The sequence below is a fragment of the Chelonia mydas genome, chromosome 19 (assembly GCF_015237465.2).
Source record: "Chelonia mydas isolate rCheMyd1 chromosome 19, rCheMyd1.pri.v2, whole genome shotgun sequence".
NCBI classification, from domain to species: domain Eukaryota; kingdom Metazoa; phylum Chordata; order Testudines; family Cheloniidae; genus Chelonia; species Chelonia mydas.
This window is the reverse complement of record NC_051259.2, coordinates 770,559-1,054,554: the sequence shown is the minus strand read 5'-3', so window position 1 is coordinate 1,054,554 and position 283,996 is coordinate 770,559. Positions and strand designations below refer to the sequence as shown.

Here is a 283,996-nt window from a genome sequence, read left to right as displayed (position 1 = left end):
AGGTTTGGGGTCCTGTGAAAAACGCCTTCATAGAAAGAGAAATCCAACAGTCGCTACCTGCCCCTTCCCTGAAGGAAGGATAATGGTATCTGGCAGCGTCTCCGCTCTCCAGAAGGAATGGAATAGCCCTGACAAGTCCCAGAAGAATTTGTTGTGCTATCTGACCTTTTTAAGCTGTTAAACTTTTAATTCGGCCGATTTTGTTACCTTGGATATTGTGTTCTCCAAATCAGCACAGCCCTCATCATGATAAACCCTTCATTAATACCACTGGGTTATTGCCTAAATCCACAGCACAGGAGCTGGCATGTTTACTCTGATTCTGCGGTCACCTGGGAGAGGAAAATAAATCTACTAATTCTTCCAATATCCTTCAGAATTGGTTTGGACCAGGGAGGACATCAGATGCCAGTGTTCGTAATTTGAAAAAAAGAGCTCTTCCCTTGCAGATGGTTGGAGACCTTGATGACACCCCAGGCTTTGACATCATTATCCCAGCCACAGAGCAGCTGCCAGGCAGCATAATGCTTCAGTGAAAGGAAAGCTAGCTCCTTCATCCTGCTGCCTCTCGTCCTAAGAGGGGCCTTTCATCCTTCTTCACAACCCATTGCACTGGGAGCTGTGTAAGGCACAAATCAAATATCAAGCAAGGCGCTTAAATACAATTAGTGACTCGTCTTTTTCAAACAAAAATTTGCATTTTCTCTTTGAAGGCATCCAACATGTGGCTGACTTGCTCCCATAACATACTGCGGTCCCAGTCCTTGAGCACAGGGAGCTGGCGTTTGCAGAGACATGCCTGTATCAGCAGTGTGCAGACGTCCCAGTGTAGTGTTGGCTCATCCTGCCCTCCTCTATTCCCCGCCATTCCCTCCCTCCCAGCACAGGCTGCGTTCCCAGAATAGAGACAGGAACCCAGACTCACAGCCAGTAATGGACTTTGCACGGTGACCATTCTGCTCAGAGTTCTGGATGTCCAGGAAGTTCAGAGAAAAGTCCCCATCACCTCTGCCCACTGGGAGACTCAACCACGTTCATGTGGCTTCCAGGGCCCTAGATGTTCATTGCACCCTCAGGTTTCTAGCAGGTACTTTTCTGCAGTTCAGCAGCGGTGCCATGGTTAGGTAAAGTGCCTGGGTTTTGTGACTTGCCTGTCAGACACGTATTTGTCTGCTAACACCCATCACTAGCTTGGCCCTCCATTAGCAGCAGCATGCCCCAGCAGTGTCTGGGGAAAGGCAGAAGGCTGGTGTGTTTGGCAGATATTGCATCCATTTGGCTGCAGAGGAGCCTTGTGGTTCTTTCACAGTCACTGTGGACACAGTCCTTTTGCCAGAGTTTCCCTGCGTTTGAAGGAGAGACTTTTCCTTTGCTGCCAAAGGGTCTGAGTGAGATACCCTGGCCCAGGATCACTGGACCTCAGGGCTTGGGATCTCTGGCTAACAATAAGGGTCTGTTTCAATGGAGAGAAAAGTCTCCATGCTGTCTGGACAGGAGCATGGCTGTTTCCTTCCCATCATGTGAAGAACTATAACTGAATTGCCATGACAATGATTGCCAGCAGCTGTAACTCACCATTTCACCAAGGGTGCAGCGTGCTAGTGTATGGGAAGCGATATACAGCCCCTTCAGCTGACCGTGAATCCGTTGTAATTAACTGGCCTGCCAAAGCTGTGGCCAGACAAGGATAGATGGCCAAGTGAAATGCTTCCTGGGCACTCTCCTTCCATCCCCGCTATACGACACACGGCCATAGCATGGGATTCACAGAGCTTACCCTTGGAGTAGTTGGAACTCGCTCTTTGCAGAGGAGCCAGCACTGTGGAAGGTTTGTAGAAGCTGGACTAAAGCAGAGCATAGACCATGTGCTGGTTGGCTGCACAGATCACCCGAGGTCAGTAACAAGCTATGTAAATTGCACACAGGCATATGCCCAACACCTGCCTTCTTAGGTTACAAAAGCCAACCTTCCAGGTCGGTTAGGTCTCAGAATCCACCTGCAGCAAAGAGCTGGAGACCTCCCCATGGGCGGTATCAGGGGGTGACCATGGGGTGACCATGGCAGAATGCTTAGCACTTGTCTCTCGTCTTGTGTTCCCAGCACGGTCACTGGTGAGCTGGCTGCAACAGCGGCAGCCCACTCCTTCACCATCTAAGGTGGAAGGAATGAGATGGAGAAAAGCCCGCCACAAAGCTGTTCTGTGGTGTGTACAGGGAACACACAGCCCTACAGGGGGCAATGGCTCCGGGTCTATGTATCTGCTAGGAGGAGAGAGCCCCGCAATTTGTGAGAAGAGGATTGAGTTACTGCCTTTCACACACACGTCTGGGAGAAGAGTTACACTGAACTCCGTAGAAAGGGGGCTTCACCTTTGCTGGTCACAGGTTTTGGTCCAGGCCTATGTGCTCACAACCTGCTGCCACACTGAAGCTTCTAACCAGTGCCCCTTGTGTGACACATCGCTTGGGTTTCTGCTGCCAATGCAAAGGAGAGAGAGCGAGGTCTCCATGCAGCTATCAGCTCTGATAGACAAGCAGCTTCTTACTGCGTAAAAGAAGGAGAGGGAGAACTAGGACAAAGGCATAGCACCGGCACTCACTCCTAGGGCTCCAGCTGAGACGAAGCCAGCTCCTTCTTTGGCAGGAGCGCTGGGTATTCCACTGAAAAGCTGCTGCAGACTGAAGTGTCGTGTGCAGGGAATGAAAGCCCCAGCAGAGAAGTTGCTGGCACTGAGTCTTGTATGAATGTAGGATGCTGACAATTACAAAGCATGTCAGACCCTGGCTGCAGATCAAACTGACTTTGTTCCTGTGAGACTCACATGTCAGAGGAGACTTCGCACACACCCCTGAAAGCACACGGAGTCCCTGCTCAGAGATCGTAGCCAGGAAATGCTAGCCAGCCAGGCAGGAGCGCCCATGGAAGGTTTACAGCAGCAAGCTCAATGGAGCCCTAACGGGAACTAATCTGCGAGCCGCACCAAACTCACCCCCAAATGGAAACAGCCCAGTTTCCGAGAAGCTGCCCAGTGGAGTGGACAGTGGAGCAGGGGCCATTCTGTCCCTAACGCCACTGAGGAGGATACCAGAGAGGGGGAGAATATCTATCCATGGAGCTGCCTGGGAAATCCCATCCCTGCAGTGCAATGGACGAGATCTCCCCAGATGCTGTTTACACCTGGGGGCCAATTGTTGTGTCAGCTCAAACCCCACCCCCCAAACCTGGCTGGTTGCTCCCTCAAACAGGACTAATGTACCACTGAAGGGTTGCCTGGGGCTTGTGCCCAGGGTGGGTTTTCAACCACACTGAACGGGACCCTGCTGGGGGGTAAGCGTCACATGTGGAGAGACCAGCAGACGAAATTGCTGCCAGGCGAGAGGTGCAGTGGGAGGGGAGGGCAGCTCTGCATTTCCCAGGAAGGGCTGGGAACCTGGCAGCGTGGAGCCCTAGGTACTTTGCTCCCCAGTGTGACACTTTCCTTCCCACTCTGACATCTGTCATGCTAATGGATGTGAGGCATCATCACACTCAATAACTTACAGAGCAACAGCTGCAGGTGAGGTGAGAAACAAGGATTTTTTTGGTGAGCACAATGGACATTTATAATGCAGACTTCCGAGAGCAGTAACAGTAATTAGGTATTGACTGAGAATGTCCTAAATGAGCCCTGGATGCACATTACATTCTGCTTAACTCAATAATTACTGTATATATTATCCCTTTCCTCACTCAGTCTTTATTAAGCTAAAAGGTCTGTAATTAGTTACTCAGTTTAAGTGCGAGATTTCAGTTAATTCATATTATGAAATATAATTACTTATTAGAGATAATGTTGCATATTCCATCACACCAGCCTTGCTTTGTAATATTTTAACCAAAATACAATAGTTTATGTCACAGTGAATGAGCAGAACATTTATTCCCCAGACACCAGAATGCAAACGCATCCTCTACGTAGTAAAAAATAATCAAGCAACTGGGGCTCTTGGAATCTGGCTCTGTGTTATCGAAATCGAACTGTCTTGCTTACTCAGGGTAAATTCCACCCATGCAAAGGAGCAACCCAGACCCAATGGCCACTTAAGGCCCAGTTTAGTCCTCAAAATAAGGCTTAAATAGTGGTGCATTGACCTTTGGTTGGCTTTTTGCATGGGGTGAATTTCCCCTTCTCTCAATAGCAAGGTATATAATTTCACAGGGATGTGCAGCCACCTTCCTTCTAAGGCTGTAGAGAGCTCCATTCAATGATAAGGGAACAGGGGACCGTTACTTACCACTTCTAGCCCCACTCTCTGCCCTCTCCTTTCTTCATAGTGGGGTAAACCGCGGGGAAGGCTAATAAACATTACAGCCGAAACCAGAGCGAAGGGCAGCGAGGAGAGTCCACTGCAATCGTTTAGAATCTGTTGAAGGAAAGTAATCCAGGAAATGAAGCCAATTTGACTCCACTGCTCAGGCTGAAAGTTCGCTCAGGGTGGCCTTCACCCCAGTGCAAAGGGGCCAGCACTTTAGTCCCAGATCAGCCCCACAAGACACAGGAACCACGCAAGGACGTACATGGTGCATAGTAGCCCTTATGACTGACACTTCTGCACCCAAGGTTTTTGGACAGGACCAGTGTTGCCAACTCTGTGATATTTTCATGAGTCCTGCAGTTTTGCAGCCTTTGTGGTGGGCAGGGGGGTGTTGCTGGTTTGGGGGTGGTTCTTGTTTCTCACGATCTCATGAGAAGTTCCTGGTATCTCAGGGTTCCTCAGTTCTGGCTTCAGCCACTAGCCGCTGTGCCTGGGGCAGAGCCGAAGCACCAGTCCAGGGGGGAGAAGCAGCAGCTCCATTACACAAGGCACTTTCCATGGGGCAGGGGCAGTCCCCTGAGAAGGAAAGAGCAGGGCAGGGATGAGCAGGGGCAGTGCCCTGAGAAAGAGCATCGGAAATTCCCTGAGTAGGGATCACGGAGATGTACGGGAAGGGTCTTCCCCACCCGCCACAGAGAAAGGGAGGTGGCTGCCCAGGTGTGGGTGTTTGCACACTTCAGACTGAGTTCTCTGGAACATGCGCGTACACCCACAGTGCACACGCACACATGGATGTGTACACACCCAGTGATGACACACACACACGCACAAAGGGGCGATTTCTGCCAAGAGCCCAGAAATCAGAACAAAAAGCCCCTAAACAAACATGCTGTATAAACCCCACCGCTCCCGCTGTTTGGGGTCTGCCTCGTGATTTCTGAGCAGGCAGAGCTGGCAACAGTATACCGATGGCCTTCCATTAGCCAGGCACCCACCTTTTGCAGGAACTCAATTTGAGCCGCAGCAGAACTTGGGAAATGTTTGTCATAACCAGTCAGAAGAAGGTGAAACGGCCAATTTTCATGGTTTATGTCACCCCTCCCGGCTCTAGTGGCATTCAAGGAAAAGTAATTTACATAGAGCCCTGTTCTTCGCATAATGAGACTTGTTGGTAAATCTCACCTGAACTGATGCCTGAAATTTTATATTCATTTCATGTTTGTTCACAGCCACAGAATGTGATTGATTTAGCTAAAAGGGGCTGCAGTTCTTGAGCTCACGACCCCCGCACTACAATCCCCGGGGTAGCACCGGGCCCTGGAAGTATATAAAATGTATTTAGCTGATGATTTAGGCTCTGAGTCAATTTAATTTAGACTTTAGAAGATTTTAGTTTAGGACTTAATATTTTATTTATGAAGGTATGTAAACACAGCACATCAATTTAGCAGCTGCCAGCCAGTTTACTATGAGACTCTGCTTAAGACAGGACAATCTGTCTAGCTATATAATGTCAATTCTGTGGCACTATTACACAAATGCAAAATTGCTATGACATTAGGAAACAACAACAGCCACACTAGACACTTAGAGAACTACTTTGTAAACAGCACAATAAACTATTGACTATGCGGCACTTGGCGCAGAAGTAAAATGACAAAGTTTTTATCTGTAAAAAGCCATTTACATGGTGTTGAGGTAGCAGATGATTCTTATCCTCCAGATAAAGAATTTCAAAGCTTTGTTGGTGCAGAAAAAAACATATTTATTGTACAACTGAGGAGGAGAGAAACCAATGGCTCCTCCTGACCATGACTGGCATTTTACTGTCACGGGTGAAAACATATTTCCCTTTGCACCCCCTTCCATCCTGAACAAAGCAAGAATTCAGCTTCCAGAGGAGATGTGTTTAAAGAAATCATGTATTTGCCCAATTAGCCATTTATTAGGGATTCTGTGTACATATTGGGGGAGGGGGGGAAGAGATTAATAGTCACAACCTACCCTTCATTCAAACTAACAATCTGTTCCGGGCCCAGTTTTATGAGTCATTAATTCCTAATAACTAGAAAGTTGTGTGATGGGCTTTGGATATGAATAGTTTACTGTATCAGAAACAATTCATGATCTAAATTACCAACTATAAATCAATTTCTGAAATGTTGACATATCTCTAATAATGATAAATGCAGAATTTACGGCCTGTGCCAAAGTTCACATCAAGTTTTTTGATTTATGAGCAGCCTGAGCTTGAGTGAGGACGATACCACTGCACACAACACCTTCCCCCCAGACTCGAGACCACTAGTGCTTCCCCAGCCCAGTGCCTGAGAGGGTGTCTGCTAGCCTCATCTCCCTCCTGTGCCCGGGGACTGGAGGCTGCCCCCAACTCAGGGGTCACTGACTCAGGGGCAGACAGTTCTGAGGATCTAACAGCTTTGTCAATTCATTTCCCCATCACAAAGGACTAGACAGACGTATGGGGATGGTGTCACTTCCATCCCAGTGAAAGATGCTCACCTGTGTCACAAAATGCCCCGTCCTCAGCTCGTCGGCCTTCCTGTCTCTTGATTCTCCTGGCGCTGAAGAGGGCCTGCATTCTTCCCTCTGCTCACCTCCAGTCACGGAGCCTGGGGTGCAAGGCTGGACACAGAGCCCTGTGGGGCGGCAGGGCCTAGGGGTGGTGTGGTTGGAGCATTAGCTGCATGCTGGGTGCACTGTGGGGCTCAGAACTGAGACAGGCCCCACCCTCCCGAGCTCCCAGCTTACAAGCCAGAGGCTGAGGTGGCCGGGCAGACTGGGAAACCTGGGGGAGAAGGTGGCAGGCACAGGCGAGGAGGGGAAGAGTGAGAGTCCCTGAGAGATGAACGTGACCTGGCCCAGTTGCAGGGATGGAGACAAATTCCAGATGCTATTTTTGCATTAGTCCCACGAGAGCCCCGGCTCTCCTGGGCCCAGGACACTTAGTGGGTGATTCAAACCACAGCCAGAAACGCCAAGCTGCTCCCCACACCTGCATCTGGGGTCCTGTTGGCTCATCAGTGAGAAGAGAAGCCTCTCCCCAGGCTCTCTGCACCTGCACTGGGTCTCCGAATACCCCCGCTGCCGGCAGGCAGTGATTGCCTGTCAGCTTCAACACGGGGGAGGGGGTTTCTTACCCAGCCTGCCTCTGATGCTCATTTCCACACTGAATTTCATTACCAGCGTTCTGTGTTACAGCAGCCCTAGAGCCCCGGCTCAGACAGGCCCCATTGTGCTGGGGGCTACACAGGGAAAAGCAACCCCTTCCCTGACGAGCTAGCTGTACAATCAGCCCAGGAAGCCCGTGGGCATTATTATCCCACACAGCGAGATGAAGTGACCTGCCCAAGGGCACCTGGGACAGAGCTGAGACTGGTCCCAGGCCCGTCCCACAGCCTCACAGCCAGCCTCCCCACCCCGCTCCAGATCCATATTGCTGCTGGCTGCAGGGTAACAGCTCAAATGGCTGCCGACTCCCAGTTGTAGCCATGTTTTGGACCAAATATTGCCAAGTGAATGGCCGCAATATGACCCTGGTGCTCAGGCAGACAGAGCCAAGGAGTAAAGCAGACATTTGGGCGAAATAAACCAAGACCCCTGTGTAGTTATGCAGTGCCTCCAGGGCACTCCTCTCCGTGGTGCAGCCACGTGTGCTCACAAAGCTTTGTCAGCGAGGCCGTCTGTGCTGCCAACCCGCATGACTTCATTTGATTTCAATTTAGTACTAGAATTAAGCTGACACACAACTGTGCGTGAAGGGAAAATTTACTGTATCAATTTCGTCACTGTAAAATAGGGACTTCGCTATCTGACCACTCATGGTGCAGGGTCCAAATCAATTTATTACCGAGCTCAGCTCCTGGCACAGGGAGAAACTCTTACATTTCATTATTAAATTGAAAACAATATTTGTTAGAAACAAACAATAAGTGACAAATAAACTCAGTGCCTATCACTCCTCCTCCACCCCAGCCTCGTCTTCCAGCATTTCTTCCTGATTAGCCAGTGCTCTGAGTGTGACTCACATCAGTCCTCACGGGCCTTTCATTATGGAGAAGCGACACCAGAGTTTCAGACTGAATTATAAATTACAGATGAAATCTTCCTCCCCCTTTCAGCCTGACATTTCGTATCTTCCTGGCTCTTTCTTCTACTGGATGATCTCACAAGAGATGTCACGGTTACGCGTGATGACTCGGTCTGTGCTGTACCTCGTGACGTGAGCAGAGCGAGCCCTGAGAGACCAGCCCACTTCCCTGCCCGCTGCCACATTGCTATGTTCTCTCCAGGTCATTTGGAAAATGTGATGCCAGAAAGACTCAGGTTTCTGCACTAGGCCTTTGCGGCAGCAGCATTGCCCACAAAGGTGTCACATCGTGGTCTCCCACAGTGGATATTCTCAGGGACTAGCCTATGTCTCATGCTTCTCGATCCTTCCATAGAGCGAATCCGTGTACCAGTGGGGTCAAAGTTTCACCTCCGTAAAGCAGAAAGATAAAGGTGTGGAGTGAGGGAGGTTCTCAGTTGTTTGTCCCCTTTAGGTCCGGGGGCCTAGCCCCACTGCCCTTGTCCAAAGGGGACACCTGGGATCCTTTCGTAGGAAGAGACGTCAGCGTGGCAGTGTTTGGCAACATTTCCCCGGCACCAGGCACAAGCAAAGGGTGAAATCTGAGGCCTAATCCATGGCAGCTGTGCTCGGGCTGCCACGCGTCACGCGCCCCATGCCGCACAGGCAGGGGAACCTCTGCAGAGGTTCTAGAGAAGGAACGAGAACACTTCCCAGTTACTTTTAAAAAGCAGCAGAATTTCCATCTTTGCGCAGAGAGGTTTCCCATAGGCCCATGTTGTGACTCAAATTCGTATCTAAGGGTCAATGCTTTCAAGCAGCCCTCCGTGACAGCAACCACTCAAGTTCATTGGCATAAGGGCATTGGCTCCTCAGGAGATAGGTTGCTAGTTCATACCTGGCCTGTGCCGCAGTGACGGTACCAGCTGATGGTGTCCTGTGGGAGCGGTGTCCCCCAGAATCCCCAGCCCTGGTGTGCCAGGCGCTGTATAAACACGTAACAGAGAGACAGCCCCTGCCCCGGGGAGCTTACAGTCAGCTAGTGGCTCAAGTGGAAGTCAAAAAAGCCTCCAACATCAAATCACTTTCGCTCTCGGCCTGGTCCCATGGGAATAAGGTCTAGTATCCTTCCCAGGAGGAAAAAGCTACAAAGCCCTGTTGGAAGTGGCCCGCTGTGCAGGGGGGGCCAGAGTTAATCGGCCACTCCAGCTAATTGGCTGCATCTCCCAGAGACTATTCATCTCCAGGAAAAGGGTTACAATGAGAAGCAACCTTATAAAGGCTGTGAAAGTCAATGCTGACCTCCCTTCAGCCATGTGTCTGAGCCCCCTGCCCTGCTCTGGGGTTCCTGTTCTCCCATCCCCCATAATAACGATCAGGATGGCTGGAGGAGAACGAGGAGTTTTAAAGTGGTTAGAGACGCGCAGAGCTCTCATCAGTGGTGTTTCTTTGCTCTCCTAGCAGCCTGAGAACAAAGCTGACATTGATTTATTGTTCTCCGATACTGCAATGATCACCTGCCATTTTATTTTGACAAGGGCCATGGAAACACATATTTCTGTCACTCGCTTCATGAACATTGGAAGAGCTCCCGCCGCAGACACCGGCGTTTTTGCCCTTGGCCTTTCAGTTTTTTAAAGTGAGGTAAATAGGCCCCATGTCTATGTCAAACTCTTCTCGTTTATGCTGTTGTCCCCTATACATTATTCATTTGAATGCAGGGAGGTGCACACAATGGGGAGGGAGTAGCAACAGGAGTTACTCCTCTTCCTTTGAAAGCTATTTTCAAAGGTGACCTTTCCAGAAGAATAAAGAAATCCTTGGCAATATCGCCCTGAAATCCAGCTGGGCAGCCTCACTGATTAAATATTAAAAGTGGCAGAAGAAGGAAGGGCAGGAAGCAAGGATTAGGACTCAGCTTGTTCACTTCTGTAGTCAGATGCGGAGCAAGATGATCAACATTTACTTATGTCCTGGGGCCTGTGTGTCCAGAGGAATCACAGGTTGGGTGTGCCAGAGACAACTGGCTCAAGGCTCCTCAAGGAGGAGTAGATGCCGGGGGGGAAATTCCTGATGTGCAGAGACCAGCACTAGGCATCATGTAGACCTGACTTTGAAGATTTAAGGCATACACAGACCTATGGCTAGACATTGGCATGTGGGGGAATTCCATCCATGCTTGGGATGCACAAAGGCATGCTGTGTATCCATGGGCCTAGGCAGAGATATGGGACCATAAGAGCTGCCAGAAAACTCAGTGATTACATGGAAAGAACCTCTCGGGACTTTCCCTAGCTTCCTAAAGCAGGGCCTGTGGCTGCAGATCGCTCTTGGGGGGGGTCTCATCTTTGCATAACAATAGGTGGAGGGCTGTGATAACAAGGACCGTTACTGCTCCTAAGTCACAGGAACTCAGCCCCCTTATTACAGTGGATATAGATATAATGGGCCAAACTGTGCCTTCAGCTATTCCCATTCAGCCCTCCTTGGCCCTGTGCGTGTCGTGCAGACAGCTATGACATGGAGATTGCCAGGTTTCCTCCGCACCACTGGGTCAGAATTTTCTGCTTTCCAGAACCACAGAGCCCGTTGTAACACAAGGACAATGGTCGGTGCTGCTGATCACCTTGAGTCCTTTCTCCTCTGTCAGTCTGACTGGGCTATTTCTTGAGTGCCCGTCGTCATCAGATCTGCCCCTTCCTCCTGCCGCTGCTTGAATGTCTCATCTAAAAAAGCGTGAGCCAAGGGAAGGACTTTTTAGCAGAATGAGAATACAGAGCTGGCCTGGACTTCACTCTATGTTTTAAAAAGTCTAGAATCGAAGTTCTAAAGTCAGAAGTGTGGAACTACTTAACCCGAGCCAGGGCCATGACAGCTCCCCAGCCAGCCACAGAAACATTCATTAATTCTAAAGCAAGTAATTAGTGGCTATGATATATGACCAATACAATTACATTGAGCTTTCCCCCACCCCGGAGTATTCGTGTTCTATCGTCCCATAATTAGATGACAAAACTGACAGGCAGCTGCAAAGAAACAGCCCTTCCTCAGAGTCATCTAACTTTGCAAACACCCCAAGTGTTCTGCACTAATAACTACTAATCAGATTATTTCTCTGAGTATTAAAAAAAATGTCACAGGTAATTTACGCTTAATAGCACAGGGCCCTGTACTGGCGAACAGCCAAATGGCTACAGATGCGGAAGACTCTCTGCTGAAATAGTATTTAAGTTTGTGACACAACTGACAAAAGCAGAGACACCTGGAAGTGCCACTCCAGCTCCTGCAGTGGGCATCATGCCCTCGTCTCTGCACCTGGCCACACTGCACTATGTGAATGCCAAGCCTTCAGTTAAAATCAACCAGAGCATAGCCAGTGAATTCAGGTGGGATAGCTCCCCTGTGCTGGGGCCCTGGAAGTTTGTACTGTATTTGACATTGGTTTGTTCATCCAGTTTGGGGGTGAATTATTTGACCTTTCCCTCTTCTTGGAGGTGGCACCACTACACATGTGAGCTCAGACATTAGCAGTCGAAGCCAGAGGCAGGGAGGAGGTGGAGATATTTACTATATATTACATTGCTTAGATGCACTAGTGGCCCTGATTCTCCTCTCACTCACACCACCATCACAGTGGTGCAGCTTATTAAAATCAGAGCCTTTATGGCAGAATCTGGCCCCGTGTACTCAGTGAAAGCCAAGCAAGACAGATTGGTGTGTAACGAATTAGCATGAAAGAAGCCTGTGGCTGGTTCGCTTTTCTCCTCACAAGTCTCGTGTCATTCTCTGAACTTGCTAAGTCCCCAAAGCAATAAACTCACTCTTCATGACTCCAGATGACTTCAGAAAACTTAATTTATCCTGTAATGTGGCTCTTGGAAAAACATCTGTCACATGAAAGCCACTTTAATACAAATTAATTATGCCACCATTATGCTGGCGGTTTTGGTTTGGTTTTTCTCCTATCACCCAGTTAATAGCCATGCTTTCAAAGACAGAAATCTGTGTTTTATAACGCTTCATTGAAGTGATTTACCACTAGTGGAAGGACTGACAGCAAGAGCCTGGAGCCCTCCATTTATCCCGAGAACCCGTACAGCACAGGGGGAAATAATGCAAGCTCCCTCTCCCCGCCTCTCTCTCTCTCTCACACACACACACACACACACATACATACACACACACACACACACACACACTCTCTCTCTCTCACTCTCACACACTGCCCCGCCAATGTACCTCTATCTAACCTGGCGGGAACCCCTCCTGCCAGCTCTGGGTCCTGGCAGCGGCGGGAGGAAGGGGCAGATCTGATGACGACGGGCACTCAAGAAATAGCCCAGTCAGACTGACAGAGGAGAAAGGACTCAAGGTGATCAGCAGCACCGACCATTGTCCTTGTGTTACAAAGGGCTCTGTGGTTCTGGAAAGCAGAAAATTCTGACCCAGTGGTGCGGAGGAAACCTGGCAATCTCCATTTCACAGTCCTTGGCCTCTCTGCTGAGACAGCCACAACAGCGCCAGTCGTTGCAGCTGAGATGGGCGGTTTTGTGCTGTCAATAGTGCGCTAGGAACTGGATAAATGGAACTATCTCGTTTTATACACGCCGCCAAGCAGTTCAAAGGCAATGACTAGTGACTGCGGCTGAACTGGGCCCGGTAGGATCGTATCATCAATCTGCACACTTAACCCATTTGAAAATTCAGTCTGAATCTCCGGCCTGCCAGACCAGAGGGCCCCAAATCCAGGTTCCATGCTGCAGAACTGAGACCTGGTACACTGGGCCTTGGAACTGAGATCATGAGGCAGCAGACAGCAGCTCTTTATCCCACACCTTATCTCCTGAGCCATTCAGCCCCCCAAAACAACTGCATTTTCATCAGGCAGTAGGGGCTGAATCAGACTGAGTAACTCCAAATGAATTAGACCTTTGCATCTTGAATAAAATGTATCTCCATATAAAAGGGTGCAAATATTTTACATATCAAGATTCACTCTGCAACAAGCAGGTCTCAACATAAGACACTGAAAAGTGTGTTTTAAAAGCTCCAATTGGAGGTCATTGGAGCTAATTTAAAGATTGGGGAATTGGATATTTTATTTTTTAACTAGTTGTTGGTCAGATTCGTGGGTGGGGTCAATCAACATACTTGCATGGAAGTCAATGGAGTTACACCGATTTACACCAGCTGACAATCTGGCCCTGCATGGCTGTCTGTCTGCCTGACTGTCCCCCTGATCTCGCTACTACTGGAGCACCCCTCATTGTTGCATCTAGCACCTTTATTCTTCTGTATCTGTCCGGTGACTTCTGCGGTGTTTGCCCCAGATTTACAGCAGTGTAACTGAGCAGAATCTGTCTCCAGCGGCTGAATCTAGTATAGGCTGGCAAAGCCTGACATCAGAGACTTTCACGTTTTCTTTTTTCATTCCCCTCAGCCTGGAAGAGCAGAGAACAAAATTATACGTTTGTTAAACAGAAACAAAAATCAGCCATGAAAACTGGTAATGAACTCTGTCAGGTTTCAGTCCCGTGTGATGTCAAATGGCCAAGCTTCCAAAGCCCATCTCCACATGAAACATTCACTACGGGCTTTCATGTGTTCATAGTCACTTGTCATCGTCCGTTAGCATATCGCCCAGCAGCAATGTGAAGCCAGCTCAGAAACAGCCCGGCCCACTCAAAGGGGTTAAAGCCCAGTTGCCTCTTTATTGCCAAGGCCGCTGTGTGTACGGGCCCTAGGAAGTGAAGTGCATTAATAGGAATGTGTTCAATATTTTCTGGCTGTTAACAAACTCTCGGAGCTCAGATGAGCAGTTCTTTCTATTCTCCTTACTGAGTTTTACTCTAGTATTAAACAGTGGGAGGAATCGCCCACGAGCCAAAATCGATTCCAGAATAACAATCTTTACAAAAAGCATGGACGTTTAATTAAACTCCAGGAGCTGGGTTCCTGTTCTCGAGCTGAGCCTGCTATGCTGCTGGTGGACAGCCTGAGGAAATAATCCCTCAAAACATTCTACACGTGTGGGTGCGCGGGAGGTTCTCCAACTGTTACCTGCCTATTCCACTAGAAAACAAGCAAACGCAAACAGGGAACAAGCCGAGCGGGATTTTATCAGCCATTCCCAGTCACTGTCAGATCTTCACAGCAGAATGCAACAATCTACTAATGCAACAGAGAATGCAACAATCCACTAATGCACAAGAGCATCACAGAGCCCTGCAGGAGCACATGTGGATAATCTGCCTCCGATTATCCCTAATAGATCGAGACTGGTGTAAATGCTGAAGCATGAGGCGTTATCCCTTCCAAAACCCTGTGTCAGCCCTAACTTATTCTTATAAATCTGGGTACACTTGCTATCCACATGCACATTCACTCCCTCTCCGAATCGCAAAGTTCTTGCTTCAAGGATGCGCCAAGCATCATCAGGCTCTTTCCAGCTTTTCAGACTCCATAGACATAACACCCAGTTCACCAACACCTCTTTAAAGCTCTACAACAGTGAAAGCCAGCCTCACTGGAGCAGCAAACGAGATCCAGAGGAAAGAGGAGCAATAACTGGAATCAGTGCCATGGGAGGCAGACAAAATCTCCTGGGATGACCATGAGAGCACCAGTCTGGCGTTGTTTAGCTTCCAGATGGTCACATCTCCTTCACCTGTTCAGAGCTGATGTTGCTGTCCGCATGTTTGGTGCAGTCTTGTTATAATGATGTCATCCATCTGTATTTTCTTAGATTCTACCTGGTAAAAATGCCCCAAAGTCTGTAATTTGTCACTATAACACAATCCCAGAGAACAGCTAAATAAACTACTAATATTGACAAAACAAAAACCCAATAATGATTCTATTGATCCGAGATCTGAAGCTGATGGATGACCTGTAAACAATGGAGCCGAATTATCCGTGAATTGATATTGATTTCCAAACTCAAAATGTAAATTTTGATTCACAGTTAAAGTAGCTGGAAAAGTTTTTTCCCTTTGGAAACATTTCTCTCTCCCATTACTTTTCTACATAATATTTAAAATTCTTAGCCAAGAGCTTCTCCAGTCTGTCCTTATGACTCTAGCTAGGGCTGCGAGAGCCTGTTAAACCTATGCAGGAGCCGGGTTTCTGAAGCCCCCAAGATCTGAGAGTCTCTCAGGGAGATTCATTAAAATCAACTGAGAATATAAATGTAACAAAAGCACCAACACCAAGGCAGGAGCATCCTGGAGAGATCTGCAGCCCAGTCAGCAGCTAGGGCTTGATCCCAGTCAGCAGTAATGTACAGTCTGGGTTCTCAGCCTTGGGATCACTCCGCCTCCAGGATCATGACCACCCTCCCTTTCTTGATGGCTCCATAGGAAAGGAGTCCTGAACCCTGGTTCTTTGGTTCCGGGGGATTGTGGTCTGGAACCACTGCCGCAAGGGCCATGGGTAGAAGAGTCACCAAGGCCCTCTGCTGAGAGCAGAGAGAAGATCTGTATTTAATAAGCCTCTGGCACTGCACCCACTCCCGCCAGCTCTGAACTCGGCTCAGTGTCTCGAAATGAGTGCAGTGTGGAACTATGACCCCTAAGCCTAGCACACTCCTCCCCTGAGCTGGTCCATATCATCACAGAACATCTATGGTGACTTTCCGAACAACACCTGGTTTTCAGCACTTTTCCCATTCCTGTCACTAGTCCTACTTCTATCAAGCCAGGATGATAATACGGAGCACACAGCAGAGATGTCCACGCAGACAGTGGGCCAGGTCCTGCGAACACCAGGTAATTTGAGATGAATTAGTAATAGGCATGTAATCAGACACACACCCTAGCGCAGGGGTCGGCAGCCTGTCCGAAGTGGTGAGCTGAGTCACCATTTATTAAGGTTTTGCATGCCAGTCATACATTTTAATGTTTTTAGAAGTTCTCTTTCTATAAGTCTATAATATCTAACTAAACTATTGTTGTATGTAAAGTAAATAAGGTTTTTAAATTGTTTAAGAAGCTTCATTTAAAATTAAATTAAAATGCAGAGACCCCCCCCCCCCCCGGACCGGTGGCCAGGACCCGGGCAGTGTGAGTGCCACTGAAAATCAGCTTGCGTGCCATAGGTTGCCTACCCCTGGTATAGTGCCTTAAGGTCCAACATACAAGAGGCCTGGCCTGCCAAAGAGAGATAGGAGAGCCTGGGAAAGGTGACCTACATGGCAGCCACTGCTGAAAATCGATGCCATTTGCACATGTGCTTCTCCGTCTCCAGTCGCTCAGTAGCTGATGCGCCTTGCTGTCTCCCTGGCCTTTTATCATTATCTAACCCATGACAAACCTATTATGATTCCAAAGATTGGAATAACTGCGACCCCTGGGAGATGCCCAGTGCCGCTGCGGTGTTTTGCACAAGGCAGCAATAAATTACTGACAGTCGCCTTTGATTTATCACTACCTGGGGTTCCAGACAGTGGCAGCGTTTCACCAGAGAAATGGCCCGTGGGCGCTGGAGCCCGTGCACCGGTTTGTGTCTCATCACATCAGTTGGTTATTTTGTTGGGACTGGAAACAGCCCCGAGGCAGGGTGATTTTTGAATGTTAGAAGTGACGCCCTTGGCCACGTGATGTTTTTTTCTGCACCCCTGCAGTCGTGCAGATTTACTTTGGCGATCCGAACAGTGCCATGTGCCAGGAGTGAGATTCTCAGACATGCAGAGATTCTCAGATAATGCAGTTTCCGCTTGGAAAATGAACTGCTCTGCCAGAGGCCCCCGTGTGCTGCCCCAGTCCTGGGCATTACAGCAGCAGGCTTCCAACTAAGAGAAAGAAACAGTCCTAGGATTTGCTAATGGCAAAGGCTGCCAGCTTCAGAGGGTTCCCAGCAGAGCTTTACACCCCAGAGTAGAAAGCTATTCTCTGGCCAGCAACCCTCCAGAAGGTGGGTAGGGGCAGGGGTTGGGAGGCTGACCTCCTCCTTACTGTCCCTGTCTCCACTGACTCTTTGGGTGACCCTGGGTGAGTCCCTTCCCCTCCCGGGATGCTGCTTCCCTGCCTCCCAGGGATTCATTCACTCAATGCCTGGCAGGAGCACTGGCGGGCAGAGCGTCGCCTGTCTCCGTGTTCCCTGGGGCCTCGCTCAGACAACGCCCCCATGGACTGCCCTAAGAAGCCTCCTGCATGAAAGTCCCTTGCTGGGACCCCTCCCTCAGTTCATTCCAGCTCAGCACGTCCATCGCCCCACTGCCGTCACAAAGTGCTTTGCCTTTTATTCCCTTGGCCTCTCTCTCCTGCGGGCCTGCCCCTGCCCTCTCTGAAATCAGGGCAGTTTGGTCATCGCCTTGGATGGGCAGACCCTTACTTGCCAGTGTGCACATGCGTGCATGTGTGTCACCGCACTTCCCCACCTGCGTGTTGAATCGCTGTGGGCGTGGGATGGGATCTGGCTGTGAACACAGACCCTTCTGCTGGGCTCTGCATGGCCGATGTTAATCACAGAGTATGTCCTCAGGGGACGCCCAGCACCTGTTCCTGTTAGTGAAGTGGGGGGACGATATGACAGCCTGGCAGCCCCTGCCCTCGCAGCCAGCAGGGGTACTTCCCCCCACCCCAGCCCCTCTGCACCAGTGAAGCCCTCGCTGTGAGTGCCGCTGTTCTTGTCACCTTGTGTCCTGAGTGCACATGCCAATCCCCAGCTCATGCTGCTAGTCCTCCGATCAAGCCTGGGTTCCGTGTGCCTAGGAATGGGCTGTTCTCCTGCTCATCCACCATGAGCCAGCTCCCAGAGTCTAGTCACAGGGTTTCTGTCCCTCTGTTGGGTTGCAAGGTCAGGCCAGCCCTGGGGTGTGATTAGGCTGCAGCTTCTGAGTTAGAGCAGAGCACCGCAGAGGTCACCTCGTCCAGCCCCCTGCTCTGTGGCAGGACCAAGTAAACCTAAAACATCCCTGACTGGGGTTTGTCCAACCTGTTCTTAAAAACTGCCAGTGATGGGGACTCTACAACCTCCCTTGGGAGCCTGTCCAGAGCTGAACTACCCTGAGAGTTAGAAAGTTTTTCCTAATCTCTAACCTAAATCTGCCTTGCTGCAGATTAAGCCCATCACTTCTTGTCCTACCTTCAATGGCCATAGAGAACAATTGATCACCATCCTCTTTGTAACAGCCCTCAGCGTATTTGGAGACTGTGATTAGGTCCCCCACCACTTCAGTCTTCTTTTCTCGAGACTAAACATCACCAATTTTTTTAACCTTTCCTCACAGGTCAGGTTTTCTAAACCTTTTATCACTTTTGTTGCTCCCCTCTGGACTCTCTCCAATTTGTCCACATCTTTCCTGAAGCGCAGAGCCCAGAACTGGACCCAGCCCTCCAGCTGCGGCCTCACGTAGAGCAAGACAAGGATCTCCTGTGTCTTACACACAACGCTTCTGTTAATACACCCCTGAATTATACTCGCCTTATTTGCAACTGCATCACTTTGTGACCCTTTGCTGCAGTCCTGCTGCCTAGCCAGTTATTCCCCATGTTGTACTGGTTCATTCGATTTTTCCTTCCTAAGTGAAGTACTTTGCCCTTGCCTTAATTGAATTTCATTTTGTTGATTTCAGACCAATTCTCCAATTTGTCGAGGTCCTTTTGAATTCTAACCCTGTCCTCCAAAGTGCTTGCAACCCCCCCGAGGTTGGTTCATCCACAGATTTTATAAGCCTGCTCTCCACACCCTGATCCACAGCAGTAATGAAAATACTGAATAATGCTGGACCCAGGACAGATCCTGTGGGACCCCACTGGATACATCACCCCACTTTGACAGCAAACCATTGACAGCTACTTTTTGCTTAGGGTCTTTCAACCAGTTCTATCCCCACCTCATAGGGTTTCACATGTCCCTAAATAGGCTGCACCAAGTATGCGATGGGTGAACCAGCATTGCTTCCAGCAAACCATCCTACAGCACCAGGAGCCAGTGCTGGCAGAGCCTTTCATCTCTGCACTCTCCCCGCACTCGTAGGATCGGATGGTGCACTTCATAACATAGAGCTCATCACAGCCCTTGCTGGGCCTGAGACACCCTGCTTGCAACACAAAAGGGTTACAGTTCGGGACTGAGGGGCATCAGCGGACGGCTGAAGAGAGGCCAGGGCTGGAATACCAGCGGGCTGCGGATGGGGATATTGTGGTGCATTGACAGAGCAGGAAGGGTGGCGGCAGGGCAGGAGGGCACCCCCCAGGACTGGGATAGTAGCAAGAGCTGCCAGTCAGGAGTCAAGGGCATTGGCATAGTGGCCGTTGCAAGATGCCTGCCTGCCCCAAACCAGTCAGGAAAAATAATTACCAGCAACTTTTCTAAACTAAGTAAATACCTGGAAATGTGACAATTCTTCAGACCCCTCAGTCATTACTGCCAAGAATATTTGATGCAAATAAAACCCTTTGCCTGCTACAGCTGCAGAGAGAAGGAATCAAACTTGTCTATTAAACCAACTGCCTTGAGGTGCAGAGAAATCATTTGAAAAATGAGCTCAGTGGCTGGTGAATCCCTGAATGCATCAGGGACCAGCTGACTCATTATCACCAGCATGGGGCAGCTGGATGGAGGAGTTGCACCTTGGTACACACAGCACCCAGGCTGGAGAAGGGGCGAAGGCAAAAAGCCTGCCACCAGCTCAACACCAGGGGCCTCAGGGGCCCAGCGGGGCTGCAGGAAGTGGACAGGACTCAATTGCAGTCTTGGCTGTTCCTGGCTATTCCTAGATTAAATTCTGGCAGAGGCCAGTGCTGGGGGAGCCCCACTCAGGGTGGGATGGTGTGGCAGATGCTGCCTGGCAGATAATGATACTTGGCCTCTTAGCTGGCACTTTTCATCTTCAAAGAAGTGTAGGACATTAAATAATTCTCTGCCATCTCCTCCCAGCCTTTGTCTCTGCATGAAGATCCGCAGCACCAGGCTGGTATCGTGGAGATGAGCTCATGGAACTTGGCTTCAGGCTTGAGCGGCTCTAATTAGCAGGTGCAATTAGACAAGAGGGCACTGAAAGCCCAGTGGGAATGGCTGTGCTCAGTGACGGGATCTCAGCAGGGCACCTGCTACATCTGCCAGGGGAAAGGCTAACATGGCACTTTCAGGTTAATAGAACAGCTACTGACAGGAAGAGCAGAGTATGGAGCTCTCCCCAGATGTTCCCACGGCCAGTGCCTGGACCAGCAGGCACCCCTGGATGGCCATTTAATCCCATCACTAAATTCCATTGACTTGGCTGGGGCCGGAATGTCACCCTTGAGAGACAACCGGGTTTCCTTTTTTAAACAAACATCTTCCAACCCATGAAAACGCTGCCAATGGCCGTTTGCCCAGCTCCAGGTGTGTTCGGATACCACAGCCAGGAGTGTGGGCTCAGAACTTGAACAGACTGGAACAGGGCTGGCTGGAGCGTTCGCCAGTCCCTTCTGCCCAGCTCCTGCCGGATGCCCCACGTCTGCAGAACGCCCTGAGGAGACCCGTCTCTATGGGACAACCCTGTCTAGCCCAGGCCCTTGGGGTTTCGGCCGGCTGGCACTGCTGATAAGCAGCATATTTAGAGAGAGCCTGTGACTGACCATTAGCGAAAGTCGCACAGCCGTTGGCCCAGGCCTGCTGCTGGTGTAATCGCTAACCATGGCAGGCAGCACTAGCTGTGAACAAAAGCAGCCGACTGGCTGCCCAAACCACAGGGAGGTAAAGTGAGGCTAGGAGTCCAACACAGAGCTGGGAGCGAGTGCAGCCAACGCTCGCTCAGTGCCTGGCTCCTGGCTCAGCTTCCTGGCCACTCCGTTCCGGCCTGTCATGACCCTGCCACCCACCTCTCTGCTCTTGTCTCTTGCGATGTGGCCTGTCCTCCCCACCCGTGCCTGTTTGTCTGTCTCTCCCACACACATTGCTGGGCCTCGGCCATGCTGCCCCTATGTCCAGGACACCCTCCCTGCACTGACCTCCCCTCCGGCACATGCCTCTGCCTCTGCCTCTCTCAGGGAAGCCAGCCCATGTTAGCCCTGCCCTGCCCTGCCCTGCCCAGCGAAATGGACTCACCCCTTGCTGCCGACGTACCCATGTGTTCCAGTCCTTGTGACCCTTCTCCCCGTCCATCCGATTGCTGGCCCACTCGCTTGTTCAGCTCTTTCCAGCCAGACGTTGGCTCCTCCGGGCAGGGACCTCGCTGTGTGTCTGAGGAGGGCCCAGCTCCCTGGGACCCCATCCTGAAAGAGCTTCTGGGGGCTCCTGGAATACATTCAGGAAACGGTGAACAGAAAGGCAGCGCAGCCAGGCCCTTCTACGCCTCCACCCTGCAGAGAGGCCAAATATGCCAGCTCAGCTATCTGCCCACAAATGCCGGCTAAGCATTCCCTGTATTCCCAGCCAGGCTGTGTGGGAGAGCTGGGGCCTGGTGGGGGATCAGTCGGAGAGGTTAATAAACGATGCTCAGGGATCATGCACAGAAGCAGCAGCTGTGACCCATAAAGAAAATCCGGCTGCTGCACAGGTGAGTCTCAGACTTGGGCACTGCGGCCCCCGCAGCTGCGGCCCGTGCGACCAGACCCTGGGGAATGGAACGATCAGAGGCAACAAGATAAAGGGCCTCAGGTTCTCAGCCATGAGATTCAGATTCACTTACCCCAGGGGCAGCTTGAGGGAGAGCTGCAAACCAGCTGCAGGCTCAGGTCTCCCTGCCTGGTCTCCCTGCCCTCCTCGCTCACTCTCCTGGGTCTTTGCCCCTCTCCCTCAGGGATACAGCAGCTCAGGTAATGCCAGTCAGGGAGTGAAACACTGCAGGGGAATTTGGCCAGGTGCTGACCTGGCCCATCCTCGAGCAATGGTCCAGCGTGACCTCCCACAGCCTGCTGGGATGCAGCAAGGCGAACTGTGTTCTCCACAGGAACAGAGCACGGCCTGGGCTACAGCCACACGTCAGCGTGTCCCCCTCTTGGATAGCAGTGCTCCGTTTACCCCCGGCCCGCCATGGCACCCTCCCGCCCCACTCTGCTCCCCTGCATGTCTGCCTGCCACCTAACGGGGCCCTGACTGGGGCCTCCAGCCGCCTCCAGCCGCACAGAGCCCCGTGATGCCCTGGGAATCACACAAATGTGGCTCAGAGTTCACGTGTACTTCAAGCTGTGCTCAGCAGCCCTCAATATCTCAGGGTGTCCCAGCTTCACAAGACGGGCGCTGCTCCTTTCTTGTGTCTGTTCTGGACAGGTCCAGCTCCCTGCACCCTGAGGCCCTCTGCACAGCACAAGGGTGCATCCGAGCCTGTGCGCGCCCGGTCCCACGGCACGCAGAGAGCCAAGGAGCCTCTTGCTGTCCAGGATCTAAATATCCAACATGGGCTATCAATCCAAGGAGGGGCACCTTTCTCTGGCACAGACCCGATGAAGGGAGACCGAGCCGACATCCCAGCACTGATTTAATGACCTGCCTGACCCCAGTGTAAATTAGGCTGCCAGCAGGGCATCAGATGCCTGCTCTGACCCTGCCTCATGTGCATTTTTCAGCCAGGCTCCAGGGACCTGCAGGGGGAGCAGGCATCTGAAGAGGGGGAGGCTGGAAGGAGCCCTGGGCAGTGCCCCGGCAAGACCCCTGGATCCTGGGGAAAAGGCTGTGTCCCCTCAGCGCCAGGCCCACGTGGGCATCATTCAATGAGTCCGTGACTGTCTGAATGGTCTCCCCATTGTTCCCTACTCCAGTTGGGCTGCACACTTTGGGTTATGGCAGGACAAGTGCTGACTGGGTAGGTAAGTCTGGCAGCTGGAGTGCACTGACCTGGGGGTGGACAGTGGCCCCATGGTTAGCAGGTGGGAGGGACCGTGATCCCCCCATCTGCCTATCCCACCTTCACTCACATCCAGCTTGGCCACTCCTTATCCCGCCAACGTGCAAGGGAGCCTGAAAACCCCAGCAGTGCCTGGCCCATCCCACGCATTGGGTGGGCAGCGGGAGCTGGCTTTTCGATCTCCCTGTCAGGCAGGCCCCTTCATCTCATCGGAGGCTAATCGATTTAATTCCATGCACTTTGGTATAAAGTCAGGGTCCAATCCGGAAAGCAATTTGCGTCTCCCGGAGCAGGCAGTTGTAACATTTCCCATTAAAATGTAAATTTGGCTGCGTTTTCTGGCATCTCTTTTCCTTCCTTAAGGTAAAAAGAATATGAACCTCTGTTATTTTTTCCATCAATGTTATCTTCCTCTCGGTTTTGTGCTAAGTAAAAAAGCTGCCCGATATACACCTTCTGCAAATTAAATTTGAATTGAGTCTGACAGCAGTACAGGGATCCAGATTACAAAGAGATGTGCTCGTCTAATTGGAATCATTTCTAAAGGATTATTCGCAGCAGCTTTCACCACGGAAGGCACAAGCGGAGAGATGTATTTAGTTCTTGCATTGAACTCTCATCTCCGCAGGTCCATGTGCACATGGTGGCCTGCAGAAGGGAGGACTGGCTGCAGGCGGGTCATGTGAGTGAAGGGGGACAGGCTGCCTGGCAGGGCATCTCCTGCACCGAACAGGACTCCTCTGGGAGCACGGCCTGGGAGCAGCACTCCTGGGCACACGCATATTTTATTAGTATTGTTTATATGTCACTAGCAGCCTGCTGAGCTCAGGCCCCATCGTGCTGGGCAGCGCCCAGACAAACAGCACAAGACAAGTCCTGCTCCAAACAGCCGACAATCTAAGTAGAGGAGACAGGCAAAGGGCAGGAGAAACAGTGTTATTAGCCCCATTTTAGAGAGGAAACAGAGGCACAGAGAAATTAAGTGATTTGCCAAGGGTCACACACTGCCAGTGGTAGAGATGGGAGATGAACTTGGTTCTTCTGAGTCCCAGTCCAGTGATTTAACCATACGGTCCCTGTTCCAATCACACACTGCACACACCGGGGCAGGCGCACGCTGGCATGTGTGTACACAGCACTCGGTGCGCACGCACACTGCGATGTGTATACACTGTGTACAGTGCGGTCAGCACACCCTGCGCGCACTGGGATGTGCACACACTACAGACACTGGGGTCTGCCCATGCTGCACGCTCCGGTGTGTGTCTACATGCCGCACGCTGCGGTGTACACCTGCCGCATACATTCAGGTGCGCAAACGCTGCAGTATGGAGCTGCATCCGCTGCCAAATATTACTGAATGTCCTGGCAGAGAACAGCAGCTTGCTTCGTGTCCCCACCTTATCATGCTGACTGAAAGGGGCAGGAACGGACGGTGAGCCGAGCGGTTTATAGGGCAGGTTTCACAGGGACAGCAGCACCTGCAGCTCTGGGGCAGGGCGGCTCAGTTAGGGGGGGACACAGCTCGGTCACTGCTCGGTCACTGCTCTGAGCTCAGCCTCGGGCAGCAATGAGCCACCATGCGCTCGGTGGCCTCTGTGGTTGAGTGGGAGCCTCCCCCAGCCCAGCACACAGCAGCCGTGAGATCGGGGGTGACCCCAAGCAGCCTGAACTCCGCTCCCCTCCCAGGCAGAGCGAGCCGACCCTTCTGGCAAGGTGCAGGTAGCTGGCGTGTCTGCTGTCTATGCTGGGCCTGCTTTGGGGATTGGGTCTTCAGAGCTCGCAGCCCACGCAGCATCTCTGGCCAGCGCCGGCCCCAGCGCCCGCGTGCTGCCTTCGAGGCGCCAGGGACCTTGTCCTGATGGCCGCACCAGCCGTCGGCGTCACGGTTCTCCTGGGGCACAGCAGGCGAGGCAGCAAGTCCCGAGGACCCAGCCTCCCGGTGTCGCTCCATTCCACACCGCTGCCCGCGCTCCTGAGTACCCACATGGGAGTACGAGGAGAGCCAGGGCCACAGCGTGCCCAGAAAAGCTACTGGTTTAACCCTCCCGTGAGCCTGCACATGGAGTAGAAAGGAAGGGCCACATGAGGGCAAAGGGCTGACGACATGCAGGGTGCAGCCAATGCACCTGTGCGACCTCTGCAGCTGGGAGGTCAAGTCAAGCAACGTTAGGGGGTGATTCGCACGCCTTGGATTTTCTTTGTCCATATTAAGAACACACGAAGGGCCAGACTGGGTCAAACCAAAGGCCCATCTCGCCCAGGATCCTGTCTTCTGACAGCAGCCAATGCCAGGTACCCCAGAGGGAATGAACAGAACAGGGAATCACCAAATGATCCAATCCTTGTAGCCCATTCCCAGCTTCCGGCAAACAGAGGTAAGGGACACCACCCTGCCCATCCTGGCTAATAGCGATTGATGGACCTGTCCTCCATGAATTTATCTAGTTCTTTTTTGAACCCTGTTATAGTCTTGACCTTCACAACATCCTCTGGCAAGGAGTTCCATAGGTTAACTGTGCGTTGTGTGAAAAAATACTTCCTTTTGCTTGCTTTAAACCTGCTGCCTATTAATTTGCTACACAAGAGCCTCTGAGTCCTGACCTCTGCTCTGTCTAACCCGTTGCCCACTCCCCCAGGCTAAGGAATGTGCCATCTGCTCAGAAGAGGCCTCTCAGGTGCTGTATCTTTAATCAGAACCTCCCACAATGAAACGCTGCATTTTTCCCTCACTTCATGAGCAGAGAGCAAAAGACACACCTTGTAACGAGCAAAGGGTTTTGCCCAAATGTGCCCAGAATAATTAAACAAATCTTTCTGCTCATGCTGCAGTTTTTAAAGATGATCTTTAAAGATTAAAAGAAAAATCCCAACAGATTCACCACTTATTTTCCCTTCCGACCCCTGGAGGCTGAGAGGCTGTTCGCTCCCTTCGTGGGGAAGCTGGCTGTCAGCATCTGAAGGGTATTTAAAGGGCATCATCATCGGCCATGGGGAAAGTAGATGTGATTATGTAAAACTGAAAATTAACATCTTTTGATGGTCAGCTACACGGACATTAATAGGGAACCGTGAGAGCCATTCTAATGCTCCCTGCCCAGAACTTCTCTTGGACATGGCTTGTCAAAGTCACACCAGAGAAGGGCTGCTGCAGAACTAATCTGGGAGTCGAAGTGAATTAATTAATATCTCCGGCTGCATTTCCTAGGGGGATAATTTCAGGTGCAATGATTTGAATGACACCGTTTCAAAGAAGAGCTCCCATTTTCCTGACTAATTTGAGGTTAACTAAATTTGTTTCTCACCAGGAGACAGCTCGTCAGCTCAGCGACAAGAACACCATCTTCACAAGCCCTTAGCAAGTCCCTGAAAAGCAGGCAAGACATGAGCCTCATCTCTGTGCTAGAGCAGGGGCCCTCAGAGGCAGCAGAATGAAATCCACCCAGGCACATCCTTCCTGTTCCTCATGGTAGGCCAGCTGCTACCAAAGGGGATGTTTAACTGTCCTTGATAAGACAGCACTGAGATCTTTTGCTTGGCTCACCCATAAACAAGGGGATTTGTTACCTCCAGAATGCTTGTGCTTCCTTCCAGCTGAGCTCTGCTTCATACTACTAGCTGCTAATAGCTGCCTTGTCCCTGGTTAATGGAGATGGAGACTAGAAAGAAATTAACTGAAATTTTGCCCGATGAGCTCTTTAGCTTTTACCATTTATTGATTTAAAGCCTGGCGGGAGAGCGGGGAGATTGGATCCCACAATGAAAGGCAAGTGCAATAGACGTGAACAAAGACAGAGCAAAATCTTGATGGTGGGTGTGGATCAGACAGGAAGATTTTTCACGTTGGCTTTTTTTTAAACAGCAATTGCCCAAGAAATGAACTCAGGCAGTTCTAGGAAGGGGATTTTTCCCTCAATAAACCAAGAGGTTTTTAAACAAACTAGACCTGCTTTTAAGAGACAATCCACCCTGTGGTGAAATGTTCTGGAGGGAGATTGTGCGTTCCTGGGGCCCGAACTTCAGCAAAGATTTTCAAAGTGGGAGATCCCTTCTCTGTGCTCCTCACTTGAGGGAGATTTGACAAAATTAGCCAACAGTTATTATTCCTCACAGATCTATTACTAAGTGCAGGCAACAAGCCCAATGCTGCCCAATGGACAGAGTACCTTGAAAAGCTACCTATCCATGGTGCTTTCCAGTGCCTGCCACCCTGAGGCCCAAGCACTGTGCAATAGCCAGGTGCATACGAGTTTGGTAAGTGCTTAAGCAGTTCAGTGCCTGGGCTCTAACATCAGGCGCTACCAAGAGGCAAAGGAGGCTTGTGGGTCTATGTGCCAGTGCCCTCTACTGGTCTACTGACCGGGCATCAGCCTGTCTCTGGATTTTGTGCTTTAACTCAGTCCTTTAACACAACAGCCTTTGAGTTCAGCACGAAGGTCACATTCCCAATGCCATGTGTGTGGCAGGCAAGAGCCCACGCTCTGTGCGTGCACTGCCACGGGATGTGAGCCATGGCAAATCCTCTACAGCCCCTGCCCCCACCAGGCTGTCACTCACTCACTCTCTGGGTGTTGCTGTTGTGAAATAGGTTCTGTATTTCCCTTTGATGTATGTCCCCGTATCTTCCATTCTTCAAAGGCCATGTCAATATGCGCAAGTTGCCTGTTTAACTTAAATCAGTTTTTAAACTGGTTCAGTCAAACCAGTGCAAACCCCACTTGGACATTCAGTTTAAGAGTGGATTGTTTTGGTTTAGCTTAAACCTGTTCCTAATCAAATTAAGCTAAACCAGAATAAGCCTGGTTTAAACTGAAATAAAAGCATCCGTCTGGCCTTCTGCATCAGTTTAACTGCTTGGGTTTAAAAATCTCACCGTAATTCGCTGCAACTTCTTTGTGTAGACAAGTTTTGGGAATTCACATTCCACCCACTACAGGACAGGGCACTCCACGCTTTGCCTCTAGCCAAGCACTGCAGGCCTTTCCTTCCTGGGCTGTCAGAACTGTGCAGAGCCGCAATTGCTCCGTTCCCTGGGAGGGGAGAACTGGCTGGGACTCTGGAGCTCCAGATTCAGATTTTCCTCTAAACAGAAAGGTATTTTTTTTGCTAATCCTTAGCCCTTGTGGCTTCCTGGCATACAGCAACCGAGACTTGAGTCCATCTGCCTATCTGTGCAGGCCTTTGGCACGCGGACAGACCCACACACAAGCTTCAGTTCTTCCCTCCAGTGTGTGAGCAAACCCCGAAGCATTAACACCCAGATAAAGTGCTGCGTCCCAAGTGGAGGCCGCTGCCGCGGCCGGAGGTGTCCCTGGCAGTGGTACTTCATGGCTGCGGAATGACCTCTGCTCTCAGGGATAGAGGCGGGGGGGTTGGAGACTGCCTGCTGAACAGGGCTTTCTAAATTGCCCTGAAATCGCAGGGTGCCCACTCGGGACTTCCATCCACACAGGCAGCTGAGGGAAGCCTCCTTTTACTTGGATGGGTATTTCTGGAAAATAACTGAACATGCTACTTGTCAGCATGCTACTGATCTCCTATGAGTGAGGCCGGAGTCCCTGCTGCTGACCATGCAGCTCAGGTACTGAAAGGGAAGGTCCGGAGGAGTCTGACGCACACTGGAGTCACCCGGCCTCTGCAGTGGGACCCCGTGTTATCCTGATTCGAGGGGGCTGCTGGGAAACCTTTGGGCAGTTGCAAGGACTCTCAGTTACTCAGTGGTTTCCGGCCCTGATGCATGCCCCTGCCCCCTCACTTCTAATCCCGGGAAGTGGTGCCTCAACACCAACAGAATCACCTTGTCGGAGGGTCCCTCAGGTCCTGTCTGTGCAGCGGGTAATTTACTCTCCAGCTTACTGAGCTACTTAGACATTCGTGTTCTATGTCTGACTTGGTGCAGAAGAGACAAGCTTGTGGTATGTTTAGCTGAGTAAATGGTCTTTGTTTTCTCTGGACTGCATCCTTGAAATCGCCAAGGGCTCTGCTATCAGGAGAGAGAGGCGATCATTTTGTTTTCGGTTCAATGCAGACGGTTGCCGTGGGACACACACACTGAGCTCCCTCACTGGGGCTTTGTCACTGAATGAAGCAGAGGTCCTGTGGGTACAAATAGTCGGTGATCAGGTAGCTAAAGGCAGTAGCAGACATGCACAGACATGCACAAGGGGGCTGACTTAAGTTTGCACAAGCAACCTGAATTCTGGCATTTCCTAACTTGAGTACTTGACTTTGCAACCTTAATTATGTCCCTTTAACACAGCTTCTGTGTGTATAATACAGCATAGACATGTGGGGGGAGGGGGGATTCTATGCATGGATATATGGGAGAGGGATGCATGTATATCTGGGGGAGCTGTACAGACTTAAGCATGTGCCAATACCTGGAGGAGGAGGTGGCCAGCCATTCACAAATCCCCAGGTCAGCACGAGCCATCAGGGCTGGTTCAGACAAAGCTGGTTTCTCCTGGCAGAGTCGTTGATTAGCCGGGAGCCCAAGATTCAGCATGTGACCTTTGTATCCTAGATGGGGCTTCAGCAGGCCAGGGAGGCAGTACAGGTGGGCGGCCAATCAGAGAAGGCCTGCTAGGGAGCCAATCAGAGTCTGAGTTAGAGACAGCCAATCAGAGCCAGACTCAGCCGTATATAAAGGCTGCCCAGGAAGGGAGTGGGCAGTCTCTCCCTGGTGGTCAAGGGAGGAGGATTGACTCCTCAGCTGGAAGGTAGCACCTTAGACAGAGCAGTGCTGGGGAAGGTCGGAAGGAGCTGGGGAGCTCCGGCCAAGGAAAACCCCAGGCTGCCGGCCTAGGCCAGGCAGGTGCATAGGGCCAAAGGGGAAGTGGCCCAGGGACAAGAGCAGGGCAAGGGGAGAGAAGGAGGGCGGAGAGGCTGCCGCTACAGGGTCCCTGGGTCGGGACCCAGAGTAGCGAGTGGGCCTGGGTCCCCCCCTTCCCCTTGTGCTACACTGGGCTGAAGAGGAGCATGGCCCGATCCAGGCTTTGGCTGGGCCCTGCGATAAGGGGCTAGACTTGAAGGCTGCAGCCGGCCACTGCAACAGGTGCAGATCGTGGACTGCTGATAACACCAAACCCCCGGAAAGGGTGAGACCGGAGCAGTGGGCACTGCCAGAGGGCAGTGTCCTGAAGAGGACGCTGCCGAGCGGGGAGCAACGAGGGTCCCCAAAGCAGCAGAGCAGACGAGGGGCAAGGCACCACATGAAAAAGGTGCTCCATGACTAGACAGCTAATTCCCGGAGCATCCAGAGGGAGGCGCCAGCGGTGGTGAGTCCTAACCCTGTCACAGTACCCCTGGGCCATGCAGAGCGGAGGGGTCAGACTGGGGGGAGGGGAATACATCCCCAGGTGAGCTGGCAGCTGGTATGTGTCCCACTGGGAGGTGTTGGGGGGAAGGAGCCTGCAATGAGTCCCCGTGCCCCAGGTTCTCAGGTTCTTATCCCCATGCAGCTACAGTGCCAGCGGCACAGGGCAGCTTGGACTCTACCCCACAGGGTGCTGAGCATGGGCCGTAAATGTCTGAGGAGAATGGGTGAGAGGCTCCCTCTGCCCCAGGACTTATCCAGCCCTGAACGCGTGTTTCTGGCTGTCAGCAGGTGATGGAGCTGACATGGCCAGTGCATGCTTCCCGCAGGTGATCGTGCTTGTCATCTGTGCATGGGGATGGCTCCTGTCTGACCTGTCCTGAAAGCTGCCAAGGATTCCTCCCTCCTTTAAGGGCTGAGGAGCTGCAAAGCCCAGCACGAGCAGAGGGTGAAGGTTATTGGTTGCTTTGACCCTTCCCCTGCACTTGGATGAAAACTCCCTCTGCAGGGACATTTCCAATCCCATGACAGGAGTTTCTGTATCTCTCTCCCCCTGTTTAATCCCTTCTTTCTCTAGAATCCAGCTCCTTGTAGCTCCTGACCTGCCTCCAACCTGCTGAGCTCCTCAGAAAATCTGGCTCTGATGCTGGGGGCTGAGCACTCTGGTGCAATTATGGCCTAGATGTCTGCCTCTCTCTGCAGAGCTGGAGTCCTCAGTCCTGCAGTGACAAGATGCACTGCAAACACAGGTGCAGGAGTGACCTCGCTACACTCACCAGCCTCCCTTTACCACCACACCATTTATTTCTTAGAAACACACTTTGAACAGTTTTGTTTTTTTCCAAACAACATTTCTCATTCACCATTTCCCTGTGTCCTCCCATCCCCAGCAAGCTCTACTAACTTTCTGCAAATAACTGAACCTGCTACAAGCTTGAATTTGGAGTCCTCTGACCCTCTTTTGATATCTATGGAACAAACTCCTATGGGAGCTACGGACCATCACAAACCTTCCACTTCAAGTGTAAGGCATGTTTCTCTGACCTGACTTCTCTACCATTAACCCAAAGAACATGGGCATTTTAAACAAACCAAACAAACCATTCCACTGCACCCCCAATTCTCCCGCTGAGGAGAGGATGCGAGAGGGAGAACAAACCAGTGATGCTGGATGTTCGTCACATCACGCAATGTGCTCCAGGAAGGTGCGCCGATACCGCAGTGATGCGGATGGTACAAGAACCTGCTAGGAGAGAATGGGATGTTTGTGTTTCAGGTCCCTTTAATCTATTGGGCAACTGTAGAACAAAACCCATTGGTAGGACGTGAAGTTAAAGAAGCTCAAACTGGAAATAAGGCATTAGAATAGCTTCCCAAGGGCCGGATGGATTCTTTGTCCCTGGGAGGCTCTGTAAGTCAGGACTGGGTGCCTTTCTGAAGGATTCACTCGAGGTCAGCCACAAGTAAGTGAGCTCAGTGCAGGCATCACTGGGGGAGGCTCTGCGGTCTGTGCTGTGCAGGTCAGATGAGATGAGCAGAGTGGGCCCCTCTGGCCTTAGAATCTATGACACCTCCTTGCTATGTCATAGCAGCTTGACCCCCAGGCTCTCCCAGTGTTGCTTGCAGTTTGCAGTGAGATTCTGCCAGCGAAGGAGTTCGCAGTTCCCTTGAAGTCTTGTCAAAACATGCTTTGGCTAATGGCAGTTTGCGTCCCAGCGTAATGAAGTAATTGTACTTGACAGCTTTGTAGCCAGCCCACTTCCTAGTACCTCGAGGATGGAGTTAATGGAGAACATCATTACAGACCCCAGCGAGAGATGGCACATGAATAAAAATTGACCGTTCCTTTGCAAAAGGGGCCTGATGGATCCGGTTGTGTTATCAGCCAATCGACTAGTGGGGCCCTGAGCAGTCTGGGAGCTTGTCCTTGTGAAAGCCTGTTTCGTGCTTGCTGGCTCCTTTCCTTGCACCCGAGGGGTCCCATGGGACTGCCCAGCCAAGAGCACAGGGCGGCACTGAAAAGGCTCTTTCAACGGAGTCTTATTATTTATAATTGTGTCTTAACTTTTCCAACTGCACCAAAATACCAGAGTCCTCATAATGCACAAAGTAAATAAAGGGGGATAGGATTAAAGGGAGGAGAGGGGAAGCGCCATATCTATTAATTGTTAATCATTTGTTGGTGGAATAAAAAAAAAGGAAGATCTAATTTAATCAAAAAATAATTAACTGAATACTGAATTTTACAATCCATCTGACCCCAAGAGCTGGTTTCTCTGTGAGTGCAGCTTGCCCAATGTGTAAGCGCTCGGGCATGATGGCACAGAACATTGTATCCAACCCGCCCCAGCCCCAGCTCCTCACAGTAGGACTCCTGTTCTGTCTCTTCCTCCGGCCTGCTCCCTCTCCCAGGCGAGTAAAAACCTGGCCCCATCTTCCTATGTGATGCTACCTGACCCTAGGCTGAGCCATTGTCTGACTGTAAGTCAGGGCTGGGCACCGGCTGCTGCTGCCTCCCTCACTCCCTCCAGCCCCAGCTGGAAATCAGCCCAGGCTCCCAGCAGAATTCCCAGGGGCTGCAGGGAGGCAAGAGGGCTGCTTTTCCCAGTATGGTTAGTGGCGGGATGAGCATGCTGATTGTCTGCAGTTAGCAATGTTCAGCAAGTCCTGCGGGGAGAGAGGAGTGTTCAGTGCCTTCGAAGGGTGGCATTTCACCATCACTAATTCCCCTGCAGAAAGACCTGTGGCATCCCTGGAACTCTGCCCCACTCCCCCTCCAACCCCCTTTCTCTGAGCTTCACTCCCTCAGCCCTTGGGAGCTGCTCAGGATGAAAGTGGAGCTTGGTCGGTGTATTCCCGCTCTAGGGCACAGAATTCCCAGCTGGCCCCTGAGAGAATCCCCGAAGGAAGGGCGGTAGGTTCACTCCAGGGCAGCCTGTGCAGCAGCAGCAAGGAGTGACCTGTGTGAAAGCCAGAGCGGCCTTTCCTCACCCCCCACAGCGCCTCAGGCCTGGGGGCGGGAGCAGCCCATTGTGCTGCAGCATGGGGAGGTAATGCTGCCTGCAACTGTCCAGCATCCCCCAGAAAGGGATGGAGTCCAACTCCCTCCTGGGGGGTTGTTGCAGCACCCTGGGGCCTTTTAGGGCAGAGGGATCAGTGGGGGCGGGGGGATAAAACTCTGCAAGACACATGCTGTCCCTGCACTTGCCTTCCTCTCCCCCGCATTCCCGAAACCCTGGGGCCCCTGTCAGTGTCCATCCTGCTACTGGGCACAGGGGCTCCCTTACCCCGCAGGCACGGGCTGCACATGAGCTCCCCCACGTCTGTCTATATACACTGGGGTTTGGGGGCCAAGGGGCAGCAGAGGTTTCAGGGGGTCTGGTTCTCCCCCACTGAAAGAGCTCCCAGTGACACCAGCTCCAAGGACAAAGCACAAAAGCTCCTTGTGTCCCAGACAGAGCCAGACCCAGGATGCCACGACACCTCCAGACAGAGCCAGACCCAGGATGCCATGACACCTCCTCACAGACATAAACAAGGACAGCCACAGTGCAAGGCCAAATTTCCACACTCTTGTGCTAGGCCCTGTGAAATGGGGCTTCAGGGCTGTTCGCAGCTGCATTCGTCTTTTCACTGGTGCAGCTCCATGCTGGTGCCAAGGGGGTGAGCCTGTGCAGGGCTAGTGCCAGGGATTTTCTGTCCCGTGGGGTTCCTGACGAGCTCGTGGATCACGTGCTCTCTGGTCACAGGAGTTCCATGGTGCCCGCTTCCCCAGTACATGCTCATACACGGCGGGCAGCCCAAGGGAACGTAGAGACCTGTGCGGGAGCAGCCCCCACACCAGGTGGCAGGGCAGGGTGGGGAATGTTAGAGAGAAAACGGAGGAAGCAGTAGCCCCCAGCGCCCGCAGGCAGCCAGTGCACAGTGGCCGTGCTGGGAGCACACACTAGCGTTATTTATGCACCAGTAAATGCTGTTCAACCACTGGATACACTGACCCCCGCCCCGACCCCCGTGGCCACCTGATAACATTCCTCAAGCTCTGGTTAGAGGCTTCTTGGACCTCTCTCCCCCAGAGAGCCGGTGATGTGTCAGTGTCATGACGCGGGGACTGGCAAGGCCATGTTAGGGCTTTGGCTCATGGTCACGCACTTGCTAACGAGATCTGAAAAAATAGGGCAGGATTCTGCTCTCACAGACCTGATGTAAATCAGGAATAACGCCACCAAAGCCAGTGGGGGTCACAATGCTGCAAAACTGGTGCAATCAAGAGCAACCCCTTAATTTTAAAAATATTCTTCCCATTAGAGGAGAAGTGGGTTGGCTCCTCCCTAGGCTGAGAAGGTTAAAATTGCTTCCATATGCAAAGAAATCACCGTCCACCTGCGCCAGCTATTACTCACTCAAAGGAGATGAGCGATTGCTCTCCTCGAGTCATAAAACTGAACTGCCTGGTGCTGCTGGATGGCAGGAAATTTATCTGCAACTGCTCTCCTGTCCTCCGGGTTATTACTGCTGCTCACTGATTGGAGTAATCAGTTATACACCGTCCTATGGGCCCACTTAGCTCCTGAGAATCACGGTGGGAAATGGGATTCAGGATGCACCCATCCTGCCCTGGCAACCTCAGGGGAAGCAACTCACAAAAACTCTGAGCTTAACTTCAGTGGCACTGACTTCCGCATCGCCGTTTCAGGGGGGCAGCGTTTGGTATTGACATAAGCAGCCCAATTCTGCCCGGGTATGTGGGCAGATAAACCAGCAGTGTCGTAGCACCTCACCAGGCAGCTAAGCCACAGCATCGTTACATCCCCACAGTGTATTTTACAGCAGCCCTTCCCTGGGAGGAAAAAAGCCTTTTGCATTTTCTTGGTTAATCAATTATCATAGAACTGCTAATTTAATTCAGTGAAAACTGAATCCAGCCTCCTGGGGAATGCAGGACAGCCAGGCTGCTGGGAAAGTGCCTTGAGCAGATCTGGAAGAGAAGCTGTGGCCACTCGATATGCGTCAGTGCAGATGGAAGGACAAAATGCTCTAATGTACCGCAGGGGGGAACATGGGCATGGGGGCCAGGTCCAGCTCTCTGCATGCCACTCTGTACTTAGCAACATTTTAGGCGGAGCAGACTCTGTGGATCACTCTGCTTGCACCATTGCTCTGTCTATGTTCCTTGGGCATGACTTGAAAGAGCTGGGAAACAAACCAAATTCCTTCCCTGGGCACTGATCACACCTTGGATCATCAGGAAGGAAAGAGGGTTTGTTTAAGCCCCTTTATGCTCTTGCTCGGCTGTGTCTGTTTTGCTCAGTTGAGAGGATGGAAATCACTGCGCTTACTCTCAGTTTCATTTGTTGCCGGTGTCACTTGCAGCGCTGTGTCCTTGGAGTGTCACTGGGGTTTGGTTTGTTTTTTAATGTGGAAACATTTCATTGCTCCCAGATGTTGTAGATGTTTTCGTTTGGTCAGGGCGAGCTCTAGTCTGAGACCCTCACTTCGTCTCTGCTACAGCAGCCTGGCACAGAGAGAGAGAGAGAGCCAACAGCCAAGCAAACTGGTCCCAAGCCCCTGAGCTCTTTGAACCTTGCCCTCTGCCCGGAAGCTCACAGGCAGCCAGTGCAGACCCCGTAGCAACGGGAGCCCCAGGCAAGGCGGTAGCTGCGGTCTGTGTTAACTTCAGTTTCTGAATGCTCCAAAGATGGAGCCCCCTGGGGAGCACATTACAACAGCCGAGTCTTTACTTGACCAAGACCGCGAGATCATCAGCACAGCAAGCCCCACTTGCCTCACCTAGAGCGGGCGCAAGAAGCCTCGTGGCCACGTAGGCTCTGCCTCCAACTGGGATTTGTATCACAAATCAAGTCCCCGTTGTGCCGAGTGCTGAGCCTGCACGTAGCCAGAGACAGCTCCTTCCCAGACTAGCTCAATGAGACGGACAAGGGGTGGCCACGAGGCAACTGTCCCCCTGGTAGAGGGGAGCAGGGGCCCAGAGAGACACCAAGCGACCTGTCCACCCAGGGCAGATGGGGAGTCTGGGACAGAGCAGGGAACTGAACCCCAACTTCCTGAGCCCCAGGCCAGTGTCGTGATCACAACTCCAGCCTCCCTCGTAATTCCTGCCCTCTGTTAATCTGCAGCGTTGAACCAGTAACATGGTGGGGGAGCAGGCTGCTGGTCGCTCGTCCCCCCTGCCAGGTCTCAGCCCTGCAGCGTTCCTGTTACAGCAGCATCCGTGGGGCCAGGCAGGCTCCATCCCAGTTTCCAGTGAGACTAGCAGCCAGTGGGGCAGTGCTGGTATGCTATGCAGAGAACCTAGCTTAGCAGGGCTTCCCCTCGCCCCGCGGCTGCAGGAACCTCGCCTGGACAGAGCCTCGCAGGGTGGGATCAGCCACTGCTGGCTGGAGCCTCAGAGATGAAAAATCTCCACTCTGTGCTGTGAGCGTCTGGCAAGCTGGACCCGCTTGCCTGTGCCTTGGTCTGACGCCGAGCCTCTGGCTTACAGGGAAAGTAAATTAAAAGGAGATCAACATAAATAGTGTTTGAAAGATCTAATCAGCTACAAATTGTCATGTGACATTTCTGGCTTCATTAGCCCCAGCCAACAGTGCTGGGTTGTGGGGGAGCGGGAGGGCGTTTTACGGCAGGAGCTCAGCTTCTGTTACCACCCCCGGGGTGGTCGAGGGAACCTATCTTTGTCTGTTGTCGCAGATAGCTTGGGTAGCTGGATCCGTGGCTGACACACTCAGGTGGCCTCCTGTGCCTCTCTGTCCAACCTTGGTGCATGCGTGTGGTAAACAGGGGACGCGCCAGACCCCCGGGGCGGTTCCGAGGCGTTTCACCATCCCTCCGATGCTGGTGACAGTTAGATGCCCCTCCTTCCTGGGTCCCTGGCTAGCCGGCTGCCATGCATATGGAAGATTTAAACTGGGAAAACGAATTCCTCAGCTTCCTGTGCCTTGGCGTCCCTGACTCCAGATGTGTGCAGCACACCCGAGCTCGTCCAGCGTGCAGGAGAGGCCAGCGATGAGCCAGCGCCTCGCACAGTCCCTCTGGGTCAGTGGCTGGGGAGCCCCCGCCAAACACTGTAACGCGGACAGGGCCACATGCGGGCAGCAGCAGGCACCGGGGGCCATCGGAAAGGGACCAGGCAGGTTAAGGCAGTAGCCAGCAGAACACGCAAGGCGGGTGTAGCAGGACAGGGATCAGGTCACCCTTCACGGGGCATTCCTGGCTGGTTAGAATCACGGCACCTGGAGACGGAAGATTAGGGCACTATGGGCTGGTCTACACGACAAAGTTAGCTCAGCTTCACAAAGCGCCCAGGGGATGTCTGTGCTAGAAACGCTCCAGCTGCAGCCACGGACGGGGTTCCTTCGTTCCACCTCCTCAAGAGCTAGGAAGAATTATTCCGTCGACCGAGTGAGGTCTGCACCGGGGCTTGGGTTGGCTTCACTACATGGCACAGGGCATGACATTTTCACAGCCCTGAGCAATGACGCCACACGGACTAACTTTGTAATGTCGACCAGCCTGCAAGGCTGTGAAAAATTTCATGGCCTGTGCAGTGTAATGAAGCCAACCTAAGCCCCGATATAGACACTGCTAGGTCTGTGGAGGAATTCTTCCATCAACCTAGCTACAGCCTCTCCAAGAGGTGAGTTTACCACAGTGACGGATGAACCCCTTCCGTCGCTGTCATATCTACACTACAGCAGCATTTCTAGTGTAGACATAACCTGTAGGTACAGCTCCTAGCAGGATGGGTCCCCCCCAGTCAAAAAGAACGAGGAGGACTTGTGGCACCTTAGAGACTAACAAATTTATTTGAGCATAAGCTTTCGTGAGCTACAGCTCACTTCATTGGATGCATGGAGTGGAAAATACAGTAGGAAGATATAGATATATATATACAGAGAACATGAAAAGTATATCTATCTTCCTACTGTATTTTCTACTCCATGCATCCGATGAGGTGGGCTTTAGCCCACAAAAGCTTATGCTCAAATAAATTTGTTAGTCTCTAAGGTGCCACAAGTCCTCCTCTTTCTTTTCGCTCATACCGACTAACACGGCTACCACTCTGAAACCTGTCACCCCCCAGTCAGGGTCTGCCCAGCACACTAAGCCCTTATCTCAGCCGGGGCTGCCAGGGCACCCCCGTATTGTAAATAACAATACAAATCCCTGCATGGTATTTCCTGCATGTATTTAACTAACATTAAAAAAAACCCACCAGATCAAGTGTCCCCAACCGTCAGTAGTTTCCCCCTGAAATAAACTAAGATACGTAGCACACAGCTGAGCAGTTGTGCTATCCATTCAACCAATCAGTTCTGCACTACTGAAATAGTATGAATAATTTATGCAGATTGTATGCACCAATCCCCATTAAAAGCTCATTGTTGTGCCCTTTCCAAGCAGCTATCTGGGCAGGTTTCCCTTAACGTGGCCTGTTCCTTTCCAATGTTATTATCGTTATTGATGCGTGAATAATTTTGCCCTGTATTAGCAGCTTTCGGAGCCGGCCACAGGAAATGAGCAGGATTAGCCGCCTGCCGTGAGGCTGTGCTTTCTGCCCAGGGTCAGCAGTGATAAGGCCAGTTGGCTGTTTGCATTCCATGGACTTTGGCAATGAGTTTCTGACAGCAAGATGAACAGGCCAGGAGTGTACTGAAAACTGAGCGGCGAGCATGGGACGCTTGCAGCTGAACAGAGCCATGTTTCACAGTCTACGTCTAGCGCCCCCATCACTGGGGCCGAGCACTTCACAGACATTCCTGCCTCCATCTGTTAACCCGCCACCTTTTAGGGGCGTGAAAGGCAGGAAGTTCCTAGGGAGAGGGGATTTCTCACTGGCTGCAGTGCTTCTTAAAAGGGGTCCCCACAGAGTGGAATGGCTTCATAGGGGATGTGCTTGAGTCTGTATTGACAGGGATTATCGGGCCAGGTCTATGTGCTGGAGCCCGATTCTAAGAACATAAGAATGGCCAGACTGGGTCAGACCAAAGGTCCATCCAGCCCAGTATCCTGTCTGCCGACAGTGGCCAATGCCAGGTGCCCCAGAGGGAGTAAACCTAACAGGTAATGATCAAGTGATCGCTCTCCTGCCATCCATCTCCACCCTCTGACAAACAGAGGCTAGGGACACCATTCCTTACCCATCCTGGCTAATAGCCATTAATGGACTAAACCTCCATGAATTTATCTCCGCCCCTCTGGTGCTGCACTTGGGGAAGGGATGGAGCAGGAAGGACCAAGCTAGCTTTAACCATGTTTGCACCCTCATAGCCTGGGGATAGAAGTGCAGGACACTGCCTGGCCCCAGTGTCTGTTACAGCCACGGCTGGCCACTGAAATTTGAAATGTGAAATTTTCTATGAAAAAGGGGCACATTTCTAAGAATTTTTTTCCTATTTTTGACCAGTTCTAGCTAAAGCAGTCCCAGGGCTGCTCCAACTGACTGCTTCCCATGGCCCCCAATGGCCGCACAGACCAGCCATAGCGCAACCCATGCCAGCTATGCCCCTGGCATGCCTGCTACACCAGGCCTGGTGCAGGGCCCCTATGCCAGCTCCATACAGGCTGCAGAGGCCCCTGGTGTGTGCCTATTGGCGGGGCAGTACTCTCTGGAGGCCCCTTCTGCACACTGTAGCCCCGTGACATTGCCAGAGCAGCAGATGGGCCTGGGCGTAACTGAGGATCTGGCCCCATGTGTTTATGATACATTCCCTTCTAGGGCATCAACACTTTATTAGCTGAGGCACTGGGAGGTAGTGAAGGGAACAGTGGACAGTCTTCACCCAGCACTGAAATGTAGCCACCTCTGAGATGGATGGAGTTCAAGGCCAGGTCCAGGGAGGTACTCAGCGTCGTGCAGGATGCCCTCAGCCCCATCCCACACATTGCTACACCTACACAACTGGCTGGCAAGGAAAGGGAACGCGGCAGCCCTCCAACACCGCAGCACAGGGGGGCAGGTTGGCAGAGTGCAGTCGCTGAGGCTGGGCTTTGGCCCAGGCACAGAATTAACAAACCGTCGTCCTACAGAAAGTGCCACATGGTCTGTAATGGCCCCAGTGCACAGGACCAGGACTGGCTGCTTATCCAAAGCACCCAGCAGGTACAGGTTCCAAAACCCAAATAAATCCATCCGGAGTCAGTCTGAAAGGCAGCATAACCCTGTTGGGGGCATGAGCATCCGGGGAGATCAGTGGGTTCCATAAACCTCATTCTATTGTTACTATTTATTGACAACTGAGATCAGCCCCATTGTGCTGGGCACTGCCGGACACACAAGGAGAGACAGACCCTGCCCCAGCTGAGAGCAGGGCCCCGCTGCCCAGATACAGAGAGAGACAGACCCTGCCCCAGCTGAGAGCAAGGCCCTGCTGCCCAGACACAGGGAGAGACAGACCCTGCCCCAGCTGAGAGCAGGGCCCCACTGCCCAGACACAGAGAGAGATAATCATCGCTCTAACAAACTCCGATTCTGAAGAATTTTTTTTCTAAAGTTCTAATAGTTTTTCCACCCAAATGGGATCCCCTCTTGCCCTGGAACCAATAACTCTGAGTCTTCCCCTGGGGCCAAAGCTAAAGGAGAGACAAGTCCCCAGACAGCAGCTGGCTTTGCCTTCACACATTGACACATAGCTGCATGCTCTGTAAATGAGGTGTCAGCAGCCGAAGCGCTTTCAGTTGGGAAGAGAAGAAGCAGTTGGGGTGGGGGAAGACTGCGGGGTGCAGTTCCAGCCCCATTTGGTCTGCTGTTACCCTTTTAAACTCTCTCTGTTTGAATTTGCTCTTAATGAGGCTCTAAAGATGGGATTTTATGGGGGGGTCAAATGCCAGTTTAAACGCAAACTATATTCTCCCTGCTCAGAGCACTCAGGCCAATGAGATTTTCACAGGGTTTACAGATGCTGCAGTAGCCCTGGATTTGTACCAAGTGTGGGACAGAAAAGCTGGTTTGCAGCAGATTTTGTATGTTCACCTACTGATCTCCAAGGGCTCTGGCTTCCTTGGATGTTCTGATAAAATAAACTTCCTTCATGCTGCACTTTATAACCGACAACAATTGCATCTTTACCGCGCACTTCACTGAATGGACTGAAACGCCCCACTCGATCAGCTGCTGCCGGGTTTCCTCTCTCGCAGGCCTGTGGGATTGCCGTTTAGACGGTAATTCCTGGGTTTGAGTTCTTGTAATATTAGTCAGTCAGCCCCAGCAGCCAGGCTGCTCTTGTGTAGGAATGCAGACTCCGCCCTTGCCAGGAGGTACCACAACCAGGGGATTTCTGAACAGATCAGCAATAGCTCCAAGTTCTGAGTGAATATTTACCAACAAGAAATGCAGGTAGAATCTGAATCCTCTGTCGAGAGCAGCAGCTAATTGGGGTGACATTGGTTCTTTACCGGCACTTTCTTCTCTGGGAACTCTAGTTCTGGGATTCTTCTGTTGTGCACACTGCATGGGAATGTGCGCCCTTCCCCTCTCCTCCCTGCTCCCAAAGCAGGGAGAGGTTATGCCAGATGGAGGTCAAGGCAGGCCCAGGGACAGAGAGATGACTCTGTCTTAGCAGCTCTTATGTGGCCTGAGAGACTGGAATTCAATTTAGACCAGCAGCCAGTTTGCCTGTGCTGTGTGCATGCTGCGTGTCTGGTCACATCTCTGTTCCTGACAGCATGACCTGACCACGTCCTTTCCATTCCGGAGGGGAAGAGAGCTCTCAGCCCTGGAATCCCTGGTGGGGACATTAGAAAGCTAAGCGGTCCTGGAAGTTCACCTTAGACTGTAAACAGCTCAGACCTTGCCCTGCTGTATTAATTCCAGGAGTTCATTGTTTTGAACATCAGAAACGCCAGGATCCTTGAAGTATTTCTGACCCATAAGCTATTTTCCACCTAGCCTTAATTCAGTTGTGAATTCCTGTCAAGTTTAATAGCTGATTCCCAGGTAGGGTTAAAGTTCCCAGCTATAAGAAACCAGTGGAGGATTAATTTTTGTCCCCCAAGTTCATTATCATAAGTTGGAAGAGTCAGTTCGTGCTCGAAGGCAAATGAATAATCTTCATGCCGCTGCCATGGCAGAAGAATGAACCCCGGGAGTCCCCCCGTACACCATGTGCTGCTTTCCAAATAATCATCCTGCCCCTCCAGCAGTGGAAATTAATAGGATTTAGTGCCTGGGATCCAAGGGCATTTAACACGGGGAAGGAAGGGTGTGAAGTTAGACACTGATTGATCCATAAGGGCACATCCTGTTCCATACGGGGCCTGGTAGCATGAAAATGTCTTTGCTCTTACTTTCATCAGTTACTCACTTATTCTACGGGATCCATCCCTCTGCTTAAAATTGGAGCAGACCAGTTCAAGCAGGTGAGTCAGAATCCTGCTGTCCCTTAGAGCACCTGGTGGCTCCTATGTCATGTTCTCCTCCCATGGGGAAGCCTCTTCCATTTGCAGAGACGATCTACTGGGGCAGGTACCTGCAGAATAACCAAATCAGCAACTTCAAAGAGTCCCTGACCCTTCTTGCTCTGTAAGGAAAAGGATATTTCTCTAACACTCCTCAGTGTCTAACTCCCACAGGTCCAAGCCAGCTCCCATTGGATACAGCTCTAGGTCTTAGTCCAAGTGTTAACTAACAGCTTTAAGCAGCCCAGTGTTCAGCTTTGGCCTTTCGTGTGGACCAGCCAGTGTTAGCGAGTGGGGGCTGAGCCTAGGGAGATGCCAAGTGTTAGCACGGTTTCTATCATGATGCTCTGCTCCCAGTGCAGACAAGGTCTGAAGCACATGGGAGCTAGACGGAAGGCCAGGAGGTCCTGCAGAGAGCAACCTGCTTGGGCGGGAGCTCAGGCAAAGCAGCTAGTCCTGCCTCTGGGCTCTGTTACATAAGCGAATAGTAAAGGAGGCGCCTTGGGGATAAGACTGGAGGCTCTTTCTGAAAGATCTGCTCTAGCTCAGCCAGGAGCCCTGGGCTGGCTGCGGGACTCACTGGGTAACTTCATGGGCCTGTGCGATGCAGGACAGGTGATCAGGCCCTTCTGACCTTAACAGCTTTGAATCTTTATCCAGCTGTAAAGCTCATGCCCCAAACCTGATCAAATTAAAGGGCTGGACCCTGATCACAGCTCCTTTCTCCCCTGGCATTCAGTGAGCTGGAGGCAGTTGGTGATAGATGGATACAGGCCCAATCCTTGCACCAAGTCCTTGTAAACGACTGGTTAAAAATTAAAGACAAATGCACAGAGGCCACTTCAGCTTCAGAATCAGAAAAATCAATTAGCAATTCATTTGTGAAAGGAATGGAGCCAGAGGATCTGGAAGAGCCTTGCTCACCAAAGAAATAGCCCCTTCTTAATCAGGCTTTAATGATAAATATTTTTCAGATTAAAAGATAAAGTCTTAACATGGTAATAAATTGTTCGGCATGCGGCAGCTTTCACTCAGCACATTTTTCATCTATTAAAGACATTTTGTTGATGTTGTTGTTGTTCAAAGAAGGTTGTTGCAATTATAAAGGCATTATGAAAAGTTCCTCCTAGGATTAAAGGTTAATGGGAATAAAACAAACCAGGTTTAAACTCTGCTGGGTCAGAACCCTGGGGACTTCAGACAACAGCTCTTCCCTGAGAGCCCCAGAATTACCAGTCACGGCCAGAGGCAGAGTCAAAAAATGATCCCTGCCTCTTCCCCTGTTGAGGACTAGCACTAGCATTGCCAGGCAGTGACAGCTAAGGGTTAGAGCAGCAGACTTCACCTCAGGACACCTGGTTCTATGCTCAGTTCAGCCACTTATCTGTGCTGTGACTTTGGGCAAGTCACTCATCTGCTGGCCCTCCTCTGTGAAAGGGGGCTGAGAACACTGACCTCCCTGGCACGGGAGGGGTGAGCCTGTGGGGAGAGGTGCTGGGGAAGCACAATGTGGGAGGGCAGAGTACTAACCTGCCCCTTTGATGTTCCCAAAGGAGGCTCATGGCGCTGGTAATGGCAGGAGTTTCTATCTCCTCCTGGAGGGTGTGCTGGCCAAACCAGTAGCCATTCCCGACTGGCCTGAGGCGGGCTAAGCCACATGCACAGAGCAGGATAATAAAAGCAGCGGGAAACTACCTAGCTCAGAGCCAGCAGCTGCACAGAACAGCCAAGCTGCCATGTTGGAAACTCTTTGGACTCAGAACTGCGAGCTGGGGACAGCCTCCGCTGGGGGTCCAAAGATCCCACTGGCAGGTCTGTGTCTCTGAGCAGCTCAGCCACAGAGCGGCGAGTGACTCACAACTTCTGCACTCACTCAAGTCGTAACCCTGCCCCCAGTGAGAAAAAGGGCAAAATTCCCATGCATTTCAATAGGAGCAGGATGGTGCCCTGTTGGAGACCGGGCCCTGTAGGGGAATCATCTCAGCAAAGTGTCTTACTGAGACTTGAGGTTTCCAGGTTAGGACATTGGTTTGGAGGCAGGAGGCCATGGCCATGAATCTGCTGCCCATGTCTGCAAGGGAAACTCCAACCCAGGCTGCCTATTCTAAGGGATCTAACCTGGCCCCTGGGCCCTGAGGCTCCTTGCAGTTGTCTAGAGCCATCTCCTTGCTTTGTCTGACTGTTCTACCAAAGGTTCTGTTGTGCTCATCTCATCTGGCCTCCTGCAGAGCACAGGCCAGAGAACCCCCTGTTTGAACTAGAGCAGAAAAACCAGCTGCCTTCTCAGAGAGCTGGAGATGGCGCCTGAGGGAAGGAAGCCAATGAGCTTGTGTGAGTATGGGTAGTAGAACTGGGCCCACGGAGGGCAGAAGCCAGCCCAGCTACTGGAAGATCAGAGCAGCAATGGAGAGAGCCCAGGAACTTGCACACACCTTGCTCCTGGGTTTGGGCCTCAGCCCCCCACATGCCTTCGGGGCTCTCAGACATCAGGGCTATGAGGGGGCAAAGCATTACCCAACAGCATACCACAGCTCCTGTGCGGGGGCAACTGGACCCCATGTGAGGGTGCTCAGGCCCACCACCGGGAGCAAGGTGTGCTCTTCCAGTGAGCACTGTGGGCAAACCCACCCTTTCTGGCCCATGTCTGCACTCATGCCGCTGGCCGTGGTGCTGAAAAGAGGCACCGAGCTGGTATGAACTCCGGCTGATGATTACTTTGGATACGACTGGCCTGTCTGCCTGTTCCTCCACCACCTTGTTGGCCATTCCCTTCCAGATGCAGGGAATCAGAGACACTCCCCATCCAGCAAGACAGGGCCTGGACTTAGTGAGCTTGGCTCAATCTCTGGCTCTAACTCTGACCTCTGGTGGGAGCAGCTTGGACCATTTCACTGCCGCTGTGTCAGCCTCTGAGCTGGGCTAATGCAAAGCCCGTTACACCAACGTTTGCACATCACAGAGTGGAGATCAGACCCAAAGCTCCAGCCAGCCCTCAGCAAACACCTCCCAGGGACAACCAACAAACTCCTCCACTGTGAAGTAGTTGAATAGACCCCACTGAAGCTCTCTGCCAGGACAGACTGGCCAGTCTTAACCTGTTGGCCTTAGCTTATCTGCCTCTTTCCTCCTATCCAAGAGTGACCCACTAGCCCCAGGCTTCTGATAAGTCCCTTGGGCAGTGACCATGTCCATTGTTGTGTGTCAATGACCTCCGAGCCCCGTGGGGCTGTATCACGAACACTCACTAACAAAGATATCTTTCTTATGTGTATTCTTTACATTTTTCCTTTGCTAGTTTTATTTCATCTGCTCCCTTCACTTTCTTGATTTGTTTTTTAACTAGCATGTCTCATTAGTTCATGCAGTAATCCAGCAGCAGCATCCTGCCGCCTTCTCAAACCCCATTCACGCCTGATTCTCATAGCACTTTGCACAGAGTAACCAACAAAGCCTCACAACCCTGCCATGGTGGAGAGCTGTATGATCACTCCCTCTACAAATGGGGAAGGGTCTTGTCCTTGTTGCTGAGTGGGAGTAGCCTTGCCCGTTCCGAGCTTACACATTTTATAGAAAAGGGAGTGGGAGGGCTAGTCGCGGAGATGGATCTTGACTGATCTGTCTTTTCCGTGTTACTTATTGCATATCTTTATAGCTCCAAAGTAACCAGTAAAAAATGCCCTTGGGAACAGGCATGTGGAACCAGATTTAAAGCTGACACAATTATTCAGCCTCTCACATCAGTAGGAAATTGCTGAAGTGTTCGTCAGTGGGGAGAGCTCTTCCTTGCGGCTCTCCCTCCGGAGCCAAGCATTTGCAGATGCCTGAGTCCTGTCACTCTGGGTCGTGTCCTAGAGGCACTGACAGTGACTGACTCCCTAGCATGAGCACAACTGAACTGCTAGTGACAGCAGCCAGAAGACACCTGGAAGCCAGAGTAAAGACGTAATTTATAGTGACCACTTTTCCTCCGGGGGAGCAAGGCCACCCGCCATCCTACCAGAGGCCTGACATGCGGCTTGTCCTCCTGACTCTGGTTTAACAAATAAAGCTGTCACTGCAGGGGCACAGAGCACCAACAGCTTAAAATGCATCAATTTCAGACAAGCCAGCTAACATGCCCCAGCCCCTTGCCCGCCAGCCCGCTGAAGGGCTGCTCAGAGACACCAGCAAGGGTTGTGCTAGGCCTGGGCCAGAGACACAAGCCTGAAACAAGGCTTTGGGGCCCACAGAGTCGCTTGGGCTAACAGAGAAGCGTGCTGTGGGCAGAGCCAGGATACATAATTCAATGCCCTCTACCACATGGCAGCTTCTGCATTTCTTAGCTAACATCATTCCCTTCTGCTCTGTGGGGCTGGGACTCGTGTCCCATTCTGGGCTGCCTAAGGGGCCTGCTAGGGCTGGGGGCTGCTGTTTTCTCCTAATTAAACAGAAATCTGCAGGTTTTAGCACCTTGAGGCCTCAGTTGTTCTCCTTGCAGTCACAGAGCCAGGATCCTGTCCTCCTGGGTTCCCTGCAAAGAACTGCGTAGCTCCCTAGCCAGGGCTCTCCCTGGTTCCCTCCCTGCTGGCTGCCAGTGTTGTAATAATTGCTCCTCGGTCAGATTGACCAAGCCTGGGGTTGCTGACCATCAAACCTGCCTTCTTATGCTGCCTTCCCCCAAGGAGAGAAGTGGGAAGGTGGGTCAAGCAGGGACATGGCGTCAGTGGGCCCCCTTGGGCTGATGAGGGCTTTTCAGTCTGTCCTGTGCCCAGGGGCCCAGCATTGGGCAGGAGTTTACAAATTGGGACAGAAATACATAGAACACATGAAACTTGGCCCCTGCTGAGGATGCTGCTCTGCCTGCCCCTCCACCCACACGCTGTGGGGTTCGTTACATACCCAACCCCTCCAGTGCCTGGGGCAGGGTGTCCTGCTGCTGCGGGATCGATCTCTGTGGATCCCCAGCATGGTCAGGGGGAGTCGGTGCTCGTCTGAACCATCCCAGCCCTCCTGTGTCACTGGAGGTTGGTACAAAGGGGATGGCGCTGCAGGAGAACCAAGGCCTGCCCCGAAAGGCTTTGTGAATGAGAGCGACTCCCACGGGCAGGCGCAGTGTCTCCTGTACACCGGCAGGAACTGCCATCAACAGACGCGTTACATAGAGAGGGGAGGTCCCTGTAGGGCCATCCTTGTGTCTCTTACAGTCCATTAGCAGTGATTGAAACAGCTGCTCACTGGCTAAACAGAAACATCCCAATTCCACGACGCTCGGGAGCGAGGAGCAGGCGCTAATTTCTCCTCTTTGCTGCGGCAAGTGCTGAGCACAGTCGGAACCGAGACTTCTTCGCTCCAGCACCTACTAGCAACTGGTAACCTCTCTGCACCCCAGCAGCAAGCAGCCCTGTCTCCAGGCCTGCTCCTGACCCACCGACCCCCTCACACCCCTGCCCCGGGAGAAGTAAAGACTGCAGCACCCTCAGAAAGCGAAGGTGCTTTTGTTGCCTTGTACAAACGTCATGCACAGCTGGGCCCCGCACACTCTGCATCACATGTTCACTTTTAAACACAGTGGGGAAATACTCCTTGCCCTACACCCAGCCTGCTAAAGGCGCCTGTTTAAACTCTCCCTGCAGTGACCTAGTGCCATCTAGAGGTGGGAACCTGTCTTGTTCCATCCTCAGCATGGATTTGGAGGACAGGAAGGGTTTGGGACCTGTCGGGACTCCAAAGAATGGTTCAGGGGTTTGCAGCAATAATGAGCCAATGGGGATTGATGTATCAAACAAACACTAGCTCAGAAGTCATCTCAGGTGGCAGCCAGCCCCGATGGTGATGGATGCCCCAATTTCAAATCAATTAGGAACGCTCATTTCTGGCCTTTCCATTCCTTTGCTCCATGAAGGGAATTTCATCAGTATGGCAGGTGGGGGACAGGATCCCAATAATGAAACTGATTCATCACACAAGGCCCTCGAAATACAGAAGTTACACGGGAAACGATGCAGCACTAGCTGGCAACCCCACAACTTCTTCCCCATTAGAACTCATCATTTGACATCGACTATTCCCATTAGCATTTCACATTGCTGATGACTCTCCCATCTGATCATTACTCTCAGAATATTTTGCATGTAAATGGTTCCACCCTTTGCCTTCAGCTCCTGCACCAACAATTTACGTTGCCAAGTCATAAATTAAATGTCACTGCTGGTATTCACAGGAACTGAACTCACGCAGGGAGGGTAGGCTGACAGCAAATTCATTGGACTGCAGATTGCCGTCCCTTGCCCTTCTCCTGGGCACCAGCCATAGAAAACCTCAAGCTTTTCCTCACCTCTTTGGAGCCATCTACCCTCTGCAGTTTGACCTCTCTGAACAGCTGCAGATAGCTGTTTGACAGGAGATGAAGCACTTACCCGTGGGATAGCAGGGCTGAACAGTGCAATTTAACACTGTCCATCAAAGAGCAGGAATATTTAACCCCGCTGGCTGCATTTCTACATCTGGTTCTTGGTGGCTGCAGTGTACTGGAATGTAAGGAGTTGTAGACTGGAAGGTCACACTCATCACAATTCCCTTTGCATGAATGAAGAAGAGAGATCTCCAAGAAAAGGAATCAGAACACATCAAAACTAACTCACTGTGACAGGTTAGACCCCCCCCTTCTGGGATGCCGCCTGATGTACTGGGGTTTTACTGAGCCCCTCCTGCTCCACCAGCCTGGATTCTCTCTCCCTGTTTTGCTGAATTAGGCTCTCCAGCCTCCTGCAGCACACACACACAGGTAGGGCCATACCCAGCTGCAGACATAGACTGAAATCAGCTCTGTGTGAGAGGACTCCCCCAGCACTCACGTGCACACCCCTTTTGGGGAATAAACCCAAAATAATATTGTCTTGCGTTGTACAGAAAGATCTGCACAGCACAAGCTCATAAAAATTTGCCCTCTCCTTCAATGTGATGAGAGATATGCACAACTTCTCCTCCCCCCCCCAGTTAGAAATAGCACAAACTGGGTTTAATACCCCCCCCCCCGCCCAGTTAGAAATAGCACAAACTGGGTTTAATATTAAAATTCACCTTTTATAATATAATAAATTTGTTTTGTTTAAGTGATGATAAGGGATAGCAAACAGAGCCAAGCAGATTACTCAGCAAATAAAACAAAACATGCATATTACGCTTAAGATCTTAAAGAGACTGGCTTCAAGAAGTAATCTCTCACCCTAAATGTTATTTTAGGCAAGTTGCAGAGTTTCTGTAGCTTAGACTGCCAGTTATCTCTTCTCACAAACTGGATCCCTGTCTCAGTCTGGACTCACCCCTACCTTTCCCCTCAGGTTAGTTCCTTTATCTCTTCAGGTATTTTCAGCAGTCTTTCTTCTTGGGTAGGTAATGGAAGAGTGAGTCCAGATTAATCCCCTTTCCAGACTTAAAAAGGATTTTCCTAAGGCGGGAAACCTTTGTTTGATCCCCATCCCCCTACAGAGGAAAAGTCCCAGCAGTGTCCAAGGTGGTATTTTGTCAAAGTGTCAAAGCAACTACGAAACCAGGTTTATTTGCAATGTCCACAGGAAGGAACTCCAGGCAGATGGGGGATCCACATCTTCAAAGACCCAGTGTCTTTTTCTATTGGCCCATTAAGGCTGATTGCTTACTGTCTGGTGGGTGTTTCCCAAGTACACACACAGATGTAATTACAGGTTTCAGAGTAGCAGCTGTGTTAGTCTGTATCCACAAAAAGAAAAGGAGTACTTGTGACACCTTAGAGACTAACCAATTTATTTGAGCATAAGCTTTCGTGAGCTACAGCTCACTTCATCGGATGCACAGATGTAATTGTTACATAACCAATATTCCCAACTTTAGATAGAGAAATGATACATGCAAACAAATTGGATAATCACATTCAGTAAATCATAACCTTTCCAGTTGATACCTTGCAGGAGCCATCTTGCATAAAGTATATTTTAGTCACACCATATTCGTACCATAACCAAATTTCCATGAAGAATATGGGGTGTAACGTCACACTCGCTGAACCAACCAGCTCAGAGGGACACACTTACTGCACCTGGAAGAGATTGCAGGATGGAAATTCGATTAAAAGGCCTTCCCATTTCTAGCAAATAACTGCAAGTCGGGCAGGGAGGGGAAATCCACATACACACAGGGCCCTAAAGGAGCCCAAGCAAATGGAGTCTGATGAATAAACACACAGCACTGCCGACCCCAAGCATTCAAAAACTATGAGTCAGGCCCCCAAAATCATGAGATTGACTTAAAAATAATGAGAGTTGGGGGAAAAAATGAAAGGGTGGGAGGTCTTTTGATTTGCCTTCTGGTTTCCGAGCATGAGGGTGCACGCGAGTCACATTTTCAAGCTTTTCTTTCTCTGCAACCATGAGGGCTAGAAATTTACTTTAAAAAAAAATTAAACCTGATATTCTCTTTGACCCTCATGACTTCAGAAGCTGGGACTTCGAGAAAAGCCCCAGGTACTCCAAGACATGCTACAAAACCACAAGCATTGGCAGCACTGAATATGTCATAACATTGCACTCATTTATTTCTCTCCTTCCTGTGAAAGATAAATGCTGCCTTTTGATGCTATCCGAACTCTTCTCTCTGTAACTTGCACTGAGATTGGTGTGTGCGGAGACCGGCTGGACCAGCAGCTGCTCCCACTGCAGGGCGCACACATATGAATGTGTTTAAAGCACGTAAGAGCGTCGGTGGCACTAAGAGAGCAGTTTGCTGACTAAAAGCTCTGGCTGGCAAAGGCCTCACTGCTCAAAGCGCTGAGAGGCAAAGCCATGTGGAGCTGCTCATGCCGCTCGTTTCAATGAACATGCCTCTATGCTTTAAAAAATGCTCTTTTCTTTTTCCTTGAGATATTTGCACCTGGGGCTCTTCGGTCTGTGTGCAGCGCATGGAATTTACTCCAGTGCTGTGTAGCCAGCAACAGGCCTAGATACCACAGAATTTCCACTTCAGCCCTACGAGGCCTGTGCATCACCCACGTTCCACGTAACCCTGTATGGCTGAAGTGAATCTTAGGTGGTGAGGGCCCTACCAAATTCACGAACATGAAAAACGCGTCACGGACCATGAAATCTGGTCTCCCCCTGTGAAATCTAGTCTTTTGTGTGCTTTTACCCTATACTATACAGCTTTCACAGGGGAGACCAGCGTTTCTCAAGTTGGGGGTCCTGACCCAAAAGGGAGTTGCAGGGGGGTTGCAAGTTTATTTTAGGGGGGTCATGGTATTGCCACCCTTACTTCTGTGCTGCCTTCAGAGCTGGGTGGCCGGAGAGCAGCAGCTACTGGCTGGGTTTTTAAGGAGTTGGATAACCCAATAGCTCTCAGTGACACCAGGAGTGCTGTAGGCTGAACCACTGACCATGGCCATAGACTTTTCTCCAGTAGCTGTCTGCATTGAACGGGCAGAGTGATTCCTTCTAGGATGATGCTGACATGAATGAATGCCACATGCTCGGAGAACAGACAGCTGCTAGTGACCAGAGCCGAATGGGCAAGGATGCCCCTTGCCTGATATATTGGTCTGGCTCCTGTTCAATGAACTTGTGGCACTGAGAAGTGTATCTGTACCACAGACTCAGGTGATAGCAAGGTCTGTGAATGGGTAGCAGCCAGAAATGCTGACTGGATGGTGAAAGCCTGAAACTACTGTACCATGTTCTTTCCCTTCCCTAGAGACCAACTGTACAGCTAACCCAAGCTGATTACGCTCTGCATACCCAAGGGACCTGCTAGTGATAAAGCCACAGAACAGAACTCAAATGTGTATCTGAGAGTGGGTCCATTTGATTCCCAAGCTCTTTCTGATGATGTCTTTATTTTTGTTTAAGGAAAGCAGCCTGTGCCTTTGGATCCAGAAGCCATCTGTGGAAGCCTCTTATAGCTTTGTAAAGGCCTCTTGCCTAGGGCTCGTCTATGCAGCTGCGCCGCTCTAGCCCTTCGGTGAAGATGCCACGTATGCTGACGGGAGAGCTTCTCCCATCGGCTCAGGCTCTCCACCTCCCCAAAAGGCTGTAGCTACATTGACAGGAGAAGCCCTCCTGCTGACAGAGCGCTATCTACACCAGGAGTTAGGTTGGTATAACTGTGTCGCTCCATGGTTCGACTTTTCCATAGATTGCTAGAGTAGAGCACGCCTTAGGGAATGTGCAGTACTTGATTCACATGGACCTGGGGGTGAAGACAAATGATTTTATAATACATAGGCCCAAAGCTCTGGATCAAGATTGAAAGTTAAATTCTAACCTGGGCAGAGAGAATTCTGATTAGATTCTAAACCAATCAGCTCTCTCACAGGCAAGCTGACAAACTCCTTGCTGTTACTCGAGCTCACTAACACTTAGCCAAACTCTTCATAAAGAATGTCATTCTGCATGGACAGATTCTGTGAGCAAACCTCAGCCAGAACCCGCCATCACTTTGGAGAAAGTGTCAGCCTCAATTAAGCAAAGTAATGTCATTGGCAGAGCCAAACCTACTGGGAAGCTACGAAACGCCGGCTCCAGATTCGCAGGCGATTTGTTCCCTTGACAGGTTTGTCTCATTACCCAGTTTCCATTTAGCAGGAGTTTTATCGTCTGTAACATTTGTGCATAACAGAGTCACCCAATTAAAATGTTATTCCTGTTAACGGCTCTGATCGTCACATTTCAGTGTTTGCTGGAGCGCGTTTTCCTTTTCTTGAATAAGTTTAATCTTTTATCAGCTGTTTATTTAGAATTGTTTCATTGAGACTCTAGTGCAAATGGCAGCAGGCTTCATTCTCCACCACTGGACCCTCTCTCTGTTCCCACTGCCATTCGAGGACACAAAGACCACAGGCCAAAAAGCTTATCATTCAAAGCTATGAGCTTGCTCCAGCAAGGAGATGAGCATCTTCAGTTCCCACTGATTCCAATCAGCATTAGCTCAGCACCCCACAGAATCTGCCCTTTATTGCAAATATATCTTCCTATAGAGTTATTGTTAGGGAGCCAATCACCATGGTATCTATCACCAAACACATTTCAGACATTCTTTGTGGTGAGAATTGTTCTGTACCTGGCGCTGCCCATGAGGGTCCAAGTGCTCAGAGGAAATGGGTCAAGTTTCTCTTTGAATTTAGATCTTGCTTAATTTTAAATTCCCCTGGACAGTCCCTCTTCATTGGATACCAGCAAATCACGTAGAACATATTCAAGGTTTATCAGCTTTTTATTGCAAAGCCATATTCCTTACACAATTGACACACACATGCCATATGCACGCACGTAACATAGGTACACATGCACATACAAACACACACACTTCACAATCAAACTACTCTCCCAGAATTACCTGGCACTGCCTGCCGCCATCCCTGTTAGAATGCACAAGTAAAGCAGAGACAACCATGGTCTGTGTTTAGATCAGAGACCTCCAAAGAATGCTTCAGTGCTCCAGGAACTGGTGTTATGGGTTCAATACATGGCCCTCTTCACTCTTGAGTCAGCACTGAACTAGTATACCAGATTAGTGTTGTGGGGCTCTGTGCTGCTGGAGATGCAACCTTTTGAACAAACCCCAAGCTTCAGACAAAGAAAGCACAAGCCAGCCATCTATGGTGCACTGGCAGAAAGTGCAGGCTCCCCAAGCTGGAGCTCCATCACTGAGGAGGAGAAAGCTGCTTTTCAGAGGAGCTCGTTTCAGGCTCTCTGCAGACTCAGGCAGACATTGCTACATCAGTTACGCATCATCCATGTTACTGAGTTTCTCTTTGCCACCATTATAGCTAGAGACGTTAGAATGAAGATTCTGGGGCACAAGATGGCACTTAGCAGAGGTATGGCTTACCATCCCACCACCGGAGGCCTAGCTTAAGCCCTGCATTACGGAGGCCGTTTGAGCTCTGAAGCGTGACCCACCCCGTGCATGTCAGCGATGGATGTCCAGGGATGAACGCGTTAACACTGACATTGCCGACCACGTCCTTGCTCCTGTGAGACGGGAATGGGAGGGTCCCGGCCCTACACGGCTCCCTGCCAGCAACCTCCCACCCCAGGCTACTGGGCCTCGGGCTGGGTCACACCTGTGCTAGCAGGCAGCTTATCCAGCCCATGGTCGGCCCCTGCTTACAGACCACGCCCCCGCAGGCCGGAATAATGCCCAGCCCCGCCCCTCGGCTGCACAGTCCCACCCGACGGGCAATAACGGGAGGCGTGCAGCATGGAAGGAGTTAATTCAGAGCAGGGCCCCGCGCGACCATGGCGCTGCTGGGATTGTACCATCCAACGGGGGGGTAACTCAGCCACCTCAGTCAGCACAGTGAGGAGGCCTCTCTAGCCTTCCCCCCCTCGTCGTATGTAGACTGTTCCAGGACTCCTTGCCCCCGCGGTGGATGGGCTGCTTTAGGCTGGCTGTTTCTGCGTGTGTCGGGCCTGCCCGCACCGATTCCGGCCCGAGCGCTTCCTCCCTCCGTTCCCGCTGTGGGGACGTTTCTGCGGGATCCGCTCAGGCTGTGGAAGCGCAGCGCCGCGGGCGGGCGGAGTGCGGAGCTGCAGCCCCGGCGGGAGCCAGCAGGGGTCCCCACCTCCCCCGCTGCTGGCGGGGACGGCTCGGGGCCGGGCCCGCAGCGCAGAGCGGAGCCGCCGCCCCGCTGGCCGGAGCCGCGCCGGGCCGGACCGGGCGGGGCCGCGGCGCCCCTGAGCGCGCTTGGCCTCGGCCGCGGGGGCCGCGCGGGCTGGGACCGGCCGAGCCGGGCACCCGGGGACCGACCGACCCCCCCCCGTAGCCGCCCCCCAGTGACTGACCGCCCCCCCCCCGCGTGACCGACCCCCCTGCGTGTGACCAGCCCCCCCGTGACCGGCCCCCCCCCGCGTGACCGCCCTGACCCCCCCGTGACCGACCGACCGACCCCCCCCGTAACCGTCCCCCAGTGACTGACCGGCCCCCCCGTGACCGCCCCCCCCGCGTGACCGACCCCCCTGCGTGTGACCAGCCCCCCCCCGCGTGACCGCCCCGACCCCCCCCCGTGACTGACCGACCCCCTGTGACCGACCCCCCCACGCCCCCGTAACCGACCGACCAACCCCCCCGTGACCGACCCGCCCCCCTGTGACCAACCGACCCCCCCGCGACCCCGTGACCGACCAACCCCCCCCGCGCCCAACTGACTGTCCCGTGACAGCCCTGCCCCCCATGTGACCGACCCACCCCCCACGTGTGACCGACCCCCGTAGCCCCCGTGTGACCGACCGACCCCCCCCGCCCTCGTGACCCGCGCCCCCGTGACTGACCGACCCCCCCCATGTGACCAACCCGCCCCGGGGACCGACCCCCCCCGCGCCCACCCAACCCCCCCCACGCCCGCCCCCCCAGGGACTGACTGACAGACTGACACACACGCACCCCCTCCCCCCGGGGACTGACGGACACCCGACCACCCCACCAGGGCCCGACCAACCGTGGGCCCGACTGACTGACACCCCCTGCCCCAGTGACGGACCGACCCAACCGGGCCCAACCCTCCGCCAGTGACCGACCGACTCCCCCACCGCTGGGCCCGACTGACTGACTGACCAACACTCCCCCCCGTGTGACCAACACCCCCCCTCCCCTGGTGACCAACCCCCCTGCCTCCCTCCCCCCGTGACTGACTGCCCACCCCAACCCCTCTTACGTGCGCAGCCACTGGCCTGCGCTGGCCCTGACCCCATCCCCCATCCCATCCGCTATTGGGGGGGGGGTGACTGACGGACCCTTGGCTGCCCCCTCCCCTGGTGCAGCCCCCGGCACGATGGCCCGGCTGAGGCGCAGAGCCTGCATTGCCCTCTTCCTCTTCACCCTCTTCATCTTCGGCACCATGATGGGCCTGCGGACTCTGAAACCCTCTGACGGCTTCTCAGACCTGGCCCCAGGGCTGGAGCTGGCGCCCTTCGCGGAGCGAGGGGAAAGGCGCTCTGTCTCCCATGAGGCCATCTCCCGGCCTCAGGTGGCTACCAGCAGTGACGCCAAGGCACCAACACCGCCCGTGTACTACGACCTGCACATCTTCTACTACATGTGGTATGGGAACACCCACTTCGAAGGAAAGTACCTGCACTGGGACCATGTCATGGTGCCGCACTGGGACCCCAAGATATCTGCCAGCTACCCCAAAGGGCGGCACAGCCCCCCAGAGGACATTGGCTCTAGCTTCTACCCTGAGCTGGGACCTTACAGCTCCAGGGACCCTGAAGTGCTGGAGGAGCACATGAACCAGCTGAGAGCGGCAGCAGTTGGTAAGGATGTCCTGACATGTTTCATCGTCTTGTCAATGCACCTAACAGTTTCATAGATGTTGGGTACCAAACGAGGCCCCAGTCCTACAAGCGGATCTGTGCAGGTGAGCCTCTGCATCCATGCAGCACCCCAGCGAAATCACTGGTGTTCCAGGCACAGACCTGCTTGCTGGAGTCAAGCATTAGTGTTGAAATCCATCAGGGGTACACAAGATAATATTTTTTAAATACTGGAAAAATAACTCATAAACTGCTTTAACCCCAATTCAGAGAGGATAGCATCACAACTTTCAGTGTTCGGGTGTATGTATTTGAATTTTCATCCACAGTGAAGTTTCCGGACAAAGACTACGTTGCTTTGTACCTTAAACCCATGGTGAAGGCCAGATGGTGACACGGGGGTTAAGTTAACAAGGATGTAAGCACCAAGGTGGGAGAGGAGACACTGAGGGTGCTACAAGGCAGTCACAGTAGGAGTAATAGGAATAAATTAAAGGAAAATTTAGGCTGAATGTCAAGGAAAATGTACCTTTTAGTAAGTGTTTCTCCAAATACTTACCTGCATGCTTAATTTTACTCATGTGAGCACTCACAGTGAAGTTAAGGGGGCTGCTTGCATGACTCAAGTTAAGCAGGTGAGTGTTTGCAGGATGGGGATGCATAGTTACAAACCCCAGGACATTAAAAGAGCCTTTGGCTGAGTGCAAGGATCTGAGAGACTTTCATTCTACAAACTGGAGTATAACTTCTACATGAAGACTTAGAAAGCACTGGTTAAAACTCATCAAAAGTGCAGCAAAGCTATTCAACCTTAACATTTAAAAATTGGCAAACAGTATGCCTTTTGCCTTCACAAAAAGGGAAAGAAAGTTATTTAAGACTCCCAGAAGGCGTTGCTGGAATGAAAATAGTACTGATAGATTGGGTCCATTCTATGCTTGCCTTCAAGGCTAAGTGTTTTCTTTTTAACTTGCATATTTTGCTGTGTAGCTTGCAAAGTGTAGTCGTATAAATACAGCAGAGCAATTATGTACTGTACTGAACAGCCTATTAGCACTGGTAGCAAAGTATATTTTATTAAGAGATCAGCCTCTTCAAACTTCTGTGCTGTACAGGATCCCCCGGGACAGGTGAATTCCAACATTAAACAGATGCTATAAATTGCCAAAGCTGACTCTTGAATGGGGCAAACATCCCAGCTCTCATGATACGAAAGATATCAGGGACCTTTGATTCCAAGAGTTCAGGACCTCTGTTTGAGATGTGGCAGCCTACTGCTCCCTCGAATGGGCCTGAGTTAGTTGTACATTCTCTCTGTCACCAGCACCTCTTCATGTAGCATTGCGTGTGGTATTTTTTTATCTTGGAGATTTCCCATCCAAGTACTGGCCCAGCCCAGTCTGCTGTCAAGATCAGATGAGGTCACAGCAGGAAGATAGTGTGAACCAGATCAAAACAAACTCTCATTATCACTATCAAAATTGGCTCCCTTTCAGTGACAAGTGAGTGAGTCAGGTAATGACATCTTTATATTCTCATTAATCAAATAGTGAGCAATGGGAAGTCAGTTTGTGCCAGTTCATCCTAATCTGGCCTTGTATTAAAGTGGCTTTGCTTGCCTAGCATTCAGTCTAATAGTTCTCCAACCATCACCTGAGAAGCAGCTTGCTAGTTTGGGACTGTTAAGCACAGGTGACATTTCAGCACCCCCTGCTATGGACAGCTCCATTATTAAATTACAGGGCTGATGAACAAAAACCTCCTTTCAAGCCCGAGGCTTTTCCTTCAAGAAAGGTCACGTTACAGTGTTTACCAGTGTTCTTTCAATTAACCCTTTCCATTCCAGATGCAGTGTCTTTGTGGTATAACAGGATTTAAAACACCTCTGCGGCAGATCTTGCACGTAACTAAACTGGAACACATTATTAATACAGACTAGTGTCTTTCCACTATGCACTAGGTCAGGCACTTCGAACTGCTCCTCCTGTAGACCTCTGCCATGGATGGTGCTATTGAGAAAAGGATTGAGAATTTAACTTCATTCTGAGGAATTCTCAAGCTGTTACCCTGCTACAAATTATACCTAACGGTACGGACATCCTGCAAATGCTTGAGGACAATTATAACCATCTCCCCGCACCTGGGTATCAAAACAGAGGATCCAGGCTGGGTAGAGCCAGTGGTTCAGACCCTCCTATTTTAAGGGATCTCCTTCCTAAATCTGAGATTTAACTGCTTTGACAACTAAGCTTAGAGGACTCTGTGCAATTGTTAGAATGACTAGAAATAAGGTTGAGTTCTGGTGCTGCATGGGAGAAGCAGAAGGCAGGCAGGGGTTTAAATATCAATGCATTTGGTTGGTCCTGATCTCCTTCTGCAACTTGTTGCAGGAGTCCTGGTTTTGTCTTGGTACCCACCTGGTCTGGCAGATGATAATGGGGAGCCATCAGATAGTCTTGTGCCATTTATCTTGGATGCTGCCCACAGATATGCCATAAAGGTAGGACTGCTCTCTCTCGTTGTTTGAAGCTATTAAACTAATTGCTCAGATTAGCCAGGAATTGCCACGGTGCTTCTCCAGCAGGAGTGTGCTCTGCAGTCTCAGTGGCTTTGTATTATTTTTAACGGGTCATTATGGGAGGTAGTGGGGAGTCTTTATTTTGCAACAGCTGAACACAAAACAAGCATCACTTCATGAGAGGGCTTTACAGCTTGTTCTCACAACTATTAAAACTAATCTGGACAAACAGGGATAGGTTACATGCCCTATTATGTGTCAGAGGGGTACCCATGTTAGTCTGTATCCACAAAAACAACGAGGGGTCCAGTGGCACCTTAAAGACTAACTCAATTTGTTAGTATTTATGATGCCCTCTTATGATGGAACAGACCCTCAGTCTGTTTCCTGCAAGGGGGCTGCCTAGGCAGCTTCTGGATGCTCTGTGATGAATGGACACTGTGACCTCTTCAAAGGGTCTGGGACTTACTGACTGTCACAAGGAAAGCATGTGCTGGTCACCATGTCTCCATGATTTATTTTGAAGGTTGCCTTCCACATCCAGCCATACAAAGGGCGCGACGACCACACTGTGCATGAGAACATTAAATACATCGTAGACAAGTAAGTCTGGGCTTTCAGTAGCTGCCACAAGCGCATAGTTCAGGCCCAACTCTGTGCTGAGATACAAAGCAGTGTCAGGCCAACCATGTCTGTCTTGTACTAAACTTCTTGCTCACACTGTATATGAACTAAGTAAGTTATGCCACAGGGTGCTGTAGCAGAGAAATGCAACAGCATCACACCAAGCCCTTTACTTATATGTCATCCTCAGCAACCCTTATAAAGTGAGTATATTAGCCCTAGAGTCTGTAGAGAAGGCCATTGCCAGAGATGTTAACAAGAAAATAAGATTTAAATGCTGGGGAATAAAGAGCTTTTCACTGTGGGTCACTAGCTGGAATGCAGGCGAACCAGGCAGTAACCAAAAGCTATTACCATCCATCGGGGGATCTCTCACCAGTTTGTAAGTGCGCACATGTCCCCAGTGCATTTATTGGCATGTCGATGGTGGTCACCACTGCAGTATATCTCAAGTATAAATTAGTCTGATGGAGTCTCTCAGGGAATGCAACAAAGCTTTCCTGTTCCTCCAGGCATTCCCTCAGGATAGTAAAATGGGTCTGAAATATTGATCAGTCCAGTGCAACATCCTCCCCTGTGTCTAACCATGGGCAATGCAGCTGAACCATTCTGGTAAATGGTGACACAGGGAGCATGCAAAGGCCTAAAGTGGAACTACCAGGGCATGCAATTGCCTCGGCTTCAGGCTGCACTTGCCTTGGAATGGGCATACCTGCCTGCTAGTCAGCATGGGACTTGCTCCCCAGGTGCCGATCACTTACTGAAATGGTCTGTTCTTTCTCTGTAGGTATGGATCACATGCAGCTTTTTATAAATGCAAGACCAGTACAGGACGGAGCCTCCCAATGTTTTACATATATGATTCTTACCTGACACCCCCTGAATCCTGGGCCAAGCTCTTCACCCAGTCAGGCTCTCATTCCCTCCGCAATACCCCTTATGACGCAGTGTTCATAGCACTGCTAGTGGAAGAAGGACACAAGCATGATATTCTCTCCGCAGGATTCAATGGTATGTACACATATTTTGCATCCAATGGCTTCTCTTTCGGCTCATCCCACCAGAACTGGAAAGCTATCAAAGCCTTCTGTGACTCAAACAACCTGATGTTCATTCCCAGCGTTGGCCCAGGCTACATTGACACTAGTATCCGCCCGTGGAACAACCACAACACTCGCAACAGAGTCAATGGAAAATATTATGAAACGGCTCTGCAGGCTGCACTCATGGTGAGGCCAGAGATAGTCTCCATCACTTCCTTCAATGAGTGGCATGAAGGCACTCAGATTGAGAAAGCAGTGCCCAAGAAGACACTAACACGCCTCTATCTGGACTACCTGCCTCATCAGCCCAACATGTATCTGGAGCTGACCCGCAGGTGGGCAGAACACTTCAGCAAGGAGAAGGAGCAATGGCTGATGTGATTATTATGTACGGGAAGCCTTCAGATAGCCGGTCTTTGCTTTATGAGAAGGGTCACGTTAAAAAGAATCGGTTGGGAAAAGCAGATTATGGGTCACAGTCTCTGTTCAGGACTGATGCGTTTGTTCAGGTCGCTAAATAGAGTGTTCTCCATGAACAGCCCTAAGGCTGGTTTGAGCACCAACTCCACAACCCCAGGAGGAAATGTTAGTGAGCAGAGGGGTCTCTAAGCAGCAGTCTGTTCTATTGCAGCTGTGAGTTTAGTACAGATGTCCCTTTTAAAGCCCTGCTGGAGCTGAACTGGCCTGTAAGTGACCAGGCCAGGGAATGAATGAGCAAGAGATCTGTTTTTCTTACCATGCATATGTTTAGTGTGATATTTTAGATATTAGCTGGGCTCCTACCCCCAGCATGTATTTTATCCTATGCCCTTCACCAGTTGCCTGCTGATTACATATTCCACACACCACTAGCAGCTCTGACAATTAACTTCCCTTATTAGCTGGTTGAAACAAAGAGTTAATTGTTCCTCAAAATTGTTTATTGTAGAACAAACCTATGCAATTAAATACCCTTTGGGTTGGGTGGCGTTAGTGAGCCACTGTATCCAAATAACTAAAAACAATTAGAGCTGGAATTTAACCTATTATCTGTATTGGCAACCAATGAACTGCAGTGATCTGTACTAAATGCCCTTTTAGTGTTTCACATGTTCAAAACTTAGCCTTAACTTTCTTTTATCTCCTCTCTAGAATCAAGTGAAGTGTGACCACTTGCAATAAAATGTAACTGAAAATACTAATGTGTTTTCCCAGAAGGAAGTTACATCACTATAGAATAAATACCCTTTTTTGTAACTATCGTACATCCAGTCCCTTCTAAATTTGGTGTTTTAAGAACTCATTTGTACTTGTCTTTTTATCAATAAAGTGAGAAGTGGCAGCTTTAGATCTGAGTTAGTGCATGAGGTTCTCCTTTGTCACATTAATTATGCTTAATTTATACAAATTCTGACTTTTACTGCACAGTGACAGTACTGATGGTTTCATTTTTCTCCATTTAATGCAAATGATTGAAAACACGCTCTATCTAGCTGCTCATGCTCGCTTGAGAGAATTAGAATAATAGACATGTAAGATTCTAAGGGAGCTCAAGAGGTCATCTTGTCCAGTGGTTCTCAGACTGTGGGTCAGGCTTCAGTTTTAGCCCCCGCACCTGGGGTAATATACTGCAGTAATTTTTGTTGTCAGAAGGGGGTCATGGTGTAGTGAAGTGTGAGAACCCCTGATTAGTCCATTCCCTATACTCAAGCAGGACCAAGTAAACCTAGACCATCCCAGTCAGGTGTTTGTCTAACCTGTTCTTAACCTAAACCTCATCTCCCTTGCTGCAGATTAAGCTGTTTAAACCTTGTCCTACCTTCAGTGGACACGAACAATTTATCACTGTCCTCGTGATAACAGCATTTGACATGGTTGAAGATGTATCAGATTCCCACCCATCAGTCTTTTCTCAGGACCCATTTTAACAACCCTTTGTCATAGGTCAGGTTTTCTAAACCTCCTATGTTTGTTGCTCTCCTCTGGTCTCGTCCCAATTTGGCACCCAAAACTGAACCCAACACTCCAGCCAACACCTTAGTGGGGCTGAGTACAGTGGCACAATTGTCTCCCATGTCTTACATACAACACTGCTGTTAATACAGCCCAGGCTGCCTTTTTGGAAACTGCATCATAGGGGTGGGTCATATTCAATCTGTGATCCGCTGTAACCCCCAGATCCTGGTCAGCTTTCCTGCCCCTAGCTACTTATTCCTCATTTGTTTGTTTGATTTTTCCTACCTAAGTAAAGTACTTTACTTTGCACTTGTCTTTATTGAATTTCATCTTATTGGTGGTTTCAGACCAATTTTCCAGTTTGTCAAGGGCATTTTGCATTCTAATCCTGTCCTCTGAAGTGCTTTCAACCCCTCCCACCTTGGAGTCATCTGCAAATTTTATACACTTCATCAGGTCCTGCCAACTTAGTGCAAGAGTGGAATAAGCAAAGAGCTATCCTATGGTTGCATCGCACTCACCAAAGCATCTGGGTTATAAAGCCCTTGTTCATCTTTTTCAAGATTTGATAAGAGTCCAGCTGCTCCATGTCTTGCTGCATGATGGGCCTGGTTTAGCAGAGTAGTTGCTAGTCAAACCCTCATCTCTACAAGAAGTAACTGTAGGCTGCAGAGATTAGTCTTCGAAAGATGAAAAGCCACCACCTCCAAAAGGTAACAGTGTACGTACAAAATTTACACTTTAATGGCACTAACACAAAGAGGCATTGCAGAGATCCAAACACGTTAAATCTAAGCATTTATAACACAGAATTGTGTTTCAAAAAACACAGTTTGGTCACCAGTTTTTAAACACTAATAAATATCACTATGAACAGATTAATTTCATTTAGTGTTCCCAGAAGAGTAAATACTGGCTCAGACCCTTTTGGCCTCCTCCTATTGTTCTAATAATCTTACTGAATTAAGATTTATAAAAACTACAGACTGATTCTAGTCCACAGGTCAGCTAAGTAGGGAAAGCAACAACTTCATGGGTGATGAAGGGAACAGTTCATGAGGGACTCAAAAGATTGCACTTCAGGGTCTGTCCTTTCTCCTTTTACCAGGAAAACAAACGGAAGAATTTAGTCTAGTATCAGGATTAGCAACCATCACTTAAAAGTAAAACTTAGATGACTTGCAAAAGGGATGCTTTTTTGACAACTAAAGAGCAGCTGAAAAGTTTCTCCTGCTTGGCACCGTTAGAAATATCAGGTCTAGACTTGCTACTTTTTGCTGGAGAACAGTAAGATTATGGCATCATGAGAAACAGATTAAAAAGCCATTTCCCTTTCAGGTGCTCTACTATTTAAGCCAGACACTCAGCAGACAGGTGGAAGAAGGATTCTCTCTACTAAAGGGGTCAAAGCTCACTCCTGCAAAACCAAGCAAGAGGAGACTGTGTATTCCTGATATTTCTAAGTAAAACAGAAGAAACATTTAAAAACTGTGGTGTGTGTTTAAGTCAAAACAGCAATCGGTTGCCTTTAAATCTGAATCAAACCAAAGTGCTGTACACAGGTATTTCAGTAAAACACGATCCTCTGTCCCATGCAAGAACAGCAGTTTCCCAAGATATTGCAAATAGACGTTTATTTCAAATCCTAGTAAACCCCATTGCACAAGGCAAAAGATCCCTTGTACGGTAATCAGGGATATTACACTTGCACAAGGAGGTCAGAAGTACTTGGTTTGTTTCTTACAAACATGCACAGCACACCAATACCCATTACACACAAATGATGAAAAGACCCAGGGTGAGACATGAGGACTGATACAACCATTGACCTTATTAAACAAGACCTTTGACACTGGCTTCCTGAAGAGAGGCACGTGGTGCCCAGTTTTACTGACTCTGCACAGCTTCCAGAGTTTGGTATCTCACGAAGAAGAAGGTTCTGATGTCAAGCCGTATTTCTTCCCCAGGATTTCAACTGTCGGTGTCAGTGCACTATGGAAATAAAGGCAAGTAGCGTGGTGACTAGAAATAAGTTCCCATTTGCAGAACTCAGTTGGTTCCACAGTTTTGTATTTTGCAGTGTAGGGAAAAAACGAGACCCAGCTGAGCAAGGTTATCTTCAGCCCAGCAGGGCAAAAGAGCAGTATATTATGAAATAGCAAGTTATATCCTGCTGAACCCAGTATCTGTCAATTTTCAGCATCTCTGGCCAGGCAAATTAGTTAGGTGTTAGAGAATGCTGCACTTTGAAAACATCGTATACTAACCACTGTAGGGAAATGGGCAAAACAAGCCCCATGTTTTAACTTTCAGTTGCATTTTGTTTTACCTAAAGTGAAAGCTGCAGCAAAGAGTGAAAGCAAAGAGTGCTTACCAGCCAGGCCGAATAATGGTGTATTTCCCAGATACAGACAAGTCGACCACAGTTGACCCCAGACGACACTCTGGACTCTGGATATCTCCAATTACACCTCCATCAATGACCAGGGACAACTGAGGCCAAAGGTCTTGGAATTCCTGAGACAAGAAGGGAAAACTGGGTTCAGCCAACTAAGCGTTTGGGGGGTTGTTGTTTTAGTTTTTAAATGGATACCACACGTGAAGCGCTGTCGGACTCTAGTGCCAGGGAAGACACCTCATTTCTCTGAGCTTCTGATCTGAACACACCATAGACATCAGAACACACGCTTTCACTATTTTAGGAGCTACAAGTGCCCTCTAAGGATTCTCAGGTTCAGAACCATTTGCTACATAATCATGTTTAGTAAAGTACACAGGAAGCCTTTAAACAGTCTGCATTTTAAACTCTGCCCTTCCTCAATCTTTAGGGAGGCTCCCAGCACAGCAGCAGGGATCTGTAGTCTATTGTGAAGGGGGTCTGTAACAGAAGGACGAGGAACAACCACCGTGGGAAAGGTGGTACAACAGGTTAGTAGCTTCTTCCAACTCCTATCTGAAATCTTAGCATGGCAGTTCTCCCCAGTGACAAAACCAGCCTTACCGAGACGGTCAGTGTGCTCGCCCGAGTACTGATGTTAGCGCTCGTTAAAGCCAGTGGTCCTGAACAAGCCTGTGCCACCTCCCTAATGAAAGTGTGATTTGGAATACGAACGCCAACCAACTAGAAGAGAAGAGAGGTGTGTTTATAGGCAACAGCCAAAGAGAGGATGCATTTATAGGCAATAGTCATTGAGCTACAGATCAACCATGTATCCCATTATGTTGTATGAAGCCCTGTTGACCTAAAGAAGTGTGGTCCAACTGGCAGCCTGAGGGCTGGATTTGGCCCACATAATGATTCCATCTCGCTGCTACCCCGTCCACTTAACAATTTTCAGCTATGCTGGGACATGCCCTGTTTGCCATGGCAGGGCATAACCCAGACAGTGCAGGGGGAGCTGGTACCATTCAGCCCCACAGGCCCCCTGTGGAAAGCCCATAAGGGCTCTAGCTTCCCCCCTCCTGCAGGAGGCTTGGGAAAGTACCAGGGCCTCCAGTTTCCTGCCAGCCTACAGTGCCAGGTCTCTGGCAGGTGCTCTCCCATTGGGAGGTACTAAGGGCACCCCAGCCTGTTACCTCCTGTGCAGGTGGTGGGTCCCTGGCCACTGGGCTGCTGCACCACTGTCTCAGGCATGGCTGGAGGGGGGGTAGTGGCTGCTGGGTCTCTACAGCCTCAGAGTCAGCTAAGGGGGGGCGCTGGGCCTGCTGTCCCTGCCTCCCTATGATCAGTGCAGCTGGCATCTCCCACTCCAAGACAGGGTGAGGGAATCTCTTTACTGCTGCACATGCCCCAGGGTCTGAGCACATGCACTGACTACAGCAAAGCCACGGCCAGTCTCCTCTCTGAGACTGGGATAGGGAAGGGGGATGAACCGCATACCATTAAAAATATTTCTGGGGCACATCTGCCTTGATATGTCATTGAAGTTCAGCTTCTAATTTTTGGACTGTCAGAGAGGGAACTAAACCGGGGGTCTGAACTATGGACCACCTGTGGCCCTACTGAGGGAGTTTCTCAGCTGGACAGCAACACCCTCAGCTGCTGCTTCCCATGTTCTGTTACAAATATTGAAGTTGACAGTGGGAGTCAAGTGCCAGAAACTTTTCCTCAGGGTTCTCACTAAGAGGTGAGCTATTATCTTATTTAATTTAGTTTTATTACTTCTTAACCCCCATGAACGCCTTAATGGGTAAATTCTAAATCCTTTAAAACAAGTGATCTGATTCTAGAATCTGGACTTCTATTTCTGGATGTGGCCCACAGAATAAAATTTGGACCACAGAAAAGGAAGGATAGGTCTTTCTATCAGCTTCATAAACTGTCTTGAGGTAAGCACCCAGCACATCAAACACTACAAGTTCTATCACATTCAGATAGGTGACAAGGACACCTACAAACATGTGCCAAGATGGACATATTTGTTATTGACAGGGCAGGAACTAGCTTCAAGAAGATGTCAGTCAATGCTGGAATGCCGTGAACACACAACAAATGTGAGTGGGAAGGCCAAAGAACTACACACAAAGAAGAAGATTGTCACCTGTCAAATTGCAGAGATGTGTGTCATGTCCCAAAGACTTACCGACGTGAAAGGGTTCAGGTCTTTATTGAGTTCTTCTGAGCGCTGCAATACCAGGGTCACAGGTCCTGGGAGCAGGTCCCGTAGCAGCTCTTCTGGCACATTGACATGACAGTACCTATAAAGTACACGGAGATGTACTTAAAATCGCTACAAGATACAGTCACGAGAGACTAACCATCACTGGGAATGTTTCCATGCTCCCAGCTACCACAACTCCCTCCCCTGAAGTTTTACATTTTTGCTATTGCACAGTTGAGACAGGAAGCAAAATACACCAAAAACAGGCTGGCCCTCCCTGACCAAAGCGCCACACAGTGAGAATTTTGGCAGTCCATGACCCCTCTCTGAGGGAGATTTCCCTTCCCTGGGCTCTCTAGGTACATCTGTCCCCATTTCAGTGTACGGGACAAGGTACCTGCTCTACTGTAAGCTGTGCTGGACATAGATTCGAGACGCTCAGAGAGGATACAACTTAAAAATCTATATTTGCAAACTCATCTTTTTCCCAAGGCCACCAACGTTAGATACTAAAACTGAATTCTGAGCATTCCATTTACTTTTGTGATTTACGCAGCTTGCATTTCTCTCAGCACGAACCATGAAGTCAAATTAGTCCGATTCACTTTTGCTTTGCCTATACACCGCTCGGAGTATTAAAAACTGAAGAACAAAGCCGAGGGCAGCGAGCTGGGAAGTGCCCACGTGCTGCAAAGGAAAGCTTGCTTTAAAACAACTTTCCGCTGTGGTTTAATGAAGCGTGGGTCGTTTCTGATGGTTTCACAAAAGCTGTTTTTTAAAGGACCCAGCCTCACCCAGGCGGACTCGCGGCCCGAGCGCTCAGTGTCCCCGCCGAGGCACACGCTCACCTGTAAATATGCTCCACCTCGCCCAGGCAGATGGCCAGGGGCTTGCCGCCATGCCGCCCTTTCAGCTTATAGATCTTCCCCACGGCCGCGGAGCTCTGGGCCAGACACGCTACCCCGTAGACGGTGTCGGTGGGGAGCGCCACGAGGCCGCCCTCCCGCAGGACGGTCGCGGTGGCCTGGAGGGTCTCCCGCCAGCCTGGGGGGAGCAGCGAGTGAGCCCCCGGCCCGGCCCCGCTGCCGCAGCGACCCCGGCCCCGGCCTCTCGGGCCCAGCGGGGTCCCCGTCACCCGGCCCGGGCGCCCGGCGGCTCCCGCTGCCCTGCGGAGAGAGGAGCCGGCCCAGGCCGCGCCCCCCCGCCCCGACCCCCCCAGGCTCCCCACCTCTCCCCACCCCGGCTTCCCCCGCGCCCGCCAGCCCCCACCCCCGGCTTCCCCCGACCCCGCGCCCCGGCCTCCCCCGCTTCCCTCGCGCCCCGCCGCCGACCCCCCCAGGCCCCCGGCCCCGCCCCGCTCCGGCCCCCGCCGGCCCCGCTCACCCTGCGGGTCGCTCTGCGCCGCGCGGCGCCCGGGCCCGGGGAGCGGCAGCGGGCGGCGAAGGCTCCGCAGCCCCGCGGCCCATCCCGGTCCCGCGCCCCCCAGAGGCCCCTCAGCGGCGCGGGCCCAGCCAGCCAGCGCGCCCCCCCCGCGCGCGCTCAGCATGGGAGGAACTTCCGCTTCCGCTTGCGCGCGGGGGAGCCGCGATGACGTCATTCCGGTCGCGCTCCTTCTTAAAGAGACAGGCGCCTCCAACGCCGGGGTCTGTCCCCGGCTCTGGGAGGGGCGCGGGGCCGCGTGGTGAGAGGGGGCGGGGCTGGGAGCCGGGACTCCTGGGTTCCATCCCTGGCTCTGGGAGGGGAGGGGGTCTGGAGGGGGCTGGGAGCCCGGACTCCTGGGTTCTCTTTGGACTGTCGGTGCGTTGCTGCCTGACCCCGTGGACAAGCCCCGTCGCCCTGGCTCCCAAGAGTCGACAGGGCCCTGCCCGGGAGCAGCGGCCCCTTCCCCCGTCCAGCCGCCTCCGCTCCCTGCCCTGCAGCGCGGTGCCGCAGAGAGCAGCGCCCGTGGTCCCGGGGCTCCATTGCCCTCATTTCACAGACCAGGAAACTGAGGCACGGGTCACACGTGACAGAGCTGAGAGCAAAGTCCAGGTCTTCTGGCCCTCAGACCTACCCCCTTATCCCTAAACCCATTCTGCCCCCCAGAACTGGGAACAAAACCCAGGAGTCCGGCCGCCAGCCATCCTCCTCTAAGCACTACCCAAACTGCCTTCTGGATGTGGCTTCCTTCCTTCTTCCCCCTCCCTCAGCCCTGGGAACCGCCCAAGGAAAACATGGACTGGCACCGAATTTAGAATGACCCTGGTGCTTTATGGCAATAAAGTTCTTGCAGAAGAAACTCATGGAATTTACTTATTGCTTGTGTGTCAGAGATCCACAGGGTCTGTGCTATCCCCCAGCTTTTAAACAGTCCCTCAGAGGAATCCCTTCCGTGTGCCAGACCCCCAGGAGGTCCCACTCTCTTCAGGGTAGGCCATGAGGCCTCACTGTCTTGGAGTCTGACTGCCTGGACTCCAGCACTCCTGCTTCACACCGTGAACTCTGCCCAGCGAGTCAACTGAGATAGACTCCCGATCAGAGATTTTACACTCTTCAGGGACGAACGCACCTCAGCGAGTATTTGCAGTGACCTCAGGCTGCCTTTCCAGAATGGAGCAGGGTTTGTCAACTGGAACACATCACTGGCAAATCCTTGGTTAGCCAAGAGAAGCAAAGATGAAGATAGGGTCCATTCTGGCCAAGACAGTGCAATCAGCCAGCTAAGCTGCTTTGGAATCCATTTCAGCTTTCTCCCCTGACCTTGGCTCCATGTCTTTCAGTCCCAGGTGAGAGCCCTGTGTCTTGCCAAAGGCCAGTTTTTGTCCTAGGCTCTCATCATCTTTTGGCCCACTGGTCTCCTCTAGACCCATGCTGAGTTCATGTGTTCTGCTTGTCACAGTTTCTCATGGATGTGTCAGTTGTTGCATGATTGGGGCTCTCCTTGCCTTTCCAGACCCTCCACTGATATGGGTCAGCTTCAGCCAGTCTTTTAATGACCCAGTTGTACCAACCCAGACAGTTAGTGACACACACACTCCTCATGTCTCCTGCTCTGCCCCAAGAGCACCTTTTTAACCTTTTTGCACCCTCTGAATAGCAAGCTCTAGTCAAGTAAGTCACTGCCAGGCACATCATTCATACAACTATTACAGAAAATTCCCAGTTTGTCACAGCATGTGAGGCAGGTGAATGAATTGTTCTCTACACTCTGTGCTGTTCAGGCAAGAGAAAATAGAACGGGTAGACAGTCATGAGGTACACTATCCCGTTAACATGCCAAAGGCTTCACCCTGGGGTGGCAATGCAGGTTGGGTGGGGTACAACGCCCCAGAGTGTAGTTCTTGTCTACTCTGCTAGACCTGCGTTCCCCGGCCCACTCTCTGGTTAACACCAGTCCATAGCTCTGCTTCCACAGTGCTTGATTTGCACAGCTGAGTGCTGCCTTTTTCTGGCAAATGCACCAAGCCACCATGCCTTTCAGATCTGCTTTTTCTGAAGCTCTTGAGAAGCTAACATGTAGTTCCAGCCTCTTTTTGCCCTGCCCAGTCCAAACATTAAGCCACCTCTGCTTCGTGCACTTCCAAATCTCTCTTGTCAGTATACGACTACAGAAATCATTCCTCATGATCCAAAGGATCCTGTGACAGCTCCATTTAATCTCATGGTACCGGTCACAAAAGTCCTTCCTTGCTTTATCAAATGACTGTTGTCCCAAGCTGGTGCAGGGCTGCCTGCTCTCTTTGGAGAGGACTCATCAAGATGGGTGCCACTCTCTCTTCTGGCACCCACCACAGGGACCTTTGATTTTACTACAGCGGACAGCAAAGAACAGAGACCTGTAGGATATAATTTAGCGAAGCTGGAAGGAAGGAAAGAATAGGTTTCTTACAAAGACTACAGTTTTGCTTGAAGCCTTAAGAACACGATATAATTAGAGGTGCAGCCTGTTTAGAAATGGAACCAGCTGAGGTCTCAAGGGAGACAGGTGGTAGCAATTGACTCACTGAAGGACGTTATAAATAAGGCCTCAGCCGGCTGCTCTAGGAGAGCAGAAGGTGATGCTGGCTGCTTTTCTTCAGTGCCAATACTAGCTGGGAACAAAGCACGTTCTAGCTAAATAGTCCTCCTGGGGCAAAGAATTTGTCATGTAACAAATAGTTTGAGAAAAACCTTCTGTTTTTTCTCTTTAAATCCTTTTGTGCTTGGAAGCTGCCTTATTTCCCAGGATGGTTTCTGAGTGTACAAACTACTCAGTGGAGCAGGTCCCAGTGAAATTTCACTGTTTGCCTCAAGATTCTGTTCTGGCTTTTTGATTAACTTTTTCCTGGAGTGTAAGTGTTCATGTCAAACGCTCCTTTGCCTAGCTTTGGAAATTGATGACCTGCTGGATAATTTATCCATCTAGCTCAAATTGGGAATAAGTACCTTGTTCACCACACCTTTTCTTGACCTCTAATGGCGGAGAGGCTAAAGAGACAAGCTCTGATTTTCTAGTTAACAGGGCCTGCTCCAGCACCACCCTGGGTTTTTAATTTGTTATTGGGAGTAGGGGAGAGAAACCCCTTATAACTGTGATTTTTTTTTTTCAGTGTTACTGATCCACTCTGGGAACTTGGTGAATTGGATGCCAACTCCCACCCCAACTGTCCTGCCCCTTAAGATTAAAACTAACTGCTCTCAGCTCTAGCTTGGCAATGGATGCAGAGGACGCTATGAAACAGGATGCTGAGCAGCCCCCAGACACTGAGTCACTGGTTCGTATGGTGTACGAATGTGTGTGGTTTATGGCATGAGGAGATGGAGGCTGGCAGTAGGGGTGAGGTTAGGTTTACATGTAAGAATAATTCAAATGTCTGGGCAGTTTGTCTTTTGTCAACACCATAAAGCAGCATTTTAACATGGACTCAAAGAAGGAGACTGAGCTGGGTCCGGCTCACCACCGTGCTCCAGTTAAGGGGGGTGGGGGGGTGTGTGGATGCAGTTCAGGTTAGGGGCAATACTAGAATTAACTCAGTGGTGAGGACAAGCCCTGTGCCTAGCCCAGCTGCTGCCCTCTCCAGAGGGTTTATTGCTTTTGTTGAAACACTGATTCAATTTCCATGTTCAAGACAAAGTGTAACTAATGTAACTGCTCCAGTCCTGTGGATTTCACAGGAACGCTGCTGGGCACTGCAGGCAGCTGCCAAGGAGGTTCCCATTGGAACTGATGCTGCTTGCTAGGCCTGGTGCAGATTACGAGACTCACACGGGCTCTGGATGACAAAGCCCAGGGGGTTCCTAATTACTCTTCCCCTGACCCTGGAGAATGTCCTGTGGTGACTCCTCTCCTTTGCAGGTTGAAGGTGTGAGAACCCTGCTAAGAGCCCTTGAAGTCCGGCAGCAGTGCCTCCTGGCAAACATTGCCAGCTGCGACGAGCTGATGGCAGAAATCACCAGTCTTCAGGCTGCTCTCTGTGTTAAGTATTGTAATCTTCCCCACTTTCCTTGCAGCAGGGCCTCTGTAAAGAGGGCCCCCGAGGGCTTTTCCTTTAACATTACATGACTGGCCAGCACAAGATGGAGCAACTCCTGTAAGGAGCCCTGGTTTCCACAGGCCATATCTCCCCTGAATGGCAAGACCATCTTGTATAAGTAGGGGCATAGCGAGCAGATCGAGGGACGTGATCGTTCCCCTCTATTCGACACTGGTGAGGCCTCATCTGGAGTACTGTGTCCAGTTTTGGGCCCCACACTACAAGAAGGATGTGGATAAATTGGAAAGAGTCCAGCGAAGGGCAACAAAAATGATTAGGGGTCTAGAGCACATGACTTATGAGGAGAGGCTGAGGGAGCTGGGATTGTTTAGTCTGCAGAAGAGAAGAATGAGGGGGGATTTGATAGCTGCTTTCAACTACCTGAAAGGGGGTTCCAAAGAGGATGGCTCTAGACTGTTCTCAATGGTAGCAGATGACAGAACGAGGAGTAATGGTCTCAAGTTGCAATGGGGGAGGTTTAGATTGGATATTAGGAAAAACTTTTTCACTAAGAGGGTGGTGAAACACTGGAATGCGTTACCTAGGGAGGTGGTAGAATCTCCTTCCTTAGAGGTTTTTAAGGTCAGGCTTGACAAAGCCCTGGCTGGGATGATTTAACTGGGACTTGGTCCTGCTTTGAGCAGGGGGTTGGACTAGATGACCTTCTGGGGTCCCTTCCAACCCTGATATTCTATGATTCTATGATTCTATGACCAGCCGGGGGGGCGGGGGGGTGGGGCTGCTTCATTTCTTTTCAATTACTAAGTTCATTAGAAAATGTTATGATCTCCGGAAAGCAGCATCTTGACCCTAGTGCCGTGAGGTTGGTGGCACCCTTGAATTCTGTGTTAAAGCGGCTCCTGGGAGGCATTGGACTGATGCGTGTGGTTTTATTATTTGCTAGGCTCCTGCCAGAACAGAGGGCAGCTCCTTGCCTGTGCAAGAAGAGAACAAGAATTCCTGAAATGCTTAATGAGCTGGTCACCTGAGGGCTATTGATGAAGGAAGCCACTACAACTCTCATTGCCTGTACCCTACAAAATATACTTGGCCCTCTAGTCCCTGAACCCTTCGCATGCGTTTGGTGTGGTGTGTAAGGGCATGTTGCTGTGACCTCAACTCTCAATCGCGTTGTCTAGAAATAAATGACACAACTGTTTGCTCTAGCTCTGGGAAAGCTTCAGCCTGTCACAAATTCATACCCTGGGAAAAAAACAGCCTGACAACAAGCCCAGCTCTGATCAGTGCTGCTAACCCTGGGCAGCTGACCCCACTCAAGCTCTCTGCTGTTGCCTTGGGTCACTAACAGGAAAGTAGATTCCCCTCCAGTCTCATGATCTTTTAGCGCACAGCTGGAACAGTTGCACTGCAGGGGCTGCATCTTGCCTTTTGTCCTGATGATCTGTCCCCTTCATCCCCTCCTGCCTTCAGCAGAGGATAGCTCCAGATTGTAAATTCCTTCCCCCTCATTCCTACCTGCATTTTGAAGGGGGGAGGAGTGTTACCATGGAGCAGTGACTCCTCCCTGAGGGAGTGTGAAACCTTTGACAGCACATCAAACAGCTGCTGCTACCTTGCTTTCTGCTCCATATGATTTAGGCCGCTCTGGGGGCTGGAGGAGATGCAGAAGACCAGCAGCTTATGTGTCCTGCTTCCCAGCTGCCCTGGTTTGACACTAGACATTTCAGTTTAGGAGTTTGAGGGAGCTGCTGCCAGAGGCAACATGCTTTGATTTCCTTCAGTCTGACTGAGAACAGGTTAAAGAGGGTGCCTACAATAATCATGGAAGAATTGACCCACTTTGAGCCTCACTGTGCAGCTCCAGAGCGTTCTGCTCCTGGAAAGGCAGGGCTGTGGCTCTGGCTGGAGTGAGATGAAGCCTGAGTGTGGCCCCTGGTGTGCTCTGACCAATGCTTTGTACCCAAAGTGTGATCATCTCATGGGCCTTGTCCTTCCCCCATCTGTTTGTTGATTCCACCTATTTTATCATCACAGACTTGGTCCTTGTCCTGAAGAGCTTGATTCTCTCCCTTTCGTGTCTCAAGCATCTAGCACAATGGGGTCTCAATCCTGGAATAGAGTTCCTTTGTGCTCCTGTAATACAAATCCTAGACCACTGACAATATAAGAGGGCAGAACACAAAGTCAGCTCAGCTGCTGCGGAGAGACTTGCCCAAACACTTCAGCCCTAAATTATTAGGGGCCTTATGTACCCCCTGACGTCCTTAAATTGGCTCACCAGGTACTTGTACAGAGGCCAGCAGCCAGTACGGATTCCCTTGCCCCTAAAGCAAATAGGTGCCCTCCTTTGGCAGCTTCTGGATAATTTTTGAGGCCAGTTACTGTGCCTGAGCCAGGCTCTCACCTATTTGAGGCTTTTCATGAATATGCAATGCCCATATGACCCTCTCTGCGTTAATGACTGCAGAGACCTGCAGTCCCTGCTAGCTGACGGTTATAAAGGGGTGGCAGGCTAAGCAGCAGCATGGTACAGTGGTTAGGGTACTAGCCTATGACTTGGGAGACCTGGGTTGCAGTACATGCACCACCACAGACTTTCTGGGTAACCTTCAGTAAGTCACAGTCTCTCTACTTGCCAAATCACAAGTACCTCCCCAGGGTGGTATGAACTCAGCTGCTACAGAATAAGTACAGAAGATAGATAATGCCAAGGCTGGGCAAAGAAGCCTTTCCTACTCTTATTCCTCAATCCTTATTAATAAGGCATGGTCTAGAGCAGGAGTGGGCAAACTACAGCCTGTGGGCCGTTTTAAGTCAGCCCTCGAGTTCCCGCTGGGGAACGGGGTCTTGGGCTTGCCCCACTCTGGCACTCCAGTCAGGGAGCAGGGTTGGGGGACACTCCACACGGCTCACGGAAGCAGCCGGATGGTCCCGCTCTGGCTCCTACATGCTCTTATGGGAGCTGCAGGGGCAGTGCCTGCAGACGTAGCAGCATGCAGAGCCGCCTGGCCGTGCCTCCATGTAGGAGCCAGAGAAGGGACATGCTGCTGCTGCTTCTGGGAGTTGCTTGAGGTAAGCACTGCCCGGAGCCTGCACCCCTGAGCCTCTCCCCATGCCCCAACCCCCTGCCCCAGCCCTAATTCCCCTCCCACCCTCCAAACCCCTTGATCCCAGCCCAGAGCACCCTCCTACACACCAAACACCTCATCCCCAGCCCCACTCCAGAGCCTGCACCCCTTCCTGTACACTGATCCCCCTCCTGCCCTCAAAACCCCTCAGTCCCAGCCCAGAGCATCCTCCTAAACCCCAAACTCGTCCCCAGAGCCTGCACCCCCAACCAGAGCCCTCACCCCCTCCTCCACCTCAACCCCAATTTTGTAAGCATTCATGACCCGCCACACAATTTCTATTCCCAGATGTGGCCCTCGGACCAAAAAGTTTGCCCACCCCTGGTCTAGATCCTCTTACGTACCTGAAATTCTAAGAAAGGCAATCTCATTTTCCAAGCTCAATTTGTTTAAAATTCTTTGAGCCTTTCCAAAACAAGGCTGGTGCCATGGCTGGTTGTGTATTTGCCAGTCCATTCTCCTTACCTCCTCTTGCTCTACTTATATTGCCCCTTATGCTCCTTATAACAGACTACTACTTAGAAATACTTAGGTAAGCACCTTTTAACCAGGAATACTAAAATGAGAGAGCCCTACAGAACAATTCTATTTTACCTTCCTCATTCCCTCTGCAGTTTCAAATGGATGAAGATATTCGTTCCTCAATTCCTGGAAGGTGGGGGTGTGCACTGCTGAACAACCGCTGCATTTCAGGGGTGAATGAAGTGATCCCTGTATGCTGAGTCTGGGGGGTACTCTGGGGTCTTTGGATGAATGCTGTCCCTCATGATTATTTGGGGGGGGGAGGGGGAAGTAGTATACAGCATAAGTAATTACAACAGCTGGTCTTAGTCCTTTGCATGCATCTTAAACTATTCCACCCTTACACATGCCTGAAAGTACCTTTATGGACATGAAGGTTGTGGATCCAAAAACTTTAATATGGGGCTGGGGGGGGGAAGAAATCCAATTGCATAGGAAAACTATTCTCTCTCAAAGTCTCAGTGCCCTATTCTGATGGAAAGGAGAGCAGAGTGCTCAGACTCACATTCCAGAGAAACTGATCATGCCCTTGAGGAATGACTCCAGGACCACATTATTTAAATAAGCATTTAATTAGGATTCCATTAGTATTAATATTGCTTTCAATTCCAAAAAATGTTAATTTCCACGTCTTAGCAGATATTTCAAAGTACAATATTAACTTTATACAAAATGAGCAATTAAGCAAACACCATTATTTCACATTTTACATTCTTCAAAAATACAAATTCATATTTACTCTTTTTTGGGTTTTGGAGATGCTCTTCCTTTGGAAGTACTGTACCTGTAACTAACATCTTCATGTTGCTGAATGCAAGTACATTTGTTCCCATGTTTCGTAGTTAAATAAATTCCTTTAATACCATACACACACATTTGAGAAATTGATGTGTTTGTTTTTTAAAATCATCTCCAAGACCATTGCCCAGCTCCCAGTACGTGTAAAACATAAGCAATAAAAACATCCTAAACTCTTCCTAGATTTGCTGGTCTGAAGATTATGCAGAGATCAATGCTGAAGCAAATGCTCAATAACTAACCGGCAGCTACCTGCCCTCCTAACTGATGCTAGTCTGTGCAAATAAAACAAAACGTCAACTATTATTTTCTCTCCAAAATAAGGGTCAAATGAATAGCTTCGGTTTATAAGCAGGTGGAAGGACACAAAGCTACAGAGCAAGGAAAACCTTTCAATGCCAGCTACCGTAGCTACGATACTGCAAAAACATACCCTTGATTTTGCTGAAAAAGGATCATATGAAAAAAATTTCTTGTAAGAAAAAGTAGAAACAGCATTTAGTTGAGAAAGAGTACACTGCATAATGAACCAAATTTTGGCCAGCTTGCACACCACCAAAAGCATGGTGTGGGATTTTTAAACTAGTTCCAAGAACATACACATTTAGACTATGTATGCTACTACATAAATATCCAGTTTAGTTTGCATTTCTCAGTGCAGACACAGAATCCAACTTCTAGTACGTATGATTTATATCAAGACAAAATGAAAAAAGTTAAAAGTTCAGCCCTGTCCATGAGTATTGACTACAGTAACATTTATAAAAACTTGACGTTGTTTCCAAAATATATTGAGGAAAACTACTAATTAAAACCAACGCAATCAGAAATGTGTCGTGTTAAAGAGATGTTTATTTTTGCCTCACAGCCTAATTGACTCTAATTATTAACTGTTTTGGCCAGCTCGCTCGTATTGGTAATACTCTGCACTTTGCTCTTTTCATTTGTACATCTCAAAGCATTTACAAAGGTGAATGAGCATCATTCTCCCCATTTTATGGATGAGGGAACTGAGGCATAGAGAGGTTAAGTGACTTGCCTGTGGTCACACAGCCAGTCAGTGGCAGAGTCAGGACTAGGTTACTGGACTCTCAACCCACTGCCCTATACAATGGACTGTGCTGCCTCCCATTTCAGTTGCCACATGCATAATATTGTCCATAAGAGACTAGTTTTTCATCTCTTATGAGCTCTGAGGCCAATTTTACCTTAAACTAACAGTGCCCCCCTCCCTCAAGCAGTTCCAGACCCTCAGGCTAGCCATGAGTTCATTTGCCAATGCTTACTTCTAACTGGTACAGGAAGAGTATTGTAAACAGGTTAACAACGTTGCTGCGGTTCAAAAGCAGTATTTGATGATTCTGCTGGAGAGTTATTCTCAGCGAAGTAAGGCAGATAACATGACATCGAAAATGATTGTGAAGACAAACTCTAAAAGGTGCAACATGCCTGTCTAGGAACAGTTTGTCACGTCTGTTCATGTTCATTCTGAAATGAGATTGAGGGGGGACATACAGATGAACACAACAAATAAAAACAGCCTATTACTTCTAACACAAGTGATAAGCAGCTTATCAGAAAGCTTGAGAGAGCAGGGCCTGCTAAAGCACTGTGCTCCCAGTCGAAGTTTTGCATAGATTGGACATTCGCTAAGGATACATAATTTTGTTTGTGTATAGACAGGGTAGGGTGACAGGTCACTGAGCTACTGACTACACAAATTCAGTTAGGCAGACACAGACCGACCCCAGGGGACAATGATCTTTAGCGACAAGTATTGCACCAAGGTAAGTGCTCATCTGTGCACACCCCTGTTAACTTTTAATCAGAGCAAAAATAAACTTTCTGAAAGTATATACAAAAGAAATTGCAGCAATTGGGTTAAAGATAAAATAACCTAAAGTGCATTTTAGATACTGGTATGAGGTTCTGCAAACTCGTCTTTCTGGACACAGTCAGCATTACAGAAGTCCCCAATTCATACATTGTTCTATGTAATTCAGTACCAGCCCTGAACAAATGCTGACTTTCTGTTCCTAGGAGCCTCTACCATCTACAAGCATGAAGAGTGAGTTCTCCTACCTCCAGCTGCATGTTCAGTCAGATCACTGGGGTTACTTACTTGCCTTCCAGAGCTACCAATGTTGGTATTTAGACCAGTTCTGTACTTAGTTTGTGTGTCCTTCTAGAAGCTATAGGAACCAAGTAAACCTCCATGAGCCATCAAACAGCAAATGCTTAAACACAGAGCTATGCGGAGCAGTGCAGTTCTGCTGTGAAGACTGATATGGAAAAGAATTCACAAATTGTATACACTGTACAGGTCGTTCACAACAATCTCAAAGGCCTGACAGCGCATACTCCTCTCTGGGAGTCTGATGTCAAGCCTGGCATTTGCAGGTCTCAAAAGGTAGAAACTTTCCCTTCCTTTTGTCACAGTGCTGTGAATTTACTGAGCCAGGGAAAAGTCTCCAGCTGCCCTGGGGTCAGGGACTCTGACGGCTCAGCTGCAACGGCAAAGACGGCACTTCCCTGCCAGGCACTCGCAGGCTCCTCCACCAGAGTGCAGGGGATCCCTGCAGCGGGGCACAGCTTTTGACCGTGCAGCCTTTCAGGCAGTACAGGAGCCAGCAGGGCGCGGGAGGGTGCTGGGAGTGCTTAGACACATGCAGCATAATTTAACATTCAGACACATAGAGCACAAGTGAAAAAAGTAAAGAACATTAACAAAGCAACTGCCTAAGGGACGCGTCTTTGTGCTGGGACAGGCAAGGTGCTGATGAAACCCAGCTACTCTGCCGTCCTTGGGAGCCCTTCTTAGCCTCACCTAAACTGAGAATATTATAGACCCACTCCCAAATCACACCAGGTCAGGTGCACATATTCACACAAGGGAGTAACTGCACACCCAGTGTCCCTGAAGGAAAGGTTACCAAGTCCATCAGCTGCCCAATGTTTCAGATTTAGGGCCAAATCCTGGTTCTTCTGAACTCAATGGCAAAAATTCCATGACCCCAGCAGGACCTGGGATTTTATACTTTTACTTTCTCTCTCACACACTCACACTCTCTCTCAAATGCTCTTTAAAAAGCCAAATACCTAAGCAGCGCTAGAGACAAAGGTGCAAGTCCCTCACTGCTGCCAGATTGCTGCCCTGACCCCACACCTCCCACTTCCATGCAACTTCAAATCAGAATATGAAACGGGACAATTGTCAGAAGTTCTTGCAAAGACATTCTCAGCTAAACAGACTCAAACCTATTTCATGTGTGTTCAACAGCCATCCTCACTGCTGCCAGCCTGCCTGTGTCCCGAGCGAAGGCTGTGAGATGCCAGCCCAGGTCAATCCCCTTGCAGTGCTGCCCAGCAGGGTGGGGTGGTGTCCCAGAGAGAAGAAAACACGGGAATGCTTTGCTAGTTCATATCTTACAGATGAAAATCTCAGTGCTACAGCAACAGTAGGAGGAACCCCTACGCACCCCGACCCTGTGGTATGTCCCAGCACCACTGCACTAGGAGCCAGCACTTGCTGGAAAGAAAAAGCAGCCAGAGAATTTCCAGTCCTATTGCCGTCCCGTGAGCCCTTGTTATTAGGGTACCCAGGACACAGAGTGTACTGTGCTCGTACTGTCACCGCTCTTCACAGTTACAAGTCACCTATTTCACTGCCCCTACGCCTTCACCCTCACCCCATCCTCCCACGCTGTACAAGTGGGGGAGATCTCCAGACTGGCTGAACGCCTGCTCCCTTACGTTAATTCTGTCTGCACCTAGGCAGTGAGTTTGCAACTGGACAGAACAAGAGATGAAGCCATTGTCCCAGCCTAAGAATACGTCAGATGTTGGTAAGGCTACACAGCTCTCCGGAGGGTTTTAGAAGCCGACACACCTCAATGTAGTACATTAAGAAGGAAGGTTTGGCTGCTCTATCAGGATCCTCCCCAAAAACAGGTGCTGAGTGCAGCTTCAGTAAGATGTGAGTAAACAGGAAGAAAACCTAAGGGAGAGAAGGGAAAGGCCTCCACCTTCCAGGAGTTTGCATCCTTAAATCTAGTGAACACAGTTGCTCAGCATTATTTGGCTTATGGTCATATCACTACACCTAACACCGTAAACTGAATAAAGACTATTTAATATTCTTTCCTTCAACACAAAAAGACTCACAGCCAAAGCCAGACAGATGGATAAAATACTATAAAATTACATCTTTTAAAATAATGCAGCATAAATAAACCATTTAAAATGAGACTGCATTTATTGCAACATTACAGGCTTTTTGGTGGAAGGGGAGTTTGTGGTTGTTTTTTTTTTACCCTGAGTCAGTTAGAATAGAGAGTTTCAGCTTGATATGAAAAACTACTAAGTTGTGTAATGCATTTTAGTCAGGAAATAGCCCCATGCACAGAGAGCTGACACTACAGCAGGTTGGAGGCAGATTCAGGCAGGGATTATAGAGTTTAACAGAAAAGAGGAAGCATTTCTGGACTGTTACAGGACATGCTCACTGAATTCTAGTTTACTATATGCTGACAAGGCATCATTGTCAACGAAAGAAGAGAGTTATCTGCAAAGGTGTTGCGCTCCTGATGAATGAGGGGTGGACTTTTAAAGCCTGACTCATGTTTCTACAGAAACTCGGATGTTGTTCTTTTGGCCACTCTGATCAACAGGCACCAATATCACCAGATGTGACACCCACCACATTCTGCAAGAGGCGGCAACCAGAGTAGATTCTACATAGGCAGAAGCTCTGACCACATTTCTAAATTAGGAAGCAATGTGCCTGAATTGTACTCTCTGCCCTGATTTAAATCAAATGAATAAACACAGCAGGAGCACAAGTACCTCATGCTCGTCTTTAGGAACTCCCCAAAGGTTTCAGTTGGCTTTGCTACTAGCGTTAGCCTAATAAGAACAGCCAACTCCTCCCACCGACTAGGTGATGGGACAGGTATCCCATGAACAACAAAAGCATCTTAAAGTATCAATCCAGAAAAGCTCCAGACTAGACAACTCCTACTACAATAATACCATCTTCTGCTACAGAAGCGTCATTCTCTGGGCCCCTACTATAGTGCATGGTCAGTATCAGACACAGAGGGAGACAAAAGGAGATTACAGACCCAAGAGGTTGTAACAAAAGACCCACTCGCTGCCAGTGCCGAAACCCCCAAACATAAAAGTGACATGCAACAGGAGACTGCCTGAAACTAAAACCCCCTTTCTCTTTTAATAATCATTATGCAGACAAGTAACCTTAACTTCCATGTTCACATATGACAGCAAGCAAAAGTGACAGACAGTGCAGCCAAAACAGTTCATATATAACTTAGCTTTTTTTTTTTTAAATCTTTTTTTTCTTTAAAGATTCAACTCCCAAAGATGGATGTTCCTGGGACACAACTAAAATGACACCCGAGAAGCAGAAGTAGGCCACAAAACTTCAAAAAAAGAAAAAACTCTTGTGCCTTCAGTGTCTGCTTCTAAGGAGGAGGATTTTAGCCTCCAGGTGCAAGGAAGAAGAATCTGGAGCATCTTTACTTGGAGAAGCTGCTATTCAAACCAATTTCTTCCTCCCCCTGTAGTAGTGCTTCAATTGGAATCAGATTGGATGGGGTTTCAGGGCTTTGGAGGGACAGGAAGTCTGATACGTCTATGGCACTTAATGTTTCAGTCTGCGAGTCTGAAGGGTTAGCCATCTGACCGGTGGGCTCACAGGAAGAGGAGCAGGAGGAGGAGGAAGGAAAAGTCTCAGGCTGCAGCTGAAGAGTTGGCTGCTCCAAAGTTTTCGGGTCAGGCGAGGAACATCCCTTTTTACTAGCTGCTTTCTCCTTGGCAGAGTCTCGGCAGGCACAATGACACTGGCAGGCCTCCTCTTGCTTTATAATGATAACAGGAAGGCTGAGACCAATCTGCTGAACAGAGTTTCCTGAAGGTGAAATGGAAAGATACAAATAGGCGCAGAAGTGAGAGAACTGCATAATCTCAGTGCAGTGAGATGCACGTAATCTTTTAGGGTTAATTCAGATGTAAACTCCTCATAGCAGGAAACTCCCATTTTTGTTTGTCTCAAGTAACATGCACGCCTATGGCATCATATAAACAACAACTATGAGATCAAGGGAAAGGGAAACAGCATTTCAAATAACCCTAACTAAAAGCTAGGGGAACCGTGGAAGCCCAAGTCATCATTAACCTGACTATGAGCTAAAGCACATAACTATAAATCTGCTCAGCCGTGTAAGAGGCAATGAAGGTAACAGGTAGTCAGAGCTGTGTCAAGATGCATTAGACCAGCACTGATCTCTTTGCAGCTAGTTACTACTAAGTAGAGGAGCAACATTCAGCCTGCCTAGGTTTCAGTCATTAACTCCTCTTCTTATAGTACAGGACTTGACCTGTAGTCACAGGATGAAGTGGCGTTTAAAAATTAAAGCCCTTTTCTGTTTAAATGCCTCTGTCCCTTTAAAGCAGAGACAATCCCAAGGGATTGTACTATGGCCTCCCATCAGCCTCCCTTTCTCAACACCTCAAAGTCAGCTATCTTCCTGTTCATTCTCTTCGCTCTGCTTTCCTGTCTAGTGACTGCAGGGAGGGTTCTTTCACTTATGCTCCTCTGTTTATTTAACGCTGTCTCCTTTCCTTTTTTAAAATCTCATCTTCAAACCTGCCTGTTCTCTTTAGCCTACGACTGATTTTGTGAAGCATCTGATATTGCGTATGAAAGATGCTAGATAAAAACAAAATATATGTGACTATATATTTTATTAGATGCAACTCAGAGAGGTGGTCAGCCAGCAAACTGTTGGTGCTGGATGGATTAAACAATGTAAATGATCAGCTGCTCCCTCTCCCCTCATATAAGGATTTAAGGTTGGAAGTGCTCTAAATCTCAGTGAATGCATTAATTATCTAACTTAAAGGAGCTACTTTGACTTCTTCCATCTCACACACACATACCATTAGAATACCACATTATTTTTAATAAAAGAGATAACTAATCAAGACAATATATTTAGCAAACTTCTCCCCAGTAATCTTCAGTATTATCTTTGTTTCCTTCTTAATGTTATAATGCAAATACCCCCAATAAGGTCAAACATGAGTCTCCAGTGAACTAGGCTTAAACCAGTACCCTTTAAGAGTGTAAAAAGCTGAAAGTTTTCTTGGACTTTTTAACTAGCAATTAAAACACCCCAACAAGTACTATTCAAGGAGATGTCACCTATTACCAAGGGAATGTCACTGGGACTATAAACGGGTAAGAAGTTGCATTTCAAATGTTCATACCTGTGTTGCCAGCCACTGGTAATGTGGTGGTAAAAAAGACTTTCTCCACCTTTGGAACTTGTGGCTTTAAAAAAATAAAAACACATTTGATGCAGTTAAAATCAGATCTCCAACTAAGCAAAACCAAACTCCAAACAGCTGTGAGCAAGAGAAACTTGTATCCCAGAGCAATGACTGGAAAACTGGATTACAAATTACGTAGTTTGGTTTGATACGGTGACTTCCATGTTCTGGATATCACAAAACTGGGACAATCACCTAGGTAGTCCTGAGATACTGAACTGAGGTGCTGTGAATTTGCCAAAACACATTGTTCACACTTCCAACAAAATTAATTAATACTTAACCAATATTCCATTTTATCCAGAGCGTTCATATCAATGGCTCTTTATTCATTGGCATTCACAACAGAGGAAGCTTTTTCAGATGGCATTGGCTCACTACTTAAAAAGAACAACACAAACTATTCTTCAGGTCTCAAACCCACAGATTCACTTAGCATCAGACACATCCTTGTTTTGCAGAAGATTTTTCATTATTCTTATATACAAGGCTCCTCCAATTTATGAGGCAATAGGATTAAGCTATGGAAATGTATAAACTATGAAATGCCTCAATGCTGAAAACACTATAGAGTTTTTGTGCTTCTATTTTGTCACAAAGATGGATATAGTGAGCTGTAGCTCACGAAAGCTTATGCTCAAATAAATTTGTTAGTCTCTAAGGTGCCAAAAGTACTCCTTTTCTTTTTAATTAAATACAAGTTACTCTCGGGCCTCACACTGCAATGCCACAGGTAAAGCAAGTCCACATCCTCTGTGAGGCCTATACAAGGAAGTTTGCCAAACAAGAAGAAGAAGAAAACAACCCACTAAATCTTCCTCACCTCTGGATTTTCCAGACATTTTCTCCTTCATGACTACCTTTTAAGTTCTTCAGGGCAGGGATTGTCAATTTGTGATCTGTACAGAGCCATTCACATCACCACTACCCAAAACTGAAGCAGACACACCTGGGATGGGATTGAATCCTGTACCTCTCCAATATACTAAAATTAGACATTTTTCTATTAAAAAACAGCCCCTGCACTATGTGAGGAACATGAATGTTTTGAACAGTGTTTCAGCAATGTTATGGTAAATACTAACCATTTGTTCTTGATTTGGGGGAGATCCATTGGCACCATTTAAAATCCATTGTAAGTTCTGTTCTCCCATGACTATGCTGGACTGCAGAATAGCAGTACTTTGAGACGGAGTAATTGTTATAGTTGGATTACTTGTCAGAACAGAGTTCCCACCAACAGGCACAGACTGAACCACACCTGGCAGAGGCTCAGTGGCACTCGATGCTGCTGGAGCAGTGGCTCCGGCAACCACTGAAAGTCCTTGTACAATGGGCTGTGGTGGTGTCTGAGTGTGCGGTAGAAAGTCTTGGTGACTGGCTGCAAACTGTGTGCTGTGAGGAACAGGCACTTCTGGGGACTGTAAAATAGTTGCAGGATTTCCAAACGCAGCTTGCTGTGAACTGGTTCCTATGGAGGTGGGTGCGGAGGTTTGTAGTGCTGGGTGAGAAGGCTCGGAGATGCCAAGCTGCAGTACAAGTGGGAGAGATAAAGATGCTGAATCTCCTACAGAAGGCTGAACAGCAGTTACTGAGTCTGCATCACCGTTAAAACTTTCAATCAAGGCAGCTGCCAAAGGAAACAAAGTAAAAAAGAAATATGAATACACCAAGTCTCACACGGTCCAGAAAAACTGCTATTCACTGAACCTTGGGAAATGAAGCCTAACTTGCCCTCTAGCTAATAGAATGCTAGCAGCAGTGCTTTTCATAGTCAAAGTCCTATACAAAACTCATTAACGCAAGCCAATTAAATAGGGACATTTTAGGGACCCAGGACAGGGACCTTTCTATATCTAAATTTAGGAAGCCAACAACACTGTACTCTACTCACAGGCCTGTTAGAGCCACTAGCTCTCAGGAGCTGTAAGTATTTCTATTATAAACCCCCTTCTACAGATGGTTTCATTCATTCAGCCATAAATACCTGCTCCAAGAGGAAACCTAGTACAGAGGAGTTTATAAGGAAGATAAGCCCAGCAGCACCATTTTCAGTGCCATAGGATGACACACAAAGCTGCTGCAAACATGATCTCAGTTCTATGACGCTGTCCCAACACTCCACAGACTATGAATACTATTTACTTTCGAAACCAAAATAAACTGGCAATGCTCCCCACCAGCCCTTTTAAGGAACACCTGTCTGGTTTCTACTAAGGCTTTACATTATCCACTAGGCAATAATTCTCAGTCTGAGATGCATAAATGGAATTAGCTGATTGCACGGATAGGCGGTAAGGTCTCTCAAAGAGCACAGATACAAAGTGTACCTGTCTGTTGAGAATCTTTCTGATTTGCTGTATGATCTGGGCTCTGGAACATAGATTCAAAAATGCTTGCTGGTGAGATTGTGCTAAGATCTCGTCCATGTGTCTGGGGAGAAGAAAAAGAAGAGAGAAGTGTTAGATAACAACAGCTCCACGGTCTTAAACTATTTGCATAAATGCCAGTCATCTAGCATATGTATGTTGCAATCGTTTGCTCAGTTATTTTAATGGGCCACCCTCAGAAAGGGCAGGGTACTTTGTACTTTATGCAACTAGCACACAGCATGAAAGATGCCTGTTAGCTACCACTAGCCATGACGCAAATTCACCAATAAAATGAACAACCCTTTATAGAGAACATAAGCACAACCCTGAACTTGACAAAACCCTTAAAAGGACACTTAACTATTCTTCTGTAGCTGTATTTCATTTTAACCCCTTGTTGTTTGTAATACTTGGGTAGAATCTGAAACATTAGAATTGTTTATATCAGTTTTACCCCTATCATTTGGGAAGCTTTTTCTTATGCACAAGCCAACATGGCTCTGCTTAGTTTACTTCCTAGTTTGTGCACCGGTGTTAACCGTAATGTTAGAACTGTTCTCGGAACAGGATTTGTTAAATGGCTCCATGAGCTAGCTCCACTAAAAGATACCAGCCCCTCAACCATGTCTAATTTTTCTGAATGCAAGATTTAGTTATGGCCACATTCCCCACTAGATAAGAAGAGTTTTACCGTAAGGTTAGATTTCAAAGGAACACTGCTAGTTCTGGAGAAAAATCCTTCCTTTTCACCCTGCTGAATTAGAAAGTCTGTTTTCCGGTTACAGGGACATTTGCAATGAACAGCCAAAAGTCTGTGCTTGAGATGGCAGCAAGGCGGAATTACTTCCTGCACAGACTCCTACAAGTCCCTACAAGTCTCTTCCCAGATGAACTTGCAAAAGGACGCAATCTCTTTCAGCAACACCTGGAGGCAACCTAATTAAGTGATTGTGTCACAGCCAGTTATAGCCTTAGTATATGATTCCACCAATAGATGCAAAATGCAAGTTACAGAAATGGCTGGGGAGGGAAAAGCCAAATGGTAGAAACTACGGCAGTACAAGCAAATGGTGCTAATTCTGACTCCAACATAAGGCTCTTTTAACTAGTTGCAAGTGCCAAAAGGACAAGCTTGATTTAATGTTTTCTTCTATTTATTTCTGCCTGGAGTCTTTGCAATGGGTTCTTCCCTAGACATAGATACCCCCAAACCAGAGCAAAGAGTGCACAATGTGTAGATATATAAACAGGTTACCCATTTCACAAACTATCCGTTAACCAAACAGCTCAGAGCTGGTCAGAGTTAGATCTCTGGCTCTCAAGTGACTTAAAATGAAATTTTTTCTATACTGTTGTATCCAGCCTAATTTACTTCTGCCCACATAAAATGTTACTAATTCACTGAAACACTAGGCTTGCTTTGCTTTTAAAGGAATTGTCCCCGCTTCAGAGAAACAATATTGTGAAGAAAAAGTTAAAATCATATATAGTATTACAGCTACCTGCACCTGCCTCAGTCGTCAGAATCAAATGCATCGTATGTGCCAAATTCACCCAATAGGATTGCAGCAATATTTCATAATGACAGAAGGAAAGGAATCATAAGGGCTGTGTAGGAAGCGTATGCATTTGTCAGCACATGACGTAATGCCTTCTGCCAAAAAAATCCACTGAACAGCTCTGGCATCGATCCTAGAGCAAGTCGTTTCAATGCTCCTCTCACTAGAGAGGCCACACCCAGACAAGAGGAACAAAATGGGGACCAAAAGCAGATAATGCCAAAGGACAGAGCAAGTGAAACAAAACCAGCCAATTTTTAATACTTAAACCCTGTGTTCCTCTGGATGGGGCAAACACTATGAAGAATTTGAATGTCTCTCTTGCATTTTTTATTAATTTATTAACATTTTTACTACTCTACAGTAAAACACTGCCCATCCAACGATCTGGGCATCCTTGGCCATCTTTTAAAAACACACTAATTGACAAACAGTCCTGTCAGTTACCCTAAGATCAAATCAACTAACTCCATAATAAAGACAAAATCTCAAATTATGGGAGAGCATGGTTACTTACTGTATTAGAGTTTTCCCGCAGGTCCGAATCTGTGGAAATGAGGCTTAAGTCGCTCAGACAAAGTGAGTGGTTTGTATCCTGAAAAGGAATACAACTGCAGTTATGTATTTAAATCAGTGTCAGCAATATTGGACATTCCACAGTATTTTAGATCTCTTTCTTTAGAGGTAAAGGCATCTACACAGCTTGTCAGGCTATTTTGTTCAGGGTGGATAAAATCAGTGATTTAAAAAAAAAAAAATTGGATTTTAAATTTTTTTATTTAAATTAAATATTTACAAAAATAAATCTATTTAAAATTAAATCTGAAATTGACAATTTATCTCAAAGCCAAAAATTGTAATCTATTTAAATTAAATACAATAAATAATATTTAGTACATATTTGCTGCCAAGTTTTAAAGAAAGTCCAAGCCACTGAACTAGTGGAAGTCACTGGCTAAGCACCTGGAACCAGAGTTCGCTGAAGTGTGAGACCAGCTTTTGACAGCAGTAGACTCTTCTGCTGGTACAGAGAGAATATTTTCTTCACCTCAGTGTATTCAACTATATCAGTTCAATGACTAGTTCATTCAAAGTTAAGAAACCAATTAGGAGTTGAAAAAGCAGGAAAGTTTGTTTTCCTCTTCCAATCTATGAATAAAAACTAGTTGAGAGACAATGAGGTCTACTCATTCTAAAATCTTCAAGGACATGGTGAACGGAAACAATCAGTTTTATTCACTAACTACAGATATTTCCTTTGTTTAATAAATCAGTTCATTTTAAATGCAAATATATTTGGAAAATTTTTTGATACACTTTGTTTATGTTTCCAGTGCATTTAAGGTAGTTTTATTAAATAAAAAAATTAAAATGCTGCTTTTGTGCATTTTTAATTGAATTTGAATGTCTATCCAATTAAAGCTTGACAAAAATCACAAGTAAAAATTAATCTAGTAAATAAGAAATGCATAATCCACCATTTCCTAAATTAAAAAATAAAAAATTAAGAATTTGAATAAATGTAAGTTAAGGTATATATAATTACATAAACAAATGTGTACACATATACTGTATCCTAGTTCGCAAAAAGCAGCCCAAATTTAGTGTAAAGGCTATATTTAGTTGCAAATCAATATGTTTTAATGGTTACCAACCAGAGAAAATTAACCTTTATTTAGGAAAATAACTAAAAAGTATAAATGCAGAAACACAATTTAAAAAAATGATTTAAATCAAGGTTTCCTGCTTGCTGATTTTAATCATAACTAAAAATCAGTGACTTAAACAGCTCTGATTTAAATCAATCCACCCTGATTTTGTTCCTTGATAAGGCACGATCCTCTTGAAGTTTAAGGCTGGGAATTTCAGAAGTACCTGAGGGAGTTAAGCACCAAAATCCCACTGATTTCCAATCGGAGCGGTGTACCAAATACCCTTAAGTTTCTTTGAAAATTGCAACACAATGTTGCATACGCTTTATTGCCTCAGGAACTTCTCCCCAAAATATGGTTTTGTTTCAATCTATCACAAAAGCTCTAAAAAGAAAAAAGAGAAAGCTACTGACCTCAGATACATTGTTATTGGGAAGTGCATTATATAAGTGTCCTTTCTCGTGACCTTTCATGTGGCTCTTGAGACTATACTGAGTACTAAAAGTCTTCTCACAGCCATTACTGGGACAGAAGAAGGGTCTCTCCCCTACAAGAAGCACAAAACAAACACCACACTGATTTGTACAAAAGTTTAGACATCTCTTTACAAGACACAAGTCACCAAAGCCATTTTGCTTAAGTCAGAATCATCCTCCAAGATATGGCTCTACTTAAAATATGGGAAACTAAACCAGTAAGCTGGCAAGAGTATTTCAAGCACTCTAACTGCTTCAGCTCTTCTCCCACTAGTCTGTAGGTCTCATTTCAACCACTGTTGTATTAATTTAGATGGAATATATAGACCAAAAGTGTTAACATAACCCAGTCACTGTCCAACACTGTTTTAAACAAGGTTTCGTATAGAGAGACCTCCACCTGCTCAGTCCCATGGCAAACACACTATTAACAATCCTTTATAACCTTTTATTAAAGATATAGAAAATAATGGAAAACAGTTAAAGCATCTGAAACCGTAAAGTAAGGCTTTCATTTTAACAACATCCCTTGTTCCCTTTCCCTTTAGCAGGAGAGAGTTTCTAGAAGGAAAAACCCCCTTGCTTGACAGACTCTTAGATGGCATCAAAGATGATAACTACTGTCCTTTTGGGAAAAAGAGAAGAAGTCAGTTGATATGGGATGGAACTGTTGTTATTGCTGTTGCTGTTAAAGTCCAGTTCCGTTTCCTAGAAGACAAAACAAGATAAACACACACAAAAGGGGAAAGAAAAGAACAGCAAAGACACAAAACGCAGCTTTTGTCTTTGATGTTGACTTTCGCTTGCAATTTCATTGCTGAAAAACAGACACAGCACACGATCTTACCAGCCATTCCAAGACCTGGCAAATTTGTATCAGCATTAGGCTGTTTAGCATATTGCATTTAGCTGCCTTTTTCTGATCAAAGGTTCACAGAAGTGTTGCAGAATATACAGTATTGGGTGGCTAAGCCAGACTTTTATTAAACAGAAGACAAAAGGAGAGACATAGGAAAGAAAAGAAATAAGGTGGGGGAAGGAACAGGCAGAGGAGTCTCACATCCCAGGTGATGTTTGGGATTTAGCCAGAGATGCTGGAGATGTCATCTGGGTACCCTTCAATCAGGCCCAGTCTGGTCAGGACATCTCTCAGGTTTAGGATGAAGATGGTCCAGGACTCCAGCAGACAACAGTGGTCACAGGCATTACAGTGACGCTCACTCCAGAAGCCAAGTTTTCACCCCAAGGTCTCTTTCTTTAAGGACTCAAAAAGGGAGTGATGTGTGGAATAAAGCATCCCCTTGTTATTTTGTCCACCAGTTAGACCTACTAGCCAAAATATGGTTCCACACTCTTCTTGTTTACCATGCATCATTTTAACACAGTCCTTGAATTATATTAGGCCTTTTTGTTTGGACAAACTCAGTCTGTCTCCCTTTCCTACCTTTTCCCATCAATGTTTGTTGTTATAGGTTATTGTGACGATATTATGAACTTACACACATTTTTTTAGAATTGAGCTCAAAATTAGGATATATCTGTAGGCCCAATTATCACAACCCCCTTTAACTTGATAAGGAAAGAAGGACATCACCTCCCATAAAGACATACTCAAGTTTGAATGTCTTGTACAGGGTTGCTACAGCAACTCTCAGAGAGAATCTCTGTAACATACCCACATTACAATTGTCCAAGGTGAATTCCACCATATAAAGCACCCCACGCTAAATATTATGCTGAAAAGAGTAAACAGAGAATGTAGGACTTGTGGGAACATGTCTGAACAGCCTACTAAACAGCTTTAGTGTCGCTTCCTGGATGCGGCATAACAGCCTTAGAAACAGAAGTTTCCAAATTTGTCAAGTGAGTTAGTGAATATTTAAGTTTTACACCTCATTACTGCTGCATTTGTGAGGTGTGCTGGTGAAATTCAATAACTGCCAAATTTAAATTGAAGGGATATTTTTCTATTGTTTACTACCCCGAGATAGCTGCCTTTCTTGTTTCCTAATTAAAATATTAACTGAATTATTAATTGCTCACCACTTTTGGTGCAGTACTGGTTTATTTCCTACGGTTTCTGGAGAAGGTTGAGACAACAGGAATAGGAAAGATGTCTTTTGTAGTGGCTTCACTGGTTGGCTGAGTTGAGTTAATTTGTTCCCATCTGAATGTTTGTTTTTATTAATTGCTACTGAATGTATTATGATGTTGAAAGATTAAATGTCAGGGTGCCTTGACATTTTTATTACTATTCCTTACATCTGAATAAATAAAACAAATAAACAACTGAAACCTGACCAACAGATCATTAAATGCCCCTGCTGTGCTTCTCTGTAGACTACAGGTATAAGCATTATTAGGCTTATGAAAGTCTGTATAAACAAAAGAGGCTCAGCTACAGAAGAGATCCCTCCAGACTTACCAGTATGTGTCCTAACATGTGTTTTAAGGTGGTGGCTTGCAGCAAAAGCCTTTCCACAGCCGTCATGATCACACCTGAGTGAAGCACCAAACAGAGAAAAGTTAGCATCAGACATTTTGAATACATCAGGTACAATGCGAAGTCATGCTTCCCACTGGGTGCTTGACTGACCTGCAGGACGCTCCAGATTTAAACTCTGTTAATAGTTGCTATCTGGAGGTATCTGGCTACACATGCTGCACAGATCACAATGTGACAGCAAAATATAAAACAGTGAACAAAGCCGTTTATTGCAATCACCATTTTTTATGGATTACACTTTCCACCATACCAGGGAAAAAACAGCAGATTTTGCAGATGTGCTGCTCCTCACAGCAGCTTGGCCAGCCTGATCTATTTGGCAACAGAGTAATTTGGTGCCACTAACTGCAATGCTGTCCTCTTCTCGCCAACTGAAGAAGCGGCAGTTCAGATATGCTCATGCATCTAGCCTCCCTCGCTGGACTAAAAGTGAAAATATTTCATGCAGTTTGTCTCTAGATTCTTACAACGAGCCTCTTCTTTGTAGTGACTCCACTGCTTCACACAGACCGTCAGTTACCAAACTCACCTGCCATTCTCCCCACAGAAGAGGGGAAACTGCCTTCTAGCGACTTACCTAAATGGCTTCTCTCCTGTGTGTGTTCGAATGTGCTTCCTCAGATCGCTGAGCGTTGTGAAGTATTTACTGCAGCCTTCGCTTTCACAGTTAAATGTTTTTCCTGTGTGAAGCCTCTGATGTGCTTTCAACCTGCAAAGCATTCCAAAGAAATCCCTCTTATCACATGCAGCACAGCAAGGCTAATGAATCATATAACAAGGACCACAAGACAGGTTCAAAGGCTTAACAAATTCTGTTTGGTCATTAAATTTATCAATATCAGTGTTTATGAAGGACTGCAGTACACAAATCAAAAATGTCTGAAAGCTCTAGGTGTTTGAACAATGCCAAGCACAAAGGGGACCACACAGCTACTTCTACTGCAACACACATAATTAATGATATGCTGCTCTCCCAGTTCTTGGTCTTGATGGAAGAGGATCTCCAGGCTGATTTGAGATTCTATAGCAGGAGTGGGTCTGGAGCTGGGAGAAGGATCCACTCCCAATAATTGCAGCCAGGGTGCTCAAACAAGAACTGAATTTGATATGAAAAACAGTGGTAACCATCTGCCATGCAAGACAACAGAGCTGCATGGAAGGGCTCTTACCTGTACAGTGTATTGAATGCCTTTTCGCAGCCCTGCACATCACACTCAAACGGCTTTTCCTTAGTGTGCACTCGAACATGGATTTTGAGACTATAGGAGGTAAGGAAGGCCTTGCCACAACCTTGTTGATTGCAGACAAATGTGTATTCCCCACGATGTGTCTTCTGATGAGTGCGCAAATTCCCAGCAGTGCTGTAGGTGCGAGGGCAGCCCTCAAAGGTGCACTGGTATCTCTTAACCTGTGAGGAAAATGCTGCAGAGTTTAAGCCTACAAAATGTACAATTCAGCTGAACCAAGTTTCTAGAACTTCTGGGATCTAATCCACAGCATGGGCTCTGAGTGGGTTAGTTGCTTGGTATGGATAGCTAAGCTTTTGCTCTAATTAAAGACAATAAGCTGGATTCTGATCCCAGAATGATACCAATGTATTTTTTTTTTAAGTTAACAGATGAAGTATCAAATTACTTTGTCCTCCTATTGTGTTATGGCAAATCTACAGAAACAGAGGTTTACAGAGTTTAACTAGCACAGGAACATGAGTCTATGGGATAATAAATCAAAGTGAAGGTCTAAATCCCCATATGCATTCCAAATTAATAAACTTAGCCTTTAGCAATTGGCATTTGACTGTGCTGTTATGTTTAGGGGAAGAGGCAGACAGATACATACTTTTCTAACATGATCCAGCGAAGTGCTGAATCCCCTTAACTTCACACTGTGGAGGTGTATGGAAGTATCATTGCTCAGCATTTCTCAGGACTATGAGTCTAATGAAATATTGCTCTATGCTGGCTCTCATTTTTAATATAAAAAAGAAAGCGTGTCTGAACTTAAATTCAAAATCTTCTAAAATGTTCAGTTATTGACCAAGACAATTGTCCACTTTCAAACGCACATTAACAGGTCCACAAAGAACAGCCATGCAATCCGTAGAAATTCTAAATTCACACCAACATCCCCAAATAAGGAGTACAAAGCCAGGCTCTAGAGGGATAACTCTGCACTGTGCTGCTCCAATACACTGATAGTGAATGGATCTCTTACAAGTTATTGTGGATTATAGATTGCTTTGTTCCATCTAGTCTGTATTTTCTTACATATCAAATATAATTTATAGCAGAAACATAGTAAAATTGGGGCTGTGTGTGTGTGTGTGTGTGTGTGTGTGTGTGTGTGAGATGAGACTGCCCAAAGACCCCACACTAACTGGGAATATCAGCTCAACAAAGCAAAGGTTTGCGGAGATATAACTGGAAAGAAGCTCATGCCAATACAAAAGATTTTAATTCTTACCGCGCAGATTGTTTTGTGAACCAAAATGAGATTATAAACATGGAGCTTTAAGGCGATACACAAGTAACCCAGAATTCCCAACCAGCTGCTTGGATCACCTGACTCATGTCAGACTAGATTTGATAGAAATTCTGCCAAGCTTCTGCACCAAACAGGGAGAGGGTGCATTAGAGGCTTACATAGTATGGAAGTCAGAATGTTTCATTGAATTGGACTCTCTCTCCACATGGAAAAAATCATCAATTTGCTCTGCTAGACTGGATTTCTCTTCAATGGTAATTATTAGACTGACAGCTTTAATTTGACTACAATGGTTGAGAACTCCCACCAGTCACAAAATGATTCTAGAGCCCCAGTGCACTGAATGGGTGACTGGCAAGTGGAAATCCAGTATTCCAACAGAGGCTTAGAAACATTTACAAAGACAGAGCAAAGCCACAATACAGAAGGAAGAACTTGCTGCTTTTTCTCTGAAGACTAGTTTAATCACTGGATATGGGAAGATAACTAGGGAAGGACACAAGCCAGCAACCGTCTTATATTTCCCAAAGTGCTACTTTTCCTAAAGCACCTGGCACTGTTGCTATGAGAAGAGGCTTTGGGGTAATTTCCAAATACAAGGTACTGAACTGTGCAATGAAATTGGGAAGACTAGACGAACCAGTACAGCCACACCACTTATAGCTTCCTGTCCACACTGGGGAGAAACCAACACAGATTTCACCAGTTCAGTTGGATTCATGTGGATTCCAGGTATCACAACCAGCACACGTAGAACACTTAGGATGGCTGCTATGGGTGGACACAAGGACTGTATGTGCATTGCAAACTCATGGTCTCCTAACAAATTTTTGCAAGCCTTTTCTCTTAAAGCAGACAGCAGGGCCTGAGACCACACTAGCTGCTACCTTTCCCTAAAATCCCGGGAACGACAAGAGAAAGAAACTTTAATCCTCTGAGTGATTCAGCACTCCTCCCTACACCCTTTTTCTTTAATAGAGTAGATAGATGCAAGAATATTTGAGAATCCGCATTCTTCACTGTCACTGGGGGTTAAGAAGGAAGGAGAAGGGAGCAGGGACAGATTTCCGGGTATGTTATCAGGCTGTAAATATATTTTGGTGCCGCTTAAAGTGATGCAAGAAGACAAACACTGGAAGTTAGGAGAATATGACAAACAGCACAATATCAGCACCAAGAATACTTCATCAATAGCACATCTGGTCAAGAACCTACTGAAAGCCCCTTGCAGTCCTGCCAGGAATGGAAGCAACTGGCTAATGCTTTGCATTGTATTTGGTATAAATTGAACGAGCAGTGAGTCTTCAGTACACTAGGCTGTATTTGGAGAGGAGCTTGACATTCTCATGTAATAATGTTTATGGTACCTCCCTGTACCCTTTTAAAAGCATCACTCTGATGTGTTAAAAACCTTTATCATCAGAAAAGGAAGCAGATTCATACACATGCAGAATGTAGTGCACACGCTCCCCCCTGTACCTTTCAGAAGGTCTATATACAATACTAGGAACAATCATAGAGACAAAATTAAAATCAGTCTCTGCTTAAAAAAAGATTCTGTAAATGGTTCCCCCTATGCAAAGGCTGCAACAGAGGTAGGAAAGAGCTTGTTACATGCAGTGTGTGGATTTTCTGGAACTTATATTAGTTATTTTAAACAGAAGTTTGGGGTGGGATTTTCAAAAACATGCAGCACTGGCCTAACTCTTCTCCCACTGAATCAGTGAGAGTCTTATTACTGCATGCAATGGGAGCATTTAGGCCACTCCTGAGAAACTTTGAAAATCCCAGTTGGATTTTAGAAGCTGGATTTTCCTACAGACCCCAGCATTAGATTCAGAAACATTCAGGACATTTCTCCACTACAGCTTTTAAACACTTCTATTTTTTTGACAGTTTGAGAACTAAACATATCTTCCCCAAACTGTTCTTTGAACCAGACCAGGAGGGACCACTTTGGCAAAATACGTGTGCTGCATGGATGTATGGAAAGCAGGATGGGAAGGTGAGAGATTTTATGTAATAACATTTACTAATATTGTTAAAAAAAAAAAGACAAGACTCTAGCCACTAAGGCTACCGTATTCAAAAGTGACCACTGATTTTGCAAGCATCAGGTTTTGATTGTCCCACAAGAGATACACTAGGACGGATTTCTAAGACATACAGAGTGCCCAGAATGCCTCTGGAGATCACTGGGAAATGTAGATGTTCAGCATCTCTAAAATGTCATGGGTGTCTCAAACTGGGCACCTAAAAATTGACATCCACCCATTAAAACTAGTGGCCACTTTTGAAAGTGTTCTTGGCTTCTCTCCTTTCAGGAGGCTCTGCCAGCTGGATAATTCAGCACCTGGGGACCTGCAGCACTGAGTCTCACAAATATGGCCACTCTGACCTTTGGTTTCTGTTAAGGGCACTTCGGCACAAGCTCAAGACCTGCCTGTTTGAAAGGTCACCTAGAAAAGTGAGAAACTTGGGTGATGACAGCTAAGCCAACATTCACTATGGATACAGGGCCTATTGAACCATAGGCACAAGCCAACTCAAAGTCTCCACTGGGACAGTGCAATCCCACACAACTCCCAACCTGAGACTGTGTACAGAGCATACATTTTGGCCCTATGCTAGTGCTACATGGGGCCAGCTCAGCAGTGAGGCCCCTTTCACTAGGAATGAAGAGGAGGATTTGAAGGGCAACATTAAAAAAAACCCACAAGACACATCCCTCCACTAAATTACATCCCCACCTTTGGATCTCCCAGGTGTCTGCCTTTTAGACAGTACATTCTTGGAGGGCAGTGAACATTTTTCCTTTGTATAGTGCACAGCACTTTGCCAGTACAAGGATTATTAAGTGCCGATGCAAAAGCAAAAAGTCAGCTGACCTCTCTCCCCTGCCAGGTATTGGGTGACCTGCCTCCTGTGAATACAAGCTACAGGGGATAGGCTGGCACTACGGACACATGTAGGTGAAGGCAGAGGCCCAGGACCTTTTTATGCCTGTTTACAGCAAGCAACATGCAGAAGGCTTGATGGCAGTAAAGTGGGATCACAGTTTGCACTAAACCCCTTGGTGTTATAATAATTGTGTTTGGGATTAGGGACACATTTTGTTGTTTGGTATTTAATTCCTTTTCTCCTGTTTTTATTTCTATATATAAATTACATTTGTCACAATTCTCATTCAATCCAGAGTCTCTTGTTGATACAACAGTAGTATTTCACACTAGGAAGGAAGGAAAGAATTATACTTTTAATTTCACCTTCCTTTGATGAGATGATAGATCCTGGTCATTACAGAACCTTAAAGCAAATTACATATACAAAAGCTTCATGCACACCAACAAATAGAAATGTGCTATAATACAGCAGCTAGCTGCCAGCGGAAAGGAATCACTTAAGTAGGAAAGTAACTGAATTTTTTTGTTCTCCACGGTGACCAACATGGGGTTTGAATCCTGTCTCTTTGGTGCTAGGATGTGATTGTAATCATTTAAGCTACTTCGTGAAAAGGAGGTAAATTTTTCTAGCATTCTATTAAATTCCCACAGAGATCCATCTTCATGCTGGATTAATCAGGAGAACTTCAGTCTAAAAACAGGCCTTAATTTACATCTGTACCTAAAGACAAGATTTGCTTTTGTGCCTTTATCACCATGTTCATTTCTAATTGTCTAGACCCCGCTGCCAGCTTGAGAACAAGTGTGACAGTGATTCTGAAGTGCTGCCATGGTCCAGAGAGGGAGCTAGGGAAGCTCAGTGAATCTCCCAACTAAAATGAAGGCTGTAGAAAAAGCGAAATTCTCTGCATAGAAGTTTCAGTTAAATATTGGAATGGGGCTCACTTATACAGCATCTGGAGTTGAAATGTATTTTAATGTTGGGCAAATTTACTGTGGAAGCAAGCTACACAGGGAAAGGTTGTCCTAACCCCTTAGTATTATAGGAATAGAGTAACATAGGTTACGGTTAGAGAAGGATTAGTCAGGCTTTTGACACAGTCCCACATGACATTCTCATAAGCAAACTAGGAAAATGTGGTCTACAGGAAATTACCATAAGGTGGGTGCACAACAGGTAGAAAGACTGTACTTAAAGAGTACTTATCAGTAGTTCACTGTCACAGTGGGAGGGTGTATGTAATGAGTCAGTCCTAGGTCCAGGACAGTTCAATAGAGTGGAGAGTAAAAGATGACACCAAGCCTGGAAGAGTTGTAAACTCTCTGAAGGACAGGATTAGAATTCAAACGGATCTTGACATACTGGAGAATTGATCCAAACTCAACAAGATGAAATTCAATAAAGACAAGGCAAAGTACTTAAATGGGGAATAACTGGCTAGGTGGTCATACTGTCGCAGAGGATCTGGAGTTAAAGTGGACCTATGATGAGATAACTGGCTCTGTGGATGAGGGAAAAGCAGTGGACGTGTTGTTCCTTGACTTTAGCAAAGCTTTTGACACGGTCTCCCACAGCATTCTTGCCAGTAAGTTAAAGAAGTATGGGCTGGATGAATGGACTATAAGGTGGATAGAAAGCTGGCTAGATTGTCGGGCTCAATGGGTAGTGATCAATGGCTCCATGTCTAGTTGGCAGCCGGTATCAAGTGGAGTGCCCCAAGGGTCGGTCCTCAAGCCGATTTTGTTCAATGTCTTCATTAACAATCTGGAGGATGGTGTGGATTGCACCCTCAGCAAGTTTGCAGATGACACTAAACTGGGAGGAGAGGTAGATATGCTGGAGGGTAGGGATAAGATACAGAGGGCCCTAGACAAATTAGAGGATTGGGCCAAAAGAAATCCGATGAAGTTCATCAAGGACAAGTGCAGAGTCCTGCACTTAGGACGGAAGAATCCCATACACCGCTACAGACTAGGGACCGAATGGCTAGGCAGCAGTTCTGCAGAAAAGGACCTAGGGGTTACAGTGGATGAGAAGCTAGATAGGAGTTAACAGTGTGCCGTTGTTGCTAAGAAGGCCAATGGCATTTTGGGATGTATAAGTAGGGGCCTTGCCAGCAGATCGAGGGACGTGATCGTTCTCCTCTATTCGACATTGGTGAGGCCTCATCTGGAGTACTGTGTCCAGTTTTGGGCCCCATACTACAAGAAGGATGTGGAAAAATTGGAAAACGTCCAGCGGCGGGCAACAAAAATGATTAGGGGACTGGAACACACGACTTATGAGGAAAGGGTGAGGGAACTGGGATTGTTTAGTGTGCGGAAGAGAAGAATGAGGGGGGATTTGATAGCTGCTTTCAACTACCTGAAAGGGGGTTCCAGAGAAGATGGATCTAGACTGTTCTCAGTGGTAGCAGATGACAGAACGAGGAGTAATGGTCTCAAGTTGCAGCGGGGGAGGTTTAGGTTGGATATTAGGAAAAACTTTTTCACTAGGAGGGTGGTGAAACACTGGAATGGGTTACCTAGGGAGGTGGTGGAATCTCCTTCCTTAGGAGTTTTTAAGGTCAGGCTTGACAAAGCCCTGGCTGGGATGATTTTAGTTGGGGATTGGTCCTGCTTTGAGCTGATATTCTATGATTCTATGAACCCAAACCGAATGAGTCAACACTATAATGCAGCTGCGAAAAAGGCTTATAGGGTGTATTAACAACAGTGTCATATGCAAGACATCAATGTCCCACTTTAGTTGGCAGTAGTTAGGCCCTTGTGTCTAATTCTGAGCACCACACTTTAAGAATATGGACAAACTGGAGAGAGTCCAGAGGAGAGCAACAAAAATGATCAAAAGGTTTAGAAAACCTGACCTATGAGGAAAGCTTAAAAAAAACTGGGCACGTTTAAGTCTGAGAAAAGACAATTGAGGAGGGACCTGATAACAGGCTTCAAATCTGTTAAGGGCTGTTATAAAGAGGACAGTGATCAATTGTTCTCCATGTCCACTAAAGGTACGAGGAGTAGTAATGGGCTTAATCTGCAGCAAGGGAGATTTAGGTTAGATATTTTAAAAAGTTTTCTCCCTGTTAGGGTAGCTAAGGTCTGGAATAGCTTCCAATAGACGTAGTGGACTCCTCACCATTAGAAGTTTTTAAGAACAGGTTGGACAAACACTAGCCACGGATGGTCTAGATTTACTTGGTTCTGTCTCAACGCAGGGGCAGGATTTGATGACTTTGAGGTCTCTCCAAGTCTTATATTTCTATGGTTCTATGAACACCTGCTTTTCAAAGTCCATGAGCCCTGAATGCCATGATAAACTATACAAGTGGTATCAAAGTGTGAAAACGAGACAAACCTTTTAGAAAAACATAACGAGGAGTCCAGTGGCACCTTAAAGACTAACAGATCTATTTGGGCATGAATTTTCATGGGTAAACAAAAAGTTGGGGTTTTTTTTTTACCCATGAAAGCTTATGCCCAAATAAATCTGTTCGTCTTTAAGGTGCCACCGGACTCCTCATTGTTTTTGTGGATACAGACTAACACGGCTACCCCCGATCCAGACCTTTCAGGAATCACAAGTGTTAGATCAATGCAGGAAGGGCAGTTACCAAGTGCTGACAGCACAGTAACTCTACACTCTAGGGAAAGGGGTGGTGAGGAAAAGCACCACACACCAAAGAATTCTGAATAGCACGGAAAATATTTAACTGCCAAAAGCAGCAGGGGAGGGTGGATTGTGGAAGGAGAGAGAGACTGCATAGACAGAAGTAAAAGAATCAAAAGCAAAAAGCAAGCATTGCCACAGTAAGAAAAGCAGCCTTGGCATTTACAACAGGAGGGCAATGGATAGCTCTTTGGTGTCACACAGCAGCCATTATGGGGTTGGAGGAGACCTACAGCCTTCAACTCTCAGCACCACAGACTAAACCTCTCCCTTTTTCAACTGCTTCTGCCTAGCAACGGAGACCTTTCTGCCAACCCTCACCACCTCCAATCTAACTTGCTTTACAAAGAGATGCCCTTGCCTGCAGCATCAACTGCTCATGGAAAAGAAATAGTAAATATTCCACAATTCTATATCCCCGTAATTGGCAGTTTTTAAGAACAGTTTAGACAAACACCTGTCAGTGAATGTCTAGGTACACCCGGTGGTGCCTCAGCACAAGGAACTGACAAGATGACCTCTCAAGGTCTCTGCCAGACCTACATTTCTATAATTCTATGAATTTTAGCGGTCCTTAATGCAGCTGAAAACAAGGAGGAGCCAGCACCATGCCCACAGACCATCTGAGAATTGCTGCACAGGATTTTTTTAGAACAGATTCAGTCTGAGACACTACTTTTGCTTATTTAACTGGGTACTATCTACTCACAGGAGCCTGCAGGGATTACTCACTCAGTTCTGAAGAGGGCCACAAGCAGAAACATGTACTGGATGGCCTCTTATGAGTGAGTACAAACATCTGCAAAGGAACGTCAGTGGGCTAACTGGATGGAAAGGGGAACCACACTATCAGCCAGACATGGGGGTTTGTTTCTTATTCCTTGGTCTAGTATAGGACAGCACAGAGATAGAGAAAAAGATAAAGAAAACACTGGTCATGTTTAAAATGAAAAGTATCCTAAGCCTAGATAACAATCATGCACCAGCTTTCAGAGAATTGAGGACAAATTTGTGAAGTTTTAGCATTTTTAAAATGCTCCTCCATGACAAGATAGAGAACTGGGAAATCTAGCATCCACGGGAGAGGAGAATCACTGTGCAGAGAAGGCAATAGCAATGTTGTATTAGTTAAAACACACCATGCAGCATGTTTGATTTAGTAACAGCAAGACAGCTGATGCAAGGTATCTTTGTTGAGCACTGCAGAACGGTTACACATCTGCTCGGCAGTTTAAAAAGTTCATCTTATAGTTGTAGTGTCATAGGTTGAGACAGCACGAGAAAGGTCTGGCATGTAAAGTAGACTGGTGGATTAAAAACAGACACAAGGTAGGAAAGTGAATTTTATTAGCTGGAAAAAGGTACATTATCTTTCCTAACAGGACTACCAGCTTTAGTACCACTCATTACTAATACACATCAGCACTAAAATAAACTGGATTCCTGGTAATGCAGTTTGTCCTGAAGTTATGGTGCAAAGTGCTGCATCAAAAAGCTCCACGTGCAGGAGAATCATCTTTACATCAACTACTGCAATACATGAAAGTGTTTTACATACTTGTGAGCTACTCAAGACTGTGGGCACTACCAGAAGCTAGTAACAATCGCTTGGTCCATGGGCTGCACATATAAGTGGTGAGATGAGGAGCTATACAACGATACTCAAAGCAATACACATCTTTTAGTACAAAGGGCAAGTGTTTGTTTACTATAGATAAAAGGTCTGGGAAGATGGGACCAAACATCTAAAATGAAGCTGTCATGCAGAGTACAGAGCAAGAAAAGATGGGAGTTTACCAGAAAAAGGCTTAACGCCATCACCACCAATGAAACATGGCACTAGGACACAGCCACAGATGGCAAAACACAAACTCAAAGCAGTATCAGTTCTGTAGAAGGCAATTATAGCTATGTTGTGTATTCGCTTTGCAAAGTAAGGATAGCACAACCTTGGAGGGTAACCAGAAGGAGCCTACATTTTACACATATACATAAGTAGGGGCTAAGAGGAAGTAAAGTTTATCTTTATTGGTGAAGAAAACCTGGTGGCATATAGGATGGAACATTGTCCATCTAGCTAAATTGTTCAGACTGCTGAGTAATTCAAAACCGAGGGAGCACAAATTACAAGATTAAACTGAGTTCAGGGTGAATTAGTACAAGTGAATAGGAAGCTTATGAAACTATGATGGAAGATGATGTAAGTACTAGCTATTCTCATGGGGAAAGTAGTACTAAAGGTAGAATGAGATGTTGTAACAAAATAGAGTTAAAGGTGACCTCCAAACTAAAGAAATTGGGACTAAGCCCTTTTACTACTTTGTGAACGTTCATAAATTGTTTCTATTTTGCTTCTCTCTCAAATATAAGCAACGTCAAGTCATCTTCCCTGTTTCGTAAGGGCCAGAGAACTAGTGGGATAGCTTTTTCAGACCTTAATTGAAGGTGCAAGCGTGTTTAGTCTTTACAGATCTTTCCTCCCAACTAGTTGTCAAGCATTTAAATTGAGCAGACATAAGACCACATTTTCCCAGGATTCACTTTTACTGTACCCCCTACTACTAGCTCGCTAGTCATCTTCACTCCTCTGCAAAGAGTGAAGTAGTCATTGCCTGAATTTACAGGATATAACAAAGCAGAAAAGACAATTACAAAAAAAAAAATCTTCCAAGCCTTTCAAACACCTCAAAAAGTAATAGAGGACAATCCTATTTTTTACACATTTGGAGAAGGAACCACACTGATTTAGCTCACACACACCACTATTCTCAGACACTGGAAGTGGCAAGTTGAGTGTCCTATAAAGAACAAAGGAAAACTGTAGCATGACATGAAAATAAATTGTAGTAATAAATCAGCGGTGAAGAAGGCAGGGTGCAGCAGCCAGTAACACTACTGAAAATTGGAAAAGAAAATATCCCATTTGAGTCCTAGGCTAACAGACTTGCTGATTGAGACCCTCCGGTCCAGAAATTGCATCTCTGACTTGAAAGCAACTGCTGCTGCTACTGAACCACTTTCACTTTGCCAAGTGAACGTCAATCAAGGTCCCCTGCTTTTTTTTAATATACACACAGAACATTTTTTCATGTTGTGTGTGTATATAAATCTCCCCACTGTATTTTCCACTGAATGCATCCGATGAATTGAGCTGTAGCTCACGAAAGCTCATGCTCAAATAAATTGGTTAGTCTCTAAGGTGCCACAAGTCCTCCTTTTCTTTTTGCAAATACAGACGAACACGGCTGCTACTCTGAAACCTGCTAAACTAAATTATTCAGGCTTTCAAACCCAGATTCCATTCTAACTAAAAGCCCAATTCTGCAACCCTTACTCACAGAGAGGATCAGTTACACAAGTACTTCCATTGGCTTTAATGGAAATACTCATGTAAGTCCTTCTTCACCATGAGCAAGGACTACAGAACCAGCCCGAAGTCTGAAATGCTGACAGATTACATTAACACTAGTCAACCAAAGATACCCCATACAATTCATTATTTTTGGAGAAAATTCTTTTTACTAAGTCTGTCCGAACCCACTTTGCTTTCAACACAACAAAAATTCACTATGAAAATCATGTATTCTATTGCTAGAACCACTCATTTCACAGGAGTCAGCTGGTTCAAAAGGTCACATTTTAATCAAGTACAATTGTGACTTCCTAAAATTTCACTTGCTGCTGATTACAGTGCCCCCCGGTAATAACGCTGTAACTAAGGTTATGTTAAGCTTCTGTTTCAAATCCGTGTGGGTGACGAAGATTTAATATTTTAGAAATTTCAAATCACAATGGGCTAGAAGTTGACACTTAATTGGGATGCAGAAATTTTCCTAAGCCAAACTTGGTACACCCCAGGCTAAGAAAGCTTATATCCATTTTAAATGCTTAGTTTTGGCAATATTTTTAAGAGTTGTGAAAGACTAATCAAGCTATTTAGAGAGAAAGACCACTAAAGCACATGCACTATTATCATGGTCCTTATTTTCCAGTCACCTTTTATTACTATATTTAGTGGCTACTGCACTGTCATGAAACACACTGGGGTTCTCTTCACACAGTAACAGTTACATAATAAGGTGAATGGTCTAAGTAGTGAGAGCAGGAGAGACTGTGAATCAGGACTGATACGTTACATTCTTGATTCTAGCTGCTGACTCACTATGTAATCCTGGGCAACTTATCATGTACTTACCTACATAACCACAGAGCTACTGTGAAGCTAAACCTAATGGTTGAGATTTTCAAAACAGTTATGTGGAGTTAGTCATATGTTTTCCTTTAGTGTGCAGCTAAATTCTCAGTACCACTTGGGAAAAAAACCTCAATAATATCTGCAAAGTGCTTTGAGATCACCAGATGAACAGCTCTCAAGATGGGCAAAGTTCTACGATTATAGTTGGTCACTTACTTCTTTACGCTTGGTTTCTGGGCATTCAGATTGCAAAGTGAGAGTAGCTCCTTCGATATTTCTTGGCATGGGAGTTGAACCAGGATTTATAGTCAAATGAATCTGATCTGGAGAAATAATATGTTGCACATAACCCTGGGACATTCCTTCATGATCTATTAAATGAAATCCTTCTTCATGACCCTCTGGTAAAAAAGGCAAGTGATCTCCACATTGTCCTTCATCCTCATCATCTTCTAATGTCCCATGGTCTTGTTCAATTAGAACAGTTGTCCTGTCATAAATTGTCCCAGATGATGAAGGAACCAGACCATTTTTGTCCACAAACCTCATCATTTTATCATCTTGGGTCAGTTCATCTTCCTCCGCTTCATAGTAGTGAATGCTGCCATCAGGACTATTTTCCCCCATGGTTTAATGGAATTCAGTGCAGCATCATGAAATCAAAATGTAACAACTCATCTGTAACAAGAGTAGCACAAGAGTAAGAATATCAATATTTAGATAAGGACTTCACCTAAATCCCTCAAGGGTGTGAACTTCAACAAGTTTATATTTCCTGTCCCCATTAATTCACTTCCAGAAACCTTGTCTCGTTTTCAGAAAATCAAGACAAATAGTGCAGGACAGTTTTTATTCAGTTCGTATAGGAAAATACTTTCAAAAGTGCTCCAAATCTTCTAAATGGTTAAAAAATATATTGTATGAGACCTGAAAAGAGCCTATAGTTCTCTTTTAGATTTAGAAGAAACATCCCTCCATAGAGGTTGGGCCTCTTGTACCTAAGTCTACTAAAAGCCACATGCAACTGACTGTATATTGCCAGAGATTAACTAGCTGTCTTGAAATGATGAAACAAGCAAGAACCTCTTTGGGACAGGGCTGTCTTTTTATTGCGTATTTATACAGTGCATAGCACAACAGGACCCCATTCCCTGACTGGGCTCTCTAAGCGCAACTGCAGTAGAAGTAGTTTCAGATATTTACAATATAAAGTGCTAGAGTTAATGGGTTCTAGTATGTTACTATAACAGGCTTTTTTTCTGTGCAAAAGTCTCCCAGAGTTTATAAAAACAAGCTGAGCGCAAACATGCCCAGGGCACCAGAGCATATTACTCTTCCACAGACAAGACAAACTGTCACTTTGATGGTTACGTTGCCCACTGTGGACCTTCTCTTGCTTGCTGCCGAGGGCTGCACTCGCTGAAACGGCATGAGCTTTTCTAACACGTTTGAACCTCAGGGCCGGACTGGAGACAAACGACTACTGGACGTGAGACGGCACCAACCACAAGCCCTGAAAAACCACCCCCAGGAGCGAAGCAGGGAACAGCGAGTGCCTATCACCAGCCCTTGATCGCTGAGCCAGGAGGGGAAGAGCCAGGTGGGCACGGGGCTGCTCCTGATATAGCAACAAAGCACGGGCTGAGGCCGGGTCCCCTGCGCTCGGCGCTGCACACTCCCCCCGTCCCCCCCGCTGTCCCGGGCTGAGGCGGGTCCCCTGCGCTCGGCGCTGCACACCCCCCCCGGGCTGAGGCCGGGTCCCCTGCGCTCGGCGCTGCACACTCCCCCCGTCCCGCCCGCTCTCCCGGGCTGAGGCCGGGTCCCCTGCGCTCGGCGCTGCACACTCCCCCCGCCCCCCCGGGCTGAGGCCGGGTCCCGCCCCCTCGTTTGCCCCGCGCTACGGACACAGGGCGGGCCGCCCAGCGCGGGCCCGGGGCGGCGGGCTGACCCCGGGCGGGCTGACAGCGCGGGCCGGAGCCGGGGGCCCGGAGCGGCCGGGCGCAGCCCGCGGGCCCCAAGTCGCGCTCACTGGGCCCGGCAGGGCCCCGGGTCGCCCTGCCCCGGCCGCAGCCCCCAGGCTGGGCGCGCCCCGCTCTCACCAAGCGCCCGGTAACGGCGGCGGCAGCGGCGGCGGCCTCCCCGCGGCACCATGATTACCCAACGCATCACTTCCGCTTCCGGCACTCGCGCAGCACGCCGAGACCCGCCCCTTCCGGCCCCGCCCGCGAGGAGGAGGCGGCCGGGGTGGGGGCTGAGGGGCGGGAGCTCCGGGGCCGTCGAGAGGGCGTGGCCTCACTCTGACAGGGGGAGGCTGTGGGACTGAGGAGGCGTGGCCAGCAGAGGGGGCGGAGCCTCGTGTGAAAGGGCGGGGCCAGCAGGGGTGCCGTGGGGCGGGGCCAGCTGGGACCTGTGTGCAGGGGGGAGCCGGCTGAGGGCTGGGCAGCAGCCACCCCATGCCCAGGGCAGGGCAGGCCGGGCCACAGAGCAGAGGGGGTCAGCCCAAAGGTCCATCCAGCCCAGAGTCCTGCCGGCCCAGAGCGGCCAGTGCCGGGGCCCAGAGGGAGGGACCGGAGCAGGGCCTCACCGAGGGATCCACCCCGTCGCCCATCCCAGCCTCTGGCGAACACAGGCCGGGGACCCCATCCCTGCCCATCCTGGCTAGTAGCCATTGATGGACCTGTCCTCCATGAACTTATCTAGCTCTTTTCTGAAGCTTGTTATGGTCTTGGCCTTCACAACATCCTCTGGCAAGGAGTTCCACAGGTTGACTGTGCCTTGTGTGAAGAAATACTTCCTTTTGCTTGTTTTGAACCTGGTGCCTGTTAACGGGGCAGCAGGGCTACAACTCCTCACAGGAACGGAAAGGCGTGGCCGTTTTGAATGTGGGGACTCCCGGCAGCATGGCTGCATTGGGCCCCAGGTGTGTCCTGGGACGGGGTCAGTCCAGTCAGGACATGGAGGGTAACATTTACCCTCCTCTCGTTCAGGGAATATGGTGTGTAGTTTGGGGCGATAACCCACTTCTGTGTTTTAACCACGCACCACTCCTCGGGTCACTGCCTCAGGTCACCGCCTCGGAGACAGTAAGTGCTCAGGCATCACAGTGACGCCAGGAGTAGGACTGCCAACTTTCTAATCGCACAAAACTGAACACCCCTGTCCTGCCTCTTCCACAAGGCCCCACCCCCGCCATCTCCATCCCCCCTCCCTCAGTCACTCGCTCTCCTCCACCCTCACTCACTTTCACCAGGCTGGGGCAGGGGACTGGGGTGCAGGAGGGGGGTGAGTGCTCCAGCTGCAGGTGCGGGCTCTGGGGTGGGGCCGGGGATGAGGGGGGGTGCGGGAGGGGCTCCGGCCTGGGGCAGGGGGTTGGGGTGCAGGAGAGTGTTTGGGGTGTGGGGTCCCGGCGGCGTGTACCGTGGCTCCCAGGAAGTGGCCGCCAGGTCCCTGCAGCCCCTAGACGCACGAGTGGCCGGAAGGCTCCGCGCACCCACAGGAACTGACCCCACAGCTCCCACTGATCACGGTTCCCAGCCAATGGGAAATGCGGAGCCAGCCCACACGGAGCCTCCCTGGCCACCCATGTGTCTAGGAGTTGCAGGGACCTAGCACCCACTTCCAGGAGCCTCATGGAGCTAGGGCAGGCAGGGAGCCTGCCTTAGCCCCGGCCCCCCGTTGCACCATGGACCAGACTTTTAATGGCCCAGTCAGCAGTGACAAGCTTGAGCCGCCAGGGTCCCTTTTCGACCAGGCGTTCCGATCGAAAACCGGACGCCTGGCACCCCGAACCAGGAGGGAGGCGATAGTTCAGCCGCCTTTACGTGTAGCAAGATGATGAGGGTACCTAGCTGCCAAGGAGAAAAACGGGCTGTGACACATGCCCACCTTCTCAGGCACGGTGGGAAGGGCAGTTTTTTCATGCTTGTGACATGGCTTGAGCTCTTCCAGAGCCAGGTGAAGGGGTGTTAATTCTTACTGCACTTGCACAGACTGGAGCGCTGACCTTTTATGGCTGGTAACGATGAACACATCTAATTATTTGACACTCCAGCGCTGCCCAAGAGCCAGGGCAATGTACAACAGCATGCCTCTGGGGACCGTGCTTCACTCCTGACGCACGGCACCAGCTTTGTCCTACACTCCCTACCCTCTGCTGTTCTGCCTATCTCCACGGCCTCTGTGGATCCTTGGGAAATCCCTGTCCTTCAATCGCTTGTGTCAGCCATAAACATTTGCATAATGTTTTATGTTCTCTCTTTCAAGCCATAGCTATTACCTGGATGGGTCCCAGCAGTGAGCCCTATGCGACCTTCCGTGGTGCCTCAGACCACTGCACCACCCAGCTTTCATCTCAGTGCTACCTTAGTGCTTCTTGGCTCTGCTCACCAGGTTCTTATTTAATCTTCAGGGAATTCTATCAAAGATATCTATTGAGACTGCTTTCTCATAGACTCTGTCAGAAGGGACCACTGTGATCATCTAGTCCAGTGGTCACCAACCGCTCGATCGCGATGTCGATCCTAGAGGATCTCCCAGTCGATAGCGATCTCCGGTGGCAGCGCAGTGTGGCTGCCACGAAGGCTACCCTGGCCACTGTAGCCCCACGGGCAAGGATCTCCCTCCACACGTGCTACTCCTGCCTGCAAGTACCACCCCCGCAGCTCCCATTGGCTGGGAGAGTTGCAGGGGCGGTGCTTGCTGAGAGGGGGCAGCACGCGGAGCCATGTGCCCCCCCACCCCCACCCCAGGGGCCGCAGGGGCACGTTGGCCCCTTCCGGGAGCGGTGTGGGGGCAGTGTAGGCAGGGAGCCTGCCTTTGCCTCACTGCTCCCGCTGCTAACCGGGAGCCACCGGAGGTAAGTGCTGCCCGGCGGGAGGCCGCACCCCAACCCCCATCTCTAAGTCCCCTCCCAGAACCAGCACCCCATACCCTCTCCTGCACCCCAACACTCTGCCCCAGCCCAGAGCCCCCTCCTGCACCCAAACTCTCTCCTAGAGATTTCACCCCTCACTCCCTCCTAACCCAACCCCCTGCCCTTGGCTCAGCCCAGAGCCCCCTCTCACACTGCAAACCCCTTGGCCCCAGCCCAGAGCCCGCACCCCCTCCCAAACCCCTGCCCCAGCCCAGTGAAAGTGAGTGAGGGTGGGGGAGAGGAAGGGGGATGGAGTGAGTGGGGCAGGGCTTTGGGGAAGGGGTGGGGTAGATCCTGAGTTGCCCTTAGATTCAAAAAGTGATCTGGGATGTATAAAGGTTGGAGACCACTGATCTAGTCTGACCTTCTGCACATTGCCGGCCACACTAACCTACTCAGGCCCTTATTCAGCTGTCTCAATTCAATGATGCTGGACGACCAGCCAAATTCCCTCACATGACCCATGGCTATACGCATGCTCTTGTGTGTCAGTCTGAGCTAGAACTTACTCTCCTCACCTGCGATCTGAGAGGGTGACTGAACCAAGCAATGACGGGGTTTGTGCACTTCAGTATGAGCATACTGTAGAGATCTGGGAAGTTAACTACGTTTTAGAAGTTTAGAAGCTGCCCCTGTGCAACCCCCCTGCCGTCAGCCCAAATCATTTCATTCAGGTGGTAGAGGTACTATTTAGACACACAAACTGACCCAGGATGGGGCTTTTAAAAAAATAAAATAAAAGGCCTTTGAAATAGTGTTAGCTAGTGAATGTCAGCAGTTCCTCTTGGCATGACAGCCAAACACTGAAAATAGGTGGTAGAAATGGTTAAGGTTTCCAGGTTGGCACAGGCTGAACATAGCACAAAGGTGATAAAGCAACCACTCTTTCTGTGGGCAAGTGCCAGGCTGTTTCTGCAGGCTAGCAGTTCCCTCTAACACCAGCTTCACTGCCAATCTTGATTTCAGGTCAGGGAAGGGAGAGAGGGTTATAGCTAAAAAAGAACATAGGGCAGGAATGCATGTGTTCTGCTAAAGGAGCAGGAACCAGGAGAGATGTTGCAATCCTTACGTAAGATCTTCAAATGGCTTGTAGTTTTTCCTCACAGGCTAGAGCTGTCCAGACGCAGTATAGAGTATGACTGTGGGGAGGTTCCAACCTATTTACCATTATGAGCCACATATGAAGCTCTCTGTATGTTATGTGCGCCATATCTACACAATATATACACTACCTGTATGACCCTGAGGATGTCACATGGGCTGCAGCTGGGTGCTGACTGGGCCACAAGCAGCCCATGGGTTGAGAACCACTGGTTTAGTGGAACTAGACAGGTGAGGGGGAAGGTTTTTACTCCTAACTGTTGATGGGATTGATGGAGACACAGGTATAAAAGACCAGGAATTCCTCAAACTAACAAGAGAGAAAAGGAAATGTATCTAGTAGGGGAAGAAAGTAAGGCTGAGAGCGCTTTAACCCCCAAAACCACAGCAAAACCGGGAAGCCAAGTGACAGACCACAGACTGCAGCTCTACCCAGAGAGGAGGAAGTGGGTCAAACACTCACTGTAGCTATTGTTAACAGGATTATAGCATCAAAATATAATTAAATTATAGAAAAAGTTGCCACTCTGTACAATATGATGGAACACAATGTTTAAAACAGAATTTGCAAAGCTAAACAATTCATCAATACTGTAATTTCATCGACCCAATATTCTTAGTTACCACAGAACCATCTCACATTATGCTGGCTATCAGTCACTGCCCTGATAAAAAATAGCAAACATCTTCAACAAATGAGTTGATCTACACAGGTCTGGATAATAGTATTTTCACAGTCTCTTCATCTAGATATAAAATTGTTAAATTTCTTCTCATTCACCTGATTGCGTGACCTCTGAACAAACCCAAAGCAAGGCTCTTCGATGCACTCTACTGATCAGTTTGTGCAATGCTAGCAAGAGACCTGGGAATTCCTGTTCTGTAGCTCATTTCTCACACTGCTTCATGCTTTTTAATAGATGGGATTTAATTAAAATGAACAGACCAAACACCCAGACCAGCCAACAGGGAAAGAGGCTGAAAGGCAGGCTGAGAAAGTGCAATAAGAATGCATCCGATGAAGTGAGCTGTAGCTCATGAAAGCTTATGCCCAAATAAATTTGTTAGTCTCTAAGGTGCCACAAGTCCTCCTTTTCTTTTTAAGATGGCTATTGTTATTTAAATAAAAGGAACCTTAACATTGAGGTTTTAATACAAGTTAAATAATTAAAATACAGTATAAAATGTCAGTGCTCTGTGTCTTATAAAACTTATTTAGAAATTCAATATTCTTTACAACTTAATACAGTGATAACTGGTTCTACATGTCTGATCTGTATTTAATATCAACAGATTGTACTCTGAATAAAATACTGTAACATTCTGAAGGTGCTACGCTCGGTACAAAAGTATTTTTACAGTAACTTGATAGCTTCATCTAAAAAACAAATTAGCTGCATCTAGAATTCATGGTGAGTTGCCTTCCCTCAAGAGGAACTGCTGGATGAATTGCTGAGCCTTCCTCTTCTCAGTTACATCAGGCTTAGGATGTTGGGGAGGAGGTCGCAGCAACAAGCCACCAAATATACTAGCTGCATAAAAGACACAATAAAAGCCAGTCAATAGCCAGATGTCAATGATAATTCCCCGCAAAAGAAAACTGGGGAGCACTTGGGTTCCACTTGGGGATGGGTGGGAGAGGAGGAGGAGCGGGTAGTTCGAAGTCGGCCATCACAATTTTTCCTTTTTTCAGCAGCACTTTTTTAAAGTTCTACATGCCAAAGAGAGTGATTTTTGGTGTGACAATGCCTTATTTTCTGCGTTCCTGGCCGAAGTCTGATTCCTGCCAGGTTACATACCAGGCACCAGAAATAGCAGACAGCAAGGGACCACTAATGCAGTCATTTCAGAGAAACACATGGCTTGTTATATGAACTACTACAAGTCCCCACAGAGAAGACTGGTCACTTTGTTCACCTTACCGAGAATATTCACATCCAAGTGGTTTTTCCCTGAATTTTTCAGTAGTTCCCGTAAAAACGCCATCAGATAGTTAAACACATTTTTATGGCATATGGGCAGCATGGAGACAACCTGGAAAGAAAGCAAGAACTGTACTGTGAAAAACCACCAAGAGATTGACTAGAAGCTCAAAGCATCGATACAATTATACAAGCCTTAATGATACATAATAAAAACCAGGAGCCCCAGTGCTAGGTACCTTCTAGAGCCATGAGACTGTACGCTCATTTGGGTTTGAGCCCGTTATCTGCTTGGCACAGAACACTCAGACTCAATGTTCATTTAAGGCATTACGTTAACCCTCTGCAGCAGGGCCTGCATTACCTGGCTGCTCAACGTGTAATCGTTGGCATAATGCAAGCAGTTGTTGTAGAGGTCGTAGCAGATAACAGGCTCTGGCAGGCTTTCCAGGAACAACAGCAGGGCCTCAGCTACTGAATGGTTGCTGCCGACTGACCCAGTGATGGTTAAAGAAAAGGTAGTGCAGTCATCTGGTTTGTTAGCATCTCTGCTGAACCTTTAATCAGTGGTGAGACCTCAGCACAACTCCCACACATGTTCATAGCTGGTAGATAGAGCCTGCACAGATACTAAAATGTGTATTGGCATCCAATCTGCAAAAATTGCCTGTGGATAGCTGAGGATTTGCAGGACTCTACTTACTGTGGCCGGGCTGAGGCTCTGAGGCACCCCCCTGCCAGAGCCCAGTCGGGGAGAGCCGCACGGGCTGCTGGGGGGAGTCCATGCGAAGTCACAGACCCTCCCCCTGCCCTCAGCTGGGCAGGGAGCCTGGTGGGTGGGGACATGGCCAGGGGCTTCTCTCAGCCCCCCTCTGCCCTGCACCGCGGGCAGGGGGAGGGTCCACTGCGGCTCCCCACAGTTGCCTGCCTGGCTCTTACCATGGCTGGGCTGCGGCTCCGAGCCACGCCCCCCTTCCCCTGGCCTGCCAGCGCGGGTCTCCAGTTCCAGCCAGGGGGACGGCTCAGAGCCACAGCCCGACCATGGTAAGAGCCAGGTGGGCAGCTGTGGGCAGCCACGGTGGACCCTCCATCTGCCTTGGGCGGGGAGCCTGAGCAGCCCCCGGCCTGTGTCCCTGCCCCCAAGGCCTCTCCCAGGGCAGGTGGAGGGTCTGCACTGCTGTTTCTCACAGCTGCCTGCCCAGCTCTTACTGTCAGAGCCCTGCGCGGATACAAAATTTGTATCTGCATCTGCGCTATCTGCAAAAATGGTCCCCCGATATAAAGCAGATACCCGCGGATTTGCAGGGCTCTACTGGTAGAGTTTGTACTATCCCGACTGATTCCACATAGCAAACACTGGGACCATTTATACCTGTCATTTACCAGTCACTATTCTATTCATGTTCTTACACCACACTAGTCTCTCTAGGATCTGAACACCTTCCAGAAGTATATTAAGCAACGTGACTAACCTTTGTCATGTGTTTGTTCTCTCCTCCTTTCCCCAGGGGAAGACGTGTGCAGTGGAGTGTTTTGTTCTGGATAATCTATATTTTATGTATACACATATTGCTATATGTTTACATTAGAGAAGACAAGGTCAAAGAAGCATGCCTTGCACTTTGAGCAAGGTGGGAAGGTTTGGGATGGGCCTTAATTCCTGAAGGAATTCACTCTAGTATTGGGGTGGTCCCAAGCAAGCTTGGTCATCCTGCGCTGACCATCGGTCCATTTAGCAAAGACCTGGCAGACACATTGTGACTTGCTACAATCAGTGCTAAAGAAACACATCTCAGTTAACAGAGTACAAGGGACACTAAAATGTAATGGAGCCCCCAGGGCTGCTTGAGGCTCCAAGTGTAAAGTGTTCTAGCACAGGATACACAAATCAGCCTCACTGAACATTCGTTCCAAAGGATACGGAGTGTATCAAGCATTGCCGTATCCAAGCAGTCTCGGATCTGCTCAAATTCAGATCTTAGGCCTGGCTGCTGAAACAGGTCTTCCTGCAACAGAAAAATCACAGATGTTAGACTCACAGAGAGGGAAACAAACAGAATAATCCGTTACAATGCTATTTACTGTAACCCCGTGTGACCCATACTTTACCCAGAGACCCCACAATAGGTGTACAAGGGGTGCCATGAAAGTCTCTCCAGACTGGTGCATATCAGTAGGCACCATATTGTCAACCGTTCTAGCCAGGTTACTGTATTGCAGTACGAAACAAAGCAAAGAAAAAGCTGTTGACATGCATTACTTGGATCTTTACACAAAGTCAGTCTCCTTCACGATCAGTGTATTCAAGGGGCTCGTGCCTCTTGTCACACAAGTCTCCTTTATATCTCCTTACACTTGCGAGAAGGGACTCTTCCCACTTCTGGCTAATGTCCACGCTGCTAGCATCAGCAAAACCTGCTAATTTCCATGATGTTCTTCAAAACTCAGCTAAGTGTCTGGCAGAACAGAGGGCGGTTTCTCAAATGCAGACATTGCCTACCTGCTGGGAAGCATTGCGGTACAGATGATCCACCATCATCCACAGCTCTTTGGGGATGTCCAGGGGCTTCTCATCCCGAAAAATGTCATCACTCATCTGTAGCGGCAGCAGGGTCTGCAAAGGAGCAAGCCAGACTCTTATTTAACTCTGCAAAGCACTAAGAGTGACAGACGGGGTGTTAGCGTTAAGGAACATTACGGAGTAGGGCAGCCTCACCAACTGGTCTGAGTATAGACTAATACAGCATAAACACTTACACAGTACCGCCACCTGAAAGGATGGCAAACTGCTTCACATACGCATGCACACACACAAAAATACACAGATTTCCAATACCGCGCCACCTAAATGAAATAACAAATGGGCACCAAATGCACACCAGTGAGGAGAAGGCCTCGGACACTGAGGTAGATCTCTACGCATAGGAAAAGTGCCGCGGGATCTTTAACACCATTTTTCAACATTCTGCATGGAACTCAGTTAGCTCAAAGAGCCCAGGTGATTGTGAAAACACTGCATCAGAGAAAATAAGTTGCATCAACCAAGCCAGCCCCTTCTGGGGTTAAGGGAACAGGTGGTGTCAATGTGATTATTGGAGATAAACCCCATAATAGTAATAAAAGGAAATTGGGAGAATGCTCATTAACACTATGAGAAGAGGGGGCAGCTTGAGGTTTAATAGCCTGGCACTGAGTGAGGGTTCATAGAATCATAGAATATCAGGGTTGGAAGGGACCTCAGGAGGTCATCTAGTCCAACCCCCTGCTCAAAGCAGGACCAATCCCCAACTAAGTCATCCCAGCCAGGGCTTTGTCAAGCCTGACCTTAAAAACTTCTAAGGAAGGAGACTCCTCCACCTCCCTAGGTAACCCATTCCAGTACTTCACCACCCTCCTAGTGAAAAAGTTTTTCCTAATATCCAACCTAAACCTCCTCCACTGCAACTTGAGACCATTACTCCTTGTTCTGTCATCTGCTACCATTGAGAACAGTCTAGATCCATCCTCTTTGGAATCCTCTTTCAGATAGTTGAAAGCAGCTATCAAATCCCCCCTCATTCTTCTCTTCTGCAGACTAAATAGTCCCAGTTCCCTCAGCCTCTCCTCATAAGTCATGTGCTCCAGCCCCTAATCATTTTTGTTGCCCTCTGCTGGACTCTTTCCAATTTTTCCACATCCTTCTTGTAGTGTGGGGCCCAAAACTGGACACAGTACTCCAGACGAGGCCTCACCAATGCCGAATAGAGGGTGGGGGGGTTCTACTGGGCTTGGAAGGGCAAGCTTCCCAAAGATCTTCAGCTCACTCATTAACCTACCAGTTCTCGAATAGACTCTGCCGACATGTCCCGGATAGGTTCTCTCATGTAACACAGTGTCTGGATCGGAGACCCAAAGCAGCTGGGCAGGTAATTTCCTGTCACAGACAGGAAATAATCCTTCCCCCTGTCAAGGTGCAAAATCAGAATGTCTTCGAGTTTCTCTTCTCCGGAGTTCAAACATGTAGCTGTTGATTTATTAACAAACAGTTCCAATTCGATAGTCATTTCAGAATCTGCAGGAAGAAAATAAACACATGCTCAGTAAATACAGTCATGAAACCGACGAATCCTATCAAATGGCAGATTAATACGGGGCCGTGACAGACTCCAAACAGAAAGGAGAACAAAGTGGAACAAGCCAGATACCGGTTTATTCATATGGGATGAATAGTTAGAAGCAGAATCTTCTGGAAGAGTCAGTCACCTGGTAACAGGAAGCCCTTACTGGGGTTTGCAATCAGCCACTCTTTGCAGTAGGTGTATTCATCCAGTTTGTTGATGAATTCAAATTGGCAAGGCACTTGTCCATTACGGATAGTAAAGGTCTCCACCTGCAGCTGCATGTATTTCACATCCTTGAAGAAGAACTAGGAACAAATATTGCCAGTGTCACCATCTCTTGCTTCTCCATCACCACCCACAGCCAGCAACTTCCTCAAAGAGAAGGGAAAGGTCCTTCCCCTAGAACATCTATGTGCCTCAGCTACTTAATCATTAGTTAATGAAATATCTGCCATGCCTGAACATTAAACACCCAGCTCCTGACATTAAATGTGACCTGCCAAGGCTGTATGTTTCCTAGGAACCCAGGTCATCTGTGCCAGTCAGCCTTGTGGGACAAATTCATTGCTGGTGTAACTCCACTGAAGCTAGATCTACACAGGGGGACCTAAATGCTCCATTTGAATAGATTTTCTGGTATCCAGCACTCCAAGCAGAGACATTCACGTAGTGGACCTTCTCCAGACATCTCAGCAGTTCAGGGTTTATTAGGTTTTACGTTTTTAAGAACAAGTTAAAGTGAGGGATACAGTTATTCCACCCTGCACTACTCATTGGGCCACGGAGGGTGGTGTACTGTTTGGGTTTTTGATTGGAATGTACCCGTTCCCAGCAGCTATGGAACATCTGTGCAAGCCGCAGGATTTTATAAGTCACTAAACAAAATAGTGAGCATTCTACTTTGCACTCACTGGTACCAACTGCTTTACATCCTGGATCCCAGAGTCCTTTAGCAGGCCTGAGTTAGGACTCTCATTCACGGAGGGGCAAAGGGAGGCCGAACGGGATAGTGACTTGCTTTGGGCCTCACCATGACTCTGTGGCAAACCCAGGATTAGAACTAAGGAGCTCCTGATCGCCAGTTCCATGCTTATTCCTCTATCTTAAATTTCCCAGGAATAGACTCTACAAGTCCTGACTCGCAGCCCCCGGTGCTCACAATTACACTGGACTACCTCTTAGTTCTAGGATTCATTTCTCCCTTGAGCTGATGGCCCTGGGAGGGAAAGTATGGGAACATGTCCTACCTCCGTCTGGGAAAGGATCACCGACGGGATGCTGGCATTCTCCATTTTATCCAATGAGCGCACTATTTCCTCAAAGGCTTTTCGGTAGAGCTCCTCATTCACAACCTTCACCTGAAAGGGGGACACACCTCACCAATGGGCATTTACTGTGTCTCTGCAGGAGAATTGTAACAGTCTGAAACATATGGAGCAACCTGATTTTAAAGAAGGCTGGAATCAGAAGCGCAGGTAAAACACATGGAAAACTACTGCAGATTTATTACCAAAAGTAAGTTAAAATGGAACCAGTTTCCAGCCTTTACCAAAGAATTCATTCCATGCAGGAAAGCGTCTAACATGAATAAAATGGGCCAGTGTCTCTGACCCAACATTTGCCCACTGCTGGGCAGGCTTCTGGCTTTGTGGGAGGCTGCTCTACCTAGCAGATAAAATCAGCCAGCCTGCATTGGGATCAGCTTGTTAAAGCCTGGCAGCGAATTACACTCCTGTCAGCTGATGTAAACGCTGCAGGTTTCCAGGGAAATAGGTAAAAAGGAGGAAACAAAGTGTAAGGGGACATTCATGAACTACCACCTATTTCTGCTCATGGATAAGCTCAACTGTATGTTGCCAGGAGCAACAGGCTCGGAGTCACATCTGTGTTTTCCTGAGAACAACGGTCCCATTTCAGGGCATTGTTGTCAGGGCCAAGCTAGGGGAAGCACAAACACAGAGCAGTAGCTTATAAGGGAAGAGAAGGAATCAGTACAGCCACTGTGACTACCTTAGGGAGAGGGTTAGCACTGTTACTACTGTGGATAATGGGGCACCTACCTCAATGTCAAACATGGAGCTCACTGGCTTATGGTCACTGTTTTTCAAAGCCATGTGGCTGCGATAGCTCAGCTGAGAAATACTCTTCCCTTTCCAGAGGATCCGATCACACCACGCTGGGGCACGACACTTCTCACTAAAACAGGAAGCCACAATTAAAGCTTTCCCAGAAGACAGTCCAGGGGCAGTAACAGTGCAAGGCAGAGAAGAACTTTGCCACGAACAGGCATCTCTCCGGTGGCAGAGGGTTAGCCAGTGCTCTACCAGGACTGCAGCTTGTTTCCAACACATTCTCTGTGCAAAGCTACATAGGTTGGGTGCGTCTGTCTACGTATTTCTGTACCATCATTCACCTTTGTTCTTGTTAAGAGGAGCAGGTTTTTTCCCCCCTCGACACTATACGAGAAGCAGCATTTAGAGACTATCCTGAATTGCTTCAGACTGGAGGGACTTTGGAAAAAGCAAGAAAGCTCCCAGTTTTAAAATTAAATTTTCCTCTTAAAATTTCTCCTTTAGCACTGTTGAGCAGAATCAAACATTCTGACCCTTGCAACCAGAATCTACAATTCAGCCAGATCAGCATGGTACAGAATGGCTGGGCAATACATGAAGAAAATATTCACCCAGTAGTCTTTTGAGGGATGCACATAGGTATCTGCAGTAAAGAAAGCACTCTTTGTGACAAGTCAAACCAAGCCAGGAAGGATTCTACTGGGCATCAGCAAATAAAAGATCTCCAAAAATTCTGTTTGAAAAGGAAGGAAGTGATACATTGGAAGAAGCTTCAAAACTAAGGAGATCAAAGGGTTTATTCCTGGCAGGGGGTAGGGAAAATCCAGCAAACATCAGAGTCAGAGTAGAGGGGGCAGCACAAGTGCCCACAAACCTAGTGATGGGATTCCAAGTCTTCCAAAATGTGTCCAAGGAAGAGAGTCTGGGACATTTACCTTGGCACTGGACTCAAAGAAACAGTTATTCTCCTGTACAGTAACTGCGATTCTTCGAGACTGTACACACATTCCACTTTAGGGTGTTTGCACGTCCAGAGCACTCCAGCCAGAGACTTTTGGTCAGCAGTACCCATTGGGATGATGCACATACCTTGAGTATCCTCGAATCTTCGAAAGAATGCATGAAGTGCAGGGCGGGGCGGCCCACCCGTTCCTTTGCACCGGAATCTTGCCGTTATCGGAAGTAGCAGGGATCAAAGGCAGGGTCATGGAATATATATTTGTACAGCATACTTCAAAAAACCACAGCTACTGTACAGGTAAGTAATTGTTCCTTCTTCTTCACGTGCTTATACCCATGTCTATTCCATTTTAGGTCATACCCAAGCAATGCCCCTTTGGTGGTGGAGACTCGGAGTCAACTGAAACAGCAACCGACTTTCTTTCCAAAGTTTGCATCAGCTCTGGATGCTTTGATGATGGCATAACTGTGAGCAAAGGTGTGTATGGAGGACCATGCAGCTGCTCTGCAAGCGTCCATGATTGAAATCTTTCTCAGGAAACCCTCTGAGGTAGCTCAAGCCCTGGTAGAATGTGTGGTAATCCTTGCTGGAGATGTCACATTTGCTAAGTCATAACAAGTCCTGATGCATGAGATGATGTTTGTGCTGAAAGAGCTTGTCCTCACATCCGTTCAGCGTGAGCCACAAAGACTCAGACAGGAGCTACACAGCTTTGTTCTGTCAATATAAAACAAGAGTGCTCTGCAAACGTCCAATGCATGTAACCTCTTCTCCTCCTCATGAGCGGGCAGGAAGAATATCAGTAGATTTATTATTTGATTTAAATGGAAATCCGACACCACTTCTGATAGCAATTTCAGATGAGGCCTTCATGAAATTTTATCTTTATAGAAAACCATACATGGAGGTCCTGCCATCAGAGTCTGCAGCTCCTCTCCTCTCCTAGCACATGTTATTGAGGCTAAGAAAGCTGTCTTAACTGGCAAGTGAAAGAGAGAGCAAGAGGCTATGCTGAGCTGTGTAAGCTGTGAGGCATGACCGCAAGCTCCAACTGGTAGCCATGGGCAGCCAAAAGGAACTGCGAGATGACGGGGAGGCCCCTACTCTTTAGACCCTCAGCTGTAAGCACCAGGACACTCGGGGTGCGTAAGCCACCCCAATGGGTATTGCTGACCAGAAGTCTCCAGCCCAAGTGCGCTGGGTATACACACACACCAAAAGTGGAATATAAATCTGTACAAACATTTGAAAAAAAATCAGAAATTCTTTAACTTCCTCAGGTCTGTTAGGTCTAAAAGGTCTTGTAGACTTGTTTACCTGCCTTAAACAATACATACAGGAGCTAAGGGACATGAATGACATGACAGCTGAGGATGTACCCATGGCATACCTAGTGTCCCAGTCATCACAGCCAGTGTCATACTTGTAGGTTGGCTGGAAGGTAATCTCTCCCTCTGTAAAGCCATCAAAGACGGCCTTCTCATCCATCTGCTTCTTCAACTAGTAGGGAAAAAAGCCAAACAGATAAAAACTTAGATTGTTTAAACAAGTCCTTCTGGAGTCCCGAGTGGGGAAAAAGGGCACCATATTCTGGGAAATTGATAAAAGTGTGTGCATGCCTACGCACAGACACACACGTCCCCCATCCGTGCACACACAATCTAGTATTTGTGCTGCCACTTCCGAAGAAAATCTCCATAGACACAGAAATGGAAATGTTTCTAATGTTAGAACTTTTGAAGAGTGATAACAGCATTTTATGCAGAGTCTTACATTTCCTGGCCAGGAGGGACTATTACAACTATCTAGTCTGACCTCCTGTGTAACACAGGCCAGAGAGAATTTTCACCCATGGATTACTGTATCAAGCCCATTGTGAAAATGCATATACACACACAAATGTCTTGTGGATTCACTTCTCGTAGGCCTCGCAGTAGTACTAGGAGATTAGCATTTCACAACTTATATTTTTTCCAGGTGGGAGACGGAACCCAGGTATTCATGGGCACAGTCACAGCTACACCCACCCTTCATAGAGGAGGGGCTGGGCAACCACAATAACCTTCATGACAACCACACTGGACAAGCAAATCAAGGGAAGTGTAACTGGATTAGTTGAGTAGCTTTCACACTCCCCAGGGCAATACTACCTAACTCTCCGAGCAGCCCTTATATCCAATACCTCAGAGGGCTGACTTCCTCCTGCCAGGCTGTGGTGTCCTGCCCCACAACCAGCTATTAAGGAGGTGGATGGATGATGACCTGGTGTACAAAGTGCATGCTGATACCAACTGAGCCATGGGAGGGACCGCTGCTCCTGGCTCAAACTCTTATGTGCTGGGACAGCAGCCATTTCAGATCATTCCATGGACATCAAACAAACCAACCCAACAGCAGCTTCTAATGCATGTTGGTGCTGCGAACCCTGATAGCCAGGGTTAGCTATGCTGTCAGTGTGCAGGTGATTTTCAGAGCAAATGAGAGTTTCATAAGCCTCCCACTAAAGAGGAGTCAGTTTCCTAGGAGAATGGGATGTGGGCCCACCTGTCCTCTGGAAGGACACGTCTGTACCTGGTCATGTTGATAAAGAGCTTGAAAATCCTCCTTTTCAATGTGCATCTTCATCGTTTCCACCTCCAGCTGCTCTATCCTGTAGTTGAGGTCCCCAAGCCACAGGATGATACTGTAAGGACAGCACACAAGGGTGAAATCCCTGTTTGACAGAGTCAGCTACTGTAGTCTCTACAAGCAGCCAGAAGGGCTTCTTGGTCTCTTACAGGTGTGCCCTGCCTGCTGTGCCCCCATGCAGCATCCTGTATCTCACCCCGCCGACAGTGCTCAGAACCAGGCAGCCTCAGCCAAATGTGAAGGGGAAGCCTGATGAATCCACACCTTCCTTTCTGCACTGACCTGTTCAGGAACCAGCTAATCCCAAGCAGTTCTGTAGCATCTCTGTATAAGCAGGGCTACCTGAACGTCCAGCTCTGTCTGCAGCCTTAATTACTAACACTGCCATGATACAAGCACATAAAGGAAACTCAGAGCTCCTGAAGAAAACCTGCCCCCATATTACTGGGCAATTTGGCAAGGCACAGTGCCCAGTAAACTAATGTGTCTGCAGCGCCCAAGAGCCAATCCAGCACGTTAGCTTCATCTTCACTCCCTGGAATGGGGCATTTAATCAGGGACAAGCTTCCCAAGGTTCACTAGTATAAAGGGAAGAAGTAGGGGGCTAGCTCTGCCAGGCCACTATTAGCAGGGACATAGCAACAGCATCCTGACTGTACCTGCAGGCTTCCTGCCCAGCCAGTCCCACCGCCCAACTCCCACCGCCCGGCTCCTGTTGGACCAGGAGGCCGAGAAATCTGAATTTTTATCCCCTTTAACATTCCAATGCAATTTAGTTCATCCGTATTTGGAAAAGGGGCATGTGTGCATGTGATACTGTAAAGGACTGCGAGCCAGGTGGCCCAAATACTATTCCCAGCTCTTCCACGGACTCATTGTGTGACCTTGGACAAGTCACTGTTGTCCTGTGCCTCAGCTTCCTCCACGTGTAAAATGAGGGTAATGATTCCCACCTACCCTCACAAAGTGCTATCAGAGCTATGGAAGGAAAGCCCTACATGAATGCTAAGTATTTATTACAAGACAGACAATGCACTAGGCAAGATATTTACTTACAATTTACTTTTGGGATCGATCTAAAAGAGACAGCAGCAGACAATAGCAGTCCTTAAGTACTTTGATCGTACTTTTAATCTTCCAACACGCTAGAAAAAGAACCTAAGCTTCATAACCCCCTGGGGAGGTAAGTGTGTGTTAGCTCCACTTTACAAATGGGGAAAGCGAGACAGTGACAGGGAGCCATTTTCAAAGCTGGGACTAAAATTGACAAGTTCCTGGCTCCATGGCCTGTGTTCAGGCTACTCAACCACACCTCTCAAGCTCCTGCTGGGGAATTGCTTACACCAGAAAGTATAGCTAGCCACCCTCATACAGCCCATCACTTGTCCCATCAAAGCCAGAGGCCAAGCAGTGAACTGTAGTGATCCAACGGATGTAGACCTTGGAAACATACTCATGTTTGCTTATAGTAAGGGGTGGCAAGTTTGGATCTGACTGGCAGAACTGCATCCGAGAGCAGATGTCTTTGAAGTCCTGGTTCCGCCGCTCGTACTCCTCTGTATGAGCTGCGAGGTGAGAGTTCACAATGCAGACGCTGGTGTTGTGCAACTTGAACCGTATAGCAACTCCACCTTTGTTACCCTAGTAGGCAGGAAGAGAGACTGGTTGTGAGTTTTCCTGGGACCGTAGGTGAACTGATGTCTAAACTGGGGTAACAGTAGTGGACAAGTCGGAGGATTTTGGCACAGTCAGTCTGGCTCCAGGGGAAAGAGAAAGGCTCAAACCCCTAAGCAGAATATTACACAAACCTCAGAGAGTGAGCCAGCCCATGCCCTTCCATCACTGTGGGAGGGTCAGCAAGTATTAGCATAGTACATCATGAAAACAGCAGCAAAGCAGAGCAGGAGGGTGCATGGAATTCAATTTGCAATTCAGGACACGGCTCATATGAGAGCAGATTATACCATTAAGAATAAGCTGGTTGGCTGCTTTGGCAAGTAATTAAAACTGCCAAGTAACAAACTGGTTCTTTCAACACAAGCCATAAAGAATATTTTGTAAGATGACAAGGCAGCTTTGGGCCATGCTCAGAACTTCCCTCACCATGAAGCATCTGGGGGATTACTGGAGGGTAGGTTCCAAGGGTAAAGAGGTGGTCCACGTGATCTTCAAAAAGCTCATGAAATCTACCAGAGGAGAACTGAACTCTGTTCTTCTGAGCAGATGCATACAGCCCGGCCCGGTTTCCATGCCAATTTCAAACTCTCTTGAGAGTCAGTCCAGCACGACATGCAATCAGGCACGTACCAAAGGTGAGATTCTGTGTCACTCTTTCATGCCCTGGGAGCACCTTGTGTCTCCCTGAGAGACAGCTGCATCCAGGCCTCCTTTAGCTGCAGGAACAGTCATGGTGACTCAGGGCCAGGGGAACAGGCTACTCAGGGCCCTCCCAAAGACAACCTCCCACCACCTGCCCATGCACACACTGCATTCCTACCATTCTCCCCATGATTCCAGTTCCCACTGTCTCGGCTTCCACCTCAGAGATGTTCAGAGCATGGTCTGCCTTCACGTACAACAGCAGCATTATCCCAACGAGTCGTACAAGCTTAACCTGAAAGAGAAAGCCAACGGCATACCAATAGCCAGGACTGTTTCTCAGGGGAAAACCTTACCCCACCCTGTTGTGAGCTTGAAGTATAAACAACCAAAAATATTAATGCTTCAACACTGTTCTTCTAGGGAGCCACCCACCTGACACATGGCACACACAGAGGTGGGTGCTCCAACAGCACTACACGGGACAGGAGTAACTGGCCCTACTCAGAGCAAGTGGCTCAATACCCCAGTCACTGCCTGAGGGAGAGGCAGCCCCGAGAAGGCACATGCCTGGATCAGAGGTGAGAAGAAAAAGCCAAAGCAAAGATTTTAAGGAGCAGGTACCAAACCTCAAACAAAATTAAAGCAAAAGTCCTACTACAGGACAGTTCATTGCTTGGTGCTGCTGCTGAGCAGGGGTCGGCAAGTGCCAAGATACTTTCTATCCATTCATCTCAGCAGAGCAGGGAGCTCTACTTGCCTGGTTGCTCTGTTATGCCCCTCTCTAACCCACAGCGTGAGGCACAAATGTCCTTAGCTCTCACTACTATTGCTTATGGGAACGTTCTCAGGAGTGTGTGACCATGTCTGGGAGCCTTGCACAGAAGTGCTATATACCACCCACACTGAGCATTGCTGGCCTGGCAAAAACCTACAGGAGACAGACACACTGGAGACAAACGAGGGGAAAGCAAACACGAGAAGATGCCTGACTGGAAACTGGTTTGTGTTTCAAAACTAACTTCACCCCCAAGCCACATGTACCTTTGCGTATTTGGCATCTGGGTGAAGACTATCAGTTACAGCTTTGAACCATTCTTCCTCCTTTGGTGTGTCATTGAAAAAGAAGGCTTCTTTACTCAGATCGAGCTCCTGGAAGCTGTAACAGAGGGAGGAACACATGGATGCATTCACTTTACTTGTTTTAACTCTCCCTGCCTTTTCTGCTGGGGAAGAGACACATTTAGTGCACAAAGTATAAATTGGTTTTGGAACTGGAATTCTAATCCAGTTACGCTGATTTTAGCAGTGCATTAAGTGCAAAAGTAAATTATCATTAGTATTAAATTGACTTAACCGCAGTGTGGCATAAAAGCATCCAAAGTACATTGTGCCACTAGAGAGAACAAACACTTCCGGAATAAGAGCCACTATAGATAATACAAATGTTTTTGCTTTTAAACCCCTGTTTGCAATGCTTTGGCTGGATAGATACACACAACACATTCATCAGCAAGCTACCCAGAGATGTTTCCAGAAGGGCTAGCAGGAAAGAAATACGCACCCAACACAGTAAACATCCGGAGGCTCAACATCATGGCTCAGCCAAGGCTGGAGGCTCTCTTTGGGTGACTGGCCATTCACATTGTACGTTCCAATAAAAAACCTGCAAAGAGACTTAGGTTCAACAAAATCCTAGAGCTGCAATCCAGGCCCGTGATAGCAACTTTCCTGCAGCATTTGACAGAGTGTATCTACTTTACAAAAGAACTACAAGCAGGGTTGTGTGGGAATAGTTTGGGACAATTTTCTCACTTGTTCTTTTATTCACAAAGGGCTTGTTTTAAAAGATTTAAACCAAACTCAAGTTTTCAATATAAACATCATCTTTTATACAAACAGTCTCCCAGAAACCATTACAGAGATAAATAACAAACAGAAGCAAGGGAGAGACAAGAGTCCGAGGCAAAGGGAGATGCAGCATTTTCAGGTGAGTTCTGAAAAGAGACAAGAAATGAATAAGATGTACAAAAAAGGCCGTTTGCTTAAGCAGGGGCTGTTCATGTGACCGCATGCTCCTCTGCAACTGTGTAAATGGTGGAGAGATGCAGAAAGGCTGTTCCAGATGGCAGGGGCTAAAGTCTATTTTCCTCCAAAATTTCCCATTGCTGGGGATTTCAGGTGAAATTACAAATGTATGAGAGGTTTCAGAGTAGCAGCCGTGTTAGTCTGTATCTGCAAAAAGACAAGGAGTACTTGTGGCACCTTAGAGACTAACCAATTTATTTGAGCATAAGCTTTTGTGACCGACAGCTCACTTCTTGTTAGTCTCTAAGGTGCCACAAGTACTCCTTTTCCTTTTTAAATGTATGAGATTTACTTATTTTGCAATTATGCCTAAAGTTGTACTCCCACGGACAGTTGTTACCTGAAATTCTGGAGGTAGGTGTAGGAATCCTCTTTCAGTTCCAGTTGAGATTTAACTATATTATCTCTTAGCCCAAACTTCTGCTCTGATAAGATACCAGCCTTGCCTGAAACTATCATGCTAGAGGATCGCACCATCTCACTGGTTACATCCATCTCGGATTTACTCTGTCTGAAAGCAGAAACAGAAAGCAAAACAAGACACTGATACACTGTGTGTGTGTCAGAGAGCAAGCTCAACAAAACACAATTTAGATGTGAAAAAACCAATCCCCATCGTGCAAAGGAGAGATAATTTCTACTACTGAAAACCTGTTTCACAGTGACAGAACAAGGCTGAAATGAGGATTTCTCAAGAGAACTCCGATCTTTTGTACACAAGTGTTCTACCAGTTTAACTAAAGGGAGTTAAAAGCTGAGTTCATTAAATCAGTGCAGCCTGTGTGTCTAGGCGAGGCCTCACTCACCCTGTCTCTGATGGAATTTAAATGGTATCCCCGCTTACTGGGGTGGGGAGGTGAAACTCTCTCCCCAGCTGCCAGCCTCCACCCAGCTCTCCCCACCTTAACGAGAGAATGGAAAGCTGTTAATTCCGTCAAGGCCAGTCCCTGCACAGGACCCTCCCTGTCCTCTCTGTGTGGTGGTGGGGAAGGTGGGAGATTATTTAGTACTGTATGGTTTTCATATTATGTATTTAATAATGTTTTAGTAGATGGGATGTTATATAGCAGCAATCTGGGAGGTCAGAGAAGTGGGAATGCCCTATAGACTAAAATTACTATTATTCCCTATTAAAAAAACAAGATGGGTGAGGTCATATCTTTTATTGAACCAAGCTCTATTACCTCACCCCCTTGTCTAGGGTTGCCAACTTTCTAATCCCACAAAATCAAACACCCTAGCCATGCCCCTTCCCAGAGGCCACGCCCCCTGCCTTCCCCCTTCCCCTGCGCCTCGTTCACTACATTCCCCCTCCCTCGGTAGCTCGCTCTCCCCCACCCTCATTCACTTTCACTGGGCTGGGGCAGGGGGTTGGGGTGCGGGAGGAGGTAAGGGCTCTGTCTGGGGATGCAGGCTCCGGGGTGCGGCCAGGGATGAGCGGTTTGGGGTGCAGAAGGGGACTCCAGGCTAGGGCAGAGGGGTTCAGAGTGTGAGAGGGGGCTCTGGGCCGGGGCAGGAGTGCCGGGGGGTAAGGGCTCTGTCTGGGGGTACAGGCTCTGGTGTAGGGCCAGGGATGAGGGGTTTGGGGTGCAGGAGCGGGCTCTGGGTTTGGGCAGGGGAGCTCAGGGCTAGGGCAGTGTGTTGGGGGTCAGGGCTGGGGCACGGACTTACCTCCGGCAGCTCCTGGTCAGTGGTGCGGCGGGGAGGCAAAGGCAGGCTTCCTGCCTGTCCTAGCACTGCAGACCGCGCTGCGCCCTGGAAGCGGACAGCAGGTCCGGCTCCAGGCAGAGGCATAGCGGGTGGCTCTGCATGCTGCTTGCACCCACAGCTCCCATTGGCCGTGGGTCCCGGCCAATGGCAGTGCGCAACCGGTGCTCAGGGCGGGGGCAGCGCATGGAGTCCTATCCCATCTCCACTCCCCCCACCCCCGCCTAGGAGCCGGACCGGCTGCATCCGTGGTGCAGCGCGGTGCCAGTCAGGACAGGTAGGGACTAGCCTGCCTTAGCTTCACAGCACCACCGACCAGACTTTTAACGGCCCAATCGGCAGTGCTGACTGGAGCCACCAGGGTCCCTGTTCGATTGGGTGTTCAGGTCGAAAACCGGACACCTGGTCACCTACCCTGGTCTCGCTAATATCTGGGACGACAAAGCTCCAGCAACACTGCACACTATTTGGTCTCTTGCTCTGCAAATGCAGGCTGGCCAACAGGTGGCACTGGTGTGTACCACATGGCCGCCTTTACGCGCAACAGCTTCTTAGTTCAGCCACGTGAAAACCAGGAAGTCAAGGCAGAAAGTTTTACTGTGTCTTCCTCCTCCAGGGACACATGAACTATCAGCAGTTTGCACCGCTCAGAACTATTCTGGACACGCTATAAATAACTGCAGACTTCCCCCATCCTGTCTGGCACGATGCATCATTTGCCACCAGTGTGCAGTGATGCTCTGTGGAGGGTGACAGTAGCTAAATACCCAAATATACAAAGCCACCAATGCCATTCTTCATCAGAACTTACAAGCACAGGTGCCATGCAGAACAGATCTCGCAGTCTCCTTTGACAAGGAGGATTTAAGATATACTGTACCTAGGGGTAGCTTTATCATCGCTGTTATGGCTCCAGCTATGATTAACTATGATATTTTTTTCATTCTGTTTGATGTCTTCAGACCCAACAACTCCTAAAAGAAAAAGAAAAACTTTACACAGAACAAGGGAACATGCCATACAGTGCTTACACGCTGAGATAAATACAAGGAAAATATGTATGCCAAGTGTTTTCCCATGTTCCCAGAAAAAAAAACAGGCTCTTATTTTAAGTGTGTTGCATTCCTCATGGGATAAGAAGGTTAAAAGGGTCTTTCCAAATACTGGCTATAATCCCACAAGCACAGTTCAGTGCTCCTAAGGAAAGAAAAAAAATACAGGAACATTTTGTTCGAGGATTTTAAAAATATGTACACAAATTACTGTACCAGTAAAAAAACCAAACCCATTTGATACAGATGGGAGTTACAGACTACTATATGGATTTTGTATTATAATAATTGGGAAGGAACCAATGGGGAAAGTAACATTTATCTGCTTGAAAAACTCAGAACAGTGACATTTAAAAAAAAAAAAAAGAGAGACTCCTACCCAGAGTACTAAAAACTGCTTTTCCTATTGCACATGCGGGGGTGGGGGCACAGCGGGGGCCCAGGCCAGCCCCCACAGCAGACAGGGAGGGAGCACCACCCAGCTCTGCTCCTGGCCCCGCACCCGAGGCCTCGGCTGCCAGCCCTGGGGCTCTGCTCCCAGCCCGGGCTGCTGGCCCCAAGGCTCGGGCTTCAGTTCCCGGCCCTATGCCCAGGGCCCCAGCTGTTTGCCTCAGCTCAGCTCCCGGCCCTGCCCCTAGGTGTGACCCCAGCCTCATCCCCCTTACCCCTGTCCATGTCCCCACCTACCAGAGCTGCAGTCCCACTCCCGGCCCCGGCTCGGCAGTGGGGGTGGGGGTCACACGAGGTAAAAAGTTTGGGGACCACTGCAGTTCAGAGAAAAACTGCTCGAGCTCCTTGTTTAAAACTCCTACAAGGCAATCAGGCCACACAACTGGCCTGTTTATAACAATCAGATGGTGCAGAAAAGGAACCTTGAGGAGCTGATAATTGATGCACCTTTGCTCTCATTGGTACCAATTTGTTTCCTCCTGAGCAAGTGCCTCGTCACTAGCTTGCTCTGTCACAGGGCTACCCATTATCTCTAGGTCCCAATATAAGGCCTCTGCACTCCCAACATTGCCCAATCCCTCCTTCAGAACATACATGCGTAATGAGCCTTTGCCAAGTCCAAAGCCAGGAAAGAAATAGAGTGAAAGGAAAGAGAAACACACATCTCACTTCCAGCGCTTCCATGTGTCTGCTGAAATATCCATAAAAAAGAGCAACTCACTAGTCACATTAGTCTGTCCCCACCCTGATCCAGCTCAGTGCAGAGTCCTTGGTGGAAAGCCAGCCCCACTTCAGCATAAGCAACATGATAAGTGCCAGATCTCAGCCTTGATACAAGGTGCACTTCTCAATAAAGTACCAGCCACTGTGCAAATTTAACTCATACACTAAACAAATCATTGTTTTGCAGTAGATCATTTTGCATTCCTCTCCAGTGACCAAGTTCCATACTTACAGGTGTCAAAATAACTATTTAATTGTGGGGCTGAGTTTTTTTCTGTTTGTTTTTTTACTGCAGATACACAAATATCTTGATATTTTGACACAGGCCCACATGACATTCTCATAAGCAAACTAGGGAAGTTATTACAAGGTGGGTGCACAACGGGTTGAAAACCCATACTCAAAGAGTAGTTATTAATGTTTCATTGTCAGACTGGGGGGGACTTTAGTGGGGTACCCCAAGGGTCTGCCCTGCGTTCCATACTATTCAACATTTTTATTGATAACTTGGAAAAAAGGAATGGAAAGTATCCTTAAAAATTGCGGATAACACCTAGCGGGGAGCAGTTGCAAGCTCTCTGTAGGATACTATTAGAATTCAAAATGACCTTGACAAATCGGAGAATTGGTCTGAAATCAACAAGATGAAACTCAATAAAGACAAGTGCAAAATACTACACTTCGGTGGGAAAAATCAAATGCATAACTACAAAATGGGAAATAACTGGGTTAGGCAGTAGTATTGCTGAAAAGGATTTGTGGGGCTACAGGGGATGACAAATTGATTATAAACCAACAGTATTAGGCAGTTACAAAAAGAGACTTAATATCATCCTGAGGTGTGTTAACAAGAGTGGTCATCTGTAAAACACAGGAGGTCATTGTTCCGCTCTACTCAGCACTGATGAGGCCTCAGCTGGAGGCCTCAATTGTGTTCAGTTTTGGGTACGACACTTTATGATAGATGTGGACAAACTGGAGAGAGTCTGGAGAAGAGCTATGAAAATGAGAAAAGGTTAAAAAACCTGACCTCTGAGGAACGGATTAAAAAACTGGGCATGTTTAGTCTTTAGTAAAGAAGACTAAAGAAGGACCTGTTAACAGTCTTCAAATATGTTACGGGGTTATAAAGAGAATGGGGATCAACTGTCCCTGTCTACTGAAGGTAGGACAAGAAGTGATCAGCTTAATATGCAGCAAGGGAGATTTAGGATAGTTACAGGAAAAACTTTCTAACTGTAAAGGATAGTTAAGTACTGGAATAGGATTTCAAGGGAGGTTAAGGTTTCTAAGAACAGTTTAGACAAACACCTCTCAGGAATGGTCTAGGTTTACTTGGTCCTGCCTCCGGACAGGGGGCTAGACTAGATGACTCTTGAGGGCCCTTTCAGCCCGACATTTCTATGACTCTATGAAACAGCAGTTTCCAGCTTACTCCGCCTAGTACACAAATCTACAGATAATGAAGAGAGTTTGTTTCTGAGATTACAAATCTAACAGATGAAGCTGGACAGAACAGTTCTGTTCACTGAAACACCGAGCTGAGCTCTTCTGTACTGCAATGACGAGACAGCAAAGCTGAAGATTTTATCACTTCTACCAAATTCTCTCTAGGCCAGCAGTTGAAACTAGATACAGAATTTTTAACATACTTTACCTGGAGATTCAGACTAGAAACAGTTGTTCCCTCAGCTTGGAAAACTTCCTTCTGCCCATAGAAGGAGAATAAAAACTTCACAGGAGGATTTATTGGAGGTTGATTCTAAGAGCATGAGGATCAAAACTCATTATAGCTCACAAATCCAAAGTAGGGTTGGAACTGAGGTCACTGCTCCTGGAAGCAGCAATGGATTGAGATGGACAAATACTAGTGCTTCTTTCTTGTCTAGGTCTGCACTTACAAGGAGGTGTCTGGCTCCAGATGTGATGTAACCAATTCCAGCTTTCCCTGGGGGTTCACCCAGCTGGTACACGGATCGTGCTTCCTGAGCAGGCATTTGAATGTGCTTGTGTAGAAATTCCCACAAGTTTAAGAAGAAATTGGAATTGAAACTAAAAATAGCACCAGAAGACAGGAGACCTGTCACATAGAAACAGTCGCTTTTTACACAGCAGACCCAAGCCAATTCCGCCACGCAAATCACTGGTGCTGTTTTGCAGCAATAGAAGTTTCTGCTTCCATGGAGTCTCAACAACAAGCATTCATCCACAAAGCTCCAACCTCAGGGCACGTCCACACGTACAGGGCTGCAGCGGTGGAGCTACACCAGTACGGCTGCGCCACTGCAGCACGTGTGGTGAAGACGCTCTATGCCGGTGGAAGGGTGTTCTCCCACTGGCATAAACCCTCCCCCCCCCCCACCCCGCCAGCGGCATAAGCAAGGTTACGATTTTGTCATGGGCATTTTTTGTAAAAGTCAGGGACAGGTCACAGGCAATTAAAAAAAAGTGACGGAAGCCGTGACCTGTCCCTGACTTTTACTAAAAATATCCATGACAAAAAGGGGGAGGGAGGAGGGTTCAGCACCCTGCCCTGCTGTGGCTGGGAGCTGTGGCCCCTGACCCGTGGCTGGGAGGGACCCCCGCCTGTGGCAGCTGGGGAGCTCCAGGGGTCCCCATCACCCGTGGGGACTGGGGAGCTCTGGGGAATTCCCCCCACACGCATGACGGCTAGGGAGCTGTGGGGGACCCCTGCCACTCCAGGCAGCAGGGGCTACCCTGTAGCTCCTGGCTACCAGGGAAGGTGGGGGTAGCCTGCAGCTCCCAGTCGCTGCAGGCTGAAGTCACAGAGGTCTGAAGAAGTCCTGGATTCCATGACTTCTGCGACCTCCATGACCAAATCGTAGCCTTAGGCATAAGCTATGTCAGCGGGAGAGCTACATCTCCCACTGACATAGCACTGTGCACACGACTGCTTATGTCAGCGTAATCTATGTCAGTCAGGGCAGTGGAATATTCACACCCCTGAGCCACATACATTTTGCAGACATAGGCAGCAATGTAGACATAGGCTCAGGTGAGCAGGCTAAAGCAACGAGTACTTCCAATCTCTATTCTGCTGCCCTTGTTTACCTGAAATAAAGTAAGCCTTCCTTTGAATGCTGGGGTCTAATCCAGAAAAAAGGAATTCCTGAGATCTGGCATAAAACTGCCACTTCTGTACTGGCCTCTGAGATTGTGAGGAGACACAGGAATTGAACAGCTGCTACCTTTCCCCCATAAATTGATGAACTTCACTGAGGAGCAAGGTGATCGCTCACTCTCTCTAAACACAACCATGCCTAGAGTCTTCTGGCAGGAATGCCAAAAACCACGTTGGGACCCATGAAGATGGAAGCCATATCAGCACCACTGTTCTGCTGAGCAAGGCTGAGTTCCTTGGATATCAGCTCCCGTTTTGAAGAGTGCTTTTATACTTACAGAGAGAGCTGTGCAAACGCCAAGGCTTCTGAGGGAGTAGAGTCCGCCACACACTACGGCAGCTTGGAGTAGGGGGCTGTTTTCCTTTATCCACCTCCAGTGGATTCTTCCTCGTTAGGCCACATGCCAAACCAGACAGGCAAAGGGGACTGGCATAGCAACTATTTTATCAGGAAATTATTGCAACGTATAGACCCAGAATGATAATTAGCAGCTTGCCCAGGGGGCACCTCCCTCATCGGTTTTGCCTCAAATCAGACCAACCTAGATCCACGGTGCACGGGATTTTTTAAACACAATCCAAGGCATTTTATCACATTTGAAGCTAGACAGAAAACACTGGCGCATCTGCTGCAAGGAGCCCAGGAACAATCCTGCACTTGCCTCTGGGGTGGAAGTAGACGAAGCCAAAAGGTCCCAAAATCTAATGTGCTAAGGAGCCACACAGATCTCCTCATTAAGCAGGTGTGATTATTCTCTCCACATGGGTTCTGAATATACAGGAAACAAAAAAAGGCAAGTCAAATTTTGGGGCCTGCCAAACCTGCCGGAGGCTTTTTAACCATGATAAAGCCAAAGCAGAGCGAGACAGATCTAGAGGCTGCAGCATCACATTACACTGAACAAACAAGATACACTTCACTCTTGAAATAAGTTGAAATACTAATGAAAATTAATTCATTGCTTCCAAACATCCCGTCCCAACCTGCAGCAACTCTGCACCGTCTCAGGGGTAGTGCTAGGAACGTTCTCTGCAAGCATTAGCGTAGTCATTAAGCAATCAGGTGTTGCCTGGGACTCCGCAAGTATTCTGGGTTAGGCCCTGAAATCCATCCCAAGAGGGGCTCAAGAGTCAGCCTGGGCTTACATCCCTAGAGGGCAGTGTCTCTACCCAACTGTCACTGTCATCCTCAGGCTGGGAAAGACACAACTTGCAGAGTTGCCCAAACAGAGTCCACCCCACCTGCCAGCAGGTGAAACAGCATTAATGCCACAAATGCCAAAAGAGCTGGCAGCCTGAACTCACAGGTGCATGGTGAATGCTGCTTACAGGGCTGCTATATGAAATGGATAAGGGGCCAGGAGATGGTAGCAGAGGTTGAAAACGTCAAGGAAGTCACTTACGGTAGCCTGTATTATTATTATCCTTCCTGATATCAGCGTATGAGGATCTCCTGAGTGAGTGAGCAACCTGTGTGCACAGAACGCCATACGGGGTAAAAAGTATGAGAAATATAATTTAGAAGCTGCTTCTCCCTCCCATCCTAAGTCCATCCTTGTCAGAGAGGAGAACAACCTTGGACTGGCCCCAAGTTGTTGGAAAAGGGGCATGAACCAAATTACCTACTTAATGGACCTTTCAACCTGTAACTTCTGTAACCAAAAGGCAGAAAGAGCCTCTATCCTTGGGAACTTTGTTTCCTTTCATCAAATCAATTTAGTTTGTGTGACACTACACCCGATATTCTTAATAGAGATGTTATTATTATATAAGTATGGCATAACTGTGATGTATTTTACGCAAGACAGGTCATGTGAGATAGCATCGAAAAGGTGATGATCTACTGAATATGATTATCCTATTTGTATCATTTTGGTATCTGAAGTTAGGAATATTGTCTATTTATCTATTACAAATGTGTTTTACACCTGGGGAATGCATTAGGGAGAACACTAGGTCTTAGAAGAAGCTAATCTCCCACCGGGGAGCCTTCCTGAGGAGGCTACAATTAGCTTCTGAGTCATGGCTGCTGTGACCCTACAGGGACATATGACCAAGTCACCTGGTGCTGGACTCCATCTTGGAATACCAGTGTTTTTCCACTGACCAGGCGTGGGAACCAAGCTGGGAGACAATGGGTTCCCGCCATATGCAAAAGCTATCTAAGGCAGGGGAGTGACATCATTGTGGTTCTTCACTGACTCCCCACCCAAAGAGACTCTTGGAAACACCCGAGGAACAAGGACTGGACTGGGGGAGAAGGGATGGACTGAGGCTAGAGGGATTTCTAGCCTGCGAAAGGAATACCTGGGGTTTTTAAGCTTCAAGCAAGGACAGCTGGCCCCTTAAGAATCCCTGTAAATGGCTTAAATCATCATTTAGGGTGAGAAGTTGCTATGCATACCCAATCTCTTTAGTATATTAAGTTTAGATTGTGTTTTTGTTTATTTGCTAAGTAATCTGCTTTGATCTGTTTGCTATCTCTTATAATCACTTAAAATGTCTCTTTTGTAATTAATAAACTTATTTTTGCTTTGTCTAAAAGCAGTGTGTGGGAATTATAACTGGAGGCAGAAAGCTGTGTATATTCCTCTCCACATTGACGGAGGGGGCGAATTTCATGAGCTTACGCTGTACAGATCTCTGTGCAGCGCAAGATGGTATAATTTTGGGTTTACCCTCCAGAGGAGGTGTGTGCACTTGAGTAACTGGACTTAGATGAAGCTTTCCCATGCAGAGCTGATCACAGCTGTATGTTTCTGCAGCTGGGTGTCCCCCTACCTGTATGTGTGCTGGTGAAGGTGCAGATGGGAGTGGACTTGGCCGGGGATCACAGTAGTACAGTGTAAAGGGAACCCAGGCTGGCGAGTCAGTCAGGCTCAGTGGTACCCCAGTTACAGATGGCACCCCGGGGGTAACCCGTCACCATATGTTTGGCCAGATAGATTTTTTTAAGTCCAGCTAAGGATGGTTCTAGCTAGATGGGGCAAGAAATTGAAGATACGATGAGCTGGAACACATACAGAGTCTTGAGGAAAAAAATTAACTGTTAAAATAAGACCAGGCACAAAAATAAAGATGCTTTGTGAACTCAGTTCAAGAAGAGTGTGCATGGCCCAAACTGTAAACAGGATTTGCAGCTAAATGGATTTAACAGCTAATTAGGCCTTTCCTATTAAAAGGTTGTAAAGATATATTTAAAGTACTGTCCCATGGCAGACCACAGCAATCTATTTGATATCCTAAGCTTGGACCTCTGCAGATCAAATCAAATTAGCTTTATCAATTGCAAACAATTATACTGACCTCAGCTAACACATCCTTTTGATTACAAAGGACCCAGTGTAGCAAAAAGAAAAGGAGAATGAAATGAGCTGTAGCTCAAGAAAGCTTATGCCTAAATAAACTGGTTAGTCTCTACGGTGCCACAAGTACTCCTTTGCTTTTTGTGAATACAGACTAACACGGCTGCTACTCTGAAACCAGTGTAGCAAAGGGGACCCAAACGGAATCTCCAGCTCCAACTGAGAAAGGATAAAAAGTGAGCCTTGCTTAGTAAAAATCCAAGGTTAGTCACGTTGTTAGAGCAGCACATCCAGGCTGGCAAATAAAGTGGCATAAAGCACACCAGCATTCCCCTTAGAAATCCTCCCTTAGCAGCTATGAACAGCTGAACTGTTCCAGTTGGACTGTACCTGCATCAGAGGCTGTATGTACTCCTGATCCAAACAAAGCACAATTCTAAGATGCAAGTCAGATGGAGTCACAGCCTCCCCTTCCTGCCAACTGACAGAAGAAACCGCCTTCTGCATAAATTAACTGTATGTCACCTCCTGCACCATGGCTGGCAGAGGGCACATAAGGCCCTGGCCCAGCTAAACAGTCAATATGCATCTTATATGTTCATGTTCTCCACTGCCCCTGCCATTAGCCAATCGGGGGTCAGGGATGAAAGCAATTGTTAGATCTGGATGATAAAAACAGCACAGGAAAACCTTGAAAAAGCAACTTTGTCAAAGGCCAATCACCCTCTCTGAGAATTCAGCATCCGGCTGAGGGGCTTTAATTCACACAAATGGAGATACTATGTTGCTATGCTTCAGAGATACCACAAGAATGTATTTGCAAAACAGCTGTGGTTGTGAACTGTTCAACACTAAGGTGCTTCTCTCAAATAAATATGCAAGGTCTTTCCACTGTCAAGCCTTAAAGTGAAAGTGTTTTAAACTTCAGACTTTTACAGGCACCATCTCTGACTGGCTATTCCAGATCTCCCTTCCTCACCCTCTTCTACTCTGTATCCCCAGGTTCCTCCCACCAGTGATAAAGCACACGCTAAAATAAATTCACAGCATTTTTACAGTAAGCGAGGGAACAAAAAAAAGAGGATATAAAACTGAAAAATGGAGAAGGTAAAAGAAGGAGGAATGCGAGTTATTCTGAAGCCAAGAATCTCAGTATCCATGATTTTGGTCAAAAAAGTACCCAGATCTGAGCATGGGTGTAGGAGCCGTGAATGCCCAAGTTCCAATTCTGGCCTCTGAGTCTCTTCCTGTCTCACTACATCTCCATTTTACAAATGGACAAACTAGTACAGGGCTTCTCCATCATGGGGACTGAGGGTTGTGAGGATTCATTGTTTGTAACATGCCACCTAAGTAGCAACAGGAAGTCACACCTTCCATCACAGCACAGAGAATGCTCTGCCCACTTCCAGTGGCAACTGAAAACAAAACTATACCCAGACCTATACATGTCTAATTACATTTCCCTGTTGTGTTACACTCAAGGGATCATTTTCAAAACACAATTTTATACATGAGTCTATGCTGGCAAAGGAGAAGCCCCAATCTGCCCATGTCATGCTCTGCAGAGCGCAAATGGCTTAATTTGCTAGCAGTTCTGACTTTGAGCATTGTACCTCTAGTTATGTCTTGTGTGGGCTCTGTGTACAAACAGCCCTCGCTTTCTCTTTCCAGCCTGACATGCAGTGTGGCTTTGCCAATGGCCACATCTTCAGATGGTGAGATACAGCCATGAGAGGGGCTTCTGAGATGCTTGATCAAAAGTCAAAGCAGCCACTGTGACCTTGGGCAGGGACCCACAGCTCTAGCACAGGCATGGTTCATTCTGAAGACAGAACGCCACAAACAGGGCCAGATCTAATTTCCACTGAAGTCAATGGGAGTTGGATCAGGTAAATAGGGACTTTCCAATCATCTACCTCGGTACTTATGTAGCCCCATCACCATAATATCCAAGTGCCTCCCAAAAATTTAAAAACAGGAAGAGTAATCAGGGATAAAGACCACCCACAAGATTATCTGGAGGGAAGGATCCCTTGAAGAATCTGCTAGACTGACATTATCCTGTGATAAGGCCTCATGATTGCCAGCAGCTAGAGACACCCCACCACACCACAATCTTACAGCAGTCAGGATGGAAAGTGCAACCAGGTCCTATTTCCCTGAGGCTTTTTCAGTCACAGCAAGATACAAACTGCTCATCTCTACGTCATTCTGGACAACATGACACTGCAGTTCAGATTCAAAACTCCCCTGTAGAACAGGAAGGTCACAGAAGACTGGATGCTCTAAGGCTGACCACAGAGAGAAGCAGCATACAGTCCTTGGGCCAAATGAGGAAGAGTATGCCAGGTCCCAACAGGTCTGCAGATAATGGGGTCAAGTCCCTTGGGGTTGACACCTTTTCTAGTAGTCACTGCATACCCCTAAACCCGTTCCTGCATGGCTGGCAGCTTGAGGTCACAGAGAACCACAGCCTCCAATTGATGAAAGCTTTAAACACTAACACAGCCATTCGATAGTCACTACGAAATCCAATGGGACACCTGGGAGTGTAAAGAGAAACAGGCTGAAGAAACAGAGTGCTGCAAGAATCCTGGTGGCCACTGGCCACCCATGTAAGGGCACAGTAAACAGCCTAGAAGTGCCACAGGCCTATCTGACCGCCAGCACACAGAGAAGGAGGAGGACTACCCCTGCCTGTGACACCTTCAAATGACAGACAGATCAGACTTGAGGAGAACTTTTCTTTGGTTATTATTTTTAAAAAATGACAAAGGCTGATTTTCTCTCCCCAATAGCCATTTTCAGAGGGAAAGACTGCTTTCCAACATGGCTCAGGGACAATCAGAGCAACCACAGAAATTCACTGGCTTCTATCTCCCTACAAGCTATCTGGAGTTCCCAGAGAGCAGCATTTTCATCTTGCCCCTTCTTGCCTTTGCCTTCCACCCCACAGACACACAGACCTTCACACTGACCACAGGGAACTAATCTCCCAGTACCTCCCTTATCAGAAACATCAATATTAAATGCACAGGCACGTATGGGCTTCACACATTCCAGACAATATTTTGTACTAGTGGTGCTTTTCCTTTTCAAATCACTTAGCAAACATTAACTAATCTTCACAACTCTCCTCCAAGACACATCAGTCATGTCCCTATTTAAAGTTGCCTGATTTTCAGGGTGCTGAGTCCTTCAAGAAGGCCTTCATGAGACCAGACTTGCCATTTCCAATATTTATAAGATAAAGCCCGAACAGGAAGATATATGTGACAGAGGACCTAGGGTGTGTCAATAAGTTATGTTTTATGGTGAGAGAATTTAATACAACAATTTTTAAAGGGTCACATCCTAGTCATGTGTGTCCAGCATGGGCTGAGACTAGGGCCTTGTCTATCAGTATAATTAAAGCAGTACAACTGCCCGAAAAATTGGAATGATACAGAGAAGATTAGCATGGCCCCTGCGCAAGGATGACACGCAAATTCATGTAACAGTTATATCAGTATACCTGGGAATGAGTGACAGGGAATTGAGCACCTGATGATTACCTGTTCTGTTCATTCCCTCTGGGGCACCTGGCATTGGCCACTGTCGGAAGACAGAATACTGGGCTGGATGGACCTTTGGTCTGACCCAGTATGGCCATTCTCATGTTCTTATTCTTGTACAGGAAGGGGAATAAGCTATTCTGATATAAGACACCTTTATACTGGTAAAATTGTCCACAGTAAGTTGCAGTGAAATAATTATTTTAGTTAAAAAAAAAAAAAAAAGTCACCCCCTCTAACCTAATCAGTTGGACCAGTACAAAATCTATGCGTAGACCAGGCTATAGTGTATTCAGCCTGAGGTTATGAGCTAGTTCTGCAGAAAGGAATAATGGTTCAGATCACCAGCTGATTATCAGATTTCTCTTAGAAATGGAAATTACTTGGTCTTTTGACATACCAGCACTGGAGACAGGAAGGTTGGGAGTGGAGTGGGGGAATGTGCTCCCAGAGATAACTAGGAGACAAATCTGGACAAATGCACCACAAAACCAATGATATGCCTGAGATACATCAATGATATTTTCACCCTCTGGACAGAAGACAAACTCCTTCATAGATTTCCACCACAACTTCAAAAACCCGTCCCTTAAACTCTCTGGAACACTCCCACTCTAACCTCAACTTCCTGGACACCATGATCAGTTTAAACAATGGTACCTTACAGACAACTATTGTGACAAAGCTCTGTCCTTGCCTCCATGGGTCCCGCGTTTCCTGGCGGATTTTGCTAGCCTCAGAGGCTCACTGTGACCCTGCACGTAACCCTTCTCTCTCTAGAGACAAGGGCACAGTCTACTGAGCCATTTTCATCATAAGCCAGCGAGGGAGGTGAGGAGAAGTTATCCTTCCTTGCACAGTCTCTGTTGTCTCCCAGTCTCAGTGATTAATCAGGGGGCAAAGGTGGGGGGGGGGAGCCCGGGCCCACCCTCTACTCCAGCCCCCAGCCCAGGGACCCTAATAGTATCAGCTATGGTAGCTGACCTTTTAGAAACATGACATGTACAATTCCCTGGGCTACATCCCCCACAGCAGCCCTCACTTCCTCAAGCTCCACTTCACCCTTACCTCAGGGCCTCCTTCCTTGTGCCTGATATGGTGTGTACTGCTCAGTCTCTCCAACAGCGCAACTTCCTCCCACAGCTCCTGACATGCCCCCCCACCTGACTGACTGGGAGGCTTTTAACTAGTTTCAGCCAGCCCCTGATTGGCTTCAGGTGTCCCAATTAACCTAGCCTTCTCCCTGCCTTCTGGAAAGTTCTTAATTGGCCCCAGGTGTCTTAATTGACGTGGAGCAGCTGCCATTTCACTTATCCTGGTACCAGGGATTTGTTTAGCCTGGAGCTAACATATCTATCTCCCACTACTTTTCTATAGCCATCTGGCCTTGCCCCGTCACACTATATACAAGAAACCCATGGATCACCACACCTAAGTTTCAGAGTAGCAACCGTGTTAGTCTGTATCCGTAAAAAAAAAAGGAGTACTTGTGGCACTTTAGAGACTAACAAATTTATTAGAGCATAAGCTTTCATGAACTACAGCTCACTTCATTGGATGCATACAGTGGAAAATATAGCGGGGAGATTTTATATACACAGAGAACATGAAACAATGGGTGTTACCATACAGACTGTAACAAGAGTGACCAGGAAAGGTGAGCTATTACCAGCAGGAGGGCGGGGGGGGAGGTTGACACCTTTTGTAGTGATAATCAAGGTGGGCCATTTCCAGCACTTTACAAGAACAGTAGGAGGGGAAATAAACAAGGGGCAATAGTTTTACTTTGTGTAATGACACATCCACTCCCAGTCTCTATTCAAGCCTAAGTTAATTGTATCCAGTTTGCAAATTAATTCCAATTCAGCAGTCTCTCGTTGGAGTCTGTTTTTGAAGTTTTTTTTGTTGAAGAATTGCAACTTTTAGGTCTGTAATCGAGTGACTAAAGAGATTGAAGTGTTCTCCAACTGGTTTTTGAATGTTATAATTCTTGATGTCTGATTTGTGTCCATTTATTCTTTTACGTAGAGACTGTCCAGTTTGACCAATGTACATGGCAGAGGGGCATTGCTGGCACATGATGGCATAAATCACATTGGTAGATGCGCAGGCGAACGAACCTCTGATAGTGTGGCTGATGTGATTAGGCCCTCTGATGGTGTCCCCTGAATAGATATGTGGACACAGTTGGCAACGGGCTTTGTTGCAAGGATAGGTTCCTGGGTTAGCGTTTTTGTTGTGTAGTTGCTGGTGAGTATTTGCTTCAGGTTGGGGGGCTGTCTGTAAGCAAGGACTGGCCTGTCTCCCAAGATCTGTGAGAGTGATGGATCATCCTTCAGGATAGGTTGTAGATTCTTGATGATGTGTTGGAGAGGTTTTAGTTGGGGGCTGAAGGTGATGGCTAGTGGCGTTCTGTTATTTTCTTTGTTGGGTCTATCCTGTAGTAGGTGACTTCTGGGTACTCTTCTGGCTCTGTCAATCTGTTTCTTCACTTCAGCAGGTGGGTATTGTAGTTGTAAGAACGCTTGATAGAGATCTTGTAGGTGTTTGTCTCCGTCTGAGGGGTTGGAGCAAATGCAGTTGTATCGCAGAGCTTGGCTGTAGACAATGGAGAAATCTTTTATATACAGCCAGGCACTCAGATACCAGAGAACATGCTCTGAGGAGAAAGTCCAGGATACACACCTTAACACACTCAAAACCGCCTTTACCAAAAAAGGACATTCCACCAGAGAAGTAGATCGCATCATGGAACAGGCCACCCAAGTACCCAGAGAGAACCTGCTTCAATATAGAAATAAAACCCCCTCCAACCACACACTCCGAGTTGTCACCTACCACCCCACATTGGAACCCATATGGGGTATCATAGAACAAATGCAACCCATTTCTGTGGAGACCCCATCCTGAAAAAAATCTTTCCTGAACCGTCTCTTCTGACCTTCAAACTCCCCAACCTCATCATTAGAAGCAAGCTCCCCACAGATCAGCACACACCAACTCAAAGCGGCACCGGACTCTGCTAGAACAACAGATACAAAACCTACAGACCCAATGAGCAACACCCCCCAACACACCTTTCAAGATCCATGGGTCCTACACATGCCTATCAAAACATGTGGTGTACCTCATCCACTATGTGCCCCAGTAACAACTATGTGGGTGAAGCGAATCACTATGCTCTCGAATGAACTCACGCAGGAAAATGATAAAAGACAAAACCACCGATGAAGTGAGCTGTAGCTCACGAAAGCTTATGCTCAAATAAATTGGTTAGTCTCTAAGGTGCCACAAGTCCTCCTTTTCTTTTTTCACCAATAGAAGTTGGTCCAATACAAGATATTACCTCTCCCACCTTGTCTCTCTGGGAGATAACAGTCATTTGACCATTTTCCCAGCCAGGAGTTCTGATAAAAGACTCTTTTGTAAATGTTAAGGAAACCTCACCCTAATGGCTTAATAGACTCTAACACCTCTGACACAAAAATGAGAGAGGCACCTCTGAACATGCAAGCTGACCCAAGTTACAGGAACTTGCAAAGAGAATCCAGGACACAGCAAGGGAGACGGTATCAGGATAGGGCAATGCTGATAAACGGGCCACAGCATATTCAGAGAGAATTGTTATTTGCTTTTCTTTTTCTTCTGTAACAGCTGAGAAAGCCGTATTTAGTTTACAGAGTAACAGCCGTGTTAGTCTGTATTCGCAAAAAGAAAAGGAGTACTTGTGGCACCTTAGAGACTAACCAATTTAAGTGAGCTGTAGCTCACGAAAGCTTATGCTCAAATAAATTGGTTAGTCTCTAAGGTGCCACAAGTGCTTCTTTTCTTTTTGTATTTAGTTTAGTTTATGAGAAGTGTCAATCTAAATGAGTTAAGCAAACAGTTTTTCTTTTAATTCTATTTTCTCTCTTTTTAATAAATCTTGTTTCTGTTAACAGTCTCTGTGGTCTGGATAACCTCAAGCAGGTGTCCTTGGGAAGAGAGGTTTCAGAGTAGCAGCCGTGTTAGTCTGTATCAGCAAAAAGAAAAGGAGTACTTGTGGCACCTTATAGACTAACCAATTTATTTGAGCAAAAGCTTTCGTGGGCTAAAGCCCACTTCATCAGATGCATGCAGTGAAAAATACAGTAGGAAGATATAGATATATAGATATATATATATACACACACACACAGAGAACATGAAAAAATGGGGGTTGCCATACCAACTCTAACGAGACTAATCGATTAAGGTGGGCTATTACCAGCAGGAGAAAAAAAACTTTTGTAGTGATAATCAGGATGGCCCATTTCAAACAGTTGACAAGAAGGTGTGAGTAACAGTAGGGGGGAAATTAGCATGAGGAAATAGTTTTTAGTTTGTGTAATGACTCATCCACTCTCATTCTTTATTCAAGCCTAATTTAATGGTGTCCAGTTTGCAGATTAATTCCAGTTCTGCAGTTTCTCATTGGGAATCTGTTTTTGAAGTTTTCTTGTTGAATAATTGCAACTTTTAGGTCTGTAATTGAGTGTCCAGGGAGGTTGAAGTGTTCTCCGACTGGTTTTTGAATGTTATAATTCTGATTTGTGTCCATTTATTCTTTTGCATAGAGATTGTCTGGTTTGGCCAGTGTACATGGCAGAGGGGCATTGCTCACATTGAAATGGGCCAGCCTGATTATCACTACAAAAGTTTTTTTTCTCCTGCTGATAATAGCCCACCTTAATCAATTAGTCTCGTTAGAGTTGGTATGGCAACCCCCATTTTTTCATGCTCTCTGTATGGATATATCTATATCTTCTACTGTATTTTCCATTGCATGCATCTGATGAGGTGGGCTTTAGTCCATGAAAGCTTATGCTCAAATAAATTTGTTAGTCTCTAAGGTGCCATAAGTACTCCTCGTTCTTGGGAAGACAGAAACCCATAACCTCAAAGGAGAGGTACTGAAGGGTAAAGAGTTTCAAGAACTAACAACCCCCTCTTGGGCCAGGTCTATGCCATAAACGTTTGCTGGCGTAGCTACGTCAGGTGCATGATGAGATGTGATTTGCCAGCACAGGTACGCTGGTCACAAAAGTCCCTAGTATAGACGCAGTTATACCGGCAAAACTGAGCTATACGGGCAAAGGCACAATTTTACCAATATACGTTGTGTCCACACTAGAAGCGCTTTGCTGGTCTAGTATATCAATACAATTCTATTGGCAAAGCCTTCCAAACGTAGGCCTGGCATCAGTCTCTGTCAAGAGGCATCTCCAAAGGTGTCTTGTGTTGCCATCAGGATGCAACAGAAAAACACAAGGGAAAAAGCCGCATGAGCTGGCAGTGGTGTTGGTCACTTTTTTGTTTGTTTTAAAAGCCCACTCTATCCAAGCTCCCTTTATACAAAGGGCAAGCTGGCACAAATCCAGTTCCCTCCTTCTTTACACTTACTGACACGGACAGGTTTTAATCAGTTGTATTTCACAATACCAGCCGTAAACTCAGCATAACCAGGGCACTATAAAAGTCTAATTCCCTGTGGCGATACTTTCATAAGTTAGCCTCCACCAGTTTGCACAGAGCCTGTAACTCCCATCCACTGCTCTGTCAGGGGCAGACTATGCTACTATTTTAAGATTCTATATTTGTGACAAAGAAATCCCAAGTACACTGAAATACTGTGCTAATCGAGCTGAAACTGCCTCTGGTTGGCAAGTCACAGGCTTCATTTCAAGGTTTGATACTAATTGAAGGAGGCACTCTGAGGGTTTTACATGCTCATTTAAGCAACGCCTTGAGCTAGAAGCGGGATGTGGTTCCTCGACTAATTTTGCAAAAGCACCTCTGTGCTGACCTATATGAGCCTGTTACTCTTCTTGGCCTCTGCACCCACAGACAACAGAAAACTTGCCAGACAATGGTACTTCTATGTTGCAAATAAATATCTACAAGGATTTAGGAAAATCAAACGTATTTTATCTGTAACCTGATGCAAATTCAAATGCAAGGTCCAAAGAGCAGACCTTCCAGCATCGTGTATACAGGGATGTGTTCAAACTGACACACAGGAAGTCAACAGCACCACATAACTAACAGAGGTAACATGATTAGGGCCCATGTCTCCTATGAAAAAATCCCTACAAAACATCTCTTTGGTAGACTTGTGTTAGACACATGGCTAGGCACTGTGACCTAGGTAATGCAGTGATAGGTACCGTACACATACCTGACAAACTAAGGCATTCCGCTACACATAACAGGAAGTCCTACCATTTCTATCTGTGCTGAACCAAGGTTTCCCATTCTGAACTTCAGAATAATTTCTGAAACTGTACACAGGTCTAGGAAGAGTTAATGTCAGTCACTGGTAGCACATTGACCACCAGGGGAAATAAAACAACATGCACACTGGATAGGCTGTGATCCAGAAAGGATGCAAAGAGAGCACGACATGCTCCTTATAAGATGAGCATGGATATCTTGGGTTGTGAGTGTATTACACTGATCTCATACTGCAACTTCAGAGCTTTTTATCTCTTTTCAAACAGTGAGAGATACGGCTGTTTGCCTATCAGACTGTTGTGCAATCACCTCAGCAGCCCTGAGGGAACCACACAGTTTCTAATATCTTATACCTACTACAATAGTCTGAATTTTAGAATGGTGACATATATATATATATTCAAGTAGTAATTCACTTCATCAGCAGGTTCTTTAATAAGATTTATTCAGACACACACTGGCTGTGCACTAGTGCCTGTACAAGTTTCAATCTGAATTTGTTTCATCAGCCTTATTACCATGATCCATGAACCACATGTGCATCTTCATGCTCAGAGCATTCTCTAGTGGACTTTTATTAATACATCATAAAGACACAAAACAGCGCCTTCCTTCCTGCTCCCCAAACCGCTGACGGGGATTACTTCATCCAGCACACAGATGCAGCCATTTCTGGGGTGGGTACATCAGATGCTGCAAAGGGATGCTTCCCCTGAACTAAGCAGCAGCCACAATTGCTCTTTATCCAGGGAGTTGCCCCTCTGCGCAGGACCGAGATGCAGCTGCCTCTGGGGCAGGGCATGACAGCTGTTTATATAGATTAGAAGGGGAGAGGAATCCTGCACCCCACTGAAACTGCAGGGGGATTCAGCGAACCAGAACGGAGCCCCAGGGGGCCGGGGGAAGGGCCCTGGAGAGGGGGGAAGGGATCACAGCGTTCACAGCCTGACTGGGCCAAAGAGACAGGGACCAGCCCCCCGCAGCGCCCCCCACCAGGCAGCCCCATCCCCCAGCACCCCGCCCCCTCGGGCTCCCACCTCCCTCATCCTCCTCAGCATCCCTCCGCCTCCCGGCCCGGCCACCCCGGGGCACCCGCACCCAGCACGATCCCTGCGCCTCCCACCACCCCAGCCCCTACCTCCGCGGAGCCACCCGGCCGCGGCCATGGCCCTCAGCTCAGCCTCCTCCGGGCCCCGCCCACGGCGGGCGGCCTCCCCCGGCTCCCCCTCCCGGCCCCGCCCCTCCACTCACCAAGCCCCTCCTCCGGGCCCCGCCCACGGCGGGCGGCCTCCCCCGGCTCCCCCTCCCGGCCCCACCCCTCCACTCACCAAGCCCCTCCTCCGGGCCCCGCCCACGGCGGGCGGCCTCCCCCGGCTCCCCCTCCCGGCCCCACCCCTCCACTCACCAAGCCCCTCCTCCGGGCCCCGCCCACCGCGGGCGGGCCTCCCCCAACCCCTCCTCCGGGCCCCGCCCCTCCAATCCCCAAGCCCCTCCTCCGGGCCCCGCCCACGGCGGGCCGACCGCCCCCAGCCCCGCCTCCGGGCCCCGCCCCTCCACTCACCAAGCCCCGCCTCCGGGCCCCGCCCACCGCGGGCGGGCCTCCCCCAGCCCCTCCTCCGGGCCTCAGCCCCTCCAATCACCAAACACCGCCCGTCTCTGCCAATCACCGCCCTCCAAAAACCCGCCATTTCTCCTTCACACCCGTCCCGCTCCCATCCCCCTCTGTTCGCGTCTGCCCCCGTCTCCACACCCTTCCCCACCGTGCCCGTGGAACGTTGCGGAGCGAAACCTCAGAGCGCCCGCGCCGGGCCCCCCCCTGCGCCCCCCGGGCCGGCCAGCGCGCCTCAGAGCGCCCGCGCCGGGCCCCCCCCTGCGCCCGCCGGGCCCCCCCCTGCGCCCCCCGGGCCGGCCAGCGCGCCTCAGAGCGCCCGCGCCGGGCCCCCCCCTGCGCCCGCCGGGCCCCCACCTGCGCCCCCCGGGCCGGCCAGCGCGCCTCAGAGCGCCCGCGCCGGGCCCCCCCCCTGCGCCCCCCGGCCGGCCGACGCGCCTCAGAGCGCCCGCGCCGGGCCCCCCCCGCGCCCCCCGGCCGGCCAGCGCGCCTCAGAGCGCCCGCGCCGGGCCCCCCCCTGCGCCCCCCGGCCGGCCGACGCGCCTCAGAGCGCCCGCGCCGGGCCCCCCCCTGCGCCCCCCGGCCGGCCAGCGCGCCTCAGAGCGCCCGCGCCGGGCCCCCCCCTGCGCCCCCCGGCCGGCCAGCGCGCCTCAGAGCGCCCGCGCCGGGCCCCCCCCTAGAATCATAGAATCATAGAATATCAGGGTTGGAAGGGACCCCAGAAGGTCATCTAGTCCAACCCCCTGCTCAAAGCAGGACCAAGTCCCAGTTAAATCATCCCAGCCAGGGCTTTGTCAAGCCTGACCTTAAAAACCTCTAAGGAAGGAGATTCTACCACCTCCCTAGGTAACGCATTCCAGTGTTTCACCACCCTCTTAGTGAAAAAGTTTTTCCTAATATCCAATCTAAACCTCCCCCATTGCAACTTGAGACCATTACTCCTCGTTCTGTCATCTGCTACCATTGAGAACAGTCTAGAGCCATCCTCTTTGGAACCCCCTTTCAGGTAGTTGAAAGCAGCTATCAAATCCCCCCTCATTCTTCTCTTCTGCAGACTAAACAATCCCAGCTCCCTCAGCCTCTCCTCATAAGTCATGTGCGCCCTGCGCCCCCCGGCCGGCCAGCGCGCCTCAGAGCGCCCGCGCCGGGCCCCCCCCTGCGCCCCCCGGCCGGCCAGCGCGCCTCAGAGCGCCCGCGCCGGGCTCCGCGCGTCATCCACACCCGCCAACGCACCCCAGGGCGCCCGCGCCGGGCTGTCTGCGTGAGCCCCCACTTTCTGTACTTCTCCTTGCTCCACAGCAGCCCTGATGACCTGGGTCTCTGCCCAGGAAGCTGAGCCGGGGTCCCCGAGGCGTTGGGGCCCACGGGCAGTCTCTGCAGGGGGCAGTCAGACCTGGCGCACAGAGGGCACTAAAACAGCGTCTCTGAAGGAGGCCGCATCCGTCCGCAGCGGGGACTGGCAGGGACCTCAGGGGCCTCTGCTCTATACATGCTTGAAGGGCAGCATGATTCCCAGGAATTGGCCCTGCAGGTTAAATATAGACTGCCTGAAACCCATGTGCAAGCCTAAAGACTCCCACCTTGAGAAAAATATCCAGAGGGTTCTTACTTGGTGCAGATACTAACTGCTCATTTGAGAGCTTCCAGCTGTACCTGTGACAGCAAACCTACAACTCCATCCAATGCAGGTTGCAAGTTAACTAGCATTATATAACCATGAAACTCACTTAGCGTCCAGTTCAACTGCCCTTGAACTCAATGGCAAATTGGATCAGCCCTTAGTACTCCTGGCTTCCCTAGTATCCCTTGCACACCGAGCACTGTCTGCGCCCCAAATGCCATTAATCTCTCCTTGGACCCAATCATACCCTGAGCAGTGGTGCCAGCCTTCATAACCTAATATCCCTGCTATACCAGATCTCAATACACAGGATCCGATGATTTAAACCCTAGAAGCCATTTTACCTTTCCTGCTCCCTTTGACATTCCCTGCATGGCTACATTGTTCTTTACATCTCAAGACAGAATTATTGTCCATTGAAGAATGATAGTTATTCTGGGGGAGGGAACTCCAGTTATTAGGAAGAGGCAGGTAATAGTTATGGGGGATTCAATCATTAGAAACATAGCTGGGTTTGCGATGACCGGGAGAACCACATGGTGACTTGCCTGCCTGGTGCAAAGGTTGCGGATCTCTCGAGACATCTAGATAGACTTATGTGTAGTGCTGGGGAGGAGCCAGTGGTCATGGTATATGTAGGTACCAATGACATAGGAAAGGATAGGAGAGAGGTCCTGGGGGCCAAATTTAGGCTGCTAGGTAAGAAATTGAAGTTCAGGACCTCCATGGTACCATTTTATGAAATGTTTCCAGTTCCAAGCGCAGGGCCAGTTAGACAGGCAGAACTACAGGGTTTCAATGTGTGGATGAGATGATGGTGTAGGGAGGAGGGATTTAGATTTATTAGAAACTGGGGAAACTTTTGGGAAAGGGAAAGCCTATACAGGAAGGATGGGCTCCACTAAACCAAAATGGAACCAGATTGGCACTTAAAATTAAAAAGGCCATACAGCAGTTTTTAAACGAAGGGCTGGAGGAAAGCCGACAGAGCGGAAGAGCACATGGTTCGGACAGTGACATTCCTTAGGGGGAAGATCTATTAATGGAGATTCTCTATGTCCTAGTAAGAAGGAGAGGATGGAAGATGATAAAATATGGGTAGGATCTGATGAGAAACAGTCAAATGAAAAAGATTCCTATTCAATTACATCATGTAATGGCAGACAGCTAAAAAGTGACAAGTTTTTAAAGTACTTATGTACAAATGCTAGAAGTTTAAATAATAAGATGCGTGAACTAGAGTGCCTCTAGAGGATATTGATTTAATAGGTATCATAGAAACTTGGTGGAATGAGGATAATTAATAGGACACAGTAATACCAGGGTACAAAATATATTGCAAGGACAGAACAGGTCATGCTGGTGGGGGAGTGGCACTATATGTGAAAGAAAGCGTAGAATCAAATGAAGTAAAAATCTTAAATGAACCAAACAGTACCACAGAATCTCTATGGATAGTAATTCCATGCTCTAATATAAGAATATAGCAATAGGGATATATTACTGACCATCTGACCAGGATGGTAATAGTGACTGTGAAATGCTCAGAGAGATTAGAGAGGCTATTAAAATAAAAACCTCAATAATAATGGGGGATTTCAACTATCCCCATATTGACTGGGTACATGTCACCTCAGGACAGGATGTAGAGATAAAGTTTCTTGACACCTTAAATGACTACTTCTTGGAGTAGCTAGTCCTGGAACCCACAAGAGTAGAGGCAATTCTTGATTTAGTCCTAAGTGGAGCACAGGATCTGGTCCAAGAGGTGAATATAAGGGGACCACTTGGTAATAGTGACCATAATATAATTAAATTTAACATCCCTGTGGCGGGGAAAACACCGCAGCGGCCCAACACTGTAGCATTTAATTTCAGAAAGGGGAACTACACAAAAATGAGGAAGTTAGTTAAATAGAAATTAAAAGGTACAGTGCTAAAAATGAAATCCCTGCAAGCTGTACAGAAATTTTTTAAAAACACCATAATAGAGGCTCAACTTAAATAGAGGCCCCCAAATTAAAAAAAACATAGTAAGAGAACCAAAAAGTGCCACCGTGGCTAAACAACAAAGTAAAAAAAGCAGTGAGACACAAAAAGGCATCCTTTAAAAAGTGGAAATTAAATCCCAGTGAGGAAAATAGAAAGGAGCATAAACTCTGGCAAATGAAGTGTAAAAATATAATGAAGAAGGCCAAAAAAGAATTTGAAGAACAGCTAGCCGAAGACTCAAAAAGTAATAGCAATTTTTTTTAAGTACATCAGAAGCAGGAAGCCTGCTAAACAAGCAGTGATTCCACTGGACGATCAAGATGCTAAAGGAGCACTCAAGGACGATCAGGCCATTACGTAGAAACTAAATTAATTCTTTGCATCAATCTTTACGGCTGAGGATGTGAGGGAGATTCCCAAACCTGAGCCATTCTTTTTAGGTGACAAATCTGAGGAACTGTCCCAGATTGAGATGTCATTAGAGAAGGCTTTGGAACAAACTGATAAACTAAACAGTAATATGTCATCAGGACCAGATGGTATTCACCTAAGAGTTCTGAAGGAACTCAAATGTGAAATTACAGAGCTACTAACTGTAGTTTGTAACCTATCATTTAAATCAGATTCTCTACCAAATGACTGGAGGATACCTAATGTGACATCAATTTTTAAAAGGGTTCTAGAGGTGATCCCTGCAGTTACAGGCTGGTAAGCTGGACTTTAGTACCTGGCAAACTGATTGACACTATAGTAAAGAACAAAATTCTCAGACACATAGATGAACATAATTTGTTGGGGAAAAGTCAACATGGGAAATCATGCTTCACCAATCTGCTAGAATTCTTTGAGGGGGTCAACAAGCATGTGGACAAGGGGGATCCAGTGGATATAGTGTACTTAGATTTTCAGAAAGCCTTTGACAAGGTCCCTCACCAAAGGCTCTTTAGCAAAGTAAGCTGTCATGGGATAAAAGGGAAAGTCCTCCCATGGATTGTTAAGTGGTTAAAAGATAGGAAACAAAGGGTAGGAATAAATGGTCAGTTTTCAGAGTGGAGAGAAGTAAATAGTTGTGTCCCCCAGGGGTCTGTACTGGGACCAGTCCTATTCAACATATTCATAAATGATCTGGAAAAAGGGATAAACAGTGAGGTGGCAAAATTTGCAGATGCTACAAAACTACTCAAGATAGTTAAGTCCCAAGCAGACTGTGACGAGCTACAAAAGGATCTCACAAAGCTGTGTGACAGGGCAACAAAATGGCAGATGAAATTCAGTGTTGATAAATGCAAAGTAATGCACATTGGAAAACATAATCCCAACTATACATATAAAATGATGGGGTCTAAATTAGCTGTTACCACTCGAAAAAGAGATCTTGGAGTCATTGTGGATAGTTCTCTGAAAACATCCACTCAATGTGCAGCAGCAGTCAAAAAGTGAACAGAACGTTGGGAATCATTAAGAAAGGGATAGATAATAAAACAGAAAATATCATATTGCCTCTATATAAATCCATGGTACGCCCACATCTTAAATATTGCATACAGATGTGGTCGCCCCATCTCAAAAAAGATATATTGGAATTGGAAAAGTTTCAGAAAAGGGCAACAAAAATTATTAGGGGTATGGAACGGCTTCCGTATGAGGAGAGATTAATAAGACTGGGACTTTTCAGCTTAGAAAAGAGACGACTAAGGGGGGATCTGATAAAGGTCTATAAAATCATGACTGGTGTGGAGAAGGTAAATAAGGAAGTGTTATTTATTCCTTTTCATAACAGAAGAACTAGGGGTCACCAAATGAAATTAATAGGCAGCAGGTTTAAAACAAACACAAGGAAATATTTTTTCACACAACGCAGTGTCAGTCTGTGGAACTCTTTGCAAGAAGATGTTGTGAAGGCCAAGACTGTAACAGGCTTCAAAAAAGAACTAGATAAGTTCATGGAGGATAGGTCCACCAATGGCTATTAGCCAAGCTGGGAAAATATGGTGTCCCTAGCCTGTTTGCCAGAAGCTGGGAGTGGATGACAGGGGATGGATCACTTGATGATTACCTGCTCTGTTCATTCCCTCTGGGGCACCTGGCATTGGCCACTGTTGGAAGACAGGATATTGGGCTAGATGGACCTTTGGTATGACCCAGTATGGCTGCTTTTGTGTTCTTATGAAGTGAACAAGCTGACTAGAGACAGCCTGTGTTCAAGGCGATGAGCTCCACGGTGGGGAGCAGTTGTAGTTCTGTCGTTGTGAGAAACGGTGCCCCGTGCATGACCAGGCTCCTCCCCAGCCAGCCAGGCCGCTTGCTCTGCAGAGATAGGCTTTGTGCAGAGACACATTCATTTTTTAAATGTATCAATTTACTGAGTAATAGCCTCTCCCCAAATTGAAATGGAAACATCCTGGTTAGAAACCAGGTCTTAGAGGAACTCAGGTTATTCAACAGGCCATAGAGAGTCCTTCCCAAGAAGCATTCTTGGACCAGCCTGTGACTAGTGCTCTTCTGGCTCTAACACCTGGTCTACCCTTAAGTTTTAGGTCAACATAGCTACATCAGTCAGGGATGTGAAACCTAAGTGACAGCATAGACGCAGCTCGGTCAACAGCAGAATGCTTCTGTCAAACGAGCAACCATTTCTCAGGGAAGTGGTATTCCTACACCAACATTAAAAAACCCTTCTGTCAGCATAGACACAGTCTATGGGCTTATGCTGGCACAGCAACGATGCTGAGCTATGCTGGCATAGTCTCCGTCGGTCTAGAGGAAGCTGATGAGGCTCTGGGTAGGCATACCGAGAGTCCCAGCCATTCCCTGGGCTGGAGTGATGGAGGGAACACCACCCAATATTTTTAACATTGTGATTTTAAATAAATAACATCTTACATGCCTCTAGTGTCTTTCATCTCAAGTCAAAGGATCTCAAAGTGCTCTATAAACCTAAACCTATGCCAAGAGAAAGTCCATACACAGGGATCACTGCACCCACCACTGAATGGTAGCCACCTCAGGGGTGAAACATGGACATGGTTTAACAGCACAATAATACTCCCCTAGGACAGAACTGAAAACTAATTGAACCATCAATCCTTCTGCCGAGCACGGCTGATCACAGGAGGGAATCCCACATGGAAAGATGGCAGCCGCGATACAGCTTAGGTCACGTCTCTACTATGGGGACTATAGCGGCATAGCAAGGCACCACAGCTATGCCGGCATAACCCTCCAGCATTGACGCAGGCTACAATGGTGAAAGGGGTTTTGCCAATGCTGTAGGAACTCTTCCTCCCCGAGTGACAATAGCTAGGGTCCACAGAAGCATTGTTCTGTGACTTAGCTGCATCTACACTGGGGGTTAAGGTGGTGTAGCTAGAGCACTCATGGCTGTGGATTTTTCACATCCCTGAGAACTGTAGCTATGTTGGCCTAAGTTTTAAGTGTAGACCAGGCCTTAGTCTTTAAGGGGAGGAAGACAGAGTGGGGAACAGGAGTATCCAACAGTTGCTGCCTCCCTGGAACCAGTTCTCTGTGATCTCTTACAGTATTAGCACAAGTCATAGCTTTGGATTTAGTGTCTTGAGGATCAATTCTAGGCTACATTTTACTTCCCTGCTCCATGAGTGGTGAGCCCAAGCGAGGCTACAATATAAATACTATTCCTATTACTATATTCCTATTACTGAGGCAAAGCTCAGAGCATCTCTGCTGAGTCATCTAGTGACAGACAAGAGTGATGGATTTGGAAGGTTAGTACATCCAGAGGCCTGTAAGCTAACTGTGTAAATACAAGTGGCAGCAACAGGGATACTGGAATTGACATTCCTCCTACGATGAGAGAAAACATGATACAAAGACAAAATCCTAACCTAGACTTCCTCCTTCGTCTGCAGCATCTGTACCAACCTATGGATTAACTTCAATACTTATATGACAGAGGGTTGTACCTGGTCGGCACTTGCTGATCTCCTGTAGGAATGTGCGTGTATGGGACCCAAAAGGCAATTGCACCACCAGCTGAGCATCTTCCGAGCTTATCTGGACAGTCACATCAGAACCTACACATGGCGGGAAGAGGAGAGTTGGAATTAATGCTGCTAAGTTTGCAGAAGACACTTACAGTTTCTAAACACTACTTTAGGTGCTGCAGGCCCACAAAAGCCATGCCAGCACTGGACATGTTTCCACATCCGCAGTACTCAAATCAGTAGAAAACCACACCAGCTGCGAGGAAAGAAATCAACTTCATCACCTCTTTCAGTTTCCTGTATTTGGATGAATTTGTTTTATTTTTAAATAGGATTTGTAAATCATCATCATTATTATTCCTCTAGTCCCTTTCAGCCCAACTGATCCCAAAACATTTTATAAAACTTAAACAAACAGAAAAATTAGACAAGGAATCCCACGCCACTGAAATACAGTTGCATTTGAACAGCGGTTAACACATTTTGCGGGCTTTCACAATTTAAATAAATTATAATAGTATCCAGCTGATACTCCAGTAAAAGCTAGGGAGACCAACTAGAACTCATCGTTTAGCAACAATCCGGAATCATTTAGCCAAATGATAGTTTGAACTGGGGTTGGCAATACACTGGTTAACTAGTAATAGTGTCCAGATTTATAAACTACCCAATAATAGCAAGACAAGACTCCATCATTGCACAGAGTGTGTCCAATTTGGAGCAGCTCAGCCCCTGACATCCCATAAGCAACCCTGAGCAAACTCCACAAACCAAAAATCGTGGAATAATGGTTCATACAGAGCTTGTAACCTCAGTATATGGGAATCTTTCTTGTACCTCATGCGAATCATAGCAACAGAAGAGACTCACCAATGATATGAAGGTCACTGTCAGGTGTAACTGTCAAAAGAGAAAAGCGGTTCCATTAGAAAACCTGGCAAGTGGTGCCTGAGCCACACTGTTACTATCCAGGGATAATACTTCATAAATAGCTCACACAGACCGACCCTGAGCACCCTCTGATAAGGGAGAGAAAGGGAGGCAGAAGAAGTAAGAAAGGATAGGAGGCCATGAGTATTATTTGGTAACTCTAAGGTCTCCTCTTGCCAGAGCTGGGGGTGCATAGGATAGTTTGGGTTCCATGGGGTCCAATGCAGCCTGTTTTCCTGAGAATGTTAATTAATTACACTGGATTCAGCTGTTTAAAAGTTAGGGCACAACAAGGCAAAAGGTGATCAGTTTCCAAATTTCAGGCAGCAGCACAGCAAAATTCAGATTCTGTTCCACACACAGATCCTCTCTTTACCTGCCCCCAAGAAAAGATGGCACCTGACTGATCTCTGAGGAGCAGAAGCAAGAACCTCCTTCCAGGAAGCGAGTGAAGGATGCAGAGGGCAGCTCTACCTTCTTCTGCTGCAAATCCTTCGGTGATCGGCACGACTCTCTCCAAGCAGACATCCTCAGCTGTTATAGCCATTCGCCGATGAGTGTACAGGAAGAGTCTGGAGGCAAAGAGCAGGGGGGGTAACGCCACCTCCATTCCAGCATCAGCACTAAGCTCCCTGCAAGCACGGTTCAACACCATCCTATCCCAGCACCACACTCACCTGCTAGCACAGCCCCTGCAGCTCCTGTCCCTGTCCCGTGCCTGCCAGCGCACCCCGTAAGGGTGGGGTTTTTAAAAATTAATTTATACAAGTTGCTGGTGAAAAGTACCAGACTAACAGCCCTGGAGTCTAGGCTCCTCCGATTAAATACAGATCAGGTACAAAACAGGTAGTGGCAGGGCAAACGACCTTCCCACATTACTTTGCCAAATCCCGACATGGAGAGAGCACCTTTGGGGTGGGAGGGGAGTTCATGTAGTCTCCATGGCCCCTTCAATTCTGGGGCTTCCTGCTGACACTGCCAGCCAGAGGGCCCTGCCTTCCCCATATGAGTGGCCCATCAGACATTGTCTCAAGCACCTACGCATGCTCTCCATGGGTCCGCACAAGGCCCAGAAGCCGGCTCTCCACACTCTCCTCACCAGCCAGGATACCCTGCACCGCATGCAGCTCATGGTCAAGGAACGGCCAACAGAGACACAACTCCTCTAGGGCAGCCAGAAAGGCAGGAGGCTGAGCTCTCTCTCTCTGAACCTGTCTTCGACTGCAGCAGCCACCAGCTGCTCAGCCTCTGGGTTTCCTGTCTGGAGCCTCCATTCGCATCCAGAATCAGTTAGGAGCCAGGTGTTCTGCCTCCTTAAAATTCCTCCTGCCATTTCAGCTCAACCCTGGATCCTCCCACCACGCTCTGTCCTGGGCCATTGTGTGCAGCCACTCGCCTCTTGAGAAAGGCTCTCTTCCACCTGCGGTGGTGTGCGGAGTGGTCCACTTCCACTCTGCCCCGGCCATGCAGGGAGTTGTAAACTGTGACTGGTGTTTCGGATGGAAGGTGTCGGGGAAAGGGTTTTTTGCTCAATTAGGGGCCATAGAATTTGGCCCAATATCATTAGCACAGCACCCAGGCCAGTGTGCCATGAAAAGGACTGGGACATACAGGTTGTTTTGGATTAACAGATGGCCTACAAGTAATGATCCTGTCTCCACTGATGCTCAGTAACTCTGAGAGGCAGAAACGGGCGACAAAGGGGTGTGATTTCCCTGGTAATTCCAAGCCATGTTCACTTATCTACAAAGAAATGCTTGGTGCAAAGGATATGATCAGGCAGGTCTGTCCATCCGCCAGGGTCTCCTGAATAGCAACTGATTCGTCCATCCTCCAGGCCTGGAACGCAAAGGGCTGCTGTCAGTGAATTACATATGTGAATTCGCCAAGTCGATTTAATGCCGCTCTGCAACAACCAGGCCACAAGGTGGTGCCAAGCAATGAAGCTCCTACCGCACTCGACCATGCAGTGAGCGAGTGGGACACGCTGATCTGACCATGGCTGTGGGTTGCATCAGCCCAGGCAGAGTGACTCAGCCCAGCCTGTGGCAGGGAAACAGAGGCCCTGTCTGCACCACAGACCAAGCCACGCTACCTGGCAGCTTACCGAACACAGGCCGGTAATCGATGGCTATCTGCAGACTTTGCAATGTAAATCAGATACATACCAGCTGCTGTATTTGTGCCAGATCCTTCCCCTGCTGCCTCCTTCCCGCTAAGGGCTCAGATTGGAGATGCAGACAGGATCACTCCACCTCAGATGCTCCGGCAGTCGCCTGAAGTAGCTTCAGCCAAACCCGCTTTCTGAAACTGTGTCACGAAAACGCTGAAATCACGTCTGCTGCCAGGCTCCAAGTAGCTCCGGCCCCCTCTGCAGCTGGAGCCCCCTCTTCTCCTGCCGGCCTCCTCCCCACTTCCTCCTCTCCACCGCGCTGCAGCCTGGCTGCTTTCCCACTTCCTCTCGGGCCTGTTCCATCTGCTCTGGCCTCTTCCCCCTTCTCGGTGTCCCAGATCTCCACATCAGGAATCTGGGCATTAAAGCAGGAGCAGCTGGCAGGGCCATGTCTATGGATTTGAATGGAAGCAGCGATCCAGCTCCTGTGAGCCCTGCAGACCCTCACCTCACAAAGGAACAGGCCGATCTTTGTTCTGTCTCCCAGACGCTGGCCAGATCCATGCTCAGACCCAGGGGAGAATCTGCAGTGATTTCAGATGGATTTTTGTTCCCTTTTGGGGCTAGTTCTCTCGACACGTAAGCAGGTTTTTCTCACTGCTCTTGGCCCCTCAGTGGAGCAAATAGGACATCACGGCAAGTAGGTTTTCATTTCATAGCCTTTCTCTAAGGACAGTGTCCCGTCACCTGCTGGCACCTGGAGCAAGTGCCGTGTCCAGTGTTTCTGGTGCACCAGGTTAGCTTGTGCCTGTGCCCTTTGCTTTTCTTTGCTTGTGCCTGTGCCCTTTGCTTTTCTCAAGCTATTTCCTTATTTTCTCTGTTAATTACTTAGAGCCAAGCCCTTTTCTCCGTATGTTTTCCCAGCCTCACCTCTCCCTGGCACCTGTCACACACAGACAGGTGATCAGCCCTCAGGGCACTGTATGGTACCTGGCTGTAGGCTGCCATTTGACATCCGCCGTCTTCCTTCAACCCCCAGCATTCCTGCTGCCTCCTGCTCCCGCCCTGCACTGAGCCCTCCACATCTAACCCTTTAATTACATAACAAGCAATGTATTATGTCATCTTACAGGTCACATATGAATAAATAAATACCTTGTCCTTCCCAGTGTTATCAGAATGCTTCTGAGCCATTAGATAATCACTGGTTTCAGAGTAACAGCCGTGTTAGTCTGTATTCGCAAAAAGAAAAGGAGGACTTGTGGCACCTTAGAGACTAACCAATTTATTTGAGCATGAGCTTTCGTGAGCTACAGCTCACTTCATCGGATGCATACTGTGGAAACTGCAGAAGACATTATATACACAGACACCATGAAACAATACCTCCTCCCACCCCACTCTCCTGCTGGTAATAGCTTATCTAAAGTGATCATCAAGTTGGGCCATTTCCAGCACAAATCCAGGTTTTCTCACCCTCTGCCCCCCCCCCCCCAAACTCACTCTCCTGCTGGTAATAGCCCATCCAAAGTGACCACTCTCTTCACAATGTGTATGATAATCAAGGTGGGCCATTTCCTGCAGAAATCCAGGTTCCCTCACCCCCTCACCCCCCTCCAAAAACCACACACAAACTCACTCTCCTGCTGGTAATAGCTCATCCAAACTGACCACTCTCCCCACAATAAGAAAAGGAGTACTTGTGGCACCTTAGAGACTAACCAATTTATTTGAGCATGAGCTTTCGTGAGCTACAGCTCACTTCATCGGAAGCTCATGCTCAAATAAATTGGTTAGTCTCTAAGGTGCCACAAGTACTCCTTTTCTTTTTGTGAATACAGACTAACACGGCTGTTACTCTGAAACCTGTCTCCCCACAATGTGCATGACAATCAAGGTGGGCCATTTCCAGCATAAATCCAAGTTTAACCAGAACGTCGGGGGGGGGGGGGGTAGGAAAAAACAAGGGGAAATAGGCTACCTTGCATAATGACTTAGCCACTCCCAGTCTCTATTTAAGCCTAAATTAATAGTATCCAATTTGCAAATGAATTCCAATTCAGCAGTTTCTCGCTGGACTCTGGATTTGAAGTTTTTTTGTTGTAAGATAGCGACCTTCATGTCTCTGATTGCGTGACCAGAGAGATTGAAGTGTTCTCCGATAATCACCGTGGTTTTTCTCCGGGATTGCATTTCCGCTCGGACACCCAGAGGACGCTCACTTTCACTTTGTGGCTCAGGCCCTGGCCCAGTGCGGCAGCGGTTGGATTTCAGACAATGCAGGGGAAGGGTTAAGACGAAGAGCCGTTATGACAAATACATAAACAAGCATCACAAAAAGCTTTTTAAAAAAATAAAACTCAAATGTCGGGCTCAAACTACCTGACAGTTTCCCCTTTAAAAAAGAGCAAACAAATTTCCCCCAAAATGTTTTTTTTTTCCCTTCCTGGTACAAAATATAAACAAGCCTCCAAATCCCCAGGTATTTTCTTATATTTTATTTCCTGCTTTGATTAGAGAGTTTAGAGAAGATTTTCAAAACTGACTGGTGATTTTGGGTGCCAAACCCGAGACTCAAAGAAACCTATGGAATTGCTGAAAGTGCTGAGCATCTATGCTTGGAAATATCAGACCTAAAGGGAGCAACATCCCTGCTTAAAGCAGATCTCATTTCTACAGAGCATTCTGAAAAAAATCTTAATCAGAGTAAAGGAGACTCCAGGACTAGCGAAGCCTTGGAAAGATTCATTTCATGGCAAAGTTCAGAACACCATCTCCTTCCGTCGCACCTCCCTGAGAACAAATCATTTCTGATTAAAATGCAGCAGCATCTTGGGCCACAGCTGGTGTGAGCAAAATGTGGAGCATCTGCTTCATTATGCAAATCAATCATTGCGGAGTCTCTCTGGGAGCAGGTGCCAGACCGAGGGCTTGGCTACCCTTCAAATCCTGCCGCAGAGCAGCTGAACCAATGCAGCGGCACCCCTGTAGCACTTCAGTGAAGACGCAACCTACGCGGACAGGAGAGCTTCTCCCATGGGCGCAGGAACTCCACCTCCCCAAGAGGCCACAGCTGTGTCAATGGGAGAAGCCCTCCCCTCGACAGAGCGCTGTCTACACCGGGAGTTAGGTCGGTATAACAGCGTTGCTTGGGGGTGTGGATTTCCCCTGAGCAATGTAGTTATACTGACATAAGTTGCTAGTATAGACCAGGCCCAAGAAACCAAACCAGACCCTCTGCATACTAAAGACAGGAGAGCGTGGCTTCAATTAACAATTGTCACAATCGAGTTCCAGCTGCACCTGTCGTGGCCAAGCAGTTATGCAACAAAACACCTGCCTTTGTTCTGAGCATTCTCTCATGAGGCTGGGGCTACCCCCTCCCTCCCATGCTCCCATCATGAGTGAAATGGTGTGGAGGGGGTTAATTCTTCAGTGCTTTCTGTACCTTCAGCATGTGTGAAGCTGCTGACTTAGAGCATTACACAAATGTGAGACCATCCCCAGTCTGAGGGACAGGAATCTGACCCCAGGGGAATCACTGCTAAGATGGGAGAGAAGAGGGCTGCTGCTGAACGCTTACACTAGCTATGCCTGTGAGACAGCCTTTGGGTGGGCGGGCGGGGTGGGGAAGAGTAGAAAGGGGTTGGCCAAAATATTCCATTTGCTTAATGTTATTGGGGGGGGAAATTCTTATTTGAAGAAATTAGGTGCATTGTATAGAGTGTTATAAATGAATGGCTGGGCCCCCAGCAGCATCTGCTGAGCTGGCCCAGGCTGGAGTGGAAGTAGAGGGGTCAGAGATATTAGGAAAAACCTTGTTTTGCCAGTAGGCTGCTGTAGATGTTTTTTTCCATCTGCCCTAGAGGGACACTGAATTCCTAAAATTCTGCAGCTGTTTCTTCATTTTCTAGAAGCCTGAGAATGTGGCGCCATTTCACGTTTCGTCTCTTCCAGGTTTTGGGAACGATTAGGGAGTAAATATCCCTCTTCTAAGGTAACGCCCCAACTCATTCCGTAAACAAACAGCGGGAACATTCCTGGCTGTAGGAGAAAAGGACACCTGCTGCTCCAGAGCCCAGGTTCCTGCTAGCTCCTGAGCAGAAGCTCACAACAGTGGGAAGGGAGGAGGCAGACTGCAAGGAAAGCTTAGCCTGGGGATTGCAAACTATAAGAAGTATCCGTAAAATGCTGCAGGGGATGTTTGTGTGTGTAATTTATGCCAGCTCAAGTATAAACATGACATTAAGGCCTGCCAGCAGCTGAGGTCTGCACCCAAACAATGATGACAGGATCTGTTCCTCTGAAAGGCAGTTGTTAGCACAGTGTGAATTTTTCCACTAGCACTAAGCAGTGTCCTGCTTATGATTTGTCATAAGCTAGCATTTGAGGTCTGTAACAAATAAAAACCCCACCTTTGGGGTCTATAAACACATCAGAACGAGTCGGCTGTGGACTAGGCTGCAGGAGTCCCAGCACAGAGTAGGCAAGGCAGTCATGGGAACAAGGAGTCCTGCACAGAGGAAGGGGCACACTGGAGACTTCAAGGAGTTTGGTTGAAAATAATAACCGAGTCCCCATGCCAGCGAGAGGGAGGTCGCCAGGCACTTCCTAGTTTAGGCTGCAACAGCAATGAAGCGTTTACTGTACACGTCGTTTCAGCCACATTCATCACCCAAGGGCCTGCCAACCACCCTCCCCCACTCCACAACTGCCTTGAGTCACTGTCTCCCTGACTTCCCCAGCACGACAAGCCCTGAAGCAGGCTTCAGCCATGGCAGAAGATCGCCTCCAATAATTAAACAGGGAGGTTGATAAATATATTTATTTATAACGCCTCTTCAAAGGACAGATTCTGAAAACAGAACAACAGAGTACAACAGTCACAACAGAGCTCATATCTATCATCAGCTATCAGCAATCTCTGCCTTGTGGTTTCCAGCAAACATAATTCAGTCACTTAATCAGTATCAGCTACATTTGGTGCAACAATTGGTCGCAGCAGATTCTTTTAGACACAGACTAATCCCGGATTAAAAACATGGCTAGAATGAACAGTCCCTTAGGATCCTGGTTCTACTTTTATTAGTCACCCTTTAGACAGTAAAGGCTCCGGGACTGGCAAACAGGCTCCTAAGACATATGTGCCACTTTTGGAGGAACGCTGTTTCCTTGGGTAAGATTCTAGAGAAGAAATATGGTGTTCCTGATTCAGCCCAGCCAGGCAGGAGACATTCCATCATCAGGGTGGTTATAAGCTAGTTATTGAGGTCAATGCTTAGAAAAGCTACATTACAAGCAGGTCACTACCCCAGGTGGACTTTGCTTGTGCCTGGATTTCTGGCAGGATTTTCTGCCCTTTCAGAGGCTTCTTCCACCCCGTCATTCTTATAGCTAGATGCATGGGCAGTGGGTGAACCACAGGTCTCGGGGAGGATAGCCCCTGACCTGGCCCACCCCTTCTGCCTGAGGACCTGCCCCTCCCACCCTCCTTCCCACCCCGAAACCCAGAGCCACCCCCACCAGGCTGCCAGAGCTGGGTGGCCCCAGACACCCCAAGTCCCAGCTGCCTTACCCCAGCGGACTTCCCAGAAGAGCAGCAGCCTGCCTGAGCTGGGGCCAACTAGCAGCAGGAGGGGGTCCCAGGGCAGAGCATGGGCAGGGCCACACGGGGATGTTGGAGAGGCACAGCATTCCCCAGCTTATTATCCGCACCGCCCATGCAGGATGTCATTCATTCCAGGTAATCCAAAATCTCAGATTAGTAAAGTCACACGGCCGTAGCCCCAGGATGCTTCACTTTGTTTGAAGTCACACAGTCCTACGGGTTTTTGGCAGGGAAGTGGACAGCTTTGCAGCCTGCTTAATGCACAGGCTGTGTGTCTGCTCTGTTCCCCTTTGGATTTCACAGGGAGAGGCACAATCATGGGGGTTTAAGGTTCATTAAAAACATAAGATTCCAAAAAGAAACGAACCGTGAAAGTTAAAATAAGGCTTAGAGGTCGTGCATGGTACTTGGAAACAGCAACCTATTGCTATTCAGAACTACTCGAACGAGCTGACTTCAATCAATCAAAGAATCAGATACACTAATACCAGCCAACATTCAAGTCAGCTGGGCCAGTGACTGTCAGCAGCGGGGCTGCCACCTCAGACCAAGTCAAGGTCAGATTTGTGCTCTCTGGCCTATGGAGGGTGGTGAATACGTACAGCTAGGGGAACCAGGGAACTACCACCTTCAGGGGTCAGTGGGGCCATTGATTAGTCCCTGATGTGGGGCAGGGTTTACCAGGATGCTGGGAGACTGGCCTAGCCTCAGGAGATGTTAAGACAGGAGGTTCTACAAACTTGGCCGTTAGGAAGATGCCAATGATTTCAGCCAACAGCTCAGGCCAGTTGGTTTACTGGCCAGGGCAGCTCTTGGGTTAGGAATCCAAGGGTGTGTCTACACTTAAACTGCAGCAGCTCCACTGTAGCACTTCAGTGCAGACACTACCTATGCCAACGGGAGGGGTTCTCCACCTCCCCGAGAGACAGCAGTTATGGTTGAGGGAAGGACTGTTCCATCGACCTAGCATTTTCTACACAGGGGTTAAGTCGGCAGAGCTACATCTCCCAGAGGTGTTTTTCACATCCCTGTGAGACGTAGCTATGCCAGTGTAAGTGCCCAGTGTAGACCAGCCCCAAGTCCTGCCTTGCCCCCTCTAGCAGCATGTTCCCTTGGTTAGCAGAGGCACCTTAGCATAATGGAAAGCTCTCCCTGCTCGGATACTCCCATTACAGTGTTTTCCTTCCATGGGGGAGGGCTGGGGTGTGTGTGCAGCAGAGGACTGTGATTTCACTCAGACACCGTCCCCGCTACACAGACAGCTGCTTTACATACAAACAAGAGGCGTGAACGGTGGCAGAGTAATTCACAGAGTCCCCTAGTGGCTGGAGCTTGCCCTCTTCACCCCCAAGAGTCAGGAAGAGGTGCTGGCACTCAGAAGGGAGGGGGTTTCACTGTGGGCTGCCCCTCAGCAGCTAGCCAGCTCCTAATCCGTTCTGCACAGACAGCGCACCCAGGAGTCAGTCCAGCGAGCAGCTGACATCACTCCTGTGGCTAGAAGGAAGCATGTGGCACAATGCCTCCCCTCTCCCCAGGTCCGGGAGCCCCACATCCATCCCCATGGCCACTAGTTTCCACCCTCCCCTGGATCAAATTGGAGAATTCACATGGGAGAGACTAAGGGTCTGTCTACACTGCAGTAGGACACCTGTGGCTGGTCCGTGTCAGCTGACTCAGGCTCGTGGGACTCAAGGTGCGGGACTGTAAAATTCAGTGTAGAGACTGGGCTTAGGCTGAAGCCCAGGCTCTAGGACCCTCCCACCTCCCAGAGTCATCTGACAGGGGCCAGCAGTGGTGTTTTACTGCAACGTAGACACACTCTACAGGTTCAGTCAGCTGCACTCGCTGGGGTCTGTATTTCACAAACACCCATGGGTGCTAGCCACTAACTTCCGTGGGGCTAGCCAGGCCCGCACAGAGAGGAGAAGGCCTGCGGTTTCCAGCGACCTCCCTTCCTGTGATGCTGATTCAATAGATGGAATTTTCTAGCCAGCCTTAGCTGAATTTAAGAGGTACAGAAACCCTAGATCTTGTGCCAGTTTTCGCCAATATAGTGTATGCCCCTGAATCCTTCCCTAGTCAGCCTATGGAGCTCAGAGGGTCATTGCTTAACCCTGAAGGAAAGTGGAGAGACTGTAATGCATGACAAGACCCACACCACAGGCCAGGAGTTTCAGGAGTGGGGCCAGAGCCACCTGCCCAGCGCCATTGAAGTGCACGTTGCCATCCAGTTTCAGGCAGCTAGTTTTAGGGGTAGCTTGGCAGCATTCCTGGTAACAGAGGGCAGCTGCTCCTCTGGCACAGACTGGGCTGGCGGTCTTGCAGACTTTGCTACATCCAGCCACGTAATTTGAGCCAGTCTTCTTCATCTGCAGGAAGGAGACAGACATTAGCAGTCTTGGGCTTTAGCACCCCTCTGGGTTCTTGCATTCTTGTTAATGGGACCAACTCAAACCCCCAGGCACATCCTCCTGGTTCAGAGGCAGAGGATGCACAGAGTCAGCTTTAACAAAAGCTGCAGTGCCCATATCACTACCCTAGTTGAGGCGCTTGTTGGAATCTCCAAGAGGTCAAGGACAAAGAGAACCACAGAGACTCAACTACTCCCTGCCCCAGGTGTTTGTCCCAGGGAAGTTTGCTGTTGATGACTCTGCTTTAGCTGCTCTGTGGAAGAAGCACTCCAGAGCTGTCAGGATGGCACAAGATCCACAAACATCTCTATGCTGCAAGTGCTGACAAGAGCCCAGCATCAGCTGTGAAATGGCAGCACTGACGGAGCAATGCCAGACGGAGCGGAGACCTGGCCTGGAGCCCTTCAGTCCTGCTCCATTCACAACTCTAGTTAAGAGGCACAGCTCAGGGTGGTTAAAGAATTGCCAAACAAGTCCAGTACCTCACAGAAGTTGTATCCAACGATGCATTCAGCAACAGACTTCTGGCCTTTGAAGCATCCAGCTCCCTTACAGGAGAAGGTTGTGCACACTTTCCCCTACAAGACAGCCATGAAAGGCACTGTGAACACCCATCACTCCAGAGAGCAGAGCTACCAGAACAAGGTCTGACATTTACGTCACTTTCCTTTTGCCTGGTCATTATGAGACGCTTGTGTGAGGAGCTAAAAGTCACACAGGGAAAGCAAGTGGTCCCAGGGACCCCAGGATCAGCAGATTGCCCTCCAAGAGCCAGGTGGCTGTTGGGCAGTGACTGGCACTGTACAGGCAGTTCCAGCAAGCCCAAATCTTCGTTAACAAGACCACCTTTCAGGGGCTGGCAGCCACATTTTACAACATTCACTGTCTATCCAAATACAGAAAGATCAAAGAAAAATCAACTCCCAACACCCAAAGTTCACTAAAATTGCACCCTAGCTGGCAAGTGCCAAACCCTCCTCTGCCTCCACCCTCATGGAGGGGGCTCTGCAGGGTTCCATGGAGATAAGCAAACTCCCAGCCATCATCTGGGAATCTCTTCCACGCATCAGAGGACTGAGATGAAAGCGTCCTGTTATGGGGGTAATGCATGGCAGTTTGAGAGAGAGAGAGAGAGTGTGTGAGTGTGTGTGTGTGTCAGTTCATGGCAACGCTACGCAGCGTAGGACTCCCACTGGTGCATGCCTACACAGCTCTGCAGTCTGATCATTCTGGAGACAATACTTACATTCCTGGGAGGGGGCTTCCTGGTGGTAGTTGTGGGAGCTGGAGTGGTGGTGGGCGGCAAGTCACCTGAAAGAGACACGAAAGGAGACTGGTGAGACAGAGCTATGCCCTCCTGCTACTCTGCATATCCATGTAGCCTTGGGACCCAGGTCTAGAATCCAGAACACGGCCAGAGAGCGACACGCCCCAGTGGAAGCTGCTAGAGTCATTTTAACATGGGGATTTACATTAGTGCACTTCAATACAGGAGACAGGTATTCAGCAGCCTCATTCCAGAATGTGAACCACATCTGTTACTTCCCCCCAACCCCTGCTCTCCCTACCAAAGCTCAGGTGTGTTTGGTGCCTAGGAACTGCCAGGCCAGGCCAGGCATCTCTCTAGCCCAGTATCTGGTCTGACAGCACCTTGGAGACAAATTCAAGAAACCCCCACAATGGACATCTGTGAAATGTCCCTTGTAGGCAGGTTATTTCTTTCTCCAGTAAGGATTGTTCTCTGCCCCAAGCCCTTCTATTTTTTGCCCCAGCTAATGGAACTGTGGATGTTTTCATCATCCAGAGAAGTGTCTAATCCTTTGAGAAAAAGTCTTGTCACATTTTTGGACTCTGACATCTTGTGACAATGAGTTCCACAGGTTAGTTAGTGATCATTTGGTCACTAGTTTCACCTTGGCACAATGGCAGTGAGTGGTCTGGGGAGTGGCTGAGTGAGCCAATCAGACTCCTAATGGGAATCTGAACAGGTGGCTAAGTCCAGCTATGGGCCTGCGTGCCCCCCAGGACCCAGCAGAGCGGAGTCACTCCCAGGGAGGAGACCTGGAATTCACCCAGCTTGTGGGCCTGAGAAGAACGGAGAAGCAGGAAGTGCTGCACGATCCCGACAGCGGAAGAAGAGAGAACTAGTTTGTTTACCCCTGTGGGATGGAATGAGGGAAATCAGGATACGTGGGAGGCTCTCGAGGGGGCGAATGGGCGACTGTGATGCAGCTAGAGGAGGCAGCAGTAAGAGAAACCCCAAGTGCACGCAGGTAAGCCACCACGACAGCTCTGCCCACTCCACCAGGGCTGCGAGACCCCACAGCCTGTGGGCATCAGGCTTTCCTGCCAAGACATTGCAGGATGGCTTTTCCAGAGAAAGCACCATTAGAAAGCTACAGTGCTCCTAGGAATCCGGTGCCTGGCCTTCGCGAGCGATCGTAATTCAGTTAGTTATCCTGCAAGAGGCCTTCCTACGGAATCCCTCTGGCCGAACCAGAGCCGTCGGGAATCCAAACCCCCACAAGCACCAGAGCCAGCTCCTGAGCCAGACTCTAGGGCCTGGATGGGTTCTACGCATGGGAGGGACAGGCACCCATCACTGCTACCCATGGCTCTCTTTGGAAGTGGAGGGTCTAGATGCCTCTGCTGTTGTGGCTTGCCTCCAGAAAAATGTGTTGGATGGAGACTGCTGTCACGTAGGAACTTCAGCTACTCTATGGCCCCTACGGGCTTCAGAGCCCCCGCAGGGATAGACTCCGATCCCGCACCACACGCACAGAACCCAGCACTCAAGGTGAAGCCCTCTTAGTTGTTAGCAGCACGGAGCCTATGACTTTCATGAGAGCAGGTCTGACAATCCACCAGAGGGCCGTGATCGCTGCCATGCATCAGCCAAAGGGCAGGGGAAGATGGTGAGAGTACAAAATAAACCCACTCCTCCACTCAGGTGGCAGGCGCCCCAGGCCCACCCCACCATTCCAGCCCTTCTCCTTCTGCCTTAGAGAAACAAAAGCCACAATGCAGGTAGGGCCCTACGTGAGAGACAACACACGTCAGTCTCTGGCCACGTGCAATAGAATGAACCCTTCTATTTGCTGAGGGAAGCAAAGTCTCTTGCTCGGAGTGAGAAGCCCAGTGCAGGTGGCCAGTGGGCCAGGCTGTTCCCAGCAGGCGGGTTACCGTAGGTGGTGGCATTGAGTTGCAGGCACTGGGACGAGTTGCAGCACTCCAGGATGCACTTGCTCATGCTCACGCTGCCGTTGGTCACACACATCTCGGTGCCGTTCCCGCTCCCACACTCGCTGCTGCACTTGGCTGTGTAGTTTGTGCTGTTGAGACGATAGAGCTGCAGGGACAAGGGAAGAGCCAGAGCCACGTACTCGAGATGCTGTCAGCCACCCTTGGCCCACACACCCAGCACTGGTTTAGGGGGCGGTGGCTGGCGGAGCCACAGAGCTCATGGTGTGGGGTGGGCTCATCTCTGCACTCCCCCATGCCACTGAGAACAGCCTGAAAAACTGCACCAGGGATTGCTCTGGGCATGCTGGAGCCAGGGGGAACCCCCGGAAGGGGACACACCCCGATACAGCTGACAGACGGCTCTGACAGCAAGGAGAAATTGGCAAGCTCCAAGGCCAGCTAGTTCTATCCCAGGGAGCAGGTCATGGGAGACACCAGGCTACGATCACTAAGCAAAGGGCAGGTTTAAGAACATAGGAGACAGGATGGAGTTAAGGAGGAAAGGATGGGGGTGGGGAGGGGATGGACAAACCACAAACCAGGGTTAGGAGAGAGTGTGACAAAAAACAGTCAGAGCAGGAATAAGTGACAGACTGTGCAAAAGGACAAGAACAGGAGCTGGGCACAGGTTTATAAGCTCTGGGGTTACCAGGCAATAGGCTGGCGAGGAAGGGAAATATTGTGACTCACATTGCATCCTCCTCCCCCGCCTCCAAAACACATCACAGCAACCCAGGGCTTGGGACGCTTCTATGATCTCCCTCCCCTCCCGCAGGCAGAGCCGAGACATCAGACAGGGTGCTCTCCCAGGGTCTAGGAGTGCTGCACCAGGGCGTTAGTGCGAGCAGCTCACTCATGCAGGGAGCAGCAGAGGTGACTGGCACAGTGCCCACCCGGAGAACTCCCCTACCTCACAGTGAGACTCATTGTGGCAGGTCGCGGTGTCATTGGCATAAGCTTCCTCCTGGTAGCATCTCTCTCCAGAGCACTGAAAACTCTGGCAGGTGATCTGCGGAAAAAGCACACACACGCCGAGGGCACCTCTCTCACTACAGACCTGCCCATGCCAGCCCCACGCTGGCAATGCACCCAGCAGCGCTCCTCTTGGCTGTCATTTGCTGTGGCCTTGCAGATCACTCACTGCCTCTGGGAGCGTCTGCTCAGCTGCCCTAGGATGGACTCTGTGGGCTCATGCAGCACCAAGAAATCCAGCTTTGGGGGAAGCCTTAATTGTCAGCTAGGATAGCTTCTTATCAGCCGCCCCCCAGGAGCTCCTGCCCTCCCAGCAGAGCTGCAAAGGAACTCTGCTCTTCTCTCGCCTCCCCACTCACACCCCTCCCACCCCTCTGGGCTCCTGGCAGAAACCCTGGACAGTATTTGACCGAAGGCAGTTTCCTTACAGGTGTGTCTTCTGTCCCATTCGCAGAGTAGTTGGAGACCATACATGTGCTGGAAATAGGGGAAATCTCTGGAACAGAGGGGGTGGTGTCGAAGAAAGACACGGCAGGAGGAGGGCTCGTCTCTGGAAGGTAGAAGGTTTCCAAGTGATAAGTCATCAGGAGGGAAACGTGTCTTGTGCTCATAACAAGTTGAGAGCTAGGTGTCCCGAGAAGCTGCAGCCCTGCCCTTGCATAGCATGCTGTCTGAGGGGCTGTACAGAAATCGGCAGGGAAATCATGTGTGGGATATGGAAGGTACCAGAGGGGAAATACTCTAAATGTGAGTGTCTGGGGAGCCAGAGATGACGTGTGGACAACACTCCATTGCATGACTACTAGCATCAGCGATAAACACATGGCTGATTTTACAGCTCCTCCCTCACCGCTGGGACCTCCACTGAAGGGGTGAGCCTGGCCCCATAACCCTGCTCACCAGTGACGCTTTGCCTAAGGAGAAGTCTTTCCTAGAATTAGATCTGCATCAGAAGGGAACAGGCTGGTAGCTGGGGAGGCAGGTTAAATCTGGGTTTCCTGGAGCTCTAGCAGCTGCATGGAGAGAAGAGCTCGGCACACAAATCAGAAACGCTGAGATTTTTCCTATGTGTGGTTTCCCTTTTGCCCCCACCATACGCATCTCGGACAGGGCGGGGCAAGCGTCCAAACAAAACCACCTCTAAAGCAGTTTCCTCAAAAGGCACCTAGAGTTCTCCCCATTGGCCAGTCTGCACCTCACCTGCTGATCCAAGGGGATTCCAAGAGCTAAGATGCAGAGTCAAAATGCAGAGCAGGAGGAAGCCTGGAACAGAGAGAGGAGATTGCACAGTGCTGAGCTTGTAACACCTGCTGCCAGAGTTACTCTACTGCAGAATACGCTGCACTAGGGAAGTGTCAGTGTTCTCACACTTGGGCTCCAAGGCCAAGTCATTTTGAGTCACCGGCTTTAAAAGTCCTGGCAGAAGGGGATGTCTGGGAGGCACCTCTCTCCTACCCAGAGGAGTTTGCATGGGGGGAGGGGGGCTCACCCTTTGGAGTCAGCAGGCACAGCGGGTGCAAGCAGGAAATGCTGCAGGACCCTGACCGTGGTCTGGAGACAGCAGCTTTAGCTGGAGAGCCAAACTCCCTCCTCTTGCACAAACCCCTTAGAACTGACTGTCCTTGGACGGCTCTCTTCCCAATTCACTATTTTTGCTCAATAAGAAGACTAATTAATCACTTGTCAAGGCAGCGTGAAGGGCTCCCTGAATCCAGGACTGACACCTCCAGGATAGCCCCAGTCCCAGACAAATGCCCTGTGGAGGGCAGAGGGAGCATGTCGCAGACACAGAACAGCAAGGCTGTATTCACTGCTGGGGTGAGCTGTAGGCATCGCACCGTTTACAGGAAATGTCACCAAGGCAGCAGCGTCTGCTTCTAGTAACTGAGCAGGATGCAGCCCTGAGCCATCGATTCCCAGGGGGAGTGCACTGTGCAGGCAAGGGGAGTGAATACCCTGCCATTCCTCATGCCACATGACACAGCCATTGTCTAGAACTGTAAGGGCTCAGCTGAGCCATGAGAGGATGTTATTTGTGGGCCCTTTGAGAGGCCAGAGGAAGCAGCTCTCACCAGCCTGGGCACAGCCTGGAGAGCAGAGGTGCCAGCATGGCAGAGCATCACAAATCTTCAGCACAGCAGATGACCCCTCGTCGCACTGCTGAGTTACCAGGGCAGGGGGCGGGGCTGCCTGGTCCCCGATGCGAGGGTGCTCTGGTAGCAGAGCCTCTCCCACAGCACTCGGGGAGCTGCCTGCTGTCTCCGAGATCCCTGGCAGTCACACCCCCACTAACAGCTGCTCCCGCCACAGTGCGTCAGTGGGGCTCACCCCAGCACGTCCACATCGTCACACGGGAGCGTGCACACGGTGTGTGGGGCACCCACTGTCACAGGGTGCGGGAACAGCAGGCTGAGACTGTAGCTTAAATCACATGGCCAGAGGCTTTGCGCAGTACCTGGGCCGCTGACCACACTCGGAGGCCACTGGTCTGGGACACTGCTAGTGCCAGCTCCGCAGCCCTGTGTTTTCATCTCTCCCCCAAGAACACCCCTTGGAGGCAATTCGGCTTCCATGCTGCCTTATTCCTCCCATTTGCACTGCGGGCCACGTGTCCTGTGGTGAGACTGGGTTTGGTTCGTTAGTAGTTCCAGCACCAGCTACCGAGCGGCCAAAGCAGCCTGAAGGCAGACGTCTGAGGGGGCAGGGGAGGAACATTTTGTCATATAGCAGGTTTGCTTTTAACAGGCTGGGATTGTCACTGACACTTTGCCCCTGAAATGAAGTCACTTACCTCGGCCTGGAGCAACCCGGCATTCCCAACTGGCCATCTTCAGCCAGGGAGGCGCTCACACCAACAGAACCCTGGGGGCGGGGAAGGGAAGACAGAGTAAGAGCTGCAGCTCACTGCCGTGGGACCCAACTGCGAACGTACTGCACCCACGAGACAAACTGTTCCGGACCGACCCAGCTGCAGCTCCCTGCGAGCCATAAGGCTCCAAGGCCAGCGGCATTCCCGTTTATACTTTCCTGAGAGGGCAATTCAGAGCATCTCAGGACCTTGTCAAATTTCAGAAACTCTCCAAGACTGGCAGTGGTCCTTCCCCTGTGGAAATTCCCCAGGTCATGTGCTTAGATCACGAAGGAATTTGGGCCAGTGAAGCGCAGGTCTGGCCTCTCAGTTGTCTTGTGGTCAGCTCTCCTCATGGGCCTCATTATCTCCAGCAGGGTTCAGCACCTGCTGCCCCACCACTCGCCAGAGCATCATGTGGGAGAACCAAGCTCTCCTTTGACATTACGCTCCTAGTCCTTGTGCCTGAGCCTGCCCCACATGGCGGGTGCGTTGCACAGTCCAGTGACACCTCTCAGAGGCCTCATTCCAGGTTAACAGCCTCCTTATCTCAATTGACTTTGCCTCTGAACCGAACGACATGCCAGTGTCAGCACGGAGCGTTCTTTCACTGCGTCATTTCGCCGATCCTCCGGCTCGCTCACCGTCTTAAACTGCCTCCCAGCCCTGCCATGGCGCCTAGCCTGGGTCAGCAGCCAAAGCCCCCTGCCCCCTCCAGCAGCTCCACACTGGGAGTGTCACGTCTGCAGCGTGCCGAAGACAGACATAGGGGCACAAGTTTAACATCAGGCTAACGCCGCAAGGAGGCCTAAGCCAAACGGGCAGCATCTGATCTCGTTCAGAAAGAGCTTCCTGTTCCCACCAGACCTGCCGTGGCTGCGCTCTCCAGCCTGCTGCACAGAACGGCTGCTGGAGCCAGGGGGCTTCGCTGCTCGGTGTGGATTACGCTGCGCCTGTGGCTACACCAGGGTATTTGCAGCTGGAAGTAGGGTCAGTGCCTCCCTCAGTGGTGCAGCTCCACCCGGGTAGCAGAGCAGAAGCTCCCTGCCTGCAGGGGGCACGGGAGAGCGAGCTGGCTGGGCAGCCCTGCTGTACCTTCCCACCTGGGCTCAGGTTCCAAATGGAAGTGCCCCTTGCCGGCCCCTCAGCTCCATTGTCCCCAGGAGCCAGCACAAACTGCTCCTGCAGCCCAGCTCAGCAGGGAGCTTGAGGAGCCAGCTTTGCCCTGATCACAACCCGAGTCCTACATTCAGATACACGGAGGTGCTTCCGGGGACAGTTTGGGGCTGCAGTCTGGTCAGAGAGGCTATTCAATGCAGCTTTAGTAATACTGGAGAGCTCCCATGGCAGTGGCTGCCAGAGAAGCAGAGCCCTGGCCCTGGGGTATCTACCAGAGATAAATAAGACCCACCCGTAGGAGGGCTACACACAGTCACAATTCACAGTGCTGGCTAGTTGGGTGAGTCACCCCAGGGAACAAAAACAAAACCGTGCGACTTGCAGAGCGAACCCTGGTTAGCCCAGCCCATGTCCACACTACGGCCATGGCACTGCAACCAGGCTGCTGTAGCACAGATGCTTCTTACAGCGATCAGGGGGTTTCCGCGATTCTGGTGCTGTAAATGGCAGCTGAGTCAACAGTCGCACCCTTCCATGGCCCTAGCTGCGTGGATACCGGGGGTTAGGTCTGCACGGCTGCGGCTCTCAGGAGTGTGATTTTCACATCTCTGAGTTCTGTAGCTACGTTAGCCTCACTTTTTAGTGTCGGTCAGGCCTCAGAGTTCACACTCCTGGAATGGCGGGGCCCAGTGCTCACTGTTCACCAGTATCCGCACAACGACGGCTCAGCCATGGGCAGGTAGCAGACAGGAATCAGAAATTCAGCCAGAGACCCAGGAGGCCTCCGATTCATCACTCCACTCTAGCTATTCTCCAAGGTGCACTTTCGACCAGTCCGTCAAACCCAGAGCTCCCCACCCCTCTCTGGATGATTCTGGCATGGCTCACGCCGGGAGTTCTGCCCTTTCTTCATTTCACCAGACATGTTTAGGGCTAGTCCAGCTTCCCGATCAGCCCTCCTGGGGGACGCAAGTCCCGCACTGCCACACCAGAGGGGCAACTCTCCCTTTCGCAGGAGGCTCCAACCTGATCCAGTGTGACAGAGGTGTTCCCAGAAACACGCAGGCAGACTAAGCAAGAACAGGCAGCTCAGCTCAGTTCGCCCGGCTCACCTTCGCCCTCGCCCCTAGCTCTGCACCCAGCTCCGCTCTCCCTTTGCTGAGCCTGGGAACTTAATTCGGCTTCCCCAGTGGGCTCAAGCTGTCCCTGCTCCCACCTGTGGCTGCTGGTGCAGCTCTCGCCTCTCACGCTGCTGCTTCCGCTTCACCCAGGGGCCCTCGTCCCCCTCGCTGGTTTCTGAGCCGAGGGGCAGAACTGCAGGAAATGCCCCTGCAACCACCCTGCTCAGGTGCAGCAACCGGGGCCCTTCCAGTCACCGTGGCAGCCGCAGCAAGTCAACAAGAGCAGAAATGGGCCTCAGGGAGCAGCGCTCCGCTGGGGCGGACGGTCAGAGAATCTGCCCACGTCCCAGAGCTCCCCTCAGCGTCCGCAGCCCCGCGGCACCATGTTAACATCTGCAGAGTGCACAGGCCAGGGGCGCTCCCGCCGGCTCATCCCAGGGAGAACCACATGGCCCTGAGCTACAGGTATGGCTGCCTCTAGGCCAGCGGGACAGACCTGCCTGGGGCCGGCAAGGCAGTTCCCTCACTCACAGCCACCACCTCCTCCCCACTTCCCGCAGCCGCAGAGGTGGGGGGCTCCCTGCCAGGAACTTGCACTCAGGTGGCCCATGCTGCATTCTCTTCTTGTGTGGCCAGGGGGGCTCCTCCATCTCTGGGCTAATGACCTAGGCCCTTCCCCCCACTAACACCACTGGGTGGGCATTCCTGGACACTGTCGTCCAGCAACAGAGCCACGCTCTGCTTTTAACCTCAGAGGCTGGGCTACATGGAAGGAAGAGCAGGAGTTGGGACTAGATAAACTCTGGGGTCTCTCAGTGCAGATTCTTGTCCTCTGTCACACTGCAGCTAGGGGAGCAGCACAGGGTATTGTGCAAATCCGGGGGGATCGGGTATCATGTTGGCGATTTAGGAATGTGGTGATGACAGAGATTGTTCAGCTGAGCAATATTAGGGCCTAGCAGACGCAGCACTGGAAAGGATGCAGGCTCAGACCTGGAGTCTAACCTCAAATCTGGCACAACCATCATTTTGTTTCCTGTAAGGCTCCCCAAACTCATCAAGGCTGCCATAGCAACCAGCCAGCACCGTCGTCCAGGGGCTCAGAACGAAGTAAACACACATGGGAGCCCCCGTGCAGCTTGGTTGATATAGCGACATTGTGTTTGCTTGAGTCTCACAGGTAATTCGTAAAGCTGCAAACAGACCCGGTGGGCAACGCCTATGGGTTACTGTGCTGATAGGCATCGGGCAGCAATTAGCTTCTTCTATTCAAAATAAAGACGTGAACAGCTGGGAAAGAGGGGCCTCTCTGCCAGGAATGAGTGAGCCTATAACTACAGTGTTAACGGCTCCCACGCAGGAAAGGAAGGGGCTGGTGAAATGTCAACTCTGATCCTGCACTCCGCACGCAGGCTCAACCCTCTGAACCCTGCATTAGGGAACAGTCGCCCCATCACACTTCTCTTTGGGCAGAGATGAATCCTACTTGAGAGTGTAATGATCTCATCTTTACCCAGTGGCCTTTATGCAGAAAAACCCCAGAGTTGCTAAGAGCTCTCCCTAGAGGAATCACTTCACCCATCTTTAAAGTGCAACCAGCTCTGAGATACATTTCACAGCAAACAGCAACACAAGAGTCCAGGGCAGCAAGGGAAGACAAGTGCCTCCCTCATCTACGTGAAACTGCAGGAGAGGGGAGTTACATGAACAGCAAGTAAGTATCCGGTCTGCAGTTTGCCAGGACACTGGGATTTACATGCCCCAACTCCCAGGAAAAGTTCCAGTGAGCTTGAAGACAGGAGAGGGCAGATCTTGCCATTTGTTACAGCATCAGTTGAGTTATGGAACACACTGGGCTTGCATCTGGGTTCCCTTCAATCCTATGGACCAACAGAATCAGCAGCATAACTCTCCCCCTCTCTCCTGAATAGCTTACTTTACTTTTCACCTTTCTCCAACTGCCAAGGCCGCTTTCCTGGTGGATGGGCTGATGGGAGGTCTTGTGCCACGCAAAGCAGACCAGAGCGAGGGTAACAACCACTGAGCACACATACGAGACCTCATCTCTGACACAACAGCTTCATCTTTCACTAGGCTGCAAACCTGATTTAAAGCTCCCATAACTGACCCTTGGGCCCCAGTTTTAGGACATCGGTAAAATATCAGCTATCAAACCAAACCAGAGGCTCTATGCTGGCCACAAGGGGCCATGGCCCCAGTTTACTTCTCATCCGAAAGACGGCCTTATGCCCAGCTCGCAGGACATAGTTCAGTTAAACCTGCTGAGTCCCATTCTGGCCCTTCCCGTTTTGTTGCCCCACTGAGAGCCCCTCCTGGAGATAACGGTGCAGAATTCATTAGGTGACAGCGCTAGCCCCAGAGGCTAAGGGAACCAGGTGCAGGCAGACCATGACAGGCTGGGTTTAGCTCCAGCTCACTGACTGATATTCCCACTTGCCCCATGCAGAAGGCTCAGGTGGGATGTCAGGGGCACATAGGCCTTTTGCCAGTCCCCTGCACACAGGGATTTTCACCTTGAATGGACAAGGGAAATACTAGCAAGAAAAATGCCCATTTCCAAACACACCCTTCATGGCCCCTTGGGGTTTAGCAAAGAGCAGGGCATTGGGCCTGGTAGTTCTGGAACATTCACAGCGAAAACCGGCTCCACTGAAGGGAGGGAAACACTTTGGATTGTAAAGAGCTGTACTGTGCTGCCGAAAGTGGAGTACATTGGACTGACGCCACGGTAAACGGCAACATCCCTTCTGCATTCCCCTTCTCAGCGAGGGGCACAAAGAGAAGCTGTCTCCCACTGCCCTGGCGTGCCCAAGCCAAGCATTTCCAGGACAATGATTTTAATGGTGCCACCTCTGCATGGGTAGCTCCGGATGCAGGCTGCTCAGAGAGGCAACCAAGTGCAGGAATCATTGCTGCTGAGAGAGCAACACTGGCCAGACACGTGGGCCTTGCACGGAACGACCAGTCTGCACACAAAAGCACCTCTGGCCTTTGTGCAATGATGCCCAGATAAAGGTTGTAACAGGCTGGGTTCCCAAAAGCCACCCAAGGAACATGTGCAGACGCATTTCTACTCCCTCTGCTCGTTGGACAGGAGTCTCGCTATAAACTGCCAGTGCAGTTTCTCAGTACAGCAGTGCTGGAGCGACAAAGCCAGCCCAGCTGGCCCAATCCACCGTGACCTGGCCAGATACCAAATCGAGCGACCATCGGTCAGATCCAGCGAGGCAGGGATACGGGGCCCGGTGCACTGGATCAGTGAGGCTACACAGGCCCATTGGTCTGATGTAGGATGGCAGCTCTTGTGGGCAGAACTGGTTTATTATCTGGAGGTGCTGAAGCAGATTCCCAGCACCGTCACTCAGTGCATTCTGGGGAGGTGGCACCCAAGGGGCCCCATCAAGCAGCCCTTCAGGGATTACCTTAGAACATGTCCAGATGCCTAACTCCTTCCCACCAGGTGTGTGTGTGGAACAAAACCATCACCCTCCTACTGCCAGCTCACACCTTGGAGCACACCCTGGAGCCACGGCTGGTTCTATGGGAAGGGGATGGTTTCCCTACGCTGATTGCAGGGAGCCTAGCACGAGATTTTCTACTGAAAATTACTTATTTATTTATTACAAGTCTTGCTGGTTGCCTCCACCCTGCCCCCACTCATAGCAGGAAGGGGTCACCCCCAGCTTCTAGGGAACCAGGCAAGCCTGTTGCCACTGGTTACAGTTTTATCAGGAGTCTGGCTATATTTGGCATTTCTCATAAACCCCCAGCTCCTGGAGTCCAGTGATTACATGAGGATCTCAGCTTTCATTTACAGTAAATGTCTAGCCCTCCTGCCTGCGAAAGAAGCTGAAGCTATGAATCCTACAGGCTCAAAGACCAGACAGAAATAAAAAGAAACCAATTTTTTTAAGAGCTCTTGATTGTGAGGGCCTGGCTCATCCTTTTTGGGCAGTTAGGGTTGGCAGAATTGCCTCAGGGTAGTCAGAGACAGCCACTCCAGCTAGCCCTGACTGCAGCCACTTGTCCAGTATGAATGAGATGGAAGCCAATACCAGGTGAGGTCCCCCTTCCTACGCCATCCTCAGCCTTTGAAACAAGGCAGAACCCAGCAGCTCTTGCATCTGGACCAGGGCAGCAGATCTGGGCCATACCAGGGTGGAGGCTGGAGCTCACTTCAGGAGGAGAGCAGGGAGCGATCAGATTAACCTTTCTGAAGGAAGGGAGCAAGCTAGAAATCAGCTCTGGGCTCATGCTGAGCCGAGCTCTGTTAGGAGCAGAGACAGTCAAAGTCCTGGGGCCATCTTCCTGATATACGGCAACGCACCCAGAGGATCTCTGGCACTCTGGGGCTGCACAGTGAGCTCCAGTGAGGAAGCCTGGTGGGGTTTTGACAGCTTTGGTCCCTGCTTCCCCACAGGCTCTTACCAAAAGACCAGCCGCCCCTGAATAACGCACAGAGGTGCTGGAAGTCTCCTTCCTCACATCCCCACCCAGCTCCAGGAGAGATTACAAAGAGTAAGGGTCAGGCCCAACCACCTGAAAAAGGGGGCTTCCCCGCAAGGCAGGGCAGGGGAAGGACAGCACATTGCATCAACTCACCTGCCTGTCTGCTCTCCGCAGCCGTGATCGCCCTGCAGGAGCCGGAGTGGGGAGGGGGGTGCCTGTGCTCGGCAACAATTACTGCCCGAGGTGCATGCAGCACAGGTGCTTCACTCTGGTGGCTGGCAAGCAGCCCCACCTCCCCGCCCAGGAAGAGTGGCTCAAACCATTAGCCAGTGAGAGGTGTTCGTTACCTGCCGCTCCCAGGGATGCAGAGGGCTGCGGGGTCCAGTGGAGGGAGACAGGCACAGCTCTGGGCTGCATTAACCAGCGAGAAAGGAAGTTTCTGAACGTGGACAGCTCACGAGCCAACCTGTGTGACAGCAAAAGTCCTGAGGGGCTGCAGGTGGGGAAGGGTCCCTGTCTCTCAGACAGGTAGCACAGCCAGAAAGTGAGCTCTGTCTCCCTCCACCCCAAGGCCCCAGCAGTCAACGGGAGAGCGAGGGAGGCAGGGCAGGTTCCACAGACACTTCACGGGTCCCTGCACAGACAGCTTTACTTCCCTGCCAACAGTAACGGGCATTACGGGATCCACCCTGCCACATGCACAGAGCATGGCGCAGGAGGAGTGGCCAGTTTGCCATCTATGAAATACAGATCTCATTACACCACCACTTCTCCTGCCTCCGACTCCATCCCCCCTCCGCGGAGTCAGAGGGAACAAGACGGGGGCTACGAAAGAACATCACTGTGCCAAATGTAGCACTTTTCCATATGGGGCAAACAGACTAGGCTGGGCAGGCAGGCTGGCTCCCAACCCCCCACGCTCAGTGCCAAGGCAAGGTAACCTGCCCTGGAAAATAGCCAGCCCCTGGCTATTTCCAGCACCTACACAGGTTAATACAGCCTCGCTTGGCCTGTAACAAGCAATCTTCTCACCCAGCTACACCCTCTCAGTTATGGACAGGCCAGTCACATGGACGACTCCTCATGGTGGCACTTCAAATTCCTTGCACTTGGGAATCCACTGTCAGAGCACCCACGGAACTGGGGAGTCCTCCACACCTGCCAGGGGGCTCTAGGGACAGATTCAGCTTCCTTGGGCACTCAGTCCTGAGCAAAGAGGGCTAGTAAGAGGCACCTACACGACCATGATTCTAGGATTTAGTGCGGACAACACAGCCAGACGTCAGGCCCTGCTCCGAAGAGCTCACCCTCTGACCCACAGCCAGGCCCACAGGCTCACTCACATCCGATCGCATGTTCTCTCAGAGGACACATTGCAGAGGAGCTAAAAGGCACCCCCAAGGGCTTAGCAGGTGCAGTTCTCCCAGGGCAGGTTCTAGAGTGGGGCTGGGGACTTCTCATTCAAGGAGACTAACTGGTGGCCCCAGCTGGCTCTCCCCACTTCCATCTGCCTGCCCCCCCACCCAGTGCATGGAGCTTTCCAGGGCTTGTACAATATAAGAACGGCCACAGTGGGTCAGACCAATGGTCCATCTATCCCAGTATCCTATCTTCCAACAGTGGCCTCTGCCAGATGCTTCAGAGGGAATGAACAGAACAGGGCAATTACGGAGCAATCCACCCTCTGTCCCACACTCCCGACTTCTGGCAGTCAGAGGCTTAGGGACAACAGAGCACGGCTGCATTTCTCATAAAACCCAGAAGTTTAAATATCTTCGTTCACTGGAGACCAGGTGCCATTATCAGGGGCAGCCCCTGGGGACGCCTCCCACATGCACTGCTGAATGTAACCATCAGCAGAGCGGGGAGTACTGGGAACAATTTTTGGCTCTCTGCTCACAGCAACTGTCTGATCCAAAAATGTCTGCTCAGCCGATCCTTTTTCACCAGTCCCCAGCCAGCTCCAGCCTTTGTACACACTGCCAGGGCAGAAGAGGCAAGAGAGGTTGTCCTGACAACCATTAATCACTGTCCTAGGTGCATATGCTATTAGGTTACCTGTTCCCTACTCTGGAGCTGGAGGGGGATGGGTGCAGATGAGCCCAATTGCTTTAATCCCAGGTTCTTTGGGGAATGGGAAGGTCTTTGCTGCAGTAGCTTGAGCCATCCCATAGGGGCCGCTGTTCCTAGTACTCTGAGCCTGTGAGATTTCGGACTCAGATTCTTTCAGCTGCCTTGGCAAAATGGTTCTGCAGCCAGCCCAGGGGCAAGCAGGACTCGGTCATAGCGCTGCAGGCTAGGAACGGAATACGGAGCGGTGAAGGAGCCTGTGAAGGAGATTCTTGTACCTTGGCTCTTGCCATCTGATTCTAAAATGGTATTAAGCGCTTGATGAAATCCCCGTACCACTCCCAAGCCCGCAGGAGGCAGGGCTGCCCTATCCCCGATCACAGATGGTCACTGCGAGTCCGGGACACAGCTAGGATTAGAATCTGTGACCCAGCTCTGCGCTCAGTCCCCATCCCCTCACTGGGATTGCAGTGCCATTGTGTGTGTTACCAAGGGACGCTTGGCTAAAGCTGGTATTTTCCTCTGCACTTGGCATGACGTGCGGGACTTTCCCTGCTGGATACAAACCTCACGCTGTTATCCAGCGTTCTGCTGCTTTGACACGAAGGGACTGCAGCAAAGTCCACACAGGGACTGCTGTCACCTGCTCCAGCCTGCCCCCCATCAGAAACTGCCCTTGCCCCAGCTCAGCTACCGCTAGGATCTGAGCACAAGGGCTGTTGCCTCTTCCCCAGTTCATCTGCAGCCATCTCCCTGCCCACCCCAACATGGGAGAACACCTTCACTAGATTTCACTGTCCCTTCAGAGCCAGGAACAGGGCTGGAGTAATTACAGTAATCAACCTGTCCAGCCAGACTGAATTAGCCTTGATTACTCACTCCCTTTCTTCCCAGACCTGCTCACCCTAGGGAGCTCTGGTCACTGGGATTTTAACGTAGCAAAATGAGCCAAACAAGTGTCTTATTAGGATCCAGGAAGTGGGAGAAGCCCGCCCACTGCTAAAGGATCCCTCCCCAGCCTAAGAGGGGGGTCCACAGGACCTGGAAAACCAAATAATTACGGGGGACAACTAATGAACAACAGGGACAGGAGTGCGGTCAAAGGGTCAAACAAAGGGACGGGGACACGGAGCAGAGAACCCCGGACAGCGCCCACTGCTCCTCGAAGGCGTCAAGGGAGTCAGTGGATGCCGCCCAGAGGAACTCTGCCCGGAGGCGTGAATGGACGGAGGATCGGAAATAGGCCCCACAGTCACAGGAGACTCCATTGGCCAACCTCCTCCCCCTGGTTTTATAGAGGGCTACTTTAGCCAGGGCGAGGAGGAGGTTGACCAGGAGATCCCGTGACTTTGTAGGGCCACGGACAGGGAGTGCATAGATAAGGAGGTGAGGGGAAAAGTGCAACCAAAATCTTAACAAAATATTTGTGAGGAGCCGGAATAGGGGCTGCAGTCTGGTACATTCCAGGTAGACGTGCGCCATGGTTTCCCTCATGCCGCAAAAGGGCAGGTGTCCGGGATTGGGGTGAACCGCGCCAAGTACATGCCCGTGCTCACGGCCCCGCGAAGGAGCCGCCAACTGATATCCCCGGCGGGCCTCGGGACCAGGGTGGAATATAGGCCGGCCCACCGGGGAGCCAAACAAGTGTGTCTGGCAGGCATAGGAGCCCATGGGAAACCCTGTACTTGCTGCAGGGGTAGAATACAAGCCCCATCTGCTTGTCTCAGGACAGCAGTACTCCCAACTCCTAGGAACATGCTCTATAGTGATTCTCCATAGTCCTGCCTCACCTGTGAGCACTGGGCTGCAGCTAATCACTGGTACAGTCTTGCTCTGCACTTCCCCCTAGGGCAGCTTGTGTCACCAAGCAAGGGGGCAGAAGCACACTGGCTGGAGAATGGGCTGAGGTGCCACCTCTGGGGTTCAGCTCTCTGGGAACAGCAGCAGCTCACGTCCTGGCATTTCCTGATGGAGACACCCCTACAGGGAGACTCTCCTCCTCCCCTCCCCCACCCCCTGGAAGTATGAACTTTCCCTGTTTGTCACATACTGATCCAGCCCATCAGGCCAGGCAGTGCCAAATCGAGTGTGACCCTCCACTCTAGCCATGTTCCCTGTAATCCAAAATGGGTTTGGTCCTTTCCAGCCATTCATTCTGCTGTGAGCTGGGAGATGACAGAGCTGCCCATTCAGCTTGGCGTGAAGCCTGTTTCTCTTAAGCACAGTATGTGACTATTCTCCCTGTTTCAATGGAAAGCAACACAGCAGGGGCAGCTGCATACACTGTGGCATCAGAGAGGAAGGCCAATGTTGCCAGTTTTGTTTCTATTGGCCCAAGGGGGGGCAGCACATCATTCCATATTAAACACATAGATATTAAGGGTTCCTGTTTCAGGATCAATACTGGATGTATTTTAAGAGGGGTTAGCACCCGAGATTAGGGAATTACTCCATTCAACCATGTTCCAAACAACCTGGAAGTTAAGCTGTGCATATTCATTGCATGAGACACCATGGGGCATCTCACTGGCTTAACCACACCTCCTCCTGCAGTTTCCAAGTTTCTTCTAGGACAGAATCCTTTTCCCTGTGTAACTGAGGGGCTTTGCTCAGACCTGCTCCAAAGCCTGCTGAACCGCCTGACCTTTCCCCAAATATGAGAGTTTTACAAGGGATGGTGAAGCCTGAGCACTCACTGAGAGCAGCTTTCAAACTACATCCTCGCATAAGGGTTTGAGATCTGCACTGTACTGTTACCTCATCCAGCAGCTAGATTCTAGCCAAGTACCAGAGCAAGCCAAACCACACATGCAGTCAATCAACAGCAGGAACTTCAAACACAGACCTGCTGTGCACATAGGGGAGAAAGTTACAAGTTTCTGCAGGAAATTCTCAAATCAATTTTGAGAATTCTGGCCAGTCCATAAACAGAGTGATGAAACTGCACAAGTTACATGCTAGAGACAACTGGCCTGGATCAACTTCCAAGACAGTGGCTGGGGTGCCCTCTGCTGATTAATTCTGGGACTTGCTGAACTGACACTGGCTGGCAGATTGCATATTTGCATAATGATGCCACTTTGCCAGAGAAACTGCAGAGCCGACTGTCACTGCCGACTGTCACAGTTCAGGGCCACTGTACCTGTATTTCCTTGCTGTGTTCCAGCAAAGGCACCCACTCTTGGCTTCCAGCTCCCCAATTGTTGCCTCTCCGAGATGGAAACCCATGACTCTCTCCCTTCTGACTGGGGTATTTCCAGGCTGCACCATTCCCTGGCCTTCACTGTGTTACCCCATCAAAGACAGTCCATCTAAACAGACCTGCCCGCTCTCTCTTCAGAGACAGCTAACAGTGTAATTGGTACAGTTACAAGTGCCACATGGGTCTCTCTATGCAAGCCTACTGTATTCCTAAGCAATACAGAGAAACAATAAAAATAGTGAAAGAACCCACACATATGCTAATAAGCTTACCAGGGGTCCCTCCACCCCTAAATCCTAACATGTCCCCAAGTCCTCCTTCAAATCCTAACAGAGGGAATTCTTTGTGGTCACAGCCTCAGCTCAGAACAAGCACACTAATAACATGTTCAGTTTACCCTTTATACAGGTCTGGAAACTCCAGACGAAAGACCCCTGTAGCAGGTAATTAGCATACAATGGATCCTTCTCCCCAGGCCTTATCTTCAAAAGCTTCGCCTTGGAGGGGAGAATGTGCTTTTCCCTCACCCCAAGGTATTTCCTAGGAAATCCACTTCACATGTAAAACACCTCTGAATGTCCCAATCCCTTCCAGTGAGGACATTAGTCTCCTCTCCCTTCTAAAGAAGTGCCCACCAATCACAATCACACATAAATATTTGCATTTCCAATACAATATCCCCCAAAGGTACTAACCCTAAGTAGGGTTTAACTTCATTCAATAATGTTTCTTCAGGGTGTTGTCAGCCTGTCACACTGACACCCACCTTTGCTCTCTGGGAATGGAATAAGGAATTGAGGTTAGTTTGGGACCTTCTATTGTGTCTTCCTCATTTCAATATGCTACCATACTCAGACAGCAATCGCCCAACAAAAACACACCACCAGTCCCCAAGGAAAACCCTAGGTAGAGGTTCAGACACAGGGTTAGCCTTACTGAACATGGGGTTTAATCAAGTTTAATCAACCTAATGCAAGCAGCTTTATCAAGGAGAGACTACGCCTCACCGTGCATCCTCTGCTTCCCCTCCCCGAGGACTAGATGAGAGATTTCTTTTTTCTCCTCATGGACATACACTGTTTGAAACAAACACTCGACCACCAAATTATTGACCTGGGCTCTCCACATTACAGGAGAGGTTAAAGCTGCCTCATCCCCTCAGCCCCTTACATTATTCACTCCAAGCAAACCCCTGCCCAGCCTCCTGCATTTCCCTCCTCAGTTCAAGCAGCTTTGCAGCGCACTGACAGCACAGTGCTCAGGAATGGGCTGATGCTAACACAGCTTTGAGCCAAACACGTGTAGTGCAAGGCAGAGATTCAGCACGTTCCATTTCCCAACAGTTCATGTCAGATGTTCAGGAGCAGCAAGACTAGAAAGGAACCTACACGCTCGACTCATACGCTGCCATTACTGCGGTTAATACACTACCACGAGGCTGGAGGTTGTTTTCTTGTAGTACAAGGTTAGGGGGACCACCTAACCACCTCAAGTGCAGAAGCCTCCAGACACTCACTCCATTGCAGCAGATGCTGTCATGTTTTTGATCAAGAAAGCGAGGGAAAAAACTCAAGAATGCTGATAAAACTGGAAACTCCCTTTCACACTACCTGCTGCTGCTCTTCATTTTCCTGCAGTGCCACTCACCAGTAGCTCACCAGCTTCTTAGCGCCCAATTCCTCCTAGAGTAACTGCATGGATAGAAACCAGGACTGAAAGGGAAAACAAGAGTCTTATTCACATGGCTCAGTTCAGAGTCCTGTGGACCTAGTGCTCACTTTAACTTGGGATGTTCACGGGTGGTTTTTAAAAAAAAGTCAATCCCACCAAAGCAGCTCAAAGAACTGGAGTGTCAGAGAAGCAAAGATATTACACTGGGAGTTGTGATCTCTAATAGCTGTGTGCATGAGAGAGTCTTGATATTTTTATCGAGTTGAGCTCTTCCTTACCAGGCTACGAAAGGAGAGAAGTTACTCAGGATGTCCTACATTAAAATCAGTTTATTTTTGCAGTATCTTTTTAGTATAAAATACATTTTGGACCATCACAACTCTGCCTTGCACAAGAAGGGACTTACTAGAAAGTGATTCTACAAAGTGTCCTTGAAATGTATGTTCATGCGGAACAGAAAATGCAAAAGTACAGAGAAGAAAGCACAGGGCTCAGTGTGCTTCACCAAGGGCCTCAGAGGTGCCAAATCCCCCAACCAGAGAACATCACAGCAGCCCTTGACGTTTCAAGTCTTCATAGGTCTTTTTATTCACCACATTCCCACTGGAATCCTCATATTCCTCCTAGAAGGAAAGCGAGAACATTGGTAGTATCTGGGCACGGCATGAAATAAGAATGGGAGAGTAACAGTAACTGAGGTTTAGCTCCACCAACAGCAGCCTGTCAGCCCCTCAGACTAAAACCCCCTCTGCACATCTCCACATAGGGTCTTTCAGTGGACTCCCAGAGAAGGATAAATATCGGTTTGCAATGAGGACTGGGGTGGAGCATGCTAAGTTGTTACACTGCCTGCTGCTGTATATTGTCCACTCTATCACAGCTTAGCTAAACTCAGCAGGACAACGGCAAATTCTGTAATAAATTGGGATTTCACACTGCATTGTACGCGCATTCTATAAACAGTTTGCTCCGTCATGGTAGGTCCCCTGGGCTACAATGGAAGGTTCTTAGGTACAATTTTCACAGAGTGACTCCATGGAATCTCTCACCATTTAGATTAAAGATACCTCACTTCCCCCTCCCTCCGCCCCTTTCCAAACAAGAAGGGTTTAGACACTGCAGAGACACGGTCTGAAGATGCCTAGACAGAGAGAAGGGCAGGTGTCATACTAACGAGCAATACATTCCCAGCGAGGCATGTGCAGCTCTACACAGTTCCACCAACAGGAGCTCTGTTACAAGCAGGGTGGTCTCCAAACATACTCCCCAGCATTCAACAGATTCTTCAGGGAACTGGTACCTCTTTTGCTGGGGCTAGAGGTTATGCAGGGTAACAAGACAGATTCAGCCAAACAGTAAAGGCAACACCTGAACACTGATCCTCAGCTCACCTCTGTGTCAGGCTGCCATCTCTCCGAAGCTTTCTGCTGCTTCAGCTTTGCCCACACTGCGAATACAAAGTCACACTGGATCAGAATGCCATTTCCCTCGAACTATCAGCACTTAGTCTAGCGCCGAATGTACACTGCTCGCTCTTAAAACACACTCCCCTCAGCCTCACGGGCTGACACGGATTGCACAGATTACTCAACAAGAGAGGCTGGCCAAGACAGCTCAGGTAGATACCCGAGCAGCAGAGAGCCTCAGACAGGGTTGATGGTTAATGTAAGACACTAGGCTTGTCTGACAGTTTGTACTGTTTGCAGCATTTCTCATTGGGCGTAAAACGAGCTGCATCTGAATGTCGGCTCACCAGAGGCACTGCAGACACCCTTCCCAACCCCGCAGCGCTCAGTGACACTGCAATCACACCCCTTAGAAGCAAGAGGCAAGTTTGCCTCAAGCCAGCTGTTACAGAAGCTCTTAAGGGAAGGGAGGTGAGCAAGCTGAAGTAGCAAGTGTAAGGGGGAGAGTTGTGATTGGATGAGCTGACAAGCCAGCTTAGAGAGGAAGGGAAATAAAGGGAACCCTAGTTCAGCTGCACTGAACCACAGCCAGAATGTTTCATGGGCACCTGTTCCAGGGGTTCTCTCAACAAATTTTTTGGTGGCCCCAGAGTGCAGTCACCAACTCTTGCTGGTGGCTGCTCTACATTTTTTTCCTAAAATACTTAATGAACTTTAGGAAAAACAAATCAATATGCACAGCTACATGTCCAAATCCCTGTAAAGGTTGGTTGGTTTTGCAGATTCAATAACAAAAATAATGCACAGTTGTCTCTATTCTTACTGGACCTAAACAGAATAGAAACATGATTAAGGTGCTTTGCACATTCTTGTCTTTTTTGTTGTTGTTGTGTTTCTTTTATTTAAAAAAAAAAAAGGCAGCCAAAAAGCAGAAAATTTACTAGCTCATAAGCCTGCTGCTGTGAAAAGTGATATTTTTGTTTGTTAATAATCACAGCAGACTTACTAGCTATCTGGGAGGCTGTGAAAAGTGATATTAACAAACATACAAATTACAAATATCAATTTTCACAGCAGACTTACACAGCTCTAGCCCTGGATGGGGAGGTGGGCAGGGAGACAGTGGGGTCCAGAGGCAATGCGGGGAGGGTGGTGAGCTGAGGGCTGGCACCCGCCGCCACACGGCCAGGGCTGGAGCCTGAAGTCCCATGACTGGAGCCTGCCGCCCACCAGCCCAGAGCTGAAGCCCAAAGCCCTAGTGTCACTGCCCCAGGGAAGGTGGGAACTCACTGGCTACCTGCTCTTCTGGCATTTGTGGCTCCACAGGGGGGCAGGGCCCAACCTCTGCTGGTGGCCCTGTGAGAGGTTCCACTGCTTCTCTCCACCCCCCCAGTCACTGCTCTGGAGGCTGTGGCCGCATTTGAGAAATACTGATTTAGGCTATTTCTACACAGCAGCAGGCAGGTGTAATTCTCAAGTGACTGCACTAAAACAGCAGGGCGGCTGCAGTGGCCAGCATGCTAACTTGAGCCGAGCTAGCACCTGTATGTCTATCTGAGCTGTGAATTGCACCACCCAGCTGCTGTATAGACGTAGCCTTAACAGCAAAATTAAACTCCTTTTTCTGGGCTTTACTGCTGTGCTCGGGCAGAAATTCTATCCGACTCTCCCTTCCTACTCCAGAATTGCCAGCGGAAGAGGGGACGCAGTTAGCTCACTCTTGCTTCCACAGCTAAGAAGTCAATCTCTATCTCTGTTGTGGCCAGGCAACTTCATGCCGGCTGCTGCCCTCAGCAGGTACGTGCCCAGAGCAGAAGCTTTGCATTCTGGCGTTGACTGCAGTATCCAAAGCCAACATCATTAAGTTATGGCCAGTTAAAATGCTAAAGCTTCATGCTTGTAACAGGATTTACCTATAGGATTGCCCTGGCTGAATTTCATCAGGTCTTTCCCTTCTCCCTCCTCACCACGGAGACACACAGGAAGAACTTCATGCATTTCAATTGAGTGTAACCAGCCTCTTGATTATCTGAAGAAGATTCGTGTCCCCTAATTGCAACTGGATGATTGAGGTTCCATCATATAAAGAGTTACTCCCCCCAGTGAGAACATTGCTGGATGAATGTCTCTTCATTGGCAATCACAGCAGGCAGCACGTCCCCACATGCGCCCCACAGACCAGCACAGATGAAAACAAACTCCACCTGCTCTCAGCTCTGAATAGAGACGTGCCAACATCACTTACAAGAGACTGCGTCTTCAATCTGCGTGACGTTAGCAAAATGGGCCGTGTTGGGAATGCCCAGGCATCTCATCCCATGAGCATGACGCCACTCCTGGAGGCAGAGCAGAAGGATCAGTATACAGGAGAGAGTTACATGTAGCCCACAAAGTCACAGCCACACCGTTACAGTAAGTCAAACCTGTCTGAAGACAACAAATTAATGCCCAAGGGGACTAGAATGGAAAGAAAACAAGAGGAAAAACTATTTCTATCCATATTTTCCAGTTTGTTTCCTTTGACTATATACAAGATTGTTAGTTTCCCTTTTATGTGGGCCTTTCACACTACAATACAAGAAAAAAGTTTCACAAAAAAGGAAAATTTGATTGTAAATCCATAAAGATTAGTCATGGCAGTACTTGAAGCTACTTTTAAACTAATTTTTTTAAACCGACTACACATTAGACACCATTAACTTAATCAGCTTATGAGAGTATCAAATCTTAGAACTAAGCTACTATCCTATAGTATAACAACAACGGTTTAAAAGCAGTTTGTGATTCCACGAGGCTAGGCGCTCCCCTATAATACAGCAATAACAATACAGCAGTCACATGCTTTGGCAAGATGGATTTTCAGCCAAAATACTGTAGGATTCTGACAAGCGTTCATTGACAAGCAGGAGTGGGGACTCCCCTACTGTATAAAGTGCAGCAGATGCAGTGCTATAAACTCCTGAGCATCTTTAAACAAAAGTTCACTTTCATTTAAATGGCAAATCCACAACCAAGGGCTCTCGTCACATACTGCAGAAGTGCAGAGTTAAAATCACGCCTTTTTAGGCCCATTATAATTAAACCGTTATTAGCCCCAAGGAGAGAAGCAGCATCCAGAAATAGGCATCTCACTGGTTTTCAGTGTAGGTTTCTCCTAGTGCTCACAATCTCAGTACTAACAAAACTAGAATCCACTTACATTTATACCCCTTGAAAGACCAGTTTGCTCCTAGGTATATTTTAAAAGCTATTAAAATCTGTTACTTAGATCTGAGTTTTACGGAACTTGTTTCCTCTATCAGCTTTGCTAGAGAGCTCTACAGTAAGGTGTCTGTCAACATACTGCCAGTATCTAAGGCGGTAGCTACCAGGTACTCAGCAACAGTTCAGGCATTGCTAGACGTTGCAATCGGGGTACCTGAGGAGGGAGACCCTACAACCTCAAGGGCAAATGGCACCTGAGTGCCCCTTCAAATGGATTATAGCTCAAACAGTACAGCCCTGCAGTCTCAGCACCACGCATGGGCCCATGTCCTGGGACAGGATTCGAACATGCCCTTCCGGCCCAGAAGTGACAGCTCCAATCACCAAGACTCCGTCCATTAGTTACATATAACTAGGATTACCTTAAAGATGACTGATGGGCTAATGCCAAAGCGTTACTTACCGCGAAGTGCCGCTGGAAAGCTTTTGGCCCTCGGTAGGTGTAGTTACCGCAAATCTCACAGTTGTAGTTGATGTTCAAACCATGCAGTTTATATAACCAATAGGGGATAGGCTGAAAAACAAGCCAGGCAAAGCTTAGGTCAGATGGCAAGACAGGTGGTTTGGATACAGACAAAGATCTCTGCTCTGGAGCACCTGGGGAGCCAGCCTCACCTTGCCATCCCAGCCAAGAGGCAGATTTTTAGGGTTGTAAATTATTTCATTCTCTTCATCTTCGCTTTCGCTCTCACTGATCTGCTCCTCCTCTTCCTCCTCTCTCTCTTCCCCCGTGCGGGCTTGCTTACGCTGCACGTTCTCATGGGTGAGATGTCTCTGTTCCTATGATGCAGGAAAGCACACAGGCATGAAGTGCAGCAGCTAAACATGGCAGCATATGTGGTAGCAAACGAACAAACCAAAAAATGTGTGGAGGAAATCACAGGAGTATTCACCCTTCTTATGTTAAATCCCCTCCACTGGCTTCATTAGTGTCTGTGCCACAACACAGCATTGATTTGTCTGCAGTCGAACAAGAGAACTCCACCGTTTTGCTCAGCCCAACAGTCTGAAAGGTCCCTGGGTGTAATGCAGTTCTCACCAAGAGAAGATAGTGGAAAGCTTCAATTACAATCACTTCCAAGGCAATAGCGGCAATCAGCCTTTTAAGAGTGACCACTGAAAACTATGACAAGAACATGAAGCCGAATAAAGGCAGCACTCACAGGGGCTTGCTGTCTCTGGTGGTTATATGTAAAATCTAAGTTCTACACCAAGGAGAAAAGGCTGCCCCAAGGGCACCCTGACTGTTCTGTCTGGGTTGCCGTTCACAAGAGAGGCAGACCCAATCCTCAGCATCGGTTGTTGTAGGAGATGGACTCTTAACTAGAAGCTGACAGGTTAACAAACAACAGGAATAAGCAGTTCCAACCCCCTGCCTTAAATATCTCCAGATTTGTACAGCACCATACATAAAATAACACTTCTATACATGGTGTTTAAGAAAGGATAAGATGGAAGACATGAGTGAGCTTGCAACACCTTTTGAAGGCACTGCATCTACAAAGCTCAAAAAAGGTAAAAAGTAAAAACCTTACCCCAAGAATTTCTACATACTCGTAGACCTGAGCTTCCAGGAACGCAAGGTCTTTGTTCCTCTCTGTGTCCCTGGAAATACAAAGGGTAACTTTGTGAAATCCTTTTCAAGCACTGCAAATGCTGTCCACGCACCCGGTTCCTAAAGATATATTTGGATTTGTAGCTACTAAGAAAGTGGGAAAACAAATATCAACCACTCCCTGTAGCCTCTGCTGCACATGTACTGATCAGTCAGGCCAGACACTCTGACCAGCTAACTCAGTCATTTGGTCCCAATATGCAGAGCATCCTAATGCTCCAGGAACATCTCAGCTCTGCCATTGGGGCAATAATGAAGGCGATAACCAGCCAAGCAGGAAACTTTTAGTTCAAGCGAAGGGCCAACCTCGGTATGAAACTTTTGGGGACTCACCTTTTGCTTCCTTTTGTCTTTGGATTCTTGGCAAACAAGGAAGAATCGAGGGCTTCCAAGGATTTGCCTTTTGTGCTGAACAGCCTCTGAGCACGCTCTTCCAGAGTGCTGGGAAAAAGCAGGGAACAAGGTGAATCTAGGGTGTAGGTTTATTTTTTAAGTAGATTGGTTTGTGCTCACATAATTATGTTTTTAATTACATTATACATTAAATCATTGAGAGGTCATGAGACTGTAAGAATAAGCATCACGTTTCAGTGATCCTTGAGGAGCATGGCTTAGGCACTGCTTTTGCATCAGGGTTTCCCCAGGCTCTTGAGGTCCTACTATTCCATATTATGTACTAGTCCATTATGAACCTCAGACTTCAAAGCAAAGTATATGATAAGAATTCCTTGCCATACTTTCAGTGTTGTCTTGTATAAGAATTATTCCACAGATCTTTGGAAAACAAACAGGTGTCCAATGCAGAAATGTGAGACAAACAGCACAATAACTGAAAAGAATCTAGAAAAAAGCCACAGCTTCTTACCCGCCGCATTTCAGACCCAAAGCCAGTAAAGCAGATTTTAATCTGTCCAGTCCCAGGGAGGCCAATTCCTGTACAATTAAAATAAACCAATGTACATAAGCATTGCTTTCAGGTGTTAACAACAATATGATACAAGTGTGTCCATTTTAATTCATTAAAAAAAAATCCAGCATTGCTCATGAAAGCATTAAGGTGGCTCTCTTCTACCCAGATCAATGACGTCTATGGCAGGAGCCTGACCACAGCTACGATGGAGAAAAATCCTTCCAGGTTACTGGTATCTCCAGTGACAGAAAGCAGAGGCCACCTGCACAGTGAACTTGCCATTTACAGTGGTCGTGGCCGGAGTCTCACATTCCCACAAAGAAAATTTTGAAAAGGAACAAGGTGGACGGATCCCACCAAGATTTTTCAGTGTAAAGTGCTTAACGCACAGAGAACATACCTCCCAAGAGGAAAAGGCCGAGAGATCCAGATGGGCTCCGGCATGGGTAAGTGCACTGCTCGTCTCTTTCTGCCAAGAAAAGCCACATAAGTTGCTAGATAAATCTTCAGAACATTACATAACATTTGAGCAGCAATACCAAAATATCCTCCCTCCTTCAAGAAGGATGATATTGTTAATAATGGGGAGATCTCAGCACTAAACTGAACAAATCAAGTACATGGGAAACCTCCTGGAAAGACAGAAAACACATTAGCAGTAAGCAGTGTCTCTACTGTTTTGGGACACAACTGAACTACACTACACTGTGAGACTGTTAACCTTGATGATCATTTTACACACCACGACACTGTACGCAAGCCGTGAGAAATATATCAGCATTTCACGTGTGCATAATGATTGCTCACCGGCCAACCAGGGAACGTTCCATTGTCCCACTTCTTCTCAAACTCATTCTGAATCTTCCCAAAAAGTTCATTCTGATCCAGCAGTGGCTTCACCCGATCTGTGTAATCCTGCAGGTACTCAAGAAGCATTTCAAGATACCTGGCAGAGGAAGAGCCAGCTCAGTTAATTCAGTATCAGAGTTTGCATAAAATGAACACACAAGAAATTTTTGCATCATACCATACTGAACCGCATCACGGTGACACCCCTTGCCCCACAATTATACAGGGAATAGTCCCACTATTTCCTTCCTTCCCAACAAATCTCTCTTCTACTGAACAAGCTCCTGGCTGTTAAGAACAACCTCTGGGTAACAGATTATTTCACCAGAAGCCTCAATCCGAATGAAACTTCATCATCTGTTTGACTTTTTAGGTTACAGGCTAGATTCACAGTTGACAAATACAGCACGTACAACCTGACAGTCTCACAAACACACATGTAGGTGTAATTTAATTTCACATCATCTGTTAGTCTTGTAAACAGCAATTCAGCAAGAGATGATTTGTCTGAAATTGAAAAGGCTCAACATTTACACAGAGAAGCTTGCCTGCAAAGCGTATGGACTTAGAAATAAAAAATAAAAATAAATAGCATGAAACAGATGGGGGAAAACAAGGAGAGAGAAGAACATTCACTGGATGTTTACACAAAAATAATTAGCAATGACTGTGGATTGTTGATATTTGGCCTTCTCTACACTGCAAACATTACCATATTTCTCACATATTTAAGCATACTTGTGGCCCAAACTGTTTTATTCTTGCCTTGGCAGATCCCCCCTGTACAGTCATTCCAAAGAGCCATAGATATCTATCAAGGTTAAACCATGGTTCTCTAACATGGGTTATTCCAGACACACAAGCCAGTGTACTACATTCTATCACGGTCTGGGTCCCAGCCATGGCCCTGTCCATAAGCAGGGAATTTTAGCAGTTCCCAGTAGTGTTCCCAATAGTGCTACCACCACTTTAATGGCACCAGCAGAGGCCCTAATGTGGGACAAGATTTTGGTGGCTTCCAATATTTTTACCACCGTGTCAGTGAACCCTAGTTACACAGCCACACTTAACCAAGGATTCTTTGAGCATGGATAAAACATATTTTCATCATTAACTTGACAAATAGATGGGACAGCTCACACCTCTCAGAGCTACTGTTTCAGGCTCTGTTTGCAAACCCTGCATTAGTTATGTTTGGACAATTCTCTTCACAACCATAAAAGCTAAAAGACATATGATGTGACTTTCAAAAGTGCTCAGCCTTGGCCTAAATCTGCTCCAGTTGAAGTCAACGATAAAATTCTCTTTGCCTTCAAAGGAGCAGGGAGGCCAAAACTTAAGCATTTTTGAAAATTCCAAAACACTGACAGCTTAGATCCTGCTCACATTTCTGAGAGGGTGTGGATTCTGCAGAAAGTCCTTACTTTATGAAACACTAAAACTACATCTAAGGAGTACCCATTCACATTCCCCACAGTGAATTTTCATCCTGACTGTGAATTAATGCTTTTCACAAAACAGTCACTCTGTATCTGACCTCTTGGTTCTCCTCCTCAAAGGAAACCTGCATAATGCCTTCAAAAGATGAGTCTGGGAGCTTAAATTCATAACTTTGCTAGACACTTAAAATCATGGACTGAATAGAGACACTAGATTTATGGCTTATAGATTGTTGTAATAACCCAAAGGAGTACTTGTGGCACCTTAGAGACTAACCAATTTATTTGAGCATAAGCTTTCGTATGCATCCGATGGAGTGAGCTGTAGCTCACGAAAGCTTATGCTCAAATAAATTGGTTAGTCTCTAAGGTGCCACAAGTACTCCTTTTCTTTTTGCTGATACAGACTAACACGGCTGCTACTCTGAAACCTGAAATAACCCACTAAACCCTCTCCAGCTTTCCATCTCCCTCACCAAAGGACTGGAGAGGTATTAACAGGCCACTTCACTGTGAGCGATCCTTGAAACATGTTAACTACTTATGCTAAACAATCTGTTCCATCTTGTATTTATTTAGCTGTGATGCTAGGGTACCTTTCCCACGCCTGAAGAAGAGCTCCGTGTGGTTCAAAAGCTTGTCTCTCACCAACAGAAGTTGGTCCAATAGAAGATATTACCTCACCCACACTGTCTCTCTAATATATTGGGACCAACACGGCTATAATAACACTGAATACAACAAAGGAAGATATTGAATTGAACACGAAGAAAAAGGAAGCAAAACTTAACAGCATAATCTACTCCCTGAGCAAATGCAAGGGACATCATCGTCCCCAGAGGTCTCACCATCACTTACAACCCCATATCTGCTGAACAGCTCTGCAGAAGGGCTTTGTCAAAACTGAGGAATCACATACTGCACCTCATATACTCCAGAAGGGACCCCCTCAAACAAGAATTAATCCCATGCTCCCACATACTGGAAGAAAAAAAACAAAACAGGAAACTTACCTGAAAAATCATGCAAGAAACCCAAAACTACTATCAAAAACACCAGGTGGCAGCCATCCACCACAAAAACAGAAAGTGGAACCAACTACAACTCCACAACCCACAGAACTCCACCAGAGAAGCAGATCACATTATGGAACTAGGCACCCAAATACCTGAAGAGAACCTGCTTCAATACTAACATAAAACTCCCTCCAACCACACACCCCTAGGTGTCACCAACCACCCCATACTGGAACCCATACGGTGTATCAACAGTTATTACCCAGACTCAGTGGGGGTCACATCCCAAAAGAAATATTTCCTAAGCCCGCATTTTGGTCTTCAAACAACCCCACAACCTCATCATCAGAAGCAAGATCACCACAGACCAGGAGGACACATCAACTCAAAGTGGCACCAGACCCTGCCAGAACAATAGATGCAAAACATGCAGACATCTCTCCACTGCTGCAATGAGCAACACCCCCCACAACACAGCTTTCAAGATCTATGGATTCTACACATGCCTATCACATACGGTGTACCTTATCCAGTGCACTAAATGCCCCAACAACAATTATGTGGGTGAAACCAGACACTCACACAGAAAAATGATAAAAGACCAAAACCACCATGTCATCTGTGGGTGAACACTTTCACAAAGAGATCACTCGTAATCTGTAATCACTCTCAGGATAGGTCTACACAGGGATAAAAGTCGCTGGCCCGAGCCAGCTGACCCAGGCCAGCCACTGGTTTTCTATACCCGTGCAGACATATCCTCAGTCCTCTCCTCAAAGGAAATCTGCACAACACCTTCAAAAGAGAAGCCTGGACGCTTAAATTCATAACTTTGCTAGACACTAAAAATCATGGACTGAATACACACACTGGATTTATGGTTTATAACATAAACTCCCCTCCACTCCAGGATTGGAGAGGCATTAAAGGGCCTTGAATGCGCATCACAGAATTTAATTCCTCCTGGACAGCCTGTCACGGATGAAGGGCCCACCTTTTATATTCAGCATTTTTTCTCTCTTTGGGAATATCGAAGAGTTGGTCAAACGTGGATAAGTACGTGATGTAATCCAGTTTCTGAAAATAAAGAGGCTGGGTGTCAGATTTTACACACAAAACAACCTGATTAACAATACATCTCCAGTCACCCACTGGACCACAAGAAATGGCATCTTTCCACACCTCCATTCTGGGTTGCAGCATGCCACTTTAGAGACCCTGGGCTATTTGGTAACAGAGGCGAAAAAAGGGCACAGCCTCTTTCAAGACCACATCAGTGGAGAGGCCTGTGAGAACAGCTGTAGATACAACTGCACGAATGGGAGAGCCCAGGAAAGGGTCGCTTCGAATTTAAAAATCCTTAACCTGCAGCCTCCAAAAAATAGGCACCCGTACAACACATGGGTGGAAATGAACTATTTAAAATGTCACCAGAAATGCTTGTCTCTGAACACTCAGTAATAGATATTTGAGTACGTCTCCTAAGCAATTCTAGCCTCTTACCTCTGATGATTTTAAGTTAATGTACTTGAGGTAACAATCATGAAGATCCAAGTACCGGCCATACCCTTCTTCATCTGTGAACTCCACTAGATCTACAGAAGACACATTATGCAAAGAGCTTTATTAGAAATTCTGAAGATCAGAATTACTGCAGATTATTCTCATTTCAAGTATCCGTCTTGTGTTAGAACCATCTCATGTAAGCATAGCTTGTAACTGCAGCTGAATACAAACTATATTACGTGAAATGTTTCTTAATGTTTTTGCAGGTTCTAAACATAATCAACTAACTGCTCCTTTACAGTAATACGCTAGATCCACTCTCAAGCGAGAGGCGCTTTTACTGCAGAACATTCCAGAGTGGATAAAATACACACACAGGCACAGGGGCAGCAGGTTTGTATAATTTTTGGTGGTGCCCAGAACAGGTCCAAGTTGCCCCCCCCCCACACCCCCCTAAGGGTCTGGGAGGAAGTTTGGGTGTGGGAAGGGGGAGGTGTGGGGCTCTGGGAAGGTGTTTGGGTGCAGGGGGTAGGCTCTGGGAGGGAGTTGGGGTGTGGAGTCTGGGCTGGGGCAGGCAGCTGGGATGCAGGGGATGGAATCTGGGAGGGAGTTGGGGTGTGGCGCCTGGACTTGGGCAGGAGGAGTGGGTGTGGGGGATGTGCTCTGGGAGGGAGTTTGGGTGAGGGGTCTGGGTTGGAGCAGGGGTGCAGGAGGGGGCTCAGGGCTGGGGTTTGGGGTGCAAGGGGTGAGAGCTCTGGCTTGGGGGCACAGGCTCTGGGGTGGGGCAGGGCCGGGGATGAGGAGCTTGGGGTGCAGACTGGCTGCCCCGGGGCTAGGACCAGAGAGGAGGACTCCCCCCAACCCTCTCCCCCACTGCTGCTGCCCCTCACCGTAGCCTCACTGGGGCTGCCAGCGTGGGACAGAAGCAGTGACTGTGGGCGGAGGGAGGTGCAGGGTGTCACTACACTCACCCAAGCTGCTCAGGTCCAGGAAGCTTCCTCCCCTGCTGCAGCCTGCTGCCCCACACCGTAGCCTCACAGAGGGGAGGCTGCCCCTTGCCCCGTGGCTGCAAGCTGGGAGGGGCAGGATCACAGGGTCAGACACTCAAGCCCCAGCAGCTGCTCAGGTGAGTGAGGTGGGTGCTGGGGGAGGGGAGGGCTGCCAATCATGTGTGCACCTCCTCCAGTGCAGCAGCAGCAGCCAGCTGCCTCAGCCTGCTCTTGTGCTGTAGCCTAGCCTTAGGCTGCCGCCCAGGCAAAGGAGAGCAGCGCGGAGCAGCAGGGGAGCTGCCTGCTTTTAATCAGGCAGGGACGCTCCGGGGCCCAGGGGAGGTGCACGGGGGAGGGAGGCAGGCGGCGGACGCTCCAGGCAGGGCCAGGGGAGACACCCGGCTCCAAATATTGGTGGAGCTGAGCCCCCGGCCCTGAATATTGCTGGAGCCAGGCACCACAGGCCCATGTAACTTGCCACCCCTGCACAGGCACCTAATCTGAGAGTAACTTTCAGAGGGTTATTAAGGGGAGAGATTCAGAGACAAGCCAACCAGACAGCTCACTAAATAAAAACAAGCAAGCATGGCATTTTTGCTAGATCTAAGTTTAAATATGAAACCATGGACTTACTTTGTGCCTCTTCACTGGGGTTCTCTCTGGCTTTCAACAGTTCCTCAAATTCCACTGACATCGGCACACAGATCTTCGGGAAAGATCAGACGTTATAGCAAAAATACACACTCACACTCACTACTGCGAAAAAGTCCAGACCAATTAACGTGAAGTCACACTGACAAATCTGCACTTTCCATAATGAACCTATTACAGAAGTATTCCCACTGCCAAATCAAAGCTCAGCATTACTGTGTGTGTTATTCAGGTCCTCTTCGACGGCATGTAACCAGTACATACACAAAGTACTCTACATGGAGAACAGTAGATTCCCTGGCCACAGAGTGTGGAAAAGCCAGGGCACTAGGATCTTTGCCGTTCAGTTCAGAGGCTGCAGGGACAGATATGCAGTCAACTCTATCAAGCAATTGCCTTGAAATTCCCCTGCATCAACTGGCACTCTGCTGTTTTGAATTCCAGAGGTTCTCTCCTTTCATTGATGCAGAAACAAATTATGTAGACAACCCCTAAAAATGCCTTCTTCACAGAGGGGAGGAGGACCCCACACCCCCAAAAAAACACTCTGGCCAGCACATGGAAGGCAATGCTGAATGCCTCCCCCAACAGCAGAGGAGAACACAGCTCCTAAACTGAAAGCACAACATTCATGGGACATGATTAGCATTTTGCACATTTTCTCATTCTTGGGCTGCTCTCTCTCTTTAATGGAATGCCTCTTCTATCACAGGAACTTGAACATGGCCCCTGGTTTAAAACCACCTCTTTTCACTCGCCACATTTTAGTATTTTGGAATTTGTCATAAACGAAATAGGTTGAGAAGAACCGAACTGATAACGCAAAGCATCCAAGAGCACTCAATGTATAGATATACTCCTTGTCACTGTCCTGTGGGTCCACATACCCATGGCATACAGAGGCACTTACCTCATTTGGGTGCTTCCGGTGAAATTCCTTGATCTGTTTTAGTCTATTATAGAATTCTGCAAACTCATTTGGCCCTGAAATGGCACTGAGCTCTTCCTTCCGTAACCTGAGGGTCAAGGAGAAAAAATTAAAGTCAGATTTTGAGGGTAAGAGAGAGCGGGATTAGGATTGTTTATGGCAAACAGATATTGAATCTGATGTAACTGGAGAGTTTCATTAACGATTCTCTTCATGTCTAGTTCTGGCATTCTGATTACACAAGGGTTCCCAAAAACATGGAAAAGTCGTCACTCACCCTGCAATACCAATCTCTCAACCAAAATTACATAGAGATCTCAAACTCAGATAGGGTTATGATTTTGGGGCTCTGCTCTCCTTCCGACATTCAGGTGCATCGTCCCCAATTACTGCCCTTCAAGTCTCTCAGAGTCTCCCACTCAAATGAGGGTTTCAAGCCAAAAGAGACAACAACCCCTCCCCCACACCTTGTTACAGTCGACACAGGATTAAATTCAATAGCAAATCTGGAGAGTTGCTTTGACAGTATCAAGCACTGAAATATGATTTCACTGGTGCCTTTGCTACCATCACCACACACACTCCTTTTCAACTGTTACATGGGCTATGTTTACACTACAGACCTTACATTGGTGCAGGTACAATGTCTCCCGTGTAGCCACTCTATGCCAACGGGAGAGAGCTCTCCCGTCAGCATAATTAAACCACCCCCAACGACAACGGTGTGTCTGTCAGTAAAACTTATGTCGGTCAGGGTGTGTTTTTTTCACACCCCTGACTGACAAAAGTTTTACCAACAAAAGCGCCAGTGTAGACATAGCCATGGAAGAATTTACTGCTGAAGTGTGCCGAACCAGTAACACCCTTTCTTGTCCCTTATTCTACCGAAGAAGCAACACAGAGCAAGTTAAATGTGATTTGCAGGAATCTTTAACTATGTTCAGGTCTTGGTATGAACTAGGAGTGAAACTCTGCGATCAGTATATTCAGTAGTTTTTGTTGGTCCCCTCTCTTAAAGTTCATTAAACCCACAAATGGGCGTGCAGATAACTCAGCCCTAACTGCATCTTATTTAATGGACCACTTCAGTGGCAATTTCTTCTCTAACATGATGCTTTGGAAAGCCTACATTTATGGCACAATTATTCTTTCCCTCCCCTTCCCACCCCCACACACTTGGGATCAAACGGTATTTCGCAGCCAAATCTTAAGCTAGCAATGGCTTTGTAACGACATGTTGCTCTATGGTACTGATAAGGTTATGTCTGGACACTCATCAGAAATGTCTCATCAATGATTTATTTCCACCACTAGACTTTCCTCCCAAGTTAAAATCTGGTAAGTGCAATAAAACTCCTGGAAGAAAACTTAAGTTTGCTTTAGGGGGGGAGGGGCGGGGGAAGAGAATCTCTACTTTGACAAGTGCCATAGCTCTAAATGCTTCCCTCTCTTTATACATGGCCTTAAGAAGTGCCATTAAGTCCCTTCCGTGGCTTTGTAAAGCACTGTGGGTAAGTCTACGCTGCAGTTAAAAACCCGCGACTGGCCTATGCCAGCTGACTCAGGTTTGCAGGGCTTGGGCTAAGGGGCTGTTTAATTGCTGTGTGGACATACCCTCTGTGAAGGCATTTAGCGAGCACACTTTTCAGTTTTTAAAAAAGGCCAGATCAGGTCTTTTTGCAGACACTTACCCATCCTTATCATCATACAAGTCTCTCAGATTGCCACTCACTTCCATATACCTCTAAAAAACAAAAACATGTCAGTGTTATGCATGTACTTTTGCTGCAATACAGCACAACGTGCAGAGAAGTTAAGAAAAACTAACTGCTCTCTTGGAAGCTTGACAAAGCTTGCTTACATCTGAAAGGATAATCTCACAAACTTGAGTCAAACAGACCAAGAAATGAAAGCTCACTGAAGAGTAATGAAACATTATAGGAAAATTTAGCAGCTGAAATTGTTTTCAGGGAAATGCAATAACATGTTACCCAAGTCATTTCATGCTCTTCTGTGAAGTTTTGCTGTTCAATAAATTAGCTAAAATGAAAATAATTAATACTGTGATTTAAAATATTCCTAAAGGCTTTTAATGCTAAGACTGATAAGTAAATCCATCCAACTCATTCTCCATGTGCCCAAGTTCTGGTAAAAGCATGGTGGAGAATAGCCCCTATAACTTCAATGCCAGGTACCTCCGCAGAATAAATATAGGTACTAATATGAATACACTTTTTAAATTTGCATACAGAAACAAAACTAGGCAAACTCAGCTCATGAGTTTAACTGTAAGCAATACTCCAGTAAATACTGTTATCCCACATGTCTATTGGCTATTGCAGTGCACAAAAAGCCATTTTCCTTTGACCTTGTACCCTGCAATCTTCATGTGCTACACACATCCAGAAACAGTTTGTGATGTATTGCTTAAGTAATCCACAACACCACACCATCCTGTGATCCAGCCCACAAACTTAACGGTACACAGCTGTAAGGTAAAGCGGAGGAATGATACTCACGTCCTGCATGGCTCGGGTGCGGTGATCAGAGTTAATCTGGTCACGTAACTACAAGACACGGCAGAAAAAAGGATTAGCCGGACTTTAACTAATGCCCGATTTATTGCCTGAAGTTCAGCTGAGAACAGTCTCTGCTTCGCGGGCAGGGGTTCTCACCCTGGGGGTCCGGAGGTTATTACATGGGGGTCGTGAGCGGTCAATCTCCACCCCAAACCCGGCTTGCCTCCAGCATTTATAATGGCGTTAAATACACTAACAAGCGTGTTCAACGTATTAGGGGGTCGCACTCAGAGGCTTGCCGTGCGAAAGGGCCGCCAGTAAAACAGTCTGAGACCCTGGGTCAGCGGGAAAAACGCCGCTGTTGGGACGTCACAACGCGGCTCATTCGGCCAGCTTCACCCCCCACCGCGCTCGGACCGGGACGCGGCTTCCCGCGGAACACGCCGCGCTACGGGGCCCGAGGGACGGGCCACGAGCCCGGAAGCCGCGCCGCGGGGGGGCCACGCCCGGTGCCGGCAGGGGCGTCCCGTCGCTCCAGGCTCGGGCCCAGGCGAGTCACTGCCCCACCGCCCCCAACGGGAGAGCTGGGCCCTCGCCCGCCCCGGCCCATTCCCGCCCCGGCCCATGCCCGCCCGCGCCGCACCGTGGATTTCTTAATCAGCATCTCCTTGGCCATCACGTCCATGAGCCGCTCCCGCTCCTCATGGTAGCGCCGCTGCTGCTCCAGGATCGTCTCCATCTTCCCCGCGCGCCCGCCTGCCGGAACCCTCCCTCCCGGGGCTCGGCCCGACCGGAAACCCGCTCTCTCGGTGCTCCCCCTCACCGGCCCGACCGGAAACCCTCCCTCCCAGTGCTCCCCCTCACCGGCCCGACCGGAAACCCGCCCTCTCGGTGCTCCCCCTCACCGGCCCGACCGGAAACCCGCCCTCCCAGTGCTCCCCCCACCGGCCCGACTGGAAACCCTCCCCCCTCACCGACCCGACCGGAAACCCGCTCTCTCGGTGCTCCCCCTCACCGGCCCGACCGGAAACTCTCCCTCCCAGTGCTCCCCCCACCGGCCCGACTGGAAACCCTCCCCCCTCACCGACCCGACCGGAAACCCGCCCTCTCGGTGCTCCCCCTCACCGGCCCGACCGGAAACCCTCCCTCCCAGTGCTCCCCCCACCGGCCCGACTGGAAACCCTCACCGACCTGACCGGAAACCCGCCCTCTCGGTGCTCCCCCTCACCGGCCCGACCGGAAACCCTCCCTCCCAGTGCTCCCCCCCACCGGAAACCCTCCCTCCCAGTGCTCCCCCCACCGGCCCGACTGGAAACCCGCCCCCCTCACCGACCCGACCGGAAACCCTCCTCCCAGTGCTCCCCCCCAATCAGCCCGACCGGAAACCCTCCCCCCTCACCGACCCGACCGGAAACCCTCCCACTCGGTGCTCCCCCTCACGGGCCCGACCGGAAATCTCCGCTGGCACCATGATTCCGGCGTGAGGTGGGGTGCTAGAGCCCCGGGCAAGCGCCCTGTGGGCCCCCGGCGCCTGGGGTGCTCGGCCCTTGTGCCCCTCCTCTGCCGGGCTGGCGGGTGCGGGCCGGCGCCGGGGAAGCCCCTGTCAGAGCCCAACGAGAGCGGGTCCCGTCGGGGGTGAGGGGCCTGCGCCCGGGGGCGGCGAGCGGGGCCTCGGGAGGGGCCGCGCCCCGGTTGCGGGTCTGCCGGGGGGCACCTGTCCGGCAGCGGGTCTGTGACCGAGGCCGGCGCCGCTTCCGGGCATGCCTGTGGGCGGCTGCGCCCTCCCGCCCGCCGGTCCCCCGCCCCGGGGCCGTGCGGGAGTCGGGTCACGGCGGCGCGGGGGGGGCTGGGGACAGCGGGGCGCCCGGGAGCCAGGGCGGCGGGGGGGCGCGCAGGGGGTCGGGGTCGGGGCCGGGGCGGCCACGAGGGCGGCGCCGTGGGCGGGAAGCGGCGGGGCGGGCGACGGGCCGTCCGGGGCGGGGCGGGCAGGTGGGAAAAGGCGGCGCGGGGGAGGCTGAACGAGGAGCCGGGGAATCACCGGGCAGCCGCGTTTCGAGGGGAGGCTTGAAGGCGAGTGAGGTCGCTGTGGGGCGGGCGAGGAGGCTCCAGCTGGCACCCGGCACCCCGCGCTGCCGCTCGCCCCGGGGCGTCGCCGCCAGGCCAGGCCCGTGCTCGGCGCTTTCTCGGGCCGCTCGCTGGAGGCGCTCGGCCGGCGGGAGGCCGGGCGGGGAGCGGGGCAAGGTCCGGTTGCTCCGGCAGGGGGCAGGCGGGAGCTGGCCTGGAGAACAGCTCGGGTGCATCCGATGAAGTGGGCCGCAGCTCAGGCAGGCTTCTGCTCAGATAAAACGGGTTAGGGTGCCAGAAGTCCTCCTTTTGGGGATACAGACTAACAGGGCTGCTCCTCTGAGGCTTGTTCACGGTCTCTCTCTCTCTCCCCCAAAGGTGGGACTAGCTGCTGCGCTCATCAGATAAGTCACTGGTTCTCAAACTTTTCACAGACCACTTGAAAAATCGCTGAGGGTCTCGGCCGACCATAATGATCTTTCCACTGTTAGCTAACTGTTGTAAAGCGCTTTGGATAACAGCGCTATATAAAAAAAACCTTAGTAATAATTAATATTTTTTTGTTCTACAGGTAAAAGCACACAACTCATATTTTAATATCAGTAGTCTTACCTTTCTAGTGCGATGGACGTGGCCTCTCCCCGCACCTTGGCAGCCCCCGAGCTGGGGCTGGGAAGGAGGGGGGGTTCTCCCCCACCACAGCAGCCACAGAGCTGAGGCTGGGAAGGAGGGGGGAGTCTCTCCCCAGAAGCCGCAGCCCTGGAGCTGGGGAAAGTCGCCTCTTTCTCTGGCCGCTGCAGCCCTGCACATCCCAAATTCCGCCCCCCTTCTCACCCCACTGGCCCCTCCTACCTACCCTTTATTCCCACCAAGGCCACCACCTCACCTTACATGTGCATCTTCTCCAGGGTCCAGGCACCTAATTAGAGGAGCCATGCCTGCGCAGCTCTACTAATTGGGGGGGGAGGGTGGCCCTTCGTTCTGTTGTGTGCAGCCGCCCAGGCACGCACCTTAGAGGGAACAATCCGCGGACCACCTGAATGGAGCTCGCGGACCACTGGTGGTCCATGGACCACAGTTTGAGAACCTCTGAGATAAGTTTTGATTTTCCTAGTATGATGGCAGCATTGGCTCTTCTATCTGATTCAGACCTAGTGCCTAAATAAAACCATGAATGGATTTAGTCTCATCCGTTTCCTGTGTGGGAGTGTGGGATCATTATCTGTCTTACACACTGGGGAAGCAAAGGCCCAAGCGGGGCAGTGACTTTCCCTAGGGTCACACAGCTAGTCTGTGGCAGAGCTGGGAGTTGAGCCCATGTCCCAGGCCAGTGCCTCATTCCCAACACCAGGCCCTGCCTCACAGAGGTCACAGGTTTGATTCTTTTCCATAGTAGTGACCACTGGATACGTGCTGTTCTGGGACACCAGACTATGGAATGGGGATCCCAGATCTCTCACAGGAGTCCTCTTCTGCATGGTGATACCCCAGATGGAGGCTTTTGCACCCATAAACTGTACTACCAGTGCCCCAGCTAGCCAGCTTGAAACCCTCGATCCCATCTGGTTATTGCCCTGGTGCATGCAGCCTCTACCCACCTCCCAGGAGGCTTAGCTGAATGAGCTCATCCTACTGCACAGGGTAGAGGTCCAGCAGCAGGGGGGCCAATTGTCTGTCTGCCAATTGATCTGCCAATTGTGCCCTTGGATAGAAAACCATGAATTTCTGCCAGGAAAAGCCTTGAGTCCCAGAGCAACTTCTCTTTGCTTTGGCTGCTCAGAGCAGCTGCCCTCAAACCTTCAATTTGTTGTTCCCCTTCATTTATTTCTAGGGGACTGGCCAGGCTTTCCCCTTTGACTATTTCCCATGGTGCAGCGGGGAGCTAACCACCATGGCATAGTGACTAATCTGCTTTGCTCAGAGTTACTGAGCCCCAAAGGTACCCCACAGCTGGGTGGGCCTTGGCCTGGATACTGAGCAGGCAGGTGTGTGTCAGAGCTGGCCTGGCGCTCAGTGCATGGCCCTCTGCTGCTGTCTCAGACATGGAAAAGTGTTACCTTGTGACAAACGCTTAAAAATACATGTTAGAGCCTCCTAAAGTGCAGGGATGGGGAGCCCCCATATCAATTTTATGGGGCCATTTGCCTGGGTGCCTTACCTTAAATTGTGCTCAAATCTTTGCAGTCACCTGTAAGCTCTATTTAAGGAGAAATAGCCAGGCTCAGCTTGATATATGCCCTTGGATCGGGGAGAGGGAGGGAGGGAGAGGAGGTGGGGACAGCTCCGCATGCATGGATTTGCCCGGGCCTCCATGCTGGGGGAGGCAGGGTGTTGAAGGATGCGGAGGCTTGTGGTTTTTCAGAGTTACATTTGTATGGGGCCCTGGCATGTCTCTCTGGCCCTTGGGCCCCATCCTTCTCCCCAGGCCGAGGGGTGCTTGCTTCCTCTGTTGCGCTTTGGACAGTTCAGTATCAAGGCTGCTGAGCTCCAGAGTGTGGCGCTCACACTTGCAGCCACACGGAGGGGTTTCAGCAATGCAGCGGAGTCAAAGCCCTCCTGATGGCTGCCGTCCAAGCCACCTCCAGCCCCGTTCTACTGGTTCTCTCCCCATGATTGACCATATATGGTGGCGCAGGCTGCAGGGAGATGCTGCCAGCTGGATTTAGGATCAGGGCTGACCCCAGCTTCGAGGCACAATGACCTTTCTCAAGAAACAAAGGCGAAGAGGAAAAGGGCAAAGTTAAGGGAAGAGAGACTCGTCAAATCCTGCATGTGCCCGAGCTCGAGAGCGGCCTCAGGAGGGTCCAGCGAGCTGGGGGGAGGGTGGTGTTTTGGTGTTGGGGAGGAAGGAAGGTGGGGGGAGAAGAGAATGGAGGAGGGAAAAACAAAAATAATCCTATTCCAAACCCAGACAAATCAGCTAGGCTGCTGCTTCTGCTAGTAGAATGTGCCTGGCCCATGCATAGAAGCGACGTGCGGTCTGAAATACCCCTGGGATCTCACAGACAATTCCCCCTGCCCTCTGCTCCCCACACACACGTACCCCAGTTCTCCTCCCACGTGCACAGTTCTGCCATCCTCCAACCCAACCCAGCTATGGGGCTCCCAACGACTCACACCAATTCCACCAACACCCAGCCCTCTCCCCCAGACACCCACTCTGTCTGCAGCATGGGATTGCTGAGTGCTAGCAGTAAGATGAGGGAATACATGGAGTGGTAATTAGGAAATACACCAGGATTTTTAATTACTCAAATCAATTTTATTCTAAACTAATTGAAAGTGAGGTAAACATCCCGCGTGCTTCAGGGCCCATTGGGAAAGCAGGGGCTGCACCCAGCATCCGGGCCAGGGACGGCACAGCTTTGCCTCCCGGTGCTGTGCAGCGTTTCTAGAGGCTTTGTCTGTGGCTGGGGTGGCACTGTGAGCCCCAGGCCTATGGATCAGTGGCAGTGGATGTGGGCAGCCCAGGCAGGATCATGTAGCAGTTGGGGATTAGCAGTAACAGGCTGCTCTCATCATATGTTGCTTGTAAGAATTCTGGGCACTACAGAGCAGAGCTAACAGACATGCCCCAGGCACCGGGCCAGGCTTAGGGCCCAGCTGCAGTTGGTATCTATGACAGTCCGGGGTACAAACCAGACCAGTGAGGGGCTGTCACCACCTGCCCTGCCTCACAATGCTTTACTGCTGTGCTCCCAACCTGGGCTGCTCTCAGACAGCAGGCAGGGCCCACCCTGAGTGTCTGTGGATAGCCACAGCCCTAGTTAAGCACCTCTAACCCCAGCAGCCTGTCAGCAACCAGCCACACTCCAGCTTCCAGCAGCCTTGATTACCACTTGCAGGGTGATCCCAACATACCCCCGGTCCTGGATTTTTCTCCCAAAAGGTGTGTTCTGCACCGTCCAGCCAAGTCAGTTGACCCTTTAAGGGGATCATGATACAACAATGTGCCACATTAAACAGCGTTACCCACACAGTTCACAACACTAGATTAGATGTAAAACAAGTTTATTTAACTACAAAGAGAGGTTTTCAGTGAGTGCAAGTAGTAAGGAATTAAAGTCAGCAATGATTACAAAATAATGATACAATGCTTCCTAGTACTAAACTTAACTTCAACTTGGGTCAAGGTAAAATTCTTACCACAGGTTTTCATTGTTGACCAAGTTTCAGGTCAGGTTCTGCTCCCAAGGTTCAACAACAGTTCTCTTTTGTTCTCTTAGGTGAAAGACAGAGATGGACAGGGAGAGAGAACTTGGGGTGGTTTTGACTCTTGCTTTTATAGTTCAGTCACCCTTTGAAAAGCATTTTCCTGAGCGTGACCCCTAGTTAACGTTCTTTCCAGCTGAGAGTAAGGGGGAATGGAGTGTGGCGGAGGAAGGGGGCTTCATATTTCTTTTCACCTGTGTATGCAGAAATGCAGATTTTCTTTGTTGTCTTCTTCCCCCCTCTTGCTGTCCGAGGACTCTGTATATACCTTATATGCAAATGGAGGTAAACACATCCCATTGTTTAAGACAGGCCTGCTTGACCAGTTCTACCTAACTGGGGCTATGTGAGTTGAACACATGCCTTTAACAGCATAAGGTATGTGTATGTCATAACTTTACACATAATGTTGCTACATACATGTCACCATATTACTGACCAGTGAGGAGTTAGTTCTCAAATGATTCTACAAAAGACAGATTTTGTACAAAGATTATTACAGTAATGGGTAGGGTGTGAATATAGGGCTGCATTCGGTCACAGGATCAATGCTGTGTAGCTTGTAATATCAGCTCCTGCTCTTGGATGTACTTGAAAGGCAAGTGCTGGGGCCAGAGAGGGGATGAAATGTCCAGGCCTTGCACTTTGTGTTGTCATTTACAGCTGTGTTGAGAGATTACAATGCAGGGTCAGGTATGTCCCTTCCAGGGCTAATCTACAAATCCATGGACTGTGTGCACCGCAAAGACTCTGTTACATGTATTTATATAAATGTATCATATGACATTGCAACCACACTGTTCTTTTAAAGTCAAGCACTCAGACTTTCAGAAATGCTAGCGTTAAGATTGGCTGTATACTTAATTTGGCCTCCTGGTGCATGTGCACCATGATATAGACTAACTATGGAATCATACACTACTTTTTCCACAGGACCCTTGCTTCATTCAGTGAATGGGTGGTTATTCAATATTTCTTTCCTCATTCAGATTTTGGTCCCTCATGGTATTTAATGCAGGCAACCAAACCCTGTGCTAAATACAAAATGATTTATTTCTTCCTGCACTTAGGACGGAAGAATCCAATGCACTGCTACAGACTAGGGACCGAATGGCTCGCAGCAGTTCTGCAGAAAAGGACCTAGGGGTTACAGTGGACGAGAAGCTGGATATGAGTCAACAGTGTGCCCTTGTTGCCAAGAAGGCCAATGGCATTTTGGGATGTATAAGTAGGGGCATTGCCAGCAGATCGAGGGACGTGATTGTTCCCCTCTATTCAACACTGGTGAGGCCTCATCTGGAGTCCTGTGTCCAGTTTTGGGCCCCACACTACAAGAAGGATGTGGAAAAATTGGAAAGAGTCCAGCGGAGGGCAACAAAAATGATTAGCGGACTGGAACACATGAGTTATGAGGAGAGGCTGAGGGAACTGGGGATGTTTAGTCTATGGAAGAGAAGAATGAGGGGGGATTTGATAGCTGCTTTCAACTACCTGAAAGGGGGTTCCAAAGAGGATGGCTCTAGACTGTTCTCAGTGGTAGCTGATGACAGAACGAGGAGTAATGGTCTCAAGTTGCAGTGGGGGAGATTTAGGTTGGATATTAGGAAAAACTTTTTCACTAAGAGGGTGGTGAAACACTGGAATGCGTTACCTAGGGAGGTGGTGGAATCTCCTTCCTTAGAAGTTTTTAAGGTCAGGCTTGACAAAGCCCTGGCTGGGATGATTTAGTTGGTGTTGGTCCTGCTTTGAGCAGGGGGTTGGACGAGATGACCTTCTGAGATCCCTTCCAACCCTGATATTCTATGATTCCTGGCCATTGCTGACTGCTTCATAAACTTTAATGAATTTTTCTTTACCGTACCCTCTGAGCTGCTGACGGTATGTTAATATCGCCATTTTACAGCTCAGAGATTTGCAACCAAATTGTCCGAAGCCGTCACTACGTTTGCGTGCCTAACTTGACACCACTAGGGCCTGACTTTTCAGAGTACTGAGCATTATCTAGCACTTTATAAAGCCAGTGCACCACGGTTTCCATTGACTTCAGTTGCAGCTGTGAGTGCTCAGCACTTCTGCAAATCTGGCCCCACATGTCTTGCACTGGGCGCCCAGAAAACGGGGAACGCACAAATAGTGACCATCTGTGAAAAATTTGATTTAAGAGACTTGCCCAGCACCACACAGGAACTCTGCAGCAGAGAAAGAGATGGGATCCAATTCTCCAGGGCAGCATTCAACTGCCTTTCTTTTCCTGCAGTCCCCTATTTCATTCACTACATCCCTTCCAACTTCTGCCACAAACGTCCTACAGACAACAGCCTCCTTTACCACACAGCCCTGATTTGCTCCCAGTGCATGGGCTGTCTAGTGCACTGACTGTGCCTGGGGTCCTGTGGAAAAAATCGTGCCATCGAGCTGTACTGCTCAGAACACATTCTGTGTGGGTTTAACTAGGGCTAGCCCCGGAAAACACTGAACAATGATTCCAGCTACGTGTAAACCCTCAAGAGAAGCTCAGCGAAGGGCAGCAAATACTGTAACAAGGAGTTCTCACAAAAATGCCCCACCCCTTGATGCACAGATGTGGGAGGGGGCAGTTATGGGAAATTGGTTTCCCCAGATAAACAAAATCATTTTCTCATAGCCAGCACCAAGGAGGGTGGCAAAGAAGCTCGCTCTTATGCCTTTTGGAAATGCTTTTACACTGTTCCTGTAAAACAGACAGAGGAAACCAACAGCCGAACCCATTGCTCAGCTTGTGTGATGGGGAAATGGGGCAGGGCCACCTGAGGCACTTGCATTGGGGTGAAGCCTCCCCCTCCTCAAACACCATGGGATTTTTCACCTCCCAAACAATTGCCGTAGCAAAGACCAACATAAATGTTCAGTATTTGGCACCCAGGCCAAGCCGCAGCACCACTGTCGCCTCTGGCAGGGCAGGAGTGAGGCCCGGGCAAGGCAGGGCTTCCACTTGCTGTACAGTGTGGGAAACCTGGGAGTCCCTGAGAGCCCTCTCTGGCTCAGCTCTGAGCTCAGACCCTCGCCCTGCTGTGTAGAGGGTCGGGCTCAGGCTGGAGCCCGGGCTTTAGGAGCCTGCAAGGTAGGAGTGTCCCAGAACTTGGGCTGCAACATCTACACTGCAGTTAAACAGCCCCTGCTCTCAGCTGGCACAGGCCAGCCCTGGGGTTTTAATTGCAGTGTAGAGACACCTTTCCCTAGATGCTGTGACTGGCAGCTGGCATGGTCCACTTTCACTTAGATTTTAATTACCTTCCTCCAATCCAGCACTACTGCTTTGCCCAAAAGCCAAGCAAGGAGCAGGCCAGGACTTCCCTCAGAGAATGCAAATCCATTATTAAACTTAACTTGCTAATAAATGATTCATTTGTGCTACCATGTATATTATATGACTGAGCTAAATGGAAGTTTATAAAAGCAACAACCACCAAAAATCAAGGATAATTACAGCAATCAAAATGTGCTCCTGTCTTGAGACTAACCAATTCATCTGAGAGGGAACAATATGGAAAGGAAGAAGATTGTCCAATTACCCTCCAAGCATGCTCGTGCGCCCTCGGAGTACGGCAGTTCTTCCATCCAAGCGCCTACCTAAAAATAAACACAGAGATAAGATCCTGCACTTACTGTTCCTCCACTTCCCTCCAGCATGACGCTGCACTCCAGGAAAGGGGAAGTGCTGGAATTTGGGGACCTCCCGTCCACCTGTTTGCCCCTTTTATTTCAGTCTTTTGGCATGAGAGGGGGCTCAGTTTCAGCATTGAACATGATGGAATGTGTCAATGGACCATAACCAAGCCCCTGCTTGTCACCCTGACCCATAAGGTGGGAGCGAGTCTCACTCACCGGCCCGAGCATGGAAACAGGCTTTGGGCCAGTACATGAGTAGCGTATGGAATTCCCTGCACACAGAGATCACGCCAATACAGCAGCTGGGGGTTCACAAGGGCTGACTTTGATGGCCAATAACATTTGTGGCTATGCATTACAAGAAGGGCAAACCAGTCTCCGGTGTCAGGACCCAGGCCTGCACACATCCAAGGGAATAGAGCTCGAGGCGGTGCTTGTCCTCTGAAATGCCCCAGAACAGCACTGCCCACTCCATCCCCACAAACCCTGGCCAGAGTCCCCGAGAGCTTGGCTGTATGGACAGTGCACAGCCAGCTGGTGTGTAAGTCTACAGCGCACTAACTGGCCTCGTGGCCCTGGCTGCTGTGCTGTGAGGGTAGCTGATCAGTTCCTTCCTGCCAGAGCCACCAAGGTAGCTGCAAGCTGGTGTGATTGTTGCTTGTCAGCGGATTCCTTGAGGAGATGGGCTTGGGTATACGATGATGTGGCCTATCAGCCCCTCTCTCAAGTGCCAGCTTGTGCTCCAGAATCTCAGCTTGCCTTAAGAAATTCTGAGACAACCTGAGAAACATGAACCAAGCGTGAGCGATGCCTGCCTGAGTCTGGACGGAGCCTGAAACAAGTGCTCTGCTGTGCGAATTGCCCCACTCATCTCAGGCAGAAGTTAACTCAGATGCCCAGAGCTGATGGTTTCCCTGTCCACGTTAACAGCGATTTAACTGCTTGTGTAAGAAGGGCGCAAGAGGTCACAGAGCTGCACAGGTCACTGAGCAGCTCAGCACATTTTGGTGCCGCAAGTCACTGACATAAGGCAGCTTCAGACCAATGTGAAAGCATCAACTCGTCCCAGCACTAGGTCCCTGGTGCTGCACAGGGCCAGCTGTGGGCTGCAGTCCTAGCAGCAGAGGGGCCTTTGGAGGGGCACGTGCCCTGCTCCAGAGAGTCACCCCACAGCAGGGGCTGAGGATGAGCTTTGACTCGGTCTCTGGTGCCAAAGGGCCTGTCTGGTCGTGTCTAATTTGGAAGGAGAGTTCACAAGTCCAACAGTGAATCATTTCAGACTCTGTTCTCCTCTCTCACCCCGGGCAGAGTGCTAGGGAGTGGATGGAGCAGTGCTGTGGTTCCAGGCAGTGGGTCAGCCTGACCACTCGGCCCCCGACACTGTGCAGAGCATGGGCTGGGTGGGGAATGGAACTAAGCATCTTGCCGGGGGTTCACTCGGACTGCAATGCCACAGCTGGGAATTGGGGGTGTGTGTGTGTGGGTGTGTGTGTGTGGGTGTGTGTTCCTCCCCCTTCTCTCTCCTCAAACATTTCCACAATCAGCACCAGACCCCGAACCACAGCAAACACCAGCAGTCTGACAGCTTTCAATGTGTTAAACACGAAGGTCCCTCCAGTCCAAGAGAGGCAAAACCCCAAGCCACCCACCCAGGCCCCACATGGCTAAAGTGACCTGCCAGGGACCTTCTCCTTACCCAGGGGCCTGCAGCAGGGCCGTGTGGCATGGCAGGGCCCCCAAACCCAGAGGAATGGCTGCAGGACACGGCAGCCAAGGTGGCAGCACAACCCACGGACCATTTGGGACATTGGCCTTCCGAGCCAGACAGACTAGGGCCAGCCCTCTGAGCCAGCTCCTGGCCGCGCCTCACCAGGGCTGGATGCTGACAATCAATTCACTGGGACCCCAGCGCTTTTGACACGGGCCAGCAGAGGAAGCCAGTTCTGGAGTGCGGCCTGTTGCCTACGTTTTGTCCCCGGGGAGCATCGAACCCCAACTGCTGGGGCTGTCCAGGTCTCGTGGCCTGGCCGGGGCGCTGAGCGCCCACCGCTCCCATGTCGGCTGGAGCTCGTGCCAGCACACCCTGGCCACGAGATGCGAACACTTAAGGGCATGAGCACAGCTGAAACAAACCCATGTGACATCAGGACAGGCGAGGTGTGAGCAGTGTTTGCCCAGGAGACAGCCGGGAAGGGGCTGAGCAGTAACCCGCTGCAAAGCGAGCAGCCCCTCTGCTGCCCCAGGAGCTGGCTAACAGTCGGGGTTTGAGCCCGAAGGGGCCCAGTCTAGCCCCCGTATAACGCAGGCCTCCAGCGCCACCCAGCCCCCGCACACTGAACCAACCACCGAGACGAGCCCGAGAAGACTGAACGCTCGTGCCACAGGCAGGAAAGGGGGAACCGCGGGCACCAGAGCCCGATGCCCCTGCAAGGGCAGGGGCCTGATGAAGTGAGCTACGCCCAGCTGAGCTGCAAGGGACCCGCAGCCCATGCTACAGAGGAACACTTTGCCATGAGGGCTGCTTGCTGAATGTACCCTCCCCACACAGTAGTTACCCAGCGGCCGCCAAGCCCCCTGGCGGGGTGAAGCACCGTGGTGGGTGGTAGCAAGGTTTCTGCATTCCCCTCCTTGAACTTCCCACCCCCAACCCCGACGAGAGTGACACCAGCTCCCCCAGCCCGTGGATGCTGCTTGTGCTCCAACAGGGAGCGTCTGTTTGCCCGGACGGCATCTGCCGCTGTTTTTGCCCAGTGCGTGAGCTGCCTCAGCCTGGCCCTCACCTCAGGGCTGCGTGCTCGGGGGGGGTGGGGTGTCTCGCGCAGTCTGGGTGCAGAGGACCTTTACAACGGCTGCCGTGTCTCAGTGCTTCACAGACACAGGGCTGCTTGCCCCGGCTGAGCGTTCGGCGCTCCTGCTCCCCTCCATCACCGACGGCTGTCTCAAACCCTGTCCTGGAGACGTTCACAGGGAGCTGGTGCTGCGGGGTCCCTGCTCCACACCAGCACTGCGCACAAAGCCCTGGGTCTCTGCACACGGCCTCTCCACAGTAACGCTCCTGCCCGCCAGCCCCAGCGTTGGGGCTTTTCAGCTCCTTTATTTCTCCTTCATGGCAGATGCGCTCTTTGGGCTGAACCCGATGCGGGCCCCAAGTCAGCGTCCTTCCACTGCCCTGCCAGGGCCTGGGGTTAATTTCCCCAGAGAACGGCTGCAGAGAGGGGCACGTGAAGTGCTGGGGCTTCCCTGGGCCACTTTTTCACCCCAGACTGTGAGACTCTTTCAGGCTCCCGCAGGATCAATGTTACCGGGCCGTTCTCAAGAGCCTTCCAGCCGAGGGTCTGTACTCTGCCCCGTGGCCTGCTCCTGCCACAGACCCAGCTCTCCCCCATCCCGACTCTGCAGCTTCGGCTCTTCAGCCAGTGAGTGCTTCATCTCCTCACCCCCCACTTGCACACGAGGGAGCCCCAGGCTCTGCCCCCTTTCCCTCCCCTAGCTGTCCCCCCGTTGTTAGCCTGCACATTAATGATATTTTCATGACTGTTTTAGACCCTCTCTGGGAGCCGTGAGGGACGAAAGTGCATTACATCATCCCCCTTGCCTCCCAGTAAATCAGGCACTGGGCTGTGCGTATCCATGACCCATTCATGACAGGGATAAAATCCAGATGTTCCAGCCCTACGTGCAGCTGGGTCATTTCCTTTTTTGGCTAAGAACGGGAGGCTCTTAAACCCGACTGAAAGAGGAGCCTGGGGGCCCGTTTGTAAAGAAATGGTTTGCGGTTAATCGCTGGAAACGGCTCTTCAGAAACCATGGGCTTGCAGAGCTCCTGTCAGAGGACAGGCTCCCTCAGGAAACCTCTACAGCCAGAGGTGCCTGCTCATTGTTTGAGGCCTAGCAGAAAAACCAGAGCTCAGGTCCCGACACAACGACAGCAACAGAATCAGAATGGAAAGAATAGTTTTGCCACCCGCCAGAGCTAACGTTTGTAGGAGCCTCCAAGCGAGGCAGGCCTGCGAGTGCGCAGAGCCAGCACTGAGGTCACAGAGAGACTTGGGGGCTGTGTCTTTTATCCCTGGCTTCCCCTCGCATGGCAATCTGGAGAGCTGGTAGCACAGCTCCAGGGGGAAGTGGAGGGGGAATGCTGGAGAGGCCGGGGGCCAGGCAAACGCCCAGAGGAAGTCACAATGGCTGTTAGTAAATGTAAAGGAATCTGTGGAAAAGAGTTTCAGATGTTAGGGGAATAAATGATTCCACAGGAGATAAAAGTGAGTAATGAGCGTACAAGGCGGATGGGAAGGCTGCCAGGAAGGAGACCAAAGTTACTCCAGCTGGGGACTGCAGCAACATCCCCACACAGGCTCTTCCCAAGAGACCTCAAGAGCTGAAGCTGAGGTCAAATGGAGCGAACACAGGGAAGCACAAGGGGCTTTTCTGTAATGTGGAAACACTTAATTCGGTGTCATAAGAGTCACATGCCAGTGACTCAAATGCCAGTTCCTGCCAGCCCGGGATCCACTGGACTGCTGGGTCCAGAGGAGCTGAACCAGTCCAGGATCTACTGAAGTAACCAGCCACAGAAGACCTTCCTGGGGTGAGAGTGGTGACCACTAAACTCCTGCCCCAGGGCTTGAAGCCTTCACTTTGCCCCATGTACCCAGGAAGGGTCCAAGCACTTTGTCTGGGTAGTTGAACTACGTGCAAAGACTGAAGTCAGAGATGATGGATCTAGGGAAAGGGTCTCCACTGCATCCCCGAAAAGCCGGGAGTGGGGGAAATTGGAACTGGTCTAAGCGGGGACTGTGGTATCATCCTAGAGTTAAAGGCTGGGCAGGCTGCTGGGGGAGGGGGAACCATGGGGCTGCCCCCAGTTCAGGGCTTTGGGAGCAACCCTAGGGAGAGTAAAGAGCTATTTTACCTTTTGAAGACAAGCCTGACCCCACAGCGATGACATTAATTCAACCCCACCCTACTCCCACCCCTGCTTGGAGAAAATACAGCCAGAGAGAGGTGTCATTACAATGGTTTATTATATAAAGCCTTACAGAAACATACAAGAGACTGGAGGGTAGGACACTTACATAGGAAGCTTCCTTTCTAAAAACCGCTCCAAGCTCTTCAGAAAAGCGCACACACCCAAACTCTGACTTACCCGCATCAAAGCTTTCAAACGAGGGTTTCAGTAAGGATTTGAATACACAGCTAATAACGATTCAACATGCATAACATTCTCTTGGTAAATGAACCCTGCTTGGGGACGGGGCTAGCCCGTTCCTCCAGCGAGTTTGGTTACTGAGTGACAGATAAAGTACAAAAAGGAAAACACAAGGAAGTCATATTCAGAAAAGCGTCCCATTACCTGGGCGGAGGGGGGCAGGGTGTGAGCACCCCAAGTGAGACAGGGCTCCAGGGGAACTCGAGGCAGCTCCGCAGTTTTGCATAGCCGGGTCTTCAGAGAAGCAAAGCTCTTCCAGCTGGGACACCAGCCTCCCTCCGGGGAGCCAATGTCACACCCCTTTTCAGTTCCTCTCTGTAGGGCCTTACCAGATTAATGGCCATGAAAAATGTGTCATGGACCATGAAATGTGGTCTCTTGCGTCTGCGCTTTTACCCGGTACTATACAGATTTCACAGGGGAGACCAGCGTTTCTCAAGTGGGGGGTCCTGGCCCGAAAGGGAGTTGCAGGGCAGTCGCAAGGTTATTTTATGGGGGTTGCGGGATTGCCACCCTTATTTCTGCGCTGCTGCCTTCAGAGCTGGGCAGCGGGAGAGCGGTGGCTGTTGGCCAGGTGCCCAGCTCTGAAGGCAGAGCCCCCGCCAGCAGCATGGAAGTAAGGGTGGCAATACCGCAACCCCCACTACTGTAACCTCGAGACCACCCCGCACAACTTCTTTTCGGATCAAGACCCCTACAATTACAACACCCGGAAATTTCAGATTTAAATGGCTGAAATAATGAAATTTACGATTTTTAAAATCCTGTGACCATGAAATTGACAAAAATGGACTGTGAATTTGGTAGGGCCCTACCTCTCTGGGAACGAGAAGCCCAGACTGGGGGTGAGGGTCAGCGGGCTGAGCCAGGGCCCAACCAGCACCTGACCTGCAAGGTGCTGAGCAACCACGGCTCCCCCTGCAGCCAAAGAGCATGACGAGAGCTCAGCACCTGGCGGGAGGGGGGCAAAGGAGGGGCAGAGCCTTTGGCTGCTGTCTTGGGGGCTGGTTCAATTTATCTGCAGCCTTGCCTGTTGTTAATACAAACACAGCCCCCATTCGTCCCCCACTCCCATCCATCTCCCCCTGCAGCACCCAGGGCTGAATTTGGAGCACAGCCTGCAGCCGAGACAACTGTGCACAAACTTCCAGAGGATGAACCACCATATTTGGGGTCAATATATATAGCGTGTGGCCGCGCTCAGTAAGAGACAACAAGCGGCCCTGGTTCTGCAGCAGCCAGTAAGGGGGAAAGTGCAGACAACACCGTCAGCTCTAAGAGCTCTCGCTGCCTCTGAAATGCCCTTTCCAACTGCTCTGCTAAGCGGCTCTCAGGCAGAAGGAAGAGCGTTTGGCTACCAGCCGGGCAGCACTTGCGCAGAGCACAAAACTAGCTCCGAAAGCACCTGAGCCGCTTCACAGCACTCTTGGAGTCGGTGTTAAATAAACTAATTCGTGCCGCTCTTGGAAGCTGATGGGGACCCTTCTGCTAGGGGGCAGAGCAGGGGGAGGGGAGATGCTGCAGGGAGGTGAGGGAGCCAGAACCCTCAGCACCTCCTGGTGATTCAGGTTCCTCTGCCATATCTGTGACATCTCCCTGAAGAGCGAGGAGGGAGAGAGACGTCAGGAAAAGCCATTCCCCGAAGTGGGCCGTGTGCTCACTCCAGCACGCTCTGCTCACGGCCAGCCAGGTCCCTGGCCACCCAGAAACACCCCAGGCTGCAACGAGCAGCGCAGAGAGCGTTGCAGACTCGCTCAGTGGGACGCCATGCTACCCTCACGCTAGGGGAACAGGCGGTGCTGCAAACCCACGCTGGGGAGGCAGGAGCCTCAGGAAAGCCTGGCTCACAGGACAGGAGCTGCTGCCCATCACTCAGAGCAGAGGGAGCACATGGGGGAAGGGAAGAAAACCAGTAACCAGTAGGAAGGACAAAGCTGTGCGGTCAGCACATGGAGCCGGAGACCCACTGCCCAGCCCCTTTGCTCAGACAGGGGCTCCCGGCTCAGCCAGCGCCCAAGCACATAGGAAGCAAAGGAAAGAGCAAATAATGAGGGACTTGGAAGCTCCTTTTGTTCGGCTTTTATTTAGCTTCACTCTGCAGAAAGCCTAGGGTGGCTTATTCTAGCCTTCAGGGGAAGGGCACAGGCACCCCGAGCATACGCTGTGGTGAGGGGATCAGCCCTCTCCAGGGCAACAAAAGGCACATCTCCCACCTGCCCAGCACCGACAGCTGCCAGGGTGTCTGGTACGAAGCCCCTGAAGAGCAGATAAAGCCCCTGATCCACGTCCTCTTGCCAGGCTTATAGGTCGCTGCTGCATTCGCGGCAGAGGATCTCGTCGTGGTGCGGGATGAAGCCTTTCCCCACCAGCGAGCTGGCGCAGCGGGCGCAGTTGAAGCAGTTATGGTGCCAGTGACGATCCTCAAAGGAGATATATTTACCCCCTCCGAAGCCTAGAGAAGGGGGACAGAGCATAGAGTTACCCGGAGCACTCAAGGCAGATTCCTGAAGGGCCTAGGGTCGGCAGACAGGCAGTTAGGGGTCTGTGCACAACACTGAATGACTAAACCTCTTTGGGAAGGACCTGACTGGAGCCAGCCGGCTGAGAGAAGCTGCGTTCTGCCCTTGTCCAGAAGGCAGGACGACATGCAGGTTTTGTAGCTGCTATTGCAGAGACAGTAACAAAGATAAACACTGGTGACCTGGGACGGGGCAGCAAACCAGCATCGTCTCTAACCACGGAACCAGCGTTCTGACTCACCGAGTGACTCAGTGGCCGCATTGGCCTTTCCAGGAGCAGTAAACCCAAGCCACGGACGGAGGGTCAGTGAAGGAGACCAGGCAGCCTCCTGGTGCAGGTGTATGAAGGGAGAGACCCACTCGCCTCACTTTGGCAAGCGTGAAAGGTCCAGTTTCTGGAGCCTCCCAGCCCAGCCCTGGGCTGCAAAACTTCCTCACTTTAGAGCGGTGGAGAACCCTTCCAGGATCCCAAACAGAGAGGCCAGTCACAGCCATCAGATCCCACCACATGGAGCATGTCCTGGGAGTCCTGGCAAGTTCTGCAGGAAGGCTGCAGGGTACCAAAACACAGGCAGTCCTCCCTGGGTGTGCACAGTACGTTCACTGCTCTGACAAGAGCAGGACACACCCAACACTTGAGCTTTGCAAGAACGAAGTGAGAGCAAGAATACGAGCCACACAAACTCCTCACTGCAATTTAACTCCTTCCCCGTTGCGTGGCCTCTCTCGATGAGCAGCTGAAACAGGCTGCTGAGGAACAAGTCCAGGAGCAGCCCGTCACATGCCCCAGGGCACCCGTGGCAATAACAGTCTCCCATCCTGGGAGGCCTGAAGTTCTGAACAGCCCCTCAGTGAGCCCTGGAGGGCGGCAGTGGGATGGAAGAGCTGCGTAGGCCTTACGCTGGCCTGCTGCAGAGGGGAATTCACCACCATGAAGGCGGCGGCAGAGCAAGGTCTGCGTTCTGCTCACGGGCAGAGGCACGGTGCCCGCTCACGAGGGACCATGTGCTGCGCTCCAGTCTCCATGGTTACCTGTGATGGGCTTTGCGCAGGCGCTGCACTTCTTGGCATAGAGGTTCCCAAAGCACTTGACACAGTAGGGGTTGTCCTCCTGGGAGGTGAACTGCTGGCCTGCCAGAGGAACCTTGCAGCCAGTGCAGACAAAGCACTCCTTGTGCCAGGGCTCGTCACGGTAAGTCACTCCTCCCTTGGTCAGCGACTGGGGAAGGGAGAGCACCAGTTACACCCGTATCTCCCCGAAGGCAGCCCCAGGAGCCCCGAGTGCCTGGCGGTTATAAAGATCTCAGCCTCCGGAGCCCTTGCCATCGGGAGACTGACAGGGGCTGGACGCAAGGCTGGCACACATCCCACGAGCGCACTGCAGTTATAACAGGAGACCCCTTCTCAAGCCAGCCAAGGGAACTCAACTGGACCCTCGGCAACCACGGAGCCGCCCAGAGCCACGGCGGGCCTGGCGCTAAGGGGAGCCCTCTGCTGTCTCCAGAGCAGGGTGTGATGCCAACACATCAGGCAGCAGCCAGTCTCCAGACCAGGCACAGACATGTCTCAGGTTGGCGATCTCGACAGCACTCAGCAAAGCCTTTTGGAGAGGCCTGGAGAGCAGCATCCCCCGTGATGCGAGCAGGCCACGCCCACCCCTTCATTATTACTGGGTGGGTACTCGCAGCGTGCTGGGTGCAGTCCTGCTGGCCCAGATCCAGGGGAACACTGACACGACCCTTAGGAAGCTGGGTTACACCCCCGGGGATCATGGAACAGCACCCCACCTCCTATGCCTGGGACTGCTTTCCACGGAGACCACTGGCTGCCCCAGGAGAACCTCAGCTAACAGAAGCCAAGGCCCTGCGGGGTCACCGAAGGAAGCACTCAGCTGGCAGGCCAGCATTACCTTTTTGCAGCGAGTGCAGCGAGGGGCAAATTTGCTCTCGTAACAGGGGACGCAATAATAATCCTTCTTGTCTGGGATAAAGGACCGCGACCCAATGGGCTGCTGGCAGCTGCTGCAGATGAAGCAATGCTCATGCCAGGTTTGTCCGCTGTATTCCAGTTTCCGGGACCCTGGAAGTGAAGCAGAGCTGGGCTCAGGGCACCGCTGGGAGGCAGCAGCTGCACCTGCAGACAGGCTCCGCAAGTGACAAACCAACAGTGCTCTACGGAGACGGAGCCCTGTATCCTGAACTCGGCTTGAGCCTGGGAAGCGGGGCCTGGCGCTAGCATTTCGTACCCGTGGACAGATCGCAGGAAAGCTAGCGCCCGGAGGCCCCTTCCTTCCCCATGTCCTAGTACAGTCATGCCACTTGGGGCAGTTCTCCCTTCGTACCGAGAGTCACCAGTCGAGCCTCTCAGCATAGGAGAGCTCGAGACGCCAGAGGCCTGGGGGTAACACAGGCAGGCAATGCCTGAGGGGCCTGGCACAGCCCCAGCCCCCCCAAAGGCTGGGTCTCCATCAGCCTTTAGCCAGTGACTTCCTGGACCCCCAGAGACAGGGCAGAGGATGCTCCAGAGCCTCTGGAGCTGCCTCCCCACATTCTCCTCCTCCATGGCCCTCCCCCACCACAGAGGCCACAGACAAGGGCTGCAGGGGAGACCACAGTTCTGGGTCCCCGATAAGGGCCTCATGTCTGCTCAGCAGAGGGGAGCTGGCACCAGGCCTCTCTGTACAGGTACGGCATGTCCCTAGGCCCTTGCCCGGCACCCACAGGGCACTGCCCTCGGCTGGGATGACAGGAGGGCAGCTGCTGGCCCAGCAGAGCCTGCCAAGGCCCAGGGGAGGCTCCGTCTCCTGCCAACCTCCCCCGCCACAGAGCCTGTACCTGGCATGACGGTCTTCTCACACGCCACGCACTTGGAGGAGAACTCGCTGCAGTAGCAGTCGTTGCACAGCAGCTCCTCGTCCTGGCAGGTGAAAGGCTCGTCGGCCAGAGAGCGGTCGCAGCGGAAGCACCGGAAACAGTGCTCGTGGTAATGGCGATTCTCGTAGTACAGCTCCTGGGAGAGAGAGCGGGGGTGTCACTCGCCCACGGCAGGTGGGGGGCAGGCCCCACTTGGGTGCAGCCCCCAGCCCCTCACTCGCCCACGGGGGGGGGCGGGTATGGGGCAGGCCCCACTTGGGCGCAGCCCCCAGCCCCTCACTCACCCTGCAGTCGTGGCCAATCAGCTCCTTGCACTCCTCGCAGGTGTTAGCGAAATGGGCATCGTAGCAGGGGATGCAGTAGGGACCCATGTCCATCTGGATGTACTTCCGCCCATACAGGGACTCCTTGCAGTTGTCGCAGTCGAAACCTTCCGTCATGGTGCCAACTCGAGAGTCTCCCACACCTGTCCGGGGAAACCCCATAGGTTAGGATCTGCTCAGAACCGTAGCGGTGCAAAGGGCTGAGCCTCCCTGTAACTCCCCCGCCACCTCCAGAGGCGAGGGGCAGACACGGGCCACATGCCCAGGCTGCTACCTGTGTCAGGCAGCATTGCACAGAACGAAGCCTGGCCGTACACAGCCAGCACGGGGCACGAGCGCTGCTCCTGCTCATGGCCAACACGATCTGTGTTTCCAGAAATGGTCCGGTATGGTGTCGAGCGCACCTTCCGCTTGCACGTAAAGCAGAGCCAGCCATCAGAACATGCATGCACCAGTCACCAGGCCCCGCATGGAGAAAGCCTGACAGGGAACACGTGACTGAGCCGGTTGCTGGATGACGCAGGGTCGCGGGCTCCTGGCTGCAATCCTCAGGACAGCATGTAACACCCGAGAAGATTAACAAAAAACGGAAACGATTTTGTGTGCAAAAACATTTTTGGACAGAAGTGCGTGACCAGTTGGGTGGGTGCGTGCAGGAGCCTAACAGAGGGAGCAACAGGCATCCCCCTCACAGACCCAAATTCAGCGATTGGCCTCCCGCCCAAAGCCTAGGATGGGGCTGGTTCCTGCACCACATCTTCTAGTGCTTTGCCTGAGCTAGTTTCCAACATCCCGAGCTGTGAAGCTTCCAAATGGCTCTAAAGCAGACGAACAGGGGAGCATCGAGCATGAGTCAGGTGCCCAGTCATTTGGCCAGTACAAAGACATTTCTAATCAAAGCCACATCCCCAGGATCCTACCTGGGAGCGTATTTCCAAAGTACAAGCCTTTTGCTGCATGTGCATGTTTTCACAAGTGAAAGCACGAAACGCATTCTCTGGCTTTGCTTCAGGAGAAGCTGGTTTACGAGAGCTGTTACTGGCCCTATTTCTCTCCAAGGTATAGGGTTTGTCTACACCTGGAGTTATTCCAGAATAGCTACAAACTTACACTAAGCCTTAATCCGAATTAATTTTCAAGTGTAGACAAGCCTCATATGGTGTTTATACCAGAGACATTTAGCTGCAGGGAGCCAGGCTTTGCAATCTTCTTTACGAACCCAGTGGATCAGAAGAGTTATTACAGGCATTGAGGGATAAATCCCAGAACAGGACAGGGGAACAGTCGCAAGTTCCTCTGCATCTCTCGGTGTTGTCTGCCTAAGCTGTGGGCAGTTGCCTTCCTGATGCTGGGCTGAAGCCCTGCAGGGCTGGGGAAGGTCTGCTCTGGCTTGCACATCATGAGTCATCAGGGCTATTCATGGGCCTGGGATTAGGCTTCCCAGCTGTTGCCCTGCATGCAGAGAGAGCGCTGCTGCTGCCTGCCTAGCTACGTGACAGACAGATGGGAACAAAGTCCCTTCTCAGACCCGCTCATTAACCAGCTGCATCTCCGCCAGCTCCTGCCTGTTCTTCTGACCCCCTTCCTACCACAGCTGCATCCTGGGGCAAGTGAGTTTATGGCAGCAGGAATGACTAGCTCCAAGACACCGGCTGTGCAACTCCCCATTAGTCTCCAATACCTGCTAAAAATACCCGGGCGGCCAGGCCAGGCCCTCAGGTTCACAGTGAGCATCATCAGTGTGTGTCCGGGAGAACGAAACATTTCCTGAGCTGCTCTGACGGGGGCCACCCTGTCTGCCTGGGGAGAACGGTCCCTGCCCCCAAAGGTTTGCTCCACCTGAGGACTCCGAGCCAGGAAGGTTCATGTTTAGAAGTGCTGCAGCCCAGGGACTGCAGAAGATGAAGGAAGCAGCCTGGGCCCCCGGCCTTTGGAGATGGCCCTGCCACTTGTTTCCCAACATACAACGCGAGTCACGCCTGCATGCTGGGCAACACGTCCAGCCCCCCTCGAGGCGCACAGCATGGACTCAGGCTGCCTTGCTGGACTTTGCTTCCCAGAGTGATTTCATCCCTTCACCTGAGAGAAGAGTCTGTTTCTCCCCTCCGTACACCTCAGAGAGAGGGACTCAAAGGGGTGACAACAGGGAACCCCCCGCCCACCCCGTACAATACTGTGAAGTCCTCAGAGATGACAGGAGAAAACCAGACTGGTAGGATCTCAGCTCCAGGACAATATGTTTCTGTGTTGAAGCGGGATTTGCCAAATCAAACTCCGTCTCTCTGCTGCAGCTGAGCCAACATTGTGATCAAAACCAAGAACAGGTCTCTCAAAAAACACAGTTCCAGGACAGGGACATTTCAGTCTCAAATACTGTCTCTCATTTGGCAGCCTCTCGACTCAGGCTGTTTCCTGCCCAATCCCCTTCTCCCTGAACCACACTGGAGATGGTTGCCAGCAGAGAATGCCACTAAGGGCCTGCCTGCATTACCGATTTTGCACAGGAATAGGTACACCAGTGCAAACCCCTGGGTAAATGCACTGCACTGGTATAAGGGAGGGCTCAGACAGTGCCACTTGACCCAGTTCAGACCACAGTGCATCTCCACTGGGGGCTGGCATGCACCAGCAAAGCTACACCCGTGCAAAAATCCGTAATGTAGACAAAGCCCCCAGGTGGGACCCAACACCACATTCCTTGCAGGCGCATAGGAAGAGTGCTGGGAAGAGGAAGAGATACAAACGGCACAAGCCCTTTGAAAATGGTACTTGAACAACTAGCTCAAAGGACTGTCCCGATCTGTAATATACACGTAACCCACTGGCAGAGCGTGTCACATCCCCCCCCAGCAGCTAGTTTACTAGAGGATAACAGCCTACTACCGGTACCTGTGCTGCAATATTGAAGGCCCCGGGTGCAGATCTTGCTGACTCCCTAGGAGGGGGGTTGTTATAAGCATCCCTCTGAACTGCATCCAGTGGCAAGACACTCGTCCCTATCCATGTCTTGTGGCCTTAGTGCTGGCTAGCCAATTGCTGTTGCATTTCCTACACCACTTTCCCCCCTCCTTGGCGGTTACTGCTTCCCAGAGTCCATCCGTCCGTCCACCTACGTCTGCCGCACAGCTGTCTTGCAAGGCAGAGTGCGCTGCTAAAAGGGTGTCAGCTTGGAGCTAAATTCGCTTATTCTCCAGGTTGAACAGACCACAGAATGCATGGCGGTAGGACAGCGAGCCCAGGGCTGTCTGCAGGCACAGACCACTGCCTGGCTGTGTAGGGACACATGCTGCCGTTCCAGGGAGGGGAGAGCAGCAGATAATGAGCCTGGGAAGTTTGCTCAGGGGTGTGTGTGTGTGTGTTAGATAAGCTGTTTTCTCCCTTTGTTCTGGGTCTCACACACAGAGTAGGACAGAGGTGTTAAACACATGAGGATGCCAAAGCAAACACTGGGGCTGCAATAGCCAGGAGAGCCCAAGAGCATGGAGAACAGAAGGGCGAAACAAAGAAAAAGGAGCAGGAAGCAGCTCAGCATAAAAAACATAAGATAAAAAAATTTAAAATCATCACTGATCAAGTTTGCAAATGACAAAAAATTGGGGGAGTGGTAAATAACGAAGAGGGTAGGTCACTGATCCAGAGTGAGCTGGATCGCTTGGTGAGCAGGGCACAAACACTGCTTTAATTTGGCTAAATGTAAACGTGTATGTCTATGAACAGAGAACGTTGGCCATCCTTACACTATGCGGGACTCTGTCCTGGGAGCAGGGACTCTGGAAAAGATTCGGGGTGGGGGTGGATAAGCAGCTGCACACTCCCAGTGTGACGCTGTGGCCTAAAGAGCTAATGTGAACCTGGGATGCATAAAGAGGGGAATCTCAGGTCGGAGCAGAGCCGTTATTTGGCACTGGTGCGACCGCTGCTGGAATCCTGTGTCAGTTCTGGTGTCCACAATTCACGAAGGATGTTGATAAACTGGAGAGGATTCAGGATTAGAAAACCTGCCTTATAGTGATAGACGCAAGGCGCTCAATCTATTTAGCTTAAGAGAAGGGCAATGGATGACTTGATCCCAGTCTCTAAGTATCTACATGGGGAACAAGTTTTTGATAACGGGCTATTCAGTCTAGCAGCGGAAGGTCTACCACCATCCAATGCTGGGAGTTGAAGCTAGACAACTTCAGACTGGAAATCAGGGTACGTTTTAAAGTGAGGGTAATTAACCACTGGAACAATTTGCCAAGGGTCAGGGTGGATTCTCCGTCACTGGCAATTTTAAAATCAAGTCTGGATACTTTTCTAAAAGCTCTGCTCTGGGAATGATTTAGGGAAGTTCTCAGGCCTGTGCTATGCAGGTCAGACGAGATTGTCCCTTCTGGCCTTGGACTCTACAAATATGTGAGCACAGGCAAGAAACACTCACTGCAATGGGGGGAGGAACTCAGCGCTTTCCAGGCTAGGAGAAAAGATGGATTTGTAAAAACATTTTTAAAGGGGTTGGTCTAGAGTAGGATTTAGAAGTGTGCTGTAGGCGTGTGCTAAGTAACAGGTTCTGAAAGCCAAGTGTAACCAGGACAGACTTTAAACATGCGCTCAGCTGGTTAAGGGGAGAGCCTAGTCAAGACAAAGCCACCGAATGTAGCAGAGAACAGGAGCTATGCTCTACGGAGCCAGGGGCTGGGTTAACCCTCCTGCAGGGAGCCCACCTGTGTGCATGTTGCAGAGTGGCCGTGTAGAGTCATTTTCTTTGCTTTCAGCCCTATTACATTCCAGAAGGAGAGACTCCCTCTGCCCTCATTAACAGGTCACCAGTGCTGCTCAGACTCAGTGGCAATGTGGTGACAGGATGTGGTCAGCGATAAGTTACCCTCCCCACCCCATCCCTGCTGCCTGTCATGTATGCACAGCACCTCCACCCCAGACGACTCCAGCCCGCTCCACCCGGGCAACACCAGCTAGTGCCAAGATGGTGGTTATAAATGCATCTGTTGCTGTGCTACCGAGAGGCACCCTGCGGGCTGACCACTCCCGTCAGTTGCAGACTGGGACATGCCTCACTACCTTGGATGCTGGCCTCCTGGTTTGGATTTACACCTTTCCTGGGTGTACCGTCACCCCACTATGCCCGGCTACAGCCAGAGAACTGCAGCTGCGGCCTCTGCTTGTCAGGAACCTCTAGTACAGCTGACACACACACACTGAATCTTCTACTACATTAAAAGTAAACAAAAAAAGAAACCTACAGGCTGGCGGCTGCTCCCTGCACCAGTGCCCCAGGCTCCAGGATTAGCAGAGTCTGCAAACACTGTGGCCCCAAGTGAGACCCATGCAATACACCTGCCACTGAACTAGGAGAACCCAGCTCTCTACAGGTCACACCTGAAATGCACTAGACAAAAGCTAACCACTCAGCACACAGAGACAGCCAAATCACTCAGGGTTTTAGTCACTTGTGACAATAAAAGTTTATTTTTATTATGAGCTGTGCCTTTCCACCTGGCAAACACTGTCCTCCTCATGGGGACAACTGGCTTTCCTCCCTCCCTTGCACACCAGTACCATGGAGTGCCAGACCAAATACCTTTGGGAACACAGACTCCTGAGTGGCCCCCAGCCTCGCCTTGCAAATAACCTTCTGAAAAACAAGGGCCACAAGCATGGCCAGCTTGGAACAGAGCTTGGAACAGGATAGTGTACCAGAAAGGTCAGCAAGCCGCAGATGATGCACAGTAGAGACCACTTTCTAATTAGAGTAACACCCATGTAACACCACTCCAGTGTCACCGTCTGTTGTGACCTGCAGGTGGCTTAGCAACAGTCCCAGAAGATTGTTATGTTCATGCCAGGGTCTATACAGAGGCAAACGGGTGAGCTCAGAGGAGAAGGTGCAGCCACTGTTTGGCTTTCTGCAATGTGTAACCAGCCGGATTTTAATCAAACTGTTGAGAACACAATGAACTCCTGCAGCCAGAGATTTCACTTACAAAAGAAAGCCAATAACCTTGTGAAACTCCCCACCGTAGACTGTTATCAGGTCCAGAACCAGCTGCCGTACAGAAGCCATCCTGTAGCAGCCCACGCAACTATTCCTAGGAACATGTTCATCTTTCCGGGATACAGGAATAGACCTGCCTTTGCTCATGTTTCAGGTTCCATCTATGCTAATCTGCCCAGAGTTACCTGAACCGGGTTTGCGTAATTTACTTCTAAACAAATGAGCAGGAGAGGAAATGCAGCCAGGCAGGGAGGGCGAGCAATTTCCCAAATAAGGATGAGTCTATGTAGGTGAGACAGGGCCCAGGGACGCCAGACCGGCATGGGGAAGAGAAAATAGTTTCCCCCAGTTAGCTTTGCAGAAGCACCACAACTGCTGGGGTCTGCGTGCAACTGTCCCTGCCAGCCGATTTCTGCCTCCAGGACGAAGAGCAGCTGCTGCTTGGCATAAGGAGTGGCTCTGACCCCTCGTAGTGAGGCTGGGAAGATTTTAAATCAATATCACGGTTTCTGCAGCTCCCTTGTGCTAATGCTGCAGCCCACCAAGAGCCCTGACAAAGGCCATGCAGGCTCTCAGGCCAAGGTCGCAGTTCCCAAGAGCACTGTGTTTGGTTCCCTACGGGGCTCATTTGCGCCTCTGCCTCTATCTTCAGAGCCTTCGCTTGGCTTCTAACTTCACCAGCACTCGTTCTGGACATTGTTCCACCGCCCCAGGGCCCTTCAGCTTCTGACTAGGGCCCTGAGGTGGGGTGCTTGCCAGGAGCCAGCCCTCCAGGCTGAGCAGGCCTGGAGCAGCGTGTGGGCAGGCTGGGAAATGAGTGGGTTCTTGCCCCATTCCCGAGTCCCCAGGAACAGCGGTGGGCTTGGTGCCGGCGCTGTGCTGGGAACACCCTCCCCAGCCTGGGCTCACCAAGCCCTGCTTTCAGGAGAGCGGAGGAGCAGTCAGCCAGAAAGGCACAGGTAAGGGAATTTCATCAGGATGACTGAGCCAGCCCTGGCTCTCACACAGCGCTGTTAGGGAGCTGCATTACATCAAGACTTTACTCGCCTGCTCCTGGAGCCGCTGAGTCACTTCCTGCCTTTAGATTTCACCTTCAAACCTCCTTGCCAGCCTGTGCCTGACACTCTGAGGAGCGCTTTGCAATTCCGAGCATGAAGGGCAAGTCATGGGGTGGGGGGAAACCTCAGTGCATCATTCCCAGGGATGCACTTCCAGAGGTACTTCATCCCCACAGGCCCTGGGACTTGTTCTCCCAGCCCCATCCGTGCAAACAGCTGCAGTTAGTCCCTCAAAGACATGGGGAGGGCCTGAGTTTTATTTTGCGTCTTTTGCATTCCCTCAAAGCAGTGGCCAGATGGCGGCCCGCTGACAGGAGGGTACTGAAGGAGCAGAGTCAGGAAGCTGGCAGCCTGCGTAGCCCTCTCCTCTCTCACCTGTGGGGATGCACCAATGCCGGCAGCAGTGGGAAACTGCCAGAACATGTTCACCTTACACAATTGCCATGTGTGCTGGAGCCCACCCAGCGTCCTATAATGCAGCAGCAGTTCCCACTGAACCTCGCGTGAGTTCAGAGCAGCCTTGGCCCAATGCTGGGCACAGCCGATTTCGATAAGGAAACGGCACTCTCGCAGCCCTGGACTTGCTCAGCCGGGCACGCATGGAGATGCCCACGGCTGCGAGCACAGGAAATAGCAGAGATTGTTTGAATTGTTCACTAAGTCACAGGGGAGCACCCGATTGTCACCAGATTTTAAGGCACACTCGGCAGGTGAATTGAGGATTTCCTCACATTCAGAGGAAGTCTCGGCAAGTGAAAGATGCACCTTGCTGTACTAGAGAGACCGTGAAGGGACCAGTGATTTCTGACCCTATATCCCTTAAGCTCCCAGGTTCCTGTACCAACGTATATGCCTGGAAACGTCCTAAAAATGGCTCTCAATTCTGAATCCCTTAAAAACTTCAGCAGAAAGACACTGCACTGTCCCAAGACTGCAACACTGCTGGGGCTGAACCAACTCTAGGAAAGGGGCAGGCAGCTCTGAGGTCAGCATCTGCAAGAACGTCACCGAGCCGCTGGCCTCACTGGTGCGAGGTAGCCCAGGTGTCCCCCAAGCCATGTGATGGTGCATACGGGGTTTATACAGCACCTCTCTCCACATACAGCATCAGCCAGTTACAGCAGAAGAGCGCAGGAAGGACACCAGCTAAAGACAGGTGCGTTGAACTCAACAGGATCTCGGTGCAACTTCCTAGATAGGGTGGGGGCAAAAGGCGAGATTGTTATTTGTATTACAAGAGCGCCGAGGGCCAGCCAGAGACCGGGGCTCCATTGTGCTCAGCGCTCCACACAGACCGTGTCTTACAAGGCCTCAAACCAGGCACAGTCAGAACAGACGAGGCAGACGGGGGAAGGATACCAGCCCCCTTTGACGGACGGGGAGCTGACGTGTGGAGAGCTGAAGACACTTTCTCAAGGTCACACAAGGAGTCTGTGGCAAAGCCAAGAACAGAAGCCAGATCTCCCAAGTCCCAACCCAGTGCTCTAGCCCCAAGGCCAGCTGGCCTGCCCCTCTTTAGAGAGTCTTGCACCTTACTGTAAGCGAAAGTCTAGTTTTCTTTTCACACGCCAGATACAAAGTGTGTTTCCCAAAAAACAGGTCACGTTTTTGAAAAATTGAAAAATACCATTTCTTTTATCATTTTTACAGTGCAAATATTTGTAATCAAAAATAATATACACTTTGATTTCAATTACAACACAGAATATATATGAAAATGTAGAAAACATCCAAAATATGTAATAAATTTCAATTGGTATTCTATTGTTTAACAGTGTGATTAAAACTGCTATTAATCACGATTCATTTTTTTGAGTTAATCATGTAAGTTAACTGTGATTAATCAACAGCCCTAACATCAATAAATCCACATGGACTTACACACCTTCGTGCAAGCACCATCAGGATCTGAACAAAGCCATTCCTTCCTGAGGAGAAGGCTGGACTCAAGGCACAGTTAATAAATGCCCAGTTATTAACATGGATTCAGAACTACAAACTACCTTCCTGTATTGGTGCACTGACGTGAAAACCACGCACAACCAGAGCTTTGCTCAAGAGATTGGCCATTAATCTTGCTTAAAAACAAATACAAAGTTGAGTCAGTTGGGGTAATAAATAACCACATTTTGTGCATTCAAAGGAAGCTGAGGATTGGAAGTGTTTGAGAAGCTTGGATCTGTCACGAGTCAAATGGACCATTTTACTGAAGGAGGAGATCCAGGAGCACAGGAGTGAGATCGACACATTAGAACTCTCCTCCTAACAAAATAACATCCACCTTACCAGACTGCTAAGAAATCCATGGCCCCAGAATTCACCAGAGGAGATTCTGCCTCAAACTCCTCCTTAGATTATTATTTAGAGCAGAGAAGGGCTGGGAGGAGATGAGAGAACCAGAGTCGAGCTGCAGAGCTGCATTTCCTTTACCCGCAATACTGGTCTGCAAGAGAGGTGTCTTGCCTAATGAAAGGCTGCACTGAGCAAATTTACTACAAAGGAACGTGTAGGTTACTGAAGAGGCAGCTTCTGCAACCGTTGCTGGGGGGCCCCCACAGCCCGAGAGCAGACTACGAAAGAGAAGTGCTACAGCCAAGTTTTAGGGACAGCAACTGGGACCCTGGTTTGATTGTTTTATCAGAGAGAGGGGTTGGGGTCACAGTTCAGGGAAAAGCCTGTTCGTATCAATGCTCTAAAGTAGGAAGGCAAGCACCCAAGCATACAATTGCTCTCTGAGCTCCAGCTCCTTTTTCCCATGCACGCTAGTCACCCATCTAACAGACAGCACTGAGCTTCGGTTTCATTATGGTAACAAGGACGTCAAAAATTCCAGTCTTCGGGGTACTTCCCCTCTGGCTAGAGGGTTGCACATGCTTCTGGAAAAGGTGAGCTCTGCCTTGCTTTCTCTTCCACGAAAACCATGGTGAAACTTTGCCTAACTGTCTGAAGTGCCTAAATGATGGGGTAAGCGTCAAAGATCCACCCAGGCCAAGTCAGACAACCTTAGGTTCCCTTCCAGAACAGCTGTCTCCATCCGCAGCTAATTGGCTCCCTCACAGCTACTGCACAGAGCCCTGCCTGGAGGACTTCCCCCCTCAAATAAATGTTAGTACCATTCATTAAGCCAACCAGGAGAGAAGTTTTTTCATTTCAGAGCCCGATTTCAAGACGATGGAATAGAACCAGCATAGAATAGGACAAGAAAGGAACAGGGGCCTAAGACTACCAGTTAGATAGTTTGCTGTTAGCTTCTGCAAGGAGCAGTCAAAATGTGACCAGCTTTCATACAACTCCTCCATCAGCTGATTCTAAACATTTCTGCGCCTTACAAACCGTCCCAGGCCCAGCCCTCGTTCTTGAAGCATCTCTGCTGCAAAGGCAACTGTGCTGCCAACACCAGGAGCAAAATTAAACCCCCACCCACCCACCGTCTCCAGCAGGGCACAAAGACTGCTGAGCACAGGATCCAGGTGGCTCTGGTGACTACGGATGTAACTCATTGCAGCACGGTTGTGAGAAACAGCTGATTTGCACCATGACATTCACCACATCACATTCCCAAGGTCCGCAAGAAGCTTCCAGAGAGACCAAGGTCTCTTCTGTCATGAGAGCTTGGGCATCCTTAACATATCTGGTTCCTGACTGGTCACCTGCTCTAATGCTTATGACTGTGTTGGACTGCACTTTAAAATTGGGCGCACACAGCCTCGGGGCTTCCCTCAGCTGGAGAACACAAATGTTCATTTTTACCATAACCCCCCTGTACACAGAGCGAGGAGAACACTTTTCAAGGTTTCAAGCCACTTGCTCCCATCCCAGGACCCACTGGTGCTGTCCCATGCACATTGCTGGGTATAGCACAATCTTGGCAGCAACACGGTCAGTAGCTAGTTCTCCAAGATACAGTCTCTAAGGAGAGAGGTCAGAGGACGCTTGTGTTCAAGCACACCAGCCTTCCACCCAAACTTTAACCCACCGGCAGGTCTCTGCTGCCATTTGGCTGGTAACTGCAGGTCTCTGGCTCTGTACTAGCTCTTTTCATTGCGGCCCCTTTAAAGAGTAAAGGAGGTCTCTGCTGAAAGCATGTATTCCAGCTGCTAGCGTCCCTCACAAGCAAAGGAAATTACAGCTCTGTAACCCCAGTATGCCTGCAGCTTCTAATTCTGGTGAAGTATCAAGTCCTGGGAAGGGAAGTAGGCTCAGGTTACCATCCCAATAAATGGCTTCTTGTGGTCTGAACCAAAATTTAGACCATCTGTTGCCTGAGAGTCACAGCACGTGCCAGCTGCAGAGTTCCTGGCTGCTGCCCTCCTGCAAAAAGGTAACACGCTCCAAGGGCAGGATTGCTCAGCTTTGCAGCAGGTCAGGAAACTACTGAGTGGAGACAGACAGGGGAGCACGGGAAGCAGGGAAATAATTTCTTTACTTCACTTGTACACTGCCAAAGCAGAGCTGAAATGAGTTTACATCTGCAAGGCTGACACTATCCAGACAGGGAGAGCTGGATGCAGAGTCGTCCGGCGTCAATTACGCTTACAGGACAGACCTGAGCTGCTTGAAAAATCAGTCCCCTTTGTGGCAACACTTCTCCTTTGTGCTATTTTTTAAAATTTAGTCTCAAATACTGAGCATTTTAAACGAGAAGTCATCCATGACTCAAGGCAAAAGAGCTTTTGCTATCGAGATTTATTTTGGAGAAACGCTGCTCAGAGCTATTTCTGAGAAGGAGAAGTGGAAAGCACGTCACTTCTTGCACAACTGCTGCGGCACCTCTCCAGAGCTGGAGACTTCGGCATCTGTAGCCAGGGGGGTAAAAAAGCTTTTTGCCAACTTGAGAGGCAAAACTACACAAACAGCCACTATGGACACAAATATCCAGGTGCCCGCACTTAACAGTAAGGAGTTGGAATTCAAACCTCCGCAGTCCAAATGCTGCATGGCCTCACAGGACAAGAGCTACCTGCCACCACAGCCACGGAAAGCGTTTGTCTTTGGGCAACAAGCAGCATCTAGCACTGACTGTTCATCTCTTTCCGAGATTTTTGGTGCAGGGGCCAAGTTCTCATCTCTCTTTAAAGTGCCCTGCAGAGCTATGAAAAGAGAAAAACAGACCCACGTCTGCTGCCTGTTTCCTGCACTACATTCTCACGTAGAAGTAACAACAACGGTTCAGACCTGGTGTTTACTGAGCTGTAAAGGGGTAGTCGTAAAAAGCAGCAAGGGAACTCTGTATGAAACAGATTTACTTTCCAGGACAATGGGATATGTGTAGGGCAGCATTTTAACTAGGAGACACCCAGCTCGCTGTGTCCTCAAGGTAAAGGCCAGGAAGGGTTCACACCCTGTGCGGTGAAGAAATGATCTTTTTCTTATTTGTAAAGAAGATGTGCCTTGCTCACTCACTGAAAATGACAACAACCTCCTCTGTTCATGGCAAGGCACATGGTGCAACAGCCAGGGGAGAACAGCCACAGAGCAAGGCACTTTGGTTACAGTTAAAAAGTTTCCAAGTTTATTTGTTTGCTCACATGTTTGTAGGATCAGGGCCTCCAGTTCAACAACAAGGGGAGTAATGGAGATCCCAGCATGCTAATAACCAGCCCTCTGCTCTCCCCATCAAACAGAGAACACGCTAGCTGAATAGGGTATTTATGGCAAGCCATCCACAATAACAATAACTCAGCCAGGCCAATACTCTAACTGTAGCAGAAAGTTACGTCGGCTTGTTGAATGCAATGGATCAGATTAAAACTCAACACAATCCCATCAGCCACAATGACCTAAGGAGCAATGGACAGACTGACTCTCCCAGTGACTCATACTGGAATCTGTTACAGCAGGTGCTGTGAGCAAAACCGCTCACCAGTAAATCTCCACTTCACTAGCAAAACATTTAAGTGCTTGCCCAGAAACAAAGCAGCCCCATCAGAAACCAGAGGGTGACATCAACACTGCGTTTCCTACCCCGGTTCAGGTTTCACTACATGGGGCTGAAGACTGGACTCTTGTTAAAGTTCCTCTAAAAGTCTCCACATTAGACAAAGTCCCTGGCTCTGGTTTTGTTGGCGATACTTAAGTTTCTGAACCCCTTTCATCCCTCACTAGCACACGGAGACAAGAGGGAGAGAGCAAACAGGAAGGGTTCCCTAATCTAAAATGAATTGCTAACAAAAATCATCACACTAACCTAATGAGCCTCATCCTATTGAAGTCAATGGCAAAACTCCCACTAACATCAGTGGGGCTGGATCAGGCCCTGTATTACTTAAACAGAAGGCACTACCTGGGGCCTGGTTCTTAAGAGGGGTATGCAGAGTCAGAGCCTCTTGTCCAGAACCAGAGCTCTGCATCCCCTTCCAAAACTCACTTTCACATGTTGAAGATCTGAAGCCACAATGGTCCTGTTCACTTTAGTTGCATCACTCCTGCAGCAGCATGGTCAAGTCAAGTCTATTCTCTTCAATAGATTGAACCACATTTGGGATTTCCCACACGTGGTCCAGGGCCTCTCAGCTGCTCAGAGCGATGTGCATGATGTGTCCATTCAAGCTCAGTGCTCACCTCTCAGTGGCTTACAGGACGGGTTTGTGTAGGGCTGGAAAATACACACACAGCGTAGCTTCTCTTGGTCAGAGTTCCTTGCAATGTACTGTATACCCAAGACTAATTACACCTCTTGAGTGAGTGCACAATTGTAACCCTTCTGCCCATCAGAGCTGGCAGCAACAAGGGCCGGGTTCAATATCTAGGGGATCCATTCCAATAACAAAATGCAAACCGGCTCGAGCCCCCACCCAGTGACCTGGGACAAATATATACCACCCCCGCTGGGCGCCTCCAAGAGGCAATACTTCCCCTCTCGCAAGCACATAGTCTGAGTGTAGCAAAAAGCCTTTTAATAACAGAGAGAAACAATGTGGCATTATGTTGGGGAAACACCACCAACAGGATTCATAACACAACCCATGAGCAAAAAAAAAAAACCCACCCCAAGCAAATTGGGGCATGCCCCTTTCCCTCGGGTTCTTGAGTCCCAGCACCCAAACGTCTCTTGGGTCCAGCAATCCACAAATCACCCAAAGTCCAAAAAGTCCAGCCCCAGAGTTCAAAAGTTCATCTGCAGAGTGTTACTCCCCAGTCTGGCTAAAATGTGCCTGTGTGTGGGGGAAAGGGGTAAGGGGCACCTTACGTGTCCTGAAGCTGACTGCCCCACAGGGCTCTGCTCTGCTACGCTGTCTCACGAACGGCTCTGCTCCACCACGACCGGCTCTGCTCTGCACAGCTCGCCGTCTCACGAACACACCGCTGTCTCACGGATGGCTCCGCTCCACCACGACCGGCTCCACTCCGCACAGCTCGCCGTCTCACGAACAGCTCTGCTCAGCTCGCCGTCTCACGAACACGCCGCTGTCTCACGAACGGCTCCGCTCCACCACGACCGGCTCTGCTCTGCACAGCTCGCTGTCTCACGAACGGCTCCGCTCTGCACAGCTTGCCGTCTCACGAACAGCTCTGCTCAGCTCGCCATCTCACGAACACACCGCTGTCTCACGGACTGCTCCGCTCCACCACGACCGGCTCTGCTCGGCTCAGCTCGCCGTCTCACGAACGGCTCCGCTCTGCACAGCTCGCCGTCTCACAAACAGCACCACTGCACGCTAGATCTTCCGGCTCCCCACTACTTGACACAGTGCTCAGTGATTTCAGCTCTCAGTGATTTCAGCTCATAGTAGTGGGGGCCTTAGTGCTGGTGCACCATAAGGCCAACGTGAATGCAGCCCAGTACCTGTAGCAAGACTCTTAATAGACCCAAAATTAGCTCTGACATTCCACAGTGGAGAGAGACAGAGGTGCAATTGGTGCTTCAGGCCCTCACAAAGGGGCCTACACCACCAGGTACTAATACCTGTCTCAAGTCTCTCTCAATTCACACAGTTTTGGAACCCATGACCCTTGCCTAGCGAGTGCTACTCATTGATGGGTCCCTCCATCATAACAAAAGGCCAAGTACAGTTCCAAGCACAGTTCCCATAATCAGGGTAATAACAATTTACTCTTCCCGCCCCAATAACAAAGACACTGGGGATCCCACAACAGCTGAAGTGACCATTTGGGCAGCTATGGCCTCAGTCTAGGCGGGGTGGGTGTGCCTATGCAAATGAGATCGGCCCCTGAAGTTTTTTTTCCACAACTTGCCACACCTCACCACCAGATGTCAGGGTGGAGCTCATCCTGACACTGCTTACACAATTATTCTGCATACTCCAGAACTCTCTGAATGGGGGACCAAGGCGTACATTGAGTTAATGTCAGCCACTGAACTATACCCAGGTTAAATTGATGGACTTTAGAAAAAGTATACTACAACTGTGAAGATCTTCGAAGCCCTTGGTGCACTGTAGTTCTATAAAACTGAATAATCTGCTATTGTGGCATGCGGGAATGTAACAGTGCTGCTCTCTACTCCTCCAGGACCAAGCATCAGGCCACAGGTGAGTGGCCAAAACCTGTTGCCCACCTCCAGAGAAGGCTGAGTTGAGGAGCGTTTCCTCTACTAGAAAAGTACGTACCTCCCTGCTGATACAGGCACAGGGCACTTCAAGAACGTAAGTGCAAGGGGCTCAGCTTCCACATGTAACCAGATCTTAAATCTCTCCACCCTTTATAACATTACTGCTTGCACCGCGGTGCTATCCGAGTGTTTCACAAACACGGACACACTTACCCTCACTGCACTCCTGTGAGGTCAGGGAGCATTTTGTCTCCATTTCACAGACTGTGAAACCGAAGTACGGAGGGATTAGTAACAGCGATCAGTGGCAAAGCTAGGAATTGAACCCAGATCTGAGTCCCAGTCCAGTGCTGGGCAGAAAAGGAATGTTTGTGGGGCCTTAGTGCTGGTGCACCATAAGGCCAACGTGAATGCAGCCCAGTACCTGTAGCAAGACTCTTAATAGACCCAAAATTAGCTCTGACATTCCACAGTGGAGAGAGACAGAGGTGCAATTGGTGCTTCAGGCCCTCACAAAGGGGCCTACACCACCAGGTACTAATACCTGTCTCAAGTCTCTCTCAATTCACACAGTTTTGGAACCCATGACCCTTGCCTAGCGAGTGCTACTCAGTTGATGGTGAGTCCCTCCATCATAACAAAAGGCCAAGTACAGTTCCAAGCACAGTTCCCATAATCAGGGTAATAACAATTTACTCTTCCCGCCCCAATAACAAAGACACTGGGGATCCCACAACAGCTGAAGTGACCATTTGGGCAGCTATGGCCTCAGTCTAGGCGGGGTGGGTGTGCCTATGCAAATGAGATCGGCCCCTGAAGTTTTTTTTCCACAACTTGCCACACCTCACCACCAGATGTCAGGGTGGAGCTCATCCTGACACTGCTTACACAATTATTCTGCATACTCCAGAACTCTCTGAATGGGGGACCAAGGCGTACATTGAGTTAATGTCAGCCACTGAACTATACCCAGGTTAAATTGATGGACTTTAGAAAAAGTATACTACAACTGTGAAGATCTTCGAAGCCTCCTTGGTGCACTGTAGTTCTATAAAACTGAATAATCTGCTATTGTGGCATGCGGGAATGTAACAGTGCTGCTCTCTACTCCTCCAGGACCAAGCATCAGGCCACAGGTGAGTGGCCAAAACCTGTTGCCCACCTCCAGAGAAGGCTGAGTTGAGGAGCGTTTCCTCTACTAGAAAAGTACGTACCTCCCTGCTGATACAGGCACAGGGCACTTCAAGAACGTAAGTGCAAGGGGGCTCAGCTTCCACATGTAACCAGATCTTAAATCTCTCCACCCTTTATAACATTACTGCTTGCACCGCGGTGCTATCCGAGTGTTTCACAAACACGGACACACTTACCCTCACTGCACTCCTGTGAGGTCAGGGAGCATTTTGTCTCCATTTCACAGACTGTGAAACCGAAGTACGGAGGGATTTAGTAACAGCGAGTCAGTGGCAAAGCTAGGAATTGAACCCAGATCTGAGTCCCAGTCCAGTGCTGTAACCATAAGGCCATCATCCTTCCTGTTCCAGAAATACACTATATAGTCCGGCCTGCTGGAATTATTTAAGCATAGATCACAAGAAATGCTTATAAGACTATTTTCTCCTTTGCTAAAGCCCCCTATGTATATATGCTACAGACCTAAACCCAGAGTCTCTCTACTACAGGCAACCCTCGTCACAAAGAGAAGCGGACTATAAAAGAGGGAGGAGCGTACACGTATAGAACTAAGTTACTGTGGGCCACAGGTCTTCCATATGCGACCACATGTGACCGAGTCTTCTCCAGCTTCTTCTGTTAAAGTTAGGGCTTTGAAAGCAGGCTAAGCCAAACAGAAACAAGGTTCTCTTGTTCTTGAACAACAAATGTCCACACATGTAGTTATTCAGGAACAGCTACTGCACTATAAATTCACACCCTACCTTCACTGACGTTAACTTTCACGTGTAGACAAGCTTTTAGTTTCAGCACCATGCACTCCCCTACCTCTTACTCTGCCAAGGGACTGCAGAACAACACGGATAAAGAACAGCACAATGGGTTATGGGAGAACTGCAAACCTGAGAGGGGGATTTCTTGGCTTTAGTGAGTTGAAGTTTGCCTAACTCAGGAGTCTTTCTGCACTTCAGTGTAACTTCTTTTGTTTCATTAGAATAGCATGAAACTCTCTCTAACTCGGAAGTTAACACTCCTCCCTCCTTGCTGCCCGTGCAGAATGTATGGAAAGGGCATGCTCCACGGCCAGTGGCCGCACCGCAGCAGAAACCGCTTCACTTGCAATGTACCCAGGAGAGGGAAATCCACACTGCGAGCGTGGGTCCTGCAGAACTGAGGCTGCTTTAAAGTTATCGGAATCTCACTCACTCTCACCCACCCACCCGTACCCACCCCCCATGGGTAAAATACTTTTATGTGAATAAACTGCCAATTGTTTTTACCATTTGCATTTTGTATTTAAAACATCTCCCAGAGATCTCAGGAGCCAGTGCTGAGCCTGGAAGGGATTTTTATGGCCACATTTTAAACCCACAGAAAGTAGGGGTCTAGAATGGAAACAGTTCTTTACAGCTAAAACACTGATCCTGGGCTCTGCCCTGAACAGCTGGGCCTAGTTTACAAGTTAAGTAAAGTAAATTACTATTCCTAAAACCCACTCTGAGTTTCAAAGGGGCTCAGAGGAGATGCTGACTAGTCACTGTTCTCCCCAGATGACAAGCTATGAGCCATTTTAGTTACGGGATTTCCTAGGGAACACTGGAAGCTTGGGTAAATAAACTCTCAAAATACCAAAGCCATATTTACATTTCACTGTCAAATGATAAATATCTAATCACGGGTGCAATATTTTAGGGATATTTGTTTTTCTATGCACTCAACTATTTGGTCACATCTGCAGCAGCTGGAAGAATTCGTTTGGACTACTAGGATTCACTAGGTTTAAAAAAACCCAGATCACATGTTCAATTTGCATCCAAAGAACTAATGCTGCTTTGTCCAGTCCTACGAGGGTATCAAGTGAAGAATGCTTATGCAACTTTCTCAACAGGAGCTGTAAGCTACCAGTATAACTGTATGTAAACAGAACTATGATCTGTTAGCAAGGAGAGGTCTGTATTTAGAAAAATGCTGCTTCTGCAAACCAGTATTGACCAAACTGTCATTTCATATCCTTTACAGAAACATGGGGGGAAATCCGCTTGCAGATAAGGAAAGCAATTCATACTGAATTTTTCTTCTCTCTCTTTTCCCCTCAGAACTCCCTGTCCAGAGAACACTCCTGAGACCAACCCTAAAAGGTCACTAAAACAGCAAAGCTCCTCCTTCAGAACTGGGGATTCGATCTGGGTGCTAGAGGATTACAACATGGAAGGCTCCACATACTTCCACAGCTCCTGTCCCTGAGGCTTGAAGGCTGCTTACATATCCTTTACCCACCTTTTTAACAAAGGCAGAATGACCAACTTTTCCGGGAAGCGAATGCCAGCAAGTGGGGCAGTCTGGGTTACAGATCGGAGATGAACCTGGCATAGTTTCCACAGGACACTCTTCTTCTGGGCTTCAGGTTTCAAAGGGTTACCTTGTGGCATGGCTGTCTTTGCTGAGAAAGCCTGAGATTTCAGTGAGGCTTCAGCAGAGTGCATAACAGTCTCCAGTGTTTGCTCAGCTAACCAGTGAAACCCCTGCAGCTCTCCAATGTCTTGAAGATTATGGTTTAGAAGAGAGAATGCTCAGCTAGGGGAATGCTCTGCAGCCATGACCAAGCTGTGGTTAAAACTGATCCCAATGATTTCTATTCAGCCCAGAAACCTCAGACAGTTTCCATTTTCTCAATAACAAAGCATTTTTGTGGGGTGAGGTAACAGGCCTGCAGCTGCCAGGTCTAATTCTCCACTAGGATTTCTTAAGAGTGTGGCCGAATGAGCACTGGCCAGCTGAGCCAGAACAAAAAGCAGCCAGCCTTTACGGCTGAGAAATGAAGGGACAAAGCTGTTGCAGGAGAGATTTGGAGAGAAGCCTTTTTGGGAGGATCACACAGATTCTCTGTGGAGCTTGTTTTAAGCCACTTTTACAAAGAGCTCCTAGCAGCGTGTAGAACAGAGGTGGGGAAACTACGGCCCACGGACCACATCCGGCCCGCGGGACCCTCCTGCCCAGCCCCTGAGCCCCTGGTCCGGGAGGCTCGCCTCCGGCCCCCTCCCCTGCTTTTCCCCCTCCCCCACAGCCTCAGCTCTCTGTGCCGCCAGCCAATGCTTTGGGCAGCTGCAGAGCCGCGGCCTGTCCTGGTGCAGCCGCGCCGCCGGCCACAGGTGCTCCAGGCAGCGCGGTAAGGAGGCAGGGAGTGGGGGTGGGGGGAGTTGGATAGAGGGGCAGGGGAGTTTGGGGTGGTGGTCAGGGGGCGGGGGTGTGGATAGGGGTCAGGGCAGTCAAAGGGTGGGGAATAGGGGGGTTGAATGGGGGCAGGGGTCCCGGAGGGGCAGTCAGGAAGGAGAGGAGGGGTTGGATGGGGCGGCGAGGGGCAGTTAGGGGCGGGGGATCCAGGGGCGGTCAGGGGACAGAGAGCAGGGGGTGGATGAGGCAGGGGTCCCGGGGGGGCCGTCGGGGGTGAGAAGCATGGGGGGAGGTCTGATGGGGGGGCGGGCCATGCCTGGCTGTTAGGGGAGGCACAGCCTCCCCTAACCGGCCCTCCATACAATTTCAGAAACCCGATGCCGCCCGCAGGCCAAAAAGTTTGCCCGCCCCTGGTGTAGGAGGAGAGTTCTCCAGCCGAGGAAAGACTGGGACTCCAGGATACAAAGGGACAGAACATGTGAGCCAGAGTTGGGGGGGGGAGAAATACACCAGCGGATTCTGTACATTCAGTCATCCAGAACCCAGCATGAGAGGCAGCCCAGTGCCCTGTCCACCGGAGCACAGAACCGCACGTGCACACGCGTGAGCGGAAGAGAACATTGCTCCTCAGGGCGAAGAGCACCATCGCTCGGAGAGCGCTCTGGAGTTGTGAAGCCTCATCGCAACATTCATGCTGCAGACCCAACCCATCCAACCACCTCCGAAGCCTCGAAAGCTTTGCCTTTAAAAAGCCTTCTTAAGCCTTGCCCACGAGGCCTGCTGTGCACACACTGGGACCACGTGGCCAGAAAGCCCTGCACACAAAGGGTGAACATCTCAGGGACTGACAGCTCTAGCTAGATTTCCCCCTGCTCCAAGGCACCCTTCAGACAGACTAACAGGAGAGTTCAGATAAACAAGCTGAGGCCTAGTCCCCAGTCCAGGTCTTTGTGGAACTGAAGGAAGTTCCACACAGACAGAAGCAACGAGACTATTTGTATCTAGATCCCAAATCGCATTCCTTGGGGCTGTAATGCGGAAAACACCCATGTGGGGAGGGGAAGTAAGAATCACAGGCAGGAGCCAGGGAGCCACCTATGAAGCTCTCTGCTCTTTGGAGCTGCCCTTTATCCTAAGGGTGTCAAACTCAGCGGGAGCTTTGGTCTTCTCCAGAGGTTCATCAGCCACTGGGAACTTGGAGGGAACTGCAGCTCAGGGGATCTGCACTGCTCAGCTTGTGGTGCCCTGGGTCCATGCTCACCAACGTAGTTCCAAAGAGCTAGATTCTGCGGTGCAGTAGCGGTTTGGTCCCTATTTTCATGGGGATCGTCTCATGGACACTACGCGTAGGGTGACCAGTTGTCCCGATTTTATAGGGACAGTCCCAATATTTGGGGCTTTTTCTTATATAGGTGCCAATTACGCCTCACCCCCATCCCGATTTTTCACACTTGCTATCTGGTCACTCCAACTCCGCTCCCCCAGCTACACATTCAGCAGAAACTGTTCAGATTATTACATGGGGTCCCCAGGCCCAAACACACCAAACAAATAATCATTCCAAACCTATCACTGCACATTTTGCCTAATCTAGACCCAGGTGCCTGGAAGAGGCTCTCAGGAATTTCAACAAGGTGAAAGCAGCCGCTGTTCATTTCTCTGGAAAGCGGGTAAAGCAGACTCTCCCTAGTTTCAGGCTGTAGGGCACCCTCAGAGGAGTCTGAAATTCTCTGGCCTAAAACATTATGTTCAAAGTTAATTTAATCACGTGCCTGGGTGAGTCCAAGTCTCCTCTTGCCATGAGGTCAGCCTTTACCTGCCACATCACAAGTTCCATTAGCTTGCATGACTTAAGAGATAATATTGCAACACAAACACAAGTAAGCAAACCAGCTGGATGGTTCTCAGTTAGTAACACCAGAGACTGGGGATTTCTCCTCTGGATGCTTGGAGTACTGACATGAGAAGGTCAAAGGAAAGGTGTTGTGCTCAAGCTTTGTTCTAAGGGAACTACTACTTCCTCTCCCAAGAGAGAGTGGTATAGATACAATGGCGGCAAGGTGGTGCTGGCTTGGAGCGGGTGTGGGAGATGCAGGAGGGGTGGCCCGGGGAGGGGGGGGTCATCACATGCCCCCCAGAACCTTTAAATTGTGCCCCTGCACTATTAAAAGTTACATGTCTCCTCTGATTTTGGTGGAAATATTTTCAGTCTAACACATGAGGTTTCTGCATCTAAGGGGACAACAGCAAAGGTTTCTAACTAAACCCCCGTGCGAGAGCCATTCAGCATGACTGAAGTGCAACTGCTGCCCCCAAACCAAGGGTCCCCACAACACCCCATACTCTCACAAACGAGAAGGAAACTCAAGTGCATATGGGTTTCTCCAGTAAGCACTATAATGTCCACACTACTCTCATCTGCTCCCCCACCACAGGGCCTTGCAGCCAGCAGCTCAACAACAGCAAAGCATTTTAACCAAAGAGTTACTGGGACTATTAACTAGACTCGAGGGCAGCACTCAACTTGAGGCCCTCACACTATGGATAAACAGAACAAAACAGCAGCAATTGGAACTACATCAGCATGTCTTGATTCATCTAAAACCCTTCAGGGGCAATGCTCTCCAATAATCAGGAGCTGGGGAAGACATTTCACTCTAGGAGCAGTGAAGTCAATTCGCTAATATTCATTCTCTGTCCCTACAGAAAAGAAACAGATCTCCATAGGGAGCTATGGCCTAACGCAGAGGTTCTCAGTGTGGCACACACCACGACTCTGATCTTGCCATGTTGCTAGGTTGGAGGCGAGTCCCAGTCTGGAAAAGGCGGAGATCTACTGGCATAACAGATCAAGGGTCAGAAGATCTGGATTATATTCCCAGCTCTGTCACCAATTTGCTGCATAATCTTGAGCAAGTCCCTTCCAATCTCTGTACCTCAGTTTCCTCATTGTGAAGCAGGGATAATAATTCTTAAATTGCCTTTGTGAAGGGCTGTGCTTTCCTGGAGCACTTTTCTCCTATAGTTCTGAAAGCACTAATGTTGATGTCCTCCACAGCTGGTAACAGGCAAGATACCATTCAAGGGGTCACTACTGAACCCTGATGCCTTTTCCAGTCATAGACAAAAAGAAGCGATGAAGCCATCTGCGAGACCCTTCCTACGAGGAACATGGCTGTCAATGCTCAAAAACCCACTCCGTCTAGAAGTGAGCTAACCCAGACAGGAGGGCAGAGCAGGGAGGCTTCCACCACAGGCAATCTCAGCGAGGAGGGGCTCCCTGGTGAGGCTGCTGCAGATCAGCAAGATATAAACCAAATGGCCGTAATGTGCAGAGCATGTTCACAGCAAGCCTAGTCACCAGACAGAGGGCTTCACAAGCTGACTAAAATCCACGCAAACATCTTCCATCTGCTAGCCAGACACCAGTGTCTGAACTGAGGCCTTTGGGAAAGGTCAGGACAGTCCTCCAGGCTCCAAGATATTGCCTTTGCTTTCACTCTTAGTATCTTAATTCCTTTGTTAAGAGATACTAATCTTTCCCTCCGGCAGTTCTCGGGAGCCAAGGAGTTTGTGTATTATTGCAAAACATATGCTCAGAAGAGACTGGAAATGCCGTTGGCAGTGGTACAGAAGGAGCAGTGTGCAGCTTTGGGTCAAAGCAAAAAAATCCCCGCTAGTCAGCAATTCCCACGTGACAGTCTGGAAGAGCTAGCGAAAGCATCTTCGAGAAACTAAACAATGGTGTGAGAATGAAGCTAACAAGGGCTGGCTCCAGGAAAAATGAAAAGGCCAATGATATGCCACAACATCCCCAACAGCACAGATCCAAGAGGAGCCTTTCTGGGAAACCAGCTCAAGTCCTTATGCTGGGAAACCTTCTGGGTCAGGGGACCTCGAGGCTAAATGCTGGCAAACTGCTTCGTCAGTTAAGGCGAGTCCAAGTGTTTTCTATTGCATCTGAATGATTTGTTTCAGCCCTACAACTCTCCAGAGAGCAGTGCGTAAGCACAGGCTACTTCGTGCTGAATTCCCCTTCCCAGAAGGTCAGCCCCTGCCTACAGTAGGACAGTTTTAGCACATTTCCCACCCACTGCTGACATCCAGATGGAGTCCTAGCATGGAAGGGCTGGTGATGCTACTTTTACCGCCCTGCTGATTCAACCTACAACCCCTGGGCACGGTGACACGCGCTCCGACTGCTGCAGCTACACCATGCTCAGAGCACATCTGCATAGCTTGTGTGCGCCACCTAGACTTGCACTCCCAGCAGTGGGCCATCTCCACAAAGGCAAGGCTCTTGGGGACCTGTTTCAGCCAAAATGGAGGTTGTCAGGAGCACAGCTTTGATTAGCATTTTTCCCCAGGGTGTAGGTGTGGGTACAAAGGGGACTTCTTCCAACCTCCACATTTCAGAGAGAAGTCAGGGTGGGCGTGGAAAGAGGGTGGTGTGAGGCTGAAAGCTTTCATTTGTTAGCCTTCTCCATAACCAGTCCAATTGGCCTTACATGCAGGCCTGCACAAAACGCAGAAGAAAACGAGCGTCAGTTTCAGTCTGCTCCAGCCATGCTGCCAGATGAGAGCTAGCTCATGGGGGAGTCTCAAAGGACTCCCCAGGTTGGATGAGTGCCAACATCCAGGATCCTGCATTGGACTGAACAGCCTTCGCCACCCACCAAGAGTGATCCCCACGGCTGTGCTGTATCCACACCCCTCCATACACTCCTTGTTAGCTTCCAACGCGTGTAAGTCACTTCAAAACAGCAAAGTCCAAGAGCAGTCAAGTGCAAAGCACCAAAGTAAATTGTAAGGGACGGGCTGGATGTTACCTAATGAGCCTTTTCCAGCTCTAACTGCCGCAATCCCACACACGTTCCCCTCCAATCCACGTTACCATCATCCCTAGCAACCCAAATAAAATAGCAGATTTGAACCGCTCTGGAAACATCTCCTAACCGTATTTCAAACGGCAGCAAAACCTCCACATCTGCAAAGGAAATTTCTGAGGAAAGCCACACCGCAGCTGCTTCAGAGTCTCTTACTCACGCTGAGAAGAGCAGTGTTCTGTCTTGCCTCATTTCACTGAAAAGACTTTCTGGCTGCAGAGGAACAAACGTTGCCCAGGAACACAGAACGCACATGCTACGTCTGTGCCCAAACCCAGCAAAATCTGAACAGTGTGGGCAGAGTATTCAATTACCTCATTTCCAGGTGCGCTGTCAGCATGAGTCCTGGCTGGCTTGAGATAAAAGTGGGAACAGTGTTCCCAGTCCTGAAGGTGTCCGCATAATTAATAGTAATTACTACCCAGAGCTTTGGAATCCTCTAAAGTTACATCACTTTTCTCAGCTGCTTTGGGTCTATGGGAGAATGGCAAAATGTTCAAGATCGGATTCACAAAGGGGGCACCTGGGCTCTGCCTGCACAACCCACAGAAGCAGGAATGCAAAGGAGTCCAACGTAAAAGGGCCTATCCAGCTCAGCTGTCTTCAGGTAGATACAAAGCACCAGCGATGGACAGATACCCAAACACTGTACAGTCTACCTAGATGCTCACTTCATTACCTTGAAGACCCTACAGCACAGATTCCTTTTACACTGGCTGCAAGTAGCACAAGAAACCCAGGAATCTCCACACTGGATCACACCCGTGGTCCATGTAGTCCAGTATCCAGTCACTGAGAGTGGCCATTACCAGCAGCTTCAGAGGAAGGTACAAGAAATCCTGCAGCAGGGAGATTTGGAATAACCTACCCCCAAGGAAAGTTTTCCTTCTAATCCCCAATAGTTAGAGGTTGGCTCATGCCCTAGAGAAGAGGAGTTTAATATCCCTTCCCAAACTCTTGTGTTTTCTCTCATTTATTACAATCCTAGGTATTTGTCGCACATGTAAGTGCCTAATTTCTTTCTGAATCCTGCTAACCTCTTTGTTTCATCGATATGTCCATGCATTCCATGGGCAAACTCCGTATTGTGTGAAAAAGCATTTCCTTTTAGCAAGCAAGGGACCCATCTGAGAGGGTCGCGAGATACTCCAGAATGATTATGCTGCTTCAGCAGCCTTCCCAACCCCGGGAATGGGGCAGTACAAGCTCAGGACTTGAACACAGCTCTCAGCATGGCATCATGCAATGAAAGCAATAGACTCTGAGGTTACCTTAGAGGTCACTTCTCCCCTTAATGCACACCGATAACTCCCATTAATAGCAACAGATGGAAGGCTATCCCCACACTTCCCTCCTTTCTTCTACTGATCTCCTAGTAGCAAAAATCCCCATCTCTATTCTGTAATGGGAGTGGTCAGCCCTTAGGAGCTGTTTATCATTGGTTAGCTCCACATCTTTATTAGCTCATGTTTGCTTTGGCTGCACATCCAAGCAGTTGTTTAACCCGAGAAAAAAAAGGAAAATCTTGGACCTTTAACAATGGCAATGAAGTTTAATCTGTCACTGGAGACAATTACTTGACTCCTATTGGTGGCTGGTACTGGCAGGGTCAAGCGTAACATGTGGCAAAGGAAGCACTAGGGAAGCCAGGCTGCAGCAGCTCCAACACTAGGCATTTCCTTGCCTTATTCAGAGTTCCCTTTCCCCTCTCGTGTGTGGAGAGAACAACTCCAGTTGTCCAGTCACCTGCACACACGATTTATGGGTCGTTGGTGCTGATAACAGCTCCGGGTCGGCTCTGGCTGGCTGCTTAGACATTCAAAGCTAGGTTAGGGAGTTTGAAGCAGTTCAGATTTTGTTCTTGGCTCTGGCCCCCAGCTTTGGACCTGAAAGTTGATCTGGATTCCTGAATAGAACTGGCATTGGGCAGCTGGAGCACGAACACTTACATAAAGTTTTCTCCCGCCATGACTCAAGTCAGCCTTCTTTTGAAAACAAAAGTGTCTGGGGTTTCTGGGTGTTTATTCAATGCACTGATTTAAGAAGAATTCTTTGGTTTTCTACCTGAGAAGCTCAGCACACTTTATCAGAGGAAGATGCAGCCATTTCCCACAAGGGGAAAGACACAGGGTGCTATATACACTATTTCTAAGCTAGCTGTGTAAGTGAGCTTTAAATCTCCAGGAACATAATGGTAACATGAGCACAGGACCAATTAAAGGCTTATAGTGAGATTGCACCAAGAACAAAAGCAGGGACTCCAGCTCCTTTGTTTCACTGCTCTTTGGATTCTATGGCTAAGATGCTATATTAATGCATTTAAACTAATGCTTTTTAGATCCAGTTTTAATGCATCATTTAAAAAGTAACTTGGTTTGATTTTAAATGGCGTGAAGTGTAACTCAGGAACTGCTACTAACAGTTGCCCTTTGCCAGCCCTCCCTGGGATGCCATCTCAGTGGGCTCCTGCCTAAATAAAGGAAAAAATAATCAATTAAATTGCCTTCCAAATTAGCAAACACAGCGACATGGTGAGTCACGAGCAGAGGCGATTCCTTTAGGATGAGATACAGGAAGATGGGAGACGTGACATTCTTCAGTTCCCCCTTTCCTTTCACAACCCGACCCTTGACATTTTTCTCAACAGGAAACCTTGTTCTCTCCCTCCTTGTAAACTGCTGACAACTGTATTTTACACCTTACAAAGTCAACCGAAGTCAGAAGGGGAAGAAGGAACAAAGACCTGCTCACAGCAAGTACATCTTCCCAATGTGGAGCATTTCTCCATGGAACTGTAGCCAAGACACGGGCTTGCTTGGGAAGGCAAAGTCCAGCAGCTATGTATCACAGAAGCAAAGGGCCTTCGGGTGACCATCTGGGGTCCTATCACTGCAGTATCCAAGCACTGAGGTTGTGGCAGCAGCTCCAATGCAGCATTATTCTTAGTGAAGTAGCCATATTCAGTGGGGAAAGATTTTCAACATCAGCTAAAGGTTTTAGCCACGCAACCCCTACTAAAATTAATAGGGCTCATGTGGCCAAACTTCCTAGTCAGCTTCCAAAATCTCACCACTCATATTTAAAAGATTCTGGTTTTTAAGGAAGGGACTCTGACACCGAATAATTGGGTGCTAAAAGTAATTCCAAACTGCTACAAACCTGGGTACTAATTTCTCTATTTCCCCTGCCCACAGCTCCGCCCCCTTCCCAGCTGCAGTTCGGGATTGCTGCTGTAGATTTCTCTGTTCCTTTCACCCCAGTAAGACTCTAGACTCAGCCGACCTCTCCTTTCTCTCTGCGCCACACCAGACACCCCCTTTTAGATGTTTTCCAAAATTCAAGAAAATTGACGTGAAGTTTCCAGTTTAAAAGGTTTTCTGATGGACGTTGCTGGGATAAAACATGTTTAGTTTCACTGCAGTGTCTCACATAGGCAGAATTAGCTAAACACAGGAAACAAGAGGGAGACATTCCAGTAGGCAAAGGAACAGTGACTTTCACCAGTACGTCCCTCTTTCCAACCCAAGCTGGCACTCTACGGGGGGGAGCTCTGGCAAGTTCAGAATGGCAGACATGCCAAAGTAGCCCAATCCCAGTGCAGGATTGATGGCTTCCTTACTGGAGCAATCGGCAAGAGTCACTAGGACAGCTGCCGAATCAGGCGTCTCCAGCAGAAGGCTGGCATCTATTCAAAGCCATTAGTCAGTCCCCAGTTGTCTGTAAATAACCCCTTTGTCTGAGGAATCCTTGACATGGAAGGCCAGGCAGAGGCCAAACAATTCACAGGCTTGCAGTCCTTCTGCCCTAAGCTTCTGGGGCAACAAGGGCCCTGCAAGCATGGCTTTGTGCAAGCCAAGTACAGCACGAATCCCATGAGCACGAACAGAAAGTCAGCTGGCCCCACACACATTTTCCACACCACTGCTGTGGCTGCCACAAATACATCTTCCCTAGAAGAGGAAGAGTTAAGTTTGAGCCCTGAGGAATCACTTTATTAGTTTCCCCTCTTAGGCTTGCAGGAAGTGGAAGGCCATACAATGGGGTGGACGGAGCTGGAATTAGGAACATGCTGTAGGAAGTGCCTTATTGGGTGAGCCAGGTGGGCAAGGAGGCCTGTCTTATTTTGACCAGTATTAAATGCTTCTGAGGAAGGTGCAAGGAACACTGCAGTGGCCACTTCAGCAGTAACTTCTCTGTAGGGAAAAAGAAAAGGAGGACTTGTGGCACCTTAGAGACTAACCAATTTATTTCAGCGTAAGCTTTCGTGAGCTACAGCTCACTTCATCGGATGCATCTGTAGCTCACGAAAGCTTATGCTCAAATAAATTGGTTAGTCTCTAAGGTGCCACAAGTCCTCCTGTTCTTTTTGCGAATACAGACTAACACGGCTGTTACTCTGAAACCTGTTCTCTGTAGGGAAGTTTCTTCCTAACACCAGCAGTTTGGAGTTGGCTTGTACATTGAAGCTGGCAGCTTTATAGCCCTTACGAGTGGTTATCTGAGTAACGGTGGATGTTTTTCTTATTGACCTTGTAAATGTCGAAACCCCTTCTGAAATGAAATCTATCATCAGGGAACACCACTAGAGCTGTACAAGGCTAATGTTCTGAGTCAACATAAAGGCAAGAGGAGAGAAACTACGACAACACAGACTGGGAAGAAGACTGCTGCTTGTTGTGACTCCAGAGAACTGAGCCACTCCAGCTGCCTGCTGCATCCTCTGCCAGCTGGGCTACCCTGATGTCTCTTCTGAAATGGGCTGCAGTGTAAACAGGAAGCAGAGCTCTGACAGCAGGCATGCTGCAGACGGCTGCAAACCCTGCAGGGGGGCCAATCACCAGTCTGGTGGAGGGAAGGATGATGACCTAGCATCCTGCCAAGGGTCAGACCTGACCTTTAGCCTACCCGTCAGCACTCAGCTCCTGGGGTGTCATTCTGAAGGACACGTAGATATACCATCCAGTGCCACCAAGATACTTTGGTGACAGGTGCCTTAGAAACATTCAAGATGGAGAGAATGTGGTGGTTCAGCAACTGAGAGCAGGATGCTCACAGCAAGGAGCTTAAGGCCCCACCAGCTCCAGTCAGTCTTTATAGCATGGTCCCAGCATTACCCACCCTGGAGAGCAGAGTCCATCCCACCCCTTTGTGCTTTTTGCCATGTGTTCCCAAAGCTCCAGCAGCTACTTCTGCACACAGAAGAGCTATTAATTGTATTCTCTGCAGTCCTACACTCAAAGTGGACCAAAACCCAAATCCCCCTGCATCCTCAGGCAGAGCAAGTTTCAAAGAGTCACTAGTGCTCACAGAAGCCTCCTTCCACCACTCCTGCAATTCTAGGTGACTTTTTTGGTCCGCGTGATTCCTAAAAGAGAAAAAGTTAAACCAAAGCTAGCAGCTAGCACTATCAGGAGCTCTGTGGAAGCAACCAGCCAGCATGAGCAAGGAGCAGGCAACCATGTGGTACCCATCCCAAAGTGGAGGAAATTGCACAGAGGAAGAACAGGATGGCAGAAATGGCAACTCCCTCTTTCCTGCCATGTGCCTGCTGGACTGGTCCACCAAGAAGCTATATTGTCCCTTGATAAAGCAAGTCATGGAAGGGCTGTGAGTTCAACACATCACTTAGCTCTTCATGTAGAAGGCAGGTTTTTAACATTAAAGACTCCTCATGCAATAGTCAATCAAACGCTTTTCCCAAAATGAACAGTTGGGGGTAGTTGAATTTTTTTTTTTTTAATTTAGCAGCTTTGGCTTACTGTTTTAAAAGCAGGTTTCAGAGGAGCAGCCGTGTTAGTCTGTATTAGCAAAAAGAAAAGGAGGACTTGTGGCACCTTAGAGACTAACCAATTTAAAAATTTAAAAGCATTAAAATGATAAACAGAGCAAATAAAAACCTAAACAACCAGACCTCAGTCTAGAGGCCTACAAGTCAGAGATGGGAAAACATCACGTCACATCTAGTCCAGCCTTGGGTCGGGGCAGGCCCTGTTCCTCACAACCTGCTGTCTGCTGCTTTGTCCAGGCTGGTTTTAAAGTGTCTCTGGTAATGGGATTTCTGCCACTGCCCTTGGAAGAGGGATCGTAACATGTGTAAGCTCAAATGGGTGACAAACCCAAGTCAAAAGCATTCCCTGAAGAGCTAAGAATACAGCAGTAGGTGAGGTTAAGAGGTTTTTAATAAAAACGTTTTAAATAGATACTAACCTGTTGCTTAAAGCAGCAAACTCTCTGTTGTCTTTGTTTAAAAGAAACAGCAAGGTGAATTTTAGAAAACCAAATAACTGAGGGCTGAAAATAACCAGTCATAGGAAGGCCAAAGCCTCTTGATTTCACTGTGCCAGCTGGATGTGTGCAAAATGCCCCCCCACTACTAACACCTTCTCAGAACAACTCAGTTTAAGCATTTGATTTAGGTTTCGCTTCTGTGTCTGTTGTTTGGCTTCAGGACTTCTTCATTAAGGATGACGTTTAAGGCTGAGGACTTTAACAATCACAATTGCATTAGAGCAGGCACAGGCACTCCTGGGAGAAACCGTGGCTGGATACTTTCCTTTCTCATATTCCTTTCAGAAAATGCCACAAAGCTTATTGGACGTTCCAAAAAATAAATCCAGATTTCCAGTGTAATCATCTTCCTTTTATTACAAAATTAAAGCATAATGATCCCCTTGGCCCTTAATTCCCACTTTCTCTTTAAGAAAATTACACTGAGAACTCACCTTAAAAAGATTTTCCTTTCCAATCTTTCCCTACAAGGGCTGGGAAGTGCCAAAGTCACAATTCATAAAAAGTGAATAATTAACTAAGAATTTACCCTGGGGTAGAAACACAGATTGTAAAGAAAGAATTAGACATTTGGGGCCAAATTCATCCCTGGTTACATTTCCCTGAGTTCATTCAAACTCCAAGGAAGGAGAGTGTCAGAGGTAGTCACTGGTTTTGCAAAAATGTGAAAGAATAAAAATCAAAACTTTAAAATCAAGTGAAAGCCTTTGAAAAAGCAAACTCAGAGTCAGTTGCATTAGAAATGTGCCTAACAGGAAATAAACATACACTCTCTTCTCCAGTGCTGATGCGCATGAAAATCAGCAACTGTTAAAATTACCCACTGAGCTCTCTTGTGAAATATGCTGCAAACACAGAGCTTGAAGTTTTTAAGTAGACACTTACTAACAAGAAGCTATATGAAAACACATGGAAGAGGCAAGCACCATCAACGTTCACTGGCTCCTTGCTGGGGAGAGTAAATCCACCAGCGAAGTTCCCTTTACCAACTGCTGGGAAAGAAAAGGGTGCAGAGATCCCCACCAAGGTGCTTTCATATCACGGTTTGGCTATTATGTATTTGATACATTTGAAGCCAAGTCCCCATCTTTCCCTGCTCACCTCTGGTGCTGGTAGTTGAGAAGAGGTGCTCTGACATTCTGCCTCTGGTTTTTGTGATCCGCCTCCCCAGTGCCTCAGCTGCTTCCCCAAGTTAAATTGCCACAAATTCTTGTCAAGTTCACTGTTGACCACAGTTCTAAAGAGCAGCAGAGAACCTGTCTAAAGTCTTGTTAATTTCCCCCAAAGCTCAGTAAAAGGGAGCAGCCCCTGTGGCACTGTAGGGTCTGTAGACTCAGGAAGGCAGCACTGACTCTGGTCACATTTACAGAGTTTTCTTCACCACTAGAAGGGCAAGGAACTTCTTTAATTCAATAAAATCTTAGATTCTGCAGAAGTTGATGGCTTAGCCCCCCTCGCCCCACACATATATTGGGCAGGTAAAGTTTCCTACTTTCAACTGGGGAATAGATTTTTCGAAGTCCTACCATCATTGACATGAAATTTGAACTACACTGGGCAAAGAGTAAAAGGATAGACTCTGAACAAAGAAAAAATACCCATCCCTGTTCCCAGCATCCCAAAACAAAGAGGCAGCCCACAGCCAGGACTCAGGATTTCTGTAAATCAGAAAGGACTCAGACCAGCCTCATTGGGGAGACCCGCATACCGTACCTAGATACGGTTCACATTTTGTGTTGCCCACGCCCCAGTTTACAGAGCAGGAAGGAGGGCGCTAGCCCACCAGCCCCCGGCTCCTGCCCCGTGTCCAGGTATTTCGCAAGGAAGCGACTGTCTCTGTCCTTAGTGAGTTGGTGGCGTGCGCGGCACTAGACAACACAGAAAGGAGGCTCAGACTCTGCCCCGGGCGCTCAAGGAGGGTGGCACGGAGATGCAGAAGAGGGGCTGGAGTTTTCCAGGCGTTGCCCCTGCCCCGGTGCAAGGGGGGTCCCGGTCTGCCCGCGCCAGGACTGGAATATCCGAGTCTCTGGAAAGGCAGCTCAACCCGCCGGTGCGCTGTGCCTGCCCCGGGGGTGCCGAGCCGGCAGGGGCTGCCCGAGGATGCAGCAGCCCCGTCGGGCCGGGGGCACCGGGCAGGGCAGGGCTGCCCCGAACCCACGCCCAGAGAGCGGGTCGGGGCGGCCGGGGCCGGGACTGCAGCGGGGCAGCTAGATCCCGTGGGGTGCCCGAGCCTGGGGACACTGCTCGCCCGCCAGGTCCCCGCGCGGGGACAAGGGGTGGGGGAGGCGACACCCCGGGGACCCCCACCCCCCACGGGGAGCCCCCAGCCCCCAGGAGCGCCCCCAGCCCCAGGAGCGCCCCCACGGGGACCCCCCCCGCTCAAGGGGCGCTCCTCGCACCTCCGGGGAGCCCCAGGCGCCCCCCGTGCCCACCTGGTCCGCACGCTCCGGGCCGAGCCGGGCTCGCTGGCTGCTCCTCGCCGCCGCGGCGCTGCACGGGCTCAGGCAGCGGAAGCAGCCGCCCCGTCCCCGCCGGGGGAAGCCGGAGCCCGGCCCCCGGCCCCGCCCGCTGGGCGGGTGCAGGACATGGGGGGGAGGCAGGGGGGGGAGGGTACTGGGGGGGAACGAGGCAGGGCATTGGGGGGAGGGAGGGTAATGGAGGAAGGTGGCAGGACATTGGGGGGAGGGCAGGAGGGGGGGAGGGTACTGGGGGGAAGGAGGCAGGGCAGAGGGGTGGGAGGGTGGGGGGGTACTGGGGGGGAAGGAGGCAGGGCATTGGGGGGTGGGAGGGTACTGGGGGGAAGGAGGCAGGGCACTGGAAAGAAGGGTGGGGGGAGGGAGGGAGGGTACTGGGGGGGAAGGAGGCAGGGCATTGGGGGAAGGGAGGGTAATGGAGGAAGGAGGCAGGGCACTGGAAAGAAGGGTGGGGGGAGGGAGGGTACTGGGGGGGAAGGAGGCAGGGCATTGGGGGAAGGGTGGGGGGGTACTGAGGGGAAGGAGGCAGGACATTGGGGGGGAGGGAGGGTAATGGAGGAAGGAGGCAGGGCACTGGAAAGAAGGGTGGGGGGAGGGAGGGTACTGGGGGGGAAGGAGGCAGGGCACTGGGGGGAACGAGGCAGGGCATTGGAGAGGAGGGCCGGAGCGGGGATGCTGGGCGTGCAAGGGCCCTGGGGGAAGGGCATTAATTTGCACAAGTACGTGCCTAACCCTCGAGACTCCCTCCTGAAATCCTGTGATCGGTCTCTGCAAACTAGGGCTTTGGGCGCCCACCGGCAGTCAGGAGGAAGGCCCCTGAAGAGCTGCCAGCAGGACGGGCGCTGCGGTGCCCAGCCTAGCCCTGACCCAAATCTTCTTGACTCTCTCACAGCTTGCCTCCCCTTCAGCATGAGGCCAGCAGACAGGCCTTGGTGGTGCAGGGGACTGGGGATGAAGAGCATCTCTTGTCACCTCTAGGCCCTGGGTTTGAATCTGCCCAAGGTCAGGAGGGAGTGAAGGTTATTACCCTCTGATTGTGCTCAATCTGTTCCTCCGCTTAGTAAATTGATGTTTCAGTCTCAGCCCATTCCTAGTGTATGGGTATCCACCTTACCAACAGAATGCCCCTGCAATGAGAAGTCACACTAGTGATACTGAATGGGCCAGTCAGCCTCTAATTTCTTGAGGGGGCCCTTCTAAGCAGAGTTTAGATGCAACCCCTCAGATTCCATTGCAATGGTTGACAATGTAAAAGGCTAGAGATAGATGGACTGGCAGAGAGCAATGTGTGTGGGAAGCTTGCACTGCCATTGCTTGTGAAGCACTCAAAACTGCTACCTTTTGATTTCATAGTGTCCCCCACATCTATGGTTTATGTGTGGTGCTAATAATGTTGTGTTCCTTCACAGCCTTTTATGATGTTCCCCTAAAGTAGTCCCTGCTCCAAGCCAAGTAGATAGGCTTACCACACTGCATAAATAGCCCTGAGTGAGGGACAGCAGAGGCTCAGTTTGCATTATTTGCAAAGCATGGACATAAACAGTTTTGAAAATATTCCAGCTATCTTCCAAAGAAATTCAGTTCAGCAAAAGGCCAAAACCAGCTCTCCCTAAAATCCTAGGAGGAATTCAGGTTATATTAGGGTCCTTCAAACTCCCTTAATGATGAGTTCATTTATTCTCAATCTTTTTAAATCCAGTTTTTGTCATTATACTTTTTCTCCAACATGCCTTACAAAGCATGTCAATGTCATTTACAGCTATAGCAAAGCGTGGACATGTACATAGTGTACCTGCTGCAGAGCAGGACTCTCCTCCTAAGGGTCAGGGAATGGACAAGATCTCCTTTCATCCTTTAAGTTCTGTTTGGACATACAGGCAGTGATTAAAGAGCCAAACTACCATAGTGGGCCTGTAGAATCAGTTCAGTTTAATACCCAATGTTTTTGGTTTAAATAAGAAGAAAGTTCAACCCAGAGTTGTGTAAGGGAGGAGGACAGATATAAAAATTGTAGATGAACCAAGGAATTAATTTAATTCAGTTTCAGTTCAGTTTAAGTAAACTTTATTGGCAGGAAAATATGTATTGAAGAGCTCTGCGTCGCTTGAAAGTTTGTTTCTTTCACCAACAGAAGTTGGTCCAATAAAAGATATTACCTCACCCACCTTGTCTCTCTCATTTCCTGGGACCAACACGGCGACAACAAGCCTGCAAACAACATATAATAAGGCTTCACGGTAGCCATAGTCTTCAGTCAGAGCTGCTCTTCCCACTGTTCTTTTTCTGAGGTCACCAGAGAGACGTACTAGCTGCTGTACTTTGGGAAAGTCCTGGCAGCAGCCAGTGGCTGCTGGAAAGGGAATGAGCCTTGTGAAACTTTTCCTGCATTGAATCCTTTCTCTTAAAGGTAGTTTGAAAATGTCTGCACCAGCCTCCTCCATCTCTTGCCCTGGAGCACCACCTCCTGGGAGCTGTTGTGCTCATCAAGCCAGGAATCACAGTATTCTCTTGCTCTGCAACCCTGGATTTTGTAGGGAGCGCCACAGCAGAAAATGTGAATTTTCGTAAATCATTTAAACATATTAAATACAAGAAGCGTCTGGCCACTTGCTTTCTCCTTGGTTCCTCCCTTTATTATGGATAGAGGCAGTTCCTCAGTTATCTTTGTTTCTCTTTGTTTTGCTGAATTGCTGTTTGTGTTGGATGCCTTTTATTGTTTCATCATTTGCTTTACTTTACAGGGAACAGGAGTATCTGAGAACAAATAGGACAGAATATCTGATAGACCTGGATGGACTGTGTGATTTTGCTTTGGAAGGATCATTCATCTGCCTATTATTTCTTGCCCTTAGCACACCACATAGCCAGTCAGTTCACAAAGACCCACAGCTCCTACAACAGAGTCTTCTTTTGCTGCTAACTGAACTGTAAAATTCTAATTCAATTAGATACAATTTAAAAAACCTAATTTTTTCACTTTTTTCTAAATTAATTAGGTCTCTCACATATTAGTTTATGTTTCAAGAGTTTTGTCTATTACCCATTTTTGACATTTATAGGCAGATGAAATAAATAATTTGTGCATTTTATTCATCTCAAGCATGACACAAACCAGGACACTATCCACAGGCCAGGCTGCACAGGTAAATTTTGCTTGACTTGGGGATTTTTCTTCTCTTTTTAAAACATAAATGGACAGATCGTCAGCTGCTGTGAACTGACATAGTTCCATTGACTTAAATAGAGCTATTGTGATTTACATCAGCGGAAGATGTGGCCACAAAAGCATTGTAATGTTAGGGGCTTACCAGCCACTTTTGCCCCCTCATCTTCTATTCATTGGGGCCTGTCCTAGCTAGCCAATAGAGCTGGGGTCCCTGCCCAAAATCCAGACCAGCCTGAAGCAGATTCCTGCTGGCAGGAAATCTCTCACACGTAACTTCAAAAGAACAAAACGCACCCTAAAATTTCTAAAATCTAAAAGGGTCTTATAAGATAAAAGCAAAATCTTTAAATGGACTTAAATTCTCAGTAGTTAGAGATGAAGAGACCTGTTAAATCCTTAAGTCTGTGTTTTGCAAAGGCATGGTAGAATCCTCTGAGAAAGGACATATCAGATATTAAGCTGATATTATAGTCAGTGAGGTGCTTAGGAAGTGTAGAAACCTTCAAATGTGAATAGTGGAGTTAAGTAAATCAAACAAGGAAACTGTCTAGCAGTGCCATTTTGTGCTAAATGAAGATTTAGATACAAAGAATAGAAAACAACTTTATTGTGGTTCCATGAGGAGAAGAGGGAACCCCACAGATGAATTTCAAGATCATAAAAAAGTATAAATCCAAGAAAGGAATGTTGCAGAAAGGCCAATGAATTATAAGAAGAAATGGAATGCAGCAAGCAAGTCATATATGACACCCACCCACTCCCAGGTCACCACTCAGATTGGAATTTTTCATTAAAACCAAAGGATTAACAGATTCACACAATTCTAGCTGGATGCCATCTCTAAAATTAAGGTATCTTTTTGGTGCATCTATGAAACAAACCTCCAATTTGTGTGTGGTTTGTGCACTGCTGGTTTTCAATTTCTCCTCACAGCATGAGTAAAGATAACATTGTAAAAGTGGATGGATTGTACCAAGGAAGGAAAATCTTTGCCACATTTCTCTTTTTTTTAGTACATGTCTAGTTTTGGTATATAGGATACACTGGGAATATGACGTACAACAGATCATGCAGCCAAATTGGAACTAGAATATGGAGGCAAATAGCCATTTCAAGAGTGGTGTCCATTGCGCAGCTCAAAGTTTATGGTTTAGTTCAGTTTGGATTATAGCCTCCCGTTTTCTCTTTTGTCAGAGTCTTCTGTCTGCCAGTTGAGTCACTAGGAGCTGTACCGAGTAGATCTCAGCTCTAAGTCACTCTCTGCAGATGCTACATGCAGGGTCACTCCTTCCTTGGTGACTCACTCTTTGTTTAGACTAGCGAGGTCACTTGGATCACAGTAAAGGTTTGTTTTTCCATCATTAAGTCATTGAATATATCTTTCCTCAGTGTGCTAAAAGTCTGTTGTAATTTTGAAGGGAACTACAGCTCAAGTCAAGGTTAAGTGGTAATTTGGGGATTCTGCTCCATCTGGGTACTTATCTGGACTTCATCACCTGAAGTATCTGAGCACCTCACTATCATTAATGGGTTTTATCATCATAATGGCCTTGTGAGGTAGGGAAGTACTATCCACATTTCACAGATAGGGACCTGAGGCGCAGGATACAGAAAGGTTTCAGAGTAACAGCCGTGTTAGTCTGTATTCACAAAAAGAAAAGGAGTACTTGTGGCACCTTAGAGACTAACCAATTTATTTGAGCATAAGCTTTCGTGAGCTACAGCTACCACAAGTACTCCTTTTCTTTTTGAGGATACAGAAAGTGATTCACATGGTCACCAACTGCACAGACTTCTTACATTTCATTATACAATGTATTTGTTAAATGCTATGTTCCCCACCCTGTTCAAGACAGAAAAATAAAGACAATCCTTGCACAAGAAGCTTATAGCCTTAAAGTCAAATCTAAACTATTTGGTGCGCAGTCTAGCCAAAATGATTGTGCTTGTGTCTGAGCTCAGATTGCCAACCAGAAGACCAAATAGTGCCAATTGTGATGATGAGGAGGACTTGTGGTACCTTAGAGACTAACACATTTATTTGAGCATAAGCTTTCGTGAGCTACAGCTCAATTCATCGGATGCATTCAGTGGAAAATACAGTGGGGAGATTTATATGCACAGAGAACATGAAACAATGGGTGTTACCCTACACACTGTAAGGAGAGTGATCACTTAAGATGAGCTAATACCAACAGGAGAGTGGGGCGGGGGGGTGGGGGAGAAAACCATTTGTAGTGATAATCAAGGTGGGCCATTTCCAGCAGTTGACAAGAACGTCGGGGGGGGGGGGGAATAAACATGGGGAAATAGTTTTACTTTGTGTAATGACACATCCACTCTCAGTCTCTATTCAAGCCTAAGTTAATTGTATCCAGTTTGCAAATTAATTCCAATTCAGCAGTCTCTCGTTGGAGTCTGTTTTTGAAGTTTTTTGGTTGAAGAATTGTCACTTTTAGGTCTCTAATTGAGTGACCAGAGAGATTGAAGTGTTCTCCGACTGGTTTTTGAATGTTATAATTCTTGACGTCTGATCTGTGTCCATGTATTCTTTTACGTAGAGACTTGTTAGTCTCTAAGATGCCACAAGTACTCCTTTTCTTTTTGTGAATACAGACTAACACGGCTGCTACTCTGAATTGTGATGATGAATTTTATGACAAGCGGTTATGCCCATTTGGAACTAGGTTGAGTCCACTTTCTCATAGGTCACTGAACAGCCAAAAAATGGTAACAATATTCACTCACTTCTGATCTAGGTCAGAATCAAGCTTAAAACCTAAAAACTGAAGTCTCCATAACCCATTTCTTTGAGCCACCCAGCTCCCATACAGTCAATAAGGTTTTTTGTTTGTTTTTTAAACAGAGGCATCTCTTCTAATTTTATAAAGAGATTGTGCTGTTGGTGTGAAAACAAAACCTCTATCTTTTCATCAGCAAGAGAGAGCTCAACAGTCTTAATAGGAAAGAGACAAACTTCCCTACAAAAAAACAGGACATTCACAACTGCTGCCACATCAATCCTGGAATTCACCAACACGCATGACGTCAAGAGAACAGATGATGCTTCCAACCAGTGGAAGAGAGGAAAGGCAGGACGGAGCAAAGGTCTGAGCCACAATAAGCCATGGCAGAAAATATATGTATTTGAGGACTCTGATCTTGCACATACTGAAGTCAATGAGAGTTTTACAATTGACCTCAATGGAAGCAGGATTAAACCCATGGTATCTATGGCAATGGGCAACACTTTTATTGTTTATAGAGAAGCAGAAACTCAAGGGTCTATTTTCACCTGTGGCTTGCTTCTCCAGCTCCCAGTCTCGTAGTGATCAGGTATGAAGACAGGAACCTGCAGAGATGTGACAAATCTGTTACCAGTCAAAATGCAGGTTTTCAGTAACATGCAATTATGTTGTCATAACACTCACAGCCAATATCAGACTCTTGATTGATACATATCTCAGTATAGCAAGTAACAGAATCAATAAAAGAATGTTGTTTAACAGTGCAAGAACTTATTTCTAGTATTTTTGACTTTGCCACAGCTTGGCAAGGAATAGACAACTATCTGCAGAAGTTTTAGTCAAGTATTCTAGGTTTTATTTTCATAAATAAATCTTAGTGGTTCAGCCAAATAAGGGTTTCTGGTAAAATTTCCGAGGTCCCAGGGTGCTGTAATTGGATTAAGACACAAGGCTGTTTGTAAATGTGGCAATGCCAGCCGAAGAAGTTGCAATGGGAAACACGCATACTTTCCACATTACAGAGAACTGTGGGGAGGGAAATAGAGAAGGGGAGTGTTCAGCGGGAGGCTCCACCCTTTCATTTGAAGACAGATTGCTGCCACCATGAACAAGAAAGGCACTTCCAAGGTGTCTGAAGACAGATGCAAATGTGGAGATCCCAGATGTGATCCCTTCTCCCCCTCAATGTCTGTCTAAACCCTTGAATCCTAGACACTGCCTTTAGCTCTATAAACAAGTCTGGGTTCTAGTGAAGTATCACCTGAATTAAACTGGCCCCAGGAGACTTTTTGAGCCAAAACTCTCTCCTGCAGGATGTTGAGAAAACAGCACACCAAATCACGGTTGTTTTAAGCTATTAAATTCTCTCAACAGCTGTGTAACACAGTTTCAAAGTCAAATATTTTCAATAGAATAAAATGATTTTATCACAGATTAACATAATTAATAGTATTAATTTAGAGAGGCATTGTCACTGTAACAAAACAAAAATCCATTTGTTTGATTTTTTTCAGATGACAAATACCCTAACATGCTGCAAAATCTTCTGTATTCCCTACCTCCATTTCACTGTGAAGGGGCTTGCATCAGGCTGTTGTGTCGTTATGTTGAACTCAGGATTGGGGAGTTTGCAAGCCTCCCAGACAATGTGAAATTTAAGGTGCGTTGCAGCCGGTATTTCTACACTCTGGTCATCACAGACAAGGAAAAGGCTGAGAAATTTAAACAGTCCCTGCCACCAGGTTTGGCTGTGAAGGAGCTGAAATGAACCAGTCGTGCCCAGAGCTTTTCATATGTGAGATAATAAAAATAACTCCACAATGAACCACAGAAGTTGAAATGAAAAGCCCTATTAGGTCACAGAAACAGTGTTACCCATTCTCACAATGTTATTACAAGTCTCACAATATTTGATATTTTACTTAAAGTCCCAGTTCTTGGAGATAAGTGACTATGTACTTGAGAATCTCAGCTAGGATTAAGAGAAACAATTAAGTTGCCAGCCCTCATGGTTGAGGAGAAGAGCTTGCAAATGTGACTCCCAGTGTGACCTACAGATTAAAAACCAGATGCCAAATAAAAAGATGCCACCTTTAAAAAAACCTAATGATTTTTAAGCCAGTCTTGTGACATTGGGGACCCTTTTGGCACTGGCAATATTGCAGAAAGCCTATTGACTGAGTGTGACATGCCCCAGAGTATATTTTGGACTGTGGAATTGCTGTGCCCCCTTAACTCTCCAGTCTGGTGTGCACTATGCCCTGTTTTGCTGTGTGAGCTGCCACTGTGCCCACTCACCCCAGCCTCCAGCATGCAAGTCACCCCCCAAGACATACACCAGAATGCTATGCCTAGCCACTTTTGAATTACAAATGGGGCAACACCTGCCTATCCATAGTGCCAGCCTTGCACCCCAGAAATCTGAGTCTTACCTTGCTCAAGACCCCCTTCATCAGCGTAAGCTCATTAATTAGTTTGTCATTTCATCAAAGGATATGAATATACACCAGCCTTTGTAACCTGAGTAGATTCCCCAAAATTCTGTCAAAAACACACAGGCTTAGCTAAAACATTAAAATAAGTTTATTAACTACAGAAAGACAGATTTTAGTGATTATAAGTGGTATAGGCATAGAAAATCAGAACTGATTACAAAAAGAAATAAAAGATACAATTGCAGTCCAATTCCTAAACTTTACCAAGCTAAATCAAATTTGAAGTGATAAGGTTTCTCTTACCCAAAACCCTATAGCAGTCTGTGCCAACTGGAAAGTTTTTCCAGTTAGGACCACTCCCACCCAGTTCAAATGTTTCTATGTCTTCCAAACAATCTTGTTACCTTCAATATGGGGAGGAGGAGAGGTGGCCTGGTGATGTCATTGTCCCTTATTTTATACTCTCCTCCCAGTGCTGGAAAAATCCTTGCTGTGTCATGCCCTGCATTCAGTCCTTCAGATTAATTGCAAATTCTTGCTTACATCCTTCATTTACGTGAGGCTTGACATGTAAGGGTTGTGTTCACAATCCCTTATTTCTAAGGAACTAGTCTGTGGATGTTTCCCAGACTTACAACATGTTTCAGTAACAAATCTATAGCAAAATCTCATCACTTCACACACAACGATGAGTCACATTCCTGTTGAAATGCATGTAACAGATTATGACTTTTCCAGTGATACCTCACAAGACATTGTTCAAGATTCATCATAATTTTGTGAAAGTGGTGACCACAACAGTGGTCCAATCCCCCTGTAACAAACCCCGTTGCCTACTCTGTCCCCATATCTACTCTAGCGACACCATCAGAGGACCCAACCACATGAGCCACACCATCAGGAGCTCATTCACCTGCACATCTGCTAATGACAGGTTTCAGAGTAACAGCTGTGTTAGTCTGTATTCGCAAAAAGAAAAGGAGGACTTGTGGCACCTTAGAGACTAACCAATTTATTTGAGCATGAGCTTTCGTGAGCTACAGCTCACTTCATCGGATGCATACTGTGAAAAGTACAGACGATCTTTTATACACACAAAGCATGAAAAAATGGGTGTTTACCACTACAAAAGGAAATGGCCCAACTTGATTATCATACACATTGTAAGGAGAGTGATCACTTTAGATAAGCTATTACCAGCAGGAGAGCGGGGTGGGGGGAGAGAAAACCTTTTGTAGTGGTAAACATCCATTTTTTCATGCTTTGTATGTATAAAAGATCTTCTATACTTTCCACAGTATGCATCCGATGAAGTGAGCTGTAGCTCACGAAAGCTTATGCTCAAATAAATTGGTTAGTCTCTAAGGTGCCACAAGTACTCCTTTTCTTTTTACATCTACTAATGTGATCCATGCCATCATGTGTCAGCAATGCCCCTCTGCCATGTACACTGGCCAAACCAGACAGTCTCTACGTAAAAGAATAAATGGACACAAATCAGACATCAGGAATGGTAACATAAAAAAGCCAGTAGGAGAACACTTCAATCTTCATGGACATTCTCTAACATTTAAAAGTAGCCATACTTCAACAAAAAAACTTCAAAAACAGACTTCAAAGAGAAACTGCAGAGCTACAATTCATTTGCCAATTTAACACTGTTAATTTGGGCTTGAATAGTGACTGGGAGTGGCTGGCTCACTGCAAAAGCAATTTTCCCTCTCTTGGAATTGACGCCTCCTCATCAATTATTGGGAATGGACCACATCCACCCTGATTGAACTGGCCCTGTCAACACTGGTTCTCCACTTGTAAGGTATCTCCCTTCTCTTCATGGATCAGCATATTTACGCCTGCATCTGTAATTTTCACTCCATGCATCTGAAGAAGTGGGTTTTTTCCCCACGAAATCTTATGCCCAAATCAATCTGTTAGCCTTTAAGGTGCCACTGGACTCCTCGTTGTTTTTGTGGACACAGACGAACACGGCTACCCCTCTGATACTTAACAGTGTAGACAGGGATGGCTCTCCCGCTGAACTCTGTGGATCTGCACCCAGCCTGGCTTTAACACCCCTGCCCAGTTTCATAGATTCCAAGGCCTGATGGGCCAACTGTGCTTAAATTATTAGGGGGGAGGAGAGGCTGAGGGAATTGGGAGTGTTTAGTCTGCAGAAGAGAAGAATGAGGGGGGATTTGATAGCTGCTTTCAACTACCTGAAAGGGGGTTCCAAAGAGGATGGCTCTAGACTGTTCTCAGTTGTACCTGATGACAGAACAAGGAGTAATGATCTCAAGTTGCAGTGGGGGAGGTTTAGGTTGGATATTAGGAAAAACTTTTTCACTAGGAGGGTGGTGAAGCACTGGAATGGGTTACCTAGGGAGGTGGAGGAGTCTCCTTCCTTAGAAGTTTTTAAGGTCAGGCTTGACAAAGCCCTGGCTGGGATGACTTAGTTGGGGATTGGTCCTGCTTTGAGCAGGGGGTTGGACTAGATGACCTCCTGACGTCCCTTCCACGCCTGATATTCTAGGATTCTATGATTGTGATCACCTAGCCTGACTTCCTTTATAGTACAGGCCATGGAACTTCCCCAAAATATTCCTAGGGAAGATATTTTAGGAGAACACCCAATCTTGATTTAAAAATGATCAGTGATGGAGACTCCCCCATGACCCTGGGGAAGTTGTTCCCATGGTTACTTACTCAGTGTTACAAATGTACACTTCTTTCCAGTCTGAGTTTGTCTAGCTCCAACTCCCAGCATTTAGATGGTGGTGTACCTTTCTCCGCTAGATCGAGGAGCAGAGCACGCAAGGGGGCTGGATGTGGGGGGAGGGAGCCAAGGCCACCCCAGTCCAGTGAGACAGGACAGGAAGGCAAAGGGCATTTGAGCCCTGTGATCCCTTTTACCCCCCTCAACTATGCTGCCCTTGAGCCTCTGACCCCAGTAACCCCCTGACTCCTGGGAGTCTCTGTTCCCTGTGACCCCTGACCCGCAGGTGTCCCTGGAGCCTCTGACCCCCTGATATCCATGCTCCCCGTCACCCCTGACCCCCGGGCACCTCTGCACCCCCTGACCCCTGTGCACCTCTGCACCCCCTGACCCCCCGACCCCCGGGCACCTCTGCACCCCGTGACCCCTGGCCTCTGGGCATCTCTGCACCCCCTGACCCCGGACCCCCGCGCCTCAGCTGACGTTTTCCGGGAGCCCGCGCCGGGGCTGGGGCCCGGTGGAAGCCGCGGGGGCGCAGCGGGCGCCTCTCTTCCCCGGATGCTGCGGGCGCTTCCGGGAGCGGCGCCGGCCCCAGCCCGATCCGGCCGAGCCCCGCAGCTCCGCGGCCTGCGCCATGGCGGCCGCCTTCAGGAAAGCGGCCAAGGCCGGGCAGCGGCAGCACCGGGAGCGGGGACAGGTGAGGCCGCGAGACGCCGCGTCGGGCCCTTGTGAGGCGCCCGTGCCCCCCCCCCCGAGCCCGCCGCGCGCGAGGCAGGGCCGCCGCCCCCCCCCCCAGAGCCCGCCGCGCGCGAGGCAGGGCCGCCGCCCCCCCCCCCCCCCCCCAGAGCCCGCCCCCCCCCGCGCGCGAGGCAGGGCCGCCGCCCCCCCCCTCCTCCCCCGAGCCCGCCGCGCGCGAGGCAGGGCCGCCGCCCCCCCCCCCTCCTCCCCCGAGCCCGCCGCGCGCGAGGCAGGGCCGCCGCCCCCCCCCCCCTCCTCCCCCGAGCCCGCCGCGCGCGAGGCAGGGCCGCCGCCCCCCCCCCCCCTCCTCCCCCGAGCCCGCCGCGCGCGAGGCAGGGCCGCCGCCCCCCCCCCCCCCCTCCCCCGAGCCCGCCGCGCGCGAGGCAGGGCCGCCGCCCCCCCCCCCCCCCCCCCCCCCGAGCCCGCCGCGCGCGAGGCAGGGCCGCCGCCCCCCCCCCGAGCCCGCCGCGCGCGAGGCAGGGCCGCCGCCCCCCCCCCCGAGCCCGCCGCGCGCGAGGCAGGGCCGCCGCCCCCCCCCCGAGCCCGCCGCGCGCGAGGCAGGGCCGCCGCCCCCCCCCCGAGCCCGCCGCGCGCGAGGCAGGGCCGCCGCCCCCCCCCCGAGCCCGCCGCGCGCGAGGCAGGGCCGCCGCCCCCCCCCCGAGCCCGCCGCGCGCGAGGCAGGGCCGCCGCCCCCCCCCCGAGCCCGCCGCGCGCGAGGCAGGGCCGCCGCCCCCCCCCCGAGCCCGCCGCGCGCGAGGCAGGGCCGCCGCCCCCCCCCCGAGCCCGCCGCGCGCGAGGCAGGGCCGCCGCCCCCCCCCCGAGCCCGCCGCGCGCGAGGCAGGGCCGCCGCCCCCCCCCCGAGCCCGCCGCGCGCGAGGCAGGGCCGCCGCCCCCCCCCCGAGCCCGCCGCGCGCGAGGCAGGGCCGCCGCCCCCCCCCCCCGAGCCCGCCGCGCGCGAGGCAGGGCCGCCGCCCCCCCCCCCCCCCCCCCCCCCGAGCCCGCCGCGCGCGAGGCAGGGCCGCCGCCCCCCCCCCCCCCCCGAGCCCGCCGCGCGCGAGGCAGGGCCGCCGCCCCCCCCCCCCCCCCGAGCCCGCCGCGCGCGAGGCAGGGCCGCCCCCCCCCCCGAGCCCGCCGCGCGCGAGGCAGGGCCGCTCCCCCCCCCCCCCCGAGACCGCCGCGCGCGAGGCAGGGCCGCCGCCCCCCCGCGTCCCTTCTACCCGGGAGCCTCCCCCGGGGCCCCGCCGGCAGCGCCTCGCTCAGCCCCGTGTCTCGCTTCGCTTTTCCAGCCCCGGTCCCGCAGGCAGCTGGGCCTGCTGGAGAAGAAGGAGGATTACAAGCGCCGCGCCGAGTGAGTCCCGCCGCGCCCGGCTCGGGCCGGGGTCCCCGGGGGGGCGGGGCGGGGCACGGCGGGAGGGTCCCCGGGGCGGGGGCGGGGGTCCCGGGCCGGGGTCCCCGGGGGGGGCGGGGCACGGCACGGCGGGAGGGTCCCCGGGGGGGGGGCGGGGGTCCCGGGCCGGGGTCCCCGGGGGGCGCGGGGCGGGGCAGGGCGGGGGGTCCCCGGGGCGGGGCGGGGGTCCCGGGGCGGGGGGTCCCCGGGAGCTGACCCCGGCCCCGCCGTCAGTGCGCGGTGCAGCCTGAGCAGAGTCGCCTTGTTCGGGGTTTCCTGCCGCCCCCGACTTCCCTGGGGCCCTGCGCCCGCGGCCGGCTCGGCGGGGGCTTGGCTTTACTCCTCCGGGGTCCTCCTGGGGCTGGCAGGTTCCGTGCGAACGCTGGCGTGTCTGGTGTTGAGATCTAAGAGAGCGGAGCCCCCTCTGATAGTGACGACCACCCACCTTAAAAACAAACCCAACCCCCTTTCCTCGGTGGCGTTCGTGGCTGAGCTGCTTGCCGGTCTGTGGGCTCTGCTCTCCCTGGGACCGGCGGGCGGGATGAGTGAGCCGCAGCTGGGACTTTCGCCCTGAACACCTGGAGAGGATCATGCTGGCGGCTTGGAGAAAGGAATAAATCCAGTGGATAAATGGTCTGTGGATTTCTCCTTCTATTTAAATGTCTTTTGTGCTGCTGCAAAGCTGCAAGGCTCTGGAGGATTTAGCATCATTATTGAGTATTGAGCGTTTCATTTGATGGGTGTGCCCACCTGAATGCAGGTGGTGTCAAACATATTGTCTTGTTTTTCAGTGACTATCACAAGAAGCAGAATGTGCTCAAAGCACTTCGCAAGAAGGCCCTGGAGAAAAATCCTGATGAGTTTTATTTTAAAATGACCCGTGTGCACCTCCAGGTGAGAATCTGGTTTGTTGTATTCAGACAGGGTGGCCTTATTCTGCTTTGAGTAATGAATGTCTGGGTTTCTTCTGCCTCTCTTCCCCCCCAGCCCCATAAAAAAAATTATTATATATGATTAAATAGCCTGGTACCCACTGTGGCTGGCTGTAGAGTGGCCTGCCCCTGATATCAGGGGAGATGCTCATTTTACCCTCTGGAGTCTTTATTAGAAGAGTAAGGCATTGAAAGGCTCTTCCTCTGCCCTAGTAGCTTAGGCCTTGTCTCCACTACAAAGTTTTATTGGCAAAAGGCAGCTTTTGTCGGCAAAACAGGGGAGGTGTACACACTACAAAGCTACTTTTGGCGGCAAAACTCTGCTGTTTTGCTGACAAAACCACCTCAACAAGCTGCATAAAGCCTTTTGCTGTAAAGTTAAAGCAGCAAAGCGTCAGTGTAGACACGCTGTTTGTTTTGTCGACGGAACTGGCTTCCGCCAGCATCCCACGATGCCTGCCGTGATCGCTCTGCTCGCTGGTTTGATCTGCAGGCATGTGCCCCTCCCCTCTGGAAAGTATCTTACAGCTGAGTGCGCAAAGAGCAAATCGTTGGGATGCGCCTTTTGTTCTGCCCTGCGCTAGGTACACAGCAGCAGGCAGACTGCGGCTGGGCGGGGGTGGGGGACTGCTTTGACATTCTTCAGCACAGAGAGCTCGCAGAGCTGCCCGGGATGCCGCTCCCAGAAGCTATGGAGGCTGTCGGAAAACTTGGAGGGAATCACAACTGCAGGCTGTGCTGAGCAAAGCTGGAGGCTGGCAAGGGAGAGAGGGCGGGGGGGTTGGGTTCCCTCCCCCTGCTTCAGGATAGGTCAGTGAGCCTGCTTCCCCCCCCCCCCCCCCCATCACACGATCCAGTTGAAAAGCCACTGACAATCTATTAGGATGCCCCTTGAATGATGGGATTGAGAAACCTGCATCATGTGATGCTATACCTGCCTCATGAGGCATTTCAAGCCCTTCCCAAAGCACCCTGCAGCCAGTTGCACAGTGGGATAGCTACCACAGTGCATTTCTCTCTCTGTCGATGCAAGAGCTGTTAGTATGGATGCACTCTGCTGACACAAGGAACTAGTATGGACATGCAACAGCGGTTTTAATTAAAGTGCTTTAATTAAAGCGGCATAACTCTTGCTGAGAAAACTTTGTAGTGTAGACCAGTGGTTCTCAAAGCCGGTCCGCCACTTGTTCAGGGAAAGCCCCTGGCGGGCTGGGCTAGTTTGTTTATCTGCTGCGTCCGCAGGTTTGGCCGATTGCGGCTCTCACTGGCCATGGTTCCTGCTCCAGGCCAACGGGGGCTGCAGGAAGAGCGGCCAGCACATCCCTCGGTCCGTGCCGCTTCCCACAGCCCCCATTGGCCTGGAGCAGTGAACCGCGGGCAGTGGGAGTTGCAATCGGCTGAACCTGCGGATGCGGCAGGTAAACAAACCGGCCCGGCCCGCCAGGAGTTTCCCTGAACAAGCGGTGGACCGGCTTTGAGAACCACTGGTGTAGACAAGGCCTTACTTTTAGGAGCGTGTTCATCTCTGCAGTTAATGTACTTTGTTTGCTTTTAGGATGGAGTTCATGTAATTAAGCAGCCAAAGGAAGAGGTGACCCAGGAACAGCTGAAGGTGATGAGGACACAGGATCTCAAATATATAGAAATGAAAAGAGTGGCAGAGGCTAAGGTAATAGTCTTTACTGATCCTCTCATTATCGTCCAGTTTGTTCATAATGAATACATTTTTACCTTCATTTGTTCCATTGGCTGATAGGCATTTGTTTGATCATGTCAGATTTCAGTCATACCAGAAATGACAGAAGAAAATGTCAATACAGCTCAGTTGTATATGGGGATCTTTGATTGAAACTGTGTCCTAGACTGCTCCGTTGCTTAGACAGTGCATGGTATGCTGGATAAACTATCGTAAAACATTATGTAGATTTTAGACATTAAATGCTTAGCCTCGTTTCTGATGTTTAGTGTGAATTGAAAATTATTGATTCTGAAATAACTGTTTAGTTTTAAAGGGATGCAGTCAATTTAGATCAAGTTCTGTCTGAAAATGTTATATCTGCTGTTACACTAGCACCTAAGATCTCTGTAATGAGACTAGAGAAACAAAAGCCTTTGTGTCTTTGCCAGTACTTTGAGGATGGTCATTTCTGTTCTTTCCTCTATGTGGTTAAAAGAAAAGGAGGACTTTTGGCACCTTAGAGACTAACAAATTTATTTGAGCATAAGCTTTCATGAGCTACAGCTCACTTCATCGGATGCATTCAGCTGTAGCTCACGAAAACTTATGCTCAAATAAATTTGTTAGTCTCTAAGGTGCCACAAGTACTCCTTTTCTATTTGCGAAAACAGACTAACACGGCTGCTACTCTGAGATCTATGTGGTTAGTTTCCTCTTGTTTGTGTGGCTTTCTCATGCAGCAAACAGGAGAGAAAAATAGGAAAATGATTGTAAAATTACAAACCTAACCACGGGTTCGGGGAGGGATAGTACTTTAAATTCTTCTTGAATTGACAAGGTTTTAAAGAGACACAAATGTAAACCATGGACTAATTGTCTGGTTGTTATCTGTTTACAAAAGAATTAATAGGAATGAAGAGTTTAGATATTAAGAAAATATTTGTTGCTGAGACGCAAAGGAAGCATTGCCCGCTGTTGAAGGCTAAGTTTTTTCTCCTCCCCACAGAAAATCGAAAGGATGAAATCGGAGCTCCACCTGCTGGACGCTCAGGGGAAGCAATCAAACAAGCACGTGTTCTTTTTTGATACCAAAAAAGAAGGTAAGATTAGGGCTTTATTTACTGAAAAAGAACTTCCCTTCAGCATCTTTAGGCTGTCCCCAAATCTTTAAAATTGTGTGGTTGTTCCTTCACACCTTTCTCTTTGAGGGGGATCCTGTCTCAGAAATGGTGACTTGTCTGAGGCTCTGGGGCTCATTATTGAACAGTGAAGGAGATGGATTGTCCCACTTGCTCGGGCAGTTGGGCTGGACCTCACACCTGCATAGGGCAAAAAGTGACCTAGTACTCTGCATCTCCTAGCAAGTATAAGCCACATATTTGGATGAAATGCTGAATCTGTCCCGAGAAATTTGCTGAACTCTCGTTACTAATCTTAAATTCTTTTAAAAAAATGTTTTTAGTTCAAGAATTTGATGTTGCAACTCACCTGAACACATCCCCAGAGCTAGTGGACAGAGTGTATAACCGACCTACCATTGAAACCCTGAAGAAGGAAACAGTAAAAGGAGCCACTGAGCCAGCCCATTTAAAGGTAGACTCTTTTGCCACCCTTTGTGATTTAGCATTCAGTAGCAAATGGGGTCCTTACATTTTTAAAAGTAAAGTGCAACGGGCACTAGGAAGAGTCCATTGGAGCGTTCTCTGGGTGAACAAGTTTGCTTTTATAGTCTAAGGCTTTTTGGTGGTGATACCAGGGGTTGAGGGGCACAGTGACTAAGAGTCAGGGACTGATTGGCATCCGTACTCATGGTGCCAGCCTTTCATATCTGGAATCCTGTAATCAAATCTTCCCTAAGACCAGAAGCAGAAAAGCAGTTTAGTCACATCCTGGTGAATTAGGGACACTTGTCTGCACTGCAAAACAGTGGGCATGACAGGCATTCTTTCCTTACCAGAACAGCAGTAAGAAATGGTGCTGGATGTCAGGCTTGAGATGGATTGGCAGAACATATGTAGTAAGGTGGCATAGCATGAGTGCACACTATACTGCTGAGTATGTCTCTTGCAGAAGCTTCATTGTCTTTTGATAGTTTTGCTCCCTAAAAGAGGCAGTTTAAATTGATGCCAATAGCATTTGTGCTACATCGTACAAGTCCTGCATGGATGGTGGACTTTTTTCTTAGGAGTCTCTCTTCTTATGGCCCTGTTAATTCTCTTCCACTGAGGCAATCATCAGTATCCACTCCAAAAGTGCTATTCGGAAGTACAGCTTGAAGTACAGATAGAACCATTGGTGACTCCATGTGCAGATTTGGTATTTTACTGCTGTCTCTGTTCCTTATAGAAATGGTGTTTAATTGGGTTTCCAGGATTTTAAGAAGTCCTGGTATGGGGAAACTTCATTCATTTGTTTGTTTTATATATATAAAAGTGTAATAATGCTGCATCTGAGCACTTCAAAAAAACAACAAAAAAAGAATCATGTAGCCCTAAGTGGGGATACGGAGGAGCTTCCTGTGAAATGGGTGGCTTTAGTAGATACAAATATACAGACTCTGCCTCTTTCCTTTGCACTTGGCAATCATAATACCCTGGATATATGCAGAGATTTGTCTGTTATTTCTATGGCTCTTGGTTAATAAAGTTATACTTGGATTCTCTTTCCTTCTGTCTTTGAACACAGTGGGGTTTGTGATCCAGTACTCTGCCTCCTCCTCTTTCCTGTGAAGGTATTTAGGCTGAAATCTCATTTCCTAGCTGTTCTTTAATTTAAAATATATTTCACACAGGCCTCTGTTCTCCAGCTTGAATTGCTTAGACAGCGCCAGCTTTGCTCCTGATGTTTTAATTTCATAGCAGTTCTCGCTCTCTCAGAAGCAGCTAAGCATGGGTTTAGCAGTATAAATGCCTCCTAATTAGTTTGGATATATTGGGCAGTCTTGTAAGCTTGAGTCAGTATGTGCAATAAGGTAAAAATAAAGGTGTTTAAAATTGCTCATAAGATTGCAGCATGTTCTTCTTAAATCAGATGTCGGATAACGTTCCCCACTCCCCTCCCTCCTGCCAGGCTTCTCACTCTGGCTTGGTGTTAAAGTGGTTGGACTAGTTTCAACTGATGGGTTTTCTCCTCTTCCAAAGACTTAGTCACATTGTAAACATGTGGGGAACTGTCCTGTTCAATGATATTAACGAGGTCACACCTGCAGCCGTGCCACCTTGTGCTTTGAGCCCATCAGCTCTCACAAGTTAAGCAGAATCAGATGGGTTACTGTTTGGCTGGGAGGTCTCCAAGCAATATCTTGACTTCAGGAACTGGTCTTGGTGACCCTTTTTGCTCTGAATCAGTACAGAGCTAAAACCCATCATGGTGCTAGAAGGTTATCCAGTTCAAGATTAGCTTCGGTGCCCCAAGAGCCATATAGTGGCTGAGTGTAAACAGTAGCAGACTCAGCAGGTATAGACTGTAATCTCTTTCTCAGCACTGAGCAAGCTCTGCCTTTCATTCAGAAAGGACTGCCACTTGTGCACTGGAGGTCTTAGCCACAACCACACTTACAAGCTGTAAAACTGTCAGCATCATCTTTAGTCACAAAGGACAAGAAGAAGAAGAAGAAGCTAGGAGGTCCTTTGCTGCTGTGGCATATTGACTTTTGGATGAGCTGTAAAACCAAGATTCCAGCCACATATCATCGGAGAAGACCTAGAGGCCTATTGTCCTAATTATCTTGCCTGTGTTAACCCCTTAGGTCCCTGCTAGAAATATGGTATGTGCAAGGAAATCTCAGCTCGAGGAGTTAAACAATGAGCCTTTTGGAAGCAACCACAAAATTGGTATTGGGTACTTCAATAGAACTTTTCGTTTGTGGAACTTGTGTGGTTTTTTGTTTAATCAAAAACTCAGGGAGTCACCCTAAGTGTGATCCCTGGCAGCCTGGGATGAGTTGAGGGAGAGAATATATTTTTCTTGTTCTTTTGCTCTACTAAAAAATGCTCTTTTCCGCCTTCAGAAATTAGCCCAACAAAGGAAGCACCAGTACAGCCTCCTGAAACAGCGTATTGAGCGTGAAAAGAAGATGTTTATTATTGCTCAGAAGATCCAGGCACGCAAAGACCTCTTGGTGAGGGAGCAAAGACTTAACTCTTGTTCTTTGGACTCTACTTGTTAAGGGTCTTAGAACTGAGAACAGGTTGTCTATGTGTGTGTGCACGTTTCCTTACTTGTTGTGGAGCATTTCAGGTAGCTCCTTATAAAAGTTACCAAGAAACATTCCTGCTGTAATGGTAGCACAGATAACTTGTTTATATGATATTGAACCCATTCAGGCCTTTGTTCCGTAAATTTAGGGCAGAGTCAGTTCTCTGTGTAGCCTGATCAATCTACTGTAAAGTGCTGTGTAAATTTGAAACTGGAGCTGTGGAGTAGCAGAAGGGAGGAACGAGGAGGTTGTGGTCTCTCTAGATTAGGAACAAATCCTCAAAATTCCAATGACTCTAAAGAGATTTTCTGTGTCAGTGGGGACTTGCCAATCACAGAAAGGGGTTGTGTGGCTAGCACCACGAGTAGACGAAAAAGCAGATGAAAATATCTTCTGCCCACTAAAGATGAGGAATTGCCCAGTTACCACTGAAGCTAATCTGCACCTCCAGTTCCACCAGCACTTCCATTTTCTCCCCGTAGGGTACGTTTCTCTCATCATTTGATAGGAAAGAAAATAATTGTTTGTTTTCGTTTCAGGACAAAACTTACAAAGTGAAGGTGAAGAAAGAAACCATAAATAGCCCAGCTGTTTACAAATTCAAATTCCAACGGAAACGTTAATTTTTCTGGGAAATAGTTTTTGATGTCCTTGTGTAGATATAGTTGACATAACGAATGTGTTGCTTCTTGTGGAGAAGTGCTGGTATTTTGTCAGCATCAGGCTTATTTTCACTGCAGTTTAATGTTTTGTCAAAGTAAGCCCTATGGGTATTTGTAACTATAACACGTTCTATTTAATAAATCCAAGAAGATTTCTGCTTCAGTTTTGGTGTTTACACATTGGAAACCCCAGAAGGGGTGTCCACATACCTTGGTGAAAACCCCAAGAGAGAGATGCTGAGCTTGTAACTACATTTTTGATAGGCATTTTGTGTGCACAATACACAAACAAAGGGGAGACTGGACCCTGACCAGGGACAGGGGTAAAGTTTGTGGCTAGGGGATGGTGATCTGCCTAGGTCTGGTGAAGGCTCCAGAGCAGCTCTCCTGTCCTGGTGCTCTAGATGGTAAAAGTCTAGGATCAATCTCTAAGCATCTGTTTTCTCTGTTCCATTGCATCTCTCTTCTACCCCCCCGAGCGACAAGTTACACTGACATAAGGGTTCATGTGCACAGCGTTGTGTCTGCAGGAAAGCTTCTCCTGCTGACATAGCTTATGCCGCCCGTGGAAGTGGTTATTTGATGCCAACGGGAGAGCTCTCTCCCATCGGTATAGATCGTCTTCACCAGATGCGCTGCAGTGGTGCAGCTGTCTCGGTACAGCTGAGGCCCTGCAGCACTCTATGTATATTCATACCTTAAGAAGCTAGAATAAAAAATTTTGGTGTAGGAGCAAGTGATGAATTACCTACATAAGACCGGTCAGACAGTGTCAGACCAAAGGTCCATCTATCCCAGTATCCTGTCTTCCAACAGTGGCCAATGGCAGGTGCTTCAGAGGGAAAAGAACAGAACAGGTAATCATCTGCCACTACTGGGGGAGAAAAAACTCAGCAACAGTTGTCAGTCCAAATGTGTAGTAGAGATAATACTAGGCAGGCAGATAACTGTCCTCAGATCTTCCTACTCAGTGATGCTTTCGTGTGCAGAATCCAGGGCAGAAATGCTAATATGAATTCTGTATACTGTGCTGACTGCAAAATATCTACTAATATTTAGTCCTGTACGTTATCAAAGCATGGTACAGATAAATGAATCTTTTCAACACTCCTGTGATGCATGTAAGCCACTCTCCTCTCTCTTCTGCAGAGAGCGAAATGGAGTCAGGCCAATATTTTCAGAGGTGGGGTGCCTGAAGTTAGGATTCTGACTGTATATTGAGGCACCACAGTGAAAAGCTGGCCACTTCTAGAGCTGCAGCTGCCACTGAAATCGGAACTCCAGACGCTCAGTATCTCAGAACCAGGCTGTTTTGAAAATGCCTACCTACAGATTTAGGGCTGGGCTTTTGAAGATGCCTAGGGTCTGAAGTGCCATGGGATTTGAGCACCCCACTCCTTAGGCTCCTTTGACAACCCCAGCCAAAGTGCCTCACTTTAGGTGACTGCAAATTTTGCCAGTGTCCCATGTTGAAGAGCAGAGCCAGGTTTGGAACCTGACTTCTCCTGCCTTAGTCCTGCATCACAGTCTCCATTAGAGCAAACTGCCCCCCCTCCAATACCAGGGCATATTGTAAAACATACTGACTACATCAGTAAGTAGCTGGAGCTAGTGACCCTCTCGCCAGCCCTCCAGACCCAGCATGAATGGACTCTGGCATGGCT

The 283,996-nt window shown here is 49.3% G+C and overlaps 8 protein-coding genes, 1 long non-coding RNA gene and 1 pseudogene across 19 annotated transcripts; 3 read left to right on the top strand and 7 right to left on the bottom strand.

Moving 5' to 3' along the window:
• Positions 1–55,858: 55,858 nt before the first annotated feature.
• On the top strand, positions 55,859–62,659 carry MANEAL (mannosidase endo-alpha like). Its single transcript, XM_007060678.4, has 4 exons — positions 55,859–57,140; positions 59,531–59,640; positions 60,185–60,261; positions 61,070–62,659. The coding sequence occupies exons 1-4, from the start codon at positions 56,657–56,659 to the stop codon at positions 61,704–61,706; spliced, it is 1,308 nt and encodes a 435-aa protein (XP_007060740.1). The 5' UTR covers positions 55,859–56,656; the 3' UTR covers positions 61,707–62,659.
• Positions 62,660–63,982: 1,323 nt separating this feature from the next.
• Positions 63,983–69,443, bottom strand: YRDC (yrdC N6-threonylcarbamoyltransferase domain containing). Its single transcript, XM_037881732.2, has 6 exons — positions 69,245–69,443; positions 68,710–68,905; positions 67,844–67,958; positions 66,262–66,381; positions 65,635–65,777; positions 63,983–65,252 (listed from the first exon to the last, which is right to left on the bottom strand). The coding sequence occupies exons 1-6, from the start codon at positions 69,405–69,407 to the stop codon at positions 65,183–65,185; spliced, it is 807 nt and encodes a 268-aa protein (XP_037737660.2). The 5' UTR covers positions 69,408–69,443; the 3' UTR covers positions 63,983–65,182.
• Positions 69,444–77,517: 8,074 nt separating this feature from the next.
• MTF1 (metal regulatory transcription factor 1) lies at positions 77,518–109,187 on the bottom strand. The gene is made up of 11 exons (XM_037881591.2): positions 109,029–109,187; positions 107,146–107,607; positions 94,850–95,088; positions 94,258–94,389; positions 93,600–93,673; positions 91,112–91,245; positions 89,564–89,641; positions 87,446–87,548; positions 86,201–86,745; positions 85,053–85,116; positions 77,518–83,691 (listed from the first exon to the last, which is right to left on the bottom strand). Exons 2-11 carry the CDS (start codon positions 107,554–107,556, stop codon positions 83,300–83,302), a joined length of 2,172 nt encoding a protein of 723 aa, XP_037737519.1. The 5' UTR covers positions 107,557–107,607; positions 109,029–109,187; the 3' UTR covers positions 77,518–83,299.
• A 4,229-nt stretch (positions 109,188–113,416) lies between these two features.
• INPP5B (inositol polyphosphate-5-phosphatase B) lies at positions 113,417–161,739 on the bottom strand. 8 transcript variants are annotated; one of them, XM_043532028.1, is made up of 23 exons: positions 161,503–161,738; positions 161,108–161,173; positions 160,376–160,455; positions 159,809–159,906; positions 159,275–159,304; positions 158,384–158,494; positions 131,620–131,713; positions 129,373–129,543; positions 128,509–128,610; positions 127,989–128,103; positions 127,123–127,239; positions 126,079–126,266; positions 124,569–124,680; positions 123,388–123,497; positions 121,025–121,160; positions 120,212–120,322; positions 119,128–119,269; positions 118,680–118,915; positions 117,365–117,478; positions 116,786–116,870; positions 115,229–115,356; positions 114,865–114,976; positions 113,417–114,474 (listed from the first exon to the last, which is right to left on the bottom strand). In XM_043532028.1, the coding sequence occupies exons 2-23, from the start codon at positions 161,162–161,164 to the stop codon at positions 114,350–114,352; spliced, it is 2,574 nt and encodes an 857-aa protein (XP_043387963.1). In that variant the 5' UTR covers positions 161,165–161,173; positions 161,503–161,738; the 3' UTR covers positions 113,417–114,349. The 8 variants fall into 8 exon arrangements, with proteins under 8 accessions (XP_043387963.1, XP_007060738.4, XP_043387964.1 ...); XM_007060676.4 differs by having other exon boundaries at positions 119,107–119,269; positions 161,503–161,736; XM_043532030.1 differs by lacking the exons at positions 113,417–114,474; positions 115,229–115,356 and adding an exon at positions 116,337–116,436 and having other exon boundaries at positions 119,107–119,269; positions 161,503–161,739.
• On the top strand, positions 142,827–142,920 carry LOC114019691 (annotated as a pseudogene).
• A 4,517-nt stretch (positions 161,740–166,256) lies between the features above and the next one.
• On the bottom strand, positions 166,257–190,377 carry LOC119563969. 3 transcript variants are annotated; one of them, XM_043532051.1, is made up of 11 exons: positions 190,159–190,377; positions 183,393–183,705; positions 176,473–176,543; positions 174,882–174,944; positions 174,110–174,231; positions 173,620–173,718; positions 172,650–172,815; positions 170,713–170,777; positions 169,949–170,044; positions 166,971–169,424; positions 166,257–166,909 (listed from the first exon to the last, which is right to left on the bottom strand). In XM_043532051.1, exons 3-10 carry the CDS (start codon positions 176,507–176,509, stop codon positions 169,164–169,166), a joined length of 909 nt encoding a protein of 302 aa, XP_043387986.1. In that variant the 5' UTR covers positions 176,510–176,543; positions 183,393–183,705; positions 190,159–190,377; the 3' UTR covers positions 166,257–166,909; positions 166,971–169,163. The 3 variants fall into 3 exon arrangements, with proteins under 3 accessions (XP_043387986.1, XP_037737458.1, XP_043387987.1); XM_037881530.2 differs by lacking the exon at positions 183,393–183,705; XM_043532052.1 differs by lacking the exon at positions 190,159–190,377 and having other exon boundaries at positions 176,473–176,544; positions 183,393–183,565.
• A 116-nt stretch (positions 190,378–190,493) lies between these two features.
• SF3A3 (splicing factor 3a subunit 3) lies at positions 190,494–208,218 on the bottom strand. The gene is made up of 17 exons (XM_037881528.2): positions 207,918–208,218; positions 207,275–207,322; positions 206,447–206,499; positions 204,738–204,843; positions 203,810–203,882; positions 202,185–202,276; positions 201,676–201,758; positions 198,185–198,323; positions 197,778–197,846; positions 197,333–197,400; positions 196,801–196,908; positions 196,388–196,457; positions 195,468–195,632; positions 195,256–195,366; positions 193,834–193,924; positions 191,574–191,629; positions 190,494–190,805 (listed from the first exon to the last, which is right to left on the bottom strand). Exons 1-17 carry the CDS (start codon positions 208,011–208,013, stop codon positions 190,728–190,730), a joined length of 1,506 nt encoding a protein of 501 aa, XP_037737456.1. The 5' UTR covers positions 208,014–208,218; the 3' UTR covers positions 190,494–190,727.
• Positions 208,219–222,203: 13,985 nt separating this feature from the next.
• FHL3 (four and a half LIM domains 3) lies at positions 222,204–261,766 on the bottom strand. 2 transcript variants are annotated; one of them, XM_037881531.2, is made up of 6 exons: positions 261,635–261,766; positions 228,084–228,265; positions 227,761–227,935; positions 226,836–227,005; positions 225,959–226,145; positions 222,204–224,859 (listed from the first exon to the last, which is right to left on the bottom strand). In XM_037881531.2, exons 2-6 carry the CDS (start codon positions 228,237–228,239, stop codon positions 224,708–224,710), a joined length of 840 nt encoding a protein of 279 aa, XP_037737459.1. In that variant the 5' UTR covers positions 228,240–228,265; positions 261,635–261,766; the 3' UTR covers positions 222,204–224,707. The 2 variants fall into 2 exon arrangements, with proteins under 2 accessions (XP_037737459.1, XP_043387985.1); XM_043532050.1 differs by lacking the exon at positions 261,635–261,766 and adding an exon at positions 260,304–260,446.
• Positions 228,272–249,558, bottom strand: LOC122463305. The gene is made up of 3 exons (XR_006286527.1): positions 249,548–249,558; positions 234,793–234,797; positions 228,272–229,716 (listed from the first exon to the last, which is right to left on the bottom strand). It is a non-coding gene; the product is annotated as an uncharacterized LOC122463305 (long non-coding RNA).
• Positions 261,767–273,256: 11,490 nt separating the features above from the next.
• On the top strand, positions 273,257–282,495 carry UTP11 (UTP11 small subunit processome component). Its single transcript, XM_037881825.2, has 8 exons — positions 273,257–273,434; positions 274,762–274,823; positions 275,654–275,756; positions 277,350–277,463; positions 278,479–278,572; positions 278,935–279,065; positions 281,482–281,592; positions 282,210–282,495. Exons 1-8 carry the CDS (start codon positions 273,372–273,374, stop codon positions 282,291–282,293), a joined length of 762 nt encoding a protein of 253 aa, XP_037737753.1. The 5' UTR covers positions 273,257–273,371; the 3' UTR covers positions 282,294–282,495.
• The last annotated feature ends 1,501 nt before the right edge of the window (positions 282,496–283,996 follow it).

Bases quoted from the DNA above. Each gene is read 5' to 3' on its own strand.
- INPP5B (XM_007060676.4), bottom strand. From the start codon at position 161,164: ATGGACGAATCAGTTGCTATTCAGGAGACCCTGGCGGATGGACAGACC. The intron at 129,544-131,619 runs GTACAGTATATC...TTCTGCTTTCAG, and splicing joins GATGATAAAGCTACCCCTAG to ACAGAGTAAATCCGAGATGG. The intron at 121,161-123,387 runs GTATGCCATGGG...TTCCTGTTTTAG, and splicing joins TGTGATGACTGGGACACTAG to TGAGAAGTGTCGTGCCCCAG.
- SF3A3 (XM_037881528.2), bottom strand. From the start codon at position 208,013: ATGGAGACGATCCTGGAGCAGCAGCGGCGCTACCATGAGGAGCGGGAG. The intron at 204,844-206,446 runs GTAAGTGTCTGC...CTTGACCCTCAG, and splicing joins TTGTATGATGATAAGGATGG to GTTACGGAAGGAAGAGCTCA. The intron at 190,806-191,573 runs GTGAGCTGAGGA...CTTTCCTTCTAG, and splicing joins GATGGCAGCCTGACACAGAG to GAGGAATATGAGGATTCCAG.
- FHL3 (XM_043532050.1), bottom strand. From the start codon at position 260,340: ATGTCAGAGCACCTCTTCTCAACTACCAGCACCAGAG. The intron at 228,266-260,303 runs GTGAGCAGGGAA...TTCCCCGGACAG, and splicing joins CTCAACTACCAGCACCAGAG to GTGTGGGAGACTCTCGAGTT. The intron at 226,146-226,835 runs GTAATGCTGGCC...TCCCTTCCCCAG, and splicing joins GCTGCACTCGCTGCAAAAAG to TCGCTGACCAAGGGAGGAGT.
- YRDC (XM_037881732.2), bottom strand. From the start codon at position 69,407: ATGCTGAGCGCGCGCGGGGGGGGCGCGCTGGCTGGCTGGGCCCGCGCC. The intron at 65,778-66,261 runs GTAAGGCTGGTT...TTCTTGTCTCAG, and splicing joins CGAGCACACTGACCGTCTCG to GAATTCCAAGACCTTTGGCC. The intron at 65,253-65,634 runs GTAAGCACTCTT...TTATTTCCATAG, and splicing joins ACCATTATTCGGCCTGGCTG to TGCACTGACACCGACAGTTG.
- UTP11 (XM_037881825.2), top strand. From the start codon at position 273,372: ATGGCGGCCGCCTTCAGGAAAGCGGCCAAGGCCGGGCAGCGGCAGCAC. The intron at 278,573-278,934 runs GTAAGATTAGGG...AAATGTTTTTAG, and splicing joins TTTTGATACCAAAAAAGAAG to TTCAAGAATTTGATGTTGCA. The intron at 281,593-282,209 runs GTGAGGGAGCAA...TTTTCGTTTCAG, and splicing joins AGGCACGCAAAGACCTCTTG to GACAAAACTTACAAAGTGAA.
- MTF1 (XM_037881591.2), bottom strand. From the start codon at position 107,556: ATGGGGGAAAATAGTCCTGATGGCAGCATTCACTACTATGAAGCGGAG. The intron at 93,674-94,257 runs GTAAGTCGCTAG...TGCTTCACTCAG, and splicing joins ACAGGAGAGAAGCCATTTAG to GTGTGATCATGACGGCTGTG. The intron at 85,117-86,200 runs GTTAGTATTTAC...ATTTTTTTAAAG, and splicing joins CCCCAAATCAAGAACAAATG to CCACAAGTTCCAAAGGTGGA.
- LOC119563969 (XM_043532051.1), bottom strand. From the start codon at position 176,509: ATGGCCAGTTGGGAATGCCGGGTTGCTCCAGGCCGAG. The intron at 170,045-170,712 runs GTAAGTATTGTC...GCTGTCTTGTAG, and splicing joins GGAAGCCCCCTCCCAGGAAT to GGGAAAGTGTGCACAACCTT. The intron at 169,425-169,948 runs GTACTGGACTTG...TCCTTCCTGCAG, and splicing joins TTGGATACAACTTCTGTGAG to ATGAAGAAGACTGGCTCAAA.
- MANEAL (XM_007060678.4), top strand. From the start codon at position 56,657: ATGGCCCGGCTGAGGCGCAGAGCCTGCATTGCCCTCTTCCTCTTCACC. The intron at 59,641-60,184 runs GTAGGACTGCTC...TTTATTTTGAAG, and splicing joins CCCACAGATATGCCATAAAG to GTTGCCTTCCACATCCAGCC. The intron at 60,262-61,069 runs GTAAGTCTGGGC...CTTTCTCTGTAG, and splicing joins ATTAAATACATCGTAGACAA to GTATGGATCACATGCAGCTT.